This window comes from Parasteatoda tepidariorum, chromosome 6, assembly GCF_982258835.1.
Source record: "Parasteatoda tepidariorum strain Cologne lab strain chromosome 6, Ptep-v5.0, whole genome shotgun sequence".
In the NCBI taxonomy this organism is placed as follows: domain Eukaryota; kingdom Metazoa; phylum Arthropoda; class Arachnida; order Araneae; family Theridiidae; genus Parasteatoda; species Parasteatoda tepidariorum.
This window is the reverse complement of record NC_141760.1, coordinates 101,153,993-101,366,710: the sequence shown is the minus strand read 5'-3', so window position 1 is coordinate 101,366,710 and position 212,718 is coordinate 101,153,993. Positions and strand designations below refer to the sequence as shown.

Sequence of the window (212,718 nt, the reverse complement as noted above, 5' to 3'; positions counted from 1 at the left end):
TAAATGCTAAGGACATCTTTTAAAACATAATATGGTCCCGAAAAGCCCCTACAAAGCGATGGGGCTCAAAGAGTGAATGTGTTCCCTGGGGAGCTAAGCCTCTGTCGCATTGCCTACGACATCCCTGAAATTATTTCTGATTCGGAAACAAAAGAAAGGTAATTGATTCATTTCCTGAAACCGAAATATTTGCTTTACAAGTTAATTATAACAATTTTCCACGCAGTTGAGTAAAGCTCTTTTATTTCAAACAAACAAAAGTGCATTTACGTGTCCTCTTTTCATTTCGTGAAACATAAATTCCGGTACAGGTTTTGTAGTTTATAATACTTGATGCAATATTTTAAAATTATTCGATCTATTATCAGAATATGCATTTCTTTTTTCTAACCAAGAATATTTATTTAAAATTTTTGAGCCATTATATAAAGCACGGAGAAAAAAATATGTGGTTTAGTTTATATCCGTGAATAAAAACATTGTTGTTTTCTACTTCTTAGTTTATAAATTGTTAAGTTTTTATGATCACCCTGTTATTTTTAAAATTAAAACTAATAATAGAGTTTAGGAAAAAAAAACTTCTTTTCTTTATTTTAGTAGAAAAGAATTTAATATAATATAAAAGAAATGTTCAGTAGTTGTTTTATTTTATAACCGTCGTCGAACAGCCGACCCAATTTTTTGGGGGGGTTTACGACTACTAATGTTTAACTCCGTAGCCTTGTCATTTTGAACCCAACCTGGAAGACAAGGGAACTCCTGGATCAAGTATTGCTAGAAAATTTGCCTTCGTGGAGGACTTTTCGATGGAGCTAACCCGTATTTGCGTTTCATGGAGAAGATCACGAGAATCTTCCACGGTTAGCCTGACGGCAAGGGGACTCTAACCCATGATCCGTCTACACTGAGGATATTTAACGTCAGCACTACGGTCGGTGCAAGCGGAATTCGTATCGACTGGGATTCGAACCTGGTTCGACTCATTGGAAGGTGAACGCTCTATCGCATTTAAAAATATCATACTATATTGTGAAATGCCGATGTTTTTTGACGATATATCGCAAGAGAGTCAGCTCAAGGTAAGGGGACCAAGGCTGTCGATATAGGCCCCGCGTTCGTATTGGGAGATATTTTTTGTCAATAATTTTTCTGTAATCATTTTCCATTATTTTAGAAAAATGCATCTTGGTTTTTTTTTTTTTTAATTCTTTTTCTGGTTTAAATACCTTTCCTCTAATTTATGGACAAAACATGACTGTAAAATTTCAGCTCTAGGCTCCACTGTAGGACCCTTTCTTCAGTGATATCGTTCAGAAAAGTAGAAAGAAAATAACTAAATGCTAAATAGTACTTATACATAAAAAGTAATTTTTATGCTGTCAGACTTCTATTTAGCGAACTTCCATTTTGCGAATTTCTCTATTTTGCGATTTTTTTTCGAGGAACCAAGAACATTTTTGAAATTTTTTCGTAAAATAACTTCCAAATAACGAAGTGAATTTTCTGTTTAACGAACTTTTCTTTGAGATCCACCATTCTATTTCCCAAAATATTTCAAAACATTTCAAACTTGCTAACGCATTTTATGGGGGAAATTGATTTTCGATGCTACTCAAAACTTATAGAGAAAGCATTAAAATCCCTTTCCCATTTTGTTTGCATTTCAAACGAAAAACTCAGACAAAATTATCGGATTTTAATTAACAGTAGCAATTAAACTTAAGAACACATGTGGTAATGTATGTTTATAATTACTTTGCAGTTATAATTTTATACAGCAAATAAATGCAGCTATAATTTTATACATAAATTTTAAGCTTTTATTAATTGAAAATGTATGTAGCATGATAGTGCAACACTCGACAATGTTTTGCTCTATTCTTGCTTTCCATGCAGGTTTCTTTTATGATTAAGATTTATAAAATAAATATTAGTAGATACTAGTTTACAACTTAAAGGTGTGTCAATTGCTATTTTAATTATGTCTTGTGTTTATACATTTAAAACCTGTTTTGTGTTTAAGTATTTCAAAAGGTGATTTTCTATTTTACGAATTTTCCATATAACGAACTTATTATCGGGATTTAGCAACTTCGTTAAATAGAGGTTCGACTGTATATCCTTCTTCATTCATTGATTCGTTAGTTTAAGCGTGGCCCGGAACTTTATATTATAAACTTTAGGAGGCATTTTTAATTGGGCCGGCCCTGTGTATTGCATTATAAAAAATTCTGACATCGAAACGGCTGAAGATTTTAAGTCATTTTTGATGACAGAGGTTTAGGCAACTTCGAAACGTATTAAAATTGCTTCACACCATATTTTCTGTAATTATTAGATAGTCTCGGACCAGTATCACCTTACAAACAATCGTAACAACTTTAACTTCCAAATTCATTCCGCAAATAGTGTTTTAGTTAACGTCTTATGCATGGACTTTAATATTAAACTAACTAATTTTAATGGCCCTGCTGATATTTCTTTTAACAAAGAAATCCGTATCTCGCCACATTTAAATACTTTTATAAAAGGCATTTATGTAAATCCCCACTTCCCAAAATCATGAAAGTGGAAATTTGATCACACACGAATAAACATTTTCATAAAGTTCTACTTAAAATGACATCTGAGAAAATATTTAAATCTTTTTGAAAATCTATAGCTATTGAAAAATATTTTGGAAAAGGAGTTATATTTTTTTTTATGAATGATTGAAATTGGAAGAAATTGTTCTATTCTAGTTTTTTTATATTCTAAACTCTCTAATGATCTTAAAATTCTATAATCACCAACAGTTTAAAAGCGAATGCATTTTGTTAAATTAAATGCATCGTAAAGCTATTTATCAATAGCTCGAAAATCATTTGACAACAGTAATATTTTTCTATATTTCAATATACATTTAGAATATTGAGTTATTCTATTATTAGCGGCAATTGCACTTAAACTATAGATTTATATCTTTTTCTCTACTTGGTCCAAGACACAAATAGTCTCACAAAATTTAAGAGCACGTTTGTCTATCTACCATAAATATAATGTTGTCTCTTCTCACTTACAGATAGGAAATGGAAAGGCAATATTTCTTTTTTTTTTTTACAAAAACACACATTATTGATAGATGATCTGTTCATAAAATTGAACATGATTGAACATAAACACAGTGAACAAGCATGCACAATCTAAAATACAGCTCAGCTTCCATCTAAATATATTTATTGATAGAATGCACTAACTGAAGGTTTATATGCATTTTTTTTTATATAAAAATAATTCATATTGTTTTGCCCCTTTTTGAATTACTTGTTTGTTTGTTTGTTTTTTAGCATTTGTGTCTTTCATAAGGAAAAAAAATATTTTCCGTTAAAAAATGTAAATCATAAATTCTAAGTTCCAACAAGATCTGTAATTGTTTTTAAATCTATACATAGATATAAGATGATTTTTATTATTTATTGAAATGTGATATTATTAAATGATCATAACGTGCATTGCAATTGGCGATTCTGAGATGGCGATAAGACTAAAATCTAATATATATAATTCTCTTACGTGGCTCCCAAATTTTGGCTGTATTTCTTTTCCGCCGGTGGCAACGTTGGCTTTGTCTTGTTTACGTTACTATTTCTCTTACACTGCGAATCAATCAATGATTGCTGTTAAAAATGTCACATGCCAAATCTAGTTGAGGTGGCTCAACATATAGCGCTTTTAAAAACGGAAACTGAAATAACCAGAGAGCATCAGCTGCGGCAATCTCATACTATTAAGCTAGGCAGAAGTGAGTAGTCTTTGTCGATAGATCTCTATTTTAGTATTTTGTCGAAAGCTCTTTTTTTTCACGAATTTATATATTACGAATTTATTTGACGATCTTTGATTTTACGAATTATACTATAGCACATTTCTAACAGGTTTAACGAATTACATGTCATTTATTTGAATTCAAATTTATTTTAATGACTTAGTATTTGCTAAAAAGATGTAATTTAAAAAAAAAAAAGTTTTTTTCATGGATTTGAATGATTGTTTAGAATTTTGTGCATTTGCAATGTATCTAAGTTAGTAGCCAGCGAAGCGAGCGAAAATTGCTAAGCAATCTTATATGGTTTACGAAGCAAACCATATAAGATTGCTTAGCAATTTTCGGGGGTTGGCGAGCGTTAGCGAGCAGGGAGCGCAGCCCACTAGTATACTAAAATGATGTTACTTGGTCTGTAGTGAGCTACAAGCGGAAAACGTTTTCCTATCATTATCAAAAGAATATAATAATTTGATGCGTGTTAAATGGAAGCTGGACTGCATTTATAATACACTTGTACACGTGCATAATTGGTGCGTAAGAATTCCATCGTCTTACCTCAAAACTTATTAAACTGTTTCATTTTTTTATTTTACTGACTGGAACTCTTAGAAACTCATTGCTGTATACAGTCATTAACTGTCTCAGAAAAATCTGATCAACGTCGATCTCGGTAGTTTGAACCATAAATACGGTGCAAATTTACTGCAACTTTAATAAGGTGTTAAACTTAGTTGCATAATAGTAAATGATTGGTGTCTAATTTTACTTTTTCTGATCGTGTCTTTAAAATCCAGTCTACCGTCTCTGGCCAAATTATTAGACGCATTATAAGATTCGATGTAAAATATTAATTACCAGGTAATACTATACAGCTTTATTGTTTTGACTTAACCGAAACCGGTTTGCACTTGTTTACGTTCGTGTATCAATGGGTTAAATTAGACGATATATAATGTAAATTAGACGACTGGATAAGTTATACGATATATTATACAAATATAAAATATTTATTATATCAAGCATTATATTAGTATATTATAATAATTATACCAAATTATTAGACGCACTGTAGTTTTTTAATAATTGCATGCTTTGCACAAGTTTATAGGCAATACTTTTATATTTAAACACATGTAATGGGTTTTTATTTAGGAGATTTTTTATAGACTTCTTATTTGCATTAATATAATTTTTTTAACGTATTGCATTACAAATGGTAACTAATCGATACAGGAACATACCGGTTCAAACCGGTTTCAGACGCGTAAAAACAATGCTATATAGTATCACCTGATAATTAAGATTTCACGTAGAATCTTATAGAGCGTATATAATATGGCAAATGACAGTGATGTAAGAGACAGTAAAACTCATGCACCGTTGGATGATAAATGGAGCGTGGTGCGGAGAACAGGTGATTGCTATCACCATCTGCTCTTTTGATCTAAATCGTGGTAGTACCAATGTCTTCGAATCATCATGATCGATGAATCACAAATCGTCGTCAATAGTCTATTAGTTATGGATTGACGTTAACAGCTATACTAACTGAAGTTAAAGAAGTTCTATGAGTGAAATGTTATTAAGGTTGTAGCAAAAATAACAATATTACATCTCAAAACTTCTCACACAGCAGTTCAAATGAATTTAAAGAAATAAATTGGTCAGTAACTTAAGTAACTCGAATTAAGAGTATACAAAAACTAAATGCAGCAGATGTAGATTAAATTGAATAATTTATATCTTAATAATAACGTAATTTATATAATAATAACATAATTTATATCTTAACATGTAAGATTTTTCTTTAAGAAAATATGAACTGGATTCGATTTTAAAAGTAAAATGGAAATTCCATTAACGGGCAAGGAACCGCAACAGAAGAACTGCATGATACAAGGTGGCAAGAATTATATTGGATGTTTTCAGATTTTTTTTAACAGGAAACGGTGAAAATTAGATAAAATACGAGGGTTGTAAATTAAATAGTGGCAACTTAACCTTCAAACTCCCAGAAGGGCGGGCATGCGCAAACAGAATATGGGAGAGGTGAGGTGGCGCTGTTGTCGATATGTAGAGTGCAAAAAACATTCGATCTGCTTAGAAGGGTAGTTGTTGTGTGAAGTTAAAGTGAGGACTTTCGTTTCCATCGCTCTAAAGTATGTTTTCAAAAGGTGATCAGCTGTCGTGGCTTAAAATCGAGGTTGCCCGTGGCAAAAATGCTATCGAGGATTAGTGGAAGCCTGTGGCGCAAATGCTTTACCGTATAGACAGTAGCACGATGGGTTCAAGCATCTCCTCTTTTTTCGTCCTTAAACCTTTTGAAAACATGCTTTAGAGCGATGGAAACGAAAGTCCTTACTTTAACTTCACACAACAACTACCCTTCTAAGCAGATCGAATGTTTTTTGCACTCTACACATCGGCAACAGCGTCACCTCACCTCTCCCATATCCTATTTGCGCATGCCCGACCCTCTGTGAGTTTCAAGGTTAAGTTGCCACTATTTAATTTACAACCCTAGTATCATTGCGGAAGTTTGTGACAAGTGTTCCTAGTTCAAAAAGGTTTATATAGATGGTCCCTGGGCTGTTCTTTCCGTTGTAAGTGCTCATTCTGTCAAGCTATTTCGCCGATAGAGATTTCGAAAATATTTTAATTTATTAAAAAATTTCAAAAATGCTAATGTGATTTTTAATTAATATTATTTAGTTAATCAGTTTACTAACTGCAGCGCTATCAAACGAAAAATATTTAAACTAAAACCGGAAATTTGGTGATTTTTATGCACATTAATTTGCTGCAATAAAGGCTTTTTTTTTAAAAATCATAACGGTTTTCCTGTTATGAATATTTAGAAATCGTTAACCTTCTAAACCATCCGACCGAAAGCTATGAAATTTGGCATATCGATAGTTTGAAACACGAGGAAGGTCACTGCCGATAGATATTAGAGCATTCTACGACGAACCATTCGCGCGGGATGAACAAAATATTATTCACCATATTATTATTGATAAAAAAATTTAAATTTATACTGATAATATGTATTAATTGAAATAATAAGAAAAATAAGCTACGTGCTAATAAGCAAAGTTAACGGAGAAAAGGTTTTCAGGAAATTCGTTTAGGGTAACCGTAGATAATCACTACGCGCAGATGACGCTTAATTAATTTTGGTAATATGTGCTACCGGTATTATGGAAATTGGTGCAGTTTTAATAAGAATTCTACAACGGGTTCTCCGTAATTTCAGAAACTTTTTTCCACTGGTAACAAAGATATTGTATTAATATTTTAATGAATTAGAATTAAATGAAGTTCTTTCCACAATTGCTTATAAATAATTTAAAAAGTAAATTAAAAGTCAGACAGGCTCCAAAGTCCTTAGCCGGGTCTTTTAAGAGTTCTAATTGTTTTAAAAATCTCGGCTTTAGTTCGCTGCTACTGATAATTTTATTTTACCCGAAACTCAAACGTTGAAGGTTTATGAAACAAGTACCAAATACACTATAATAGGTATTAAGTATTATATTGATTCATTTGGTGATTATTAAAACTGCAACAATACCAAGAAGTTTTAATACCGATACTGTTTAAATAAGGGTCTTACGGTTCCTTGTAAAGGATATGTACCGGAAAAAATTACTCGATAGCTGTAAATTTTGACTATCATATGCATATTTCATACCATATATATTTGACTATAGTTGGTCGCCAGCAATATCATCACGCCAAGTGATGCTATATATAGTAAATCGTTTTTCTGAAGGAATGAACTACAAAAAAACGTGTTTTGTTTCATATAATAACATAACGTAAAGTCACTAGGAAGGGCTACACATAATAATAAATAAAAAAATGAAATTATTTTAGCTTTGTTAATTGAAGAGCTTAGTGTAAAAAAGCAGGCTAGTGGCATTTTCAGAGAGGTTAATATCAAGTTAAGAAGATAAAAAGTAGTCTTTAAAATATTTTATTACCGATTAATTAGGAGGCGAGAATTCTTTGCCTTATTTCATTGACCACAGCCTAATTTGAAAGTAAAAATCATGAAAGCATACAAAAAACTAAGATTAGTTATGTTAAAATTTAAAGTAAAAGCAAAAAGAATTCCGTTACATTGAATATTCCTGACCAAGTTATTAGACCCACTATAAGATTTTACGTAAAATCTTAACTGTCAGGTGATACGATACAGCCTTATTGTTTTCCCGCGACTGAAACCGGTTTGCACTTGTTTACGTTCGTGTATCAATTGGTTAACATTGTAATACAATACGTTAAAAATAAATACAAATAGGAAGTATATAAAAAATATCTTGAATTAAAACTCATTACATGTTTGTTTAAATATAAAAGTATTGCATATAAACTCGTGCAAAACATGTAATTATTAAAAAAAACTACAGTACGTCGAATAATTTGGCCTAATTATAATAATATTCTAATATAATACCTGATATAACAGATATCCCATATTTCTATAATACATCGTCTAAATTTATCCAATCGTCGAATTTATATTATATATCGCCTAAATATAACCAATTGATACAAGAACGTAAACAAGTGCAAACCTGTTTCAGTCGCGTAAAAACAATAAAGCTGTATAGTATCACCTGATTATTAAGATTTTACATAGAATTTTATAGTGCGTCTAATAATTTGAGTAGGAACTGTATGTTGATGCAAACATTTATGTTATTTTCACCGATTCAAAAATGCTCCTAAAAATATCACTTACCTGGTTCTTCCACTAAGCTCTTCAATTGTGTCGGTATATGCCTTTAATTTTTGTGCACGATTTTGCAGTTTTGTTCAGTACTGATTAATTGATTATTTTTTTAATTGTCACCCAGAACTATTCAGTTAGTATATATATTTAAAAAAAATATTTTGAGCTTATTTCGGTTGAGTTTAAAATATAACTCTTCAAACCTAATAAGGGAAGTTATTTCTGATTTGATCTAATAAATCATAACTTAAAAGGTGAAGTAATAATGCATTGACATATCTATCAATAAGACAATCTATCTATAATCTTTTACATGAAAGCTCATTTAGAAAGACTTCTTTTGTGCGTGTCTCCTTTTAATCACAGAACAGTGTCCAGAAGTTGCAGTGAGCAAATTATATTTTCATCCTGCAAAAGAAAGAAAAAAAAAAAACAATCAAGACACTAATATAGAACATTAGTTTCTGATACAGGATGCTCAAGAGGATGGAATAAAATGGAATCCTTTCGCAATGTTGGTAGTATAGTTTATCTAAAATAAGAACTCCACCAGACATCCGCCTGAACCTGCGGCGGTGACTATGGTAACGAGGTATGACTATTTCAAGTAGGGGTGAGGGGTCACTGTTTTGGATTCCTTTCGGCTCGGGTCGGCGAGAGTTTTCATGTGACTGAAACCGGTTTGCACTTGTTTACGTTAGTATGTCAATTTGTTAAATTAGACGATATATAATATAAATTTGACGATAGGATAAAATTAAACGTTATATTATATAAATATTTATCATATCAAGCATTATATTAGTATATTATAATAATTAGATCAAATTATTAGGCGCACTGTAGTTTTTTAATAATGACATGATTTGCACGAGTTTATAGGCAATACTTTTATATTTAAACATACATGTAATGCAGGGCTAAAGAGAATAGAAGGGCTGGTTCACTCCTTTGAAGTATCTCTCGGCGCGCCGATCCTCCAACGTCACTCTAGTGACGTCACTTTGGCGCAAAGCTCGCACTTTTACTTCAAGAACGGAGCGTTTGGCCTTACTAGCTCTAACTAATATTGGATCATTTCTTTTTGTGAGATATTCTAAGACATTTGTTATTTTCTATAATGACTTTCCTCAGTTTTCGCAGTGAATTTACAAGAATTTAAAACTATTATCGAAATGCCAGTTTGCGCGATTGCAACTTGCAAAAATTCTGATATAAAAACAAAAGGAAAAAGTATAATTTTTCGCGTGTTCCCTAAAGTAAATGAACAACTATGTAAAGAATGGATTCCGAAATGACACAGTTAATATAAAACAGCAATACGTTTATTCTGTCGTAAAGAACTTTTATAAAAATTCATTATCTAAATAGAAACCGCCTCGTTACTTCATAAAGAAAGGCAGGTGAAAAGAATTAAAAAATGGATAAAGTCAAAGAAAATTAAAATGTAAATAAAAAGTATAAATAAAATATATAGTATATAGTTGAAATTCTCCTAATTTCATAACATATTTTATAATGTAGTTATTCTAAATATTTATGATTTTTTTTAAAAATTATATTCTCTTCAATTTAAATATCTATAAATTATATCATCGTAAATTTAAATGTCTATAAACAATTGTAAAATTTCTAATGTCATTATGAACCTAAATTATTATTTTGTTTCAGTAATTAGCGTTTAAGGTCGATGTTTTCTAATGATTAAGTAAGAACAAATTGCCATTAACGACATATTTTAAAATCAGGGATTCTAAACTTAACTTATCGTTATAAAAGAATATGTAGATAAAAAAAGTGTCGATATATGCCTTCATTTTTCTTAATAGTTAAAGTTAAAACTGAGCTTTTTAAAATAAAGTATTTATCGTGTCATTTTCACCAACTAGCAAAACATTTTTATAAGTTTAAAATGGTATTTTTTTAAATATAATAACCAAGAAAGTTTTTTTTAACTATGTTTATGAACGGAAATAATGTGTTAATTACGTAAAGTTTGATGGCTAATAACCAGAAAAAGTATGACTTATTTTTACAAAGAGAAAGATGCAAAGTTATCATATTTTTGCTTGCGATCTCCGAGATCTGTGGACACAGTGACGTCATGAGGAGGGAAATCGTAGCTTCAGCTCTAAGAGCGGAGTGAACTAGCCCTTCTATTCTCTTTAGCCCTGCATGTAATGGGTTTTTATTCGGGAGTTTTTCTATATACTTCCCATTTGTATTTATTTTTAACGTATTGCATCACCATGTTAACCCATTGATACAGGAGCGTAAGCAAATGCAAACCGGTTTCTTCCGAGTAAAAACAATAAAGCTGTATATAGTATCACCTAATAATTATAATTTAACATAGAATTTTATAGTGCGTCTAATAATATGGAATAGAATTTTATAGTGCGTCTAATAATATGGAATAGAATTTTATAGTGCGTCTAATAATATGGAATAGAATTTTATAGTGCGTCTAATAATATGGAATAGAATTTTATAGTGCGTCTAATAATATGGAATAGAATTTTATAGTGCGTCTAATAATATGGAATAGAATTTTATAGTGCGTCTAATAATATGGAATAGAATTTTATAGTGCGTCTAATAATATGGAATAGAATTTTATAGTGCGTCTAATAATATGGAATAGAATTTTATAGTGCGTCTAATAATATGGAATAGAATTTTATAGTGCGTCTAATAATATGGAATAGAATTTTATAGTGCGTCTAATAATATGGAATAGAATTTTATAGTGCGTCTAATAATATGGAATAGAATTTTATAGTGCGTCTAATAATATGGAATAGAATTTTATAGTGCGTCTAATAATATGGAATAGAATTTTATAGTGCGTCTAATAATATGGAATAGAATTTTATAGTGCGTCTAATAATATGGAATAGAATTTTATAGTGCGTCTAATAATATGGAATAGAATTTTATAGTGCGTCTAATAATATGGAATAGAATTTTATAGTGCGTCTAATAATATGGAATAGAATTTTATAGTGCGTCTAATAATATGGAATAGAATTTTATAGTGCGTCTAATAATATGGAATAGAATTTTATAGTGCGTCTAATAATATGGAATAGAATTTTATAGTGCGTCTAATAATATGGAATAGAATTTTATAGTGCGTCTAATAATATGGAATAGAATTTTATAGTGCGTCTAATAATATGGAATAGAATTTTATAGTGCGTCTAATAATATGGAATAGAATTTTATAGTGCGTCTAATAATATGGAATAGAATTTTATAGTGCGTCTAATAATATGGAATAGAATTTTATAGTGCGTCTAATAATATGGAATAGAATTTTATAGTGCGTCTAATAATATGGAATAGAATTTTATAGTGCGTCTAATAATATGGAATAGAATTTTATAGTGCGTCTAATAATATGGAATAGAATTTTATAGTGCGTCTAATAATATGGAATAGAATTTTATAGTGCGTCTAATAATATGGAATAGAATTTTATAGTGCGTCTAATAATATGGAATAGAATTTTATAGTGCGTCTAATAATATGGAATAGATTTTTATAGTGCGTCTAATAATATGGAATAGAATTTTATAGTGCGTCTAATAATATGGAATAGAATTTTATAGTGCGTCTAATAATATGGAATAGAATTTTATAGTGCGTCTAATAATATGGAATAGAATTTTATAGTGCGTCTAATAATATGGAATAGAATTTTATAGTGCGTCTAATAATATGGAATAGAATTTTATAGTGCGTCTAATAATATGGAATAGAATTTTATAGTGCGTCTAATAATATGGAATAGAATTTTATAGTGCGTCTAATAATATGGAATAGAATTTTATAGTGCGTCTAATAATATGGAATAGAATTTTATAGTGCGTCTAATAATATGGAATAGAATTTTATAGTGCGTCTAATAATATGGAATAGAATTTTATAGTGCGTCTAATAATATGGAATAGAATTTTATAGTGCGTCTAATAATATGGAATAGAATTTTATAGTGCGTCTAATAATATGGAATAGAATTTTATAGTGCGTCTAATAATATGGAATAGAATTTTTATAGTGCGTCTAATAATATGGAATAGATTTTTATAGTGCGTCTAATAATATGGAATAGATTTTTATAGTGCGTCTAATAATATGGAATAGAATTTTTATAGTGCGTCTAATAATATGGAATAGATTTTTATAGTGCGTCTAATAATATGGAATAGATTTTTATAGTGCGTCTAATAATATGGAATAGAATTTTATAGTGCGTCTAATAATATGGAATAGAATTTTATAGTGCGTCTAATAATATGGAATAGAATTTTATAGTGCGTCTAATAATATGGAATGGAATTTTATAGTGCGTCTAATAATATGGAATAGAATTTTATAGTGCGTCTAATAATATGGAATAGAATTTTATAGTGCGTCTAATAATATGGAATAGAATTTTATTTTATAGTGCGTCTAATAACAGAAAAGGACTTGTATTTTTTCCCCTCCTCTCACTAGAGTAAAAATATGTTTATTCTATTGGAAGAAGTAGAAGTCGAAGAAATATGGCTCCTTGACAGTTTTCTCGTAGTCTGAACAACTTCTAGATTGATAGTACCATAGATAAAAAAAAAAAAAGTTAAGAAAAAAAAGAAAACTAAACCAAAAAAAAAAAGAGTAACGAAGTGAAACGTAAACAAAATAATTTGAAGCGAAGCGAAGTAATTTATTATTCGGAGTGGATCGGTTTCCTCAAAATAATTAAATTACTTTTTTGAAATTTCTGAAAAAGGCCAATGATAAGCCAAGCCTTCGAATGATCATATTTTATGCAGATTGATTTCAATCGAAATTGAAACTGTGTAAAACATGAAGACCAGCTTTTAAAAGATTAACATGTCACATTTCTGGCATAGCAGCTTATTCTTTTTTGATATTTTACAATGCAGTTGACAGTTTAGTAAACTTGTTTTTTTCACACTTTAATTTATAACTTATTTTTCGTGAATTTTGCGAAATTCTTTTAAATATGTATAGTTCTTTCAGGTCCTTATGACTAGAAAAACAGCTATTTTGTGTTTAAAATGGGAGTAAACTATCAAATCCGCAAATTGTTTGAAATTTTTAAATTATCCCATAGTAAAAAATACCCAGTTTTGGAAAAATAAGTATTTTTCAAACAATGATAATTTTAAATAAGTGTTAACTTTTTCATATTCATTTTTCATGATGTAGGAAATTAAATATATTTTAAAATAACGAAAGAAAATAGTATTATATTTTTCAAGCCATGGTCTTCTTTATAAATGAAAAAAAAAAAAAGATTTATGAAATGTGGGGAGGTTAAAATAAAAGAGAAATAAAGTTACCTTTTGACAACATTCCAGGAATTCGTCGAATGTAACGTAGCCATCTTGGTTGAGATCCAACCTCTGAAAATCAGAAAAAATGTTTCTTCAAATTTTCCATTGGGTCATAAATTATTCTGTTATAATGGAAATACTGGGGGAGCTGAGTCCCTTGTTCGCTGCCGCTCAACTCTAAGAAATTCTGCATAACATTATAGTAATAAAAACAAGCATCTTGAGTACCGTAAAATCCAGTTTACCTCAAAATCCATTCTTAACGTAAAATTTTATATTGTAGTTTTTTCAGTAATATACAGTCCTTGGTTAAATTATTAGACGCACTAAAAGATTCTATGTAAACCTTAATTATCAAGAGATGCTCTACAGCTTTATTGTTTCTACGAGATTAAAACCGATTTGCACTTGTTTACGTTCGTTTATCAATTGGTTAATATTGTAATGCAGTACGTTAAAAATAAATACAAATAGGAAGTATATAAAAAATCTCCCGAATAAGACTTACATGTATGTCTAAAGATAAAGTATTGCCTATAAACTCGTGCAAAACATGTCATTATTAAAACACTAAAGTGCATCTAATGGTTAGGTCTAATTATTATAATATACTAAAGAATAAATATTCTATATTTATATAATATATTGTCTAAATTATCCAACAGTTGAATTTATATTATATATCGTCTAATTTAACCCATTGATACACGTAACGTAAACAAGTGAAAACAGCGTAAAAACAATAAAGTTGTATAGTATCACCTGGTAATTAAGATTTTACATAGAATCTTATAGTGTGTATAATATGACCAGGGACTGTATATTTACTAACAATGATTCAGTAATTTTACAGTAAATATTACTGTAAATAAGTGCAAACCGGTTGCAATCGTGTAAAAACAATAATGCTGTAAAGTATCAGCTGGTAATTAAGATTTTGAGTGAGTATAATAATATGACCATAGACTGTATTATAAACGCATAGATACTCACTTCGAAGACTTGGTCTGCGTGATGTTTTGCCGTGAATTCGTGGACGGAGGGTTCCGTGTATCGTCCAAGCATCAGGTAAATGGAGTGTATTATCTCCCGCATTTCATCACGTCCGATGCGGCCATCCTGATCAATGTCGTACAGTCTGAAAGTCCATCGAAGCTTATCAACTGTCGGACCTCTCGTCATCATCGACAGGCCTGTCAGAAATTCCTGAAACAACAAACCCAGACTGTTCAATTTCCTAGCATGAATTACTTTTAACCATTTAAAATTATTACTTTAGTTTTCTTTTTAAATTTTTATGGTAGGTTGGTATTTTATTTACGTCGCACTAGAGCTGCACAATGAGCTATTGGCAGCGGTCTGGGAAACATCCTTAAGGATGATCCGAAGACATGCCACCTCAATTTTGATCCTCTGGAAAGGGGATGGCTCTTCTGCTTTGGTAGCGCAACGACCTGCTCGTAAAGTCGAGCACTTTACGGTAGAACAGTTTAACGAAGACCGATACTGTGCACCTTGGCTGATAAAAGTGGTCACACACCCGCTTACCTACCGCAGCCAGTGATGCTTGACTTCTGTGGTCTACTGGGAACCGTCTCTTTACGATCAGTCCACTGCGGGATCAACCGTTTCTCATCCGATAAGATTGCAACCGCAGACATCCGATAAGAACGAATGTTAATATTACGATATTATAACAAACCATATTGATATTGAACAAAATGTGGCGATATTTTTCCAATTTAACTCAAGTACATTATTTTTTGATTGGTCAATATTTTTGTGATCCAAAGAAAGTTAATCAACACTTACAAGAGTAGGGGAGAGTGGGGTCAATTGTAACATTTTTTACTTAACTATTTTTAACTAGCAAAAAATCCAATATATTATCAGTACTAATTGACAGACGAGTAAAGTAGACTATTCTCTACTAGAAAAAAAAAATAAATACCTTATTTTAAATGTTATTATATAAGTAATTAACAATTTTCGACAGTCGTGCACTTGTTACAATTGTCCCCACTTACGGGGTCAATTGTAACAGTTCATAAATTCAACTAAAACATAGTTAATTATACATATTATCATAGTTGTGATATATTTTTTTATTGATCAAAATAGTAGTGATACTTTAGGAGTAAAAATAATGAGCAGAGACCTAAAGGGTTAAACTTTTAACTTTAAGGGGTTAAAAATTTTAATTTATGCTGTGAAAGGTGACAAATAAAATAATGCACATGCAACATAATATAAATGATATAGGAAACTATTGGTAGTTCTTAAAGAGTTAAGTAATTGTTTGTAAGCATAAGATTATTTATTTTCAGCTGTTACAATCGTCCCTTTACTTATTGTTACAATTGTCCCCAAGACGCCATTTCAGCTTCATTTGTTAAAAACAATGCTAGTTAATTAAGTAAACTAATATTTTTTTTCTGAAATGTTAATTAAGGTGTCCACTTACATATTCGGTTAATAATTTTTATTTATTTAAACAAAATTACTTTGTTGCAATATAATATTCTAATACCAAAAAAATTACTTGCGTAGCGTGAAAATATCTTTTGTGATGTAACTCTTTCAAAAGTACCTAGAAATGGTTGCCAGCAGGGGTGTACATGTAGATTTATTAAATACACCTTGTGCGCCACCTAAGAACCAAATCTAAAACCCGACACTCGAAATTTTTGCTCTGTTACAATCGTACCCTGTTACAATTGACCCCACTCTCCCCTATATATTCAATTAGTATCGTCGTGTATAATATTCACGATATTATTGTATTCAATGTGTATTGTTATCGTTAATGATCGCGGTAATTTTGTAATTGATACTCCCATGCGAATGACCTGCGAAAACCGAAATCTGGAGTTGTTTTTACGTGTTGACCCACTGACGACTCTGCACGTAAGAAGTCGTATTTTAACCTGCATTCTTCTCCGCATGACAAAACCGGCTCTCCCATGCTATTGACTAAGGGAATAGTGCATTTGTGGAGAAACAATCTTCTAATTTTGCACATTTACTAACCCACAAGTGGATTAAGGTACTTGGTTTCATGGTTCGAAGGTACTTGGTTTCAAAATCAATAGTAATAGTAAGAGACTATGAGTTTTATCTTACTTTACGAAATGACTACAATTAAGTTTTTACAATCTGTTAAAGTTTAAAGCAAATATTAGACATTGTTTATGTTGATTTTGGGAGATCGTACACACAAGCATCTCGAACCTTATTTATAATTAGGTAATAGTAAAAATTACTGATTACTATGGTAACGAGGTATGACTATTTCAATTTGGGGTGCGGTTTCACTACTTTGGAGTGGTTTCGGCGGGAGAAAGGGAATCTTTTTCTTCGGTCTATTGTGTTGTCCTAGAATGAAGCTACCCTCCCTAAAATGCGCCATTCTTGTTTCCATAGCATCAGGCGGCCTCACACTTGGTGGCGGGAGGAGTTCTCAGCTTAGACAGACTATACCATAATCACCACCACGGGTTCAGACGAATGGCTAGGGGAGTTCTTACCTTAGACATACTATAGCTAATCTACATGTTAGCTAGGGTGACCCATTGAAGTTCAGAGTTAAGCGTTTTCTGCATTTTAATTATTTAATGCGCATATTAACGGTTTTCGTACAGTCAAAGTACGCGAAATCCGATAATTAAGTGTTAATTGCGCGGTGATTATTTCGATTTAAAGTGTTGATTGTTCGATTGTGTTAATTTTATTCTTTAAAATTCAAAAAATAAATAAATAACATTACGTATATTTATTTAAGCGCATAAGAAACGTTGTTCGAAAAAAGAATTTATTGTTAATTTATCGAGTTGCAGATAGTGTAGATTTGCAGATAATCTACAGTAGGTAGTTTACAAATCAGGTAATTTAAAAAATGGAACTTTAACGGGTGGGGTAGTATGCGAACTGATTTCTGTACTTAGGTGGTAACAAATTTCTTTCAACGTATCATTCGTCTTGTACAGTCCCCGAGTCCCTGGCCATATTACAGAGATGGGCATTTGTCATTCAGAATAATGAATAAAGAATGATGAATAATTATTCAAAATATGAATGATGAATAAAGATTTATTCATTAGTCAGAAATATTTTGAATAAAGAATAAATCATTCATTATTCGTTATTCAGTATCCTTTATTCATCAGTCAAGAATAACTGAATAATTTCACCGGTCAACAAAAATGGGAACGGATGATGAGACGTTTAAGAGCAAACGATGTTTTGCATCTCGTTATAGACAAAGACATATCGATTGCATTTTTTGCTGGTTATTCAAAATTTTATTCAGAAAAATTAGTCATGACTAATAAGTTTATTCATCAATCATTATTCAAAAATTTTTATACATTTGCATAAAGAATGATGAATAATGACTAAATTTTCATATGAATAATCATTCAGAATAAATTTATTCTGAATAAATTTAGTCATGAATAAAATTTTCGTGAATGATGCCCAACACTGCCATATTATTAGACGCACTATAAGATTCTATATAAACAAGTAAACAAGTAAAAAAATAATTTTAAAAAATAATTTGTGTAAAATGAAGAAAATTTATTTATTCCATTAATGATAAGATCTTTTTTTTATAGTTGCGTTAAAACAAAAGGAAAAAAAAACTCCCTCATTGAAAAATCTATTTCAATAGAATCAGAGAGAAAAATCGGAAAACGGTTCATTTACTATCATTAGAGTTCTCTATCAATTGATTTTTATTTTTATTTTGAGTGTTTTGTGTAACAAATTGCGAAGGAAGATAACAGAAATAGGAAAGAAAAATAAAATAATCGTCGCTAATCACACTTAATGACTCTTTCCCTAAATATTCCTCTTTTTTTTCCTCCTGTGCGCCCTGTTTAAAAGATAAACTTAAAACAGAAATGAAGTAATATTTTTCTGCAGCTGATGGAATGATTTGATAAGAGTCTAGGATTAGAAATTCGTAAATAGAAAAGTTCATTAAAGAAAGAACAAATAAATATGAATTATATTTAGGCTTAAGTCAATAATATAATCCTTTTTGTAAATATACTTCCATTTATTGTTTTTTCTTTCCTTTTTTAATGAAAGGAAGAAGAGAAATTTTCGAATCTTTTTTTCAATGATTCCGATTGCCTTAATTATTAATATTTTACTAATTTATTTTTCACTCATTTATTTGAATACTTATTTAATTTTTGTCTTTTGAACTCCGTAATAGGTAAGGTTTCTTTAGTACTTTCGAAAAATTGCTTTTTTTGTCAAAAGATGCTTTAATTCTTTTAACTAATTTAACTCAAAGGTGGGACAACAAAAGAAAAATATATAATTACTCTTATTTTGAATTTCAGGCACCCTCAAGCAGGGGACAGCAAAAATGGTTCTTTTTTGCAAATTTCTGAATTTTTCTAAGCTTGTAAATCCAAAAATCGCGTTTTCATATAATTTTGAAAGCAAAATACATAAATAAATAATTAAATAAATGAAATAATTAAATAAATGAAATAAATAAATGAAATAATTAAATAAATGAAATAATTAAATAAATGAAATAAATGAAATAAAATAAATAAATGAAATAAAATAAATAAATAAAATAAAATAAACAAATGAAATAAAATAAATAAACGAAATAAAATAAATAAATGAAATAAAATAAATAAATGAAATAACTGAAATAAAATAATTTAAAATAAAATGAACTAAAATAAATTAAACAGTTTGCTATAAGGACCTTGAAATATCGAATCAATTTGAATAAATAATTTTTTTTTATTTCAATTTCAATTGATTTTAAATTATTTACTCTTGTATAAACACATTAAAAAAACAACCTTAATATATATTTTTAGAACCTTTCTCAAGAATGAATCAAAAAGTACTTATATTAGGGACAAGGGCGCCGGCAGAATAATATGAAAGGAGGTGCAACCCACAAATAAACTAACCCCTCCCCTCAAAAAAAATAGAAATACTCTGTTATTACATTTTGTTTTGTTATTACATATGCTTTCATCTGTTAATTTTTTTCAAAATACATTTCTTCATTGTTACCAAGATATTTTAAAAAAAGTGCGAATTTTTTGTACTTGCAAATTTTGCCACGAGAAACTGTATTGATGGCAAAGTTACTGACTCCGAAACACAAATAACTACAAATAGTAGTTTTGTATACTAACGTGTTTGTGCACGCTTAACATTGGTATTTATTGTGTTGATGAAGTTTTACAGTTGTGAGAAGTCATTTTGCGTTATACACCTTTTTTAAACTAAATAACTAATAGAAAATATAATATTATTTATATTTTATTAAAAGAAATTTAAAAATATAGCTATATATCGAATGTGCCTTCTAAAAACGCAAAAGAATTTTTCAGGAGGTCAATCTTTATTCCTTATTTGGGCTCCATTATATCGTCGTTGAAAGACCGTTTTTCTTCTACACAAAGAAAAGCATTTTCACTCTTACAGCTTCACCCGAATAATATGAACAAACTGGACAAAGCGTCATATCTTGAAATTTTAGAAGATATATATAGAAGATCTGCTCTCCCTGAATTTCATCGCTAAAGCTACAACGTGGTACGAAATGTGGAGGAATAGAGAAAATTCTTATGAATCCCTTTAATACATCGATTTAGTTATTGAGGCCACACCGTTTTATCCAGCTGTAGCAGAGGTAATCAAAATTGGCCTAACTCTTCCAGCCACTACGTGCACTATTGAACGCCCTTTTAGTACAATGCGACGCATCAAAACATGGAATCGGTCTACAATGTCTCACGAGAGATTAAGTAGTCTGTGCATGCTCAGTGTGCATAAGAAAAGAATCAAAGATGACTCAGAATTCATTGAAAAAGTTATAAACAGATTTGGACAGCAAACAAGACGATTACAATTCTTGTTTGATTAAACAATTTCTTAATTGTTATGTATCAATAATTACTTAATTATTTGTTTTCGAATAAAAATATTTTTAATTAAAAAAGTTTATAAAAAAATTGTTTTTCTGTACCTCTTTAATTGTATGGAAAATAAAACAGGGGGGTGCAAGTGCACCTCCTTGCACCCCCCTGCCGGCGCCCTTGATTAGGGATCGAAACTAATTTAAGAGAAAAAAAAGGGAAAAATAGTTAAAAAATCAATTGGGTCACTAATGAGGAAGGTGCCGTGAAAAAAATCAATATCAGTTTGATTGCCTGATAAAACTTGGCTGTGTTTCTAATAGTTTCCATTCTACTCCTCTTCCCTTTAATCGACAATAAAACTGGTTTTGATGTACATTTTGTTTTTCTTACCAGTGACTCGACAGAATCCGGTAGTATTTTTACTGGATAACGGTAAATATATGACTTATACCAATATTGTTTTTTTTAATTACTTTTGTTACACGATAATTTGTAATCTAGTCTGTTCCACACATCTAGTTTGTTCTAAGCTCACGTAAGAACAACGCTATATTCTTGTTTACATTTGTCACAGGCTAAAAATAATACACATAGGTGTATACATGTAAAAAACGATAATATCGTGATCACTACAGTTATTATTATTTATTATCGAATTTGAAAATAGTGCATAGCGACAATTATTGAATACGATGTTAGTGTCAGCGAGCGTTAATAACTTTTATGAAGGTAACGAAAATATTGATCAATTTATAAATATTATAGAATTAAATTGTACAAAATATTGCGTTATATATTTTTAAATATCGAAATTTTTTGTCAATGCATCTTAAATTCGGTACTTATCCGTTGTAGGGACCGATTTTCGTGTTGGCGGTAACTCGGAAAAATAGTCATCAACACATGATCCCTATAACCAATAAATATCTAAATTCGTTCTCCCGAAATCTAAATTGAAGAACTAAGAGTTTATGTGGCGTGAATTAAAATAATTTCCTCTATTTTAATAAACAAGTAATAAACACGCGAGATATTTTCTCTTTAGCTCCAAATAATGTTTTTGTTTAAGGAAACTTCAGAATAAAAATGATTCTCTCTTGAGTCAAGAAGGAAAAAGAATTTTATGAGAAGCTCTTTACCGAAAAATCTCTTCTTTTAGTGGCCATAAAACTGAATATTTAATGGAAGATACTTCGACAAGACTGAGATCGTTTCCAGAATTTTAAAGCAAGGTCTAAAAAACATTATTCGTTCTTGAATTTAGAATTTTTATTCGAATTTCACTTCTGCTGACATTCGTGGTTATTATTTCCGAGGTAAAGAACAAATGGCGTAAGGACTGCCTTTTATTTTATATAACCGTAGTTGAACAGCAGACCCAAATTTTGGGTTTAAGACTACTAATGTACATATATGGCAGTACTTTTATTTTCGTTACTTGTACCGCCGGTACAAGTAAAAAGTACGTACTTTTACTTGTACTTCGTTACTTTTTAAATTTAGTACTTTTACTTGTACTTTCGTTACTTTTTTAGGGTACAAGTACAAGTATTTGTATCGGAAATATCGAATGAAATCGTTACTTTTTTGTAAAACTCGGTAAGCTTTCTTTAAAAAAAAAAAAAAAAAAAAAAAAATATTAAATTAAAAAAAAATGCTTATGCTTTTTTAATTTATAAAATTAATGTGCAATATATATGCATTCACAGCTAATTTCCTGGTTAAATATCCTCTGTTTCAACTTATACTGCACATTCAATTATTTTTTACTAGCTCAAAGATCACAAAGCTATCTGAAACCCCGTGTTTGCGTTGTTCATGTTTGTGCTTTTAAAACGCGTTTCTAAAGAGTAAAACAATTTTAAATCAATTTTAATTTAAATAAATAAAAATAATAAACTAAAAATTAAAATCAATAGATAAAATTTCTTCTTCGTGCAAATCCATAAAAAGTTTGAAATTAAAATTATATTTGATTTTAAAATTATATTTTACGATTATATTATAAAATTATATTATAATATTCTTCCGAATTTAAAAATAAATTAATATCCATAACTTTCAAAATTACAAATAATTAAATAAAATACAACAATTTTGCAAAAACATTAAAGAACATAAGAATATTATTCAATGAAATTTTAGGTTACTTTGAATTTTCGATTTCCTAGAAATGTACCTTTAAATCGTTACTTTTTTAGTTTAGTACTTGTACTTTTACTTGTACTTTTTACTCGTTACTTTTTAAAATAAAAACTTTTTACTTTTTACTCGTTACTTTTTTAAAAAATACTTGTACTTTTACTCGTTACTTTTTAAAAGTAACGTTGCCATATATGCTAATGTATAACTTCGTAGCCTTGTAATTTTGAATTCAATCTAGAAGACAAGGAACTCCTGGATCAAGTATAGGGAGACATTTGCCTTCGTGGAGGACTTTTTGATGGAACTAACCCGCATTTGCGTAACATGGAGAGGAAGACCACAAGAACATCCCACGGTAAGTCTGACGGAAAGGGGACTCTAGCACCTGATCCGTCTACCACTGAGGCTATTTCACGTCAGCACTGTGGTCGGTGCAAGCCAGATGCGGAATTTGTATCGACCAATCATTGCTGGGATTCGAACCCGGTTTACCTCATTGGAAGGAGAGCGCTCTATCCCCAGAGCCATCGCTGCTCTAATGACAGCATTTAATAGATAATTTCTTGATTCCTTGCTACAAATGTATTTTTATCAGGGGTTGAAAAATAATATTGAAACAATGGAAAAGCAAAGACACAATCGAAATCTGTAGGAAGCATTAGCGAGGAAGGTGGGATGAAAAACTTCGAAGCCTCTTTGACTGCTTGATGAAACTTGAACATATTTTCCATTAACTACCTTTTCAGCTCATCTCTGTTTCTTTCAGCAATCAAACCATAACAGGCCATAACAGACCTTGTATTTAGAATACAAATTTTATTTTAAATAATTACATATATTATTGAACGTGATGTTAGAAATTTTAACGACTGCTGCAATTTAAATAAAGTTTCCTCTAACAATCTTACATCTGAGAAAACAGAAGGTTTTTCTTTTAAATATTTTTCACTAAATATTGCAACTACTTTTCCACTAAAAACAGTACCTGATGAATTTTCACGTGGAAGTCCAGCAACCAATGTATGATAAAGTAAAAGCCGGTATAAGAAACTTTTAAACGGCGGATCAAATTTTCGTTACAGTGAGTTTCTTATAAGCAAATACACATATTTAAATTTAAAAGAGCAGCAAAAAGACACGCGTGAAAAAGCCAAGAGCAAAACATCAGAACCTGTTTGATGGCCGTGTAAGAAACTGGCCACTAGATGGCACACTAACTTTCTTTTAGGTGTCTGTTTGTTTTCAAAGTAGTAGGAGTCGAGATTTAAAAAAAAGATGGATGTCTGATTCTGAAATATGTTCTGTCTATGTTAATATTTGTGTGGGATATGTCAATGTTGTGATGTGTATCGATAACTTGTGAATAAATCCTTTAAGATGCAGGCGACTCGTCTTTTGTGAGAAAATATAAAAGTCTTTACAGCCGGTTACCAAGCAGGCCTTGATGTTTTAAGTCCCAGCTTCCCCTATTGTGATTCGGTAAGCTTCGATAGAGTTTTTTTTAAATATCCAAAGTGATACTTTTCCCTTTTGCGAAATATTCTGAAAATTCATATTAAGGGCAGTCATTACATAATACCCTGTATAAAGTGGGGACTTAATAAGTAATCAATTGTTATATAACAGGTATAAATAAATAATTTATATGTAAATACCGGGACAATTTTTATGTGTTTTATAGATTTAGATAAGCCTTCTCGGTTGCCATGTGAACTTTTTTTTCCAGTTAAAATGTCCAAATAGCATTCTGTGTATATGTTACTGTGAATGATCGAATTTGGTTGTTGTCGACTTCTGCCTGTGACTGCTGACAATCACATAGTCGCTTTGATAAATGTCCGAAATATATACTTGGTCTAGTTAAGTCTCACTGCCCGGTATGCCCTACAGTGATGTTTTTTTTTAGATTCAGTGACACTTCCCAGTATGCATTTAACCAGTACTCCGAACATTGATGTTTCTCCTAATCTATCCGCAGCAGATGTTAAAATATCGAATACATAAAATAATATCAACGAATAAATTAATATCAAAGCGGATTTAACAAATATTTTGGACATTCGCCAAAGCGACTATGTGATTATTGACATTCACCGGTGAAAGTCGACATTCTCTTGATTTCGGTCATTTACGGTAGCGTCCCAGAAAGCATGTAACCTTACGGCATACTTGTGGATTTTACAAGACGAATACAAGACGTTGCGAAAAGAAACCTTGTAATTACCTATATTTAAGATTATTTTCAACTTGAGACTAGTTTTATTAAAGGTTTTTTTTTCACACTTGAAAACACTTAGTTAACCTGTATTTAAGGTTTTTATATCCAAGGTTGTTTTCCAAGGTCTTGGATTAGGGCAATGAGCGTAGAATAGAGCAGATTGTCACAGATCTAGTTTTAAGGTTAGAAGGTTTACACGTAATCCGCATGAAAAACCTTTTTAGGTTTACATTAAAAGGTTTTTGCTGAGTTAAAATAAAACCTTATTTTGCTATCTGGGATACATATCTACCTAGCATGCATGAATCAAAACTTAGAAAGAAAGAAAAAAATAGTGCGTGGAGTCCCTCCCCTCGAAAGAAGTTAAACTTCGTATTAACCTGCGACGTTAATTGGGTATAATATGAAAAAAGCACAACTACTTCCATTTACTAGGAATAACATTTACCTTTCAGTTTAATTAATAAACTGAGTTTTAAATATGCTTACTAAATTCATAAACTTCGGTAAAACAACAATATAAATTATTTCCAAAGGAACTAGACTAATACAATTCCAACCTGGCGAGTAGCGACTTATAACAAGACACTTCGTTTGGTGCTTTTACTTGTTGCTAGAAATCAGGTTCGTAGAAAATGCTGTTTACTAGTTAAATTTAGTAGGTATAACACGATCTGTGACGTAGGCTATAGTATACCCAATTGTAAAAGAATCAGCAGTCGTAGAAATATCACTAGTTCTATTCAACGACTTTTTTTGCCTGCTCCGCTCGCTTCCGTGCTCAGTAATGACGGTAATATTGTGCATTTTTCCCTCTTGAACCAGTGGAAGTGTTTGTGGTTGCCTCATCGTCTCGCCATGAAAAATGTATTTGTATTAATTAAGTATGTGAATGCGTCATAACGTAATTTCAAAAGAGAAAACCTAACAATCAATTGATATTCACAAGAGACGTACCTTGACATAACCTTAAATCCGTCGCATTGTCAGTGGGATTGTTTTCACTCATTTTTACAATTATTATCCACTAAATTTGAAAATGAAAAATACTATCCTATTAAATTATATGTGTATCAAATCAAACTAAAAAAATATTTATAGAAAAACAATACTTTTATTATTTTTATGCTAGTGAGAACCAAAACAATATGGAAATGAATGAGGGAAAACTGGATCCTACCACGTGATTTCCCGGCCAATAAAAATGAAGCGTTAAACGTTTAACGCAACCTTGTTGGAAGTCGCATAAGAAGTATAACTTCAAAAAAAAAAAAAAAAAAAAAACACGAGTTGTTGATGAAAATCCAAAAAGTTAAGTAATTGATGCGAGTAGCAAAATTAGATATTCGTTTAACCCTAATCTGTTAGTCACAGACGATAAAATGCTCGTTATTTCAAATTGATTATACCTCCCTTTTTCCTCCCAGAAGCTTAAAATTATAAAAAAAAAAAAAAAAAGGCAAATGCATTTTACTTCACCTGAACAGTTTATAACTTATTGAACAAGATCAGTTGAAGAAGGTGTTAAAATGTTTTATTAAGGGTAACTTTAACTTATGCGTGAAGGTTTTTTTTTCTTCTTTAAATTAAATAACCATTTTTTTCCCGCTTCAAAAAGTAACAAGTTGTTGGATTGTAAAAGTTACGAAATGGGAGCTGTAATTTAAAGAGAAAACTTTGCGTCACCTGTTTCAGAAGTATGAGAAAAATGAACTTAATTAAAATAACATATGGTAAGCCTGAAATTGAAAAGTCCCCCCTCCTATCTAATAGCAGCGAAATTAAAAATCTTTCTCAAGCATTAACGCAGCCATCTTGATTATTTACTTCATTTTTCAAACAATATTAACAAATACTTAAAAATTTAGTTTTGTCAGCTAATCTAATTAAAAATCAGTATTATTTAAAGTAATTTAAGATTACTTAAAATAAATTCAGTATTATTTTAAGTAATAAGAGACATTGGGATACCTGCAAGTGGCGTAGTGTAGGTATCTCGAGTGTGATTGGTTGTTAAAGCGTGTCTTGGTTTATGTTACAACTGTTTTTTCGATTCTATTTAAGAGTTAACTTACCCCGTCAAGTATCAAATATCTTAAGTGATACATTCTATAATCCTTCACAAGGATTCTTTCACAATGATTTTAATTCTTTCACCATATATTTCTTACTTAACACAACGACATGCACGAAGCCATGTATTAACAAACTAATTATGCATCGAAGTTGCCAGGTACACAAAACAAAAATACATCACGTGTTACAATAAAATACATAAACAAATAAGAAATCTAAGAAAGAATTATATTTCAACAAATTCAATGGGTGATACGGGGGCTGTATTTAATTAACTTCACTTTAATTAACATTCTTAACTCAAGTGGAGAAACTTAGCTCAACTTTGACACGCCATTTTGTTTATTTCAATCGAAATAGGCTACAGATGGTGTAGAGCAGAACTCTTTACCTATGGCAAAACTCAGTATGCCTTCACCATTAGCGTGTGAAGAGTCATAAGAGAAGAAAGTACGGCAGTTCCTCTCCTGATTTTCAAATAGATTAAAAACTTTTAGGTTTGGAAACTAGATAGAACTGAAAACTACATCGGACATAGTTCTAAAAGAAAGCGTCGTGAAAATTTAAAAATGTATTGATATTTTTGGCGAAACATTATTTCTACTTTATTCATAGCGCGGTGTTTAACTTTAAGTCATCACTGAATAAAAGAATTAATTTCTTTTCAAAAATGAGCATTAAAAACATATAAATTAATTTTAATAAAATGTTAAAAAAAGATATCTCAGTTTTTTTTCTATATTTATTTATGTAGAGAGATATTCAAACATGACAACTGGTAAACACAGTCATCTATCATCTTTAAGCCTTCAACAAGATTTATTGTTTTGGTAAAAAAAAAAGAAAAATATGAAAAGATTTCCCTCTAGTGAATCGCAAGCAACGAAAGATATTTCTGTTAAATAATGTTTCCTATATACGTATTTTAGTACTAGAAGTAAATATTAAAGCCAAGCACAAAACTTACTGAGGCATTAACTATAACTTCAACAGTTATGTATGGAACAATTTTAACTAAAACTAGAAAAATCGTTTAAAAGTTATATTGTTGTTGTTGTCTTGTCTAATTAGTGCGGGGGAATGAAATAGCACCAAAGGCGTCGAAAACAGTCCTGGCAGTGTTAAAGATCTTTGGCGAGTAGATCTAAAAATTTTATTTATTTATTTATTTATTTAAATTCTTACTTCTTACTCTACTGGTAAGATGTTTAAAAAATATTTATGTCATCTTTCTAACTTAAAACTGCAACTAATCGAATTACGTATCTTTATCTTTAAACAAAGTTATTTTTAAACTTTAAATAGTGTTTATAACTGTTTTTATCTCTATTTAAATAATGAATGAATATATATATATATATATATATATATATATATATATATATATATATATATATATATATATATATATATATATATATATATATATATCGTCAATTGAAATTCCGACCACGTTATGATCTTCTCAAACGACAGAAGCTTATATATAGTTTCTTGTCGGATGTCAATTGATTATATGCAACCGACGTCACGGCTTGGTGTCGAACCTGATTGGCTGTTGAATCGTGGCATACTCAACCACATGATTTCACTGTCTCTGTATTTGAAAGGTCGAAAATTCAAATTCATCAAAAAAATAACTAATTCAATTCAATGTATTTTTAATTCAATTGCTTTCAATTTATTGTAGTCTGAGACATAGCTTGAGAATATGAATGGGTTCATATTGTATATATATAAACTTAAAATTGAAAAATATTAAAGATTAATGAAAAGAGAAGAAGAAAAATATTTAAAATAAAATATTTAAAAAAATTAAACGAAATAGAGCACATTATGTAAAAAATATATCAAGTAAAAATCAGAAAATAAAATGTAAAGAAAAAAACAGAACAGAACACAAAACGAAATCTGTAAAGCGAGTGGCGAATTCAAATGAACTTACATGTACGGGAAACTTAATAATTTTCTTAGTTTTTCTCTTTTTTCTTTTTATCCTTTTTGTCTCTTTATTCTGCTATATATATATATATATATATATATATATATATTATTCTGATATATACTCTCAAAACTATGTCTCAGACTAAAATAAATTGAAAGTTTGTTAAAAAAAAAATATTATTCTATTCATTTATATTTTTTTTAATCGTGGTATATGCCGTTGCAAAATTTTAACGTTAATTATACGTAGTCAATTTTCCGACTGCAGCTCATGCAAGAAACAGTCATTTTTTGAATAGGCATCTGTTCTTTCAGAAATTCTGAAACCAAATTTTCCTCCAAATTCAGAAACATATGTTTGTCTTTCTTTTTTACCTTTTTAAGGGATTAGTTTAAAGAAAAATAATATTTTTTCTTCAGGGAAAGCTCCGTTTTTAAACAATTGTTAGCGAAGGCAGACACTCTCACAATAAATCATATTTTCATACCAAATTATAAAATATTCATAATTTTGACTGCCATAAAACATTTTATTGTTATTTAAAAGTAACAAAAGACAAGAAACGCGGTGACTAAGTAGATTCGAAAACGATCAGAACAGATAGGATTTCATGATATTCTTAAGGCAAGGTATAACCTGAATTATTTCATCTATTTCTATTCAAAGGGTTTTATTCTTTGCATATATAATATACAATGACACTTAGTATGAAATGTTCGTAAAGCCAAACTCTCCAACATGTCTTCAACATCGACACCAGATTCTGATTTACACAGACCATCGGTAACTGATAATACACAAAGGTGCATCAAATACTACAATATCGCTATCCTTTACTATAACAATAAATATCGAATACAATAATATCGCGATCCTTTTTGATAGCTATGATTATCGAGTACGATAATATGTTCATTATCGATGACGTAACATATCAAAAAGATACTATCGCAAATGCTATGTATAGTGTATAAAATAAAAAACGGACCAATCAGAATAACTTTTGTTCTAATGATCGGATCTTCAAGTTTTCGGACGTAATCTTAAGGGTAGTAGGTAGGTACTTTATTTATGTTTAACAAGAACGGCACAATGGGTTATAGGCGACTGTCAGGCAAACATCGCTGAGGATGATTCGAAGACTTGCCAGCGCGATTTTGATCCTCTGCAGAGGAGATGGCTCCCTTGCTTTCGGTGACCAGACGACTTGCGCGAAGTCGAGCACTTTACGGTAGAAGAGTTGAACGGGGACCGAAACCGCGCATCGTCGGTCCCTACGCAGACTGATCCAAGTGGTCACCCACCCGTACACCCGTGATGCTTAACTTCGGTGTTCTATTGGCAACCGTGTCCTTACGATCAGTCCAATGCGAAACTGGCTAAAGGAGGTGATTTCAAATATGCTAATTAATTAATGCAGATGATGTTTTAAGTTAAGAAATCAGAAAAAAAACTAACTTTCGCTGAATGAACCCTTTTCTTCCGATTGATTCGGATTTCTAACTCGGTGGCAGGGTAAAAGGGGCAGAAGCAATCTGAGAAATTTGGTCTCATAGTTTGGTCAGGAGAGCTGTTCTTTGCTTGTACTCCTTAATATTGATTTTACTCTTTGCGTCTTTCGCCATATCTCCAGAACCTATTAAGCGAATTGAAAACTTTTTGCAGACGAATATAAAATTCGTTTATAAAAAGATGATTTGAATTTTACAATTCATAATTTTCATAATTGGGTATAATATGAAAAAAACACAACTACTTCGATTTAGTAGGAACAACATATGACGCAATGCTAAACGAATGGAATTTAGTTGTTGTTTATTTAGTTATTGTTATTAGTAGTTGTTGTTATTTGTTTTAATTGTTGTTGTTTATTTAGTTATTGTTATTAGTAGTTGTTGTTATTTGTTTTAATTGTTGTTGTTTATTTAGTTGTATTTAGTTTCAATAACGTTTCTTTATAATGCAATAAAATCTGGCGAGCAGCTATTTAAACGATCGAACACTTCGTTTGTTTATTTGTGGCTTGAAGTTAGGCTCGCAGAAAATGCCGTTCATGGGTTAAATTTAGTAGGAACAACACAACCTGTGACGTAGGCTATATTATACCCAATTGTGAATTGTAAAATTCAAATCATCTTTGGTGGACAATTTTTTACATTGTTTTAAGAAATGTAATTTTATATTATTAATCGAACTTCAAAAAAGTCATATTTTAAAAATTGGATTTCTCAGGCACTATTCCACTGATTTCATTAAAATTTCGTATTTTGCCTCGTAAAATTACATTCTTCAAAAAATATGTGCAGAATTTTACACCTAACAATTCTAAATGTTTTTGACTAATATTAAATAGAATATCGAAAAGTGATAAATATTTATTAAAAGAATTTTTGCATGGAATTATTTTTGGATAAATGAATTATATAATTGTTTGCAAATATTTTCAATTCGCATTGAAAGTTCTCGAGATATGGCAAAAAATATAAAATTTAAAATTTATATTAAAGGGTCCAAACATTGGGCTGCTCTTCTGATTGACCTTTTGGAACCATATAAGATTGCGGCTACCCCCGATGTTTTGGGATTCAGAAATCCAAATCCGTCGGAAAAAAAACGTCAGGAAGTACGCTTTTATTCGTTATTTAAAACATCGTTTGCACCAATTAAGTGAAAATATCACGATATATCGTCAATTATCGATATTCTTGCCAATATATTGTGATACAGGGTGCATTCTGAAAGTAATGCGCATTTTCTGGGGGAAATAGATTTATGGATCCTATGGGTACAAATGGTTAAAATTCTTCAAAATAGTTCCCTTGTGCATCAATACACTTGCGGAGACGATTCTGCCAAGGCTGGAAGGCATTCGCATTCTTCTCAAACCGCACACAAAACTTTATCGCTTTCCAGCGAATACTCCATCACGCTGTGACTCGATCGAAGAAAAGACTTTGCGCAAAGACACGTCCTACCGCTCCGACTACTCGGAGCGACCTGAGACCAGGCTTATTTGAAACGACTAATCCCCCACCACATTTTAAGACCAATCTGAGTGAGCTGCGATTGATAGTCGCGTCACAATAAAATCATGCGCATTACTTTCAGAACGCACTAATAAACGGTTAAAGGGATCCTTGTTCATGTTGGTGGCAACTCGGAAAATCAGTCGCTAAAACAAACAAATTCTGACAAAATTCCACATTTCTTACCCACAGCACTTCAATATCTTTCTTTGCTTCCTCAGGGTTAATGTTTTTGAGTTACATTTTAATGCTCACCGGTGTTCTTTTATTTTCTTGAAGCCACAAATTGACCTTCCTCTGTTTTTCTTTTCTTTTCTTTTAACACATTTCAGACTTGTTGTCTCTTTCCTCGTTCATTCAAAGGGTACATAAAAGACTGCCACTTACTACCCCCAAAGGGCTAACAGTAGTTTAGAAACGTTCTGTTTCTATACAAAATCATTAAAGTGGTTTTATGCTTTATTCCCTCCTTTCCTTTTTAATTACATTTGCATTGGAATGAGGTTACACAATTGACTGAGTTCCTTTTTATCGTCTATCTTACGTTTCATTGTTGTTTATAGCCCAATTTTTTGTTTCACCTTGATCACTGCAACTGCAATAAAACCTGTTTGCGAAAAGCAATTAAAATTTTTTTTAGTACAGTCAACAAATTTTTATGAATAACTTTTAATCTGATGATCGAAATTCCATTTACAAAATATATTTACTCATTTACTTTTTGATGAATTTTAAATTTTGACTTTCCAAATACAGAGACAATATTCATTCACTATTTATATTGCGCGGAATACAGTCTACGGACTTGTGCAAGTCATTGGGTACAATGGATCCTTTTATTCCTAACTGGTGATCAGCACCCAGTTCTCGTATTTGCATGAAAGGGGTTCGGAGAGCCACCTTTCGCTCTTCGGTAGGTTTCAAAACTCTCAACCTCTTTGCTACTTTTGTGAGGGACGGGCTTCATGCTTGCGTTTCCGAACGAAATCCTTTCGTTTTTCCGTTTGTGTGTAACATTTAAGGTATTCCCGTCTACGTTCTTTGGCTTTTTCAGCCTCGGTAAGTTTAGGCCTTAGCATCGTTTTTTTCCTTGATTCAACTCTAACTTTTGGGAACATGTCAATCAGTTTGGACCCTCTTTATGTGTGATATTCGCCTGAATTAGTGTTGAAAACGATCTAGTTTGAACTGTAGGTTAGAATTTCTGATTTGTGATTAAAACAATAAAAACAAAAATATCGTTCAAATGATGAAATTCTCTTTTATTCACAACTCAAGAAGTATTTATGGGATCTCTCTGGTCACATATCTCAAAAATAAGCTCACATAACAAAATTAAAAGTGAAAAAAAAGAATTCTAAAAAAATTATCAAACAACGCATGCGCACAGTTTACTATTACTGTTAACGCTTAATAAGATATGTTTAATTCTAAGAAATAAAGTTAACACCCACGCATGATCTTCTAAAGGATCATGAGTGGGTGTAAGTGGCGTTCATCACGCGCCACGAAAAATAACCATTCTCGTTCTCTCTCTACATAGAGAATCACGCGGGTCAACCGCTCCTCTCCAGTCCGACAAGGACGATTTGCTGTTTCTTATATCAAAATAAAACTATTGTTTGAATGATACAGTCCTCTGCTCAATTCATTGCAACATACGCCTAAAATCCCTCCATGTTTTTGGTCCTAGCGACCCGGAGGTAAATCAGCTCATTTTGGATTACTACAAGCCAAACAATGGCTACTGGGAAGTCAAACAATGACGACACCGAATCATTGTCTCAAAGAAGTAGAGACATAGCCTCGCTAAATCGTAAACGTGGCAATTTAAAAGGACAACTGACAAAACTATCGAATGCTGTTTCGGAAGCAATGCAACAAACTGAAATAGACATTTTCGAACTCGAAGCCCACTTGGATACTGTGACTAATATATACGAGAAGTTCGATGCTCTAAAGAATGAGTATTACAAAATGCTCGATGACGATGAACTAGAAGAAAAGGAGTTACTGCTGTCTCAAATTGATGAGGAGATTCAAAAACAAGAGGTAAGCCTAAAAACCTCTATTAAAAAACTCAAATTCTTTAAAACTGTATCTGCTACAAACCAAAATGTAGATGGTTCAATGCATGAAAATCACTCTAAACTAAATGACCAAACTAAAAGAGCATCTGTAAAGTTACCAAAAATTCCTCTTCCAATTTTTACCGGTAAAATAGAAGAGTGGAATTTATTTAGATGCCAATTCTCTAGTCTAATAAATGAAAATCCGGAACTGTCAGATAACGAAAAATTGTATTACCTGCGTGGATCCTTAAGGGGTGAAGCGAAGGTAGTAGAAACGTCGGACGATAATTTTGAATCATTATTCAAGGCATTAGAACAACGGTACGAAAATAAAAGACTCATAGTTGACTGTCACGTCAAAAACATTCTAAAAATGCAACCTATTAAACAAGAATCGTCTAGGGAACTTCGTAATATTTTGGACAATATCAAGAAAAATCTTAGATCCTTAAAAATACTAGATTTCACTAGAGATAAGCTTTCTAATGTTTTTTTATTAAATATCATTCTGGATAAATTAGACCGCGAAACTCGTAAACAGTTTGAATTGACTCTTGAAGATAATGAAGTGCCTGATTTTGACACATTTTTGGAATTTTTAGAAAGAAGATATCAAATATTAAATAGTATTAATGCTAACTTCCCATCTAAATTTAGTTCTGACCGATCTAAGTCTTTTTTAGTTAAATCCAACAAATTTCAAAAATTATGTTTCGCTTGCAAATCTCCATCACATGCATTATATCATTGTGATGAATTTAAAAGGATGAAATTATCAGAACGAATAAATTTGGTGAAGAAAAATAAGCTCTGCTATAATTGTTTAAGCGATTCCCATCCTTTCAATCAATGCAATTCGAAAAGTGCTTGTTTTGTGTGTAAAAAAAGACTCAATCATCACACTCTATTACACGAGTATTCATCGACATTAAACAGCAGCCCTCTTAACACTGCAGTAAAAACCGTGGGTGTGACGCCATCGAATCTCCCATCTGTAAGCCATAACTCTTTTGAAGTGCATTGCTTAGAAAATTCTCAAAATCCTTCCTTCTCAAATGGAAATAATAACTGTCTTACCCTAACTAATGGGAAATTCATCTTGCTGAGCACAGCTGTTATTAATGTGAAGGATTGTAGAAATAATTTTCACTCTTTAAGAGCGCTATTAGATAATGCGAGTCAGTCTAGTTTTATTACCACAGAATGTGCAGATTTATTAGGATTAAAAAGGAAAGAAGTAAATTCTTCCATCTCTGGTATTAATGGATCAAATGTAACAGTTAAAAGAAAGGTATCCACTTGTATTTCTAATCAGAAACAAGACTTTCAGCGAAATATTGATCTCTTAATTATACCAAAAATCACAGACTTAACACCCTCTAAATATTATGATATATCTAAGATAAATTTTCCCTCTCATTTAGCGTATTCTGATCCTAATTTTAATAAACCAGGTAAAATCGATTTATTAATTGGGGCAGAATTATTCTATGAACTTTTAGGCTCAAATCAAATCAAAATAAGAGGTACTGATATTATTTTGGTGGAAAGTAAATTGGGATGGATAACTACTGGGGTTATGAATGGAAACAATTCTGCAAATACCTTAGCTTGTTGCTTAGTAAAAAATCAGGAATCATTAAAAAACAATTTAGAGAGATTCTGGGATCTTGAAAGTATCGGGATAAAAGATGATTTAAAAACTCCGGAAGAGGATTTAGCATTACAAATTTTTAATGAAACTATTACGTTTAAGAATGATCGTTATGAAGTATCTTTGCCCTGGAAATGCGATACACCTGAGTTACATGATAACTACAATTTGGCCGAACGGAGATTTAAAAGTCTTGTCAAAAGATTTCATAACAATGATAGTCTATATCAACAGTATAAGGGAGTATTAAATGAACAGTTAGAGAAGGGTATCGTAGAACCGGTGACACAAATAGTTCCAAACAATAAACATTTATTCTATCTTCCGCATCAACCTGTATTAAAAAAAGAAAGCATAACGACAAAATTACGCATTGTGTTTGATGCTAGTGCTCATGAAAATGGACAGCTTTCACTTAATGAATGTTTATGGCCAGGTCCCAATTTAAATCCTAATCTCGTAGATTTATTGGTAAACTTTCGCTTAAATAGAATCGCGTATATGTCGGACATAGCTCAAGCGTTTTTACAAATATCATTGTCAGAAACGGACAGGGATGCAGTAAGGTTTTTATGGGGAGATAACTTGTCAACTAATGAGGAAAATTTAGTTATTAGGTTATACCGATTAACTCGCGTACTTTTCGGAGTAAATTGTAGCTCATTTTTGTTAGCCGCTACAATTAAACATCACATAACGAAATATCGCGAAGATTATCCTAAAGTATATCAAATTTTGAATGATTGTTTCTACGTGGATGACCTTATTGGGGGATCGGATAATATTTCAGAAGCGTTTGAAAATACTAGTAAAGCTTACAGTATTATGAAAGATGCAGGAATGACGCTTAGGAAATGGGTTTCCAATGATCCAAATTTAATACAGAGATGGGAGGAGTCTGGATTTGATACACATCCGTGTCATTCCAATGTTGCATTAGGAACTCGTACATTAAAGGTTTTAGGATTAAGCTGGAACACTGAAACTGATTGTTTCACGATCGATGTAAACAATGTCTTGGAACTCTTAACCAATGCTCAGAACACAAAACGCTTTCTCCTGAAGGTAGCAGGGAAAATATTTGATCCGTTAGGACTCTTAACGCCTTATACTTTACGAATCAAGTGCCTATTTCAAGAACTTTGGAGACGAGGTATCTCTTGGGATGAAGAGCTTCCTCCTGACATAAAAGAACCGTGGCTACAATGGTGTTCTGAAATTCCGAACTTACAAAGTTTGAAAATACCACGATACATCTTCAATTCGTTTGAAGACACTGTTGATTCCGCAATAGAAATTCATGGGTTCTCGGATGCAAGCAAAAAGGCCTATGGTGCTTGTATATACGTTAGACTCTTCAAGAAAGACAAAATCGAAGTGAACCTAGTTACTTCCAAAAGTCGTGTCGCACCACTCAAGGAAATAACTTTACCTAGAATGGAACTTCTTGGTGCTTTGTTGTTAGCTCGCCTAACAAATATGATAAAAAACATAATAGAGCAAAAGAAATCTACCAACGTAACTCTATGGACAGACTCAAAGATAACGTTATGTTGGATAAAAGGTTCCAGTCAAAAGTGGAAACCATTTGTTGCTAATCGGGTCAAGGAGATTCAGAGCTTAACGGATATAAGCTCGTGGTACCACTGCAATGGAAAGGAAAACCCAGCTGACTCTTTGACAAGGGGTCTTACTGTTGACTCTTTACAAACCAATACTTCGTGGTGGTATGGTCCTTCCTTTTTGCATTCTGACTCTGAACATAGTGACTCTCATTCCTTTAGTTTAGATGAAGACTGTGCTAATGAACTAAAAAACTCTATTAAACATAATAGTGACTCTAACTACTGTTTAGCTAGTGCTAATGACTATAATTTCTTAACCAGAATATTTAATATCTCTAATAATTATTTTACTATAATCTATGTCTTAAGTTATATTTTCAGGTTTTTTCATAACTGCAGAAATCCCAACTCAAAAAGAAAGGGACCTATTTCTCAGATAGCTTTAGAAAAAGCAGAAACTGAATTAATCAAAATGGTTCAGAAAGAATCATTCGCCTTGGAGATAAGTAAGATTAAAAAGGGAGATCCTATAGCAGGTAAACTTAAGAATTTAAATCCATTTTTAGATGACAAGGAAGTCTTGCGAGTTTCTGGAAGACTAAAAAATGCAAATTTAACTGTTAACAAGAAATTTCCAATTATATTACCAAAGAACAGTAAACTAACTTATATCATTATTGAGTATTATCATAAAAAGTATTTCCATCTTGGCGCACAATCACTTTTGTATTGTATTCGCCAAAAATACTGGCCGATTAACGGCAGAAACTTGTGTAGAAAAATAGTTCACAAATGTTTAATTTGTTTTAAAAATAATCCAAAACTTATTGAACAAAGTATGGGTAACTTACCCAATGAAAGAGTTACGCCAACATTTCCTTTTAATTATACAGGTGTTGATCATTGCGGACCGTTTTTTATTAAGTATAAACACCAAAGAAAGGGTTCTTTAAACAAAATATATGTCTGTATATTTATATGTCTTACTACCAGAGCCATTCATCTGGATATTGTTACTGATTTGACTACAGAAGCATTTATCGCCACTTTAAAGCGTTTTTTTGCTCGAAGGGGCAAATGTTCGAAATTGTTCACAGATAATGCTCGAAATTTTATCGGAGCTAATGCTGAAATTAAAAGATTAAACAATCTTGTAAAATATCCAGATGAAAGCTTAGCAAAATTTCTCACTAACGAGAGTATTGATTGGAAATTTATACCCCCCAGAGCTCCTAATTTTGGCGGTCTCTGGGAAGCAGGGGTCAAGTCATTTAAATTCCATTTGAAAAGAATAGTAGGAAATCAAGCTCTTACGTATGAAGAATTTTTAACTATAATTCTTCAAATTGAAGGTATATTAAATTCTAGACCATTAACACCTCTGTCTTCAGACTTTGACGATTTTGAAACTCTTACTCCTGGACATTTTTTGGTTGGTAGACCAATAAATACTCTCGTTGAACCAGATATTTGTGAAATAAATGATAACAGGTTAAATAGGTGGCAAAAAACCACTAAGTATATTCAAAGATTATGGAAATTATGGTCACGAGATTATTTAAATAATTTACAATTAAGAGGTAAATGGCAATTTGAAAAAGATAATGTTGAAAAAGGTAGATTAGTTTTGATTAAGGAAGACAATCTTCCAATAAATAAATGGTTAACTGCTCGAATCGTAGAAGTTTATCCAGGTACAGATGGCAAAATTCGAGTAGTAAAGGTTAGATTGCCAAATGGCAATATTTTGAAGCGTAGTGTGAGACATCTTTGTTTATTGCCAGTCGAATAAATGTACGGTTTTACGAAATCTAGAATGTTACTAAACTATGTATTGGGAATATTTGTGTTTATATTTACTCTTTTTGTCATTGTATTATGTATAGTTATGTGCTTTGTGAATATTGTGTTGTCTACTATTGAAATAATTTAAATTATTTCAATGGGGGGGGAGCATGTTAACGCTTAATAAGATATGTTTAATTCTAAGAAATAAAGTTAACACCCACGCATGATCTTCTAAAGGATCATGAGTGGGTGTAAGTGGCGTTCATCACGCGCCACGAAAAATAACCATTCTCGTTCTCTCTCTACATAGAGAATCACGCGGGTCAACCGCTCCTCTCCAGTCCGACAAGGACGATTTGCTGTTTCTTATATCAAAATAAAACTATTGTTTTAATGATACAGTCCTCTGCTCAATTCATTGCAACACACGCCTAAAATCCCTCCAATTACTCTTGATTATTGTAGTCGAAAAGTGTGAGGTCGCCATCAAATTCAAATCAAGACCCATTTTGTCAATGGGTAATAAAATTTTCTTCTAGCTCTTGAAAAACTATAAAAGCATGTATTATTATCAGTCACCGAGCTTCGGTAGAGATTAAAAACGTAGTAAACACGAAATCAAATTAATACGAAGTACTCAAAACCATTTGAATAAACATTTCTTCAGTTTTAACCCTTACAACTTGAATACTATATTTATCACCCTATAATTTTAAATTAAATTCCAGTTTTGAGTTGAGTTAAAGGAATAATGTTTTATAAATATTTAGCTTCAATACTACAAGAAATGTTATTTTTAACAAAGACAAAACGCATGTTTATATTATTCATGGATAAGGGAAAATATTTTGAGATGGAATTAAATGGAAGTTTTATGCAAAGGAGAGAATTAAAAACGACATAAAATGAAGTCTGCTTTTTTCTCCATCCCGTTTAGTAGAACTGAGCAGGTGCAAAATAAGAGTTTGCCGCTCAATTTCGATGCAAAATAATGATGCTCGTTAAAATAAATGAAGTAATGAAAACACGCGAGAAATTGTTGACATCTGTTCCTTATACTTCGAATGCTAAGTAATTTTCAGCTGCGAGAATTAAATTCTTTTTTTTTCTCTTCCCCTTTCACGTTAATGGGAAGTGCCCGGATGTACCTTGGGTAAACAACATTTGATTTTAACAGGGTTATTAAACTTTTCTTTCATTCTTTACTTTGTCATACGTTAACAAAATTACAATGTTTCGTTTAAGCAACCTGTTGCTTTTTGTAGAACCTCGATTATCCAAATTCTAACAAACTCTATCAACGAAAGAGATTCGAAATACAGTCGAACTCGTTTATAACGCGCTCGGATTTAACGAGAACTCGGATTTACCGAGGGAAACGAAAATATTTGGTTGGATCAATGTTAAGTCTATGGAACAGAAATCGCTTTTAACGAGCAAGACCCGGTTTTAGCGAGCAATATTTTTCTGTCTTGCAATCTTTTCTTCAAAATGATAAGAAATGCGCGGGAAATAAAAAAAATCCGCGAACTGAACTTCAGACTAAGCTAACAAACTACTATTTTAAATATGTAGATGTATTGGTCCTCGTTAAACTGTGCTGCCGTAAAGTGCTCGATTTCGCGCGCAGGTCGTCGGGCTACCGAAGCGGGGGTGCCATCCTTTCCGCAGAGGATCAAAATTGTGATGGCATGTCTTCGGATCATCCTCCGGGATGTTTCCCAGACCGTCGCCAATAGCCCATCGTGCAGCTCCAGTGCGACGTAAAGTAACAACAACAACAACAAATATGTAGATTAATGAAAAAAATAAATGTTTTGGTAAGAATCTTTTCCTTTATTTTTCTTTCCGTTTATTGTTTCTTTCCTTGACTGTAGCGCAACTAGAAATTTTTTGCTGGTTGGGGGGGGGATAGTTGTCATTAAATTAAGAAAAGTATTTAATTAAATTAATTAAAGTAAGTATTAATTAAATTTTATGTAAACTCAATAATTTGACCTCCCAGCCCCCCCCCCCTCTTCTGGTAGCACGCCTGCCTTAAGGACCCGTTTATTACGAGCACTCGGATTTAACGAGTACATGTTACGGTCCCTTTGAGCTCGTTATAAACGAGTTCGACTGTAATATTTTTTTCTTCTTTCGCTGTCCAGTTGTACAGGTCGCAAAAAAATATAAATAAATGAATGGACCAACCTTAATAACTTTTGATCTAAACATCGGATCTTCACCTTCTAGGACTCAATCTTAATTGTTCGAGAAGGTGATCTGAAATATGCTAATCAATAAGTGCAGACGGTATTTTAAGTTACGAAATCAGTCACAATAGCGTACTTTCTCTGAATAAATATATCTTTTTTTCCCCTGGCGGATTCGGATTTCTGGCACCCAGAATATAGGGGGTAGCCGAAATCTGGTCCCAATAGGTCAGGAGAGTGCTCCAAAGTTTCGACCCCTTAATGTTAATTTAATTTTTTGGCGTATTTCGCTATATTTAAGCGAACTAAAAATTTTTTGGAGGGAGCGCCTTACGGTTGACAAGAGACTACCGCTAGCTTGAATGTGTGACTTAGCGCAGAACCCTCCGGATTGTTGGCACCCACTTATTCATGAAGCCACTTCCATAATTTAGACATAAATCTTAAGTGGAAGGAAAATTTCTCCATATCCCTGTAAACATGGTATCGCTCAACAAACGACCACAGGACTTTCGATTCAACAGATTTTGTGAGTATCTGACTAAATGCTTATAATTTAGTTCCTAACCTAACCAAAATCAAATCAAATTCCTTAACTATATCAGCATTCTCATTATACATAACTATTAACATAGGCATAACTATTAACATTACTTTGTGCCTTATAGCTTACTTGTTCCGAAATTCGTCACGGAAACAATTTGTCGTGGAAACAATTTGTTGTTTACACAATTCGTCAAGGTAATAATTCAACGAGAGCACAATCCGCGGAGGAGACAATTCGTCATGAGCTCAATTTGTCACTTGATACAATTCGTCGTGGCGGCAATTCGACAAGAGCACAATTTCTTGCTGTTTCTGTGTACATACATATATTTATGACAAAGAAAAAACTTTTACTTTCTCTTTAAAAATCTAACCAAATATTTAATTCGGAACTATTCAAAATTTGCTAAAGCACTGAAGTGTGACTTTTTGTGATTTGTTTGCAAGGGGGAAGGGGTATGAGCAATGTTCGCTTGAAACACTAAATTAAAAAATGTTTGCTAGGGTTAGTCCTTATCATTCAGAATAATTTAGTGAAAAAGATATATTTTGGTAGTATAATATATTTTCATTAGAATTTGCCTTGGCTTAATTTCATTTTTGCAGCAATATTTTTGAATTCAAAAAAGAAAAATCTCGCAATAATAAGAAAGTGGACTGATCGTTAAAACACGGTTATCACTCGCTGTCGCCAGTGTGCGAGTGGATGACTACTTGGATTAGTCTGCGTGGGGACCGAGGGTGTGCGGTATTGGTCCTCGGTAAATTGTTCTACCGTAAAGTGCTCTAATTCACTTGCAGGTCGTCGGGCTACCGAAGCATGTGTGCCATCCCTTCTGCAGAGGATCAAAATTGTGATGGCATGTTTTCGGATCCACCTCAGGGATGTTTCTCAGACCGTCGCCAATAGCCCATATTTTAGCTCTAGCGCGACGTAGATGAACTACAACAGCAACATCCGCAGAGGAGATAGCTCCCCTAATTCGGTAGCCCGACTGTCTGCGGGCAAAGTCGAGCACTTTGCGGTAGTACAAGTTAACGAGGACCGATACCACAAAACCTCTTTCCCTTTGCAGGTTGATCAAAGTGGTCACCCACCCGCTCACTGACAGCAGCCAGTAATGCTTGACTTTGGTGTTCTATTGGGAACCATGTCTTGGGCCATTGGGGCGAGGCAGTCAACATTCAAAGGAGTCAAAAGGTATAGTATTTTCCTCTTACAAAAACTCTCAATTTCTGTTCTAGAAATTTCTTTCCCGAGCTAATTCTACAATCTGCAGACAATAACTCCAGATAAGTATTTTAAATCAAAATAGTTAAAAAAATGAAAGAGTGCTCACACTTTTGATGTTTTTTGAAGAAACACTCATTTTATCGTTATAAATGCTGGATTAAGATGTATTTCATCGAAATCAATTTGCGCTCACGACGAAATGCCTTTACGACAAATTTCGTCCGTGACTAATTATGTCTGGGTTGATTTCTCGTTGCAACAAGTTGAGCCCACGACGAATTTTCATCGTGAGGACCGGAATAGCCCGGTTGGTAGGGGTAGGGCCTTTGTCCGAAAGGTCGCGAGTTCGATGTAAACAGGCCGAAGACTTCCCGTGAAGTAAATGGAGACTGGTACACGTTAGATCTGTTGGCGTACAAAGTCTTTCATATTCCCATAACAAATAAATACCTCTGAGGGTACTGAATTGGAGATTTATCATTCTTTTGTCCATGTCTAAATTACGATCTGTGGATGAATAAATAGATGTATAAATAGATCCACCCTACTAACAGTCTGCGACGTGTGTGCGGCTGAAGTCTTATTCATGGTTATAGATGGCTTCAGTGAAATACAAGAAACGCACCTTTTGCCTTAAATTAGCTTGGTTTCACCTAGCATGCTTTTTATACTTTATTTATAACCGTCGTTGAACAGCCGACCTAGTTTTAAGGGTTTAAGATTAATAATGCTCAACTTCGTAGCCTTGTAATTTTGAACCCAATACAGGAGAGAAGGGAACTCCTGGATCGATTATTGGGAGAAATTTGCTTTCGTGGAGGACTATTTGATGGAGCTAACCCGCATTTGCGTTACATAGATCGAAGACCACGAGTAACCCCACGGTTAGCCTGACAGCAAGGGGACTCTAACCCATGATCTGTTTACCACTGAGGTCCGTTTACCACAGTGCTGATATTTCACGTCAGCACTGTGGTCAGTGCAAGGTGGATGTGGAATTCGTATCGACTGGGATTCGAACCCGGTTCACCTCATTGGAAGGCGAACGCTCTATCCTCTCAGCTATCGCGGCTTTACCTAGCAGGCTTGCTGGTATCATCTTTCGAAACAACAACAACGAATTTTCGTTGCGATTAGTTGAGGCAACGATGGATTCTCAGCCTGACGAATCGTGCCTACGATGAATTGTGTTCTGAGTCTCAGAAAAAATTTTGCAAAAGTCCATGCAAATTTCAGCTATAATCACCGGCTCTACTGAAAATTCAGAAAACTAAAAAAGCGGTTAACTAATACCCTAGCAAATCCTCAGATTGATGAAATACTACTGGCTGATTGCAAGACGAAAATCAAATTTTTAGTAAATGCATGTGCTGAAGTCAGTGTTTTTCCAAAATCAAAGTTGTGTGGTAAGGCTGTCTCAGCAATGAACCCGTATGCTGCTAATTTTACAGAAATCAGTACGTAGGGAACAAAATTACTGGATTTAGATTTAAATTTTGAAGCCAATTTAAGTGAAAACTCATCGTTGCCTATGTTAAGCAGCCTATAATTTACATTGATTTTTTAAACTGATTTCAATTTACTGGTCGAGATACTCGACGCAACTGCTTAATGGATGCAAATACGAAGCTTTCGTCTTCTGAATTCCGAGTTCAAATAAAGATTTAACTATCCTCTCTAAGCCTTTGAGAGAATATAAGAAAAAGTTTGGCTGAGTTTCCGACTTTAACAAATTCCTTCTGTTTAGGTAAACAGAGACCAAATCTTCTGGTTTCTCGCTTCATTCTCTCCTGTGTTTGCTGAACCTAAAAGTATGCGACCAGAACAGCTGGAATAAGCAGCAAAAAAGGAATTTTTCTACCTAATGTAACTGGGAACTATACGTCCATCTAAAAGTCCTTGCTGAAGTCCTTTATATATGGTTCGAAAAGCAAATAGTGACTAGCGACTTTGTGGTGACAACCGCCGATTGAATGCAGTTACTTCTCAGGACACATATCTCATTCCTTTTATTCAGGATTGCTCCCAACTGATCGAAGGTAAGATGTTTTTTTTCTATTTTAGATTTATGTAGTGATTACCGCAGTTAACCCTGAAGATATACCAAAGGCACCAATAACAATTCCGTTTGGTACTATGTATATTTGCCATTCATACATATTCTATTATAAATCATGAAATACATAAGCCATTATATCAGGTTTAGATTTTTGTATACCTTAATTTGATGACCTTTTAATTGCTAGGAAGGATGAAAAAGAACACAAAACGCATCTTAGAATAGTATTTCAAAGGTTGCTCGAATATGACTATCTTAAATGCTTCTAAATGTGTTCTAGACCAAGACTCGGTTTCGTTTCTAGGATCCTTAATCACACATGAAGGGGTTCAGGCAATTTTATCACTAAGCATACCATAACCGGCAGTGGCGTACGCAAGGGAGGGGTTTAAACACCCCCCTTGAGCTCAGACAAAATGGCAAAAATAAAAATTTTAGTAGAAATTATGCGAGCTATTATTTTTTGAGACTATATATATTTTTGTTAACCTTATGCCTACTTTTTTTTCTCACGGTATTTCTCAGAATACTGAAGAAACATTTACTATAATAGGGTTGTACTTTTGAAGCCAAATTCACGTGATACTGTTATGAACTGGTTCCTTTCTGTCCTGCCAGTATAGTTTTCGAGACTGGCTGTCATTCGCGAGGTCATTACACGATGATTCTGGAATCCTAGACGTTCTGTCGTCTTTGAGACAATTCGAGAATTTTGGAGACGCGGTGAAAAATTATATAAAAGTGGGAACGGAATACAGTGGAGTTAGTCAGAGGTGGTGTTAGTACAGTGGAGTTAGGAGTATCTCTGCCGCTTGTGTTTCGTAGCTTGTCGCTAAATCTGTTTTGTTTTATGTTAACAAAAAAGTTCATTCAATCGCCGAACCCGTCGTCGCCAGTATTTCGACTAGTGAAGAAATCAATAACAATACCAGAGATACTGTGCTCGTTGAAGTTATTCATTCCAGCTCGAAACTTTGAGATGGTAGCATAGCGGATATTTCTGTGCCAATATATACATATATTTGCTGATTTTGGATCTTAAGGATTTAACAATTTTTAACGCAAGAATTTAGCAACTTTTAATTATTTTGAGAAAAAATCACGACCTGAAATTAGTGAGGTGACAGCATCTAGTACCAATGTAAGTTTTTCTGTTGTACAGAAATGTGATACTTCCGTTGAAGAAAGCGTTTTTAGCATAACAAAATCTGATGAATGTGAAAATGGCCCTCAAAGTGTTACTCTCCACCCATATGACATTAAACTTTTATGAGAAAATATTACATTATGTTCTTAAACTTGAAAAATCAAATCGAAATTTAACTAAGCAATGTTGTCTAAATAAAAAGTCAAAATTGTCTAGCTGTATAAATTAGGAAAATAATAGTGCTTTATGACAGATTCGAATTTCTTTTAGTAGTTTCAGAAAATTATGAACACTCCCCTTGAAAAAATTCTGCGTACGCCACTGATAACCGGTCAAATGACCGTTAAGAACTTTTGCATCGAAAATGTGATCATCTTATCGTTTTTGCACATTTGACTTCGTGACTTTTTTTAACAATTATATACAGTTAATATTCGATTATTATTATTTTTTTGTTTTGTTTTTTGTTTGTTTCGAATAATACTTGTCGTATACCTATTTCTACCACAACCGGTCATTTGACCGGGAGAACAATTTATTGCTTTATAAGGTTATCGGATCAGAAATTACGATGCAATGCGTGTTCAATGTATTGCATTCAATGAGTTGCACATTTCTGCAAAGACTGTTGCTTAGTTCAAACAGAATAACTGTAAATTCAAATTTCAAGAAAATACCTAAAATTTTGGATTGGTATTTTTGTGTCAGATAAAGTGACAAAAACTAAATGTTTTGGTAAGAAGCTTATATTTTACTTTGACAGTTTTACTTCATTTCAAACTAACTGTTCGTTATTACCCAGAAAAATGTCGAAACAACCAATGCGGCACAAGTTCTTAGAAGAAATAATATTAATTATAAGAATAAAAAGAATAATAATTCTTTTAATTATTCTTATATCTTCTTATAATTATAAGAATAATTATAAGAATTATAGAAATAATGATAATTACTATGAAAACTCCATTTTGTTTTTCGCTCATCCTGTTCTAACGGTTCGACCTAGAATGGTCTAGTGTGGACAGTGCTTCGTCCTTCGAACTACCAAATTTCATCTTTTTCGGCTGAATGTCTTAGGAGTCTATAAAGGACTAACAGACATTCTCTTTTATATAGAAAGATTGTGCAATGTTTTACTGCTTCACAACAATACAGAAAATTAAGTAAAATTACATAGCCGAATTATTCTATTACCATTCAAACCTTCCCCTTGCTCATTTTAAAAATAGAAAAGCAACGAAAAATAATAACAGAAATTATAAAATCTAATATCATCTAGCATCAAAACTAATGCAAAATAAAATTATGGTATTATGCTAAATAATATAAGTCTGCACAGAATCTAACGTTACACAATGGATTAAAAGCAGCGACCATTTGTATTTTCCAAATAATTCGAATTTTGTAACTTCCTAATTCTTCCTAATATAGCCCAAGTTATGCAAAATATCGTTAGATTTTTTTCTGGCTTTACATTTTTTTTTTTGGTTTAGATTTTTTTCTGGTTCCACTACAAATGCCGGAGAAATTTATAATTTTTGAAAGCTTATAAAATTTTATAAAATCTGGTATACAATCTTACCGTTTAATATGCTAAAATTTCGGTATTTTTGCTGCTTCGATTAATATAAACAAAATGTAAGAAAAAAAAATTAGACTTAAAGGGAAAGCATCGAGTGGTTTAATATTGTAAAACAAGCCCTTTATAATCGCAAACCCCTAAATAACTCGTATCTTTAAGACATAGTAAATGACATTTTTGAATTTACGAGAAGTTTGAAATATTATTCTGTAGCACGCATTTTGATTTTGTTTTTATTCTGTAGTTTGTAGCTCCTAGAGCAATCGATATCCTGTTCCGTAGTTAAATCAAAATGTTTGTGGGAGTTTGATCATAACATATTATAATCATATAATATTTTTAAAAATATTATATACTTTAAAAGTTACAGATATTTTAAGTCAGAAAATACAAAAGGACAATTACAGAAAAACAAGTACAGGATAACAATGATTGACTGTGTTGAAGTTGATGGCGGATTTTTTTTTTTTAACTATGAATCGTTGTTTGCGATATAAAAGTTAACAAATTTTTGTTGTGATGAGAATTTTCGAACAGACGTTACTTTGTCTTTCTTCATTCTTCGAGGGAAGATGTTTTAATTCTGCGTTCCATGGCCAAGGTCGTTCTGATCTTCTGATCTCTTCTCATTTTTGGGGGGCAATATTGAAAATATAGTTTACTCAAACAGACTCGATGCAGTAACTACTAGATCAACTGAAGTCAAACCGCGGTCAGTGATAGGGTGAATGACCATTCTGGTCAACCTGCGAAGGGACCGAAAGTTCGCGGTATTGGTCTTCGAAAAGTGCCGTTAAAATCTCGATTTCGAGTGAAAATCTTTGGATTATCGCTAAGTTCGACAAGAGTTTTACTGAATAATAAAATTTATAATCAAATGCATCAAAGTGTTAAAATATGCCATTAGTTAAAAACACGATTAATTTAAACTGAAATGTGGTTTTGTTTTTGATTATTCTGGTAACGTCACGTGAGCGCTTAATAATGTCATAACATATCAGCGATTTTGACTGGTTATTGTGATACTAGCTACAGATATTTTAGCAGTTTTTATTGGTTGATGGGACACTTTCGATTGATTTTCATGTCTCATTCGAAATATTTGAACTGTGCTTTTGACAAATTTTATTTTTATTTCTTGCAGCTCAATAATTGTTAATTGGCCTTTAATAATTCATTGATGAAGTTTAAAGTTGGTTCATTAACCATTTGCGGTATCAGAATTTTTTCGGGCTTTCTGCGACATACCTCTGTAATACTGATATCTTTCTGCAAGATACTTATAAAAATAACAAATAAATATGCTACTAAGTTAAAGTAAAGCCTCAACGTCAAAAATTTTTTTGATTAAATAAATTTTTTTTTAATTGAATATGTAATATTTTTTTACTCTAATATTATGGGTGATATTCTCGAATTTTGTAGGGGTATAACACACTATTTCCTTTTTCAAATTTTGTAATTGATCACCACATTAAAAATACTCGTAATAATAAAAAAATCGCGAAATCCGTAGCAGTAGTAAAGAAAAAGAAAGAGCGACGACGAAATCAAAAGGGTTTACTAAAATGCGTGTTTTCATTTCGGAATTCAGTTGTTAGAATAAATAACATCGCATTTAAAATATCGGATTTTAAAAGCTATGTCAATCAATAGTAATAACAGCATAAAAAACAGAACGAAAATTTCTACAGAAATGAAAAACCAATTTTTTTACTTCTTTATTTTTCATTATTCTAAAATGAAAATAGAAAAAAATCACAAGCATTTTTTCCCACTCCTATGCTCGAGTATGGCATCTTTGAATATAATTCTGAAGAAAAAATAAAATCTTTCGAAAATTTCAGCAGTAAAGGAAAGTAAATTTTTTTTATTTCCCAAAGGAAAAATCTTTCTGCGAGAATTCTGTAACGTTCTGCGACAATGTCGCCGTGTCTCCACGATTCTGCTACGGGGAAAAAACACAGTCGAAGAATCCAAAACAGCGCTATCTCACTTTCCCTAAATGAGTACGAGAATACCCAAACAGTGCTATAGCGCTCGTTTTATTTTACGTCGAAAAATACAAAGCTACGCGATAGTGCTTTGCTTATTTTACGTCGATGAATCGGAGCAATAGATTCTTTTATTTGTTGGTAACGCGTCTTTTTCTCATCCCACCGTCACATTTATTGCAGTTTGCAAAGCGATCGGACGTATTCTTACGTAAGTGTTTCTCATTGTTAATAATTGCGTATTTCAAAATGTTTAGACGAAGCAACGCAAAAAGAAAGTAAAAAATTAATCTAGATTTACAGTTTAACTTTTTTAAATTTGGTGGACCCCTAAAGAGGTAGAATGAATCATCGAAAAGTAAAAATCTATGAGCATAATCACAAATCCATGTGATCATATTATTGACGACTACATTGTTCCTGTAGAGTGCGAAAGACAACGAGTTTTGAGTACTTCAGAGGATAGTGATAACACTGAAATGAAAAATGTTTATTTTGTAATGTATTATTATAGTATCATTCTACCTATTTCATTTTATAACAGTCGTTGAACAGCCGACCCAATTTTGGGTTTATGACCAATAAAGTTCAACTCCGTAACCTTGTAGTTTTGAACCCAATCCAGAAGACAAGGTGAAACTCCTGGATCAGTACCTCCAGAGGTATGTTCTATTCCACCTGTTGTAAATTGCGCTATTTACATTATAAGGACATGTGTGATGTACGTGTTTCAGTAAATCTGAGTGCGCGACTTCAACAATCGGTAACTCACAGTCAGTTGTCCACAATGTTCGAAATGTATTGCATTTTCTCGGCATAAAATCTCAACAGCGCGAACACGCTGCTTGGGACTCAAATAGTTAAGGAAAAGCAAACACATTTCAGTGTTTAGTAGACAAATATTTTTTTCTTCTTATTATTATTAATAATTTTTATCCCATCTCTACTTCTATCCAGAGTTTCGAAACATTTTTAATCTTTTTCCACTTAAAAATTAAAGTTTATAACACCCACTTACATCATTTTCAATAACATAATTAATTTATCCCACAATACTTAATTTTGAATTTATCTGAGTCTATGTATTTTCAGAGATCATTGTATCAGATAAACTATGTGAGAATATGGGCGTAAAACTATTTCTAAGAGTTGAAAAGCAAGAAAATACGAACTTTGTATCCTTAATATGTCCCTGGAACTGATTTTATTTATTTTTCGGTGTCATATTTTGATTCCTGACCCTCAAAATAGGTGGATAGACAAAATTTTAAAGAAATTGGATAAATAACTGGTGTGCTAAGAAGCGATATATGCTTCTTAGCATTGTCGTATGTTTTAACACCAAATATATATATTTGACGTAGTCCCCCCAAAAAAGCCGACTCAATATCGCCATTGCAAGAGGAGTAAGTGAAGATAACCATAATGTGATTGACAAAAGAAAAATACTTAGTGTTTCTCCGTTGCTAAGCAACCAAGTTAAGACAATAAAAAAGAATAAAATAAAAGCTGAATCCTTTTGTGTTCGCTCAAGAAAACATTTTTCTAAATAGCTAATAGAAAAATATCTTGAAGTACATCATTTTTCAGACTGATTTCTGCCCCCAAAAAACAAAGATTGTTTTCGTTTTCAACTCCTTTGAAAATAAAATTTGAATCGATTAACAAATGATTTATGATTTACCAGGATTTTAGTATTTGTACACAGAAACTTTTTGTATGGCATTATTTGTATTTTTATAAAATTGTTTTTAACTTTTTTAAATTCGAAAATTTTATTTTAAAACAAAATTTGTATGAACTATTTGAATTTCATATAGAGTTGTAGGGCAAACCACAACAAAGATCAGGAAAAAAATATAGAGTATCTGACAGAAATTATAACTATAATGCACTTTCAAAAGTTTTAATGTAAACCATAATTCCTTTTTTCTGTAATTGAAGAAATTAGTGAATGTTGTGTGAAATTTCAAAAACATAGAAATATGTATGTTTAAGAATATTTTATGATAATTTTTTTTAAAAAGTTGGTTCATTTTATCCTGTAGCGAATCTACCTCTACAAAAATGTAATTCCAATTCACTAGTATATAAGACATGTTAACTGGATTCTACGTTGGGGTACCTTTTCATTAATGAAGGTAACTTCATCCCCACATTGGTGACCCGGATGTGATGTGAATACGCCCACCTTGTCAGTAACACCCACTTCGATATGAACACGCCTACGCTGACAGAAACGCCCACTTTAATTTGAACACGCCTACTTCTATGGATGGTTCTCACTGAACAGTTGACTTGCTACTTGTGAATGCAACATTATCCACCTCCTCACGCTGTTGCTTCTCAGTTTCGTTTATACATAACGTACAACGTATACACTCGACTGCTAAAGGCAACAAAGGAGCGACCACGACCGTGAACTTAATACAGCTCTCACGATCAGCACTCAAAATGAACGGTGATCTTAATACAGCTCTCCCGGCTTCTCACGAAACAGCATTAAATCAACTAGAATCCGTTCATCGAATTCTATCACAGATATAATTCTGGTGGGGGAGTACTGTAGCGAATCTACCACTACAAAAATGTAATTCCAATTCACTAATACAATAAAACATGTTTACTGGATTCTATGTTGGGATACCTTTTCATAAATGAAGGTTGACATGGTCGATAAATTCATCCCCACAATCCAAATATGTGAGTTACGTGATTTTGGCTAAAGATAATTTGTGAAAAGCATACTGATGTTTTTATATCTAACGAATGTTATGGATGTAACGGATGATGTTTCTTACGGATTTTCGTAAATTCGCCGTAAAATGTAGCTTAACATGTTTTTCAATTACGGTCGGGTTTATTAATCACCAAATATCGCTATTATAATTTCTTTGCTTAATTCATTTCATTACAAACGTAATTTACGATTCTTATCATCATTACATACATATATCTGATACTATTGTCTCCTTTTAAACAGAGGTCATTTAGAAACAGTAATGGTAGCAGCACAACATTCTATAATCAATTTCAATAACTGTTAATATCTGGTTACATAATCTTAAGTTTTGAAATTTTAAAGTTAAAGATAACTTTATAATTATAATATAGATGCTGCATAATTATAATATAGACGGTTTTTTAAATGTTTTAAGGATCACATGAACCCTGTAAAAATAGTAATATACAGATGCTTGCTTCTGTCAGTATAAGATTAGGATAAGATTCTGACCAAAATAATGATCGCCACCCAAATGTAAGAAAGTATACTCGATGGTAAAAACTTTATTGTCTACAAAGATGGTAATAAAAATTGGAATGTTTCGAGCCCTCAAAAATAAGCGCCTATTCAAAAGATTCGCCAGGTGTGAATGAAGAAAACAAAAGTGATTTGAAACAGTAAATGTGAAGTTGCCAGTAAAAAATGAAAAATAAAAGTTAAAAATTAAACTGGAAAAAACAGCAGTACCCAAGAGTGAAAAATAAAATAAAAAATTAAATACATATAAAAACAAAATTAGAAAAACTGCAGTGTCCAAGAGTGACAACTCAAGGCAAAAAATGCATTTTCACGTGCTACGGAGATTGGCGAAGAACTAATGTCGTTAACAAGGGAATCTGCATTCATATGAACAAAACAAGATTCCTGGGTATCAAGATGAGCTGATGTGACACGTGTGGTAGGAATTTTGGCATTATTCAAATTGAATTTATTCAAAAGATTTAAAGAAAGTGTGTGTGGGGGGGGGGGGGAATGAATGATTTATCGCATTCTTGATTACAGATTTATCAACAATGTTTCTTTCGTTTAAATTTTGAAACGCATATGGTTGTTAGTCATGGTTGCATTTTATGATTCACTCTTGGCTTTCGTGCTTTTTCTAGTCTTGTTTTCCACTTTTTTTTTTTAATTCTTTGTTGGCAACCATAAATTTTTTGTCTCAAACCACCTTTTGTTTCCCTCATCACGTCTAACGAGTCTTGAAAATGGGTGCCTGTTTCTGAGAGCGTAAACTTTGCCATTCCCGATTCTCGCTACACATGAATGAGTCGTGACGTTAAACGTGCTTGAAACATGTCGAATTTATTTCCATTTACATATTTTTTTACGTTAATGAAATTTTTAACTTTTCGCTCCAGTTTCTTGGGATTATTCATTTAGTATAACACATTATATTAAATGAAATAAAGCAACACTATAATAAAATAAGTTTCGCGTAGGATAATGGTTACAGCCCTTAGATTGAAAAAATAAAACATATATAATTCGTCATAACTTTCAAAAAAAAAAATCATTGAAGTTCAATTATTATTATTGACTTTTGCTCTAAAAAAACCCCATTTTTTTAAGAATGTTAAATGATTCAGTTTACAAATGAAATTTCAAAAGTTGAATGAGACAACGGAATGACTCGCCTCTGAAATCAAAGTTGAATAGTTAGTCAAACAAGTAAATAGTTAGCCAAGCAAGGCCAAACAAGTAAACGTCTGCGCTGTATTCGCAGTATTTTTTATTTATCGATCCAAAATTTATTCTTCATATAATTTAGGGTATAATGTAGGTCATATTTCGATAAAGATTTTACGCTCTTTATTATTTTTATGTTTTTGCTTAAAATTACCAATTTATATGATTTGATACATAAATAATATGATGTTAAACGAGGTTTTTCACTGCTTTTTTTTCCATCTTCCCTGCCTCTCTCAACAAAAAAAGAATAAGTTTAATACGTTGAATGCTATGGGGGTCACCGGTGACCGGCACTGAGTTTGTTCGTAGCACCACGGGGGTAACCGGTGAAGCCAAGATTATTAGAAACACATAATTCGAGTAAATTTTTAATTTTTTTTATATTATTATCGTTACTAAAAAGGTTTGAAGAAATTAATGCAATACATACTGAGAAAATCATTTTGGCCAGACGGGTCCTGTAAAATGACAATTTGGTCCTGTAAAATGACATAAACAAATATTTATCTTGATTTTGTAGCTTGTTGATAGAACTTTGTGTTATTGTCGACCAGTGCTTTAGAGGGGGGAAAATGACCTTTCAATCTGTAACCACAGATTGTTTTTAAGCACGGAATCTTTGTAAGATTCAGATTTTACATTATACAAATTAGGTTATTTCTTAATTTCAGGTCCCGCAGAGAACTGATCGTTAAGACACGGTTCCCAGCAGATCACCGAAGTCAAGCATCACGGGTTGCTGCCAGTGTGCTGGTGGGTGACCACTTTGATTAGTCTGCGTAGGGACCGAGGGTGTGCGGTATTGGTTCTCGTTAAACTGTTCTAACGTAAAGTGCTTGACTTCGCCGGCAGCTTGTCGGGCTACCAAGGCAGAGAAACCTTCCCCTCTGCAGAGGATTAAAATTGTGATGGCATGTCTTCAGATAATCCTCAGGGATGTTTCCCAGACCGTCGCCAATAGTTCATTGTGCAGCTCTAGTGCGACGTAAATGAACAACAGCAACAACATCTTAATTTCAAAGATTAATTTCTCCTCGAAATCAAAGTCTTTGCCGATTTCAATGTTGCTGTTGTCCGCCATTGCTTCTGTCGTTAACGTTACGTTGTAATCCAACTGCAGTTGATTCGGACGGCAGTTGCCGTTCAAGCTGACAAGCGTTCAATGACTCAAAAATTAACCAATCAGAGATTAGCGCTCTCTTCAAGCTAACGTTTTGCATCGTCGATCTGTCCTAAGAAACCAGGCATTGAAATACATCGAGCGGACTTTCGTAAGAGTAGTCCAATCAGACTCAAAATATGAATTGTGTTTGAATATGATTTCTTCACTAAACAAACATTAACAGTAATAAATTGGTACTAACAAGTGCTTTTTTGTTTTACCGTGAGTTCGAACATACATACAAGTGCTTTTTTTATATCACTGCACTACCTTTTTCAAAAAGTAGCTCTTTACACTACGAAAAATGTAAATGCTACAGTAGTTTTATTACTCCGCTCTCAGCTTTCCCTTATCGGGTTCGAACGAATTTTAGAATTATGCCCCAACGCGCTCAAGTGTTCAATACAGGCCCAGACATTTTATTTCATTTTGTAACTGTCGTTGAACAGCCGACCCAATTTTATGGGTTTACGACAACTAATATTCAACTCCGTAGCCTTGTAATTTTGAACCCAATCCAGAAGACAAGGGAACTCCTGGATCGAGTGGTGGGAGAAATTTTGCCTTCGTGGAGGACTTTTATTTTTTGATGGAGTTAACCCGCATTTGTGTTACATGGAGAGGAAGACCACGAGAGCCTCTCATGGTTAGCTTGAAGACAAGGGGACTCTAACCCATGATCCGTCTACTACTGAGGATATATCACGTTAGCACTGAGGTCGGTGAAAGCCGGATGCGGAATTCATATCGAATGGGATTCGAACCCGGTTCGCCTCATTGGAAGGCGAACGCTCTATCCCCTGAGCCATTGCGGCTCAAGCTCAGACATTGACAATATCCATAAACAATTAACAACAATTAGAGTGTACATGTTACATTGAATGATCGAAATCAAGAGAACGTCGACTTTCACCGGTGAATTGTCAACAATCATATGATCGCTTTGGTGAATGTCCAAAATATTTGTTATATCCGATTTAATATTAATTTATTCATTGATATTATATTTATTCGCTATTTTAATATCTGATGAGGATAGATTAGGAGAAACACCAGTGCTCGGAGTACCGGTTAAATGTATTCCGGGCATTGGCACTGAACCTTAAAAAACATTGATGTAGGGCCTACTGGGCAGTGGCACTTAACTAGACCTTGTATATATTTCGGACATATACCAAAGTGAATATCAATACCTCTAGAGGTACTGGATTGGAGATCGATCGTTCTCTGATTCAGGTAAAAATTACGATCTGTGGATGGATGTATGAATGGGTTCGCCCTATAAACGGGTGCAGCGAATGGGTGTGACAGAAGTCGAATTCTTGGCCATAGATGGCACCACTGGAAAACAAGAACAATCGCACCCCTCTGCCTAAACAAGCATACGAAACCAACCAATCAATCAAAGTGAATATGTGATTGTCAACATGAATCGGTGGAAGTCAACAACCACCGATTTCGGTCATTCACAGCGATAAACATAAAAATCAACTTGCCCTCCCTGCACTTAGCTGGCAAGCTTTAAACGAATCTTGCCAGCAATTTGAAAAATATATATATTTTTCCACTTCATATAAAGCTCAATGATTGTCGCCGTGTTTTTATAAGGATATATATATGTATATATATATTCAAAAACAATGTTTCATATTAACCTGAAAGTTAATTGTACCATTGTTCTGCTGATCGCAGGTCCGAAAGACGTAGTGAGCATACAGAGACGCATCTGGAAAAGAAAGAGAAAAAATGCAATTAGAAAATGAACTTTACTGAATTATTTTCTATCACATTAAATGTTAGAAAGCTCTGCAATTTTCAGGAAATTAAGAATGGTTGTAGGAAACATGTGATGGAGAGACTGCTTTTTCGATCGAGTTTGATCGATGTTGGAGACTGCTTTTCGATCGAGAACATTGATCCCTATCAGGATTGGAGTACAGGAGATATTTTATATCGTGATATTTCGTCTGTAGGACATCGCGATATAACACATGTTCGAATATTGTTTATTTTGAAACAAAACTACACAATCAGAAATCTTAAATCAATCTAAAATCAGTAAGAGATAATCAATATTTTAAAAAAAAAAGATAACTATTATAAAAAATGCTCTTAAAACATCAATAAAATTGTTTAATTTTTTTAATTACAATAATAAAGATGAATTTAATTAAGACTGAATTCTAAAAGTAAAAAAAAGAAAATCAAGAATAAGCTTTGTTTTAAATTTTTTTTTAAAATTAAAAACGACTTAATATTTAATGGTTAAAAAATAATAATAAAATTCTCTCCAAATATTTTAATCACATATATTGTAAGAAATATTTTAAAATTGAAAAAAAGATAGGTTAAATTCAAACAAAAGTAACTGTGCACTTAAAAAAAACAATTTTTAAATTAATTTGAAAAAAATAATTTACCCATGAAACGTCACTGGATTTTTTTCTATCTATTTACCATGTATTGATTAATGGTCAAGAATTCCATACGTTTAGTAAAGATAAATGTAAGTTTTGCTTTATTTACGTATTTTTTGTGAAAATAAAATTGACTTTAAATTTATTAGTTTCAAAATATACCGAATTTCTAACAAAATATTTAACTAACTCAAGTTTTAAGTCGTCGAAACATTGCTTAACTTTTTATTTAATTAAAAAAAGATTTTTCTTTTTAAGTAACAGCCACATTCTTAAAAAAAAAAAAATTAAGGGTAACTTTCTTTAATATTTCAAAAGTGAAAACAGCTCAAGATCTAAAGAATTAAAAATTTAAAAAAAATAATAATGAAAGAAAAGAAAGTAACTCATATGTATTGAGAAATTCTTAAAAATTAAGAAAAAACGGTTAAAAAATTAGCAAAATACTCTTGATTTTAGTATAAACGATTTAAAATAAAAATTAAAAAATGGATTTTTTTTTATTACAAATAATAAAGTTGAATTAACTAATGGCCGAATATCAAATAAATAAATGTAAGCTTCGTTTTAATTTTTTAAAAATAAAAACGACTTTAGATGTTTTGATTTAAAAATATTAAAACGCTATCAAATTATTAGACTTACGTGCATTGAAAGAATTGTTAAAAGAAAAAAAAGTACAAACAAACAAACTTTAAATAACAAAATATAAATTTTAAAAATCCTTGTTTAAACTGTACCACTAAAATGGGGGAAAAAAAGTCGCACTAATGGCAATTTTCTATACATATTTTTTTTCTTAAATAGATGAGTTTCGAACGAATAATGCATAGTGATTGCAAAGTAACATAGAAGTTCTACTGAAATTATTCCTTAAGAAACTTGTTTAAATCCAGAAAGAAAAATAACTGACGAAATAATGTAGGGCTATCTCAAAAAAAAAAGCAGAAGTCCTATAAAAAATAATTTACTTAAAAGAAATGCTGTTAAATCTTGGAGAAATAATGCACAGCCATCGCTAAATAACAGCAGTTCCACTAAAAATCTCGAAAAAAAGTGCAAATTTTTTTTTTTTTAAAATTCATTGCGTTCTACATTCAGACAGCGATTCACGCACGAAACCGCGACTTATTCAACGCTTGCTTATTCAAAATTTAAAACGAACATAGCAAAATTGCTTTTGTCATACGCTTAACAGCGTTAGCGTAAGCAAGGATCCTCACATGCTAAATCGTTATATCAATAAATCACGAGCATCTTCTTATATCGGCAGCTTAAGTCGTAAATCTGATGCACCGCTTGAAACGAAAACAGCTACTATCGGCTTGACGATCACTGCGGTTAATCGATATTTCTTGATATATCGATGTATTAAAACTCGGATATGTATTGCACTACGCGATATATCGACTAGTCCTATTCCCTATAGAAAGTGCTGCAATTTAACATCACGTTTAATGATCTATATTGCAAATTATATTGTGATAATTTTCCATTTTAAGACATTTATAATTTTTACATTGGTTACGAATTTCGTATACCAAAAAAATTATAAAACGAAATAAATAAATATATAAATAAATAAAATGAAATAAATAAATATATAAATAAATAAAATGAAATAAATAAATATATAAATAAATAAAATAAAATGAAATAAATAAATATATATAAAAAAATAAATAAATATTTAAGTAAAATTAAATAAATAAATATATAAATAAATAAATATATAAATAAAATAAAATAAATAAATATATAAATAAATAAAATAAAATAACAAATCTCACAACAGTATCGTATTCAATAATTATCGTTATGCATTGCGATACTATCTTTTTAATTTGTTATATTATCGATAATGATCATGATATAACAGTATTCGATAAATATAGATACATAGATATTGATAATGATAGCGATATTTCCTTGTCCGATACGTATTTTTATTATTAAAAGGCTTGAAATTATCGCATAGAAGTCTTTGAATTTAAATAATAATCAAAATAAAAAACACTATCAATAGAGAATAATATTAACAGTGATGATGAATAAATACCACATGATCCAACTATTACGGATAAATAGTTTATAGATAAACACAAAAAAAATAATATTTCGTTTTAAAAAAATAAATAATTTACTGGTTCATTAATTTTGTATGGATGATGGATCAATATAAAATTCATAAAATATTTCGATATAGATTTAAGCTGATATTGTCGATCTTTCTTGTTTTTTAATGCAAACACGTGGTTTTTCTGTCCAATGAGAGTGCACAAAGCGATATCTTCGTATACAGAAATCATAGTAATTCAGCCAAATAACAAAAAACAAAACAAAAAAAATTTAAAAGCAAATTTGCTGAAAATCACTAATTAGCACATCCGTCCACTCTTAAGGAAAGATATCAGAAGTGTCACTTGCCGATTGGGATGAATTTCTTTTTACAAAGAAGTTTGGAATTCATATATGACATTAATTTTGTGTAGTTCGAAATAATTATTAGTTATAAATTATCAGAGATATCACAAATAAGTTATAAATTATCCAACAGAAGAAGAGTAAAAGATTGTTTTAATCTCCGTCTTCGAATTTCTTCTTTTTTGGAAAACTTAAATATTTGCGTTTTGAAATGCCACATATAAAAGATGTAAATATAAAATTGGTATAAAAATTCGATTGTTTTTGGGCAATAAATTCTTAAGTTCCTGGCATAAAACTATACTTAAAATTTTTGTTTTAATTACTTTTTTTACGACAACAGTTTATTTACTGAATTCTTAACAGTAAACAGTTTATTTTTTTCAGTTTCTTACACTTTTTTTTGTGAAAACAGCTTATTTGCTGAATTAGTACTCAAATGAGAAATCGTTGTTTCAAATTTACCTACTTTTTTCTGTATAAACGTAATTTTTCCAACTGCAATCGCGTATTTATCAAAATGTCTTCAGTTCCTTACTTTTTTTTCCGGCCCTAATTAATTAAACTGACAAAATATTATGTAGCCAATATTATGTACTCCATTTTATGCAGCCAGCAAATGAATTACCAATTTTTGAAGGCAACGTGACTCGCAATTTTTAACCGTGTTATGCCCCGTTATTTATAAAATATGAGGAGACCCTTTTGGCCCCTGGTTCAGTGGTCCCTGAAACTATCTTTAATATGAATCACTTAATAAAAGAGTCTAAAATAAATATCAGAAGTTCTTTTTTAAAATGTTGAAGGTGTTTTTCCTAAAATAGGTTAAGATAATGATAATATTCACGAAAGAACAGATCGTGTAACTTTCGAGTTCCTGTGTTCGTACAAGTCAGACATGGCCTTCGTTTTATTGAAGGTCTCTTTCAATCAGTCACGCAACTATCAATCTTTCAATCAGTAAGGGCAACCGCAACTGTCTCATATGTTTCATTAAAATTTTGTTAATTTTGTTTGTTAATTAATATTTTGCTATACTTAACGTTATATTTTGTCTCGCTACGCAAAAATTATCTGACTTAGAAACTTGAAATTAAAAAGGTGCGAAGAAAAAGGAAGAACAATGGAATAAAAAAAATTCAACATTTGATAATTAATTTGAAATACACTGTCAACAGTGCGCATGCGTCGTCATTGCTTGCGTTGCTATGGCGACCGCTGCTGTTTTGCTTTTCATTTTTACTAGCAGGCATTTTTAATGTATTTACATGATAATAATTTAAAGTATTTTCATATTCCTTTTATTATTAACGTATAATTACTGGCTTGATGGTGATTTCAATATAAATATGAATACTGAAGAAGGAAAAGTATTTTGTGACGTCTTGAAACACGTACATAGGCAGGATATGAAAAACCAATCCGACGACAAACATCAATGGAGACAGTTTTTGCAACCCATGATTTGAAATGTTGTGGCGTTTAACGGAGTCAATCCAGAAAGAAAAAGCATTCGACCAATGAGAAACCACTAATCGTAATAAGGCGAACACAACTTTTTTGTTGATTTGTTTTTAAAAATTTAAGTTTTTTTTTTAAGTTTTCGTAACTTTGAGAGTATGATTTTTAGCTATTTTTTTTCTTTCTCTCTCTGTCTCTTTCTCTTCGTTCTACGTCACATTTTGTTTTGCTGCTCAAAATTTATGAGATTTAGAACTTTGAAACTACGTGTGTATAGCAAAAGCTACGTGTGTAGCAAAGAGTACAGGGAATATGAAGAAGCAAAAAAATTTTAAGATTTGACAATTAGTTCGAAAATAGACAACAAGACGGCAGAGAGGAAGAAGTCAAGGTATAACACCGGAGAAAAAAGACACTTGTTCCAGATGGATGATAAAGTCTGTCTTAAGTCCAATTTGACGTGGCGAACTTTCTCTCAAGTAACAGTCTAACTGGAATAGTCCGTAAAAAATCTTCTGAAGATTGAATGACAGAGTTCAAAGGTTCGAATCAGGAACTCACCATCTTGCAAAACTATTATGATCGGATAGCCTCTTATCATACTGAGAATAAAATTTCTAGATCCTGACCTTTTTCATTGCAAATAAAGTAAAATTATTTCAAAGTAAATTTGTAGTGTTATGTGTTAAATGACGTACGTTACTTTCCATTTAATCATGGTTAAAAAATTTTAATCCCAAATTTTATAACGTAGTTTAGTACTGTATTATTTTTATCTCCTATTCAATAATACCGCCAGGGACGTGCAGTTTTTGGGAGGTGGGCAATGTTACGAATTTGTAAGTAGGTGAATAATTTTGTAAATATTTTCTTGTTATGAGGCTTAATATCTCAAACAGACCCTAAATTAACAATTTAATTAGAATGTAATTCTAGCATTATTTAAAGAGGAAATAACGTCTAACGTATTTATTTCTCATGGAATACTCAGTTCTCATGGAATACTCAGAATTTTTTAAGACTTGGCGATAATCTTTTTTTGTCTTGGCGTTACTTGGTGACCATTTTGGTGACAAAATGATAGTTTTGGAAACTGAATTTTAAAGTGATCAATCCAATATTTACGGAGTTATACGAGAATCGTCTAGTAGAGTCACGTTGAAAGTCCCGGGTTTCATCGCGAAGCCTCTATGATAGGAGTGTACCTCGTCAGAAAGAGCAGTCTTGTGATAGTAGTAGTGTTCTGACCTGAGTTAGATCATTGGCCCGTCTGAGGTTCTGTAATTGAGCTGCATATTCTGAAAATTTTTACTAATAAATTTTTGGTGTCTTAAAAATTGCTACATTTATTTCCATTGATACGAACTCCTGTAGTAGTGACAGTATGTTGCATATTTTTTGATATTTATCTGAAAAAGAATACCAACGAACATTCGAAATCAGTCTAATATAAAAGCTGTAACTGTCAAAAACACGAATTAGAACGGATTAAAAACACAACTGAAATATTAAAGCATGAACTAGAAAATAATTAAAACACAACTCTGTTTGAAAAAACTACCAATACTGACGTTAAAAACTCAACAACATTATAATAATCTTAAACATAACAGTTCTACCAAATAATAAACATCATACTCAAGAACAAATCAAAACTGAAAAACATCAGTGGCGTAACTTGATCACTTATGAAATACAACAATAATGAAGGCGCAATTAGATCACCCATCGTTTTGTAATTTTTATTATCGTTTTCAAATTCCAGAAAAATAAATGATCTCATCGCTTTTAATATCAGCCAATGAGCGAGCTTGATTTGTGAAATAATCTGAAAGGAACTGCAAAAGCAGTTCTGGGGTCAGCGTGCGCTGCGAGCAGGAATTGGAGCCCCCTAGTTCTTGGGTGTATTCCTTGACAAAGGTAATTTTTGCAGAGTTAAAGAGATTAAAAATGCGTGAAATAAACTGTGTAGAGAAAAAAAAAATGAAATGGTTTCACTGCTCTATTCACAGAAATGTTTCTCAAACTTTTACTTTACTTTCCTCCGAAAATGAACAGGTTCTTTGTATTCTATGAAGAGATATCATAGTCCACACCTCCCCTGCTTTCCTCTTCCATTCTTCTATCTCTTTGTATAATAAAAAAGAAAAAAAAATGTTTATCAAAGCGGTTTGGTAAACAACTGAAAAGAAGACAGTTTTTTTCCTTTTCTTTTCCTGGAGCCCGATTTCATACAGAAAAAGATTTGGAACTTTTCATAAAGGCGTATTAAAAAAAAGAAGTATAATTTCCTCGTAAAAAAATAAATATTTTTCAACGAGTTTAATTCCTTTAGATTTTCCTAAACATCGGGCAGAAAATAAATATCATCAAAAAAGTTATTGTTGCTGGAATTGCTGCGGAACAATGCATATTGTGGTAAATATTATAAAGACAATGGAACTATGCAGATTTATTTGCATATTTTAATAGAAAAATATTAAATACTATTTTAAGTGATTTAATGTGAAGTACTAAGCCTACTTCCTATATCATTTGTAACACTAAAAATGAGTTGGCTTCATCACCTAAGGCTTAAGTTAATTTAAATCTCTTCATACTGTTACTGTTAAAGTAATAATTCTGGCTATAATTATAATAACTAGATATTATTAATAGCAATATCCAGTTATTGTCAATAACAACCGTCTTTTATTAATATTAACTGATCATTACATTAGCCTTAACATTACCATACCAAATCTAACCCTGCCATCGGACTTGAGGTGTTGAATGTGTTGACTTCATTTTAGTTCACTTTATCATTTTAGGTCAATCTAATTTCTTTTTACCATGCGAAACCTCAAACTGCCACAGAACTTTAGATACTGAAGATTTTTATATCTTTATTACCTATTGTCAAAATGGGTGTTGTTTTGGGTTTGATGGAGTGCACACCTTATTTGGACAGCATCATACTTTTTAACTGTTTTCAAGGGTAATAGTAAAAAGTGCGCATGCGTTGTCATTGCATGCGTAGCTATGGCGACCGCTGCTGTTTGATAATTTTTATAGAATTCTTTTTTTCACTTTTAATTTTGTTATGCATTAAGTTGGAGAGTTTATTTTGGAGATATGGGACCAGAGAGATCCCATAAATACTTCTTGAGTTATGAATAAAAGATAACTTAATCATGTGAAAGATATTTTTGTTATTATGATTTAGAATCAGAAATTCTAACCTACAGTTCAAACTGGATCGTTTTCAATACTAATAGACAAATAAAGAGGGTAAAAAAATAGACAACCATTTTGCTAATGGGTAACCTGTGTTCGCCTTTTGGCGATCTCTATTTTTATTCCAACATTTCTCTCTCTCTCTAAAAAAAAAAGTTTAAGAATTTTTCTTTTTTACTTGAGTATTAATATCAATTTTCTCATTTCGAGTATTAATAACCATTGTCTCAAAATTATGATACTCGTGGATGTACAATTTTAAACTCATTTTCCACCGGGAAGAGCTCTAAACTATGTCAGGCCTTTTTCTTAACTTTGACTGCCGAGGAAGTTCCTTTTAACATGCTACAAAAATGATGCTTTCTAATTATGCATATTAATGTAACTTTTTGATTCCAAATTCTTTTCTCTGAAATATTATTTGTGATATGATATTTTATTCCAGTCTGTTGTTTTTGTTGATTTGTGGTCTTTTATTTTTAATTATCTAAAATGATGCAAAAAAGCAAAGAAGAAAAAAAAATTATTTCACACAAATAATGTTCTATCTCGTAGCCCGTTCTTCCAAGTGGTTTGATGCCACTTTTTAATAAATTCGTTATGGTCAAAAAATGGTTCCTTTTTAGGATGATTTTTATGCGATTTTCTTTACTTAATTATTATTATAATTATTTTTTCATTTAAGAATTTTGTTACGATGAAAATAGCACGTGCTTCTTGAGGAATTTGATTAGATATGCTCCTTATGATGGGAAAAAAAATCGTGTTTTACTGGGAATTCGATGTATTGCTCTAATGTGTTTTTTTAATTTCATAAGCTTGTCATAATTAAAAAACAAAATCTTGCTTCTTGTAGATTTTAATGAGATTTTTTTGTCGATACCAAATTTCATATAATTTATGGTTATGTTAGGATTAAAAAGGTGTTTGCTCAATTTCATGGAGGCAAAAATAAATAAATAAAAATTAAAGTTTAACTCAAAATTCTTTAAACTGTGATATTAAAATAATTACATCGGACATAATATGATTTTAAAAATGTCAAATAAATAGAATCACTTTTTCATCAATAAATCAAGGTCGTCATTGTCTAAGATGTTTGAGATGAAAATGTGTACTTTACCATGTCACGTGACATGTATGATATCCTGATTATTATTTTTTTTTAAAGTTAACTAAAATGAAATTTGTTTCATGAGAAAATTTTGGTACTTAATGATCATAAAAATCACGAAATAAAGTTCGCCAAAGTACGAAGTTCACGTACAGTCAACGTCAGATTCTGGTTTATACGTAGCTACCACTATAGCAATTAAATTACAGTTTACTAGTATATAAGACATGTTAACTCGATCCTATCTCTTATTAGTAAATAGCCGACTAACATCTTTATTAATCGATAAATTTTTATAGTTAAAAAATAAATAAAACATATTTTTATTAAGTTCCTAACCTAGTAATTTACCAATTTATGTTTTTAGTTGATATCTGTTTGTGCTGTCCTTTAAATGTGTTGTCTTTTCCTTCTCATCTCATTTCTTTCATTTTAATTAATTACTAACTATTAATCTAACTAATGAACTAATTGTAATAATATAGGCTTTTGATTCAATATTTAATTCATCATTTACGGAGATGGCTTTAGTGGCCAGGTACTCCGTGTTACCCATTATTAATTTCCGCAGTTTCGATTCTACCAGGGGGTACTTCTTGATACTGTCAATAACAATCACCCCACATTGGTGACTTTGGGACGCGATTTCAACACGCCTACCTAGACAGAAATGCCCACCTGTATATGAACACGCCTAGTTTGATGGGTGGAACTCAGTGAACGATTAATTTGCAATTTGGGACTACAACATTTTCCTTCTCGTGTTGCTGTTACTCAGTCTCAATCAGGCACAACGGTGCTTTTAAACATGCAACTACTAATAACAACACATTAGCGACAGCGCACACTACCGTCCTTTTAATTAAGCCTCTCACGACAAGCACGTTAAGTCCGGTGATCTTAATACAGCTCTTCTGGCCACTCGCATATCAGCAGTGAATCAACTAGCGATATCCATTGATCGAATTCTGTCACAGATAAAATTCTGACGGGGGAGTACTGTAGCGTATCTACCACTACAGCTATTAAATTCCTGTTCACTAGTATGTAAGACATGTTAACTTGATTCTGTCTTAGGGTACCTCTTAATAGATGAAGGTTATCTTTGTCGATAACACTTATCCCGCAGGTGTATGAAATACAATATCGCGATCATTATTGGCAACAATTCATAGCTACGATGATTATTGAAAACGATACAGTGATTCTTGGTAAATTTTATTTGGGCAACTAAAATATTAGCCTATGAAAAAATTATGTAAATGAGTTCAATTAAAAAAATATTGTGATATAAACATCTCTGTATTTTGACAATGCATGGCGATATTAAAGTTCAAACGTGTTAGTTAAGGGGACCAATGCTCATGTCACTTAGAAAAGCAATCACCAACATGTGATCCCTCTAATCGATGAGTACCAAAATTTTTTTCCATCGAATGAAAGAAAAATGGGATCTACTTATAAATCTCAAACTACGAAAAATGGGTGGATGACATTATCTGAAACAATGATACTATTGTTGACGTTTTTGTTTTTCGAATTCAGACTGAAGAGTGGGACGCAATTAGGCAGCGCAAATCCGACACACGCGAAACTGACAGTGTCGCATGCAAAGCAAGACTCTATTATAAAGTAATGCGTTGAAACGCTTCGTTTTGTTTTTGCCTGCATTCACTTATCTATATTATATAAAACGCTAATACGTACGTATGTATGTATCAATAAAACCGATGATATTTCTTTTCTCGCGCTGGCAACAGTTTTCATTTTTAATTGATTGGATTCGGCGCGCAAGAGCACGTAGTGAGCAACCAGATAACAATAACCAGAATGAGCATTATCAGGTTGTTCAATTCAGATTCATGCACTAAAAACATGACAATATTTAATTTAAACTCAATTGGGTATAATATAAAAAAAACACAACTACTTCCACTTAGTAGGAATAACATTTACCATGACGCAATGCTAAATTCTATGCCACTATCCACATAAATGCCACTATCCACATAAATCAATTATTAATCAAAAATCGAATATCAATTACTTTTCTTTATAATGCAATAAAATCTGGCGAGCAGCTATTTAAACGATCAAACACTTCGTTTGTTTATTTGTGGCTTGAAGTTAGGCTCGCAGAAAATGCCGTTCATGGGTTAAATTTAGTAGGAATAACACAACCTGTGACGTAGGCTATAGTATACCCAATTAGGAATTAATTAATTAATTGAAGTGAGAATGCTTTAAAAGGCCGCTGTTGAATTGATATTTTTCTACTGGGAGCTACCTAAACGTCTAAAACACGTTTAAGTGTTTGTATTGAATGCATTGATTTTTTTTATATTTCGCGTTTATTTATGCATTGAATTTTCATGCTTTAAAATGCAGAATATTAGTGAAGCAATATTTGATAATTTATTTTGCTAATATGTTTCTCATTTAGCTAATGTTTTGATTTTTTCACCATGTACAGTCCGCAAAAAAAAAAAACGAATCACCCTGAATAACTTTCGTTCTAATGATCGGATTTTCACGAACTAAGTGTCAATCTTAATGGTTCCTGGGGGTGACCTCAAATATGCTAATTAATTAGTGCTAACTATTAATTAAGTTACGAAATCAGACACAAAAACGTACTTTTTCTGAATAAACATATATTTTTTTTTACATATATGGAATCTAGACACTTGAATTAGGGGGGGTAGACAAAATTTTAAAAAAATTGGGTGGTAAATTGGGTAGCAATAAAGGTTTATATATTTGGCGATAGTCCAGAAAACCGCCAAAAAAAGTCGCCTGCGCAAATGAATATTTTAAGATAACCCATTGACTAATTCAAAAGAGGAATGCGTAATTTTACTAGGTTGCTAGGCAACCACGCTCTGACTGTAGAAAAAATTGAAATAATGTTTGTAATTGCTGGGAGAGGTTTAATTAATTGTTAATAGTAAATATCTCAAAGTTTCTAGGCAATAGACAATTTAAGCTGATTTCTGTCCAAAAAGCAAAAAAAAATATTTTTATCCCCTTTGAAAAGAAAATTTGTATCGATTTATAAATTATTTATGATTTTCTAAGTTTTTAGAATTTAAATACATGAACTTTTTACCGATATTATATAGATTATGCTGTTTTTGCTATATTTATTCGAGGATTTCATACTAAAATTAAATTAACATAACTTATTATAGCTAAATACAAAATTTTAGGGATAATCATTTTTACAGCTTTAATCGAGTCTTCTAAGCAAGAAAGTTTGAAGAAAAAAAAAGTACTTGAAAAATAAAAAGTAGATTGTATAGTAATTCTAATGCACATTTACAAGGTTTTCTATAATTTACGATATTTCTTTTTTCTATAACTCAAGGAATTGCTGAATGTTTAGTGGCATTTTAAAGACATTGAAATATGTTTTGTTTAAGAATAAGATATTGAAATAATATGCTGTATATTGTATGATTCGTTGTTTATAAAATCGATTCATTCTGCTAGATATTTAGGTTACATGGTTGTTTTCTTTGGATAAAGATGATTAGCAAATAGCATCCTCGTGTTTCGATGCATTCTGAAACTTACGTTCGCAAATTCACCATACAATGTCGCACAGCATATTCTTCAATTACGATAAGCTACATTTACCACCAAATACTGCTACTATGATTATTTATGTTTTCTTATATATATCTGATACTCTGCTTTTAAACAGAGCTAGTAAGATCTTTAAGTTACTGAAATGGGGCCCAAAAACTTAAAAGATAAAATATTTTATTTCATTAACTCAAAATATCCGGTGTCAAAATTTTAATTTTTTAGTTAAATATAACTTTTACAATATTGATGCTCTTACGTTTTTAAAGACCACATGAATCCTGTTAAAATATTGAAATGCATATGTTTACTTTAACGAGTGTAAAATCCTTATCAAAATAATGATCAAGACCCAAATGTAAAACAGTATAATTGACGATAAAAGCTCAACTGGCTTCAAAACATATGAAGAGGGAAGTAAAAGTCGACATGTTTCGAGCGTTCAAATATAATCGCCCATTCTCAAGACTTGTCAGGCTTGAATGACTTGTGACTTTCATTATTGGACTCTCAAAACATGTCTACTTTTATTATCATCTATTATTTTTTTAAAGCAATGAAGTTTTCATATTTTCGATTTAGTTTCTTGGGATTATCCATCTAGTTACACAACATATTAAATTATTTCACTCGATATTAAAATAAGTTTTGAAAAGGTATTTTTTATGTATCAATGCCAAAGTTTATTCTATATATATTTTTTAGGGTATGCTATCGGAGTATTTTGATCGAGTTTCTTTTTACACCCGCCGACCAGTCTGTGTAGGGGGCAGGGAACTGTCCTTGCATCAGAAAGGTTCTGGGTTCGAATCCCGGGCAAGGCATGGATGTTTCTTTCCCTCTATCTGTGTTCTATGTCCTTTCTCCTTTGTGTGTGAATGTGACCCGCCCTAGAAACGGGTTGTGGTAGTGTGACGTGGGCGACGCTGTTCCACCGCCGTGGCTTCGCCACAGGTGCCCACTGGGTAACGAAAAGAGAATTAGCAGTTCTGGCACTTTCTGTGGCCAATGGACAATAGCTCCAAGTGCCCGCCATTAAAAAAAAAATTTTTTTTTTACACCCTTATTTGCTTAAAATTATTAAATAATTTGCTTAAAATAAATTATTCAAGCTATATGATTTAATGCATTTATAGTATAATAGTAAACGGGGCTTCCATTGCATATTCTTAACCTTAATACCTGTATTATTAAATAAATGGAATAAGCTTAGATAAATAATAAAAGTTAATTTTCAAGGAATAATATGTTTCGATCAAACAGATTTCATTCTGGAAATAGCGAAATTATTGAGTGGGTCCCTTGGAGCAATATCATTCTTATCCTCTTTTGACGAAATATAGAAAAAATTAGTTTTCACAGTTTCTGTAAAAAGTATGTTAGCCTTCTTGCCACGGTTTCTTTTATTTATTTTTTTATTAAAATAAGTTCGGAAATTGCGTATTTTTATAGCATTTTTTTAAAATCAGATGACTCTAAAATTGGCACGGCTTCGGAACCTTCTTACAAATTTCAATTTTTAGTATTTCCTACTTAACAAAATAAGGCATTTTCCTGATAACAAATTATACTACAATAATATATTGGGAATCGTGCTAAAGTAAAAAAATTAACAAAATAGTTTAGTATATTATCAGGAAAAAAATCTACTTGGTATCATAAAGAAAGAGTAAAAGATATAATGAAATAATTAGTGAATCACACGTGATCAGATAATTAAAAATTTAATTTCACAACTAGGATGTTAGGACGACATTTAAGATGCTGAGATATTTTAAGACGCTTAAAAATTTGGCTGCGTATTCGACAGCTTTTTATGTTCTGTATCTTCAAACTCTTTGTAGTGACTTATAAAACATCAAAACTATTTTAGATAATCTATGTTGAAGTCAAAAGAAACAACAAAAAAAAGACAATTAATAATTTATACTCTTTCTTCAAAAAAAATAGTATGCTTAGTAAATAATCAGCTGTTTTGCATTAAATAATTTTAAACAGCGGAATGTTTTTAATTTCTTAACAAGGTTTTATTCTTAGCTAGCAGACAATAATTATTTTTAAGAAAACTTGACTATAATTTAGAAAGGAACTTTACTTTAAAGAAAACCTAAATTAAAGAACTAAAAGAATTGATTAGTATATTAATAAAGAAATAATAAACGTAAAAGGGTAAAGAATGAGAGTCTTAAAAATGTCAAAATTTACTTAAATAACTGGTAAAATAGTTCTGCGAAACATTTGTGAAACACTTCCAGAAATTTCTATTAAGATTAAGGCGATATAAGGTAAGCCAACCAGTGATGGAACACACCCCAGTGAAGGAACATTTCATAGATATTTTTTTAAAATAAGATTTTAAACGTTTTAATTTAGATTGATTGGTAACAGTAGCTTACTACCTAACAATAGGAAGTTATCTAACAATGCATTGAGTTTCCTGGTCTTAGAGTCTTCTCTGGAAAAAGTTTTGAATTTGTTAGTATCTGCTCAACGCCTTGTTTCTTTGACACAATTATAAGGTCAGTGGTGCTAGTTATCCGTTTAAAGTAAAATTAATTGCATATAATAATGCTTTTTTTCTCATTGTGAAAAAGTTGTTCAAAATATGGTTATTGAAGTTACGTTTTATTTATTTCAAGCATCATAACATAAGCAGGTACTGAGATTAGGGGGTACTTATTAACTGAATTACCAAACGATGAAAAACCAATGAATAAACAAGTGTTCCTTTATTGGGATTTTTTCAAGTTAATGAAAATAAAAGAAAAATTTTAATTTTCTTGTACCTTTTGTCATATTATAAATCAAAATTATGTTAGAAATTAAAAAAACAACTTCTAACCAGTGAAGGAACAGGCATGTTCCTTCACTGAGAATAAATTTCCCAGTGAATGAATAGTAGGAGTGAAATATGATTTTACATGGATAATTAGTAGTTCAGCGACATAGAGGACTCCTAAAATTCAGTTAAATGTTGTATGAATAGTTCCTATAACAATTTCATTTAAATATGCAAATTTAGTTGCTAAATTTATTTAAAGAATTATAATAATAATTAATTTATTATTTATCTTTATAAATGTAGTGATTAGTTATTACATCATACCTTAGACACCTTAATAAACTATGTTTATTTACTAAATATAACAACTAAATATAATAATAAAAGCTTGAATGGAAAATTTCTTTGCAGGATTTTGTGCCAATAATTAGCTAAATTATTATCTTATTGCCGTCATTAATGTCCTAACGGGAACTGGTAGGAAAAATCCATTTAAAGACAATTATCTAGGTGAAAAATGGGTGAAGTTTTTTTAAGGCGACATCCACCGATAACTCAGTGCAATGCGACGATAATTTCAAAAGGCAAAACTTCCCTTAGAGAATAATATTTGAAATACAGGTTTTAAGAACTTCAGAAGAATCTTTAGGAGGGAAGTAGCCCTGGCATCCTTTTATAGAGTGATTGCATTTACAATGCGAATGAAACAAGAGTTGAATACTGCCCTTAAACGGGAAAACTCTTCGGCCTTAAAAATTATAAGGATTTATATTCTAAAGTACCTAGGAAAGAAAAAGTACCTCCATTGGTAGTTTTTCCTTACAGAAGAAGTCGTTGAGATATTACAGAATCAGTCCCTGCTACATATTTCATTGGAAAAAGCTGTTCATGAAATGAACGATGACTGCAGCAACATTTTACAAATATATTGCAAATGTTTCTACTCATGGCTAATTAAAAATGCAATCAAATTCCATATTTTGCTTCTTCTGGATAGGTATAAATCTCATATCAATTTGAAACTGAGCAAGTTTTGTTCCTCAAAACAAATTTTCTGGTTTAGTTTTCTACCTAATTCATGGAAATCTGTCGTCAGATCTTGAAAACAAAAGAATTGTAAAACAATATGTCTAGAAAATTTTGCATCCATTTTTAAATAAGATTTGAGGCATCAACTGATGAAGTTAAAATGCTTTTATGAAATGCGATATTTTTCCATTCGATTTAGAAAACGTTGACTGTAACAAATGCATGCAAAACAGACACCAAGAATTAATGAGCAAGACAACTTATCAACAAAACACATGCTTCGAGAGTAACGATGCGCTATTTCTTCAGAAGCTTGAGATGGAAATCTCACAAGTTATGTTGCAAATTTTTAAAGGAGCATTGACAGAAAAGTTTAATCTCCCAAATATCCAATAGCCTTTCCTTTTTCAATATTGAAGAATTTATTTCAAAAAGAACAATTGTATAATCAAATTTTGGCTCTGAAGCTGAGACAACTAACATTAATAATGAAAGTATCTTGAAAACTGATTTTGAGATAAGTCCTCTTGAGGCATTATTAGTTGCAAAAACAATTGGTTTCATAAGTAACTACTAGATATAAGTCAATGAGAGATGGGTTTTACTCAAACTTCGAAACTCCTTATTCTCATTTATTATCCAGTGAGGAATTCTGGAAATGGAACTAGAAAATCAAAAGAAATTTCGAAGATACATTTACATTGGCCAAAAATTTGGAAAAAAGAGGAAGGTTAAATCAGAAGAAATAAATTACTCATGACGAAGAGAAAAAAAATACTTAAAAAGATTTTAAAAAAAGCTTCAAAAATATGGGGAAAAGAGTAAACAAAAAAATGATCGAATTATAATAATAATAAAAACATCATCGGATTACACAATGATAAACATTCATAATTTAGAACGGACTATTAAACTGTGAGAAAAAAATGAAAAACATTTTTTTTTAAATTATGTATTCAAACATATTTTACTTTCCATTCAATGACTGAGAAAAAAGTAATATTTTCCACATTAACTATGGTTATATGTCGTAATTCCAAGAAAAATCTTGTTTTTAGACATTTGTGTGGCCTATGGACTCCTAACGAGCATCAAACATTCTTAAAATTAAGTGTTCATTCACTGGAAAATTTAGTGTTTATTCACTGGTAAGAACTGTTCCTTCACTTGGTCATCTTACTACTTATTATTTAAACCACCAAAAGCTTAAAACAATCTTATGTAAGTTATCTAACTTTTTTTTACATATTTTGCATTTAATAACAAATATGTCGACGCCATCATTTAGCTAAAATTACAAATTTTGAAATTTTTATGAATTTTTTTTAAAGGCAAGCTAAGCTTAAGTGTTCCTTCATTGTTTAGTTTACCCTATAAGACGTTGAGAAATTTGCGATGTTGTGAGAGATGTTTAAAAATGTTGACTACGTATTTTTATTAATATTTATAAAATATGTATTCAAGAAATTGATAAATATAGTATTCCAAATCTATGCATACGTATGCATATTATTGAAATTGTATCAGTTATTGAAAAAAAAAATAAAATAAAAAAAATAATAATCAAATTAAGTAAGCACAATCTGGTGTATTCTATCAGAAGCACGCTTTTTTGAAACTAGACATTTGTTGAATAAAGTGTTTTTTATTCAAAATTCTTTTCTAAATTGCAAGTAAATTATTAAATGACTAAAAAAGAAACATCGTATTTTATAGTGTGAAAGAAATAAAAATAAAAAGATTAGCAAACGATTATTAGCGAAAAAAATATGAATGAAATTTTACGCTACGCGCGCGAAGTCAAGTTCCTCCCAAGTTTATCACATTTTAATTTTAATCGCCCCAATTAGTTATTTCTTTATTGTCGCCAAATTATTTTTTTAAAAATAATTAATTTTAATTTTTCTCAGCTTCTAATAAATAAAAACAGTTGAAACTTTAGATTTTTCAATTGAAAAATATGTAGATTAATATGGTATAAAAAAATTCATACCTTATAATTCAATATTTTTTCATCCTCACTTTAATTAAATAATAAAAAATAATAAATAATTATCAAAAATTATTTTTTGCATGAAATTATCTTTGGGTAAATGAGTTTTATGAGTGGGTGAAATTTTTTTTTGAATTGCTTCATTAGTTTTGAAAATATGACTGAAAACGCAAAAAGCGAAATTAACATTAAGGGGTACGAATTTTGAATCGCTCTCCTGACCAAACTATGGGGACCACATTTCCCAGATTGCGGCTACCCCCTATATTTTGAAGATAAGAAATCCAAATATGTAAAAAAAAATGCATGTTTATTCAGAGAAAGTACGTTTTTGTGTCTGATTTCGTAACTTAATTAATAGTTAGCACTAATTAATTAGCATATTTGAAGTCACCCCCAGGAACCATTAAGATTGACACTTAGTTCGTGAAAATCCGATCATTAGAACGAAAGTTATTCAGGGTGATTCGTTTTTTTTTTTGCGGACTGTACAATCTAAATAGCTAATATACTTTTTTAAAAGCTAATAAGAACATTGGTAGAATTCTTCTACATAAGTACAATACTATGTCTTTGATGATAAAATACTATGTCTTTGATGATAATATATTATGTCTTTGTGCTAGAACATTGTGTTCATTGGCGAGCGAGCACAGCGAGCCATGGCTCACGGCGTGAACCACATAGGATTGCGTAGCAATTCTCGGGGGCTGGCGAGCGCTAGCGAGCAGGGGGCGGAGCCTCCTAGTTTTTAATTATTTTTAGATGCATTGTGTGAAAATATTTAGGAATAGTAAAATTATTATAATAATTTAAAGAAATACCAACTTTTCTAAAATTTTTGGCGACTTCGGCAGCGGGTCCCGCGACGCCAATTGCCTTTGCGACTCACAGTTTAAGAAACTCTGGTGCAGGCCATTAGGTTTATCTTGTATGCAGTTAAATGTGAGCAGAGAATTGTTATATTAGAAGAAGGAATGGGAATTTTGCCAGATTGTTTGGCTACTTTTTTAATACCTGGAGGCATTGTGACATCATTCGAATTTGAAAATAAATCTTGGCCTTATCGATTTGTTTACTTTTGTTTCAAGACCTCCTGGATCCATGCCAAGATCTTTGCATCAATGGCCATGAAGTTCATTGTAAATCTTATCGTTTTTCTAGACAATGTTCGTTAGTTTGAATTTCAAATAATAATGATTAAAATAAAGAGTCCACTTTTACATGTAATTCTCTAATCCAAATGATATAAAATCGTCTACTTAATTCCAGAAACTACCAAAGAATCCCAAATTGTTTATCTACGAATCCAAAATTGCTATCCTCTTTATCTAATGATCGTTGTCTTGCAAATAAAAGTATAACATATTTTCCATCATTTAAAAACTAGTCATTAATTCATTTCAAACGATTGCAGGTAAAATGATTACAAGTAATCAAAATATATAATTACAGGTTTTCAGGATTACATGCAATCATGATTACAAATAATCAAAGTGCAATATGATGTTAAATCTAAGAGGGGTGTCCACCACCCTAAGGTTCATAGGGACATCCCTATTGTAACAAACACAAATATAGATCCAAATTTCTTATTTATTTAAAGGCCTGTTTAGACGATCCAAGTTCTTGGATGAAGATCGATTGAAATTGATGGAATGCTTTGAGCTTGGATTGTATAAACCATCAACCAAGTACTTGGTCCAAGTCCTTGGACGATAGTAGAGCATGTTCTACTTTTCATCCAAGTTTTTCTTCCTTTAACCAATCAGCTTCTTAAGTTTTGTGACGTCAACAAGCAGGCATCAGATTATGTCATTTTGTTTTCATTTATTTTAGTCCAAATAAATTAATCTGTTATGGTCCATTTGTATTATTATGACTTTATTTGAATTTATTAAGTAATATTAAAAGTATAATTTTATGATGTTGAATATGAACAATGCGCATGCCCAGTTCTTCTCCCGACCAATCAGTGACATTCAAGAACTTAGACCATGTAAACAGGCCTTAAATAACAACAATCGTATGTACGAACGCAGTGCAAATCTCTTGTTTACATCATTGTTAACTGTGAATCGTTTCCCATAGTCAGGGCTGGTCCAAGGTGTACATTTTTGGTAAGTGGTTGGCGCCCAGTAAAGGGGACGCCGGAATGTGGAAAGGCTAGATTAAAAGAAAAAAGACTTTTTATGATCTTTCCCCTTCTAAAAGCTTTTTTTCCTTTGCTCGTTGAAAAATAAAAGTTAAAATGTCCTTATTTTCCTAAAATAAAATTGTAGTGTGTCTACCACTACAAATATACAATTCCAATTCACTAGTATGTAAGGGATGTTAACTCAATTCTATGTTGGGGTACCTTTTCATAGATGAATGTTGACATTGTCTATAACTTCTCTCCCCACATTAAACTTCGGACACGATGTGAACACGCCTATCTTAGCAGAAACGCCCACTACGATTTAAATACGTCTGCTTCGATGGATTTTTCACAGTGAACAGTTGATTTGGTACTAGTGACTGCGACATTGATCACCTCACGCTGTTGCTTCTCAGTCTCGATCACACACAACGTATGCACTCGACTGCTAAAGGCGACACAGGAGCGACCACGACCGTGAACTTAATACAGCACTCACGATCAGCACTCAAAAGTACGGTAATCTTAATACAGCTCTCCCGGCTTTTCACAAAACAGCAATGAATCAACTAGTGATATCCACTCATTGAATTCTATCACAGCTATAATTCTGGTGGGGAGCACTGTAGTGTGTCTACCACTACAAATATACAATTCCAATTCACTAGTATATAAGGCCTGTTAACTCGATTCTATGTTGGGGTACCTTTTTACAGATGAATGTTGACATTGTCTATAACTTCTCTCCCCACAAAAATTATCTGTATATCTAATACTTTTCCGAGAAAATAGCCCTACAATTTGTGCAGAATTCCTTGTCGTATATTTTGCCAACAGTGCCGATGACATCCTGCCCTGTCATGATTAACGATCTGAAGGTGCAAATGCCAGTCAGCCACAGAGGCCTATTGTGCTTCTTTTAGCGCTTCTTCGAGAAAACCCTTTGGGAGGTGGGGAACATCGACTTGCCTTCAGTAATTTTAACTCCCACAATGTTCTAAGATAAAACTGTTTTGTGAAAGTCGACGCTTTTTCTGTGATAAATAGAAAGTTGCAAATATTGGTGCATCACTGGCCAATTCACAAAAATTCATTTATATAAAATTTACGCGAAAAAAGAAATAGGTTTCTGGTTATAGGGATTTCTGGTTCGTCGGGAAAATAAAAAAATAAAAGAATAAGAGAATAACAGACTCTCCTTAAAATTCCTACCGTTCAGTGATTTTAACCGCTTGCCCGATTATCCGGAGCAAACTCGAGTACGTAAATTTTATTTTATAACCTTCGTCGACCCAATTTTTATGGATTTACGACTACTAATGTGCAACTCAGTGGCCTTGTCATTTTGAACCCAATCCAGAAGACAAGGAAACTCCTGGATCAAGTATTGGGAGAAATTTTGCTTTCGTGGAGGACTTTTTGATGGAGTTAACCCTCATTTGCGTTACATGGAGAGAAAGACCGCGAGAACCTCCCACGGTTAGCCTATCGACAAGGGGACTCTAACCCATGATCTACTGAGGATATTTCACGTCAGCACTGTGGTTGGTGCAAGCAGGGTGCGAAATTCGTATCGACTGGGATTCGAGCAAGGTTCGCCTTATTGGGTACGTATATATTGTAAATATTCATCATCATGAGAAAACTCGGGCTTAGCAGAATGCGTCAGTACATTTTGTTTTATCACGTTTTTAATCGGTCGGAAGCCAAAAAAAAACAACATAATCTGGCTGTGATTGGAAGTTTGCCAAGTTTTATGTGGGAGTTTTGATGTTGGACTGAGGGATTGCAAACCTGTTTTCTGCGATTGAATATACGATGGTTGCTGAATTTACATAGCAATAAGAGTTAAAAAAAAATGACGTTTTTCACTGACGTTTGAAAAATATCACTATGTGTCGTCCCTTGTTTTAAGAACTATCATACAAAGACTAATATTTCACTTTTTTTCATTTGCACGAAATAACTCTGGATAGTAAACTGACTTTAAATTAAAGGTTTCTTACACACATAAAAAAAAAATTCAAAATTCAACTTAAAACTTGTGCATTATGTTTTGTTTTAGTTCCTTGTATTTATTAATAAAATATAAAAAAATATGTTGATTTTTTTGCATTTTTTTTCTTTAAAATAATTATTAAGAGAAGTGGTTAACAGAAAAATTATATCTCGAAACCTCTGCAGCAATTGCAGGTTAAAGTTAATTTTTACTTCATTTTAGATCTAAGTGCAAAATCTATTACTTTTCTTCTTTGGCTGTCTTGGCACTTTCTTGACATGTCACGCCACCGAGTTTTAATTTGAGTTTTTTTTTTAATGAGAACTTGTTAAATTAATATTCATTTTTTTATTCGAAATTAGTTATTAAATCTTGGTTTCTTTTTCTTCTCTCCATTATGTTACGTTTTCTTTTATTTTTCGGTGATTAATAGTATTTCTAATTTTAATAAAAAAAAATGGATCAGAGAATGGCTCCTGAAATAAAGAAACCGACTCTATCTGGCAAATAGGGCTGTCTATGGGCTGAGAAGATTTATTAAATCTGGGTTTCTTTCTAGAAAAATAAAGTTCTTAGTCTACAAAACTCTTGTCCGGCCAGTCTTGAAATACGCTTCTGAAGCTCGGACAATGACTAAACTGGAGAAAAATTGTAACGCAATGTTTGTGAGAAAGATTTTGCAGAGTATACTTGGTGGTGTAAATGAAAACAATAACTGGAGAAGGAGATTTAACTTTGAACTTTTCAAGATTTATAAACACAACCCGATATTATTAAATACAAAAAAAATAAATAGAATCAATTGGATGGCCCAAGTGATTTGGTGAGTGATTTAGTAAGTGGCCAAGTGATACACCGTCATTTTATTAATTTAATGTTGATTTTCAGATTTCAAAATTTTACGTGCTTCTCCCTACTTGTTACTTTTCTTTACTTTGTAAATTTCTGAATATTAAACTTAAAATGGTGTTAAATTTGGACAAAATTGAAAATTATAACTTACTTTGTTGTCAACTAATCTCGATAAATTATAATCTTAAGTACGTGATAAATGTGTTTTTAAAAAAAGTTTTTCCTTTTTTTAATTTAGTAATAATCATTTTTTACATTTTTGTTTTAGTTAGTTTATTTTTACTTTCTTGCTGTTTTTCTTTAGTATAATAATAGTAATAATTTATAATATAGCGTTAATATACAGTATAATATTTTCTATAGTTATAATTTTTAAATTTCTTAAATATAAACAAAATAAAAATTATATCATTGTATTAAATTTTTTTCTAACATATAATAAAAATTTTGAAATATATTTTAAAGCGCCAAGTTTTTACTTTATTTTTAAGAATTGAACTCACATTATTTTTAAATGTTCAAGTTTTAGTGATTAATTAAATCTTTTTTTCACTTAATAAATTAGATGAGCCGAAAAGTAATGTCTTTTTTGTCACTTTAAATTATTAAATATATTTAAATAAGTAATTATAAAATATATAAACTTTCTTTTTTTTCAATCAATGATCCACTTTATCAGAAACCTATAAAGTCTGCAAAATTTAAATACCGGATTGATAAAAATCAGTTGTATTTTTGAGTAAAATATAAGGAACAGGTATTTTGTGAATAAAATATTTTAAATTTTGCTAAGTAAGAAAAATGAATAACCCTCCACTGCTGTGTAATGATAAAATACCACATTTTTGATTTGAAAAAAAAAAAGTAATTTTAAAGTTTTAATAAGAGCATTAATTCATGAACTGGGACTCAAAACGTAATAAAATTTGCGAGATTCGAAACAATCTCTAAGAGTCGAAAAAAAAAATTAATTAAATAAATAAACTTGGATAACTGATAAAAAATATCTTTTAGATAAAATCAAGAAAATAAGCGATGTGAGGCCCCCTCATGATAATAACAATAAAATAATAATAAAAATGAAAAGTGAACATGATTTAAAGATCATTTGAATTTTCTAATTTATCAGAAGTTTTGGAAGCACAATGAAACTTTTAATTTAATATGTTCTAATAAAAAAATATTGCTATCGTTTTTAAGAGATAAAACTTTGGTCCACTGATAAAAATCAAGTCATCGTTCAACTTTCTTCATAACAAATATAATCCTTAAAGAAATAAATGCAATTAACGAGTTATAATATTAATTCATTTAATAACTAACATTATACTTGAAAAAAAATAATAATCTCCCAAAAAATAATTATAATATTTCTACTGCTTTATAGAGATAGTACACCAAAATAATGATAAAAACCAACTTCCTAATAAAAATCAAAGAGGAAGGAGGTAAGTACAAATAATAGGTTTAATCCCTACACTGGACAAATTAGAAATTCATTATTAAGAATTATTTTGTACCCAATAAATGTAAAATCCAGCATTTAAGATTAATAATCAATTTATTAATCAAATCTAATGGTATAAAATATTTCTAAATTTCTCAAATAAAAAGTTTCTTTTTTTAAATTTGCTTTATTAAATTTCAGAAAAAAATTAATTAAAAAATTAGTATTAATTTGTATAAATTCATTATTAATATTTATTTTATTTTTTCCTCATTCGAAAATTGTGTAGATTATAAAAATTCTTTATTAAGAAACATTTAATACTATTAAGCATATATGGCAACGTTACTTTTAAAAAGTAACGAGTAAAAGTACAAGTATTTTTTAAAAAAGTCACGAGTAAAAAGTAAAAAGTTCTTATTTTAAAAAGTAACGAGTAAAAAGTACAAGTAAAAGTACAAGTACTAAACAAAAAAAGTAACGATTTAAAAGTACATTTCTAGGAAATCGAAAATTCAAAGTAACCTAAAATTTTATTGAATAATATTCTTATGTTCTTTAATGTTTTTGCAAAATTGTTGTATTTTATTTAATTATTTGTAATTTTGAAAGTTATGGATATTAATTTATTTTTAAATTCGGAAGAATATTATAATATAATTTCATAATATAATCGTAAAATATAATTTTAAAATCAAATATAATTTTAATATCAAACTTTTTATGGATTTGCACGAAGAAGAAATTTTATCTATTGATTTTAATTTTTAGTTTATTATTTTTATTTATTTAAATTACCATTGATTTAAAATTGTTTTACTCTTTCGAAACGCGTTTTAAAAGCACAAGCATAAACAACGCAAACACGGGGTTTCAGATAGCTTTGTGATCTTTGAGCTAGTAAAAAATAATTGAATGTGCAGAATAAGTTGAAACAGAAGGTATTCAAATACGAAGATACCTGTGAATGCATAGATATTGCACATTAATTTCATAAATTAAAAAAGCATAAGCATTTTTTTTAATTTAATAATTTTTTTTTTTTTTTTTTTTTTTTTTTTTTAAGAAAGCTTACCGAGTTTTACAAAAAAGTAACGATTTCATTCGATATTTCCGTTACAAATACTTGTACTTGCACCCTAAAAAAGTAACGAAAGTACAAGTAAAAGTACTAAATTTGAAAAGTAACGAAGTACAAGTAAAAGTCCGTACTTTTTACTTGTACCGGTGGTACAAGTAACGAAAGTAAAAGTACTGCCATATATGCTATTAAGTAATATACATTATTAAAAATATAATGTTCTTTAATTTATATTAATTAAATATATGAAATCAATTACTTTTAGGTATTATAAATCCTAGGCTTTTTTAATTCGCGATCGCAGCTCTCGAGCGCGCCATCTGGTGAGAAGACCGGTTCCATGTCTTGACTCTCCTTCCTTCCCTCTCCTCCTCTGCTCAGTTGTATGGGAATGTATTAAGATATTTTTAACTTCTATAAAAATTTTGCAATAAAAAAATGCTTTCTAGAATTTCCATGACGTTTTCTTAAAGAAATATGTTTAAGACAGTTTTGAGTTCTATATATTTTCATAACTTAAAAAGTTTTAATATCTTTGGAAATTAATACATCGTTGAAATAAAAAGGTGAAGGATTTTCCCTCCATTTAAATATAACCCTCAGTTCTAAAACTACGAAACTTTGAAAAGAATTGTTGAATTTAAGAAAGAGATTTTTCCGGCCTCTCTTCCCTATCATTTACAGTTCAAGGAAAAAAAATGAAATCTTTTTTTCAAACTAAAAATTTCAACAATGTACATAATATAATGTAATAATAATACACTTATTTAAACTGTGCATGGAATAAGCATTTTATGAGGTATTACAATTTTTACAGCATGTTACATATACCTAACAGGAATTTTTAACCTTTTTTTCTACTTTTTTACAAAATAATCTATCAAAAATATTCTAATTGATATATCAACAAATGAATGCACAAAATTGTTAAGATGAATATTGTACGCACTAAGAGAAAATTTTTTTTGAACATATGTTAAAATAAAAAAAAACTTAAAGATTTAAAAATTTTGAATTTTTTCAACTTTTTTTAAAATTTAAAAAAAATTAAACAGTTTAATTATTTTTTGAAGATAAATTATTGATTATAAGTTAAATGAGCATGTAAAGCATCCACAAAATGAATGATTATACCTTTATTTAAAAAAAATTGTGGCAAAGGTACTGTGACCCGTTAATAGAACAAATTAAATAAAAATTTCAACAAAGTTCAAAATTTGTAGCTACAAAATTTGTAGCTATTAAAAAAACAATTGCATCATCACTGAAATAAAAAGTGGATGATTTCTATTCCATTTAAATAACCTCCAGTTACTAAAACTACTGTCCCTTTCCTTTCATTTACAATTCAAAAAGAAAAAAAAGAAGAAGAAAGGAAAAAACGATTCACAAAAGACTTCTTTTTTTCGAAATAAAAATCTCAACTACGTATATTTTAGACATAAGTATAATCCAGCAAATTTTATAACATAAAAGCATCATTTTGTTTCGCTTATGCATGGTGATTTAAAGCACTATTTAAGTGTTTTCTAGAAATAAAGTAATGAAAAGATGCGACAATGGAGAACAAAAATCAAAAAAAGGTTATAAAACAGAATAAAGCTAGCAGAAAAGTGAAGAAATATGAAAGAATAAATGACAAAGCAATGTCTTCTCGAGTGTAAGTAAAGATAAAGAGATATCTTACCTCCCTGGGGAAAGTAAGAGTTGAATATATCTTTAAATGCATTTTCATTAACTACTCCGGTGGGGCACACCTGCAAAGGAACATTCATACATTTTAAAACTAGACTGAAATATGTTCTAAATTTCCATCAGAATAACTTAAATTTTTATACAGTCCCTCTCAATGTTATACGACGCACTATAAGATTCTATGTAAAATCTTAATTATCAGGTGATACAATACAGCTTTATTGTTTTTACGCTGTTTGCACTTGTTTACGATCCTGTATCAATGGGTTAACATTGTAATGCAATGCGTTAAAAATAAATACAAATGGGAAGTATATAAGAAATCTCCTGTATAAAAATCCATTACATGTGTGTTTAAATACAAAAGTATTGCCTTGAAACTCGTGCAAATCATGTCATTATTAAAAAACTACAATGGATTTAATAATTTGATCTAATTATTATAATATACTAATATAATACCTGATATAATAAATACTTTATATTTATATAATATATTTTTTAATGTATTCAATAGTCGAATTTATATTACATGTCGTCTAATTTAACCGACTGATACGCGAACGTAAACAAGTGCAAACCGGTTTCAGTCACGTAAAAACAATAAAGCTGTCGAGTATCACCTGATATGTAAGATTTTACATAAATCTCATAGTGCGTCTAATAATCTCATAGTGCGTCTGTAGGGTAACCATACCATTGAAGAAAAGAATCGAGCAAATAATAAAAAAAACTTTATTTTTTTCTTTTTGATTTAAACTAAAGTTTTAGTACAAGGCTATTTATCAAAATTTATATTTTGTCCCCCGACAAAAACTGAAATATTTTTGTTTTGCGTAATTAAAATTAATGATGATCTCTCAAAAACACGCAATATTTCTCTGATCAACAGAGTGCTGATGACAAATCAGCCATCAGAATGAAAAATATACCTCCCAAGAGAAGGATTTATTGCAGGTGATAAAAAAGGTTAACCTGGTTTTTGCTTCTCCTTCCTAACACCCTTTACTTTTATTGGGTGAGAAATTCGATTGATCAAGCCGACGATTGGATTGTTTACTAGAAATGATAGTAACTTTCCAGCATTACTCACTGTTAGTCGATCTTACGGTTGAGATCACTTTCTATGGGGTTTTTAAAAAACTAAAGGGCGTCTAATAATTTGAGCTAATTATTATAATATACAGTACAGAACCCGTTATCTGGAAATCAGAAAACCGGAAAACCAAAAAACCGGAACGAAATTCGATAAATTTTCTCGCCATTTTTAAAAAAAAAAAATTTTTTTCCTCATAAGATTTTACGATTTTCTTTCTTTTTTTAAAGATGTTTACCTTACCATCATTTTGGAAATAATCATTAGTGTATTACTTCATCGTTTTTTCTTATTTATAAGATCATTTCCAAATTTTTTTTTTTAGTAGGGTTTAACAGTAAAAAAAACGGCTTTTTGTAGAGATTCAGAAAACCGGAAAAATCAGTTATCCGGAATAGCGATGGTCCCGACCGTTCCGGATAATCGGTTCCCTACTGTACTAATATAATACCTGATATAATAAATATTCTATATTAATATAATATATATTGTCTAATGTATCCTATCGTCAAATTTATATTATATATCGTCTAATTTAACCCATTGATACACCAACGTAAACAAGTACAAACCGGTTTTAGTTACATAAAACCAATAAAGCTGTATAGTATCCCCTGATAATTAAGATTTTACATAGAATTTTATAGTGAGTCTAATAATTTGGCCAATAAGCTTCCGAAGTACAAATAGCCCCATAGAAAGTGATCTCAACCGTAAGATCGACTAACAGTGAGTAATGCTGGAAAGTTACTATCATTTCTAGTAAACAATCCAATCGTCGGCTTGATCAATCGAATTTCTCACCCAATAAAAGTAAAGGGTGTTAGGAAGGAGAAGCAAAAATAAATTGACCTTTTTATCTCCTGCAATAAATTGACCTTTTTATCTCCTGCAATAAATCCTTCCATGCCTTTTTTTTTCATCTTATAACCCATTTCTTTGGTTTTTATACACTTTATGAGTTTATGTTAAAGGATTTAAAATTGCTGTGTCTGACACACGGCTAAATCTGTTGTAGGCACTGAATATAATAAATATGCATATTATTAAAATTTTATGAATTACTTGTTTCGAATGTAATTTCCATAGAGCATTGATATGCGTGTAATGTTAAATGAAATGAAATGTTATATAAATCAATGGGCTGACGAGATGAATATTTATAGAACTTTATTTTAGAAAGAGTACGCATACAAAGTGTTTGTACAGCTGATGAGTGACCGGCTCTCCAAAAGGAACCGCAAAAGTAGTTCCGATAGTCGTCGAACGCAGCAAGTTGGGGGTTAGTCCCTCTATTATAGATACGTAATAACTGGTTATTATGCGCAGGAGTTGGAAATTCTATACATACGAGGCTGCTTTAAGGAGAACTCCCCCAGACTAAAAGTCTGCTGATATAGTAACAAGTGAAAGCACACTTTTAATGGGCGTGCAAATGGAGAAAAAATTAATAAAATAGTACGCATTAAAACCAATAGTAAAAAAACGTAAAGATGTAAACTTGCTAGGATAATTAAGATAAGAACACATGATCAAGAACCTTAAATATCTCAAAGGGAAACTAGGGAAGTGTGACTCGCCAATTTTGAAATAAACTAGTGGGATGTATGCCTTATGACGAACAATTTTAGGGGGCAACATTCGTTTCGGCCCATAGAAGGTCTTGTGAGAGATTAAAAATAATTCAATATATGGAAAAATCGGTATTTTGTTAGTTCAATGCAGACTATTAGTTATTGTAATTGTCTCATAATCCAATTAATTTGTAATTAATTGGATAATTAATTAATTTTTTAATTAATAAATTAATCAGAAATTATTAATTAATTAATTGATTTGCAATTACATACTCCAATTAATTTGGAAAGTTTTTTGAAAAAAAAAATTTACAAAAATTTGATGTCAATTTTTTTTTCCTTCAAATTAACCTATCAGGTTTTTCTGAAAAACTGCAGATACATAAAATTTTCAAAATCAATTTTAACAATAAATATGCATTATATAGTACGTGAAAGTAATTAATTACAAATTAATTGGAGTATGAGACAATTACAATAACTAATAGTCTGCATTGAAGAAATAAAATACCGATTTTTCCATATATTGAATTATTTTCTATCTCTCACAAGACCTTCTATGGGCCGAAACGAATGTTGCCCCCTAAAATTATTCCTCATAAGGCATACATCCCACTAGTTTATTTCAAAATTGGCGAGTCACACTTCCCTAGTTTCCCTTGTCAGATAAAAACCGCAAAAAGGTAAAGTTAAAAGCTAAATCACAAAAGGGAAGCTAAATGTATGGTAATTGTAAAGGCAGTAGCTAAAACAATTGTAAAAACATACTGTAAAAACTATAAAGGTTAAAAATATACAAGGTAAAAAGGTTGAAGGCTAAAAGCAATTAAGATCATTAAGAGAATCACCCAAGATGGAAATCGCAGGTTCCGAGATTATGATATGTTGTGGGCCAGAACATCCTCTAATGTTTTTTTGATGATTTTTTTAATGATGTCTCAACAGATCAACTTAGTAAAGCAAGTCTATAAGAGATCACCCTGCCACAGTGTCTGAGGCCGTCTGCTGCCATGAACACCAGAATAGCGCATTTCAAGGAGGGTATTTCTCTTCACTCTAGAGATACCACAATACACCGAAGAAAAAGATCCCATTCTTCTTGTCGACCCGAGCCAAGACCTGTCCTAAAGAGTGACCCCACACCCCTACGTGAAATAGTTACGTTACTACGTTATACCTCGTTACCATAGTCCCCGCCAAGGGTGCAGACGAATGGCATGGGGAATTCTTACTTTAGACAAACTATACCAGCCACGACGCGATATTAATGTCTGGAGGAGTTCTCCTGAAAGCCGCACTGTAAAAGAAAAAAATCATGTAGATTTGCTTCGATGATGACCATTGACCTGTTGACAGAGAGTTCGTATCTCAAGGCCAATCAACGATTCCGAAAAAGGGCCGTGTGTGTGAAAGTGAACATCAAGAATAGTTGGGTCCAGCATCATGACAATGCAACCTGTCATACAGCAAAGTCAATAAATGAGTTTTTAGCCAGAAAACGCATTCCTCCTCTTTACTCACCCACTTGATTTATTGCGAGTTTTTCCTCTTCGCTAGATTAAAAATTCATCTCAAGGGTCATTTAGGGACACTTCCTAGTGTTCGGAGCACAGCAGGGCTCTGAACTGTAATTGCCTTTATCTGGTACATTCAGAATCTTGTACCAGATAAAGGCAATTACAGTTCAGAGCCCTGCTGTGAGCTACTGCTTCCGACACTTAGGGCAATTATTTTGAAGACAACATAGAATTGTAATCTTTTTCGAGTAAAAAAATATTGAAACATCAGTACTTAGTTTGCACATCTCACACTGCCTTGAACGGTTAGACTGCATGACGTACTTAAAGAAATTTTACAGATTGTTAAATATCGTTCAAATTTGAAACCTTAATATGATGCTACATGGAATCGTAATATTGCTGAAATATGGAATCTTAATATGATGCTACATGGAACAGTAATATTGCTGAAATGTGCAACCTTAATACGATGCTACATGGAACAGTTATATTGCTGAAATGTGCAACCTTAATATGAGGCAAAGTGGAACCATAATATCGTTCAAATTTACAACCTTAGATATGCTAAGTGGAACCAGAATATCATTTGAATTTGCAACCTTAATATCATGCTAAGTGGGACCGTAATATCGCTCAAATGTGAATCCTATATGATGCTAAGTTGAACCATTAAATCGCACTTCTGCACGATATCATGGTTCAACTCATACGGAACACTTTACCAAGGTTGCAGCTAATTTACTACGCGTATAGTATCAAAATTTAACGTTATTCAACATACCTTTTTGAACAGTTTCGTTATGATTCATAATGGTAGCAAGCTTTTTTTCTGAATAATAACCAAAGAAGGTGGGATTCATCAAATTACTTTCTTTCTCTGAAGTAGAGAGCCATTATATAAATACCTTAAACTATAACAACCATGCAAGTTTGATGCAGCCATAAAAAGGTGCTACGCATGGTTTTTATCGTAGTATCGAGTAACCAAGTTTTCGAATGATTTATTGGACAATAATATGGTTTATCTTGGTTGCAGTTACACGATTCAACACGCTTCAAGAATATATTTTCGACTTGAAAACATAAAATAGGTTACATTATCAACTGAACTCTTTGATATGCGCTGCAATTAATTAAATAATAACAGATAATATTACTTCAAAATAATATATTAAACTAGGAGGCTTCGCCCCCTGCTCGCTGGTGCTCGCCAACCGCCGGAACTGCTTTCGCAGTTCATTTCGGATTGCTTCGCAATCCGATGCTCTCTTTGCTCGCTCATTGGATACGTTCTTAACGTCTAGCTTTTGTATATTTTTTGAACACTAAAGTTCCGAAAACTTTTCGCTGTACAAAATTTTAAACCTGTGCATTTCAATATTAATTTGAAATTGCAAATAGTTCACATATTTTTCTTAATCACACTATTCTAAATTTCAGTTGAGTAAGGTAACTGTTGTAAGTTTTGTTTTAAAGTCTTTCCCACCAGAGGGCTAAAACCATGTGTTGTAAAACAATATGAAATAGTACTGAACGCCGGATGTAAAGCATCGGCTTCGAAGAAGATAATTTTGCGAGAATTGTTTTGATAATTCGGTGAGAATTCGCCCGATTAGACATATGATGCTCACTACGTGCTCTTGCGCGCCGAAGCCTATCAATTAAAACGTATTAGCGTTTTATATAATATAGATTAGCCATATGATGCTCACTACGTGCTCTTGCGCGCCGAAGCCTATCAACTAAAAATGAAAACTGTTGCCAACGCGAGAAAAGAAATATCATCGGTTTTATTGATACATACGTATTAGCGTTTTATATAATAAAGAAGATATTAAAATTTGAGGTAAGAAAAAGTCTTTTAATGGTGCATTTTTAGAATAGCCCGTAATACGAACTCTGGGCGCGCACTAATGCTTGATGGATTTCATTTTTAATATTTTAATAATTCAACAAAAATTTAGAAACAAATCATGATTACAAATGAAAATGTCATATAAAAACAAATGCTGATTGCAAACTTTACACAGTTGTAAACATTTTAAGAGGTTAACCAATAGATTATATTAATGAAATTTACAAACCCGGTAACTGGTGATAAATAACTAGATATAATAAATAAAATATTGCACCATTTTCCACTTTATAAATTGACGTCATTTCTCAGTCAGACAAAGGCAAAATCGATTTACTGTTTATGACAGAGGGGCATTAAAATCTCTCAGCCGAAAATGATTACTCCAAATTACTTATGTTCGGAATCTAGAAGGTTTAATCAGACATTGAAATGTGATTTTAAAACAAGCGTAGCTTGTATACAATTTATTTCGTTTTTAATTCAGTATATAGATATCTTGAAAACCTTGTTATGTCAAGAAAATATTTTTCCCCTTGTCATTATATATCCACCTAATGCTAATTTGAATTCCTATGTCGAAAAGTTTATCCTCAAAACCTTGTTATGTCGAATTTTTTTAGAAATAGAAAAATAATTTTTCCGGAAAAATTTTAATGAAAGTTCATTGTAAGCCAATTATTTTTATATTTAATGCACATGATTATTTTTGTTTTACTTTTGAAAATAAAACTATAATTGTTGTGTCTAGACTTACAGCCAACTATCATTACATACATATTTATTAGTAATTAATGACAATTTATTAGTATTCATGACTCTACTTTTTAGAGTAATATTTTAGAATATGTTTTTCTACTTTTTAGAACATATTTAGTTCTGAACTTGCTATAACGAAAATTCACTATCCTCGAACTTGTTTTAGCGTCAATTAGCGAAAAAATATTTGAGATATCGATAGTATACTTTAATATTTAATGATAAATTATTGAAATTCAACTAAAATTCATTTAGTAATAATCAAAATAAGATTCTAAAGGTAATGATAAAAAGCCAAGAAAGAAAATAAAGACATGTGTATTTCAGAAAAAACAGGACATCCCAAGCAATTGGACGGTCTCGGAGGTAATCTAAGAGCATTAAAAACAACTGGATAAAAAGACATAGATGGGGTAATCTGGCATCAAATTCCGAAGAAGACCGAGGCCCATCCTGTGCGGTCCTGGTTATGAGGAAGAAGGGAAATAATATCTTTCCGTGGGAATTTAGGGTGATATTAATTGAACTATTTGAAAATGAAATTATAAAATTATACTCTTTTTGAGAATATTGAAGAGCTAGCCCAAGCCATCCTTGCACTGTTGCGGGCCACTGCCCGAAGACGGGCAAATCTTCTAGATCAAAATCTCAATAGCTGAAAACGCTTAATTCTGACAGTAGAAAATACTCTTAAAACAATAAAAAAATAGTGGAGTCCCTCCGCGGGGAAGAAGTTAAACTTCGCAACCTGCGACGTTAATTGTAGAACAATCAGCAGTCGTAGAAGGATCACTAGTTCTATTCAACGACTCTTTTTCCTGCTCCGCTCGCTTCCGTGCTCTGTAATCACGGTAATATTGTGCATTTTTCTCTCGTGGGCCTCTTGAACCAGTGGAAGTGCTTGTGGTTGCATCATCATCTCGCCCTGGTAAATGTATTTGTATTAATAATGTATGTGAATACGCCATAATGTAATTTCAAAAGAGAAAACCTAACAATCAATTGATATTCACAAGAGACGTACCTTGAGGTAACCTTAAATCCGTCGCATTGTCCGTGGGATTGTTTTCACTCATTTTTTACAATTGTTATCCACTAAATTTGAAAATAAAAAATACTACCCTATTAAATTACATGTGTATCAAAACAAGCTAAAATTATATTTACAGAAAAACAATACTTTTATGACTTTTATTATTTTTATGCTAGTGAGAACCAAAACAATATGGAAATGAGGGAAAACTGGATCCTACCACGTGATTTCCCGGCCAATAAAAATGTAGCGTTAAACGTTTAACGCAACCTTGTTGGAAGTCGCATAAGAAGTATTACTTAAAAAAAAAAAAAAGAATTCTAAAAAATTATCTAACAGCAGCGGAAGCCAATGCAACGTATGCAATGACGACGCATGCGCACTACCATTAATCTTGAACACAGTTGAAAAGTGTCCAAATAAGGTGCGCACATCATCAAACCCTAAACAGATGCCAAAAGGTAATCTATATTTCGCCTCGGGGTAATATATATTTTTAAAAAAATTAATTTAGTTTATTACTTACTAATTTTGCCCGATAATGTATCGTTTGAGAGTCTTCAATGAGCTAACTTTATGTAAAAACAATCAATATCAGAATATAGTTATATTATAGAGCAGTGTTTCCCAAACTTATGACTTTTATGTACCCTTTCTAAATTTTTAGTAAAGCTGTGTACCACTAATAAAAAAATTTGTGTATTTTTTACTATAAAAAATTGCACAAAAGTTAGAAATCGCAACTGGCTGTTAACACCACTAAATATTCACTGTTAACACTGCAAAAAATAGGCAATAGAAAAATGCGCAATCGTAAATTTTCATCACTAGCTTTGTTTTTAAATAAAAAAATTTTAAATTTTCGTTTGTTTCAAGATATTTCGCATAAGAACGCGTACCCCCGCTGAACGGCTCCCGTACCCCAGGGGGTACGCGTACCACACTTTGGGAAACACTGTTATAGAGTATAATTTATTTATAGTTCTTTAAAAAATATAACAATAGCTGCTTTTGTGCTTAAGATTTCATCTCCATTCCGTAAAAATTATGATTTTATTTATTTAAAACTTGACTTCCTTTAATGACAGCTAGAGATTTAATTGCTGAATATGCAAAATTTCTACATTTATTGTTCCTACAAAAGAAAAAAAAATTATATAAAATTTCGGGGAAAGCTCGACAAAACAAATGCCATGCGTCACCTGCTAAAATATAATTAATAATATAATAAAAAAAATTATAATAAAAAGTTAGAATGTTAAAACGTTAATTTGCTAAAAAAAAAAAACCTTCTAAAAGATTACTTGAACCAAATGTCTTACTTTTTTCTCACAATTTTTTGTTGTCATTACAAACACCGACCAAACTAAGGTAAATCCAATTAGATTTTTAAATAGACAATCACTTTGTAAAGACAAACAAAAGGAAAAAATTTAAAATATTTTTTTTTTGCAGTAAAATTTTATAAAACGTTGTCCAAATTATATTTTCTGAAACGTTGTCCAAATTATACTTTTTGTCCAAATTATATTTTTTGAAACGTTGTCCAAATTATATTATCACAAAACGTTGTCCAAATTATATTTTCTGTTACTACGTATTATTTTACAGTCATTTTTGTATTTCATTTTATGAGTCATTTATTTAAATAATGTGTTATAAAAGGGGGGAGTTTGGAAGCATTAGTTAAAATTGTTTTCGGAATAGTGAAGTTCCGGTTATAGTGAACAGAAATTTCAGTCCCTTGAATGTTCACTATAGCGGGATTGGACTACATTTTCAAAACTATCATGTTACGCTTATTATAATAAGTGATAAGTAAGTGGAAAATCTGATTGGCACATTTGAGCCCAAGATATTGAGGGCCATGTTTAAAGACATATTAATAATGTGTTTTAATCCAAATTCATATAAAATCTATCAGACGTCTATCCCTCTTTTAAACTCAGTCGACTTCACTAAACTGCATATCGATGGATGACAACAATAGTTTCCAATAGATTTTTATGATTTAACTATTGGTGACCCGGTGAAGAGGAAAACCTAAACTTTGAGTGGTGATGTTACACGGAATTATTTGGTTGAAAATGATCGACCTTTTTGCCATACATCTTTTATGCTATCAACTTTATTCCACACATTTAGTAGTTTTACACTGTCGATAATTTCCAGTGTTACACAAATGTGTTATTAAATTTTAGCAGTATCTTCGATATTGGTGGTCTATAAACCATGTATTTTGTATTTTATAACCGTCGTTGAACAACCAACCCATTTTAGGGCTTACGCCTATCAATGTTTAACTCAGTGGACTTATAATTTTGAACCCAACACAGAAGACAAGGGAATATTCGCACTTGCATTAATTGAAGAAAAATTTTTGCAAATCATTACGAATCATACTTGGTAAATCATTACGAATTATATTGTAAATCATATTTTTACGTCAGCACAGTGGTCGGTGCAAGCCGGGTGCGGGATTCGTGTCGACCAGCCATCGCTGGGATTCGAACCCGGTTCACCCACCCCATTGGAAAACGCTCTATTGTCTGAGCCAGCATGGCTCGTGCATCGTTTATTGAAATATGTGTAGTAAATTTGAAAGCATAAATATTTGAAATTCGGCCATTTATTTCTGCTAAACTAATTAAAATTAACGGTCGCCACCGCGCACAGTAAGTCCAAGTATAAAAACTTGAAATATAAATCAACAGCCCGTCAACACTTTTTTCACCAAAAAGCTCCAAAACACATGCTTTCAACGTCTTGCATTATTTATTAGGTGGAAGGTTGTCCTACAACGATTCAAAATTTGATTATTTCAAAATTTGGTTTCATTCAAATTTAGTTTAAATTACTTTTTTTAAATTTGTGTTTGATAATATTTAAAAGTAACCTAATTAATAAAATTTTATGATTATTCAATAAATCTTAACAAATCGAAAAATTTGTAAAATAAAAGTAGAGTGAAGAAAGATAACAAGAAAATCACTTGCAATAAAAAAAGAGAGAGAGAAAGAAACATGAATTTGCCCGTTTTGCGCTGATTTTTAGCCAAGGATTTGCCTGAAATGGATTTCTTTCTTCTTCTCTTTTCTTTTCTTAAATAAATGTTAATTTTCTAAAATCTTTAAAATTGTATAATTTCATTTCAACCTCATTAATTATAAGCTTCTTTAAATTATCCAGTATAATATTATTACCTCGCGCACATCCATTTTCGGGCCAATCCTTGCTATCTAACAAAATAAACGTACTTCATTACTGCAGCAAGAACGCGCTATGAAACACAACTCCTATTTACGCTTTTGGCTCCATTTGTGCTTCTGTATTCATATTTCGCAATCTGACAATCTTATTACGAATCTTATTCGATAATGTTCGTACATTGGATATGTATCGTATGGTTTGGTATTTATGATATATGAGAACACATTTCAAAATATACTTATCAAGATACTTAAAAAGTATTTATATTTTCTAAGACGTCTATATATCTTCGATTTTGCAATATCGAACGTTGGATAGAAGCATTAATTAATGAGAGAGGGATATATTTATTTTTCATACCTCTAAGGAGTTCCTTTTTTTCCAAACGAGAATAATAAGAGATGGAGTCTGTATTCTGTATGGATCTCTTTTTCGTGTGTTATTAGTGAGGAAGCGCAATTATCTGGGCTATTTTGGGACAAGGAAATAATGAACGGGGGTTATTATTGGGATTGCCAACAACTAACGCCCTCAGCAAATATTTATGTTATTGCACAGAGTAATATCGCAAAAAGTAATGACACATTGCAAATTTTTATCGGACCATTTTACAGTATCTTGCCAAATTATTAGACGCACTGTAAGATTCTATGTAAAATCTCAATTTTTAGATGATACTATACAGCAGTGGTTTCCAACTGGCGGCCCGGGGGCCGCATCCGGCCCGCGAAGCCTTTTTTTGTGGCCCGCGAACTAAAATATATTAGTTGTCATTTTTTTTGCGGACAATTTTCGTAAAAAATCTTTATGGGTTTAAAATACTTTTTTCGTTAAGAAAAACCTAATTTCTTCATTTCTGTGAAATTTATCATACCAACGGTGCAAAAAAATTTATTTCTCAGGTTTTGCATCCAAGAAAATATTTATTCAAATACAAAAATAATCGTGTATGTTGCTCTTTTTTATTGATTTTTTTTTGTATTTTGTGAATATAATTTAGCATGCGCGTATTAGAAATTTTCTCGAAGAAATTCTCCGATTTAGCTTTTAGAAACCATTAATTTTGTACGAAAATATTTAAACACACATTTGTAAATTTAAAATGTAAATATCTATTCTCTGGTGGTTGCAGTAGACAAACCTCAATTTTCTTATTGAATATTTTGTGTGCTACTATGTAAGTTTTAATACAATTAGCACATTAGTTGTTTAATACATAGGTGCTCACTTGAAAGCTATTGCAGCCCGAATTTTTATTATTTATTTAATATTTTTGAAAATATCATTAATAACAATTAAATATTTTTAAAAATTTACTTCTTATTTTTATCTGTAATTCAATACTTTTTTTTTGTACAACTTGATAAAACTATGACAGTAATATTTAATGTTTCTTCAAACATAAAAGAGTCCTACAAAAAATTTTGATAAAGTTGTGGCCTGCCATTTGATTTGTGTTCTAATTTATCCTATCGTCGAATTCATATTGTATATGAGCCGCTCAGAAGCCAATGCGGTTAAGTCCATTTTTTGATATTTTCTGATTTTTGGAAATTTTGATGAAATAAATAATAATCTTCTTAGTTATTAAAGGATTTACTCGTTGGTTACTTTTTTCTAGGTTAGACAGCCCTTTTTTTTAATAGCTTCTGAATATATTGTATAATAATTTCAGAAGCCATTGTGAATAAGTCCACCTTTTATCAATATTTTTTTACATAAACTTTTAAATAAAAATTAAATTCTTCTTCTTTCGATATTTGTTGGTAACACTGAAAAACAAGAAATTCATTCAGGGTTGCCAGACGTGGTATTTTTAATACTGCGGTAGTATTTTTTCACCAAAAAAAGGGGTATGGTATTTTTTGTAGTATTTTTTTAAAATGTGGTATTTTTCTTTTCATTTCCTACAACAAAGAAAAGTGCCACTCTAGTTTTGAAGTAAAAAACAATTTTTGAAATAATCCAACAGTTTATTTTCTATTAGTTACTCTATCTAGTGATGAATGAGAAAAATAAAAGTTCGTTTATACTAGTAGACTAGTAGACATAAATTTCTTATCTTTTTCAGCTACCAAAAGGTATAAGTCCTAAAATTTTTAAGATGCTGTCATTATTTCAATAAATACTTACGTTTTTATTTACACATCCTGTACATATCTTGCTTTTTTGCAGAGATTACACCTCGAAAAAAGACTTTATACACTTTTCTAATTAAATTAATAAACCAAGAATTTTAAAAACTAATGTATCGAAAAACATTAATTTTCTCAATTGTTGTGTTTTGGACTTAACCGCATTGGCTTCTGAGCGACTCATATGTTACCGTTAAAGTATGAAATTCGTTATTTTATAGAATACCTAGTTATTCCATGAAATAACTGATCGTGTCCGTTAAAGTGTAAAACTCTCTTGTATTTCATGGTTTAACTAGTTATTTCATAGAATAACGATCTGCAGCCCGTTAAAGTGTAAAATAATCCATATCATATATCTCGCACGACAGTTTAAGTTTAGGTACTGGTCAGGGATTTAAAAAATGTTCGTGTAAAACCCAGTGTGTCAACAAAAATTGTTTTAGAAATAATGTTCTTTGTAATTCCAAGTGTCATTTTAGTAATCCCTGTTGTAACAAATGATTTTATGGTACGTTTCCATAAATACCATTCATATGCTGCATAAATGAGATAAATTGCTTCTTTTTCATTTTAATTATCTATCATTAGTTTATTTATAGAATACCTAGTTATTTCATTTTAGATAAATTGTTTATTTTACACTTTAACTGTCTCTTATTAGTTAATTTATAGAATACCTAGTTATTTCATAGAATAACTAGTTAAAGTGTCAAATTAATAGCCTATTACACACTTTAACGGACACGATCAGTTATTTCATGGAATAACTAGGTATTCCATGAAATAACTGCATTATATACATAAACGGTAACATATATATCGTCTAATTTAATCCATTGATACACGAACGTAAACAAGTACTAACCGGTTTCGGTCGCGTTAAGACAATACAGCTGTATAGTATCACCTGATAATTAAGATCTTACATAGAATCTTATAGTGCGTCTAAGAATTTGGTCAGAGACTGGATATAGCAGTGTAATCTTAAAATATTTTGGGGATAGTGATTAATTTATAAAAAGAATTTTATTACCTCAATTTGATTTTTAATACCGTTCTTTTGGGGTTGGAAGGGAGTTACAAAATTTTACCTACAGTGAAGAATTGGTTATAAAATTTTTCTCTCGTGCTTTTAAATGAGTATAATAAGCATAACTGCGAACATAAATAGGAAACAAAAATCCAGTCGATTTTACGAAATAATATAGATTTCATGATAATTGTTGCATAATATACTAAATATTTAACACATAGGGAATTTTAGAGATTTTTATAGTCATGAAAATAGAAAAACTGCAACAATATTTTCTGATGGACATTAAATGATCTTTGATGAATATAAATGAAATGTTATGTTGTTGTTGCTTATCCTTATCTGGCCTGTCGAAGTCAGACCAGATCCATGAACCCGTTGACCTGAATGAAATCGAAGACCAAAAAAGGAGTAGACTAGATGTCTTCCCAGAGAAAATCAAGAAAATCCAGGATATGATCGGCGGAAACCTGGTGTAGAAGGGCATTTAGGGCAGAGGGGGTAGGTTTCAGTTCCAGTAAAAAAAAAGTAAGCATTTCAGAAAATAGCCTGGTTGGTAGGGCACTGGGCCAATATCCAAGAGTTCGTGGGTTCAATCCCCGACGGCCGAAGACTCCCCGTGCAGTAAATGGTGACTGATGCAGGTTGAATCTCTCGAGTCGCAAAGTCCTCTATGTTCTCATTACAAATCAATACCTCAGGGGGTACTGATCCAGGAGTTTCCTTGTCCTCTGGATTTGTTCAAAATTACAAGGCTACGAAGTTGAACATAAGTAGTCGTAAACCCAAAATTGGGTCGGCTGTTCAGCGACGAATATAAAAACCTTTTAGATGAGCCGCGATGGCTCAGGGGATAGAGCGTTCGCCTTCCAATAAGGCGACCTGGGTTCGAATCCCAGTTGATACGAATTCCCCATCCAGCTTGCACCGACCACAGTGCTGACGTGAAATATCCTCAGTGGTAGACGGATCATGGATAAGAGTCCCCTGGCCGTCAGGCTAACAGTGGGGGGTTTTCATGACCTTCCTCTCCATGCAACGCAAATGCGGGTTAGCTCCATCAAAAAAGTCCTCCACGAAGGTAAATTTATCCCATACTCGATCCAGGAGTTCCCTTGTCTTTTGGATTAGGTTCAAAATTACAAGACGTCCGGAGTTGAACGTTAGTAGTCGTAAGTCCATAAAATTGGGTTAGCAGTTTAACGACGTTTGTTGATTGAATGATTATTTGAATGATTATTTGGATGATTTGAATGATTATTTGAATGATTATTTGGAATAGCAATTTATCGCTAATTTAAAAATTCAAAAAAATATGTATATTAGGTTAATTTAATCACAAGCATTGCAAAAATCATTCAAAAAATCTTTCTTTTTTACAGCCTTTCACTGTATGATCCTCCTTAAGAATAAAAGAAATGAGAAAATTATTTAAAGAATGGATCATTTGAAAAGATTAAAATTTTATAACGATAAACTACTTTTTCCCTACTACAATTTCATGGTAATAGCAATGAAAAGGAGCAAAAATCTAAATGATCAATTTATTCGTCTTCCTTTATATTTTATAACCGTCGTTCAACAACCGACCCAATTTTGGGTTTAGCACTACTAATGTTCAACTGCGCAGTCTTGTAATTTTGAACCTAATCTAGAAGACAAGGGAACTCCTGGATCAAGTATTGGGATAAATTTGCCCTCGTGGAGGACATATCACTAAAGAGGAAGACCACGAGAACCTCCCACGAACGCTTAACGGCAAGTGAACTCTGCGCAAGTCTACCACTGAGGATATTTCACATCAGCACTGTGGCCGGTGCAAGCCGGATGCGGAATTCGTATCGACTGGGATTCGAACCCAGTTCACCTCAATGGAAGATGAACGCTCTATACCGTGAGGTATCGCGGCTCCGTCTTCCTTTATACTATTTCATATTTTATAACCGTCGTTGAACAGCCGACCCAATTTTGGGTTTACAAATACTAATGTTCAACTCCGTAGCCTTGTGATTTTGAATCAATCCAGAAGACAAGGAAACTCCTGGAGCAGTACCCCCAGAGATATTGATTTGTTATGGGATCATGGAGGACTTTGCGACTCTACAGATTTAACGTGCATCAGTCACCATTTACTGCACTACATCCGTCTGGGATCGAACCCACGAACTCTTGGACATGAGTCCAGTGCCCTACCAACCAGGCTATCCTAGCATCGTCTTCCTTTATTGTACTTTTTTTATAGATCGTTTCGTAAACACCACGCTTAATACATTGAGTAAAAGCATTTATTGATCAGATACGGCATATTACGCTACATATGCAAGCCACCACCAAAATGCTTATAATAAAAGGTACAGAAATCATTTGTTTATAACGAGCATAAAATATCTGTTATGACTAGCCAATCACCATTGCTGCATCTTTTAGTGGTATTCTCTCTTTTTTCTATTGATCGAGTGAGCAATATTACAGAAAATATATATTTATTATTTGAAAGTGAGGGCGACCACCGGCTAAGTTATCATCCTCCGTACAAAAGAAAAATTATTTTTTGATCATTAAAAATCATACTGCACAATTCAAAAGAATGAGTCTTTTGTTGACGACATGCCCCCTCATTTCCCTTTTTAAGAGTTAACGATTAAAATCAATATTCAGAGGATTGTCGATGACGTCAAAAGCTATATACCTAAGGCCATTTTTTTTCTCTCAAAAAGTTCCAATCCAGTCCTGTACGCAAAGGCTGTCTACTCTAGACGTACGTTTTAAATCAGAATAGTTGCTCAAAACAAAAGAGAGAAATGCGTCCATTTCATTTTTTTTCTTTTCCATTAATTACTGATTAAATATTAAATATGTGTATTTGTTTAGAACAACAGGAAGACCATAACAAGAATTCCGTCTTCAAATGCAAATTGTCGTTATAACGGACTTTTATTGTATTTTAAAAACCCTTGTAAAATATAAAATACGGTATTATGTTCCGGGTCTTAAATTGATATGAAGGTTGCCCAAATGAAACGAAACGAAGGCAAGTGTGATAACGTCAGAAATTGAGTAGCGATAGTAGCGTTATCATTCAGAGTGACTCTTCACTGAAGTGCATCGCAGATTGCATAACTTATTAATCACATGGGAGCATCCAAAGTGAATACAAAGTCGTGGTAAAGATGAATGCGTTCAGAACAGAATAAAGCGTAGAGGGATGGTTTTTAGTGGCAGAACGTAAGTGTACGAGTAAAACTTATCGTTTAATGAAAGCTGACCTCTCAGACAAAAGCTCTCAATAAGGTGAAAGACTTTAAACAAATCGTGTCAATACTTACACAAAATCCCCAATTACACCATTGCCGTTACTGGAGAAGTGATTAAAGGCAATCGAAGAGCTACGATGCCTGGCTTCTGCACAACACTCTGTCGGCGCGATAACTTTTTACCTCTAAAAAAGGCACTATTGTTCTATAATGGAGCTCATCCATTTCTGTATAAATTCATATTCAGTTTAAACGCTGTCATATTTATAAGTTTTATGCAATCTCTGGGTACACTATTCCTGCCGCACTCTATAAACCCTAATGGAAACATTATTATTCCACATATCTATTGTTTATACCAGAAATTTTTTTCCCAAATTCTGACGAATCATTATCGAGGTTACTAAGAAAATGAGGAATTGAAGTTATCTAAAACCAGTTTAATTGAAAATAAACTTTATTGAGAGTCGAACACATTACAGACAAAAAATATTTTTTTCTTGGTGATTTTAAACTTTTCTGTCTAATCTTTTCGCAGGAAATTATGATTGATAGTATCTTATAATTTGATTCTTATTTAAACTTTGACCTCCATGTGTATAGGTTTTTCTCTTAAAGGACATGCATATTACAGACAATCATTAAAAGATATTGAAAAGGAGATAATACCTGTTTAAAACCCTGGTACATGAGCTTGATTTCTGATTTCGTGAAACTGGTCAATCTGCAGAGAGCGTTGATTCTCAGTGGTCTGTAGCGGGGAGCTGCCGGATCAAAGTCCTCATAGCTCACGTCTGGAAATAAATATAAAGAGGTCTTATATTTAGTATGAATTAACTCAGAAAAAAAAATTGATCGTGAAACAAATGATAGCAAAAGTTGCTTTAGTTGAAAAAAGATAGTTGTTAGATAGCAGCGAAATAACTTGGATCCTCATTGGAACAATATTCACGAATCTGAAGATGTAGAATAAATTCGAGACACAAGTGCATGTGTTTGCTAAGTACTGGCTACAATTTATTTTATTTTGTAATTCAAAATACAGTCAAACCCCGCTATAGTGACCAAAAATTTGGTTCACTATAACCGGGAGTTTACTATATCCGTACTGCAAACAATTTTAACTCATTTTTCCAAACTGTTCCCTTTTATTTCACATTATTTAAATAAATTAATCATAAAAAGAAGTACAAAAAGGTTTAAAAAACAATATGTATTAAACAAAATGTGCTTACTTTTATTTTTTATTACTCTTCGTATTGCGTACAAAAAATTTAGAGATGGGAAATTGAGATAGAGGAAGCAAACAAGAAAAAATGCTTATGGCTATATTCCACTCAATAGATGGTTTTAAAAATCGGTATGTGTATTTTATGTAGAAATTTTAGAAATTTCAAAATTACCTAAAAATGAAGAAAAAAAATCAGTTGAAGACAGAAAAAAGTTCGTTATATCGAATTTCCTCACTTCTTTCGGTTCACAATATCCACAAAAAATTATATTATACGTGTATAGCATGGCACGGGAGCGAACATTTCGTTCACTATAACCGGGAGTTCACTATAAAGCATGTTCACTATAAAGGGGTTTGACTGTATTAATTCGAATATTCAGGGTGTACCTTTTGGATCATTAAGATTGCATCTTAGTGATTGAAAATTCGAAAAGATCATAAGTCAATCTGCGTGTATCATTTTATTTAATTAATTAATCATTTTTTTAATTAGTTTAACAAGCTAGTTAAGCATTGGTTTAGCTAAGCCCCCTGCTCGCTGCCGCTCATCAACCCCAATGATTGCTTGGCAATAATTACTGTTTCTTGGCATAAAACAGTTGCAATTATTCAATTAAAAATATATGTACTGAAAAGAACACTTGTTCCTCCACTTCCCGCGTCCAAATATTTCCCTTATGATACTATTAAGATCTACACCAAAGAGTCATTACATTATGTCCACCCTCCATCTATAACAATGGGCTCGCCCAGGAACAATGTTTTCATGGGGCACATTAGGTCCCATAATCCTCATAGAACAAACCCTAATTTCTGTAAGCTACTTGAACATAGTTGCAGAGCAGGTTCACCCATTCATGGCAACAGTTTTTCCTGCGAGGGATGGTGTTTACCAACAGGATAATGCACCATGTCATAAGGGTCAAATCGTCGAGGAACATTCCAGCGACTTTCAAGTCATGTCTTGGCCCCCATATTCACCTGACTTTAATCCAATAAAGCATTTCTGGTCCTACTTGGAAAACCAAATTCGTGCTGCCACGCTATTCCCTTGCAATGTGAGGGAATTGCAGGACCAGTTGGTGAGCGCTTGGTACCAGATACCTCAAACTACCTATCAGCACCTTGTGGAATCAATGCTACAGCGGGTGCTAGCAGTTTTGAGGGCTAAAGGCGGTCTTACATGTTATTAGTAGGGTGTTAATAATGTAATGGCTCTTCGGTGTATAAGTGAACATAAATAATTTTTCGAAGTAATCATTTCTTGAAATAATATGTAAAATTAAAAATAAATTGTCATAACTAATTTGATGAATTCACAACTGAAATTTAATATTTTTGCTTACCGGAAGTAATTTTAAATACAATTTTTGCATTCTTCATTTTGTGCACTAAGCTGAAAGTTAAGTTTCTAAATCATTTAACGAATCTCCTTAACCCTAATTTATAATAGTATATTAATGTCATTTGCACCAAAAAATAAGAATTGTAAAACGGTTAATTGGATCAAAAACGGATTAAAATAACTTTATCTTAAAATGTAATGTAGAATTACATTATTCTAATAATAATAACAATAAAAACGATCCTCCAAAACTCTTAATTTAGAAATCAAGCGAAATCAAAATCGTAATAATAACAGTACAGGTAATTTTGACCTTTAAATTATGGGAAACAAAAATATTTATAGGAAAACAATGATTTATATCAATTTTATGCCAATGACAACCAAATAAATATTAAAAATAATGTGGGAAAACTGTATCCTACCATGTGATTTTCCAGCCAATAAAAATGTATTGACAACAATGGAAAACTGAGACACCTTCAGAAATGTCGAGAAGCTTCCGAAATACAAATAGCCCCATAGAAAGTGATCTCAACCGTAAGATCGACTAACAGTGAGTAATGCTGGAAAGTTACTATCATTTCTAGTAAACAATCCAATCGTCGGCTTGATCAATCGAATTTCTCACCCAATAAAAGTAAAGGGTGTTAAGGAAGGAGAAGCGAAAAACAGGTTAACCTTTTTTATCTCCTGCAATAAATCCTTCTCTTGGGAGGTAGATTTTTCATTCTGATGGCTGATTTGTCATCAGCACTCTGTTGATCAGAGAAATATTGCGTGTTTTTGAGAGATCATCATTAATTTTAGTTACGCAAAACAAAAATATTTCAGTTTTTGCCGGGGGAAAAATATAAATTTTGATAGATAGTCTTGTACTAAAACTTTAGTTTAAATAAAAAAAGAAAAAAAAAAGTTTTTTTTTATTATTTGCTCGATTCTTTTCTTCAATGGTATGGTTAACCTACAGACGCACTAAGAGATTTATGTAAAATCTTACATATCAGGTGATACTCGACAGCTTTATTGTTTTTACGTGACTGAAACCGGTTTGCACTTGTTTACGTTCGCGTATCAGTCGGTTAAATTAGACGACAAGTAATGTAAATTAGATGATTGGATAAATTAGACGATGTATTATATAAATATAGAGTATTTATAAGTTCAGGTATTATATTAGTATATTATAATAATTAGATCAAATTATTCGAAGCACTGTAGTTTTTTAATAATTGCATGTTTCGCACTGGTATATAGGCTATACTCTTATATTTAAACATGCATGTAATGGGTTTATATTCAGGAGAATTTTTATACATTTCCTATTTGTATTGATTTTTAACGTATTGCATTACTACGTTGACCTAAGGCTCCTATACTATCAGAGCTGACCTATCGAGCAATATTGGGTATACTATAGCCTACGTCACAGATAGTGTTATTCCTACTAAATTTAACTAGTAAAAAGCATTTTCTGCGAACCTGATTTCTAGCAACAAATAAACATGAAACGAAGTGTTTTGTTATAAGTCGCTACTCGCCAGGTTGGAATTGTATTAGTCTAAGTTCCTTTAGAAATAATTTATTTTGTTGCTTTATCTAAGTTTATGAATTTAGTAAACATATTTAAAACTTTATTAATTAAGCTAAAAGGTAAATGTTATTCCTAGTAAAATTTTCGAAGTGGAAGTAGTTGTGTCTTTTTCATATTATACCCAATTTGTGCAAACAAGTTCGCAAGTTAACGTTATGTTAGTATTGTGCTTATGTTAGCTCTTTGCTCCAAAAATAGATAAGTCGGCCTGTCTAATTCAGGGGCTCTACGTTAACCAATTGATACACGAGCGAAAACAATTACGATCAATATTTGTTCAAATATTTTGTTGAAGAAAATGGGCAAAAAAATGTTAAGATGGAAGCTGTGTATGTGAATAAATGGATTAAAAAATAATAAAGTGAAATATTTTTTTTAATAGATAAATATCCAATTTTTTCTTGTTTCTCTCATTTTAGAATAGAAACTGCTTGTTAATTTAATGTAAGGTTGCATAAAAATTAGATTTTTTCTCTTTTATTGACGTTTAAAAATTTATTAAAGAAATTTCGTTCCTTTGATGTTAAGTTGAACAAATGTTGAGCATATAGTCATTTATTTTACCTATTAGTGAATACGAAAGGTCAAATATTTATGAAGCTAAAATTTTTTTTTTATCTTTTCCAAATCGAAATAAGTTGTTTTGTTAATTACTAAAGGTACAGCCCCAGCTCACCCCCTCTCACCAAAAATAATATTTGTCAATAATAATAATTGAAAAGAAAATAAATAATAATTAATAATAATTAAAAATAATAATTAATAATAGAAATTCAAACGCTCTTTAATCTTATGGATAATAGTATAGGAAAGTGGGACTAACAAATACCTTAACTATTTGACTACCGAAGGATTACTGGAGACAGGAGCTGATATGCTGATTATACGAAACACCTCCGAATTTCATCAGCCAATCAAACGAATTCTGATGAAGTGCGTCACGCAATTTTCACTCGTGATGCGATAGACTTCGATAACGTTTGTGTTTCTTCCTGTGACAGATTAATCTGCATTCCCCAATCTATATATTTGCTTGAAAATAATTTGAAATTGTATCTGAAGATTGTATTTTATTTTATAACCGTCGTTGAACTGCCGACCCAATTTTGGGTTTACGACTCCGTAGTCTTGTAATTTTGAACCCAATCCAGAAGACAAGAGAACTCCTGGATCAAGTATTGGGATAAATCTGCCTTCGTGGAGGACATTTTGATGGAATTAACCCGCATTGGCGTTGCATGGATAGGAGGACAACGAGAACCTCTCACTGTTAGCCTGACTGCAAAGGGACTATAACCCATGATTCGCCTACCACTGTGGATATTTTACGTCAGTACTGTGGTTGCTGCAAAACGGATGCGGAATTCGTATCGACCAGCAATAGTTGGGATTCGAACCCGGTTCACCTCATTGGAAGACAAACGCCTTCTCTCCTGAGGCGGAAAAAAGTTTAGTGATTTTTTTAAAAAGCGCCTTAAGTGTGATTATTTATTTATTTTAAAATGAGAGTTGTGATAACCTACAGCTCGCTGTTGGTTTCTGCTACCAATCATGCGATTAGTATATTCTTTTGAAAACATGAAATACCATTTCCAGTTTTTATTAAAAAAATTTTAAAATTTTTTTTTTCGTTAAAATAAAATAAAAAGTCAGATAAAACAATATTGTACATTATGTCGCCTGGACGGAATCTTATCTCTTATCCTCTTCATGTGGAAAATGTTTTTTTTTTAATCTTTTTAAAATTTTTTTTTGTTTATTTATGAATATATTTTTGTTTAAAAAACATTAAACTATCCAGGCTATTATACTCAAGATTTATGTACCGAGAATATAAAATGTTTCAAAAAACCTGTAATTATTGTAAAAGTAGATTTAAAAAAAGAAATAAAAAAAGTTTAGGAACGAGTATTTTTCCTTTATTCCTGTAAATAAGATTAAAAAACAATAGATTTTGGCTGAAAGCCAACTCATTTCGTTGACAGTAAAAAAAGAGGAGATAAATTTAAAATGATTGTCTTTACAATATGCTGTCACTTTGCACCCCGGTTTTTCTTACAAACATAAAAAGAAAAAGAAAGAAAAAAATGTAAAACGTGTAAAAGAAAAAGAAAAAAAAATGACATCATAAAAATATAATCCCAGAGAAACGATCCTCAAAGTCACTAATTGATCCGAAGTTTATCCTTTCTTTACTTTTATTAAAACGATTATTTTAAAGGAAGTAAGTGGGTGTGATAGAACGCGTGGGAGGACCCCATCTAATTTAAATAATGAAATTTAAGCTCCTCCATTTCAGTTGGTTGTTTATTTAAATAGCTGTAAGTTAAATATATACTTAACAAAAACTGTAATAAATATATATAGTACTTTTAAACTATTGAATTTCATTTTTATTTAAATTTCAAAGACATGGCGGCAGTTAATGAAGTTAAGAATATAATTATTCGTTTTATAACCGAATTAAAGTACTTTTAGTCTTAAGTATATCTCTCTTTATATATCTTTATTATATTTAATAAAGGTAAAGAATATATTTAATATTTCAGTAATCGAATTAAAGTGTAAGTAGTTATGTTCGTAAATGTATTTATCATTTATTATATTTATTGTAGTTAGGAGTATAATAGTTCTTGGAGTAATTGAATTAATTTGAAAGTATTGTTGTTCTTAACTATAACTATTATAACTTGATTAATAACTTCATTCGCTTCAAAAATATATAAATAGATAAAAAAAACAGTCGGCGTGTTTTAAGCTCTCAAAAACAGGAGCTGAATATATATTTCTTATTAATGTATTTTTGAAGTGAATTAAGTTATTAATCGATGAATATCTTACAGTTTCAGTTCATTACTATTATTTATTATACGCGTGTAGCTTCAAGTTGAAATTTTTTTTATTGTCTTGGCAATGTTGTCATGTTATTTTCATTAGCTAATTGTTTTCCTTCCTAATTTTTCTAATGTAATATAGTGTACATGAATAGAATACGCGTTGCAAGGTTACACGATTTCTCAACTCTCCTCACTTCTTCTCTCCGTTACCATGGTTTCAACGAGTTTTGCTTTTTTTTTCTCCACGTAAGTTTATTCCAGTATCTTACTGAATTGTGCTGAAATGGGGGGAAAAAGCAAGATTTGCGGAAAACCATGGCAACGTGTAGTGGGAAAGTGTGGAAAAGGAGGAAATCGCGTGAACTTAAGATGTTTCATCTATTTACAAAGATCGCACGGAACTTCTAATGAAATTTTTTTTTTCAGATCGCATCCTCTTAATCTTATTTAATACTAAAGTAATATTTGAATGAAGAAGAATCAAAAATGTAGTCGAACTCTGTGGTATCATTCGGGAGAAATATAGGATTAAAATAATCAAAACCAGTTTGGTGCACTTAATGAAACTTGAACGTGATCTTTATTTAACTCTTTCTCTTCCAAAAATCAAACAGTCTGAGGTTTTCAGTCTCATGTTCTTCTATCGTTAAATTCCGAAGGTGACTATTTATAGCTTCAATGTAATGTCAATTATTCCTGCATACTTTTTTACTACATTTACATACATTTACATACATTTATATATATATATATATATATATATATATATATATATATATATATATATATATATATATATATATATATATATATATATATATATATATATATATATATATTCTAACTATATTCTACTCATCCACCTTGTCGTACAATAGCTCATTAATCAAGTAATGTAGAATTTCGTAGGGGTTTTTGTTCACCCCTCCCAAAAAAAAACTAAAACTATATACAACGATTAGACAAGAGATCTGTGGTTTCAGATTTCTTTTGGCTGTTTCACCCCCTCTCCCGTTTCGAAGCTCTTTCCCCCCTTCACAAAACTCAAAAAATATTCACATACTATATTATTTCCTTAGCATGTAAATTTTAAACATAATAAGCACAGAGAATTTTGACCAAAAATCTATGTTCATAAACTAGTTCAAGAGAAATAATATTTATACACATGAACAATTATAAAAATGTTTTTTTTTTTCGATGCATGGAGTAGTATCCAGTAGTATGAAGACCTTTATTCGATGAGGTTTGCAATACGATTTGCACTCTTTAAACATGCCTGCAAATAAATTTTACAACAGAAATTCATGGGAAGTATATTTTTATATTTTATAACCTTCGTTGAACAGCCGACCCAATTTAAGATTTATGAATACTAATGTTCAACTCCCTAATGCTCCCTAGCCTTGAAATTTTGAACATAATCCCGAAGACAAGGGAGCGCCTGAATCAAGTATTGGAAGAAATTTGCCTTCGTGGTGGGCTTTTTGATGGAACTAATCCGCATTTGCGTTACATGGAGTAGAAAACCACGAAAACCTCCCACGGTTACCCTGGTTGCATCATCCGTCTACCATTGAGTATATTTTCATGACAGCATTGTGGTCGGTGTGAAGCGAATGAGAAATTCGTATCGACCAGCCATCGCTGGGATTCGAACCCAGTTCATCTCATCGGAAGAGGATCGCTCTATTCCCTGAGCCACCACGCCTCCATGGAAGGCATATTGTATTATTATTATTATATTATATCCGTCGTTTAACAGCCGACCAATTTTGGATTTACGACACTAATGTTCAACTCCGTAACCCTGTAATTTTGAACCAATCAAGAAGACAAGGGAACTCCTGGATCAGTACCCCCAGAGTTATTGATTTGTAATGGGTACATGGAAGACTTTGAGACTCGACAGATTTAACGTGCATCAGTAACATTCACTACTCGGTGAGTCTTCGGCCGGCGGGGATCTAACCCACAAACTCTTGCACATAGACCCAGCGCCCTACCAACCAGGCTATCCCGGCCTCCCATGAAAGGTATGGAGAAATATATAGCAAAAAACAAATACAATGGAATTTTTCCAGGAAACCACTATCTAGATGTATTGATAATAATAAATCCCTTATCTCGCAATTATTTACTTTGTAATAATCTAATGAAGACGGAAAGGAAAAAATTCTTTTAACTGTATCTCCCAAATACAAAGAACTGAAAGTCACTTTCAGTCTCAATTTTAAGACACTTTCGCTGTTAACTGGAACGATTTAATGCAAGGGCTTAAGATTCTGTGAATGAGAAGGCTTTAATGCTTAAGAGGCCCTCGCCATTTTGGATTTCAGTTTTAAATTTTGTATTTTCTTGATATTGTTCCGTACTGAATAAACTTTTGTTGATATTTTTTTATTATTAGGCAACGCAATACCTTTCAATAAAAGTAGAAAATAAAGTGTTAGCTTTATAAGACAATTTTTAATAGAATCTGAAATGTTTCATGTTTTTAAAAGAATATACTAATCCCATTCCTGGTTGCAGAAACCCACCAGCGCGTGCTGCAGGTTATGACATGTCTGATTTTAAAACAAATAAATAAAAAGAAATCCCTTTTTCAAAACATCACTAAACTTGTTTTTAATCAAAATTATAAAAATGAGTTACAATAAGCAAAGAATAAAAAGTTAAAAAGGTGGAATTTCGGATTAAAATTTTAATTTGCGTTTTGTTTTTCAGTTGTTTTGTACAGATCAAACTCTTGATGATATTATTAGACGGCACAATACCTTTCAATAGATGTAGAAAATAAAGTGTTAGCTTTACAAGTTTACGTTAGCAGTGCTTGATCATTTGTAAGCAGCGCTTCTATTAATTTTTTCTCAAACTTCAATTTTCCTCAAAAATACTCAGAAACGTGCAGTAATTTGATCTCAATTTTTTTTAAAAATCTAATTTTGTTTCAGTTTAAAATAATGAAAACTGATTTGGACGACTGTGAAAAATTCGTTTAACATTAATTGAATAAAATCAAAGATACTTATCAAAAAATCTAAAACTCGTCAACACTCTTTAATTATCTATAAGACACTGTTGATTGCGCAATGATATTAGTACGATTTTGTCGAAAAATCGTCGAATATCTCAAATTGTAGTTGGGTGGAGGTTTTATATTTTACAAGTTTCAAAACACACTGCCAAATAGAGTAAACATCCATCATCATTTTATTTATATCTATCAGTTTATATCGGTGAAAATGAAACATAGAAAAATAAAAGCCTGTCTTGATTTTTTCTCCCCGTCTCTACCAATTCGACAGTTGAGTTCGGTTGGGAGCGGTCCTCTTTAAGAAGAACGAATTATTCTAAACACCTAATGCAAAAATATAAATGTCAATTCTATTAATGGGTACATATTTCCCAAAAAATAGATTACAATTTTAAAAGGTTTAGTGGAAAAATAAGTTGACATTTCTCTGATTTGTGAAAACAGTTTTTAAAATCCATTTTTACTTCAGGGAGACAGCCGAAACCAAGGGCGCAAACACGTGAGAACAACACCAGACTCTAGCTTACTGAGGTCACCATCGGCTACCGATAATGCTCAGTGCTGTAGTTGGTGGAGAATGGGGGGGGACGGTGCCCCCCTCCCGAAATATTTGATTTGCTGTAATAAAAATAACATTGAAAATATTTGAAAAAGATTTCAAACCAATTTTTTCTTCTATTCATTATTTCTTTTTTTATTTATTTGTCTATTAGTTTTTACCGAGTAAAAATAAATCTCTGCTTAGTTCTAGGGAGGGGGGGATTTTCATTCAGACAGAAATATCGATTGGGTACTCGCACTCCAAAAAGAAGACAAGCCATACCCACACATGTGACCTATGATGCCAGTGCCAGCTTATCTTTATCAGCAAAATGGGGTATTAAAGTTGTGCTAAGTTTCTCTACATAACTTAGAATGTCAATTAACTGTAAGTTAATTGAATACATAGCCAGCTCTCCGAATCGCTCTCCGATTTTGTTGAAATATAATTCTTTTTCGTCTTTTATTTAACTTGGATTTATTATTTGTTTGCGTATTTTATTGTTAACGTTACATATATTTGTTTTGTGTACCTTTCAACTTTGATGCTTAATAAGTTTGTTCATGTTTAACATGGCTTCGTGCCTACCTTTGTGTTAAGTATTTGTGTAAATATATTACGAAAGAATTGAAATCTTTGTGATAGAAAAGAATGTAGGTAGGGCCACTTAAAATAATTGTAAGTTGACGGACTTGGCTTGCTTGAAATAGAATGGAAAGAACAGTTGCTGACGTAAGCAAATGCCACGTTTCAACAACCAATCAGGATCGAGATACCCACACGACGTCACTCACAGGTATCCCATTTCACAAATCAGTTTTGAAAGTGAGCTTTCAAATCTGATTTGTGAAATTTTTGGATTCGTTTTGAAATAGAAGCAATGAGAATAGTCCTGTAAAAGAATGTTATTTTGAAAATGTTTATAGTGCTAAATTTTGATGAAATTGAAAAGCTTATAATCAAATATTTAAATTACATTTGCCAGCATTTAATGCAAAAAAAAATTATGCAAAAAGTTTTTAGTTGCAATATTCAGACATACATGCATGCCTGAGTGGGAAGAAAGCAGTGTTTTGTTTGCTAATTATGATGGAATTTAACTGAGAATAAGGCAGTGATATTTATAATTTTCCTCGAGAGGAGAAAATGTCGAGGAATTGGCGAATTGATTTTTAAAAAAAGATTAATGCCTTTTAAAATATTTAAGTTATTTTTCCGTTCTAAAACTCAGTTAATTCTTCACGACAAGATGATATATGTAGTTTAGAACTTTTTATTGGACCGTTTCTCAAGTTAAATATGAAGAAAATGTCATTCGTTTCGAGTATCCATTTGTTTACAGTGTGCCAATAAAAATTGTACTTCATCATTTATATCATATCAAATATGATTTTCTGAAATTGAAGAGTCCTTTTTTATATGTAAAGAAATAAATTATTGTTTTAGCTCAAGTTAGTTTTCTTATGTCATCTTGGCGTACTTCTAATGAGAAATTAATTAAATTAATTATTAAATTATTAAAATAAAAATATGTTAGTCTAAATTCGTTTTTCCTTGTTTCAGTAAATTCTTATTGGCAAAAAAAAAGATCTGCATTTCTTTGGTTTTCATAAGCCTAAATTCAGTGCAAATTATAAAGGTTGAGGCACGATGGCTCAGGGGATAGAGCGTCCGCCTTCCAATAAGGTGAACCAGGTTCGATCCCGGCAATGGCTGGTTCATACGAATTCCGCATCCGACTTGCACCGACCACAGTGCAGACGTGAAATATACTCAGTAGTTAACAGATCATGGATTAGAGTCCCCTTGCCGTCAGGCTAACCGTGGGAGGTTCTCATGGTCTTCCTCTCCATGTAACGCAAATTTCTCCCAATACTTGATCCAGGAGTTTCCTCGTCTTCTGGATTGAGTTCAAAATGACAAGGCTACGGATTTGAACTTTAGTATTCGTAAACTCAAAAATTGGGTCGGCTGTTCAACGACGGTTATTTAAAAAAAAGTTATTAAGGTATTTTTTGCCCATAAAATATTTCTTTAAGTCTTATTGAATAGCAAATAATAGTAACTTATTATTTATTTATTTTTTTTGTATTTTTCTCTTACATTTTGATTATTACTCCAGTTATTATCTCAGTTATTACATTTTGATTATTATTCCAAATTAAAGACTCAAAACTAAAGGTACTTTTATCATAAAATAATCCCACTTGCATTTTATGAAACATTTATAACTTTTTATTATATACTTATTTGAAATGGTATATAACTTATTAACCGTTTTACAAAAAACAGTAAATTTTTCCTTTTTATTATAAGTAAAACTGTCTCGTTTTCCAATTAAAATACTGAATACACAATTGTTAAGTATTGCTAACTCATTACACTATTCTCTAAGTCGCAAAACATTTTTCGAGTTTTTATAGAAATTCAAAAGTGTTGAATTTTCTGTGGTAACTGAACATACTGTGGTACCAAATCTGTATTAGTGCAATAAAACAACTTAAGGTTTATAATTTTGATGTAAAATTGAATTAATGTTGCGCTCGTGAAGAGAACAAGAGGATTATTTTATTTTTAGTAAAACCCATCATTTTTATTCATTCAATATGTAAAAGATACTCTTTTTTACCTTAAATTTTAACGTGACAAGTAAATCAGGAAATCACTAAGAATCAGTTAGTATCTAATTTGCAATTATTTATACAGTACGTTATATCCTGATAACGATAATGATGTGCCATAAACACTAAAATGAATTATGTCGAACAGAAACTGCTGAAAATGAAACATACTTTTTTCTCTCTCTTAATATTCCTTGACTCCATGAATATTCATGACCCTTATAAATATTTCCTTTGGCTTTAACGCTTTTTATGTGACACCAGGTGATTTTAAATATATTTAATAGCCCTCCACGTAATAGTGTTCTGTTTATTTCAAGCTTTTTCCTTTTCTTCAAAAAAAAAAAACAAACAACGAAATTTAAGTAAAAAAACTTTTACTTTAATTGTTGTTAAAAGAAAACAGTTATTTTCAAAGTGTTTCTATATTAGGTTAATTTTAAGGAGCAGATTTTTTGAACTTTTTTTTAGTTAATCACTTTTGAATTTTTAGGGATGAATCTATTGAAATTTGCACTTGATATGCATAAAAAAATGTTCATTTAATAAATATACTAAAATGCTCATTCGACAAATGAATTAAAATGTTCAATTATGCTAAAATTAAATAAATTTTCTAAGAAGCGCATTAAAAATTTTAGAAAATTAAAAAAATGGGTCTAATTAAAAATAATTTTCTTAAATAATGAAAAATTTTATGATTTTAATAAATTTGTAACAATTTCCTAGGTTTAATTCAGTTAAAAAAAAATTTTTTTTATAATTTGTTAAATCTCTAGCATTATAGGCCTTTAGTTTTTTTTAAAAAATTAGTTTTAAAAAAAAGTATTTTTATCTAAAAGTATTTTTATAAATGTATTATTAGTATTTTTTAAAGTAAGTTTAGTTATTTAAACTAAGGCTAAATATTTTTCTTTTCCTATCCGTTTAGAAAGACCGTAAAATATCGCTATACATCATTGATGCCAGTGTTTAATTAATTGTGTTAATAATTACTACTATTGTTGTGTTAATAGGTATCTGATATAGGAGCATAATACAAGAAGCCTAATATAAGTGATAACAAGGGTCTTACATGAACGGATATAACCATGTACGGTCCCTGTTATAATTATTAGACGCACTATAAGATTCCATGTAAAATCTTAATTATCAGGTCATACTATACAGCTATATTGTTTTTACGCTACTGAAACCGGTTTGCACTTGTTTACGTTCGTGTATCAATTGGTTAAATTGGACGATATATAATATAAATTTGACGATTGGATAAATTAGACGATATATTATATAAATATAGAATATTTATTATGTCAAAAATTATATTAGTATATTTTATAATAATTAGATCAAATTATTTGACGCAATATGTAGTTTTTTAGTAATGACATGATTTGCACGAGTTTCTATGCAATATTTTTATATCTAAACATACATGTAATGGGTTTTTATTCCGAAGATTTTTTATATACTTCCCATTTGTATTTATTTTTAGCGTATTGCGTTACAATGTTAACCCATTGATACACGATTGTAAACAAATGCAAACCGGTTTCATCTAAAAACTAATACAGCTGCATCACCTGATGTTTATAATTTTACTAATTTAGAATCTTATAGTGTGTCTTATAATATGGCCAGCGACTGTACTATCCTTTAAAGGTTAAGTACACAATTTTATCAAACTGATAGGCCTCTAATTTTTATTACTTAAGTTTATTAAAATTAATACAACTTTGTTTAAAGTTTATAATTTACCTAAGTTAGAACATAAGATGTTATGTTAAACTCTAGAGCCGTGATGGTACAGGGGATAGAGCGCTCGCCTTCCAATGAGGTGAACTGGGTTCGAATCCCAACGATGGCTGGTCGATACGAATCCAGCATACGACTTGCATGGACCACAGTGCTGACGTAAAATATCCTCCAAATAAATATCCAATAATAATAGTAAAATATCCAATGGTAGACGGATCATTAGTTAGAGTCCCATTGCCGTCCGGCTAACCGAGCGAAGTTTTCGTGATTTTCCTCTCCATGCAACGCAAATGCGGGTTAATTCCACCAAAAAGTCCTCCACGAAGGCACATTGCTCCCAATACTTGACTCAAGAGTTCCCTTGTCTTCCGAAATATGTTAAAAATGACAAGGCTACGGAGTTGAAAATTAGTTGTCGTAAACCCAAAAATTGTGTCGGCTGTTCAACGACGGTTATAAAATAAAATATACTAAACACTAAGATTTCTGTTTTTCGGAAGTTTTTTCCATTGTTTTTACTAGAAGGCAAAAGCTATATTATAGGAAAAAAAAGTGTTTCTAATCGAAAAGATAAAAAGCTTTCCGTTCAATTCATTAATTACTATCAAAGGGAAACTTCTTTTTATTTTGTTAAATCCTTACTTAATCTTAGATTTCCAGGATTTACGTTAAAGTTGCCTATAAATTTCTTTATTTTTTTATTTTTTAATCTTTTCCAATAAATTATTCAATATTGAATTTTGAGAGAATTTTCCCGATACTTTAATCCAGCCTGTCCTGAACGCATGAATGGGAAAAATGATTTATGAATAACTAAATATACATATTCCTAAGTATTAATTTCTTTTTTTTTTCCCTTCAGATTCATCAAAATTTGTAATTTAGGTTTTTTTTTTACGGGATTTTCTTTCTTTCTTTTTTTTCCTTCTATCTTTTAGATTGGTTAGGTTTTCTATAGTGGTGATGTTTTATGATGTCCTGAATTAATAGAAAAGCGGAAGATTGATACAGTACACGAATTACTTATCGGAATAGGTGTAGACATTTTCAACATTATATTTTACATTTTCAGAGAGAGAAAGGTTTTCTTTCCCCACACATTTAATTTTGGTATAAAAAATTAATGTTGGACGAAACATTTACATCATTTAGCTGATCAAAGCACCTATTTATATATATATATATATATATATATATATATATATATATATATATATATATATATATATATATATATATATATATATATATGTATATTTATATATGTGTATATATGTATATTTATATATGTGTATATATGTATATTTATATATGTGTATATATATATATGTGTATATATATGTATATGTATATATATATATGTATATATATATATATATATATATATACATATATGTATATATATATATATATATATATATACATATATATATATATATATATATATATATATATATATATATATATATATATATATATATATATATATATATATATATATATATATATATATATATATATATATATATAAATGTATATATATATATAAATGTATATATGGGTCATTCTCACGAAAACTGTCATTTTTCTGTTCATAAAATCCCAAAAAAGTAAAGTGAATAAAAGGCTCTGAAACTTTTTATATTAATAGAAATATGTAATGGCATTATAAAAAAAGTATATATCCTGTAACTCATACTTACGATTTAAATTAATTAATTTTTTAAATAATTAATTTATAATTAATTAATTTATAATTAATTAATTAATAATAATTAATAATTAATTATTTATAATTTTTTAATTTATTTTTCAAATTAATTAATAAGTAAATTAATTATTTTCACTATTTAAAAAGTGAGGGAATGACACTAATAGTGAGGGTATGATATTTTATTTTAATACATGTTTCTATCTAAGTTACATCTACCTAAAGTTTGAAAATGATAACATACTAAGTATATCTAATATTTTTTATAATTTAGTCTTATATATTTAATAGTTTTTACAGGTTTGGGAAATAAAATTAGCTGGCATGATTGAACAAAAAATACCTCACTTCACCTACACTTCAACATTCCCTCACTTTATACACTAGTGAGGGAATGACGAATTCAATAAAATTTAAAAATAACAGTTAGGCCTAATTAATTTCTGAAGTCAATCACATACAATTATATTCATGCAAGAAAGCAACATATAATTATCCACTTTCTCGATGAAATTGTATTTTATTTTACTCTAAAAAATGACATGAGGGAATGACAAATGTAAAAAAATTTACCTGGTTTGATTCATTCAAATTTATTCCACACCAAAGCTTCTTTAAGTTGAAGATGGAAACATACTACAATTTTGTTCTATGATGCCAGTTGTTAACTTCTGAAGTTTTTATTAAAATATTTTTATTCTAAGAAGATTGCAGGTGATAAGAACATTGTTGTGAGGGAATGACGCGAAACACTGGGGACAATGTTTAAAATAGTGCTGTGTTAATATTTCTAACAGAAATTAAATTTAAAATTTATTTTCTGAATTCTATATTTCAGTATTCTGAAATAAAAAACACGAATTTGTAAAAAAAAAATTTTTTTTTCAGAAACAATTTTTTTCTTTTCTTAAATCAGCAGTGGGGACAAGTAAGGGAATGACATATTGATATATTTTAATTACCTAAAATAAATAAAAAATAAAAATTGATAATTTTATTTTTATTCTTTTGTTAGGTTGCTTTCTGAAGGACACTTTCCCTGAAATTTTTTTTTTCGTAAGCTGTAAAACAAACATAAAATATACTGGGGACATGAAAATGACTGTTTTTGTGAGAATGACCCATATATATATATATATATGTATATATATATATATATATATATATATATATATATATATATATATATATATATATATATATATATATATATATATATATATATATATATATATATATATATATATGACGAGTGGTCAAGACAAGTGGGCAACTTATAGAGGGGTGGGTCATTGTTTACTTTTTCGTTTCCTATATCATGTTGCTATATATTTAAAAATTTTTTTTTACTTGACTTAAAAATTTTATCTATCAAATAACCAAATGAATATCTTAAGAAATGTGTTTAAACCTGAATGAACTTCAATTTGTTACATATAATTCTAATATTTAACTAACTTTTAAAAAAAAATTATTTCGTTAGTTATGCTTGTGAAGTGTTTAATAAAAATAATTTCTTAAATTATCAGAACACGAAAACATGTAATTTGAGAACTTTAAAAAAACAAAATTATTTGAACACTTTAATATGTATTCTGTTATTACGCTGTTGTTTAGACTTTACATCAGCCCAATGTTTTGAATGAAAGAAATGTTCAAAAGCTGACCCCCTACAGTTTCCCCAGCTGGTCAACTCACAAAAGGGTTTGGATTGGCTTTTTACACTATTTCACCAAACAAGTGAAATTTTAACATACATAGCAAAATGACAGAAAATTTTCTGATTTTTTTCCCCTGGTCAACTTAAGAGGGTTTTAGAATGGAAATTCATAATATTCCTTGACAAAATAGACTTCAATGTTCAACTCCGTAGCCTTGTAATTTTGAACCCAATCCAGAAGACAAGGGAACTCCTGGATCAAATAGGACTTCGTGGAGGACTTTTTTTATGGAATTAACTCTCATTTGCCACCATCCACGGTTTGCCTGACCGCAAGGGGACTCTAACCCATGATCCATCTACCACTGAGGATATTTTACTGTGGTCGGGGCGGGCGGGGGCGAAATTCGTATCACAGAGCTATTTAACGAATTATTTCATTATATTTTTTTCTCTTCTTATAAACTACCAAGTAGATATTTTTCCTATGATATACTAATCTATTTTGTTTAATTTTTATTAGTACTTAAAGTTTTTCTTCAAATTAACACTCGTTAATTTATTTATTTTTAATGAACAAATTCGAACCCCAATTTTATTTTGATGTTTAAATTTATATACTACACCGTTAACATTTAGTAAATCTACTCTTTTAAATAAAGATGTCAAAAAAATTTACTTTTGTTAAAATTATTTTCCTACTTTAGCACAATTGGCAAGATATTATTATTTTATTTTATTTTATAACCGTCGTTGAACAGCCGACCCAATTTCATGGGTTTACGACTACTTACGTTCAACTCCGTAGCCTTGTAATTTTGAACCAATCCAGAAGACAAGGAAACTCCTGGATCAGTACCCCCAGAGGTATTGATTTGTTGTGGGAACATGGAGGACTTTGAGACTCGACAGATTTAACGTGCATCAGTCACCATTTACTACACGGGGAGTCTTCGGCCGGCGAGGATCGAACCCACGACCTCTTGGATATGGGCCCAGCGCCCTACCGACCAGGCTATCCCGGCCCCGCAAGATATTATTAGACAATAATTCGTTATCAGGAAATTGCTTTAGTTTGTTGAACAACAAAGACTAAGAATTTAAATTTGTTGTTGAAAGATTCCGTAGCCGTGCTATTTTTAAAATCTTCATCTGATTTGAAAAATTTGTATAAAATGCGTAGTTTCTGAAACTTTTTTGATAAAAAAAAATACCCAGAGAGGGTTAACATATTTCTTACAAAAACTATGAGTAAAAAGTTTTACTAAATTGCATCGTCATAAGAGAATAAGAATGACATTGCCCCAATGAACCTTTTCAATAATTTCGTTCTTCCAGAATTGAAATCTGTTTGAACGAAACATATTATTGCTTGGAAGCTAAAACGAGAAACAATTTAACTATTATTATTTATTTAAGCTCATTCTATCGATTTGTTGATAGCGGTTTCGAGGATAACATTTCCAAGCAATTTCGAATAGGATGGAAATGTTCACTTGTTTGAAATAACTGCACTTGTAACTATTTAACTTGTAACTATTATTGTTATGGGACATTCCATTTTCTCATTCAACTTTTGAAATTTCAATTGTAAACTGAATTTTTTGACGTCCTGGAAAAATGTTTTTCAGGATAGCACTAAAAATTTTTAATGCATGGATTTTTTAAGACAGTTGAGACTAATCATTATTTTTTTCAATCTAAGAGCTAGAGCCCCTGAATTAGAATTACAATAAGAGCATATGCTATTATCTTACGTAAAACTTAATTTGACATCACGTGTGGTTATTTAGCAAACTGTGGTACTAAATGTAATTATCTCAAGAAACTGAAGCGAAAAGATTAAAACTTCATTGTTTTTAAAAAAAAATTTAAGATGATGATAAAAGTAGATGTGTTTTGAGCGTCCAAAAATTAATGTCAGACGTCTTTCCCTCCTGGCGAGTCTTCAGGATGGGGGCCTATTTTCGAACGCTCAGAACATGTCGACTTATATTTCATCTTCATATTTTTGGAAACCTCAAAAGTTTATCATCAATTATACTGTTTTACATTTGGATCTTGATCATTATTTTGATAAGAATTTTATGTTCGTAAAAGTAAGCAACTGTATTTTAATATTTTAACAGGGTTCATGTTGTCCTTGCATAAATTTTATAACCATGAAGTTAACTTTAACTTTAAAATTAAGATTTTGAAACCAGATATATGGAGTTAATGAAATTGAATATTTTATCTTTTAAGTTTTGTTGTCACCATTTCAGTTCCTTAAAAACCTTACGAACTCAGTTTAAAAAGTCAGCATCGTAACAGATTTGTCTAGATCATAGATTCTCAACCTTTTTAACGTTGCCGCCCTCTTAAGGAGCGAGAAATATTTCAACGCCCCCTTTTTTGGAAATCCAGTTATTTAGAAGGGACGGAGGGAGGTGTGCTGAATTTTAAGCGACAACATTAAGCAATTTTTAAGCGAATTAATTAAGCTATTATTTTTTAGGCAATTTTTTCAGTGAGCTTAAATTTGTTTGGTTTTCTAAAAAAATAATGTGTACATTAGCTCGATACTTTTCTCATGGCTGATAATTGCAGTCCATTTGTTGTAATGAAAAAAAAATGCAACAAAGAAACCTATGCTTAAAAAGAATCATTTATTCTTAATTAAATGATTAAAAAACATCCAAAATAATTTTTTACACTGAAAAGTAGTATCAACAAAACATTTAAATAACTATGACAGTGGGATGATAACACTCAATGGTTCAGAGCCAGTTTCTTAACGTTCGTTTCAATACTTTTAGTGAGGCTGAATCCACGTTTGACAAGGTAGGAGGAAAGGAAGGCATTTAAAATTTTTTTAACGATAGTCCATAGTCCAGGTTGGGGGCGACTTATGTTACCTTGAAGCCAAAATTCTGTGAGACTATCACCATTTGAAAGTTTCCTTAGTTGAAAGTTCGACTAATTCCTCATAAATCTGAACCTCTGCTGTTTCAATATTCACAAAAGGGTTCATAACCCAATGACCCATTGAGGGACTTCCATGGAACAAAACAGCTTTAAAACGGTCAGAATAGTCCATGTGCAAAGGAGTCAAAGTATTCACAATATTCTTGCGCTCCATCAGAGCGAATTTTGCCGGCTTGGCTAAACTCATTCCAACCAAAATTCTGCTTCCACAAAATTAGTTTTTTTAGAAAGTCAGAAATAACTGATTTTGAAGGGATCAAATTGAGCTCATCGCCTTGAAGTTGTAAATTAATGGCATTAAATTTTACAAATAAATCCTTAATTCTTCCTTAAATTCTAGTAATCTGTCTCTCAGAGCTACATCTCTGTTTTCGAGGAATTCAAGCATAGAGTCGAAAAGATTCCAAAACCTATTGAGACAGGCGTCTTTGGAAAGTCAGAGAATCTCTGTGTGCAGTAGCAAGCGATTGAATTCTTCATCATACCCAACGGTCTGAATAATCTATCGTTGAGAACATTACTGTGAATTTTGTTTACAGCAGATATGACAAATTGCAATGACTGATGCAAACGGTCGCTGGGATTTTTTCCTGTGTCTGTGAAGCACGCAGTAAACAGCTAAAATATCTGGTATTTCCCTTTTCAAAAGGACTATAAACACACGATGTCGACCCATTGCATTAGCTCCATCAGTGGCAATCGACATAATATTTGCTGGAGGAATGTTTTTCTCTCTAAAATAATCTTTGGCAGTATCAAAAATAGATTTACCTTTGGTATCTACAATCAAGTTTCTTGCAAAAAGCATATCTTGAGTGATTTTTTCTACCTTTACAAACCGGACCACCTACTCTCACAGTAAAGCCTACATTACATGGCAAGGTTGATTCATCAACTTGAAAGGAAAATTCGTTGGATATCAAAAGTTTGCATAAAGAAACTTCAACGTCTTCAGCCATCTCATCATTTCGTAGCCGCACTGTATCGTTGCTTGGGATATTTGATTACAATGGATGCTGCTGGATGGTGTAAAACTGTTTCTAAAACTACCTTGACAACCGTTAGTATCAAATCTGCTCCGATGGTATGAGATTTCCCAGATTTAGCAATACATTTCGATATATTATAAAAAGATATCAAACCATTTTTGTGATGAGGTTGCTAGTAACCCTGAGACCGAAGGTGCCTTCAGAAACTTGTCTTTGATGTTCGTGAAAAATGGCAAAACTTTATTTTGTTTGTCAGAATAAGTTTTTTGCAAATGCTCCTGCTAACAGGAAGATTTCATTGTCTCAATAGGTAAAACTTTGTCAGAAAGTAAACACATGGGCAGTTGAGAGTTCAACAGCGATTGAACAAATCCAAACTTCAAGTACGTGGTACGGTATTGATGACATTTCCTTTTGTTAACTGACGTTGTTGGTGCCAGCAAAATACTAACGATGAAAGAAAATTAACTATTTCTCCAAAATAATAAATAATTTATGGTAAAGAACTAATTCACGCACATACCTGGCCAAATAAGCAATGAGATCGAATCGAAACTGAGGGGAAAAAACCATAAACACTGGTTAAATCAAACATTCATACTGAAAGCGTACGTACTTTAATGTCCGCCAAATGTCTTGAATGAGTCAGAGTGATTCGCGAAATAGCTTGAATGAATCTGACTCAAAAACGCATGAGCTGCTCTCTGTTGGTTCGGATCGAAGAATAGGTGTCGTATAAGCTCATTTTAATGGTAGTACAAATGGTGTATCGGATAATCTTAATTTACTATATTAACTTACCTTTTTTTCCCTTAATTTTAGATTGATTATAATTTATTTTATTTTAGATTGATTTCATTTATTAAATAAATCTTAATTTAATAATTTTATTTGCAAGTTTTAAAATTAAATTTGAATGGCAAAGCATGCTCATCGCCCCCCTACTGTCCAAAATATACCCAACACCCCCTGCCGCCCAAAGCAAGTTCACTGCTCCTAATCATATTCCCACCGCCCCCAGGGGGGCGGTGTCGCCCCTGTTGAGAAACAATGGTCTAGATTGTATAAAGATTCCGAAGCCGTGCGTAACGCAAACGTACAAACACGAATAATGCCAGATGATACGAACTCGAACTTACTGCTTACATATACTCAAATAACAAATAAATTAAAATTTAGCTTACAACTTACATATACTCTTATAGCAAATAAATAAAATCTAGTACTTTTAGCTAAGTAAAATAATCGTAAAATAAGTTTGTAAATTATGAAGGGGGGAAGAACAAATAAATCAAGATACTGTTTTAACTGATACTGTCTGGATATTTGGTGATAAATGTAGCTAATCGTTATTGAAGAATAAAGTGGTATTTTATGATGAATTCACGAAAATAAGTTTCAGAACTATCAAAACATCAGAAGGTTATTTGCAAATAATCTTTATCCATAGAAAACCATGAAACCTGAATATTTGGCCGAATGAAGTGATTTTTTTAGATAATGAATTTTACAATATACAACATATTATTCTTAAATACGACACATTTCAATGTTTTTTAAAATGCCACTTAATAATCATCAATTTATTCAGTTCTATAACTGATAGAAATATCGTAATATATAGAAATATCGTATAAAAACAAATATTGTAAATTATACAAAAACTTGTGATTATGCATTAGAATTACCAGACACTTAAAAAAAAATTTCAAACACTTTTTTTTTCATTTCTTCAAATTTTTTTGCTTAGTAGACTTGATTAAAGCAGAAAAAATTATCATCTTTAAACTTTTGTATAAAACTATAATAAATTATGTAAATTTGTAGTATGTAGTAGTTATTATGAACGTAAAAAACACAAATACTATCAGATAAAAAATGCATGTATTCAAATTCTAAAAGCTTAGAAAAATCATTAATAATTTAAAAATCGATTCAAATTTTCTTTACAACGGAGATTACAAAAAAAATCTTTACTTCTTGCTTAGAAATCAGATGAAAAAATGTCTATTGCCTAGAAACTTCGAGATATTTTCCATTAACTATTATTAAATAAACCTTTCCGATCAAGCACGGAACATTATTTCATTTTTTTTATTGTCTGAACTTGGTTGCTTAGCAACGGAGTAAAATATAAGTAATGCTCTCTTGAATTTCTCTATAGTTATTTTAAATTACTCATTTGCGGTGGTGACTTTTCTTAGCTGTTTTTTAGGACTATCGCCAAACACATATAGCTTCTAAGCCTCCCAATTTAAGACAAAATCTTTTCGAAATTTTGTCTCCCTCCCTATTTTGAGGACCAGGAATCCAAATATGTAATAAAAAAATATGTTTATTCAGCGAAAGTACGTTTTTGTGTCTGATTAGCAGTAATCATACAACAAATTTAAAATCACCCTTACATTAAGATTGATACTGAATACGTGAAAATCCTATCATTAGAACGAAAGTTATTCAGGGCGACATCTTTTTTATTTTGCACTCTGTACATCTAATTGTGGTTCAAAATAAGCATGCTGGCGTACACAACCAGCAGGGTCTCCCTAGTATTATTTATTTTAAAATATATTTTTTAGATTATAAAGTTAAACGACTGGAAATATAAACTAAAATATTAATACATCGAAAAGCAATGATTTTGTTTTTCAGTGATTTAAATTATTTTAATTGAACTAAAATCTTTAAAATAATTACATGAGCATTTCACCTATCCTTAATGGTACGTTTAGAACCATAGGTTACAAACTTAAAAAAAGCATCAAAATCTTAAGAAAATATTTTTTATTATAATTCATAATCTCGTTTACTTGTCGTTCATATTTTAAAAAAATGAAATGTTCCACAGTGGAGACTGATCGTAAAGACACAGTTCCCAATAGAACACCGAATTCAAGCATCACTGGCTGCGGTCAGTAAGTGGGTAGGTGACCACTTTGATCAGCCAGCGTAGGGACTAAGGGTGCATGGTATCTTCCCTCGTAAAACTGTTCTACCGTAAAATGCTCGACTTCTCGCGCAGTTCGTCGGGCTACAATATCAGGAGAGCCATCCCCTCTGCAGAGGATCAAAATTGCGATGATACGTCTTCGTATCATCCCCAGGGATGCTTCACAGACAGTTGCCAATAGCCCATTGCGCAGCTCTAGTGCGACTTAAATAAAGTACCTACCAACCTGCATATTTTAATACCTGATAATTTTTAAATATGCTCACAACAAAATTTATACTGTTTGAAATAAAATTTCAGACATACATATGAAACAAAAGTTAAACATATACCTTTTTAAAAGGCACTTTTATAAAAAAAAATATCATATTTCATTTCACGAGAGGATTTTATTTTACGCTCGAATGTTTAGAACAGATATCAAATAAAGTCATCTTACATATTTCACTTCACTGCGCTGCATTTACTAATCATAAATTCAAAACGTTCTTCTCTTGCTTGTTTTCAATGAACAACGGAAGAGCAATATTTATTGCGAAACTCATTTTCTAAAAAGCAGATTTTTTTAAATTTTATAATAAAATATTTAAATTAACTTCTACGTTAACAGGATTTCAAAAATATTTTTTGCCTAACACATAAAAGGCAATACACATGTTAAAGGAAAAAATGTCGTACGAAATGAATGAAAAATTAATCCTAATTATTTAAATATTTTCATAGGAATTCTGTGCATGATAAGTAATATTTGAGTATTCAATACACTTGTCTATTTATTCATACACTTTTTTACCGTCCTCAATTTCAAAAGTATCATTTAAAAAATAATATCATATATGACGTAGATAGGACACGGGTGTCCCTTTTGTGAATTTTTTCTGACTCTCTAGTTACAAGCAAATATATATTTCGCCATTTTTTAATTATAAAAAACAGTCTAATAGTTACTAAAAAATCTGTTAAAATTATCGGAATTATATTCCTACTAAAATATAAATTCCAAAAAATGTAGTTCGAAAATTATTTTTCAATCACATTCAAAAATTTATCAATAGTTGATTTCGTAAATTAAAGATATTTCAACGATGAATAACTGATTATCTTAGATCTAAATAAGTGCAAATTTGAAAAAACAAAATTATTCTTTAGAAGGGAACTGTGTTTGGAAGATTTAACCTTTACCGAACGACACTGAAGTTTCATGCTGTATTTCATAAGCATAAAAAATTATTAAAAGCTAAATACAATATTTTTGACTTAAACTAATACAAAATAAAGAAAAAAGTATGAAAAATATGTTAATAAAAATTCTGTGTTAATAGGACAGTGAAAAGTGTTTCTATAAAGTTGCTCTTCGTAGTATGCTACAATGTCTGACGGAACTTATCTGCTAAGAGAACCAAGTATTGGCAACTGCTTTTGCGAATCGGCGCGAACACGCACGTTGGTCCCTGTAATCAATCTCTAAAACTCACAAAATTTAATATCGCTATGAATTGTCAAAAAAATTGATATTTTAGATTATATAGCGATATTTTAAACTTTAACGAATTTGAATTATTTTTACTTTGGTTAAGATTTTTATTACCCAAATATAGTACCTTCACAATAATATCCTATTCAACAATTACCGTTATATGTAATATTCACGATAGCATCTTTTCGGTATGTTATGTTATCGATAATGAAAACGATATTATCGTGCTCAATATTTACAGTTATCGTACTCGATATACATTACTATCTTTAATCATCGCAATATTGTGTTTATATTTAATGTTCATCATAAAAAAAAACTCAAATTGAAAATCTTTAGATAAATTTTGAAACCATTTTTCTTTGGAAAAGAAAATTATATTGTTTTTTTATAACTAATAAACTATTATAATTATTTTAGCTATTATAATTATTGATGAAGATTATTTATTTTGTGCTCTTATAACGCTTCGCAATCGTTTCTCAATGAAAAAAGTTCTTTTACAAACCTAAAAATATCCCATTGAGAAATACCTGAAATTTTTCTGTGTTAACATTTCCTACAAATATAGTAAAAAGGCGTTGTAACGATCACGACAAATTAAGAGAAATCCGCTTTTACGACAAGATTCCAACTCTCCGTCAAAACACCAATATTAAGGATAAAAAAAACTGTTTTGTTTATAAATTGTTAAAAATTACTTGGGACAGAAGTTTTTCTTATGGAAATTCATATTTCTACTCTTTAAGTAAAAAGTATTATACGAAAAGATAAAAATGGGTGGCACTTTTCTTTAATTCTGGTATAAGTACTGAAAAGTAAGAAACGAGCATCATTTCCCTCTTCTTACAACCCTTATGTTGATGAAGCAACTTTGTGTAGATGACCACCGACTAAGTTAGCTTCCTCTTTAAAAAAAAAGAATTCATGTTTGTGTTGACCACAGATCTAATAACCCTCTTACTGTTTAAATCAATATTCAGTGTTATCGATGACGTCAAGAGCCTGTGCACTTTATTTCCTGCACCATAAAAAAGTAAATTCCGTGTCCTCTCTTTAATAAGAAATGGGGTATCCATTTCCTATTTTTTACCTTTTTTTATTAATTGTTATTGTAGTTCATTTAAGTCACACCAAAGCTGCACAATGGGCTATTAGCGACGGTCTGGGAAACATCCTTGAGGAGGATCCGAAAACATAGCATCACAATTTTGATCCTCTGCAGAGGGAGTGGCACCCCCGCTTCGGTAGCCCGACGACTTGAGCTCAAAGTCGAACACTTTACAGTAGAACAGTTTAACGCTGACCAATACCGCAATGACCAACACCCTTGCACCCTACACAAACTGATTCAAGTGGTCACCCACTCGCAACCAGTGTTGCTTGATTTCGGTGATCTGCTGGGAACCGTGCCTTAAGGATCAGTCCAGTCCACTGCGGGATCTTTTTTTAATAATATTTTAACATGGTATCGATATTTTCTTAAAACGAGAAGCTCACTAAAACAACAAGCTCATTTTCGTAATACTTGGACTTTTCGGACTTCACTTTTATTTAACTGATCGTCTTTGCTTACTAACTCCTTCCTCAAAAGATTTTCTTTCAGATTTTTACTATTACAAAATATAATCGAAACTCAATTTGACTTCTACTTTCTTAATAATAGGAAGAAACATAAAATTCAATAGCACTCGATTCGACGATTTTCAGCTAATATTTAGTTTATTTCAGTAGGAAAAAAGATGCAAATAATTTTACTTCTGTATAGAATAAAACAAATATAGCAGGGAGCATTACTTGTGTAATTAACTAATATCACCAACTAAAATCGCAATAACTTTTTTTTGGAAATGCTTGTTGCGTTTCACGGTTTTTGTTTTAGGTTTGACAAGAATAATCACCTTCGGAATTAACTAATCATCACTTTTGCAATTACCTTTACCTATACACTTTTGTAATTAATTAATATCATTACCAAAATGTCATCAAAATGTCGCGGAAATGTTTTTCGCATTTGTTTTCGTGTCCGTTTTAAGTTTGACAAATTTGACATGTTTTAAGTTTGATGACAATAATCACATTTGGAATGAACTAATCATCACTTTTGTAATTAACTAATACCACTACCATGTTTTGGAAATGTTTGTTGCAGTCTACCATTTTTACCACGTTTATATAAACTTGCCTTCGTGTATGTCTGTCCGGGTGGAATTTTGTAATCAATTTTAAACTAACTTCCCGACTAGCTACAAACTTCAAATTTAGCACACAGTTCAGAATTGGATGACAATGCATGAAAATGAAGAGAAAAAAGGCATGCAAAGTAAAATAAAATTAAAAAAAAAATTATTTTCGAGATTGTCTTTTGTTGTCGATTCCATTATTTCAAATTATTACGTGTCAGGTGAAAAGATTTTTGTTGTCGGAGTATTTTTATTGGCTGAAAAATCACGTGGTAGGATCCAGTTTTTCCTCATTCATTTCCGTTTTGGTTGTCATCAGCATAAAACTAATGAAAGTCGTAAAGGTATTGTTTTTCTATAAGGATTTTTGTATCCCTAATTTAAAATAAAAGTTCTATTACTTTAGTAGTGGTCTTGACTACTCTTGACTGAGAAAAATAATCTAAATAAAAATATATATTTTTAAAAACCACTTTTTTGTAGTGAAGAATAATAATTAAAAAATAATAATTTTTTAAAAATATAAAATAAAAATTAAAAATTAAAAAAATCATAGTTTAAAATAAAAAAATTCAAAATAAAAAAATTCAAAATAAAAAGTAATATTTTTAAAAACCACGTTTAGTAGTGGAGAATAATAATTAAGAAAAAAATTGAAAAACGAAAAACGTGGTTTTTAAAAATATTACTTTTTATTTTGAATTTTTGTTTTATGTTTGACAGAAGCATTATTATCATCTTCTTTTTTCTTATTAAAAGACGTATTTTTTAAATTTTTAATATTTTTTTATTTTATTTATTATTTTTAACAGAAAGAATATTATATTGCAACTCTCTTTTACCTGAAATATTTTACACAGCTAAATATCATCGAGTCACTACTTTAATTATAAATCTAATTCAATTCAATAAGACGCAAATTAAATTAATTAAAATATATGAGTAGGCAATTTCAAGACGGAATAAATCACCAATTAATTGTAGCCGGCCATTCCACCTAGTTTCAAACTTCATCGCTTCGAGTAATTTAAGCTCCATTTTCAAAATCACTTTTACAGTTCGCAATCAGTAACAATTCACTTTTAGTATAGTTTATGTGTGCTTACAATTTCGCCACAATTAAATTCCGAAGTTGGGGCTCGTGGAAATTGGACCTGGATTATTTTAGGAAGAGCAAAGTTCTGCACGCGATAATTATATTATTCCATTTTTCTCTTCCGCATCTCGTATACAAAATATTCTTTCGACCAATTAAGTTAGGGTGGATTGTCTGATAAAGGTGAAGGGAAGGATTAGATGGTGTTCTGTCTTGTGTAAAGTAAGTTTATTCGAATATTTAGTTGGCATATCCATCAAAAAGTCGGAAAAATAACAAAAAAAACCTGTCTTGCTGCCCCCCAAGAATAGCATGGTGAACAAGCAAAACTTTATATATATATATATATATATATAAGAAAACGCGAAGAAAGTTAAGAAAAACAATAAGTTTCATTTATTGCGCTTAAGCTGCAAGTAAACAGAACTCATTAGATAAGTTCAAAATGAAGAATAAAACAAAGAAAAATTATAGACATATGAAGAAAAAAAAAGGGGGGGGGGGAAATAATAAGTAAAAAATAACAAACAACAGTTTATATAATATATTTAAAAAAAAAAAACGGGAAAAAAAAAGATATAATTTTTTCTTCAGCCCACACGATTATATCCTCAAAACAGAACTGTTTTGCGGATATACTCGTGTGCGCTGAAGAAAAGATTATATCTTTTTTCTCCCGGTTTTATTTTTCCGGTTTTTTAAATAAAATTTCATCCTCTTTTTTTTTTTTTTTAAATATATTATATAAACTGTTGTTTGTTATTTTTTACTTATTATTCCCCCCCCCTTTTTTTTCATATGTCTATAATTTTTCTTGGTTTTATTCTTCATATATATATATATATATATATATATATATATATATATATATATATATATATATATATATATATATATATATATATATATATATATATATATATATATATATATATATATAACGCACCAAGAAGCAATCATCCGATTGCTTTGAAATTTCGTATGCATGAATGTTTTGAACAGATATACAAATGGTCAGTCTGGAATGATGCCGACTGAGGACATATAGTCTTTAGTGACGAATCCCGCTTCCAACTGTGTCCTGACGATCATCGAAGACGTGTTTGGAGACGCACAGGGCAGAGGGGGGATCCTGCCTTCACTATTGCACGCCACACCGGCCCTCAACAGGGCATTATGGTCTGGGGGGCCATTTCCTTTGACAGCCGGACCCCTTTGGTCGTCATTAGAGGTACACTTGCTGCACAGCGGTACGTCGACGACATCCTAAGACCTGTTTTGCTACCGTTCCTTTTGCAGCGCCCTGGGAAGGTTTTTCAGCAGGGCAATGCCAGACCACATACGGCATGTGTTGCTATGAACTGTCTGCAAGCTTGTCAAACTCTTTCTTTGCCTGCCAGATCACCAGATCTCTCCCCCATCGAGCATGTCTGGGATATGATGGGACGGCGATTGCATCTGGCACGAAATATTGATGACCTCGTTCGACAATTGGGTAGAATTTGGCAGGAAATACCGCAAGAGACCATCCGGGAGCTTTATCGGTCTATGCCACGCCTTGTGGCAGCTCGTATCCTGGCTAGACGCGGGTCAACACCTTATTGAACTTGTTACTGTAACTCTGCAATAAATTATTCAATTGTTCTGAAATTTTAATCATTTACTATTCTGTACATTGTCTTCCTATCCACCAATTTTCGTTTCAATCGGACAACTCCTTCTTGGTGCGTCGATTTTTTTGTTATAGAGTGTATATATATATATATATATATATATATATATATATATATATATATATATATATATATATATATATATATATATATATATATATATATATATATATATATATATATATATGGGTCATTCTCACAAAAACAGTCATTTTCATGTCCCCAGTATATTTTATGTTTGTTTTACAACTTACGAAAAAATATTTTTCAGGGAAAGTGTCCTTCAGAATGCAAGCTAACAAAAGAATAAAAATAAAATTATCAATTTTTATTTTTTATTAATTTTAGGTAATAAAAATATACCAATATGTCATTCCCTCACTTGTCCCCACTGCTGATTTAAAAAAAGAAAAAAATTGTTTCTGAAATAAAAAATTTTTTTTTTACAAATTTGTGTTTTTTATTTGAGAATATTGAAATATAGAATTCAGAAAAAAAATTTTAAATTTAATTTCTGATAAAAATATTAACACAGCACTATTTTAAACTTTGTCCCCAGTGTTTCGCGTCATTCCCTCACAACAATGTTCTTATCACCTGCAATCATCTTAGAATAAAAATATTTTAATAAAAACTTCAGAAGTTAACAACTGGCATCATAGAACAAAATTGCAGTATGTTTCCATCTTCAACTTAAAGAAGCTTTGCTGTGGAATAAATTTGAATGAATCAAACCAGGTAAAATTTTTTACATTTGTCATTCCCTCATGTCGTTTTTTAGAGTAAAATAAAATACAACTTCATCGAGAAAGTGGATAATTATATGTTGCTTTCTTGTATGAATATAATTGTATGTGATTAACTTCAGAAATTAATAAAGCTTAACTGTTATTTTTAAATTTTATTGAATTCGTCATTCCCTCACTAGTGTATAAAGTGAGGGAATGACGCTGAAGTGAGGGAATGATTCAAAATGAGTATATTATTAAATTTTTTTTTGTTCAATCGTGCCAGCCAATTTTATTTCCCAAACCTGTAAAAACTATTAAATATATAAGACTAAATTATAATAAATATTAGATATACTTAGTATGTTATCATTTTCAAACTTTAGGTAGATGTAACTTAGATAAAAACATGTATTAAAATAAAATATCATTCCCTCACTATTAGTGTCAGTCCCTCACTTTTTAAATAGTGAAAATAATTAATTTACTTATTAATTAATTTGAAAAATAAATTAATAAATTAATAAATTGATTTATTAAACTAATTAATTTATTTATTTAATTAATTAATTAATTATTAATTATTATAAATTAATTATTTAAAAAATTAATTAATTTAAATATTAAGTATAATTTATAGGATATATACTTTCTTTATAATGCCATTACATATTTCTATTAATATAGAAAGTTTCAGAGCTTTTTATTCACTTTACTTTTTTGGGATTTTATGAACTGAAAAATGACAGTTTTCGTGAGAATAACCCATATATATATATATATATATATATATATATATATATATATATATATATATATATATATTTGTGAGTGTGTGTATGTATGTATAATACAATAATAAAGACTATGGATGAAAGGATGAAAGAAAAGAGAAATTAGCGGAGAAAATGAAGAAAAATAATAATAATAAATAATGATACTTATGAAAAATTTATATTTATAATGTTAAAAAAACGCCATAAAAAAGAATTTAAGATGAATTCAAAATGCAAACGAAGTTTGTCAACACTGAATATTAAATTCAAATGTAAGCTGCTAAGAAGAGAAATTAAGAGATATGACAGATACGTGGTCAACATAAGGAATATTCTCTTTAAGTGTCCGGATGCGTTCTAAGAATAATAGAATACTTTTTCTTGTATAAATAAGAATAAAAATTAGCCCATGGGTACCCACTCTGATACTTTATAAGCATAAAAGTGATTGTCTAAGAGAAATTAGGTAAAATGATGTTATATTTCATTTAACTGTATTGTTGGCAGAAGTAAATAAGAATATCTCTTTATTCTTGCTCATTAGAAGCGACGATTTGCTTTGATACCATTTATCCTTGGCCGTAGATAGCGTTACTGGACCATCTCCAATTATACACTTTTCCGTACTACAATAGTGCATCCTTAAGAAGCGGAAAAATACTTGTGCCTCCAAAAAAAAAAAAAAAAGAAAAGAAAAAAAAAACGCAATGGTGGAAGATTTGTCATTATTAAGTCGTTATATACGAACAATTCCTGTGTCTTTAATATGAATATTTGCGAGGGATGACTTGGAAAAATGTCGTAATACCAAACTTATAATCTATACTTATACTCTATACTTATACAAACTTATAATCAAACTTATAATCTCATAATACGTTATACTCTCCAAATTGAGCTTTTACTGAATTTTGAAGCGATTTGAATGGTTCCTAAAAAGAATAAGCTAACGTGATGTCATGGTGGCTCAGTAGAAAAAGTGCATTTATCTTTCGCTGATGAAATCACATCGGTAGTCATTTGCAAATTATTTTGAAAGATTTCCTTTCTTTTTTTATTTATCGTTTCAGTTTTTTTTAAATTTATAAGCATTTTTTTTAATTTTATTTTTTAATATTTTTTTCGTTTTGTAAGAACTTTCCTTATTTTTTTATTATTTATAATGAAAAATATATGCTGCATGATATATTCTGATACCAAGACAATGAACCTCAGCAACTTGTCTGGAATGAACATAAAGTTTGAACAGTATTTAGAAAATTATCCTCCGTTTCTTTCAATGTAATAATGTTACCGAACATTTCTGCGGAAAAACTGGTTAAACCTATTTGGAATTACATTGACTTGCAAATGAAATTCTTGACATACAAATGAAATTCTTGCATGCCTTTGACATAGTTTGATTTTTACCATAGATTCCGCATTTTGTTAATTTCATTTACGATTTCAAAAAAGCAAAATTCTATATTCTATATTAGACCTAACCGAATAACCGCAATTTTCCATTCTTCACTCGAAAAATTATAGGAAAAAATTTAATTTAATTTGTTATTCCTGCTGCATATTTCCAGTGTAACGAGTTACATCAAATAACCATGTAAATCAAATAACCATGTAATAACCATGTAAAAATGTATCAAATAGATAATGATAATAGTGATAATAAATAGCCTGGTTGCGCTGGATCCCCTTCGTGAGTGTAAGAGTTCGAATCTAGACTCTTCGTGTAGTAAATGGTGACTGGTGCGCGTTAAATCTGACTGGTCTCAAAGTCCTCGATGTCCCCATAACAAATTATACTGAAATACTAAATTGGAAATTGATCGTTCAAGTCAAAATTACGATCTGTGGATGTATGAATAGATGTATGAATAGGTCCGCCCAATAAACGGGTGTGACGTATGGGTGTGGCAGTAGCCGAACTCTTGGCCATAAATGGCCCCACTGGAAAACTAGAGCAATCGCACCCCATGGCGTAATGATCTATGACAACAACAACAACCACCAGCATAAGATTTGAAACTTATGTCTTATAAATTCAACTCACAAACTACTCCTCTCGCTCCACCAGGACGAAGCAATGTGTATCTTTATGTCTTGAAGGTTAAAAAATGGAATAATAGCATAATTTTAAAAAAGTAACTAAATAAATAATTAAATAATATATATATATTTGAATTAAGCACTCAAAATAAAAAAATCAAAATTTTATCTTAATAGAGCACACGATATCAACACACAGACGGCACTTTACTGTGGAGTAAGTGTGAATGCTTACTTTTCCACAAAGGTTTTGTGTCAATTCGTCGTATGGACAATCCATCATTAGCACAATTCGTCGCAGAGACAATTCATCGTGAGCACCACTCGTCGCAAAGACATCTCGTATTCGGACATCATAATTCTTCATTGGCACAACTCATCACAAAGACAGTTCATCGTTGGCACAACTCGTGACAACAATTTATCGCGAGCACAATTCGTGTCAGGATCAATTTGCTGTAGCGACAATACCTCGCTAGCAGATTTTTTCACGGTTTCGATGAAATCCGTGTTAGTCCCCCCAAAAAAAAGTGACACCAAAAGTATTTTTTGGGGAACAGAAAGCTTCCCCAAAGTCATTATATATGATATCTACAAACTCCCCATCTCTCCCATGTAAGCTTCACCCTATTTTATTTTTATAACCGCCGTTGAAAAGCCGACCTAATTTTGGGTTTACGACTACTGATGTTCAACTACGTAGTCCTGTAATTTTGATTTCAATCCAGAAGACAAGGGAACTCCTGGATCAGGTATTGGGAGAAATTTGCCTTCGTGAAGGACTTTTTGATGGAGCTAACCGTATCTGCATTACATGGAGAGGAAGACCACGAAAACCTCCCACAGTTAGTCCAACGGCGAGGGAACTCTAATCCATGGTCTGTCTACCACTGAGGATATTTTACGTCAGCACTGAGGTCGGTATAAATCGGGTGCAGAATTGATCTCGAACCAGGTTCACCTCATGGGAAGGCGATAACTCTATCCCCTGATCCACGAGGAAAATGGGGGTGATTTGAGGGGGGAAATTGAATTTCTTCCAAACAGGTAAGTGAGGCATTGTTTTTGATGTCTTTTTTAAGCTTAATTTAAAGAAATCAATAAGGAGATGATGGGATTAATAGTTTAGAAGTTATATGGGTTTTTTATGCAAAAAGTGCAAATTTGTGTTTGTACCTATTTACGCATCTGATACAGCTATCTAAACAAGCTAGGCATTGTATCCTATCTTTGAATCGAATGAGACTATACAAGAGCAAATAGTTTGAAAGTTAAAAAATGTTTTATATGTAAAATTTTTAATGAACACTTTTTATTTTGCTATTTGGAGGCTACCTGAACACGTGACATATATCTTCAGATGTAATTTTTTCTTCCGAATGAAATAAAATAAAATTCAAATCGATGGGATAAATAACTTTAAAATTGTTTGGAGTTTCTTTATAATAAGCACAATTAAAAAACAGTACTTTTATATTAAAAAAAAATATTACAACTTTTAAAATACCAGTCTTCTTTTTTTTTAATTCTTTCCCCGTCCAATTAAGTGAGAAAAATTACAGCCGAAATAATACCTCACTTGTTTGCATAGCAGTATGGGATGCGTATGTCAGTGTAAGTACAAGAGTAAACTTTTTGTGCACAGAGCCCTTATAAATTCTTAACTATTTATCTTATCAATTCCGTTCTATCTTATCAATTCCTGTTTTGTCTATAAATTCAGCTCAAAGTATTATAGCTTAAAATATTACATCGGAAAAAACACCTTACATGTTCAGGAAGCTCTTATATAAATTAAATATATATTATACAGCAATGTAAAAAGAGTACACTAGTGCATGTCAAAAAAGTATTTATTTTACACAAAAACCCTTTTTACCTCATGCTATTGACTTGTGTACAGTCTCATTGAATTCAACGTGAAAATGTACATAGGAAACTTCTTTAACTAGCAATATCAGTTGCGTAATTTGTACCTTTTCTAAATAAAACCTGCATTTCTTCTAAACTATTCATCAGATAGTCTCAAGATTGGTTTCATTCAACTTAGTGCAAAAAAAGAAAAAAAAATCGTAAGCAATTCCTCAAGTAAAATGCTAAAAGCAAGATTAAATCTTAGAAGCTCAAGTGCTTTCTTTATTACGCCTATTTGGACTCCTTATAATTTGAGTCAAAAATATAAAAGAATAAAAATAGATGCGTTTCTCGAAAGAAAGTCAGTTAGAACGAACCTCTTTTTCTTTTATAGTGGATAACTATTTGAATTTAAAATAATCTAGTGTTGACTGTTTTTTTTTCTTCTAAAGATTGTTGATTGAATTACTTTGATCTGTGCGTTAAAGAAAACAGAAATGTTAGAAGATTTTTCCGAATCATAATAAGCATTTTGCAGGCAGAAAATAAAATTAAGTGCAATACCTATGACGTCAATGATAACAGTGGATGTTAATTTTAATAGTAGGTCGTAATTTAGGGAAATAAGGAAGCATGGTAATGTTGTCAGGAAAATATACAATCATTTGAAAAGCACGGCAAGAATTAAAAAAAAAAACAATAGAATTTTTCCTTTGTTGCAAAAAATGGTCGTACGAGCATTGCTTTCTTTAATTGATGGGTTAAAATTGTAAAAAAGGAAACAATGTTCGTTTTTTTAATATTGATACCAGAAATAAATAAAATGTCTTCCATTTAAGGCTTTTTCATATAATATTAACCACTTAAACAGCAGGAAAATTTTTTTTTCCTAATAATAATTCTGATGCAATAGCGGAAGGCTGGTAATTTTGAGTTTGTTATAAACGTACAATTTTTGTATAATTATTTTTAGGATTTTGACTGTGATAAAGAAATTTGTCGTAATAACGGATTTCTAGTAATATGTCGTTATATCAAGACATGTGATTCATGCTTGTAGTAATTTAAAGTGTTGCCATTTAAATCATTGAGAAAGTGCGCAAAAAGACCTTCGGATCAAAAAATATTTTATATATTCTATTTTTCATATTTGTAAATAAAAGTTTTTGTTGTTAATAAAAGATTCTCATGTCCTAAATAGTTCCAGTTTTCGTTATGAAGCGCCCATATTTATTTATTTATTTTAATTTAAAAAATACCGCTGCAAAAATTGAAATTATATAGAGGAAAAATAAAATAGCTGGTCGATACGAATTTCGCACCCGACTTGCACCGTCCACAGTGCTGACGTAAAAAATCCTCAGTGGTAGGCGGATCACGGGTTAAAGTCCCCTTGCCGTTAGGCTAACCGTGGAAGGTTTTGTGGTTTTCATCTCCGTGTAACGCACATCCGGGTTAGTTGCATCAAAAAATTCTCCACGAAGGAAAATTTCTCCCAATACTTGATTCAGGAGTTTCCCTGTCTTCTGGATGGGGTTCAAAATGACAAAGCTACAGAGGTGAACATTAGTAGCTGTAAACTCTAAATTGGGTCGGTTGTTCAACGACTGGTATAAAATGAAATACAATTAGTCTATTAATTAGATCGAGGGAAAAACTCTTTCTCACTGTTCAAATGAAGGGAAAAAACAAAAATGTTAATTGATGCATAACTTTGAAGTCAAAAATAGATTAAAAGACGGTATATGAATATTAAAATGTGAGAGAGGGCGTTTAGTTTGGAATATTAAATTAAGAAAAATATTTAAATAAAGGAATAACATAAAAAGATTAAATGAAGCTTTTCATGTTACATGATCACTGGTTTCTTTAAAGATCTATTAATAGAATTTACAAGAAGCAATTAAAAAGACCGATTAATAGAATTTACAAGAAGCAATTAACAAGACCGATTAATAGAATTTACAAAAAGCAATTAACAAGACCCATTAATAGAGCTTACAAGAGGTGATTAACAAGACCGATTAATTTAAATTACAAGAGGCAATTGGCAAGACTAATTTATAGAATAGGTATTTTTATTTTACCTTTTCATGGAAATAACGATAATTTATAATTTCTTTTAAATTCCTTGTGGTTAATTTTTTATGGAAATCACGAAAATTATAAATACATTACGGATACTGCTAAAACTGGATATTTGTAGTTTATTTACATTTAACTGCACATTACGTTTTGAAACCGTTCAGGAGAGTTTTATACAATTAGAATAGCTATTATATTTTCAAGAAAAATAATTATGTTAGATTCAATTTCATTAAATAAAATGAATTACGCAAAAGAATTTTCAAGATACATATTTTCAACATTAAAATAAATTAAGGTTCTTTTAAAACTGGTTTATAGGTTTAGTACTAATACCTATCAATCCCTAGTTTTAATGTACTAACTATAGAGTGTAATTAGTACATACCGAGTACTAGCGTAATTTCGTTCATTAATACAATATATTTACAATAAACTTTAAAACTATAAGAATCATTGAAAAATTTAAATTATCTCGTATTTTTAACCACTTATTTCTATTATTTTTTTCACTTTGAACTTTTAATAGCTGAATACGAGAGAAATAAAGTGTCGTATTTTTCTACTCACAATAAATTTTTTCTTAACAACCGCCTATAACTATAAATTTAAAACATATTTAATGAATTTCTCACTTTTTACTTTGGTTTCTCAAATCTCGGTTCTTACACCGAATCTACAAAGCGCGCAGTTTCTGCATGCGCTAAGGAAGATCCTCCGTTTTTCCGCTTTTACTGTTTTCCAAACACGATGGAAGATCATTAAAATATGTCTACTGAATTTTAAAAAAAAAATTCCAACTTTTGTAATTATTATTTTTTTTATGTACGCAGTATTGACACGTAAGTACCCACTTTCCAATCTATTTTTTTTTTGGAGGAAATACTTCAGGAAAAAAAATCATCAGGATTTTTTTTTTTTTTTTTAAGTGCGGCACTAATATATTTTTAAATATTCCTCGCTTTAAAATTGTTCCAAATGAAAACGCAGCATTGGTCCAAGGCGAAAGTTGTTTTTCGCTATACCTTGAAGAAAAGTGTTCATTTATTAATTACTGATTGGTTAATTAATACACTTTTAGCAAATATTTTAATAAATACAATTGTATGAATATTTTCATGAAGTTCCAGATAATGAGAGTATGCCCTGCATTGCACTCCTATCTGTTCGACTTTTCTCAAATACAGTCAAACTCCGTTATAGTGAACATGGTTTATAGTGAACTTCCGGATAAAGTGAACGAAGTGTTCGCCCCCGTACCTTGCTATACATATATAGTATTATTTTTTAAGGATATAGTAAACCAAAAGAAGAGAGGAAATTGGATATTAAGAACTTTTCTCTGTTCTCGACTGATGTTTTTTTTCTCTCCATTTTTTGGGTAATTTTGAAATTTCTACATAAAAAACATACACTGATTTTTAAAACCCTCTATTGAGTGAAATGTAGCATAAGTATTTTTTCTTGTTTGCTTCCTCTATCTCAGTTTCCCATCCCGAAATAAGGGCCATCTCTAAATTTTTTGTACGCAAGACGAAGAGTAATAAAAAATAAAAGTTAGCACATTTTTTGTTACTACAAATTGTTTTTTAATCATTTTCATCTTTCTTTTTACGGGTCATTTATTTAAATAATGTGTAATAAAAGGGAGCAGTTCGGAAAAAATTAGTTAAAATTGTTTGCACTACGGATATAGTGAACTCCCGGTTATAGTGAACCGAAATTTCTTCCCCTTAAAGGTTCACTATAGCGGGGTTTGACTGTGATAGTTCTTCACTTTGCCCCTGATGAAAAGTGTTTCCTTATTAATTATTGGTTGGTTGATTAATGCACTTTTAGCAAATATTTTAATAAATACAATTATGCGAGTATTTTTCGTGAAGTTTCGCATAGTTTTAGATAATGTGAGTATACCCCGCAATCCAATCCTAACTGCTCGACTTTTCTCAAATTAAATTAACTGTTTTTTAAGGCAGTATTTATTTCATTAAATGGTTTTTAAAAATTAATATGTTAAAAGAACACTAAATTGTAACTTTAAAAAAAAAAGAATCACCTTTTCGAGCGGTGAGTAGCCTTCGGAGGTACCTCAGAAATCTCTGGTAAAAGGAGAGGAGTGGCGTGGATTGCAGACGGCGATTTTCTCTCCTGTAGGGGGTTCTTAAGACTCCCTTCTGTAACCCCCTAGTAGCGGCCGCCGGCATCTGCATCTTCCGTCCGAAGTGTGTGACTCTCTTCTCATTTCGCAATCCAAGAGAAGAAAAGGGGTCGCAGCGCCCTCTTCTGGGTCACCTGAACACCCCTCAGAACACACTACTGCGAACTTTATCAGCAGCAATCACGGCCAACATTCGAAGGAACTATCTCAACTGCGAAGTCAAGGGGATGTCCGGCGGCTAAAGTTTGCCGCAAACACACAATTATTTAATAGAACAACGAAATTCAGAGCGTCTGTAACGGACACTCTCCCTTCATGTTTTGTATTCATGTATAAGTTCCGTTCATGTACTCTACGTTCATGTATAAGATCGACGCGAAGATTCGCGCAGTCAACACCCGCAATTGGAAAAATAAAATAAGTTTTAGTTCAAAATAAATCGTAAACTTTTGATAAATAATTATTGAAAATTAACAAATGAGTCCAAACAAAATTAATAAACAGCGTATAGACTAGAAATGAATAGCAGCCTTGATAAACTTTTCATTCGCACTATACTTTCAAAGTAAAGTTATTTAAGCATAAAAGATTTAAAAACCTAGAGGTATCTGTAAATATATATTTTATTTGGCTTTACTCTTTGCACGCTTTGACTTTATATCGTATTGATAAACTTTTTATGAGCACTACTTTCAAGTAAAATTAATTAAGTAAAAAAAAAATTTAAAAACTTAGAGGTATTTGTACATATATGTTTTATTTGGCTTTTCTCTTCGCCAGCTTTGACTTTATATCGTATTGATAAACTTTTTATCAGCACTACTTTCAAGTAAAATTAATTAAGTAAAAGAAAATTTAAAAACTTAGAGGTATCTGTACATATATGTTTTATTTAGCTTTTCTCTTCGCCAGCTTTGACTTTAGATCATTTCTTGATATTGTCTTTACATCGTCTTGATAAACTTTTCATTCGCCCTATACTTTCAAAGTAAAGTTAATTAAGCATAAAAGATTTAAAAACCTAGAGGTATCTGTAAATATATATTTTATTTGGCTTTACTCTTTGCACGCTTTGACTTTATATCGTATTGACAAACTTTTTATCAGCACTACTTTCAAGTAAAATTAATTAAGTAAAAAAAAAATTAAAAACTTAGAGATATCTGTACATATATGTTTTATTTAGCTTTTCTCTTCGCCAGCTTTGACTTTAGATCATTTCTTGATATTGTCTTTACATCGTCTTGATAAACTTTTCATTCGCCCTATACTTTCAAAGTAAAGTTAATTAAGCATAAAAGATTTAAAAACCTAGAGGTATCTGTAAATAAATATTTTATTTGGCTTTACTCTTTGCACGCTTTGACTTTATATCGTATTGATAAACTTTTTATCAGCACTACTTTCAAGTAAAATTAATTAAGTAAAAAAAAATTAAAAAACTTAGAGGTATCTGTACATATATGTTTTATTTGGCTTTTCTCTTCGCCAGCTTTGACTTTAGATCATTTCTTGATATCGTCTTTACATCGTCTTGATAAACTTTTCATTCGCCCTATACTTTCAAAGTAAAGTTAATTAAGCATAAAAGATTTAAAAACCTAGAGGTATCTGTAAATATATATTTTATTTGGCTTTACTCTTTGCACGCTTTGACTTTATATCGTATTGACAAACTTTTTATCAGCACTACTTTCAAGTAAAATTAATTAAGTAAAAAAAAATTAAAAACTTAGAGATATCTGTACATATATGTTTTATTTAGCTTTTCTCTTCGCCAGCTTTGACTTTAGATCATTTCTTGATATCGTCTTTACATCGTCTTGATAAACTTTTCATTCGCCCTATACTTTCAAAGTAAAGTTAATTAAGCATAAAAGATTTAAAAACCAAGAGGTATCTGTAAATATATATTTTATTTGGCTTTACTCTTTGCACGCTTTGAGTTTATATCGTATTGACAAACTTTTTATCAGCACTACTTTCAAGTAAAATTAATTAAGTAAAAAAAAAATTAAAAACTTAGAGATATCTGTACATATATGTTTTATTTAGCTTTTCTCTTCGCCAGCTTTGACTTTAGATCATTTCTTGATATCGTCTTTACATCGTCTTGATAAACTTTTCATTCGCCCTATACTTTCAAAGTAAAGTTAATTAAGCATAAAAGATTTAAAAACCAAGAGGTATCTGTAAATATATATTTTATTTGGCTTTACTCTTTGCACGCTTTGAGTTTATATCGTATTGACAAACTTTTTATCAGCACTACTTTCAAGTAAAATTAATTAAGTAAAAAAAAAATTAAAAACTTAGAGATATCTGTACATATATGTTTTATTTAGCTTTTCTCTTCGCCAGCTTTGACTTTAGATCATTTCTTGATATTGTCTTTACATCGTCTTGATAAACTTTTCATTCGCCCTATACTTTCAAAGTAAAGTTAATTAAGCATAAAAGATTTAAAAACCTAGAGGTATCTGTAAATAAATATTTTATTTGGCTTTACTCTTTGCACGCTTTGACTTTATATCGTATTGATAAACTTTTTATCAGCACTACTTTCAAGTAAAATTAATTAAGTAAAAAAAAATTAAAAAACTTAGAGGTATCTGTACATATATGTTTTATTTGGCTTTTCTCTTCGCCAGCTTTGACTTTAGATCATTTCTTGATATCGTCTTTACATCGTCTTGATAAACTTTTCATTCGCCCTATACTTTCAAAGTAAAGTTAATTAAGCATAAAAGATTTAAAAACCTAGAGGTATCTGTAAATATATATTTTATTTGGCTTTACTCTTTGCACGCTTTGACTTTATATCGTATTGACAAACTTTTTATCAGCACTACTTTCAAGTAAAATTAATTAAGTAAAAAAAAATTAAAAACTTAGAGATATCTGTACATATATGTTTTATTTAGCTTTTCTCTTCGCCAGCTTTGACTTTAGATCATTTCTTGATATCGTCTTTACATCGTCTTGATAAACTTTTCATTCGCCCTATACTTTCAAAGTAAAGTTAATTAAGCATAAAAGATTTAAAAACCAAGAGGTATCTGTAAATATATATTTTATTTGGCTTTACTCTTTGCACGCTTTGAGTTTATATCGTATTGACAAACTTTTTATCAGCACTACTTTCAAGTAAAATTAATTAAGTAAAAAAAAAATTAAAAACTTAGAGATATCTGTACATATATGTTTTATTTAGCTTTTCTCTTCGCCAGCTTTGACTTTAGATCATTTCTTGATATCGTCTTTACATCGTCTTGATAAACTTTTCATTCGCCCTATACTTTCAAAGTAAAGTTAATTAAGCATAAAAGATTTAAAAACCAAGAGGTATCTGTAAATATATATTTTATTTGGCTTTACTCTTTGCACGCTTTGAGTTTATATCGTATTGACAAACTTTTTATCAGCACTACTTTCAAGTAAAATTAATTAAGTAAAAAAAAAATTAAAAACTTAGAGATATCTGTACATATATGTTTTATTTAGCTTTTCTCTTCGCCAGCTTTGACTTTAGATCATTTCTTGATATTGTCTTTACATCGTCTTGATAAACTTTTCATTCGCCCTATACTTTCAAAGTAAAGTTAATTAAGCATAAAAGATTTAAAAACCTAGAGGTATCTGTAAATAAATATTTTATTTGGCTTTACTCTTTGCACGCTTTGACTTTATATCGTATTGATAAACTTTTTATCAGCACTACTTTCAAGTAAAATTAATTAAGTAAAAAAAAATTAAAAAACTTAGAGGTATCTGTACATATATGTTTTATTTGGCTTTTCTCTTCGCCAGCTTTGACTTTAGATCATTTCTTGATATCGTCTTTACATCGTCTTGATAAACTTTTCATTCGCCCTATACTTTCAAAGTAAAGTTAATTAAGCATAAAAGATTTAAAAACCTAGAGGTATCTGTAAATATATATTTTATTTGGCTTTACTCTTTGCACGCTTTGACTTTATATCGTATTGACAAACTTTTTATCAGCACTACTTTCAAGTAAAATTAATTAAGTAAAAAAAAAATTAAAAACTTAGAGATATCTGTACATATATGTTTTATTTAGCTTTTCTCTTCGCCAGCTTTGACTTTAGATCATTTCTTGATATCGTCTTTACATCGTCTTGATAAACTTTTCATTCGCCCTATACTTTCAAAGTAAAGTTAATTAAGCATAAAAGATTTAAAAACCAAGAGGTATCTGTAAATATATATTTTATTTGGCTTTACTCTTGGCACGCTTTGACTTTATATCGTATTGATAAACTTTTTATCAGCACTACTTTCAAGTAAAATTAATTAAGTAAAAAAAAAATTAAAAACTTAGAGGTATTTGTACATATATGTTTTATTTGGCTTTTCTCTTCGCCAGCTTTGACTTTAGATCATTTCTTGATATCGTCTTTACATAGTCTTGATAAACTTTTCATTCGCTCTATACTTTCAAAGTAAAGTTATTTAAGCATAAAAGATTTAAAAACCTAGAGGTATCTGTAAATATATATTTTATTTGGCTTTACTCTTTGCACGCTTTGACTTTATATCGTATTGATAAACTTTATATCAGCACTACTTTCAAGTAAAATTAATTAAGTAAAAAAAAATTTAAAAACTTAGAGGTATCTGTACATATATGTTTTATTTAGCTTTTCTCTTCGCCAGCTTTGACTTTAGATCATTTCTTGATATCGTCTTTACATCGTCTTGATAAACTTTTCATTCGCCCTATACTTTCAAAGTAAAGTTAATTAAGCATAAAAGATTTAAAAACCAAGAGGTATCTGTAAATATATATTTTATTTGGCTTTACTCTTTGCACGCTTTGAGTTTATATCGTATTGACAAACTTTTTATCAGCACTACTTTCAAGTAAAATTAATTAAGTAAAAAAAAAATTAAAAACTTAGAGATATCTGTACATATATGTTTTATTTAGCTTTTCTCTTCGCCAGCTTTGACTTTAGATCATTTCTTGATATCGTCTTTACATCGTCTTGATAAACTTTTCATTCGCCCTATACTTTCAAAGTAAAGTTAATTAAGCATAAAAGATTTAAAAACCAAGAGGTATCTGTAAATATATATTTTATTTGGCTTTACTCTTTGCACGCTTTGAGTTTATATCGTATTGACAAACTTTTTATCAGCACTACTTTCAAGTAAAATTAATTAAGTAAAAAAAAAATTAAAAACTTAGAGATATCTGTACATATATGTTTTATTTAGCTTTTCTCTTCGCCAGCTTTGACTTTAGATCATTTCTTGATATCGTCTTTACATCGTCTTGATAAACTTTTCATTCGCCCTATACTTTCAAAGTAAAGTTAATTAAGCATAAAAGATTTAAAAACCAAGAGGTATCTGTAAATATATATTTTATTTGGCTTTACTCTTGGCACGCTTTGACTTTATATCGTATTGATAAACTTTTTATCAGCACTACTTTCAAGTAAAATTAATTAAGTAAAAAAAAAATTAAAAACTTAGAGGTATTTGTACATATATGTTTTATTTGGCTTTTCTCTTCGCCAGCTTTGACTTTAGATCATTTCTTGATATCGTCTTTACATAGTCTTGATAAACTTTTCATTCGCTCTATACTTTCAAAGTAAAGTTATTTAAGCATAAAAGATTTAAAAACCTAGAGGTATCTGTAAATATATATTTTATTTGGCTTTACTCTTTGCACGCTTTGACTTTATATCGTATTGATAAACTTTTTATCAGCACTACTCATTACTCATATGTGTTGGTTATCTTAGCATCAGCCCCGCTAGGGGCTCCAACTAATTCATCTGAGTGGAAATAAATAATAAATCGCCGAAGCGCAACTGAGTATCAACACTACTTTCAAGAAAAATTAATTAAGTAAAAAAAAATTAAAAAACTTAGAGGTATCTGTACATATATGTTTTATTTGGCTTTTCTCTTCGCCAGCTTTGACTTTAGATCATTTCTTGATATCGTCTTTACATCGTCTTAATAAACTTTACATTCGCACTATACTTTCAAAGTAAAGTTAATTAAGCATAACAGATTTAAAAACCTAGAAGTATCTGTAAATATATATTTTATTTGGCTTTACTCTTGGCACGCTTTGACTTTATATCGTATTGATAAACTTTTTATCAGCACTACTTTCAAGTAAAATTAATTAAGTAAAAAAAAAATTTAAAGACTTAGAGGTATCTGTACATATATGTTTTATTTGGCTTTTCTCTTCGCCATCTTTGACTTAAGATCATTTCTTGATATTGTCTTTACATCGTCTTGATAAACTTTTCATTCGCCCTAGTAAAGTTAATTAAGCATAAAAAATTAAAAAACCTAGAGGTATCTGTAAATATATATTTTATTTGGCTTTACTCTTTGCACGCTTTGACTTTATATTGTATTAATAAAATTTTTATCAGCACTACTTTCAAGTAAAATTAATTAAGTAAAAAAAAATTTAAAAACTTAGAGGTATCTGTACATATATGTTTTATTTGGCTTTTCTCTTGCGCAAGCTTTGACTTTAGATCATTTCTTGATATCGTCTTTACATCGTCTTGATAAACTTTTCATTCGCCCTATACTTTCAAAGTAAAGTTAATATAAAAGATTTAAAAACCAAGAGGTATCTGTAAATATATATTTTATTTGGCTTTACTCTTTGCACGCTTTGACTTTATATCGTATTGATAAACTTTTTATCAGCACTACTTTCAAGTAAAATTAATTAAGTAAAAAAAAATTTAAAAACTTAGAGGTATCTGTGCATATATGTTTTATTTGGCTTTTCTCTTCGCCAGCTTTGACTTTAGATCATTTCTTGATATCGTCTTTACATCGTCTTGATAAACTTTTCATTCGCCCTATACTTTCAAAGTAAAGTTAATATAAAAGATTTAAAAACCAAGAGGTATCTGTAAATATATATTTTATTTGGCTTTACTCTTTGCACGCTTTGACTTTATATCGTATTGATAAACTTTTTATCAGCACTACTTTCAAGTAAAATTAATTAAGTAAAAAAAAATTTAAAAACTTAGAGGTATCTGTGCATATATGTTTTATTTGGCTTTTCTCTTCGCCAGCTTTGACTTTAGATCATTTCTTGATATCGTTTTACATCGTCTTGATAAACTTTTCATTCGCACTATACTTTCAAAGTAAAGTTAATTAAGCATAAAAGATTAAAAAACCTAGAGGGAATCTGTAAATATATATTTTATTTGGCTTTACTCTTTGCACGCTTTGACTTTATATCGTATTGATAAACTTTTTATCAGCACTACTTTCAAGTAAAATTAATTAAGTAAAAAAAAATTTAAAAACTTAGAGGTATCTGTGCATATATGTTTTATTTGGCTTTTCTCTTCGCCAGCTTTGACTTTAGATCATTTCTTGATATCGTCTTTACATCGTCTTGATAAACTTTTCATTCGCCCTATACTTTCAAAGTAAAGTTAATATAAAAGATTTAAAAACCTAGAGGTATCTGTAAATATATATTTTATTTGGCTTTACTCTTTGCACGCTTTGACTTTATATCGTATTAATAAAATTTTTATTGGCACTACTTTCAAGCAAAATTAATTAAGTATAAAAAATTTGAAAACTTAGAGGCATCTGCATGTATATATTTTATTTGGCTTTTTTCTTTGCACACTTTGACCATCTTTATATCGTCTCGGATTTTGGCCTTCATCTGCCATATTAAATGCAGTAGAAGTCCGTTATAAGGGTAACTTTCAATTCTCGGTGTATCGAGCTTTTCGTAATAAGCAATAGAATTTTTAAATAAAAAGAGTTTTGCGTCTAATAATGTGCATTCTACGGTAACTTTTGACGTCACTAACCAGATTGAATGTGTATTTTAATAGTTTACAGAGAGGAATGGAAATAAGAGGACATGGTGGATAACGGGTCAACAAAAAATACTTTTTTCTTCTTCTTTGCAGTGTGCCGTAAAAAATAAAGATTGTAAGAAGGAAATAAGGTGAAATGATATTAATTTTTTCCTTTTTTTTTATTTACAGTCCCTGGGCCTAATTATTAGACGCACTATAAGTGTCTATCTAAAATCTTGGTGACACTATACAGCTTTATTGTTTTTAACCGGTTTGTACTTGTTTACGTTCGCGTATCAATTGGTTAAATTAGACGATATATAATTTAAATTCGACGATTGAATGAATAAGACGATATATTATATAAATATAGGATATTTATCATCTTGGGGCCAGTAACACATGTTTTTTTTCCTGACTTTCTGATCGATATGCCAAGTAGATATTTTAATAAACTTACTTTACACAGGACAGAACACCATCTAATCCTACCCTTCACCTCTATCCGACAATCCACCCTAACTTAATTAGTCGAAAGAATATTTTGTATACGAGATGCGTAAGAGAAAAATTGAAAAATATAATTATCGCGTGCAGAACTTTGCTCTTCCTAAAATAATCCAGGTCCAATTTCCTCGAGCCCCAACTTCGGAATTTAATTGTGGCGAAATTGTAAGCACACATAAACTATAATAAAAGTGAATTGTTACTGATTGCGAACTGTAAAGGTGATTTTGAAAATGGAGCTTAAATTACTCGAAGCTATGAAGTTGGAAACTAGGTGGAATGGCCAGCTACGATTAATTGGTGATTTATTCAGGTTTGAAATTGACTACTCATTTATTCTCATTGAACTGAATTAGATTTATAATGAAAAGTAGTGACTCGGTGATATTTAGCTGTGCAAAATATTTTCGGTAAAAAGAGTTACAATATGAAATTCTTTTTAGTAAAAATAAAAAATAATGAACAAAAAAATAAAATATTTAAAATTTAAGGAATACGTTATTCAATAAGAAAAAAAAGATGAAAATAATGCTTCTGTCAAACCAAAAATAAAAATGCTAGACTGCAACAAACGTTTCCAAAGCACGGTGCTGATATTAGTTATTATATAAGGGAAGCCTGGCCAAAACGGGACACCCGGGCAAGACGGGACATCGCTTTTTCTTATATGCGTATCAAGGTAACGACATCTGAAGTGAGTTTTCAGAAAGAAAATATTGTTATTCTCAATACGCACAAGTTTTTTCGTCAGTTCACAAGGTGTTACCGAAATGCAAGCATTGTTTTGTTTTTCTTACAACGTGTTAAAATATTTTTCCATGTTTGTATGCTGTTATTATTTGTTTAATACATTGCAATAAATTTTTCAAATTTGTGGCACTGTAGTGTTGTTATTGTAAAAACATAATGAGTAGTGAAAATTAAAATTTATTTGTTTAAACAAATTTGCAGATAATTTTTTTTAAACATTATACTATCCAGGCAAGATGGGATAGTCAAAGTGGAATAAAAGTGTAAAATAAAAATTAAGCTCTCCGGATTTGGCAAAAAGCATAAAAAGTAAGATAATATAAAAAGAAAAATATGTATAAACTAGCAAATATAACTTACTGTTACTGAAGACTGGATTCAATGTTCAGATTGCTTAGAATGGGCTCATTAAGCGTACAGTGCTTATACCGGTTTTGGCCACTTCTTATGCAGTAACTGTGATGTTTAGGATCGCTTTTTTGTCGATTATTCTTTTATTCGGACATTAATTTCTGTGATTTTTGAAATATAATTATGTGTCCCATCTTGCCCGGGTAGCCCGGGCAAGATGGGACAATGTTCTATTTTTGTTTATGTTAAGTTATTATTATTGAACTTTGCTCTTACATATCTCATGCAGAAAATAATAATGTTCTCACCATATGTTTACAATATAAAAGATATAAAATTGCTCTAGTTTACTACTTTTTAAACCAAGTTTCCTTAAGTGGTTCATCTTGCCCAGGCTTCCCCTACATTAATTTTGGGTTTGATCTGTGCTTGCTGCAGCTGTGTGATTATATCTGTGGTTGTAGCAGAATTGATTGTTTGTTTTTTTCTTCTAACTATTTAACTGTAAAGAGGTCTTTGCGTTGTTGCTTTAAGTTCTTCAATTTGAGTCGTTACTAGAGTCTTTGAAGTCGAATGACTCTGCTTCGGAATGGTCTTTATTATAGAACCAAAGGGCTCTCAATTGCTCGATTGCTGTTTCACAATATCGTCTTTGTATATATGGCAGAGATAATTTTTTTATTATTGATGTTATGGTTTATATTTTTCACCAATATATGAAGAAGTTTATCAAATGGTACATTTTGGTCTCGAAAGATCATTGGTTCCCATCCATTTGAAGAGACATTTTAAAATGAGCATGGAAAAGTGTAAAACGGTAGTAGTTAATAAGGAAATGTAGTTAATAAATAAATATCCAAAATAAATCGAAGTTGGCGAGAGTCAAGCCCCCTCCTCCTCCCCTCAAAAAGACACGCAACCGTCATGAGCAAGTTCAGAGAAATAATAAGTGCAAAGTTAGATGAAATAAAAATATTAAATGCCTAACTAAAAATATTAAATGCCTGATTTTAAAAGTTTCTATTTATAACAGTTGAGTTTGAAATGGTTTTTTTTTAAAGCAATGGTACTTAGCAGAGTATAAATTCTTTCTTAAACTTCCTGTGCCAGCTCCCGCAGCTTATTTTGGTTTTTTAACATTTCTGCACAAAAACAGTTAAAAACTTTAGGAAGGGATTCTTTCTGCTGCTTGTCTTTTTTACGGACAGTGAACTATTACGTTTTATGGACGCAAATAAAGAATTTCACTTCATTAATTTGTAATTTTTTTTAAAAATTGCATTCCAATCTGTAACTTCCAATTCGACACCAGGTCTGATTTGGGGATTTTACTTACAATATTATACAGTTTGCTTACTTAATCTGTTTAATTGATTTCGACGAATTATAATCATAAATCATCCGAAATCGTTATTATCATTTTCGTAATATGAATTCTTTTTATCAATTTTAATAGATTTTCTATTAAATAACTGCATTTTTTACTAATAAATTAATGCTTTTTAATGTTAAATTTTTTATTTATAATTAGCTACCCTTTCTACAAAACGAGACTAAACGTTCCCTTGGCGGTCGTTAATTGTTTTCATACCATACCGTTTCGAGAGGCGAAAAAAAAATTGTAAAATAGTTTATGACTTCAGTGATGCTTAATTAATAGTGATGATGAGTACTACTGGCATTTCTGGTAATGGGTACCTCTGGTATTCTGATATAAATATATTGTCGTAATTGACACCAATAATAATATGTCACGTGGTGATAGGTTTTTTGCGGCTCCTCGAAACGGTTAAATTGTACCTTTTGCCGCAGTAACCAAAAATTTCACTGTATCTCACTGAACTGTGTTTGCTAGTTTCAAGTAGATTTGCACTAAAATTGATTGTTTTGTGGCGTTGCGGTCTGAAATGCAAAGTCCGAACTACGAATCTCTGACGTCGGACTACGTCGCTTGCAGCCGATAATTGACGTAAACCTCATTCCTGAATGGAGATATGCATGAAGGGCGAAATCAGCAAAACGCGCACAGTATGTTTTGGATATAACTTGGCCGCCTCCCCACAGCTTGCTCTCTCTCCCCGTCGGTTCTAGCTACCAGTCCGGCACGTTCTCGCCGGTTACCTTTTTGCAGTTTTTTTCTATGCTGCTTCAATGTTAAAGTAGTTAAGTTTTATATATGTTAGAATGTTTTAGTTAAATTTACAAGTTTCCTAAATGTTAATAAAGATAGTTATTTATTTAAACTTAGTGTTATCTACGAAGAAACCTATAATCCGCTCTCGGTAACATTTTCATGTGGAAGGTTTTCCTAGAGTTAGATTTTTTTTTAGAGTTTAAGTGGGGACTCTAACAAAGATACTACGAGTAAACACCCCCACAGTTTAACGTTTACTTTCCTTTTTTATTTATATTATTGACGTGTATATTCTTATTCAACAAATATTTTCAACTTGCATGAATATTAAGTGCGGTTTTATTGCACAATGGAAGCATCTGTGAATTTCTCTAACATCGCGCTAATTTGGTGTAATTAAGTAAAGTTTCAAAACACAATAATTTAAGAATAAAGTCTAATTAAATTAAATGTGAATAGAAAAATTGTTTACTATAAATTGTTTATGATGTGATAAGTTCAAACGGTATTACAATTCTGTTATTTATGAATATGGTTTAAAGAGTAAATATAAAAAGGGCCTGAATCGTATTTTTGAATACCACAGAGGGAACTATAGAATAGTTCAACCAAATCTTATGAAGATTTATCACAATGTAAATGTATTTTAGTATAAACTTGAAAGATTTAATCAATTTATAACACTAATATTATAACAATCATTCAATGTGATAATTTTTTTTTAAAATTTTATTTTAGCTGAGGATAGGTAAGGATCTTTTTTGAGGACATTCCTTTGAATACTAATCCGTTTCCGGGGACTGTTGAAAATCAAGTAATAAGGTATAGTAATATATAATAAGGTATAGTAATAGGTAGTAAATATGTATTAGTATGTTAGGTGCCTATTACTACAGCACCTATCACCGCTAACTAGAATACCAGTTGTACTTATTACCACAATTAAATAGCGGCTTCAATAATAGATTGGTGATTTTTTTTCTCCATCTCCCTGAGTACTGTTCATTGTGACATTTATATTAATGGTCTTGCAAGGCAACGAATATGACGAGAATTAATAGTTTTAATATTTTTAGAAAATTTAAGTGAAATTTAAAAACAATTAATTTATAAAATTAAAGTAAAACGTGATTATTAAATTGGAGTGAGGATTTAGCTCACCGACAAGTTTAATGAACAAAGGATAATTCTCAAGCTTAATCGGCCGAGGAATATTTGTAGATAAATAAAAAAACACCTCTGTTGTGTTTAGTAGGTTAAATTTATGAAACAAAGTTAAATTTATGAAAGAATAGTAGAGGCAGAATTATTTTATTTACTATTAAAATCAAATAATCAAATTTAGATAAGATATTATCAGAATTTACTAGGATGATGTGGGTAAGTCTTGGAAATTATATAAAATTATTCAATATTTAAAATAGTAATCATAAAATAATTTATGTTGAATAATTCGAGACATATACGTAATTTCTCAAAAGAAAATTTTTTGTCCACAAAATTATTTACTATTAAGTTGAATTTCAGGACAATTCAATAAGACTTTTTAAACATTTTGTTATTTTAAATATACAAAAATGTTAAAAAAAAAGAGTTTTAGATTGTAAATGTTAAAAAGAAAAGAAAGTGCTATAGTTTAAAAAACATAAAATGCGTACTCAAGCATTGCCACCGAAAACATCGACCTCGTTTGTCTGATAAATAAAACAACAACTGAGTTGTGCTTAGTAGCTTAAATTTATGACACAAAGTACAAATAGCAGAGCCAGAATTCCTTTGTTTACTATTAAAATCAAATCATCAAATTTAAGTAAGATATTACCGAAATTTATTTGGATTATATAGGTAAGTTTTGGTAACTATATAAAATTATTCAGTATGTGAAATAGTGGCTTAATTTAAAATCGGGGTTCCTGTTTTGGCGATAATTTTCTTTCAGTTTTGCTGAAATCCTATTTCTGTTTACCATGATATACTGTGTGGTCTATTCTGTCAATAAAGTCATTTTCTGATTACTGCAACTTTTATTTACCTTTATGTGGTTGGTTCTTGGTTTATTTACATATATATTCGTTTATTTGTAAATCGCCAAAACTGAAAGGGCCCATCAATAGCAGGGTTTGAAAAAACCCGGGGATTTTTGAAAAAACCCAACCCGCCTGGGTTTTATTGAAAAAACCCGGGGAAAATTGGGTTTTATTTGAAAAAACCCGGGGAAAATTGGGTTTTTTCATTTAGTGCTCATAAATTTTACTGTGGAAATATTTTTATTTATTAAATAGTATTGTATAAGTAAACACTAAAATTTCAATCTGACTTTTACCTGTAATAAAATTAAACTGGAATAAATATTTAATGGTCTTCAATGTTTTTATAATACGATTAATAGAAAGTGAAATTAAAATTATGTATAATTATAAAGAGTATCAGTTACTTGTCCCTTTTTTCAAATATTTAGATAAATATATGCATTTTAACTTTATAGTTTCAAAAAACAAATTAATCTTAAAATTATAAAAAAGCATATATAAAAAGTTATAGCTCATTTTTTTAAAATCAGATAATAAAACTTTAAATTTGTTTATTGTTGTTTAATGTATCACTTAATAAATTTTTTTTGTTTGCTTTCAATATTTTTAAACATGATTAAAAGAAACAAAATAAATTGTATTCAAATGAAATCTTAAAAATGTTTAAAGAATCTTAAAAGTAATATTTTAATTTTTAACTGTTTTTTTAATTGTGATAAACTTTCTCCAAATAGTTAAAAATTGTCAGCAGATGTTAAGAGTTAACTTTAAAAAAAAGGTCAATTTTTTCCTTTATTATTATTATCATACAACAGATTCAGAGTGTCTACATTTCTCTCTTAGATGGCAATACACTTTTACGAGTTTTGTAGCTTTATCTATTCCTAATCTATTTCGAAGTTTACTCTGCACCAAACCGAAAGTTGAAAAGTGTCTTTCGATAGAGACAGAGGATGCTGGTGCTGAGTGCAAAGAAAAAAGAATTGACAGAAATTTTGTGGAAGCTAGGAATTTTATTTATTTACTTATTTATTTATTTTTTTTGCCATAATTTTCCACTATTTTTTGATGAAAACTGTTCAATAACAGTGTCAAGCATCATTGATTTTGGAAAGTATTCAGGATCGGAAATTTTGGATGCCATAACACGTGGCAGAAATTCTGGATGATGCTTAGAAAGACAGCTTTCTGCTAATTGGTCTTGTTCATCATTTAAAAATTGTCCCCTTGTTTCGGGATCCAGGATGCATATGCTAATAAATGATGTGGCTGAACAGCCTGATTGAATCATTTTACAAAATGTGTGTGGGGTTCTAATTCATCACACGGTAGTAAGTTAATTCATATTTCAACAGGTTCTGAAATTGAAATGTTTTCTGGTTGAAGCTTTTTTAAAGCTTCAGAAACAATTGATATCTGTTTTTCCCAATTGATAGTTTATTGGTAAAGCCCAACATTATTTAATTTTTTTGACATATAAAATTGTTCAGGAACAATCTCTTCATATTTATGGTAATTATTGGCAAAAGCTTTTACGCGCTCACAATATGAATTCCACCTAGTATCATTTGGTCATCAAGCAGTTTTTTTCATTTGCCCATCCATGTGCTTGATGCACATTTCTAAAATATTTGTTAACTTCAACGATATGTCCAATGATAGTATTAGGAGATACTTCTTTTTGAACCAAATTTAAAAAAAAAAAAAAAAAATTGTGAAAAAAACCACCACGTGGGATTTTTCAAAGTGTGCCCACTTGGGGAACACTTTGTTGGGTTATATGTATTTTATATTAAGTTTAGATAACGCATTATCACTAATACATATTTGAATCTTCTTTATTTTTAAGTACATTACGTTTCATAATTTTTTAACTCAAGAGTTATAAAATATAAATGCAGTAATATAAAAGGAACAAGTTTATTAATCTTTTTGTTTTCACACACATTTATTTACTATATTTAATAAACATATGGATATTACCCATTATAAAATTATAATCTGTAAATATTTATAATCAGTAAAAACTAAAATTTCATCTGACTTGAGTTAAATAAAAAACTGAAATAAATATTTAATGGTCTGACATGTTTCTATAATAAGATTAATAGAAAGTGAAATTAAAACTACGTATAATTATAAAGAGTATCAGTTACTTGTCCCATTTGTTTTCAAATAATTAACCCTAGGAAAAGGATTTCATTTTTAGATAAATAATTTTAAAAAGTTCTCCTATAAAAAGTTTTAGCTTTTTTTTTTTAAGCTAGAAAATAAAACTGTTTAAATTTGTTGATGTATCACTTGGTAAAAAAAGAAAAAAATAGTTTCTTTTAAATTTTTTTTAATATATTATATTATTATATTACCTGTATGTATTATATTACCTGTTTATTAATATATAAAGCATGCAACTATAGTTGAAAAATTGATCTTTTCAGACTATATTATTTAAATTTTTATTTGATTTAATATCATTAAAATATTACTTTTTTGAAAAAACCCACTTGAAGTTTTCAATAGCACCTACTAAAAAAATTATATGAATATTTGAGTTTCTTTTACTTTACTAATATTAAAAACTTAATCATATAAATCATGCAACTCTATTTGACAAATTTATGCTGCACAATAAATTATATAAAAATAAATGTGAAACAATAAGTTTTAGTAAAAAAAAAAATTTTTTTTTTGAAAAAACCCACTTATCGTTCCAAGTGGGTTTTTTCAAGGTGGGCCCACCCAATAAAACCCGGGCGGGTTTTTTCAAAGTGGGCCCACTTGGCGAACCCTGATCAATAGTAAACTATTACCAAATTAGAAAACATTAAATAATTTGTGCTGAATAATTCGTGACATGTACTGTGTAATTTCTCCAGAAATATTTTTTTTGTCAACTGATATCTTATTTAATGTTAAGATGAATTTTTGTGATAATCTAATGAGACATTTTAGACATTTTGTTATTTGAAAAATACGAAAATTCTCAAAGAAAAAAAGTATTTTTTTTTTGCAAATATTAGAATAAAAAAATTTGCTGTTATTCATGAAAAATAAAATCCATATTTAAGTATTACTGAAAATATCAACCGTTTTGGTCTTATAATGTGTGCTTCTGACGATTAAATGTTGATAAATGAAAAGTATTCCTTTTGAACAATTTTTTGTTTCAAATGTTGCAGTGCTTTAAATAACAGCATTTGTGTATTGCATTGGTTTTAAATTTTATTTTCCAACAGAAATCGGTCACTTGTACTTTTAATGAGTTACGAGATTTTGTGTTGTGTGAATTAGTATTTCCGATAGAACAAATTATATACAGATTGTATATATGCCTACAAAATAAGCACATTTAAAAACTAATTTAATTTTTTCATTCATTTAAGGAGATGAAATTCCCAAACAAAAAGAACTAAAAAAAAACTTAATCTGAGAATTATGTCAGAAAATGGTACTAGTTAGGCGAACCTTTCATATTTAATTTCAAAGAAAATTATAAATGCTTAGTTCTTTTATTTAATTATTAGTATAACTGCTTTTAAGCGAAACGTCTTCATTGACTTAAGCAAATTAAATTCATTTTAGAAGTTTAAACTTGCAGCGCGAGAATTTGGTTTTTATTTAGTTTCAAAACATAAACACATGACACATAAAGAAATTAACAGTTCTTAGTATATAATATTTTACGAAAATAACGAAACGTAAAATGGGAAATATTTTATAATTGGTACTTCATAGACATATATAATCATTTTTTATTAGTGATTTTAAAATTTAATTAAAAACTAAATGCATTTTGTTAAGAAATTATAATGTGGGCATAGCAGTCTGTAAAAGGGGCAGATTAGGTACAAATTTTTTTATTTATCATTTTATTTTTCTGTTTGCAAGTTTAAGTGTTTTGTTTTCAAGCTGCAGGTATATTTGTACTCAAAACATACAGATTTCGAAGAGATATCGAGGTTTAAAGTTGAAAACATTAAAGCTAGCTTGACTATAAGATCTTAAAGTTTGTTTAGTTTAGCATGATTTTTCATAATTAAGAAGGTACCAAATGTCTGAAAAAATAACAAAATTAAAAATTATAAACTGAAATTTAGAGTACATCGGTAGTTAAAATTGCCAGATCAAAGTTTGTTATTAACTTTTTCTGCTTATAGACTTAATATTTAAAAAATAAAAACTACCTAAAGGCGTTTGTAAATTTATAATAAATTTCATACTTATGTTATTAAAAGAAGAGTTTTAAAAAAACTTACAGTCTCTTCAGCTCTTACAATGCTTCAAAAATTTCGCAAGAAGTTACAATATTTCATAGGAATTTGGTTAGCAATTGGGTATAATATAAAAAAACACAACTACTTCCACTTAGTAGGAATAACATTTACCATGACGCAATGCTAAATTCTATGCCACTATCCACATAAATCAATTATTAATCAAAAATCGAATATCAATTACTTTTCTTTATAATGCAATAAAATCTGGCGAGCAGCTATTTAAACGATCAAACACTTCATTTGTTTATTTGTGGCTTGAAGTTAGGCTCGCAGAAAATGCCGTTCATGGGTTAAATTTAGTAGGAATAACACAACCTGTGACGTAGGCTATAGTATACCCAATTGATCGGATGTTGCTTAGAACGTATGACGTCATTAAGAGTTAAACATTTTGATTGGCTGTGTGACAGGTATTTTTTTAATGTATTCTACCATTTCTGTAGCCACAAATATTTATATAATTTAATTCCTTTTTGAATAAAATATTTCAAAGTTAAACTAAAAAGGCTTTTCATTTATAGAAATTAGGGATAATATCGTTACGTTGTTTGTAAAAATTTACACCCTTATTTATGAAAAATTTGTTTAAAAATTTCAGAATTCACTTTGGCGTCGGAGTTGATTTTAGTACCTACGCATTTAATATTATTAGAAACATACAAATCATCTAACAGAACTTGACAGATTATTTTATAGATATTGATAATCATTTAAATTAAATTAAAGCTATAGTTGTATCGTTTTGTCTTAAAAAACTTTGTTCTATAGATATATCTAAACTGCCAATTCAGTGAGTTAATGTTTTTCATAAATAAATGTTCAATTACATAGTTTAATCACACGGATACCATAAGAGTTGAGTATCGAGAAAAAAATTTACACACACAAAATTAAATTGTTAGGATCTTAAAAAGTTCATGCTATTTTGAGAATTGCGATATAAATAGCAGTCAGTATGCTATATGTTGTGCTTGAGTTATGAAAATAATAATTAAATAGTAAACGGGATAACAACACAAATGAAGAATAAATTATAGTATCATTTCGGTTGACCTGCCGCAAGCGAAAATTTTCCAAAAAATATAGACCTTTACCAACTTTTTCGTTTTTCATTTTATATTTATTTTTTGAACGCATTAAATATTAAAAAAATTATTTAAATGGAAAAAAGTAGAAAAAGAAGTTAAACATCCTTGCTCCTCCCCTAACCGTAAACTACCTAAATTACTATAAAATTTATGGAAAGTTTTCGAAACAAATAAATGGTTGTAGGATGGTGAACATTTTTAATATATACTATGTAGTTTGCTTTTTTTAAATATTTTTTTGTCCACAAACTTATTTATTAAGTTTAAAATATACAAAAACATTCAAAGAGAAAAAAGTGTTAGTGTTTAAGAAACATCAAACGCGTACTCAAGCATTGTTACCGAAAACATCGGCCTGCTTTGTCATATGTGTACATTCGGACAATTAAAAGTTTTGAAACTTGAGAAAAATATTCTTTTTAGAACTATTTTTTTTTTCAAATATTGCTTTGCTCTAAAGAACAACATTTGTGGCTTTGAAAATTGGGTTTAACTTTTATTTCACCACAGAAATCGGTAACTCGTACTATTTACGAGTTACCAAATTTTACCTCGTTCAAATATGCATATCTGTTAGGAAAAATTAAATACAGACTGCATATACGCCTCCAAAATCGGCACATTTAAATCTAATTTAATTGTTTCTTTTATTTACGGATATGCCAAATACTTAAATAAAAGTTACTAACAAAACTTAATACATGAATTGCATAAGAAAGTGGTACTAGTAAGGCGAACCTTTCATATTTTATTTTAAAGAAACTTTTAAATGCTTAATCCGCGTGGAAATAAATGTATTTAAATAAAACATCTTCATTGACTTAAGCAGATTAAATTTATTTTAGAATTAGCTTGTAGCGCGTGAATTTTGTTTTTATTTACTTTTAATACATAAGAACCATACCTAAGTAAATCATGAATATGTCGAAATGAAATATGAGAAATATTTTATCATTTGTGCTTCATAAACTTTTATAATCCCATTTGATTATTAATAATTTTAAAATTCACTTAAAACCTAAATACATTATGCTAAGAACTTATTATAATGGCACAACAAAACATAAAACAACAGACATAATAAGTTTAAATTTCTTTATCGTTTTCTTTTTCTTTTTGCAAATTTTAAAAGTTTCGTTTTCAAGCTGCAGGTAGATTTGTATTCAAAACATACAAATTTAGAAGATTAAGATTTGAAATTGAATAATTTAAAGCTAGCTTTCCTATACGAGTTAGCTTTACTATACTGTTGTTTAGTTTTGCTTAAGCATAAATTTTCATAATTAAGACGGTACCAATTATCTTAAAGCAGAACAAAAATAAAAATAATGAACTGAAATAACGAGTACACCGGGAGTTTGGATTTTGTTTTTAAATTTCTTGATCATAGTTAATTAGTAGCTTTTTCTGTTTATAGACTTAATATTTTAAAAAAGGAAAACTTTTGCCTGATGGCAACCAGTAAATTGTAATAAATTTTATATTTAAAATTTTATTAAAATAAAAGTTAGAACACTTACAATCTCTTTAGCACTTTAAATCTTTCAGTAATTTCGCAGGATGAGCATTACTTCATAGACATTAGAATTCGATCAATTTTGTTTAGAACGTATGACGTCATTAAGAGTTAATCATTTTGATTGGTTGGTATTATTATTATTATTTTTTAATATTCTGCCATTCTTGGCTACATTTAAGAGAAACGTTGATTAAAATTACTACCCATTTTAGTAAAATGAATAATTCTGTTTGGAATTGAATATTAGAAAGTTTAACGAAAAAGGCTCTTCATTTATAGACATTATGGATAATATTGTTACTCTGTTTTTGAAACTTTTCAACCTTATTTATTAAAAATTTGTTCAATAATTTCAATATTCGCTTTGGCGTCGAAATTGATACATGGGTGATTTTTTCTAAACATGACAATTCGGACCAAAAAATTTCTTCAAATTTAGTGTCTTCAAAATAATCTAAAATTTTTTTTTGTATACTTCTTTAGTTACACTTATTAATATCTTCAGGGCAGCAGTGTAGTTTATCGACATTTGCACGAGAGCAAAATAAAATAGAAATTCACCAAATCTTGAAAGCCAGGAAAATGACATATTAGCTTAGAAGTTTAAAAAACAGTCATTTTAAGTTAATAGTAAGTAACTCAACTTAGGCCTTTATGTTAGATGGACCATAAATTGCTTAAATTAATTCTTTTTATCCACCGAATATCCGAAGAATCAAATAATTTTTTGTTGATGATATGTACAGAATGAAATTGTGTATAATAATCAATCATGAGATAAATAAATAACTTTGATTACGCTCAAGCATATTAGAATCATACATAAACTTGATATTAGGTTAATATTTGCTTTCCCTCCTTACAGTATTAGCAGTTAAAAAAAATTCTGGTAACACTTCGATGTTCTGGCATTCATAAGCCAGAATAATGACAAATTCGCCATTTCATAGCATATAACTTTACTTTAATATTTTGGCCTAAGACGTTTATATTCTGCAGAAAACAACAGGATTTCTTAAAATAACTCAGACAAATCTATGTAGTTTATATAATTCATGATTTCAAGAAGCCAGGAAAATGACAACACAAAAACCTACTCACATTGGAAAAATTTTTGAAATAGATTTTGAGCCAGAAAATTGGTTCTTTATTCATGCAACAAGACAAGTTAGGAGGGCATCTAATCAATCTATTTGCTTAAGATATTGATTGCTGGCTCTATCTATTTTGGTTATAAACCACTAAATAAAAGTAGACAGGAAAATGACAGATTTTCTTGAGACAAAAAAATTAATGACAGAAAAAATTATTTTGAACGAAGTTTTTGTAAATAATACCCTCAGCGTATATTCTAGAAATGCTTACACCGGTTCAGATAAAAAAAAATTAGCTGTAGAAAAATTTATGGGAAGTTTTGAAACTAGTTATTATTGGAAACATTGTTTGGGACATACCAGGAAAATAACATCTTGAAGTTCAATTAAACTTTTTAAGTATACAAAACAGTCAATGCTAGTGCAAAGTCATTTCAAAATGCTAACAGCAATGCTATTTATAATTTTTTTTAAAAAAAGTTCTTTTTGTATTATAGTATCGTATAGTTCTTTTTGTATTATAGATCTTGGTGCAAGGACAGTGAATTGTCATATTTCGTGAGAATCACTCATGTACATGCACACTATTCTTGCATGTGTTTTGAAAATTTATTTACTAGTATACCACACAATAATTTAAGGAATATTTGTTTAGAAATTTTTGATAATTATTTGAGTAATGAGGACATTAAGAGGAAGATTGGATCAATTTAGGCAAACATTTTTGCAAATTATCTTTTTAATGATATTTGTTTTTACAGACAAATTCAAGGTATCTCAATGGGAAATTGTTATTCAATATTTTCTTTACATTTTTACGAACAAAAATTTTTACAACATAATTCATTGATTGGGTTTAGATTTATTGATGATTTAATTAATTTTGATTGTATTAAGTATAATTTTTTGATTTAATTAAAGATATTTATCTTAAAGAACTTAATTCATTAAAGACTAATTCAGATGAAATGGCGATAATTTTTTAAATCTTGAGAACTTCATAACCAAATAATTTTCATCAGATTATACGATAAAAGAAGAGATATTAAGTTTGATGTTATTAGTTTAGCACATTTTAATTCCAAGTTTAATTCTAAAGTGTTCTTCATGATTTGGCAATTTCTATTTTATTTTGATTTAGTTATTCTAATTGTAACTTTATCTTTATTTATTTTTCTTACATGTGGGCGTTTCATTATTAAGTCTTCCTCTGTGTACTTTTAAATAATGTTTGTATGTAATAAATGTTTCGTTGTGTTTACATTTCAATTTTTAATTGCTTTTTCTTATTTGTTTATCCACTATGGAACCTCGGGGGGCACAGTCAGTTTTTGGTATTACCACTGACGACAGAAAGGCTTCTGCGTGTTGGCATGCCGTGTGTCCCCTGATGAAGTGCTCTTTTGCTAACACACATTTAATATTCTTCTTAAAATATTCATTGTTTTCTTCTACAATTGTGTTTCTGACTTTCTGAATTATTAAAATAAGACAAGTTTGGTTTTAGCTGCTTTTAGCGCTTCTCCATTTTAATTTATTATTTTAAATGTCATTTACTTATTTTGTCTTTTTTCTGAATTTGTGTAAAGCAGTTTCATTCTTAGATTGTATTACAATATATAAATTGTATGTGGGTTAATATTTTTCATAAATCATTCAAATACATAATTTAATCCCACGGATATCACAAAAAAGAAGCTCAGAGAAAAAATTTACACCGACAAGTTTAAATTGTTACAAACTTAAAAAGTCAACTTTATTTTAAGAATTGGAATATAAATAGCAGTCAGTAGGCTATATGATGCGCTTTAGTTATGATAGTAATAGTTAAATAGGCAACGGGATAAGATTTACTAACAAAAGGGGAGTATACATGATCATACTTCTCTGTTAGACTGGCGAAAGTTGACAAAAAGTGTAGACCTCCACCATCTTGACATTTTTATTTTTAATCTCTTAAACACATTAAAGTAAAAAAAAATGTCCTTGCGCCAGGCTAATCAAAAAGCATCTAAATGGCAATTAGATTTATGGAAAGTTTTCGAAATAAACAAGTGGCTATAAAATGGAGAAAATTTTTGAATGCACAATTTAGGAAATAATTATAACTTGTGTATTTATCAGGCACAGTGTTAAATTTTGATTAAACTAGCTAATCTGAAGTCTCTACTTATCTACTGTCATTTTTATGTTTAGACATTATGGAAGATTCTTGTTTCGAAAACAAAAACTATAGAATGCCCATTTCCCCATTTCTGTATTCTATCTGTGTTCTATTCACGCTTTTTTAGCTTTAATTTGGGCTCTTATGTTTTTTGGAAGATCATAAAAACCAATAATTTTATTATCTGCTTATGTATAAGGTTCATAGGAGTAACACAGTACCCTTTACATATAACTAAATCGCAATATTATTTATATTTGTGACCATAATTAAAAAATTTGTATCTCTGACGCCAATAAAAGTTTGTCAGTCAAGATAGCACTTACCTCGAAAAGAATAAAACATAATAAGTGTTGTTTTATTAACAAACATGAAAGTTGTATCTATAGAATTCTACTGAAAACATCATGGTGTTTTGCTATTATGCACTTATGGCGATAAAAAATGTTAAAGTTCAAGATTTTATTTATTTATTTAAGTTTTTGTGGAAGCTAGGTTTATGCTACTCAATTTTAAGTAACCGTATGTGTTACTGCATCACAGATTTATATCACAGAAAACAGTTTTTTTTTATAGTATATGAGTAACCAGATTTTGGGTTCCGGGAATTTACATTTTAGTGAAGGCAGATCAAGTTCTGTTCACACATATAAAGTTACTTATGAAACGTCAACAAAATAACAAGTTAAATCTAAATTTGATATTCCATTCTATTTTGATACATGAAAACTATGTTTATAAGAATTTCTTAAAAAACTTAAAAACTGAAGTGCAAAAAAAGTGGTACTAGTTAGGCGAACCTTTTAACATTTAATTTTGTAAGGAAACATCTAAATATGCCATTCACGTGGAAGTAACTGTCTTTAAATGAAAAATCTTAATTGACATAAGCATATTAAAATTTATTTTGGAAGTTAAAGCTTGTAGAATGAGAAGTTTGTTTATTTTCAAAATATAAATACAGGATCTAACTAAAAGCAATCGCATAAAAATATTGAATCCTAAAATGAGAAATATTTCATAATTTTTGATTAATAATCATGTAGCTGTTCCAGTTTGTTTATTAAAATGTTTAAAATATATGTAATAACTACATTAAATTATGAACTTTTAAAAATGGCATAGCAATGCATGAAACTGTTATATTCAGTTCTTATTTCTTTAATAGTCATTTTTCGTTTCGTTTTGGAATTTGGAGAATTTGCTTTTGAGCATTAGATGATCTATGTTATTCTAAATGTACAGATATGTGGAAGAGTGACAGGGAATTGTAATTCTAACATTTAGTTCTTTGTTTTATAGCTTAGTGTTAGTTTAATTTAGCATACATTTTTCTAATAAAGATGTCAAATAGCTAAAAACGTACTTAAAGTAAAAAAGAAGGAACCCAAATTGCATCGAGAGTAAGATTTTTTCTAAATTTTTAAATCATAGTTTGCGAGTAACCTTTGATGGAATATAGTATTGTGTTTTCATGAAGTACAGTTTTCCTTTAAACAGAAAGCTATACTTCAAGGTAATTAGAAAAATATGATTCAAAAATGAACATCTTAGTTAAAATAAAAATAGAAAAAACTTACCGTTTCTTTAGCTCTTTAGAAGTTTTCGTAATTTCACAAGATGTGTCTGATTCCAGTTATAGTTTATGAACTGATCGTATGTTTTAGAACGTATGACGTCACTAGGAGTAAAGCATTTTAATTGGTTAGTACATCAGATACTTTAGCTAATATAGAGAAAGTCTTCGTTGGAAACAATTAAGCAAAATATAGATTAAAATTATTTTCTTTTTTAATTAAAGATACATTTTTTAAAGAAAAAATTAAAAAAATATTTTAAATAAAAATTTGACAATTCCTCATTGTTGGAAACTTTGAGTACAACAATTGGGCAGTTTTCAATAATTCGGGATAATGGCATTTATAATACTACTAAAAAAATGGGAATGATTTTGGGCTAGCTGCTTGCTATTTCTTATAAGTATTTAACAGTAAAGAGGTCTTTGCATGGTTGCTTTAAGTTCTTTAAAGTGAATCGTTTCTAGATTCGTTAAAATCGAATGACTCTGCTTCGGAATTGTCTTTAATATAGAACTAAAAGGCTCTCAGTGGATTGATTGCTGTTTCACAACATTGTCTTTGTATATATGGAAGAGAGGCTTTTTTTTATTATTATAGTTTATATTTGTCACTAATATTTGAAGAAGTTTATCAAATAGGTCATTTTGGTCTAGAAAGATCGTTGGTTTACATCCATTTAAGGAGACATTTTTAAGATTATGAGTATAAAAAAGTTTAAAACGGTAATAGTTAATAAAGACCAATAGTAACCGACCTACCCCCGAAGGAGTTTACGGATAAGGGTTTCACCCGTTTGCACGTGACTAAACACTACCAAACTACAGAAAAGTAAAAGTACTAAATTAAAAAGATTAAAACACATAGGATAAATCCCAAAATCGAAAAAGTAAAATAAAAATAAAACAGAATAAAGATTAAAAGTGCTTAAAACATCAAAGTGGATAAAATCAACCGACAATAAAAGTGTCAAAAATACAGGTAAAAACATATAAAAGTAAGGTCAAGTAAAACATCAAATGGTAAAATATGAAAAATCACATTAAAATAAAAGGACTAAAATAAGACCAATAGAATAAATAAAATAGTCGACTAAAAGTTCAAGTGTCTCCCTTTCAAGGCTAAGTGCCTCTAAGATTAAAATGTTCTAAGGTAAACCAAAGTTTCACTGAGGTGATAACACTCAAAGATGACCCCAGGTAAGACAGAGGGTGCTGAACTTGACCAAGAGCAAGATTTCATTTTGAATGTCCTATGTATAAGGAAGATGCCAGTTTAAGGGGAGAATAAAGTCATGGAAACGGCAAGTGCCGGAGTAAAATCCTAAAAGCAGAAATTTAAAACCAGAAAACCTAAAAGCCGAAAGTTTAAAAAAAAAACCAGATAAAATTAGTCAGGTGTGCTCGCAGGGGCAAGCAGATCATCGAGGGTATATTTAAGAATTTCGATGATTTTCTCCCTGCAGTCAATATCAGCATTAAGTTGATGTTGAGTGTATTGATCCCATTTTCTGCCACGAATCCTCTGGAATTTGGGACAAAATTTTATGAGGTGGTCAATGTCTTGTACTCTGCCACAAAATTTACAATTTGCTCGTTTATTGAAGAATTTCTGCTGATATATTCCGAAAACTCCGTGGCCCGTTAAGAATTGGTTTAAATAGAAGTTTGACTGCAGGCGAGTTAGTGTGGGATCTTTAAAGAAATTATATGTCTGCCTGCCCTTTGTTGATTCACTCCAATCAATTTTCCATTTATTCATTGTGGCTTGCTTGATGTATCTAATAATGAATGTTCTTTCCACTGGGAGCATCGTTCCTACCCGGCTGAAGCTTGTGGCCTTTTTGGCTTGCTGATCCGCCTCCTCGTTACCTTCAATTCCAATGTGTGATAGTTAATAAGGAAATATAGTTAATACATAAATATTTAAAATAAATCGAAGTTTTCGAGACGCAAGCCCCCTCTTCCTCCCCTCAAAAAGATCCGCAACCGTCATGAGCAAGTTCAGAGTAATAATGAGTACAAAGTTAAATGAAATAAAAATATTAAGTTCCAAATGCCTAACTAAAGTAAAAAAAGTTTAAGGTTAGAAAAATTTGAGAAAAAGATTTATCAGAGACCGATAGCACTAAGGCAAAAATATTGAATTTGAAATTTTCTGTGATTTTCACTTTTATGCAAAATTTCTAATTTAATGGAAAATAAAAATATCTTATTTAAAAATGAATAAGAAAGAGATTACTTACTATATTATCGGGTGAAAGGATCTGTATCGTACATGGGCATCAGGTATTCCAAGAAAAGAAAGGTTCATTCCAATAAAAACTCCGAAAAACGAATGATAATAAAAGTTATGTTGTTAATGTAGTTCATTTACGTCGCACTAGAGCTGCACAATGGGCTATTGGCGACGGTCTATAGAAACATCCCTGAGGATGATCCGAAGGCATGCCATCACAATTTTGATCCTCTGCAGAGGGGATGGCACCCCAGTTTCGGTAGCCCAACGACCTGCCCGCGAAGTCGAGCACTTTACGGTAGCACAGTTTAACGAGGACCAATACCGCACGCCCTCGGTCCCTACGCAGACTGATCCAAGTGGTCACCCACCCGCACGCTGACCGCAGCCAGTGATGCTTGAATTCGGTGATCTGCTGGGAACCGTGTCTTGACGATCAGTCCAGTGCGGGACAAAAAAAGTAATGATTGTCATGGCTAGAAGGGAGTGTGAAAAACTTTTAAGGAAAAGAAAATGCATAAGAATTCAAAAAAAATTATGTTGAAACCTGAAGAAGAAAAATCCGAAAAGAAAGAGTGAAAAACAAAGAAGTTGTACGAAGGTCAAGAGTTTGCAGACTTAAAAGCCCACGATTTTAAGGAACTGATTTAATTTTTTGACATAATTTAAAAAATTTTTACCAAAATTTAAAATAAGTTTTCGGAGGGAGCTATCTCTAATAAAAGTTTAAAAAAAGATAAAAAGAAATATTTAAAAACCGAAGAAAGAAAAAAAAACATTAGGCGCTAAAAAGAAAGGAAATAGGAATAGAACCCATGATCCGTCCACCATAAAGGATATTTTACATCAGCGTTGTGATTGGTGCAAGTCGTGTGGTGAGTTCGAACTGACCAGCCATCGCTGGGATTCATTTCACCAGAAGGCAAGTTATCTATACCCTGAGCCACTACGACTCACCATTTTATTTAAGCATATTCTTATTGTAAATTTTTCTTAACCTATGCATTTGATGTTCTTAAGTGCTATTCAAATCGTATAAGGGACACCATTTTCAACCACAAATTTTTTTTAAATTCTTATTCTTATTACGATCTGTGTCAACTATTAAATCGATTCGCATAGAAGTGAGGAAAAAAGGGGGACATTAGTTAAGTCTGAAAAATAAAAAACTGACTGAATTTGAAACTAAGAAATCAAATATTACAGCTAAACGACTTCCTAACAATTATATTGTATAGATGTATATAGGGGGTATATAAAGAGGCATATTCTCTTTTCAAACGAAAACATAATCAATAGCTGCAATGACTCATCTCAAAATTCCTAACAAATCTTCTGCTCGGATTTTCATTTTGACTAGAGAATACGCCTACATAGGTCCACTTGGTCAGCTTCCATCCATTACATAATTTTCTGATGAGAAATTTGAAAAGAATATTCAGTTGATCATTTAAAAAAATAATGGAAGCTTTAAACCCCTCCACCACGATAAGGTGGGACCTTTTGGAGGGGCCCCCCTTCCGTCCAGGTTGATCTCACTGGACGTACCTAATATTACTCCCACACAACAAAAATAAAATTTATATATTAATGGAAATCTACAAAAATGAGAAGCCATGTTGTTTTTACAACAATTGCTTTTTAATTTTTTCTTCATAATTAAATTATTTTTCCCGCTCCACCAACCAGCGGCATTTCATCGATTCAAGATGCTAACTGAAGAAACTGTCAGTTTCAAGGATATCATAATCTGCCGATACTTTCTGATACAAAATATTTGTTTTTACAACTACTGTCTTTAACCTGCTTCTTCACATGGAAAATACTAATCGCGTTACGCTCTCTGGCGGAAGTTTAAACACTCATTATTACTTGCAGAGGTCTCTGACCCACCAGAATGTACAGATACCAAAAGAGTTGTTGCCCCAATGAATGTATATAAACACATAATGATACAGCAGAACTCTTTGAAGAGAGTACCGAAGAACAGTTTGACACCAGTAAAATTTACGACCATAGCAACCATTATTAAGTCATCAAAATTACCGCCTTCAACGAACAATAAAACAAGGAACCAAATCTCATAGAAGATACTACATTATTGAAAACTATAGAAAAAATCAAAAGTTGAAACCGAAGAAATATCCTGTCTGTGTCAAACATCAAAAGAGAAAATGATTTAAAATTTGTCTAAAAACTCTATTCTCAGACTGGTCAACATTAATAATGCATCACTAATATTCAACAAGTTCCCAAACTACTAAAAACAACTAATAACATTATATTAATATTAAAACCTAACAACGATCCTAAAACCCCATCCAGATACAGGACAATGAGTCCACTATGCACACTTGGACAAAGTTTAGAGAAATAATAAACTTCTGACTAACGCCTCACCTAACACTTCTGCCCAATGAACAACATGGATTCAAGAAAAATCTAGATAAAACCAAACAGCTTCTTAGTATAGTGGATTACGTTGAAAGAATACTCCACAACACAGAATGTTCAGCCGTTTTTATGCTTGATATCTCAAAAGCTCTTGACACAGTCTGGCACCCTGATATTATCTGCAAACTCATCCCACAAAACGTCTTAACTGGCATCATTAAGAGCATACAACATTATCTAAATAACAGAAACTTCAGAATGAGTCTTCAAAGCAATAAATTTGCAAGAAGAACCATTAAAGCAGAAATTCCACAAGGAAGTGTTCTAAGGCTAATCTCATAAATTCTTTACACATATGATTTTCGAATAGACAGACAAGACTACAATAGTATAATGATGATGCCCGGTCTCGATAATGATGATGCCCGGATAACAGTGGAATAAATAAATCCAAACACAGGCCTCAGTAAACAAAAAAAAAGATACAAGACATAGAAAAGTGGTGCGTGGTGTGGAAATTTCAAGAAAACGGCCAAAAATCACAACTTGTATATATCGAAATAAAAAAATATACGACCACAAAACAAGTTGAAACAATATTAATAGTTAATCTTTGACATCAAATTCGACTGGTACGATCACATCAGAAGTATAACCAACAAAACACAAGCAGCATGCAGCAAACTTCAGGTACTACTCTATCAATCAAAGATCGTACTAAAACTCAAATAATTGTTCGATTTATCCTTGATTCGACCCATCTTTACATATGCCTCACTAGCCTTACCAAATATAACACTAACTCAGTTAAACAAATTAATAGTCTACTAGAACAAAATACTAAGAAGGAGAGCAAAAGTTAGAAGGCTCACGAACAACGACACAATACATCACGACCTCAAAACCGATGCAGTACACAAACATATAGCTAAATTAAATATAATATTAAATTAAAAGCAATTTCTTAATCTGCTGCAAACTTCAATGAAATATTCCGACATGAAAACTTAACTAAAAACGAGAATATGAGACCAATAGCAACATACTATTCCAGTGACGCATCACATTCCCGATATCAGTAGCATATACATAACCTCATTTTCACCACAAAACCTTAGCTCAAGTTATACTTCACGTTTTTACATGATGGTCTTAAAATCCTACTTCATATAACTATACAGTCAGAGTTCAATAATCATCTACCCACAACGACAACCTCATAACCCTCGTACTGTTCGTACAACGACATTCTCATAACCCTAGTAATGTTCGTACAACGACATTCTCATAACCCTTCTACACATCAAATATATTTAGAGCTTGCCGCTCTCTGGCAGCAGTTGATATATATATAATTACTTCCACATGTCTTTGACCCGCACAAAGGTACATACACCAAAAGAGTTATTTTTTTAACAACGACATTCTCATACCCCTTCTTCAAATCGCAAATATTTACCGAACACTGCTCTCTGGCAGCTATTGATACATACTTAATTACTTGCATCGGTCTCTGACCCGCACAAATGTACATACACCAAAAGAGTTATTTTTTTAACAACGACATTCTCATACCCCTTCTTCAAATCGCAAATATTTACCGAGCACTGCTCTCTGGCAGCTATTGATACATACTTAATTACTTGCATCGGTCTCTGACCCGCACAAATGTACATACACCAAAAGAGTTATTTTTTTAACAACGACATTCTCATACCCCTTCTTCAAATCGCAAATATTTACCGAACACTGCTCTCTGGCAGCTATTGATACATACTTAATTACTTGCATCGGTCTCTGACCCGCACAAATGTACATACACCAAAAGAGTTATTTTTTTAACAACGACATTCTCATACCCCTTCTTCAAATCGCAAATATTTACCGAACACTGCTCTCTGGCAGCTATTGATACATACTTAATTACTTGCATCGGTCTCTGACCCGCACAAATGTACATACACCAAAAGAGTTATTTTTTTAACAACGACATTCTCATACCCCTTCTTCAAATCGCAAATATTTACCGAACACTGCTCTCTGGCAGCTATTGATACATACTTAATTACTTGCATCGGTCTCTGACCCGCACAAATGTACATACACCAAAAGAGTTATTTTTTTAACAACGACATTCTCATACCCCTTCTTCAAATCGCAAATATTTACCGAACACTGCTCTCTGGCAGCTATTGATACATACTTAATTACTTGCATCGGTCTCTGACCCGCACAAATGTACATACACCAAAAGAGTTATTTTTTTAACAACGACATTCTCATACCCCTTCTTCAAATCGCAAATATTTACCGAGCACTGCTCTCTGGCAGCTATTGATACATACTTAATTACTCGCACCGGTCTCTGGCCCGCCCTAAGGTATCTATACCAAAAGAGTTATTTTTTTAACAACGACATTCTCATACCCTTTCTTCAAATCGCAAATATTTACCGAGCACTGCTCTCTGGCAGCTATTGATACATACTTAATTACTTGCATCGGTCTCTGACCCGCACAAATGTACATACACCAAAAGAGTTATTTTTTTAACAACGACATTCTCATACCCCTTCTTCAAATCGCAAATATTTACCGAACACTGCTCTCTGGCAGCTATTGATACATACTTAATTACTTGCATCGGTCTCTGACCCGCACAAATGTACATACACCAAAAGAGTTATTTTTTTAACAACGACATTCTCATACCCCTTCTTCAAATCACAAATATTTACCGAACACTGCTCTCTGGCAGCTATTGATACATACTTAATTACTCGAACCGGTCTCTGACCCGCACAAAGGTACCTATACCAAGAGAGTTATTTTTTCAACAACGACATTCTCATACCCCTTCTTCAAATCGCAAATATTTACCGAACACTGCTCTCTGGCAGCTATTGATACATACTTAATTACTTGCATCGGTCTCTGACCCGCACAAATGTACATACACCAAAAGAGTTATTTTTTTAACAACGACATTCTCATACCCCTTCTTCAAATCACAAATATTTACCGAACACTGCTCTCTGGCAGCTATTGATACATACTTAATTACTTGCATCGGTCTCTGACCCGCACAAATGTACATACACCAAAAGAGTTATTTTTTTAACAACGACATTCTCATACCCCTTCTTCAAATCGCAAATATTTACCGAACACTGCTCTCTGGCAGCTATTGATACATACTTAATTACTTGCACCGGTCTCTGACCCGCCCTAAGGTACCTATACCAAAAGAGTTATTTTTTCAACAACGACATTCTCATACCCCTTCTTCAAATCGGAAATATTTACCGAGCACTGCTCTCTGGCAGCTATTGATACATACTTAATTACTCGAACCGGTCTCTGACCCGCACAAAGGTACCTATACCAAGAGAGTTATTTTTTCAACAACGACATTCTCATACCCCTTCTTCAAATCACAAATATTTACTGAGCACTGCTCTTTGGCAGCTATTGATACATACTTAATTACTTGCACCGGTCTCTGACCCGCCCAAATTTACCTATACCAAAAGAGTTATTTTTTTAACAACGACATTCTCTTACCCCAACTTCAAATCGCAAATATTTACCAAGCACTGAGCACTGCTCTCTGGCAGCTATTTATACATACTTAATTACTTGCACCGGTCTCTGACCCGCACAAAGGTACCTATACCAAAATAGTTATTTTTTTAACAACGACATTCTCATACCCCTTCTTCAAATCGCAAATATTTACCGAGCACTGCTCTCTGGCAGCTATTGATACATACTTAATTACTTGCACCGTTCTCCGACCCGCACGAAGGTACATATACCAAAAGAGTTATATTTTAACAACGACATTGTCTTACCCATCGAAAATATTTACCGCGCACTGCTCTCTGGCAGCTATTGATACATACTTAATTACTTGCACCAGTCTCTGACCCGCACAAAGGTACATATGACAAAGGAGTAATTTTTTAACAACGACATTCTCATACCCCTTCTTCAAACCGCAAATATTTACCGAACACTGAGCACTGCTCTCTGGCAGCTATTGATACATACGTAATTGCTTACAAAGGACTCTGACCAGCACAAAGGTACATATGTCAAAAGAGTTATTTCTTAACAACTACATTGTCTTACCCATCGAAAATATTTACCGCTAACCGCTCTGTGGCAGCTTTTTATGCATACATAATTGCTTGCTATCATGCTTTAAAAATTCTAAATTGTTTTTCGAAATCTGCAATTTCTTTTTAACTACTTACATCCAAAAATTTAAGAATGTATATACATATTTACATCTTATAACCTGCATGAGAACAGACTCTTATTCCTTCTTCATATTTCAGCACTACTGCCTGATGTTGGCAAATGTTCTCTTTCAATGAGTATTTTCCATTGGGATAATATTTTAATTGTTCTTTTGCATGTTATGTGATCCCTTTAAGAATCCATCTGGTAACATAACCAAACAACTCAATGTAAGCTATATTTACCAGAGGCATCATAGTCAAGTCAAATGATTTCTAAATCCACTGTCATAATTAGGTGTTGTCTCACTCGAGAGTCATAATCAGGAGACGTATTGAGGTAAGTCACATTTAAGGGTCATAATCAGGTTAAAAGTCACAATCGTGTAAAGTCAATTTCAGGTTTCGGACAAGAAAGTTATTTTTTTATACAAAGTCTGAAAAATCTAGTGGTCGATTTCAGCTGTTGATCTAACAACCCTTTCCTTCTCAGGTTGATCCAAGACTTTTCTTTGAAAATCTTTCCAATCTATCATTTCAGCGACTCGGCTCCTCCAGTCCTTTTCCAAAATTAGTTCCAAATCTCTCCGAACTGCATCTGTCCATCGCAGTTTAGGTCGTTTTCTAGGAGGTAATTCAGGAACATCAAACTGCTTGCGTGTCACTGTTGCATCGCAAGTAGTACGTGGCGGTTTCTCCGGGCACCTTTTTCGCTTTAGACCTTTCTTTCCAACTACTGTCTCTGACATTGATTCGTAAATTTCATCACTAGAGAACAAGATGACAAGATCCTTTTGTTCTAAACCAGAGACATCTTCAGCTGTTGTACGAGATGCTGCATCACTTTCTGGTTCACATGTTGAATCCCGTGGTGGACTGGGTATTCTTTCAGCTGTCACAGATTCAGTTGTCGTTCCAGACACTGGTTCAACCTTCAGGTACACAAAGCTTGAAGATATACTCCAAGTTTCCTCTTCATGACGTTGACGAGAAACGCAGGACAGGCTGGTGAACAACCGTCGTACACTCTTCAACCACTTCATGCTGTTAAAATAGATCCTATAGTTTTAATCAACAGAAGAATCCAGTAGCAGAAGTCCCAGAAGAATCCAAGTTAATTGAACCAAGATACTTTTCAGATAAATCTGAAATGATAAAAATAAGAAACGATCTTTATTTTTTTATACAGTCTTATAGAATTAAACTACAGACTGAAATTAATTCATTAAAAAAATAAATTCCACATCATAATTTTTTTTTAAATATCTCCAAATTCAATGCTCATGGTTACTTTTTGACGCCATACATGATTATTTCATGCTTAAATAATTCAGAACAGAAATAGTGGGTTTTGTGGAAAAGTATTGGTCATCTGGAACTCAAGACATGAGAATAGGAGAGGAAGAGAGTGGTAAAAAACGGGGGGAAGATAAGTCTATATAAGCAATGTATTGTAGCAGATATTGAATCAAATGAGATAATCCAGAGTCGTGTCAAATGAGATAATCCAGAGCCAAATGAGATAATCCAGACTATTAATTTTGAAGTTATTGTGGTTTTATGCATAAAAAAGAACTATTTTGTTCTTATTCCTATTTTTTTATGAGTCAAGTGAAATAAGTAAATGACGTATAGCATTCTGTGTAATGTTTTTTTATTTATTTGCGTTTGAACCCAGATGTGCATACTTTATTAACAAGAGTACAAGAAATATGTGTAATATAATTTGCAACACCATGCATATGTATATTTTTAAAAGTACCGTTGATTTTGAAATATATTATTGTAAAAAAAGTGGTTTATTGCAGAATATAAATTCGTTCTTTAACTTCATGTTCCAGCTCATCCACTTCATTTTGGTTTCTTAACAATTCTGCACAAAAATAGTTAAAAACTTAAGGAGTGTATTCCTTCTTCTACTTGTCTTTTTTAAGGACACTAAACTGTTGCATTTTATTAACGCGAATAAACAATTTTACTTGATTGAATTTTTTTAATTTCGTTACTTTTTAATTGTATTATGACCTGTAACATCCGTTTTGACGACAGGACTGATTTGGGCTTTTACTTACAATATTATACAGTTTTTGCTTTAATCGTTTCGATTTATTATAATCACAAATCATTCAAAATCGTAATTATCATTTTCGTAATATGAAGTTTTTTATAAATTTTAATAAGCATTAAATTAAAACTGTTTATTTAATGTTCCAATGTTTTTATTTATTTAATTTTTTACATAATTTGTTGTCTTTCGCACAAAATAAGGCTGAAAGTTCCCTTGGCAGTAAGTAATTTTTTCGCACTATTGCGTTTCGTTAGGCGTAAACAAATTTCTAAACTGCTTATGATTTCAGTGATGCTTAATTAATAGTGGTGATGGGTACAACTAGCATTGTAGTAAAAAGGTATTGCTGTAATTGACATCTAGTATATGTCACGTGGTGATAGGTTTTTTGAGGCTCCTCGAACCGAATGAATCGTACCGCTTGTTGCAATATCCATAAATTGCACTTGCTGTATCTAACAGAATTGTGCTCGCAATTTGCAGGTAGATTTCCACCAAAATGTACAGTTTGGCAGTTACATTCTTTTTTTTTTATTAACGACGTGTAGATTCTTAAAATGTGTATTTAATGATTTTCAATAAAGAAATAATTTAATCTGGGATGTATGTTAAGTTTTGGTTTAGTGCATTGGAAGCATTTGTGAATTTCTCTATCATCGCGCTAATTTGGTGTTATTTAGTAAGGTTTCAAAACAGATTAATTTAAGAATAAAGTCTAATACTCTTACATTTCATTAAATGTGAATCGAAAAATTGTTTAATATGCAATGTTTATGATGCATTTTGTTCAAGCGGTATTACGATATTACAATACTGTTATTTATGAGTATGGCTTAAAGGCCCAATACTGAATAGTATTTTTGAATAGCACTGAGCATGCATATAGTGAACTATAAAATAGTTAAACCAAATCCTATGAAGGTTTATTACAATGTAAATGTATTTTAGTATAAACTTGAAAGATTTAATCAATGTATATAGCCTTAATATTATATCGATCATTCACTGTAATTATTTATTAAAAACATATTAATTTTCGCTAAAGACAGGTAATGATCTCTCTTGAGGACATTCTTTCGGATTCTTATCCGTTTCGAGGGACTGTTGCAAATTAGGTAATAAGTTATCGAATTTTATTTGGATTATGTAGGTAAGTCTTGGAAATTATATAAAATTATTCAATACATGAAATAGTGGCTCTAGTGTAATATCAGGGGTGCCTTGTTTTGGCGATAATTTTCTTTTAGTTTTGTCTGAAATCCTCTTTATGGTTACAATTCTGTGGTCAATGCTTTCAATAACGTCATCTTCGAGTTACTGCAACTTTTGTTTACCTTTATGTGATTGGTTCTTGGTTTATTTACAAAGATATAACCAAGAGGGAACCGAAAAAACCAAGAGGGTCCCCCCAATAGTAAACTATTACTAAATTAGTAAACACTATATAATTTATGCTGATTAATTCGAGGCATACACTATGTAATTTCTCCAAAAAAAATTTTTTTTAACCGATATCTTATTAAGGTGAATTGTCACGACAATTCAATAAAAAATTTTAGGAATTTTTTATTTCTAAAATACGAAAATGCTCAAAGAAAAAAAAAAGTCCCATAGTTCAAGAAACATAAGACGTGTACTCAACCATTGCTACCGAAAACATCCAGTCTTGTCTTATAACCTGTTTTGTCTTATAATGTGTACTTCGGACAATTAAAAGCTTATGTTACAGTGACAAACGTTACAGCGCTTTAAATAACAGCTTTTGTGTGATGCTGCATTGGGCTTAAATTTTATTTTGCTATAGGAATCGGTAACTTGTACTATTTATATGACTCACAAGGTTTTGTCTCTTGAGAATTTGCATTTTAGATAAAAAACAAACTATATACAGATTGTATGTATGTCTACAAAATAAGCGCATTTAAAAGCTAATTTAATTATTTCATTTATTTATGGATATGAAAAATTCTCCAAAAAGAAGAACTGAAAAAAACTTAATATGTGAATTACGTAAGAAGATAGTACTAGGTAGGCGAACCTTTCATGTTTAATTTCAAAGAAAGTTATTAATGCTTAATTCATTTAATTAATTATTAATTTAACTGTTTTGAAAGAAACACCTTCATTGACTTAAGCAAATTAAATTCATTTTAGAAGCTCAAACTTATAGCGCAAGAAATTTCCTTTTATTTAGTTTCAGAACATAAATACCAGGTCGAAGTAAAAGTTATTTCACGAAAATAACGAAACTAAAAAATGGAATTTTTTTTATATAATTGGTACTTCATAAACATATCTAATGCCATTTGCTTATTAATAATTTTTAAATGCAATTAAAAACCAAATACATTATGATAAGAAATTATAATGTGGACATAGCAATCAATCTATAAAAGGGACACATTAAGTACAAATGTTTTTATTTATCATTTTCTTTTTCTATTTGCAAGTTTAAATGTTTTGTTTCAAATCTGCAGGTTGATTTGTATTCAAAGCAAGATTTAGAAGAAATACGATGGTTTAAAGTAAAAAAGAAATTACAGCTCGGTAAAAATTAAGAAAATGGTAACTCGTACTATTTATGAGTTACCAAATTTTGTCCTGTTTAAATATGTATTTCTGTTTGAAAAAAATGAAATACAGATTGTATATTCGTCAACAAAATAAGCTCATTTAAAAGTTTATTTAATTATTTCTTTTATTTAGGGATATGCCAAATTCATAAACAAAAAGAACTAACAAAACTTAATGTCTGAATTGCGTAAGAAATTTGTACTGGTAAAGCGAGCCATTCATATTTTATTTTAAAGGAAACTTTAAATGTGGAAATAACTGTATTTAAATCAAACGCCTTCATTAACTTAAGCAGATTAAATTTAATTTAGAGTAAGCTTGTAGCGCGTGAATTTTGTTTTTATTTACTTTTATTACTGCGTAAGTACCAGACCTAAGTATAGGCCTTTTCACGAATTTGTCGAGACGAAATATGAAAAATAATTATCATTAGTACTTCATACACTTATATAATCCCATTTGGTATTAATAATTTCAAAATTCATCTGAAAACTAAACACTTTATGCTAAGAACTCATAATAATGGCTTAGCAATCCATAAAACAGTTCAAATTTCTTTATAATTTTCCTTTTGCAAATTTGAAAGTTTTGTTTTCAAGTTGTAGTTAGATCTGTATTCAAAATATATAGTTTTTGAAGAGATATTATGGTTTAGAGATGAGAAATTTAAAGATAGCCTTACTTTAAGAGCTAATTTTACTATATGTTTGTTTAGTTTCACTTAAGCATGAATTTTATCATTAAGAAGGTACTAAATATCTGAAAGCATAACATAACTAAAAATCATAAACTGAAATTATGATTACACCGGGAGATTGGATTTATTATTATTATGTTTTTTAAGTTATCAGATCACAGTTTGCTAAAACCTTTTTCTAGTTGTAGACATGATATCTTAAGAAAGAAATTTATATCTGAAGGTGACTTATAAATTGTAATAAATTTTATACATAAAATGTAATTAATATAAAAGTTAAGAAGCTTACAGTCTCTTTAGCACTTAAAATGTTTCAGTAATTTCGCAAGATGAGTATTACTTCATAGACTAATAAAATGTTTAGAACGCGTGACGTCATTAAGATTCAAACATTTTGATTGGTCGGTGTGATAGGTATTTTCTTAAGTATTCTGCCATTGTTGGCGACATTTAAGCAAAATATTGATTAAATTTCATATAAATTTTGGCGAAATGAATTATTTTATTTAGAATAAAATATTTGAAAGTTTATTGGATCTTTATTTATAGAAATTATGGATAATATTGTTACACTGTTTTTAAAATTTTCAACCTTATTTACTAAAAATTTGTTTCATAATTTCCGAATTCACTTTAGCGTCAGAGTTAATTTCAGCTTCGATGCATTCAATATTATTATAAACCAACAAATTTAACTGAATTATTCTATTATATTAATAATCGTTTAAATTTAGTACATATATATATATATATATATATATATATATATATATATATATATATATATATATATATATATATATATATTTAAACTTTAATGAGTTAATATTTCTCATAAATGATTGTTCAAATACTACATACTTTAATCACACGGTTACCACAAAAGAGGAGCATAGAAAAAAAGATTTGCGCAACCAATTTTAAATTGTTAGGAACTTAAAAAATCCGTTTTATTTTAAGAATTATGATATAAATAACAGTGAGTATGCTATATGTTGTGCTTCAGTTATGATAGTGCATTAGTTAAATAGGCGACAGGGTGAGATTTAATAATAAAAGTGAAGAATAAATTACCATACTTTTCTGTTAGACTGGCTCAAGTCACCAAAAAGTGTAGACCTTCAACATCTTAAGATTTTTTATTTATCATTTTATTTATTCTTTTAAACACATTAAAATTTTTAAAAAAAAGAAAAGAAAAATTTAATATTCTTGCAGTTGGTAACCGAAAAGCACCAAAATGGCTATTGGGTTTGTGTAAAGTTTCAGAAATGAATAAATGGTTATAAAATGGTGACAAGTTTTGTATGCACAATTTAAGAAGTAATTATAACTTGTTTTTTTAATCAGGCACAGATAAATTCTGAATAAACTAGCTAAGTCTGAAGTCTCTACTTAGCAACTGTCATTTTTATCTTTAGAGAACAAGAAATATAGAATGCCTATTTCTGTATTTTATTTGTGCTCTGTTCGCGCTTTTTTTAAGCTTTATTTTTGGCTCTTATGTGTTTTGGAAGACCGTAAAAACCTATAATTACATTGTCTGTATATGCACAATAGGTACCTACTATCACCAATCACAATACCTTTTACCTGTAATTAAATTACAATATCATTTATGACATAATTGGAAAATTTGCATCTTTGGCGTCAATAAAAGTTTGTCAGTGAAGATAGTACATACCTCGAAAGGAATAAGTAACATAACAAGTGCTATATTATTACAAACATGAAATGTGTGTCTATTCAATTCCACTGTAAACATCATGATGTTTTTCTACATTATGTGCACTTATGGTGATTAAAGATTTCAATATTTAAGAACATTTTTTGCGGAATGTTCAAATAACACAGTTATGAATAACAGTGCGAATTATTGCATCGCAGATTTATATCACAGAAAACAGTTCATTACAATGCGTGAGTAACCAGATCCGCCAATTTACATTTTAATGAAAGCAGATCAAATTCGGTTCACACATATGAACTTATGAAACATCAACATAACTTATGAAACGTCAACAAAATAACAAGTTAAAACTAAATTTGTAATTGCATTGATTTTGGAATTTGCAGATGGAATTCATAACAATTTCTTAAAAAAACTTAAAAAGAGAAGATAAAAGAAGTGGTACTAGTTAGGCGAACCTTTTAATATTTAATTTTGCAAAGAAAAATCTAAATGTTTTATTGACGTGGAAATAACTGTCTTTAAATGAAAAATCTTAATTGACATAAGCATATTAAAATTTCTTTTAGAAGTTAAAGCTAGTAGGAAGAGAGTTTTGCTTATTTTCAAAACATAAATACCGCATTTAACTAAACGTTGCAGATTACCTTACTGCTATTTATGAGTATGGTTCAAAAAGCCAATACTGAATTGTATTTTTGAGAAACACAGAGTATGCATTTAGTCAACTATAGAATAGTACAACCAAATCATACTCAGATTTATTACAATATGAATGCGTTTTAGTATAACATTAAAATATCTTAAAATAATCAATCAATATTAAAATAATCAATGTATTACATTAATATTATATCGATCATTTTAATCCATGTGATGATTTTAAAAAAAAACTGATTTTCGCTAAGGATTGGTAAAGACCTTTCTTGAGGACATTCTAACGGGGAGCGGTTAAAAATCAACTAATAAAGTACCTACATTAGCTAAATATGTATTAGTATGTTAGATTCGTATTACTACAGTATCTATCACCTTTTACTAGAATACCAATTGTACTTATCACCACAATTAATAAGCAGTTTCAATAATAGTTCGTCGACTATTTTTTAACTGAGTAGATTCTTACGATGCTTATTTAATGATATTCAATAAACAAATTTTTTAAACTGGGATGAATATTAAGTGCTGGTTTAATGCATTGGAAGCATGTGTGAATTTCTCGCGCTAATTTAGTGAAATTTAGTAAGGTTTAAAAACAGATTAATTTAAGAATAAAGTCGAATACTCTTACATTTCATTAAATGTGAATTAAAAAATTGTTTAGTATGCAATGCTTACGATGCGATAAGTTCAGGTGGGATTACGATATTATAATATTGTTATTTATGAGTATGGTTTAAAGGGACAATACTGAATCGTAATTCTGAAAAGCACAGAGCATGCATTTAGGAAACTATGGAATGGTTCAACCAAATTTTATGAAGATTTATTGCAATGCAAATGCATTTTAATAAATATATATTTTAGAATAAAGTTGAAAGCAGTATATAACATTAATATTATATCGATCATCGTAATCAATGTGCTGGTTTGTGGAAAAAAATTTTAATTTTCGTTAAGGAGGACATTCTTTCGGGTACTTATCCGTTTCGTGGGACTCTTGAAAATCAAGTAATAATGCTTCTCATCAGGTAAATATGTATTATAGGAGCTATTACTAGAGCCCCTATCACTTCTTACTAGAATACCAATTGTACGTATTACCACAATTAATAAGCAGTTTCAGTAATAGTTCGCCGATTATTATTTTTTAAAACTGAGAACTGTTCGCCGCAACATTTCTATTAAGTGACTTACCAAAGCAATGAATAAGATGGGAATTTTTAGTTTTAATTTTATTTTATAAATACGAATAGAAAATTTTAAGACAATTAAAAGATATAATTAAGTAAAACGTGATAATTACAGTGGAATGAAAAAGTGACGATTTAGCTCAATTACAAATTTAATAAACAAAGTATAATTCTGAAACTTAATCCGCCAGGAAATATTTATAGATAAATATAAAAAAAACATCCTTGTTGTGCTATGTAGGTTAAATTTATGAAACAAAGAATAAATAGTAGAGCCAAAATTGTTTTATTTACAATTAAAATCAAATCGTCAATTTTAGATAAGATATTCCAAAAATTTACTTAGATTATATAGGCAAGTTTTGGCAATTATATGAAATTATTCAATATTTAAATTATTAAATAATTCATGCTGATTAATTCGGGACATATACTATGTAATTTCTCAAAGTATACTTTTTTGGTTAAGAAATATCTTATATACTATTAAGTTGAAGTTTTCAGGACTATTAAATAGGACTTACTTATATATTTTGTTTTTTCATAAATACAAAAATGCTCATAGAAAGAAAAAGTGTTATAGTTTGCTAAGGTTCAAAAAAAAATGTGCCATAATTCAAGAAACATAAAACGCGTACTCAAGCATTGCTACCAAAAACATATACCTGTTTTGTCTTATAATGGTACTTTTGAGAATTATAAGTTTTGAAACTTGGGAAAAATATTCTTTTCAAATTATTTTCTGTTTCAAATGTTGCTGTGCTTTAAATAACAGCATTTGTGTACTGTTGGATTGGGTTTAAATTTTATTTCTCCATAAAAATCGGTCACTTATACTATTTATGAGTTACCAAATATAGCCTTGAGCAAATATGCTTTTCTGTTAGAAAAAAATAAATACAAACTGCATATAAGTCTGCAAAATTAGAGCATTTAAATCTAATTTAATTATTTCTTTTATTTACGGATATGCCAAAATCATGATAAAAAAGAACTAACAAAACTTACGATATGAATTGCAAAAGAAATTGGTACTAGTAAAGCGAACCTTTCATATTTTGTTTAAAAGAAAAATTTAAATACTTAATTCGCGTGGAAATAACTATATTTAAATCAAACGTCTTTATTGACTTAGGCAGATTAAATTTATTTTAGAATAAGCTTGTAGAGCGTGAATTTTGTTTTGATTTACTTTCAATACCTAAGAGCCATACCTAAATAAAGGCCATTTCATAAGCGAAATATTTTATCATTAGTACTTTATAAACTTGTATAATCCCATTTGATTATTAATAATTTTAAAATTCATTTAAAAACTAAATAGATTTATGCTAAGAACGTATAATAATGGCATAGCAATCCAAAAAACAGACATATTGAGTTCAAATTTCTTTATCTTTTTCTCTTGCAAATTTGAACGTTTTCAAGCTGAAGGTAGATTTGTATTCAATATATGTAGATTTAGAAGATATATCAAGGTTTAAAGTTGAAGCTGAAAATTTTAAAGCTAGCTTTACTATACGAGTTTAACGTTAGTTTAGTTTTATTTCAGCATGAATTTTCATAATTAAGAAGGTACCAATTATCTTAAAGCATAACAAAAATAAAAATAATGAACTGAAATTATGAGTACACCGGGGGTTCGGATTTATTTGTTGATTTATTTTTTTTAAATTTCCAGATCATAATTTGTTACTTTTTCAGTTTACATAAACTTAATATTTAGAAAAAGAAGAAAACTGTACTTCAAGGCGACTAGTAAGTTGTAATGAATTTTATACTTAAAATGTCATTAAAATAAAATTTTAAAAACTTACAGTCTCTTTAGCACTTAAAATGTTTCAGTAATTTCGCAAGATGAGCATTCACTTCATAGACATTAGAATTTCGTCAAATTTTGTTTAGAACGTATGACGTCATTAAGAGTTATTCGTTTTGATTGGTTGGTGTGACAGGTATTTTTTTTAAGTATTCTACCATTGTTGGCGACATTCAAGCCAAATGTGGATTACATTTAACACTCATTTTAGTATATATATATATATATATATATATATATATATATATATATATATATATATATATATATATATATATATATATATATATATATATATATATATATATATATATATATATATATATACATAATAATTTACGGAACATTTGTTTAGAAATTTTTGATAAATTATTTGAGTGATGAGTACATTAAGAGGGAAGATAGATAGGATCAATTTAAGCAAAAAATTTTGCAAATTATCTTTTTAATGGTATTTGTTTTTACAGACAATTTCAAGGTATCTCAATGGGAAATTGTTATTAAAGTGCATTTGTTAATAGTTTCCTTACATTTTTAAGAACAAAAAGTTTTACAACACAATTTATTAATTGGGACATTTATTTATTGATGACATAATAATAACTTTTGTGTGGTGTTGGATTGGGTTGAAATTTTATTTTCCTATAAAAATCGGTAACTTTACTATTTATGAATTACCAAATTTAGTCTTGAGCAAATATGCTTTTCTGTTAGAAAAAATTAAATGCAGACTGCAAATATGTTTACAATACAAGTACATTTAAGAGCTAATTTAATTACATTTATTTATGGATATGAAAAATTCCCAAGCATAAAGAATTAAAAAAAACTTCATATGTGAGTTTCATAAAAAAGTGGCACTAGTTAGGTGAACCTTTCATATTTTATTTCAAAGAAATTTGCAAATACTTAAATCGCGTGGAATTAACTGTATTTAAATTGAAAGCCTTCATTGACTTAAGCAGATTAAATTTATTTCAGAATAAGCTTGTAGCGCGTGAATTTCGTTTTTATTTACTTTCAATATATAAGAACCATACCTAAGTAAAGGCCATCTCATGAATAACTCGAAACGAAATATGGGAAATATTTTATCACTGGTAGTCCATAAATTTATTTAATCCTTTTTGATTATATATTATTTTAAAATTCCTTTTAAAACTAAATATATTATGCTAAGAACTCATAGTAATGGCATAGCAATCCATAAAACGGACTTGTTGAGTTCAAACTTTTTTATAAAACTTTTTTTTTTCTTTTTGCAAATTTAAAAGTTTCATTTTCAAGCTGCAGGTAGATTTGTATTCTTAATATAGATTTAGAAGAGATTTCAAAGTTTAAAGTTGAAGTTGGAAATTTTAAAGATAGCTTTACTATAAGAACTAAACATTTGTTTAGTTTTACTTTAGCATGAATTTTCATAATTAAGAAGGCACCAAAATCTGAAAGCATTGCAAAACTAAAAGTAATAAACTGAAATTATGATTACACCTGGAGTTCGGATTTATATATTTTTTGAAAAGATTACCAGATCATAGTCTCTTTTTAACTTTTTTTGTTCATAGATTTAATATTTTAAAAAAGAACACTAAGCCACAAGGTGGCTAGTAAATTGTAATAAATTTTATTCTCAAAATGAAATAAAAAATTAAAAAACTTACAGTGTTTCAGTAATTTCACAAACTGAGCATTACTTCATAGACGTTATAATCATATGAGTAATGGATCGGACGTTTTTTAGAACGTATGACGTCATTAAGAGTTATTCATTTTGATTGGTTGGTGTGTCAGGTATTTTTTTCCCAAGTATTCTGCCATTATTGGCGACATTTAAGCGAAATGTTCTTAAATTTAATATCCATGTTAGTAAAATGAATGATTTTATCAGGAATAAAATATTTGAAAGTTTAATGAAAAAGGCTCTTCATTTATATAAATTATAGATAATATCGTTACACTGTTTTTGAAAATGTTCAACCTTATTTATTAAATTTTTTTCTCCAAAATTTCAGTATTCGCTTTGGCGTCGGAGTGGATTTTTTTAGCTCTTATGACCAACAATATATATATATATATATATATATATATATATATATATATATATATATATATATATATATATATATATATATATATATATATATATATATATATATATATATATATATATATATATATATATATATATGAAAACTTCTAATTGGGTATAATATGAAAAAAGCACAACTATTTCCACTTAGTAGGAATAACATTTACCTTTTAATTTAATTAATAAACTGAGTTTTAAATATGCTTACTAAATTCATAAACTTCGGTAAAACAACGATATAAATTATTTCCAAAGGAACTAGACTAATACAATTCTAACCTGGCGAGTAACGACTTATAACAAGACGCTTCGTTTGATGCTTTTACTTGCTGCTAGAAATCAGGTTCGCAGAAAATGCTGTTTACTAGTTAAATTTAGTAGGAATAACACGATCTGTGACGTAGGCTATAGTATACTCAATTGAATGGGCAAATATTCTTCATAAATGATTGTAAAGTGTAGACTCTACCACCTTTAAATTTTTTTTTATTCTTTTAAACACATTAAAATAAAAAAAAGTTGAATATCCTTGCGCCCGGCTAACCAAAAGGCACCTAAATAGCTATTAGATTTATGGAAAGTTTTCGAAATAAATAAATGGTGAAGATTTTTGAATGTACAATTTGGGAAATAATTATGGCTTGTGTTTTTATCAGGCATAGTTTAAATTTGAATAAACTAACTAATCTGAAGTCTCTAGATGGTGTTTAGACATTGAGGAAAATTCTTGTTTAGAGAACAAAAACTATAGTATGCCCATCTCTGTATTTTGTTTGTGTTCTATTCGCGCTTTTTTTAGCTTTACTTTTGGCTCTTATGTTCCTTGGAAGACCGTAAAGGCCTATGATTATATTATCTGCATATTTATAATAAGAACCTAAAATCACAGTATCTTTTACTTATAACTAAATCACAATATCATTTGTACTTATGTACTACTTGTATTTGTACTTACTTTACCGTAAGTAGAAAATTTGCATCTTTGGCGCCAATAAAAGTTTGTCAGTCAAGGTAGTAACATTACAAATGTTGTATTATTACAAGCATGAAATTTGTGTCGATACAACTTTACTGAAAACGTCATGATGTTTTGCTACATTATGTGCACTTATTGGCGATTAAAAATCTTGCCGTTTACGAAAACGTTTTTTTTTTCCTTTTTTTTTTAAAGCTATGTTTAAGAAACTCAGTTAAAAATATAATAAATAAAAGAATTCGTTATTGCATTGTAGATTTACATCAGAGAAAAAAGATTTTTATAATACATGAGTAACTTGATTTTGGGATCCTCCAATTTAAAATTGAGTGAGAGCAGATCAAATTCGATTCACACATGTAAGGTAACTTATGAAACGTCGACAAAGTAACAAGTTAAATCTAAATTTGTTATTCCACTGATTTTGTTATATGCAAACGGAGTTCATATTTCTTAAAAGACTTAAAAAAAGAAGTGCAAAAAAGTGGTACTAGTTAGTCGAACCTTTGAAATTTAATTTTGCATGAAAGCATCTACATGTTTAATTCACGTGGAAATAACTGTCTTTAAATGAAAAACATTAATTAACATAAGCATATTAAAATTTATTTTGGAAGTTAAAGCTTGTAGTGCGGGAAGTTTATTTTCAAAGTATAAACACCCGATCTAACTAAAAGCAATCGCATTAAAATATTGAAACGCAGAATGAGAAATATTTCATAATTTTTGATAAATTAATAATCATGTATAATCCAGTTTGTTTATTAATAAGTTTGAAATATGCGTAATTACTATATTAAGCTATGAACTTTTAAAAATGGCATAGCATTGCATGAAACTGTTATATTCAGTTTTTATTTCGTTATTTATCATTTTTCTTTTCTTGTTGCAATTTGGAGAATTTTTGCTTTTAAGCTGCAGATAATCTATATTATTCTAAATGTACAGATATGGACGAAACTTCTGAAATTTAGTTCCAAGTCTTAAATATAAGTGTTAGTTTAATGTAGCTTACATTTTTGTAATGAAGATGTGAAACAGCTAAAAACGTACTTAAAGTAAAAAATAATGACCCCAAATTAGTAAATTTCTAAATTACTAAATCTTAGTTTAAGAGTGACTTTTTATGGAATATAGCATTATAATGCTAATATATATGTTATGAAGTATAGTTTTATTTTTAAAAGAAAACTATACTTCAAGGTAATTAGAAAAATATAATTTAGAAAAGAACATCCTAATTAAAATAAAAGTTGAAAAATTTACCGTTTCTTTAGCTCTTTAGAAGTTTTGTTATTTCACAAGATACGTATGATTTCAATTATAATTTATGAGCTGATTGTATGTTTTAGAACGTATGACGTCATCACGGAGTAAAACGTTTTAATTGGTCGGTACGTCAGATACTTTATAAAATCCTTTGCTAATATTTAAAAGGGCTTTGTTGGTGAGAAATAAGCTACAGGTTGATTAAATTTAATTTCCTTTTTAATTAAATATACATTTTCTTATAAATTATTTAAATTTTTTATTTTAAATAAAAATTTGACAAAAAAACTTTCGTCATTGCTGGAAACTTTGAGTACAACAAATGGGCAGTTTTCAATAATTCACAAATTCATTAATTACTGATTTGTTTATTATTTCAGTTTTTGTTTTGTTGACGAAGTTGATTTTAGTCTCAACTGAATTCTGAATTTGTTTATGAATAATTTATAATGATAAGTAATGTAAGTAATTAATTCGGTATGTATGTTGTAAATGATGGATGTAACGTTGAGTTTGATGTTGAGCATGAAACCTAACGTTATTCATGAACGATCCATGGATAATTTTGTATCATGTCATTTTTAATGTTACTGCGAAAATGACTTATTTTAATGAATAAATTTTTTTAAACTAATTTTTGTAACAACCTGTCTTAATTACAGAGTATTTGTAAAGCTGTTTTTTGTATTACTTGAGGTATTCAGTTTATTTCATTGTAAATGGTTTGTGGATGCCGAACGATGCCCTTTGCGATTGTTTTTTATCAGATGGGGAGTAGGCCGGGATAGCCTGGTCGGTAGGGCACTGGGCCCATATCCAAGAGGTCGTGGGTTCGATCCTCTCCGGCCGAAGACTCCCCGTGTAGTAAGTGGTGAGTGATGCACGTTAAATCTGTCGAGTCTCAAAGTCCTCCATGTTCCCACAACAAATCAATACCTCTGGGGGTACTGATCCAGGAGTTTCCTTGTCTTCTGGATTGGTTCAAAATTACAAGGCTACGGAGTTGAACGTAAGTAGTCGTAAACCCATGAAATTGGGTCGGCTGTTCAACGACGGTTATAAAATAAAAAAAATATCAGATGGGGACAGGGATGTTGGCGTTCTGGTTGTTAAACTTTTTTTTCATCTAATTTTTAATTTTCTTTAACATATAATTGAATTTTATAGGATTTAATAGGGAGTAACAATCGTATGAGCGAGCATAAATTGAGCAGAGGGAATCTTTTTCTTCTCACAGTTGACCAACTATACGGTACTGGATCCGTGTTGAGGCCTTCTTTCCTCTAGGGGGTGTTGACAAAACTTGGGAGGAAAAAGAGCTTCAGAATACTTTTACCGGTGAATTTCGGCAGCTACAATAATAAAACAAGGTTGTATGTTCACCGAAATGAAATCGTTATTTTCATAAAATAATTTTCAATATTTTTAGCGAATAAATTAATGCAAAATATTTTTGTTGTGTAAGTTGTATAGAATTAATTTTGGAAAAAAAAAAACACTTTTGATGAATAAACATTGTTTGAAAGTGATGTTAAATGGCAAATATTTCAATAATTTTTGGACTTCATAACTCTGATTTATTTAAATAATGAATATGATGAATCAAGAATATAATAACTTTAGAATAACTATAGAATGTAGTAACGGACATTTCGACTGCATTCATTTTTAAAGAATGTCTAATAAATTCCTAGCTAAATGTAACGATACAAAAAGAGAAAAAATATCAACTGTGATTTTTAGTTGATTTTAATTAAAAATACAGAAACGAAGTTGAAGTGTAAAATAAAGAAAGGAATAGCGGATCTGTGAAATCTAATAGTTCTATTTTTCAAGTAAATATCCTTAAAGTTACGTACGGCTAAAAGGAGGGAAAAAAATTTTATTACCAAGTTCTTTTCGAAAAAATATAATAAATTCTTTTTCAAAAGAATGAAATATGTACCAAGGAAAAAATGAGAAAATAAAAGCACAAGAATAAAAGACTTCCTTTAATATGCAATACAAAACTGAAAATCGAAATAATAATATGATGTTTTAAAATTTTGATGAATTCAACTGACGATTCGATTTGGAAACGTGAGCCCAGATTAAAAATGTATTTGAATATTTATTAGTATGCAGAAAGAAATTCCCTTAAATAATATAAAGAATTCATTTTGTACTTACATGAAATTGAAAAAGAAAGCTAAACTTCATTTCTTAGAACTATTTCTAGAATTTAATGAATGCACTAAATTTATATTTTATTGGCGAATACAAATTATATATTTTCAAACATTTAGTTTTTTTATTACACTGAAATGAAACAAGCATTTTTGGTGACTTTTTAGCTTATAAATTAGGTTTTAAAATGAATTGCAATATAGAATATGAATTGTTCTAGGAGATATGAAAGTTAAAAATATACAAAATGAGTTACGAATAAATTGATGATTAAATATGAATATGAAATACATTATGACTACAAACTAACCTTAATTTATTTTGAAAAATATCGAATTACATTTATGCAAAATTCACAAGTAAATATCAAATTCAATCCGTGCATATTTAAGAGCCAAGTTTAATTGGAAATTAAAATTAACTTTAGTTTTTCAACCTCCTTTATTTTAAGTTTTTTTTAAACTAAATGAAGGAAATTTTCGTAACTATTAATTTTTCTCAACATATTTTTTCTCTAGTACGGCTCAGAAGTTGTGACTTTACTCATTACTGTTTTAGATGGGAGTGTTCAAACCAGTGGCGTACGCAGAATTTTTTCAAGGGGGGTGTTCATAATTTTCTGAAGCTACTAAAAAAAAATCCAGTATGTAGTAAAGCACTATTATTTCCCCAATTTAGACAGCTAGACAGTTTTGACTTTTTATTTAGACAACATTGTTTAGTTAAATTTTGATTTGATTTTTTAAGTTTAAGAACATAATGTAATATCTTCTCGCATGTAATATCTTCTAAAAAAAAGTCCAATGTCATATGGGCGGGAAGTAACACTTTGAGGGCCACTTTCACATTCATCAGATTTTGTTATGCTAGAAACGTTTTCTTCAACGGAAGTATCACATTTCAGTACAAAAGAAAAACTTACATTGTACTCCGTTCCCCCTTTTATATAATTTTTCACCTCATCTCCAAAATTCAGGAATTGTCTCAAAGACGACAGAACGTCTAAGATTCCAGAATCATCGCGTAAAAACCTGGTGAATGACAGCCAGTCTCGAAAACTATAGCGACTCGCAGAACAGAAAGGAACCAGTCCAAAGCAGTATCATGTGAATTTGGTTTCAAAAGTAGAACCCTATTATAGTAAATGTTTTTTTCAGTATTCTGAGAAATACCGAGGGAAAAAAAGGTAGGCATAAGGCAAATAAAAATATATAGTCTTAAAAAATAATACCCGCATAATTTCTACTAAAATTTTTATTTCTGCCATTTTGTCTGAGCTCAAGGGGGGGGGGTGTTCAAACCCCTCCCTTGCGTACGCCACTGGTTCAAACAGTTATGCATGTTATGTTATGTAGATTAAATGTTTCTAGCTGCCTATGGCTATCAGCTTCTCTTTCTTTCTCTCTGTGTCTTTTTTTTCATACAAATACATTAAATTTAACGTAAAAACATAAAATTTACTACCATTTTATATTTGCAATAAAAATCTCCTGATAATATGGGAGAATTTGCCAGGTATATTTTTCTAATAAGTAAATTAATTTTTTAAAAAATCTTCAAATATTAAAATTCGAATATTAATATTTCTTTCAATATTTAATTACATTAAATGTAGATATAATACCATGAATTGTATCGGCCATATCCATATTGTCACAGTTACACTTTGTGTAATGTTATAATTACTATTTATATACAGGGTGATTCTAAAAAGATGGGCAAAATTTTAGGAAGTGATAGTACACACCCAAGCAAACAATTTTTATCAAAGAATGCATGGTCGAAAACAAAACGCAAAACCGCTAGAGGGGGTCGAAGTTTATGTTCTAATATGAGGCAAAAACACACAAAGAACGGTGAAGTTAAGTTATAAAAGCAATTTTAATGGCATGTGATTACAATAAGTGTTCAAAAACAGTGGCCGGCAGCGACTATGCACGCAGTGCAACGGCGAAGAAAAGATAGGCGAACATTCTGAAACACTAACTTTCCCTGCAGCGGCCGAAAGCTTGGCGACAAGTAACGCAGCGCAGTAACTCTCAACAGAAATGGAGCTTTCACGCTTGCATCAAACAACTTTCCAAATGCGCCAGCATCTTTGCGTTTTGCTTTCGACCATGCATTCTTTGATAAAAAATTGTTTGCTTGGGTGCGTACTATCACTTCCTAGAATTTTGCCCATCTTTTTAGAATCACCCTGTATTTTCTTTTAATTTTTTAAACCCTTATGAACTCTTAATTTTTAACAGTTAAGGTCGCGAAATTTTGAAGTAATTTTTCTTAAATGAAGAATTTTTTTTTCTCAATTTAATCGTTTACATATTGAATGTATTAAATATATTTTGTCTGGCAAAAATTTCGATTTTCATTTCGAAGATAATCTTAACTTTCTGTTCTCCTTTCATTGCTGGCCAACGGTCATTGCAGTTCCTCTGGGAAGAGATCCCCCTCTTATATCCTTTCGTGTTTTACCGCCTTTCGGAAGAGAATGTCTTTGAAAGTATTTTATGACTTTTTTTCTCACAAAATCACGAAATGTAGGTATTAACTCTTTTTATTCGTATAATTTTTGGGGGGACTTATCCAATCTTAATCGTCCGCTTTTCAAACGATCTGCATCTTGAATTTTAATTGGTTATCGCTTGTCTAGATTCTAGACAGTCAACAATTTTTTCTGAATATTGTCACACATTCTTGCTTTTTACAGTACCTTCTGCCTTTCTCCGTCCAAAATACTGACCTTAGTCAGTATCGAGGGTTCTTTCTTTTACATCTTTCTTCTTTGGCTTTAATATTAATGCAAATTTTGGGGATAGTAGTTATCGACCATGTCAACCTTCATCTATGAACAGGTACGAAACCATAGGATCGAGTTAACGTGTGTTACATATTAGTGAATTGGAATTATATTTTTGTAGTGGTACATACACTGCAGTTCTCTCCCAACATAATTTTATATTTCATTTTATATCCGTCGTTGAACAGTCGACCCAATTTCTGGGTTTACGACTATTAATGTTCAACTCCGTAGCCTTGTAATTTTGAACCCAATCCAGAAGACAAGGGAACTCCTGGATCAAGTATTAGGAGAAGTTTGCCTTCGTGGAGGACTTTTTGATGGAACTAACCAGAATTTGCGTTACATGGAGAGGAAGATCACGAGAACCTTCCACGGTTAAACTGACGGCAAAAGGACTCAAACCCATGATCCGCCTACCACTGAGGATATTTTATATCAGCACTGTGGTCGGTGCAAGCCGGATGCTGATTCGTATCGACCAGCCATCGGTGGGATTCGAAACCGATTCACCTCATTAGAAGGCGAACGCTCTATCCCCTGAGTCATCGCGGGTTTCCCCCAACATAATTATATCTGAGATAGAATTTGATGAACGGATATCACTAATTGATTCATTGCTGTTTTGTGAGAAGCAGGGAGAGCTGTATTAAGATCGCCTCTCTTTTTGAGTGCTGATCGTGAGAGCTGTATTATGTGCACTGCCATGTTCGCTTCTGTGTTGCCTTTTACAGTCGTATGTATGAGTTGCACGTTTTGTGTGATCAAGACTGAGAAGCAACAGCGTGAGGAGGTGTATAATGTCGCAGTCACAAGTAGCAAGTCAACTGTTCCATGAGGACCATCCATCGAAGCAGGCTTGTTCAAATTGTAGTGGGCGTTTCTGTCAAGGTAGGCGTGTTCACATCGAGTCCGGGTCACCCATGTGGGGATAGTGAGAAGTTCTCGACAATGTCAACCTTCATCTATGAAAAGGTAACCCACCATAGGATCGAGTTAACATGTGCTATACAATAGTGAATTGGAATTATATTTTTGTAGTGGTAGATACACTACACAAATCCTCAAATAGTTATAAATTTCAGTAATTTAAATGTTCTTTATAATTACCCTTTTTATAGCTTTGAACTTTCTTTAAGAATTACAGATCCTTTCAAATTAAATCTTCCCCTTCTTGCATTTATTTTCTTATTATCCATTAAATTTATCTTTCTCATGCATCTTTTTTTAAATATATTATGCTTTATTGCAAATATATTATGCTTTATTGCAAATATATTATGCTTTATTAAATATATTATGCTTTATTGCAGTGTCGCCCATTTCTAATTCTAGGCTTGTCTAAAACAATGTTTCTTTTTTTTATTTAAAAGAAACGGCATTTTTTTACTAAATTGATATATGTTTTTTTTAAAGAATTTATACCATTTTTTTAAAAAATTTTATTTATTTATTCTTTTAATAAAGATAGATAAAGATTTCTGCAAATCTTTATCAAAATCTTTTAATAAGATTTTGATAAAGATTTGCAGAAAGTGCTGAAATGATTCTTAGCATCGTGAAAGTTTTTCTTACTCTGCATTTTAACAGTTATGATTCAGATTCGCTGATTATGGTTAAGAAATGGGGGTTTTCATGTACTATCCATCTCATTTAGAGAATTATTTAATTAATTTTCAAGAAACATTTATTCCATTATTCCTTGCACGTAATATAATGGTATTCCTCTTACATAAATTATAATTATTATAAATTTTATTAAAATTACTTTTTTCAGTTCATGCATTTTCAATTAGATTTTTATAATTTTTCTTTGTTTTACTAGGTTGAATTTTTAAAACCAAAAGTAAACTTCTAACTTTAACTACACTCTTATATTTATTATGGCTCATCAGTTTGGGATAGAGATTATTTAATTCACGTTAATTAACTACGTAATATTCAGAAAAATGTATTGAATTCTTGCTGCATACAAATGAACGACTTAACAGAAACCACTACCAGTTATTTAACACGTTGTAAATCTTGTAATTTTTTTTTTACTTTACAAACTACGTCTACATCTTTTCAATAGCCGTGTAGCAAAAAGCAAAGGCATAAAACGAAGCATGGGAATACCCAACAAAATTTAATTTATACTTAATCTTAACTAAAACATTTTTCTTAAAAGTTTTCAGCGTTTAACGCCCAAATGATTTAATTTATTCCCTGTTGAAATTCAAAATGCAAATAGCTTAAATAATTTTTAAAAGTTCCTACATTTTTTTACTTTTTCTCTACCAAATGTAGAAGAAATTTCCACTTAGTAATTCTATACACCTCCTATCTTTCTTTCTTGTTTTTCTTTTCTTTCTTTTTTATATGCGCTTTCATAGTGTTGAGATTTTATAACTGAAAATTTTAACTTGCTTTAAACCAGGCACTTCTGCTCGGCATCTTTCAAACTTTAAATTTTATATTTGCATATTGTTTACTTTTTCTTCGTGTGTGCGTTTTTATCTATAATAACAGATAAACTCAATTCTGTAGATACTGATAGCGACCTAAAGATCCAAAAGTGACACTTTATACATTTTGTGTTTGCTCATTTTTTGCTTCTTTATTGTATCGTATAGAATTTTTCTTTTATATATATATATATATATATATATATATATATATATATATATATATATATATATATATATATATATATATATATATATATATATATATATATATATATATACAGTCCATGGCCAAATTATTAGACGCACTAAAGATTCTATATGTAAGATCTTAATTATCATGTAATACTAGACAGCTTTATTGTTTTTACACCACTGAAACCGGTTAGCACTTGTTTACGTCCGTGTATAAACTAAACGATATATTATATAAATTTGGAATATTTATTATATCAGGTATTATATGAGCATATTATAATTAATGGACCAAATTATGAGACGCATTGTAGTTTTTTAATAATAACATATTTTGCACTAGTAAGTAGGCAGTATTTTTATATTTAAACATAAATGCAATGGACTTTTATTCAAGAGATTTTTTATATACTTCCTATTTGTATTTATTTTTAACGTATAGAGCTACATTGTTAACCAATTAATATACGAACGTAAACAAGTGCAAACCGGTTTCAGTCGTGTGAAAGCAATAAAGCTGTAGAGTATTATATGATAATTAAGATTTTATAAAGAATCTTTAGCGAGTCTAATAATTTAGCCAATGACTGTATATATATACTATATATATATGTAATAACAGGGCTACATCTCTGTTATCATTGGTGTATTCATACTAATAAATTGCAGCCAAAACCATAATAAGTTATCAAAAGGTTTATTAAAAGATATGCTGGTGGTTATAACAGTTCACACCCGCCCTCCCCAAGGGAGGGGTGTGGACGCAACTCCGGATGGTTCCGACAGATGTTTTGTGGAACACGTTATTCAGCAAGAAACATGCGAAAACCTTAGGTCTTGCATTAAATACAAACAGATTTTGGAGTAATTAAGTCCCAGTCGTACATGCCATTGCAACTTTACGCAGTATGGAAAATCATTTAATGCTTCCTAATATGGAAGTGAAAGAGGGACATTACTAAAAATAACTCCTCCTTTCAAATATAAATCTAATTATTATTCAATGGTATGTTTTCAGCCTTGAATTCCCAAAATAGAATAGCTCTACGCTTACTCTTTAACAAAGACATTTTATGAAACCGAAAGAGTTTTAATTCTTTTATTAATACAAAAGTATTTATTATTTTTGTATTACATATGTAACATAAAAAGTTTCTATTATTCTTTTTATGTTAGTTTCTTTGTTATAAAACAACTCCTAATTTATTACCAATTAATTATTCAAGTCGAACTGCTTTCTCACACTTTCAAGAGCCACATCCTGTTTCTAAATCTATTTTTAGCCAAAGTATGCATAAATTAAATAAAAACATTCTTCCCTTTTAAACTACGTGGGAGTCACTCGAGCTAGTTCTTAAACCAATAGTAATCCTTGGGACTTCCCTTTTCCCCTCAAATATAACAAAATAGAGGGAAATTACTTTGCTACTTTCCCTAAGATAAAAACTTAAGCACACAGTTTTGGAGTGCGAATTTGAGCTCCGCCTTTGCTAGAAAATGTCTTAAATATACTATGTGAAGCTAATAAAATTTTTTTTGCCTTCCAACTGCTATCTGTGTGGCCTAACAACACTCACCATGACTGCTACCCTTTCATATATATATATATATATTTTAAATAGCTAAGAAAACGCTAGCCTACATGTGTTTGTTTTTATATTTGTGCTTTGTTTTTCTTAACTATTTCAACATTTTTCTGGTTTAAATAAATTCGTCTGTAATTTGGGACATCCCTGGTAGAGCGGACACACTATGCCACCAAACCGTCTGTTACGTGGAGGTAACGAGTTCGAATCCCACCGTTTCCCTGACTGTAACTCCGTCCTTTCTGTTCTTCAACTTGACAAGGGCTTATTAACTGTCTTTGAAATGAACACACAAGCCTGCATATGTATGGGTAACGTAACAATTATTAAATAAATAATAATTTTGGGCCTCCCTGGCTGAGCGGTATCACCCGCCAAACACCATGCGAAGTGTGGCGGTGGCGGGTTCGAATCCCTCAGTTACCCTGGATGTATTCTGCATGATTTCCTTCGTCTTGACAAGGGTTTATATGCCTAAATTGAGTACACGAGCCTGCAAATATAAGTAATTTGATAAAACAATAGTTAATGGCAGAGTGGTATCGCCCGCCAAACACTGTGTAAAGCCTGGAGGTGGCGGGTTCGAATCCCGCTGCTACCCTAGACGTATCTTCGTACTGTCTTTCTGCATTAGGTGGTTCGATATTACAGAGGATGTTCTTCTGTATTGTTGTTAGCTCTAGTGTGGTCCCGGAGTGGACTGATCGTTAAGACACGGTTCCCAGCAGATCACTGAAGTCAAGCATCACTGGCTACGGTCAGTGTGCGGGTGGGCGACCACTTGGATCAGCCTGCATAGGGACCGAGGGTGGGCGGTATTGGTCCTCGTTAAACTGTTCTACCGTAAAGTGCTCGACTTCACGTGCAGGTCGTCGGGCTACCGAAGCGGGGGTGCCATCCCCTCCGCAGAGGATCAAAATTGTGATGGCATGTCATCCTCAGGGATGTTTCCCAGACCGTCGCCGATAGCCCATTGTGCAGCTCTAGTGCGACGTAAACGAACAACAACAACAGCTCTAGTGCGACGTAAATTAACTACAACAACTACAACCTTCTGTATTGTTCTATTCGTCCTTCTATTTGACTAATGTTTATAAGCCTAAATTGAGCACACAAGCTTGCGAATATATGTAATTTAATAAAGTGATAAAGTAAAGTAGCAATAAATAATAATTCTGTAAATCTAAATTGTGCTGAAAATTAGAAAATTAGTCATTTTCTTCGTCAAGTTTAACTTTTCGTTGTCGGTAAAGTTTGATGTTTTGAGGTAAATTTAAAACTGTACGTATCTATTATATATGTTTTTTTAGTTTCGTATATTTCTGTCTCGAATGCTTTGTTTATGCTTCTAATATATTTTTCTTCTAATAACTATGATCTACGCTATGAGGTATTTTCTTTATTTCTTGATTGGAAAATAATAATTTATGTTTGTCACATTTTTTGAATGATTTGATTAAAGTATTGATAATTATCTTTAAATGTTTTTTTTTATGAGAAGAGCACTATCGTCCTTTACATTATTATTGAAACAAAATATTTTTTTAAAAAAATTAATTCTAATATAAACATCGAAATTTTAAATTTTGTGTTGGCTTCTTTAAAAATTAAATTTAATCTCTGCATTTTGCATTCGTGCTTTAACAAATCTATAGTCATTGAATATTTACAGTAATGCCCCTTTTATAGTATTAAAAATTATGGTAATTTTCTTTAATGGTATATGTTTAATTTTAAAATAAAATTCTACTTATAATTGTATTTGTATATTCTTCGTCGGTTTTTCTCTTGTTTTGATAATTTAAGTTTCTAAATTGATTCTTTCAATTTTAAAAGAGCAAATTCACGTAGTGTTATTAGTTAAATTTTTATAGTGGAGTAACTTAGCATAACAATGTATAATTGTGCATTTAGGAATAGAAGAGTATATTTTTTAAAATTGCAAATGCATAAATGAACATAATTTTTTGAATATTGGGGCACTTTATAGTTAATTTCTAAGCGTTAAACTGTAACGGAAAGGAAAAGGTTAAAATGGAAATAAATGTAAGTACTATTACTAATTAGATATGTGAGAAATAATTTCTGATGTACTTTTTTTTACGCTAAATTGAAACAAGTCCCACGCAGATGACTCTAATAATTTAGAAGTAACCTAGATTTTATATAACTACAACACAAATCTTATTTTAAACCTACTTACGTGTTTGACATCGCTATATTGTTATTTTTCTATTCATTATTTCTCCCAAACTAAAAGAATGAAATCAAAACAAAGTCAAGAAGTTAAACAATTCAAACGTTATAAAAAATTTGATATACAAAAGTTCATTTTTGTACCTATATCTCTTTACAGGTCTGCCGTTGCAATATAGACAAGTGAAATATTGTTTTTGCCTTCTTTTTTTCAAATTTAAATGTAATAAAATCTAAATTAAATCTATATAACTAATAGTTTTGAAGCTGGAAGAACTTTATGTGTAGAGTCCTTTATGTTATGAGTACATAAGTAGCACTTATCTCCAAAGCGAAATCTTAAAATCGCAGTTCCGAACATCGTACTATATCATGGAGAAATATTGTACAATATAAAAACGGACACTAATTCTAATATTGTTCGATATCCCTAATAGATATTGTTCGATATACCTAATAGATATTGTTCGATATCCCAAATAGATATTGTTCGATATCCCAAATAGATATTGTACAATGCTACAAAATCGCTGTGGAATTTCGATCGATATCTAAAAACTTTGTAGAATGTCGATAGACATCGTCAACTTAATAATCCCGAAACTAATGCTGTGTAATGCTGGTCATTCCTAACATTGTCTTATTTGCAACAACAACAAAAAATGGTTGAAACTTTTTAAGGCTTGCTTGAACTCCCGAAAAGAGGGAAAACTGGTAATAAAACCATTTCCAGCTGGTTTTCGAAATAAATAAAATATAATTTAAAACCTTTTTAACAGTTATAACATAAATATATAGTATACTCTCTATATCTCAAAGTTGAAGGGAGGCTAAAAAAATTCGAGACAGCAAGTTCAGAACTAAATATGTTCTACAAAAAAAAAGCATATTCTAAAATATTACTCTAAAAAGTAGTAATGAAGCATAAGAATAACTACTATTAAAGATGCGTGTAATAATAGTTGACTGTAAGTCTAAATGCAACAATGATAATTTTATTTTTAAAAGTAGGACAAGAATAATTATGCATTGAATAGTAAAGAATTAGTTTAAAATGAACATACATTGTGATTTTTTCAAAAACATTCATTTCCTATTTTGAAATAAAATTTGACAAGGTTTTGAAAAGAAACCTTTCGACATAGGAATTCAAATTAACATTAAGTGGACATGTAATGTCAAGGGTAATTTTTTTTTTTTTGACATAAGAAGGTTTTCGATATATCGATGTTCGGGAAATCGAGAGTATGCTGTATTTACATGCTCTTACAGCTCCAATTCTTTTTAAAAAGGATTGGTAAAGCTTTTTCTACTATAAATTGTCCACCATTATTTACTTTCTTCTGGGTAAGAAATAGTCCTGAAAATGAAACCAAATTACTATAAGTTTTTTTTTTCTTTAATATACCTTTTTTTTCTTACTGAAATTCAACTTTGCACAACTTTATTTTGCAAAACACCAAAAATATTTTATTAAAGATTTAATGTTCGTTTCGACATTACATGGGTAACTTAGCACTAACTTAGTCCCTAAAAGTTTCCCTTATAAAAAAAACAGCAATAGAAAATTCCTTTAAATTGTGACTACAATTCTCAATTAAAACACATTTTTCTCTTCCTCAAATAAATAGTTTTCTATAAATCTAGTAGAGAAATTTTGCATGAATGAGCAAATGCTTAAAAATATGCGAAAATACAAGTTTTTCAAAAGGATTTCAAAAAGATATCAAATATTGTCTTTGGTAATAGTTAATGAAGAAAGTTTTTCTGGTATCAGTTACTTGTAAGGAGTTTTGGAATGTCGCATGATTTAATTTTGTTTAAAATAATGTTTTAAACCTATTTTATGGAACGTATTTTGCTGATAAGATATAATGTGTGAAAATATATATATTTTCTAAACAAATGGGTGAAATATATTAAAATTTGAAAAGGGAGGATTTAAAATGTCGCATAATTTAGTTTTGTTTAAAATAATTTTCAGAACTAATTTTATGGAACGTATTTTGCTGATAAGAGATAATGCATTAAAAAATATATTTTTCTCCCGAGCAGAGGGGTGAAATACAATAGAATTTGAAAAGAGCGAATATAAAGAATGATGAGTTGCGTCTGGTCAGAAATAAAAAAAGCGTTGAACTTGAGAGAAAACAAAATATTTGTTTTTCATCCAAAATCAATAAAACACAGTCAATATAACTAACTAAATCATTAAAACACAGTCAATGTAACTAACTAAATCATTAAATTCCTCTGTAAAACCATGAAATTAAAGAAAAAGAATTTGCGATTCCCAGAAGATGTTTACCGATTACACCAAAGACAACTTTTACCTTCCGACCTTAACTTCCACCGCTCGTTTGCTGTTAACCGTGGATTTAACCCTTCTTGAGTTGATTCTATTCTTACTAAATTCACTAGACTCAAACGCCCCTCTTCTTCTAATCAGGGTCTTCTTCGATCAAGTTGAATCTATGTATAAAACCAAAATATAAAACAACGAAACAATGCTATATCGAAATAAAAATAGTTCGGTGATCACAAATAATTGATATTAGAGATTTTTGCTAGAAGTTCATGTTCAAATAAAAATAGTTAAAGTGTGTAAATAAAAATAGTGACCACTGTCATGGATTTTTGCTTTGTCATTAAGCTGTAATTATTCATTAGTTAAACAAACACAAAGCTAGTACTTTCGAATTTGATTAGTGCAATGTTTAAGTGAGTTTGGTCGTATCACGATATAAAGAAAATTTGAAATTAAAAAAATGCCTTTTTTTGTTGTTGAGAAAAACTGTTTTTTTTTTCAGTATTTAAAAGAAATAATAATATTGATGACTTTTTACTAAATTTTGAGGCCCCTCAGAAATAGTGGGCCCTCGGCCCATGCCCATTGGGCCTAGGCGACCCTGCTTCTAATCCTCGCAGAAAAGTTGTTACTTTACCGTTTTTTCTCTCGATTGTTAGAAAATTGCTAATACCCACTCCCGATTTGATTTTAAAGTCGTTTGAAGGCTTGCTAACAAAATAAAATGTAGACTCTTAAAGATCCTATTAGTTTTGATAATCGCTGGAGCATTTTCTACATTCCTTGGCAGTGCAACTTTGGCTACATCAGGTAAACTAAACGCACTTAAGGAACACGATAGATATGTCGGTTATCAAGGATTCGAGATTTCTTCATTTGCTTCACATTGATCCGGGATGACTCAGGGGATAGAGCATTCGCCTTCCAATGAGGTGAACCGGGTTCGAATCCCAGCGATGGCTGGTCGATACGAATCCAGCACCCGGCTCACACAGGCCACAGTGTTGACGTAAAATATCCTCAGTGGTAGATGGATCGTGGGTAAGAGTCCCTTTGCTGTCAGGCTCACCGTTAGAGGTCTTCGCGGTTTTCCTCTCCATGTAACGCACATACGGGCTAGTTCCATAAGAAGTTCTGCACCAAGGCGAATTTCTCCCAATACTTGATCCTGGAGATTCGTTGTCGTCTGGATTAGGTTCAAAATTAAAGGTTACATAGTTGAACATTGGTATAGTTTGTCTAAGCTAAGAAATCCTCCCGCCACAAAGTCTGAGGCTGCCTGGTGCTATGGAAACAAGAATGGCGCACTTTAGGGAAGGTAGTTTCCATCTAGGACTAACACAATAGACAGAAGAAAAGAGACCCCATTTCTTTCGAACCACTCCAAAACAGTAACCCTGCACCCCTACTTGAAATAGCCATACCTCGTTACCATGGTCACCGCTACAGGTCCAGACGAATGTCTGGAGGTGTTCTTATTTTAGACAAACTATAGTTGTAAATCCTAAATTGGGTCGGCTGTTCAACGACAGTTATAAAATAAAATTGCTGCACATTGTTGGAATCTTGGGCATAAATTCAATTTCAATAATGCTAAATTATTTAATCTCCTGTAACATCTCGTCATTTTGATGTCCTAGAATCTTGCTTTTTCTTGTGAACGATTAGTTCCTTCATAACGCGTGGAAATGCATTTTTCCCTGATTTGATTCTTGGCAAATCTGATTTTTTTTTCTCTAGGCATCTGCGGGTTTTCCCGTTTTGTCTACCTTTATTTTCACATTTTTCGTTTTCCATTAAACTTTTTTTGTTTCGAATCATTTTTGTTTCTTAACCTTCACGTCTAACAAGTCTTGAAATTGAGCGGCTGTTTTTGAAGCGCTTGAAACATGTCTGCTGACGTTACATATTTGTTTATTTCTAAAGCGAACGCAGCTTTCAATCAGGTAATATCTTACCCTGTTCAGTTTCCATGAATCTTTAGTTTAGTAACCTTACTAGTTTTTAAATTGAGTCAAAACACTTTAAAGCCTAAAACTAATATTGTGAATTCTTTCCCACTGCTTGAATTTCAATTGAAAAGAAATTTGTTAACGCTAAGTTCAAAACAGATAAAATTCCAAGTTGTTATTTTGATCGAAACTTCAGGTGTTTACTAAAGAGCTTTTAATGACCGAAACTGGTGTTTGTTGTCTTCCACCAGTGAATGTTGACAATCACATAGTCACTTTGGTAAATGTCCGAAATATATACTAGGTCTCGTTAAGTGACACTGCCCGGTATACATTTGCCCTATATGTCCTACATCAAAATTTTTTAATGCTCAGTGCCACTGCCCAGTAGGCATTTAACCGTTACTCCGAACACTGATGTTTCTCCTAATCTATCCTTAGCAGATATTAGCGAATAAATTAATATCAAATCGGATATAACAAATATTTTGAACATTCACCTATGTGGTTGTTGACATTCACCGTTGGAAGTCGACATTCTCATGATTTTGGTCATTTACGATAATATATACATATTATCACTGAGGAGGAACAACAACTAAGGCTTTAGAGAGCTAATAGTGTCAACATGTAATAATTTTTAGTTTAAATTGTTGTGTTTTTTAAAATAACTTGAGAAATTTTTTATATTTTTCTATAAAAATTGAGGTAAAAAATTTCTTTAGGCAACTTAATATTTAAAACGTAGCTGAAAAGCATACATATTAGCGTAAAAAAAGTCAAATCAATATAGACACGTCTTTTTTCTCTCTTCATAATTTCATTTGAAAGGTAAAGTAAGCATGTTTTATAAATGCGTATACAGTACTTACCTGTCAACCTTTCGATTTATCGGGAATTTTTTTTTTTCGTGCATAGTTAGAGAGTAGTAGTATCAGTCGTAGTATATATGTTTGATCATTTTATTATTTATTTAATAAGTTTGAATTGTATTAATTTTGCCCACAAAAACAACAACCAATACAAGAAGTACAAGCAGCTTATGCACTATCTACCAATAAGTATTTGGACACCTGTGCAAATGACTATATCTGCGATCCTGAGATACGCCACGCCCTCCGCCGTTATATATCGTGCAGGGAACAGCATCGGCATTAGTCTCGTGCAAGGTGCCTACTGCACTATTTTGGATGACATGTGCTTCCTACGCTGTGGCAGTTTTACGGAGTGGACCCCTGTTACTTCCAGGACGACAATGCCAGCTGTCATGTTGCGAGGGTCACCATGGCTTGGTATGGTGCTAATGGGGTTCATCGAATGGACTGGCCTGTCCAGATCTGAACCCTATCGAGAACCTCTGAGACGAGTTGGATCGTCGAATTAAGGGGTGTACTACCCGTCCAAAATCGGTAAAGGAACTTTCATGTCCTCTCCAAGCCGAGTAGAAGAAAATACCACTAGTCGTCACACAAGGACTTGTGGAAAGTATGCCCCGGAGGGTTCACGCTGTAATTAACTCTCGAGGAGGCTCTACCAACTATTGATTATGAATAAAGTTTTTTTTCCTTTCCCTCACATGAGTCCAAATACTTATTTGCAGATAGTGTATAAGACGTTATAATCACGCAGTGAATTTCATAAGTGCAAGCAAAATGAGTGACCTTAAAATGTTCTTTCGTACCACTGTAAAAGTATTGTGTGAAGCTTTGGATTCTGGGTTGGCATATATGACAGTATACATGAGATGGAGATATTCCCCCCCCCCCCACATAATCTTAATAACTACCAAAACTTGTCTTCCTTGATAATACACTCCTCAAAAGTGAAATTGCAACACCAAGAAATAATGCACGTAGCGTCATGCAAATTTCAGGAGCGATAGTAGTGAGATGGATATGCAAATGATTAAAAAAACAGACTAATAAAATCATTATAAAGAAATTTATTCAATATCTAATGTGGCCACCTCGGGCAGCTATACAGGCCTCGATCCGGCGAGGCATGCTATCAATGACTCCATTGATGGTTGCCTGAGTTAACCTTTGCCAACCCTTATGAAAAAATCGAGGTATAAATGAGGCATAAACGAGGTATATTTTAAAGGTATAAAGGAGGTTGTTATTTAAATACGTCGTAAAGGTTGAAAAGGGTGCAAATGAATACCTCAAAATCAACCTCAAATATACCTTAAATATACCTCCAGAGGTATATATGTTTCAGCCTGAAGTATATTTTTTTACACTTGTGGAAGTATTTATTCAACAACCTAAGGTGTGTCATTTTACACTTCAGGTTATTATAAATCAACCTCAGGTGTATTTTGTTCGACTTCAGGTAATTATTTTTCAACCTCAGGTATCTAATTTTATGCTTGTAGAGGTAGATATTTTTTAACCCATGGTGTGTCATTTTACACTTCAGCTTATTATAAATCTACCTCAGGTGTATTTTGTTCGACATCAGGTAATTGTTTTTCAAGCTCAGGTATATAATTTTATGCTTGTAGAGGTATAAATTTATCAACCTGTGGTGTGTCGTTTTACACTTCTGGTTGTTATAAATCAACCTGAAGTGTATTTTCAACAATTGGAAAGGTTATTTTTAATTAGCGCCATGTGTTCCATGTTCTACCTTAAGTTATTATTTCGTAACCTCAAGTATATATTTTTGTATTTTTAGAAGTATCAATTTATCAACCAAAGATGTTTTTTTAGCACTTACGAAGGTGAGGTGTTATACGGACCACCTAGTTTATTAATTTTTAGACTCACTATATAAAAAATATAATATATATATTAAGATATTATATATATTATATGAAGAATAATGGACATTACATTTTTTTCACTAGTAGAGATCATTTATCAACCTGAAATTTTTAATATTAAACCTTCGGCAGTAATTGCTTCTTTTGTTAAGTTATAAAAGTTTGAAATGCATAATTCTTCTATAATTTTAATAGATTGATTTAAATCATCTTAAAATAACACTTATCCAAATTCTACAGTTAGTAAAAATTATTTATGGAAACTCAAACTCGTATTTTTAGAATATAGTTGTCTAAGGTGCTTGAATTTTTAAAGCTATAAAACTACAAATTTAAATAATTAGTCAGCTGAAATTCAAAGTACTTTTATTTAAAACTAAAATTTCACTTTTTTTACAAACCAACAAAATTATTTTAAATACTGTTTCCGTCTACATGTTGAAACTTGTAATTATTGGAACCTAAAAGGAAAAAAATATAAATTAGTAAGAAAGTCATATTTACAATAATAGTGGCAGGTCTTAAAATATTAGAAAGTATTTTTTTTATCATTTAAATTAACTGGATGAAATTAATTTTCCTTTTCAGATAAATATGTATGTATACATGTATACATGTATATATGTATGTATACATGTATCACAGCCACAAAATAAAATACACTGAAGACAGTATTACCATTAACAACATTTACAGAAATTCAAATATACATATAAAGTCTATAAAGTTTATAAAGTTTATAAAGTCTCGGACCCATTTTGATGTTTCATGACCCTTGTTAATGAACTTTCACGTGTGCCCTCTTCGTCGCACGGAGAATATCAAGTCGATAGTCAATTTCACGCCAGGTAGCGGGAAGCATGTCGGCATCCACAGAGGCACAGGTTGTAATTCTGGCTTTTAGGCCATCAATGTTCGACACGATCCTCCTGTAAACATTGTCCTTTATAAATCCCCAAAGAAAAATGTCCAGCGGCGTTATATCAGGTGATCTGGGTGGCCAAGGAATTGGACCTCCTCGCCCAATCCATCTTCCTGTAAAATGGTCATTCAAAGAACTAGGAACGATGATACCCCAATGAGGTGGTGCACCATCTTGTTGCAAAAAGACATGTGGCTGAAGTTCTTCTAGTTGTGGAAATACGAAGTTTTCCAATATGTCTAAGTATACGACTGATGAGATTGTCTTTTCTGTAAAAAAGAAAGCTACCTCTCGTGAAACTGACTATCGACTTGATATTCTCCGTGCGACGAAGGGGGCACACGTGAAAGTTCATTAACAAGGGTCATGAAACTTTTTGAGTCTATCTAATCATTAATGTTATTAATTTTAATC

The 212,718-nt window shown here is 30.8% G+C and overlaps 1 protein-coding gene across 1 annotated transcript; it reads right to left on the bottom strand.

Moving 5' to 3' along the window:
* Positions 1-8,805: 8,805 nt before the first annotated feature.
* Positions 8,806-143,818, bottom strand: LOC107449361 (A-type potassium channel modulatory protein KCNIP1). Its single transcript, XM_087166299.1, has 7 exons — positions 143,613-143,818; positions 103,067-103,191; positions 84,915-84,984; positions 57,340-57,410; positions 14,885-15,097; positions 13,898-13,960; positions 8,806-8,951 (listed from the first exon to the last, which is right to left on the bottom strand). The coding sequence occupies exons 1-7, from the start codon at positions 143,764-143,766 to the stop codon at positions 8,904-8,906; spliced, it is 744 nt and encodes a 247-aa protein (XP_087022425.1). The 5' UTR covers positions 143,767-143,818; the 3' UTR covers positions 8,806-8,903.
* Positions 143,819-212,718: the final 68,900 nt, after the last annotated feature.

Excerpts from the sequence above, each read along its gene's own strand:
- LOC107449361 (XM_087166299.1), bottom strand. The coding sequence starts at position 143,766 with ATGCAGATGCCGGCGGCCGCTACTAGGGGGTTACAGAAGGGAGTCTTA. Across the intron at positions 84,985-103,066 it reads TGTACCAGGGTTTTAAACAG|GTGTGCCCCACCGGAGTAGT; the intron begins GTATTATCTCCT and ends GTTCCTTTGCAG. Across the intron at positions 15,098-57,339 it reads ATGGTACAATTAACTTTCAG|GAATTTCTGACAGGCCTGTC; the intron begins GTTAATATGAAA and ends TTGTTGTTTCAG.